Genomic DNA, 211,426 nt, shown 5'->3' on the forward strand with positions numbered 1-211,426 from the left:
TTTTTCTGTTAGTTCATTGTTAGTGTATAGAAATGCTACTGATTTATGTATGTTGATTTTATACCCTGCTACTTTGCTGTAGTTGTTGATTATTTCTAATAGTTTTTCTATGGATTCTTTGGGGTTTTCTATATATAAGATCATGTCGTCTGCAAACAGCAAGAGTTTTACTTCTTCGTTACCTATTTGGATTCCTTTTATTTCTTTTTCCTGCCAAATTGCTCTGGCCAACACCTCCAGTACTATGTTGAATAGGAGTGAGGAAGAATATTTTTAAGGATACTTTTTTATATTTTTTACTTTTAAAAACCATGCGGACATATCATATGTTTGAGTAATAATTTAAAATGCACCTATTGAGCATCTAACTATTCCTAGCACTGTTCTAGGCACAGAATACAGAGGATATTAAGGCAGACAATTTGAGAGAAAAGAAATAGGATTGTCAATTCTCCGCTCCCTAGTATTGTCAAACAAATTCATGCCCACTAATGGAATAACTAAGAGGTATGAAAATATAGTGTTCGTAAACTAAAACAAGCATGTGTCAAGAATTTACTGAAAAGTCCACTTTGGCTTTCTACCTGGGAGTCTGGCTGCCAGCAGCACTTGGCAATGTACTGGGTTTCCACTGCACAGGCTCAAGAAAGCAGGAGTGGGAAGCTTCGTGCTGGGGTTCTGGCCACACTCAGTGAGCCTCATCAAAATGGCTGGAGAGACACTGCCTCTGAGCATCCTTCTGGAGAAACCTTGGAGGTTTCCCCCTAAGAGGGCAAGCCAGACCGAGTACCCTCAGGAGAGAGAAGTTGATTGGAAAATCTTTTATCATCTACTGGTCCTACAGGAGAAGTATGACTTTGAGAGAGGAGAATCCAGGACAAGGAAGTTTTGATGAGACAGAGACTTAGAATTCTGGGGACTTCCCAGCTTGGCAATGACTTGGAGCTGAGGCTGACATTTCTTGCATGTGCATTGTGCCTCCCACATTGTGCCACTGTCCTGCATGGATTAGCTCACTGAATCCCCAAACCCTACCAAGCAGGCACTTTTTCTCCCCTCCATTTTTGTAGATGAAGAAACTGTGACACAGTGAGGTTCAGTACCTCCCTCAAAGTCACAAAGCCAACAAATGTGGGAGCCGGTATTCTAGGCCAATTAGTCTGATTCCAGAAGCCTCTTAACTCCTCTCTTTACACCTCTGGGCGCCCAGGCGTGGAGAAAGAGGGTAGGGCTGCTCCAGTGTCATCTCTATGTCCCAGGGCCCAGCCCTTGGTAGGTGACCACAAGTGATGAACTGAACAGTGGGAGGTGGAGCACTGTCAGAGACAATCTACCCTAGTCCCTCACGGAGCTCATGTGATACCCCCAAACCTGGGCCTTACCCCTCCTCGGCCTCACATTTCCTCTGAGCATATAGATTCCTTATTTGCCTGACTCTGGAATCTTCACCCCTGGCCTGCAGCTGTCCTGGGCTCTGCCCTGAGGTTGTACACAAAGCCTTTGTCTTCTTATGCAAATGACCAGGTTCTGCTCATAAAAAAATCTGGCCTGAAAGGGAGGTGGAGAGAGAACACATCATGGAAAATTATAGACACACATTTCTTTGTATTTGAATACTTCCAGGACTTTACACTGGTCTGACCAACTGTGGGTCAGACCCCAGCTTCTTAGCCTTTTTTGGGCCATGACCTCTTTGGTATCTGGTGAAGCCCATGGACTTCTTCTCAGGATAGTGTTTTTATTTATTTAAATTTTTTTTTTTTTGAGGAAGATTAGTCCTGAGCTAACATCTGCCACCAATCCCCCTCTTTTTGCTGAGGAAGATTGGCCCTGAGCTAACAACCATGCCCATCTTCCTCTACTTTATACATGGGTCGCCTACCACAGCATGGCTTGCCAAGCGGTGCCATGTCCACAGCCAGGATCCGAACCTACGAACCCCGGGCCGCTGAAGCAGAACATGCAAACTTAACCCCTTCACCACTGGGCAGGCCCCAAGGATAGTGTTTTTAAATGCACAGAATAAAATACGTAGAATTATGGTGGAAAGCAATTATATTAAAATAGGATTATCAAAATATTTGTGATGTAGTAATACAATGTGCTTCTTTATTAGCATGTTAAATAACAAGATCCAGTACTGGGTCTAATTATTATAATTTTAAGGTAATTATGAGCGAAAATGATATCTTAAGATGTCAGCAACAGTTGTAATGTGCTATGAAAATATCCTTTGCTGTTGTGATATGAAATGTGATATGAAAATATCCTTTCCGTTATCACCAAATTTCTGTTGGTGACAGTCACAGGTGCTGCGAACACTAATGAGGTTTGTTCCCTACACTTGCCGTGGAAAGAAATGCTGAATTTCAGTGAGAAGGTTAGGGAAAATAAAGGTCCACCCATCCCTCTGCCCTAATTTGGAAAACTCCAGTCCTTGCCAGCTTGGGCCTGGGATTTCCATTCTGACCCCAGTATATCCCTGACTTATATCTGTGGCAGGAAGATCAATTAGTAAGTATGTGAATCCATCCTGGTGTTGCCTGGCTGGAGTTGGTTCCTCACTATCAAGGCTGAAAATTGTTTATGAAAGTGATGTTCCCAGTAGCTGACCCTCTGGGAACACTTGCTGTGTGACTATGTGCCTGCCACTACATGGAGAACGTGACCTGCACTGTTTCACTCCAACCTCAGGTGAGGCAAGTGGATGCCCTGTTACTCTTTTTTCAGATGTGGAAAATGACTATCAGAGATGGGAAATAAGCTGCCCAGACTGAGGTCGCAGGTTTGCCTCATGCCCTTTCCCTTCCTCGAAATCATATGCATCACACACCTGCCATAGTCATTTTTATCTTGATTGAGATGACCATAATGAAGTTATAATAATAGTAATAATAAAAATAGTTAACAACAGGGGAAGATCCACCATATTTCAGTCATTACATCATTAACCATCATCATGAATGTAATGGTTAATCCTAATTGCTTATGTTATTCCAAACGCTGTTCTAAGGACTTCACTCACTTAACCTTCCTTACAACAGGTTGTATTATAGTCCCCATGTCAAAGATGAAGACACTAAAGCCCAGAAAAGTTAAGTCATTTGCTCAAGATCACATAGCTAGTCAGCTGGAATTGGAACCAAGGAAATATGGATGTAGTAGCTTCATTCTTTTAGTAAACTGCTTTGTTGAAGTAGAATATATGTATATTGAGAGAGAGAGAGAGGGAAAGAGAGAGAGACAGAAAGGGCATAGATCGAGAGTGCAGAGCTCAATGAATTTTTTTTTTTTTTTTTTTGAGGAAGATTAGCTCTGAGCTAACATCTGCTGCCAATCCTCCTCTTTTTTGCTGAGGAAGACTGGACCTGAGCTAACATCCATGCCCATCTTCCTCTACTTTATATGTGGGATGCCTACCACAGCATGGAGTGCCAAGCGGTGCCATGTCCTCACCCGGGATCCAAACCGGTGAACCCTGGGCAGCCGAAGTGGAACGTGTAAACTTAACCACTGCGTCACCGGGCTGGCCCCCTCAATGAATTTTCACCAAGTGAACACATCCACCTAAACCACCACCCAGATCAAGAAATAGGACATTATCAGCACCCAACAGCTCCTGCCCCCTCCTAAGTCATTATTTCCCCAAGGTAACCACTATGGTAACTTCAGTCACCATTGATCAGTTCTGTCTATGTTTGAATTTATATATATGTTCCCTCATTCTTAACCATTATGCTATCTCATTTAGTCTTCATAATGACTCTAGAGTCTAGAAGGTAGCTTATTATTATTCATTCCCATTTTACAGATGAGGAAATCGAGCTATCTGCAACAATTTAGTAACTTCCCTGAGGCCCCATGGAAGTGGGATTCTAGCCGGATCCTGGGGGCTAACTTTGCAACATCTGCTGCCTCACTCTTGACCAAGGCTGGATTTCTCCTGTGAAGCTCGGAAGCATATTAGAGATTCAGGGATGTTTGCATGAACAAATATCCTGTGCCCTAGCTGGTCCAAAGCCTGCTCTCAAAGGTCTTACTGCAGCCCTTCGAGGAGACCCACCCACTCCAGAGGCCCCCCTGCTCCAGCCACTCCAGCTTCTGGGTGGTTCCTTGGGATTTCTAGCAAAGTCCCACCTCATAGTCTCTGTACGTACTCTTCTCTCTGCTGATGAGCAGCATCTCTTCCCCCAGACACTTGCCTGACTTCCTCCTCCACTGGTCCAGTGTGCCCTCTTGGGCAAGGCTTCCCCCAACCCCAAGACAGACCCCCTATCTAAATAATATGACCCACATGCTCTTCTGCCTCTCTCTTTTTCTTGGAGTGCTTCTTACACTTGGTGCCATATTCCATGTATGTATTTGTCTGTGGTCTGTCTCCCTCCTCTAGAATGCATGTGCTACGAGGACAAAATGCTGTTTTATTCACTGCTTTATTCCCAGGGCCCAGATGTATGTGGCACACAGTAGACACTCAATAAATCTTGAGTGGAAGGAGGAATTAATCAGCACAGAGGCAAGAGGCCTCCACGAGGAAGGATAAATAGAATTTAAATCCACTGCTTTGCTAACGGTGGCCTTGCTGTGGACTTTAGCCAAGGTCTGGTCCTTAGATGTGACAAAGACTGGAGGTTGGATAAGAAGGGCCAAACCCAGTAGGGTAGCTCATCTGCTGGCAGGAAGTCAGGGATCTCCTCCCCTACCCCACGGTGGCTGCTAATGTGACCCTCCCCCTAATGTCTCCAGCTGGCCAAGGTGCTCCACCCCAAAACCTCAGAGAGATCAGCCAGGAGCCCAGAGGTGACAATAGGACTCCTGTGTGCTGCGGGGGTTGGGGAGGGCATGGACTCAGGCAAATGAGGCGGAGCACACACAGATATAGAGGCCTGTGGGTGGTCAGCACTCTGCTTCCACTTCAGTGCTCCCCAGAATGGAGGGCAGCCTAAAGCAGCTCAGCCTGGGGAGGGGGCCCGAGGGGGCAGGGGATAACCAGGCCCTGGCCGAGCTGCAGGAGCTGGCCCTGAGGTGGTTCATGGAGACGCAGGCCCCCCTCATTCTGCAGAACGGAGCCCTGCCCCCCTGGTTTCACGGATTCGTCACCCGCAAGTAAGGCTGCCCCTGTCCACATGCCCAGCACAGCTCACAGCCCCTTGGGGATGAGAAAATGGTCTGGGAACTCTGGGAGAAGACTAGTTCCTGCCCTCTCCCTGGGCTGGGCAGGGCCCTGGGGAGGCAGTGGGAGGGGAACAGACAGGACCGCCACGTTCCCTGGCAGCTGCTTCTGCGGGCAGGGTGGGCGGCAGCGGCACTCCCACTCTGAATATAGGGCTAGGACAGAGAGGGCAGGGGGGAGCAGAATTAGGAATAACTTGATGAATAACTAGGGGTAACATATCATGTATCATTCAGACCAGAACTCTATTAGTACCTAACCCAGGAGAAACTGTTCTAAGTGGGGACTATCCCAGGCAAACCTGGCTGTACAGTTGCCCCAGGAATAAAGGCCAAGATGTGGGGTTGGTTCTCTGATTGGGCTGGATCTTCAAACTGCCAAAGCACTAGATGAAGGAATGACAGATACAGCCAGCCATGAGGTCCTTCTGGCACAGCACCTGGCATTGAACCAGTGCCAGCTTTATGGGTATCAAATTGTATAGTTGCACAGGGCCCTCTGCTCAGAAGGACATTATTCTTGTTTTAATGCTCTACTGTCACCATCTTGAAGTTCTTACTTTTTAAGTAAGGGGCTCCACATTTTCATTTAGTGCTGGGCCCTGCAAAATTTACAGTTGGTCCTGCACAAAGCAGGTAGTCAGTAAGTATTTGGTGAGTAAGTAGGTGAGGGAATTCTGGTCTATGTAACTGCTAAACCAGAAGACAGCTGGAATTTTTCACCATGCCTCTAAAATACTTGGCACCATTTAGAAATATCCATAGCTGCCTGAGGCTGAAGGGAAATATGCAGGGGGCATGAAAACCTATGAGTTGCTACTGTGACCAGACTCCAGACATAACGGCACCTTCTCCCTGAAGAAACTGTTGTGTAGTGCACATCCTACACAGCTGTACACAGCGGTCCAGAGACAAGGACCTCACAACCCTAAAAATCTCCAGCTACATGGATTCATTCTTGTTACAGAGCCATTCAGGTGGAAAGTGGGTAGCCAGGGTCAGTGGCTGCTGGTGAGGCTGCAGTGAAGGGTGGTGACTGTGGCCTCAGGACTGCAACCAAGCCCCAGACTGAGTCTTGAGCTTGTTCAACTGAGCCCAGATAGACCACAGACCCAGCCAAAGTCCTGAGGGAATCCTCTATAAAGGGTTGAAGGTCTGCGCACTGGGTCTAGCACTCATGGGCGTGGTCAGCAGGGATGTTAAGGTTGCGCTGCAAGGGCACAGGCCTCAGCTAACGGCATGTCTTCTGCCCAGGCAGACGGAGCAGCTGCTCAGGGACAAAGCTCTTGGCTCCTTCCTCATTCGCCTCAGTGACCGGGCTACCAGCTACATCTTGTCCTACAGGTAAGAGAAGAAGACCTCCGCAAGGGAGCAGGCAGGCTCACAGTCCCATAACCTAACCTTGCAGATAAGGACAGAGGCCCCACCAGCCCACACTACCTGGCTTTCCCTGTGGGCCCTGACTCCTTGACTCCCTCGTTCATCCATTCCATGCTCATCAGACATTTCCTGAGCTGCAATGGCCAAATACTAGGGTGAAACTCCAGGGTTCAAAGGGGTGGGTGGGGAGCAGGGAAGAACCTCCTCCTGAGGGGAGGATGGGAAAGGCTTCACAGTGGTGAGCTTTGAGCCCAGGATAGAAGGAAGACTAGCAACTTGCTAGGCAGAATAGGAGGTGTGTTTGGGGTCTAGGAAGGCATTTCTAGTAGATGGAACTGCATGTGCAAAAGCACAGAGGCATGGAAGACTAAGGTGTTGTGGGGAGGCACAAGATGCTGGGTGCAGCAGGATGCATGGTAGGGAGGAATGCCTGGAGAGATGGGCGGGGGCAGCGCAGGATGGCCTTGGATGCCTGGCTAGGTCTGTGGACTGTGAAGGGTCATCTGGTCAGACTTTGGTTTTGCAAGGATCCTTCAGGCAGCCTATGGAGGGAGGACTGGAAGATAGATGCGGAGGTATGTGGGCAGTGGGGACCCTTGGGGGGTGAGGTCTGGGCTAGATGACAAAGTCTAGCCTAGGGTAAGGCAGTGGGGATAGAGAAAAGGAGACAAGATGGCCAGGACAAAGTCAGAGATGGTGATGTCAGAGCCCGTCCCTGAGTAGGCTGGGTTTAGAAGGCAGAAGGAAGGAAGAAGACTCTCCCAATGGCCTCAGATTCAGAATTATCAACTGCTCAGACTGCCCCTGTTCAAATCCTGACCTTGAGCAAGTTAGTTCGCTTCTCTGTGCCTTCTTACTCATCTGTAAAATGGGAACATTGTAGTACCTACTTAATAGGATTGTTGAATGGGTTCGATGAGTGTATACATTTATTTAAAGTGATTGGGACAGTGCTTGGTACAGAGTAAGGACTAAGTAAATTTTGGTCATTATTAAAATAATTATTGTTATTCTGTGTGCCAGGTACTGTGCTGGACACTTTGAAATATATGAACTCAACAGTTTTCAAATGTCTTTTCAGCATCAGGGCTTTTTTTTTCAAACGTGATCTTAGGTGGAGTTCCAACTTATAAAAGAGATCAAAGTGAGGCTGCTCAAAGATATACAAATAGACCAATGGAACAGAATGGAGTCCAGAAACAGTCCCGTGCATTTGGTTACCTGATTTACAACAGAGGTTCCACTGCAATTCAGTGGGGGAAAGCCCAGTCTTTTCAAGAAGCAGTGCGGGAGCAACTGGATATGGAAAGAGTGACCCCACCTCACACCACACACAAAAATTAATTAATTCTAGATAGATCATAGATACAAGTGAGAAAAGCACTTTAGAAAACAATACACTTCTAAAAGAAAACATAGGGAAAAAATTTCATGGCTTTGAGATAAGCAAAGATTTCTTAAGACACAAAAGTATTAACCATAAAAGAGAAGATTGATTGGATTTCTTTAAAATTAAGAATTTTGAGGTCCGACCTGGTGGCGTAGTGGTTAAGTTTGCATGCTCCACTTCAGCAGCCCAGGGTTTGCCGGTTGGGATCCTGGGCGCAGACCTACACACAACTCACTAACCCAGGCTGAGGTGGTGTCTCACACAGAAGAACTAGAAGGACCTACAACTAGGATATACAGCTATGTACTGGGGCTTTTGAGGAGAGAAAAAAAAGAGGAAGATTGGCAAGAGATGTCAGCTTAGGGCCAATCTTCCTCACACACACACAAAAAGAATTGTTGTTAATCAAAAGATACACTTAAGTGAGTAAAAGGACAAGCCACAGAAATTATATATTGCAATACCTAGATCTAACAAAGAATCCATTTCCAGAATGTATAAAGAACTCCCGCAAATCAATAAAGCAAAGACAATGCGTGAATAAATGCAAAAGACTTGAGCCTTCATAGAAGAGGGGATGCAAAAGGGCAGCATATTGGTGTTCAGCAGCATCAGTAATCGGGGGAATACACAGGAAAACCACAATGAATGGCTAAAATGAAAAGACAAGAGGGTATTGGATAGTTGGTTAGGACGTGGAACAACTGGAACTCTCATACATTGCAACAATTTTAGAAAATGGTTTGGCATAATCTACTAAAGTTAAACACAGGTGTATGCCTGACCCACCAATTCTACTCCTTGGTGTATGCTCAACAGCAGTAAGTACACATCTTCACCTGAAGACATGTACACAAATGATCACGGCAGCCTTATCTGTAACAGCATATCTGGAAATAACCTAAATATCCATCCACAGAATAGGTAAATTGTGTCATTAAATGGAAGACTACACATCAACGTGGAAAAAAGAAGCTAATTCCACATGGACATGAATCACTCTCAAAGATAAAATGTTGAGTAAAAGAAGCCAGACACAAAAAAGAGATACTGTAAGATTCCATTTATATGAAGTTCCATAAAAAGCAAAACTAATTTATGGTGATGGGGATCAGAATGGTGGCTGCCTTTGGGGCCTAGACTGGAAGACGACCCAAGGGAATCTTCTGGGGAGCTGGAAATGTTTTCTATTTTGTGGTGGTTACATGGGAGTGTTCATAGGTGGAAATTCATCGAACTGCACCCTGCTGACGTGTGCACTTCACTGTGTATGTATCACTCTTCCATAAAAAAGGAAAATGAAGAGGGTGGGACTTTACAGCCTGGAGTGGGGGAGGGAGCTGGAACTCCATCTTTTCAGCAGATCCAGAATGAGGGTGGGGCAAGTGAGGCTGAGTAGTGCAAGTGCAGGGTCGGACTTTGTCTTTATTGTAGATGTTTTGGTATTAATTTTGATTTTCTAAAATATTGGATTTTTACTTTTCTTGATTACTGAGTTTTGTGGTGCCCCTTTAAATTTTGCACCCAACCTGAGTGCCTCACTTGCCCCACCCTAGCCTGGCCCTGCCCTCCCTGGTCCCACTAGAGCAGGCCTGGATGCTTCCCAGTAACCAAGGGCCTCGTGGTTTGAAAACCACTCCCTAGCTCCCAGCCCACCCACAAGGCTAGACTTGCTGGATGTCAGTCCCACTTTATAGAGGAACACACCAAGGCCCAAGTGGGCAGTATGGCCCGAGTCTGTGCTGGAGCCCCTCCCCTGCACGTAGGCCCCGAGCTCTGACCCTGGCTGAGGCTGGGCTGCCCCTGGCCAGCAGCCCCAGGCCACAAGAGCTTGTGTTGCAGGGGCAGCGATCGCTGTAGGCATTTTGTCATCAACCAGCTTCGAAACCGGCGCTACCTCATCTCAGGGGACACCCACAGCCACAGGACCCTGGCCGAGCTCGTGCGCCATTACCAGGAGGTGCAGTTTGAGCCCTTCGGGGAGACCTTGGCTGCTGCCTGCCCCCGGGTAGGCACCCCCCTTCCCCTGGGTGAGGGTAGCGGGGCAGGGTGCCCAGGCATGGGGTGTTCACCACTCGGGTGCCTTTTCTTGCCTTTCCTGTTTACTGCTGTCCAGGGGCAGTCACTGCAGGCTCATGGTCCCCGTTTGAAAAGAGGAGACCGAGGCAGTGTCTTACTCGAGGTCAGGGACCCGCTGGGATGTTTCAGTCCCCTGCCAGCAGCCTCTGGCAGGTGGCTGGAGTATGGCTGGGGATATATGACCATGCGCCTGCTGTACCCCCACCACCCCCAGCCAGAGGACAATGATCTGTACGACGCCATCACCCTGGGCCTCCACCAGACCAATCCAGGCCTGGAAAATCCACCTGCAACGGCAACCCCCACGGTGGTCCCAGACAAGGCTGCCAGCCCCCGCCCCTCTCCAAAGCCCCAGGTCTCCTTCCTCCACACAAAGAAGAGCTTTGATGCGAGTCCCTGGAACCTCTCCGAGGAGGAAAGAGTGGAGGTGAGGAGGATTCTGGGCCAGCTAGGGTCAGGACTGCTAGACCAGGAATGCAGGTGCCACGTCCAGTCAGATCCTGAGAGGTCACATTAGCCAGTCCCCCAGGCTGCAGAGGGTGAAAATCAGGCCCAGAGATGTGCAGGCCCAGCTTGGAACCACCCGGTGGTTCACCCATGCCAGGGCCTGTCTCTGGCCAGCTGGATTTGGTTCAAACCTTGGCTTGGGCTTTCTAGCTGTGTGACTTTGGGAAAGTCACGTAACCTCTCTGAGCTTCAGTTTACCATTCCTGCGGTTCCTGTGAGGCTTGAATGAGAGAAGGGATAGGAAATGCTGGAAAAATCCCTCTGTAAACTGTAGAGCAGGTGCCTGTGAGTCAACACCTTATTCTCCTCCATAGCACCTCATGGGAAGGGCTCAGAGATTTTTCTTGATATACATCAGATCACAGCATGCCAAGGCTTCTTCTCATGTTTAGCATAAAATCTAGTATCTTCACAGGGTCCACAAGAGCCTCACCAGATGCCCTGCTACCTCTCCCCCTTCTCACTCTTCTCTAGTTTCATTGGCCTTCTGGATCTTCCTTGAACACACCCATCTTGTGCCCAGCTCAGGACCTTTGCACTTGCTGTACTCTCTGCCACCAGATATCTGCATAGCTCACACTCTCTGCATTTCGTTCTCTGCTTTTATGTCATCCTCTCAGAAAGGCCAACTAAACTGTAGAAAATACCCCCTTTCCCACCTGTCATTCTATCCTCATACCCTGCTTTGTTCTTCTTCATAGAAGATCATGACCTGACAGTATATTATCTTGTGATATATTATTCTGTCATGTATTACATCAATCATATTAAATAATACAGAACAGTATACTGTCCATCTCCCAGGTTAGAACAAAAACTTCCAAGAGTTGGTCTCATTCATCACTGAGCCCTCAGCACCTAGGATAGTGTCTGCAGACAGTCAGTGCTCACTTAATATTTGTTGAATAAACATGAATAATGGACTTGGGTGTTGGCCATTCTGAAGGGCAAGGGAGCATGGGTTCGGGGGCTCTGAGGGACCAGTGGACCATCCTGAAGGGGAGAGGAGCAGGGCAGGATGAGCTTGGGTGGGAGGCAGAGCTGGTAACCTGAGGCCTTGAATGCCAAAACAAAGACTATACTCACAGGCCTAGAGAGCTGGCAGGGGCCCTGAATGCCAACCAATCCCTGTACATGATACTCAGGTAAACTGAGCCCATGACAGGAAGCCTCAGCCTGTTGGGAGAACTTCAGTTTACCCGAGCGCCTCTTATCCATGGGTCACTTTTAAGAGATTCTGTCCCTCTTTCTCCAGGCCCCCAGCAGGGTGCCTTCCCTCCCTGAGAGGAGTACCTCCCTTCTGGACAAGTCTTCTGGAGGCCCCAACAACATCATCTATGCAGACTTGAGGAAGACGAACCAGGCACAGCTAGGCCTGGGCACAGACATGTCCAGCAGGCATGGGCCAGTTCCAGCTGGCAGCCAGGCCTGCTCCACAGGCAAGGAGACCCCAAAGAGAATCTCAGATAGAAGCCAGAACAGGCCTGATGGCCTAGGGTTTGCCTTCTCCGAGGTGAGCCCAGACCAGGGCCCTACAGTGTCTCCTACCTCCTGGGGCATCCTCCTGCCTCCCAGTTCTGAGGCCCTAGGATCCTCAGCTGCTATCTGGAGCCAGGAGTCTCCGAAGTTGAGCCACAGGGCTCAGCTCCACTCACAAGGCAGTTCTACAGACACCTCTGAGCTCATCCAGACAGCAGGCCTCCTGCAGGAGGCCAAGGATGTGCCAGACCAAGAAGGCGGCAGTACCTATGAGCAGATCCCAGTCAGCTGGGGTGGCCCAGCCAGGCCCTGGCATCCTGGGACCAGTCCCACATATAGCAAGCTGTCAGGATCCACAGACTGTGGCTATGAGAGGATCTCAGGGGCCCCAGAGCTCCCTGAACCCAGAAACACCTATGAACAAATTCCAGCAGTCAAGAGCAAGGAGACTGGACGAACACACAAGGTGAGCTCCCTGGGCAGGGCAGGGTAGGGTGGGGTGACTGCCAGCCCTTAGAGAGTACTTGTGGTAGGAGGGACCTATGGCCCTCAGGCATGGGCAGGTCAGGTCACCACCGCTGCCCAGAGGTGCCCAGAGCTTTCCAGCCCTAACATCTGCTTGAAGGTGGTGGGAGAGGCAGCTGTTAGGTTTGGATGTAAGATGGGGGCTTCCAGGCCCTTCTGCGGTCTTTCTCTGCAGACCAGGGATCCCTGCCCCTCTCTCTTGGCTACTGAAGGGGTCTCAGAGCCTCTAAGGCGTGGAGAAGGAGCCCTACCTCCAGGTCTGACTTGCCTTGGCCCTCATCACAGCTCAGCCAGTCCCTAGCCATGTGACTTTGGGCAAGACAGACATCCAGTTAATTTGGATTTCAGATAAATGGGCATTTTTTTTTTTAGCACAAGTATGTCCTAAATACTGCAATTATTCCTTGTTTATCTGAAATTCAAATTTAACTGGGCATCATGTATTCTTATTTAGCAACCCTACCCAGGACCTCCATTTCCTCATCTGTAAAATGGACTGGTCCTCTGGCTGTGTCCAGGGGTGGCTGCCCAGAGGATAATGCTGGACATCCTCACATGCTCAGGACACAGCCCAGAGATGGCTCTTGGTGAACAGAGCTGTTGTTCCTGAGGGTTTCTGATGAGAAAGGAGGAAAGGGGATGCAGGGATCAGGAGGGCAGAGGGAGGTATTCAGGGCTTCCCAGGGAGGCACAAGAAACCCTCTTGAGCCCTCAGCCCTGGCGTCCTCCAACCTTATCTGGAGCTGATGAGCCAGGACAGTCCACTCCCTGTGGGGACAGCCTCAGATCTCCGGCATGAGCAGACCTCCTCTCCTGGCCTCAATAGTGAAACCCTCAGCTCCCAGCTGAAAGGCCTTCACAGGAAGCTCTGCCATCTCTTCCCTTGGGGCAGAGCTGTGCCCACACACCCTGGGACAGAGAGCTCACTCCACCCCGACTCTCCTGGGACCAGAGATTCTGCCTGGGGGACAGTCCTTCTAAGAAACACAGAAGCCATGTCCCATGTCTGCTCTTCCCCTGCCTGAAAAGTCCCATGTCCTCTCTGGTCCCTGGTGGCATCATGCACAACCCATCTGCATTCTACCCAGGATACTGGCTAGGGCAGAGAGTGCTGGGGGTTGGGGGCCCCAGGGAACTCCAATGAGGGCACGTGGGAAATGGCCTTTCTTCTCCACCCCCTTTCCAGACCCCTTCCTCCCTTAGTCTGCTTAAGCAGAAGAGGGCAAATCCTTCATCAAATACCAGAGGCTGGAGGTGGAATTTCCAGCACTGTGAGAGGCTTGTGGAGCAACCATCGGTGTTCCAACCTGGCCTTTTTCCGGGCTTGAACACCAGACCCCGGTCAATGCCGATGGACCCTCTGAGGCTGGGTCTCCCCTTTCCTGTCCAGGGACCCCAGGCTCCAGCCTCTTCTCCCTCCTTGCAGCCTGACAAGCTCCGGAGGCTCTTCTTCACGGACAAGAAGCACAAATCTTGAGGAGGGTCTGGTTTCCAGCAGCCCACCAGTGGGTTTCCCAGGACTCCGGCTACGCCAGGGGTGATTGGGAAGCCCTCAGCCCACCAGAAGGCAACCTTGGACCCTCAGATCCAACCAGCCTGCTGTGGAACCAGGCTCAGAGACAGAAGCTAGGTGCCTGCTTGGAGATGCGGTGGGAAGAGACCTTCCAGCTGCCTATAGCTCTGGGCTATGTCCTGCTTGCCAAGAGCCTCCCACCCATCCAGAGGAGGAAATCAATGCCCGAGAGGAGAGAGGATTGGCCAAAGGCAGGGCTCAGCAACCCTGTTTCCGAGATGAACCTGCTGAGGCCTGGTTCAGCTGAGCCTGCCTCCCCCCACGGAACACTTACTGAGCATGTGGCAGGCCCTGTGCTAGGGCAGGTCTTTTCCTAACTGGCTGAGTGACATCATGCAGTTGCTCTTGAGGTCAAACCAGTTCCTTTTCTCATGGCCCTATCAGCACAAAGAGGAGAGGGCCAGGAGCTACATCCCTACTCCTGCCCCATGGGTTTAGGGCAAGAAGCCAGGCAAGTGGCAGCAAAGCCCGAGCCTCAGGGGTGATGGTTCTGATGCTGGAGTGGCCAGGCTCCCAGGGACTACCCCCTGAGCCACTCTCTGCCCACTGCTTACATCCCAGCCTCACCATGCAAGCCAGGCAGACCCTAGTCTGACCCCTTCGTGTGCAGATGGGGAAACTGAAGCCCAGAGAACAGCAGCAACCTGATTGAGTTTATATAGTCAGAGGCTGTGCAGATGCCCCTTAAGGTAGGTCCAAGCCTGGCTCGCTGCCTGGGGTCAGCCTGGGTGGTTTTGGAAGCACCCAGTGGCCCCCTGCCGGCCATCTTTATATGACCAGGTCACTCTCATCTGCCCTCTGCCTCTAGCCAGTGTTGGCCTTGAGGGGTGGCTTTCAGGCCCCTCCCATGAGACCCAGACCCAACCTGGTGGCCCTGCCCTTCAAGGAGCCCCTAGGGCCTCACCCAGGCACCAGCTCTGGACATGGGCACTCAGAGCCCACTCACTACAGCCATTCCCGCAGGTCAGGCTGGCTCTTCCTGCATCCCCTTCCCTCGGGATCTGCTTCCTCCCTTACCCATGTGTCTCCACCTCCATAAAGGTGAGCAACTGGCCTGCTGCTCCCTCCCCACTGCCCCCGGGCATACGAGGTGGAAAACAGAACTGACCATCCCCAGATAGAACATCACAGGCCCCTGCTCCTCCCTGCCTGCATCCCTGGGCAGGTGGCTCAGTTCACATTGCTGGGGAAAACCTACCCTTGGCAGCCTCTTAGCTCGGCTGGTTCTCCCTCTGACAAATGGGGCTGTAAGAGTCCCTACCTCCCAGGGGGGTTGTGAGGATGCAGGGTAAAGTAACTAGCCCTGGGCCTGACCCACGGTGAGCACTCCACACATGTTCACCACGATTCCTATTGTTATGAGGGAAATGGAAACAGTTCTCTTCCAACATCCATCCGTCCTTCGTGGGGCTCAGTCAAAGATTTGGGGCACAGATGTGTCTTCCTCCCAAAGACACAAGCATTGAAATAAAAGTTAGGAATGCAGTGGTCAACCCTGAGAGGATTTCAAGGACCAGGAGAAAAGGGACCATTGAACATTTCCTAACACTGGCAGACACAGAGACCACGGGGACATGAAAGTATTTTACTACCAGAAGTTCACAAACCCATGGACAGCGCACACCAGTGATGACTCCACACCACTGGGGAGGGTGAATGGGGTGGTACTCAGGAACCAGACAGAGACAGGGACAGAGCCCTTGGACCCACCATTCACACAGCTTCACTTTGGGAAGGCGGGGGGGGGGCATAAGACAGGTGGGGGCAGAGGGCAGCTGTGTGTTTTGGAGAGATTGCATAGCTTGTTAAAACCTTGTCCTCTCTTTTTTTTTGTTTCCCTCTTTGCCCTGGGGGACTGGCATGTCTGCCTGGCACTTAGACAAGTCAGTACCCCCTGCCCTGTTAGGTGTTTTGCCTTCCCCTCTCAGTGTGGCCATTTCTGATGGGGAGAGGACCAGGATGTAGGGGAGGTCGGGGGGACAGAGTGAGGGCCTGAGGAGGGGCCATGGGTCCTGGGGCCAGACCACAGGAGACATGGGAAGGGCCCTACTCCTCACATCCTCCCTTCCCTGGTTAAGGATTTTTTGCTGAAGGGCCCAGGAAATGTTCGTGGGTGTAAACCCCGGAGGCCACAGCTCCTTTCCTGGGGAGCTTGGAGGTCACACTCGTGGAGAGAGCAGAGCTGGATGGTGGGCTTCTGGGCCCTTGCGACCTGCACTGTCCTCAGATCCGGATGTGGAAAGTGCTGGAAAGAGAGGGAGAGCAAGAGAGAGTGAGAGGCTCTGGGCAGGTGGATAAGGCTCCTCAGCAAAGAGCCAAGCAGGCCCCGTGCCCAACCCTGGACAGTTTATTAGGGAGGATGCAGAGGACACAATTAATCAACACTGAGGAAAGGAAGGCATGGAGGCCGAGCTGTCCCCAGTGATTCCAGCCCCCAACATAATCAAAGGGGCCCCGAATCTGTATTCTTCACCAGAGAGTCCAGCTCTGCAGGGGTCAGGGGACTTCCGAGTCACACACTGAGGGAAGCTGGACCTAGAGAAGCTGGACCTCCTGCCTCCTGGCCCACACAAGGCCTGCCAGGTACCACTACTCTCCTGAGCAATGACAGGGCCTCAGCCCCCATGGGGGTCCCAGAAGGCCAGGCTTCCTGGCTGTGGCCCCTGCATTCAACCTGCCCTGCCCAAGCCAGCCCCTCAGGGGGGGCACCTGAGGAAGTCAGGAGCCTTGGCGATCATATCCTCAAAGTCAGCAAAGCCCAGCTTGCCATCGCCATCCAGATCGGCCTCCTCGATGACCTTATCGCATACAAGCACCACCTCGTCCTCGTCCAGCTCTGACTTCGTGAGCCGGGCCAGTGTCCGTTCCAGGTCCTCCTTGCAGATAAAATTGTCGGTGTTGAAGTCTGTGGGGCGAGGGGTAGAGACACTCAGGCCAGACCTGGCTCCCACCCTGCATCACCTCTCCTCCGAGCTGGTCACACCAGACACCTCCATCAGCCTCTGCTTGCACACTCTGGGGACGCTGGATTCTTGTCCCCAGCCAACAGGGACCAAAGGGACTCACCCACAAGGCACATCTTAAATACTGCATTCAACGAATCCACATACACAGCCTCTTCACACCCCCATAGTGACTACATGCACAACCTTGGCCTGAGACACTTCAAAAGTCCAAATCTGAGGCCTCCTGGGAACTTTGGGCCCAGGCCAAATGGCCCCCCAGCCGTGCTCCACAGTGGAAGCTGTGTTCCCTCTAGAGCTAAGGAAACCAAGGCCCAGAAGGGCCAAGAGACTGAATCAAGGTCAGAGGGCTGCTCAGAGGTAGAGCCGGGACTCTGACTGGGCTTACAGCTGCATTTGCTACACAGCATCACGGAGCCTCCAGCAGGCCCCCAGCCAGACACGCGGGTCAGGAGACTCAGGCCTGTAGAGAGAGGCCTCATGGCTGGCCTTTGTACATGCAGAGCAGGGAACACAGTTTGATTCTAGTTAGCAGAAGTCACTAGCACTGCCCCAAAGCTCAGCAAAATGCTCAGAGCACTGAGGCCCGCACAGCCCATCAGTGAACTCAACACCCTTCTGACCATTTTCCAACCTATCAGATCTTCACACATGACGTTTCTTCCGCCCAGAGGGCCTATTTACCCTTCAAGTTTGGGCTCAAACCTCACCTCCTGGTGGTGGGAGCTTTCTAGACATAAGGGCTCCCTGCACTGAGCTGTCCTGGCTCACTGCTCAAAGCCTGATACTAACAGTAGCAGTGATGAAGAGCATAACCGCTAATACGAGCAATGCATTCTCTGTCTTGTTTAATTTTCAAAACCAGCCTATTTGGTAGGTACAATTAGAATACCTACTATACAGATGAAGAAACAGTGGCTTAGAAAGGACAAGAGGTCACATCCCTGGTCAGTGTTGGATCCCAGAGCCCAAGTTCAGGTCCCCTGCACTGCCCATCTCAACACTGGCCTGTGAACCCCCTGGGCAGACACGAGGCGGGATGCATCTCTGCCTTGCAGTGGTACCTAGTACGCTCTCTGGAAAGATCTGCTAGCTGAATAGCTGGCTGACTGGATTCTTGTAGGGTTGCCGAGATGGAGATTCCTGTGCCCATTTTATATGGGAAGACTGAGGCCCAGGAAGGGGATGATTCTTGCTAGAGATCAGACCCCAAGTCTCCCCAAGTGCCCAGCTGCCTGTTCCCCTGCACCCCACAGCCCAGGACAGCAAGGGAGCCTTGGTTCTCTCTTTACATGTTTACATGTCCCCATGCCGCATTCTGTACCTCCCCATCTCTGTGACAAGAGCCCTTCCCAGGAGGGAATGCCATGAGGTCCAAGACTAGATGGATGACGGGTAGAATTCAAGAAGCCTTTTTTTTTTTTTTTGAGAAAGATTAGCCCTGAGCTAACATCTGTCCTCATCTTCCTCTACTTTATATGTGGGACGCCTACCACAGCATGGCTTGCCAAGCAGTGTCATGTCCACACCAGGGATTTGAACCAGCAAACCCTGGGCCACTGAAGTGGAACATGCGAACTTAACAGCTGTGCCACCGGGCTGGCCCTCAAGAAGTTTTTTATGTGAGCCAAAGCAGGCATGCTTTGTGGAAGCTAGACAATGTGGGTTCTATGTTTCTGATATGCAAACACAATGTGGATACACAGACCAAAATCCTCTGAAATAAACATGAAAAAACAGCTCCTAATAGGTCTGTTGCCTTGGTATCCACTGGTTGATCAAAGGTGAGGACAGGAGGTTTGTCTGTGTCTCCTCTGGTTCAGGACACGTCCCAGCCCCTCCCTGGGCCTTGGTGTTTCCATCTGAGGAGTATGTAAGGATGTGACACCAGTCTGGAGGCCAACACAACGGGTAAGCTATGTGATGAGAAGTTTTCTCTTAGCGCTGTAGAACCATGGGCATGGGTTTCATGGGTACCTGGTGCCCTCTGGTGGACAGTGGGACAGCAGGACCGAGGGCTGGTCTAGGGTGAAATGAGGTAGCCCCACCACTGGCAGCATGGGGGGCCTCTGGGAACTTCACCATCCAGCAGAGGCCTCCTTTCTACTTCCTGGCCTCAGTCTAGCTCCTCCCATTCACACCACCAGGATGCCAAGTGATCTTTCTAGAACATAGAACTGCCCTGCCACACCTGAAACCCTGCAGTGGCCCTGGTGCCCTGGGCACCAAGTCCAAACTCCTTGGTTGGCTCCCCACAGCCCAGTTGCAATGACCTCTCCTGACTCACACCGCCCCTCGTCCCACCACATTCCTCTCCCCATCTCCTCATCAAACCCTGCACTTTCCTGCTTCCCTGAGTCTTCACAGGCTGCTCGCTCTACCAGGTACGCTCACACCAACTTCTCCTGTCAGTAAATCTCTTGTCCCCCAGGCCCTGCAGAAATGTCACCACCTGTGAGTTCTCCTCACATTTACCACCCACCCAAGGGGGCGGGTTCCTCTCTCCTCTGCTCTGAGGATCTCACAGATGTCTCTCAAGCACTCTTTGTCACCACTGGCCCACCCATTGGACAGGCACCCTTCAGAGTGTTCTTGGTGTCCCCAGCATCCCCGGGGCAGGAGCAAGCAGTACTGGATGGCCCAAGGGACCTGAATGCCACCACTCGCAGCATCATGGCCCCTCCCCCAGCCCCTTGTTACCATAGATCTTGAAGGCGTAGTTTGCCTTGAGCTCGCGGGGAGCCGACTCACAGAGCACAGAAAACATGTCCACAAAGTCATTGAAGGTGAGGTTTCCCTCGCCGTCCTCGGAAAAAGCCTCCACGATCCTTTCCTTGAAGGGATTCTCCTGAGGAAAACAACCGCAGCAACCAACGTGGGTGGAGGTGAAGTGGACGGACTCCAGAGCCAGAGAACTTAGAGCCTATGTGACCTTGGATGAGCGACCTAATCCTTCTGAGCCTCAGTTTCACCATAAGTAAAATGGGAATAATAATAGCACCTACTTACTTGGGCTGTGAAAGGGTTGACTATGTTAAAGTATGTAAGGTGTTGGTATGAGGCCTGGCACTTGTAAGAGCTCGGCGTTACGTTACATCTTGTTGCATCATTAAGATGAGCACAGAGAGCTTAGCAGAGGCAAAGTGTGCTCACTGGAGGCATTAGCTCATGTGGGGACAATAGCCCCAAGTATGGGCAGCCCTTAGCTCAGGCCATGTCAGGCCAGGATAGTGGGAGGCAGAAGTCGGGCCCCAAATGGCCAGATAACTGGACTGGGACAAGAGTCAGAGGGCCAGTCTGACCCCAGGCCAGCAATCACCCAGCTCCTACGAATTCTCCTAGACCGGCCCAGAGGCTGCCTCCTCTGGGGAGCCTCCATCGACTCCCTCTTCTGATCCCAGATCACTTGGGCTCGCCTCTCCAGGAGTCCTCCACCCGAGGTGGGCCAGCACTTGGCTACCCCGACTCTGTGCCCAGCCCAGGTGGCTCAGGGATGGACCATGTGGTTCCTACCCAAGTGCCTCACTCTCTCCAATGACCCTCAGCCTGCTCTCAAGTCCCTCTCTAGGCAGACTGGGCACTTGTCCAGGGCTGAGCTTGCGGCTCATTGTCCCTCAGGACTGAGGTCACAACAAAGGCACAGGGCCCAAGTGGATGCCATGCGGTACCCTGACCCCAGAGTCACACATCCCAGGCCTGGCGAGGGGCTATTTGCAAAATACCACAGCCATGTAGAGTTATGCCCCAAATGCCTTCTTACTGCTGGGAGTGCACTGTATGTACATTATGGATAAGAAACTCATGAAATGAGACTTTTATGTCAAATATATCCTTGGGCTGAGGACCAGCAGCATCAGCCTCACCTGGAGCTTGTTAGAAAAACAGAATCCTGGGCCCCACCCCAGACCTACTGAAACTGAATGGGCGTTTTGGCAATATCCCTAGATGATTCCTGGGCACATTAAAGTCTGAGAATGATGCTATGGATGGCTGTGCTGTGAGATGCCATAGCCAGACAAGGTGGAGACAGAAAATTTATCTAAAAAAGCAGATACAAGGTCTGCAAAGACAGCAGACTGGACATTTACCAAAGGAGTGAGCAAGTGAGCTGTGCCAACAGCTCTGCAGAGTGTAGGGCAGCACCGATACTGCACTCTGAAGGGGCCCCCCACACAGCACATTTATTTACACGGTGTAGATGAGGAAATTGAGGCACAGAGAGGTTCAGCGATCCACTTAGGGACACATAGCTACAAAGGGTAGAGCTGGGGGTCAACCCAGCTCTGGATGCCTCTGCTGCCCTGCCCCATCCAGAGGGGCAGATTCCCCGTCTCCACCTGCCTGGCCTTCTCTAGATGCTTCTCCTGCTCTGCCCAGTAGTAGTGGCCTCTCACATACCCGGAGCTCCGGCATCTGGATGATGAGGCTCATGGGCACGTGGACAATGGGGCTCTTTCTGTAGTCCATCGGGACGAGGTTAGGGGCCAGCTCATAGAACCGTGCATGGAGCCTGCAAGGGAAGCAGAGGAAAGTGCTGGAGGGGGTGCAACCCCCAAGCTCCTGATAGCCCAATACCATCTGCCTGTACCCTGGCCTTCCGCACCGGAGACCCATGTTGGCCTGGGGCCAAGTGAGGGGTCAAGGGGAGGCCAACTGCTCTGCCCACAGGGTGTGGGGTTTGGGAAGGAAGCAGGTTCTGCCCAGACCCCTGTGCTGATAACCAGATTGTGTCCTGGCCCTGTTTCCACCACATACCCCACACCCACCACTATGCCCAACCCTCATCCCCCACCCCCAGGGGCCTGAAACAAGATATTTTTATTTTTCCCTCTTTGGGCTCTCTTAAGGTCTGCCATGTGCCAGGTACATCACCTTGTTTAATTCTCCCTCCCACGACTGTGCAGACAGATGCACTGTGACCCCAGTTTACAGCTGGGCAAACTGAGGCCCTGAAGAGGTTAAGAGTGACTATTGTCCAAGACCATATAACTAGGAAGTATCAGGAATCCGGCTGGAACCCAGGACTGGAAATCCAGAGCAGAAAGTCTTAACCCCTCCCCCACCCCATGCTGCTCCTGCCACCCCCGACTCCTGAAGCTGTCGAAGCTCTGGCCGAGGTGCTGCCCCCAGTCCCCAAGCTAGGCCCCAAGGGGTGGGTCTCTGGAAGAGCTCCCAGCAGCCCTGACATCTTCAGGAAGCCTCTGTGAATGGGCCACTCACAACCTCTCCCCAGCTGGGAGCCATCGGGACCAAGCCCACTGTCCTCCTCTAGGAGGCCTGGCCCTCCTCACTGACAGGTCAGGTCCCCAGTTCCCTCCCATCCTCCTGCCCTGCTTGTCAGCCCATCTGCCTCCCCACATGCTGTGCAGATCCTCAAGGGTGTGAGGCATCCTGACACCATCTCAATTGGAAACTCCTCCCCCATTAGTCAGTCCTCTTCTGCCCTGTGTCACTTTGTCCATGTCCCTAACATCCCAGAGAATAGCCCCCCACTCCCACTTCCAGACAGGTACAAATTAGGTTCAAATGAAATTGTGTCTGTGAAGTGCTGCCAGATGGGGGGACAAGTGTAAGGGGCATTGACTGGGGGCTGTGGTAGGTAACCTGCCCAAGGTGAGGCCCAGGGCAGTTGGGGATTGGACCAAGGTGTGACCTCATATCTCCTGGGGCCCTGCCAGCCCTGCTACCCCAAAGCCAGATCAACCCTGGCTTTCTTCTAAGTGGCCTTACTCAATGACGCACTTCTAGGCTCACCATTAGCAGGTCCTTCAGCACAGCCACCCAATCTCCCATCAGTTCCACCCAATTCTTGTCGCCCTGCTGCCCAGTCCTCTCCAAGAGAGCATTTAACTACTTGCCCATTCACGTAGATAACATCAGCCACCATTTAGTAAGTGCCAAGTCTGTGCCAGGCTTTGGGTTAATCTCGTGTGGATTACTTTACTCAATTTAATCCCCAAAACACCCTGAGAGGTAGATATCAGTCTCTCCCTTTTTCAGGTGAGGAAACTGAGGCTCATAGGGTTAAGTGCCTGCCTGGTTTACAAAGCCAACGAGTGGCGGACCAGGCCCTCTGGACTCCAACCACTTGGCTCCTCCCTACAAGCCAGGCCACCCTAGCTAGCACATCAGCCAGCACCTGGTTCAGAGCATGTGCAAGGCAAACACAAAGCAGAATGCCGTGAGCCCACTTTCCCAGCCACGCCTTCCCATAAAAGGGCCTGAAATCACAAGGAAGCTCCGCGGCTTGGAAACACAAAGCTGAAAGGAAAAAACCCCAAACCTGGTTCTTTGGGTGGGAGAGGGTCAGCAGATAGCTGAATGACAGGGACTGGGACTCTCCACAGGGGGCATTCGACAACTTTCTTTGCTCTTACTTTTTGCATTGAGGAAAAATTTGCCCTTTTTTACACTGTCCCCTAACATGGAACCAGGACTTACAAATCACAATTTATGCATCTGGTTTCATGTACTTTGGACAGACCTGTTGAATTTCTAACGGTTACATTTCCCACTTGAACTTGACATGTTAGGATATGATGTTGATGGGGCTGGCCGAGTGGTGCAGCAGTTAAGTGTGCACATTTGCTTCGGTGACCCAGGGTTCACTGGTTCGGATCCCAGGTGCAGACATGGCACTGCTTAGCAAGCCATGCTGTGGTAGGCATCCCATGTATAAAGTAGAGGAAGATGGGCATGGATGTTAGCTCAGGGCCAGTCTTCCTCAGCAAAAAAAAAGAGGATTGGCAGCAGATGTTAGCTCAGGGCTAATCTCCCTCAAAAAAAAAAAAAGGGATATGATGTTGGGGTGATTCTGGGGGTTGCCTTACACTGCCAAAGTTATGTGGGGTGGCTGCAGCAGGAGCTTGAAGTCAGACTGGGATTGGAGCCCTGCCTACATTTCTCACTAGCTAGTGGGCTAACCCATCCGTGAATAAATTTCCCTCTCAGTAAAATAGGGATTGTCCTACCACCCTCACACTTGTAAGGATTAAATAGCATGACATAAGTAAAACCACCTGACCCTTAACTGGTAGCTATCACTATGCTGCCTGCATGTCAGGGGCTCCCTGCAAGTGGGGGACTTGGGAGAGGGGCTGTGAGGCCGGCAGGGTTGAGGGACTGTCTTCTGGGTTGGGAAGGCCAACTTCTGCCCTGGGACACAGATCTGTTCTGACTCTATGACTAAGGTGATGTGGGAATTTTTTTTTAGGAAAACTCCAGGAGAATTTGGAAAGCTGAATCTGTGGGAGAAACTCCAAAAACAGCTAAAGAACTGCATCCCTGTTACCTTTCCTCCCAACAAAGGGCACAACTGAATTCAAGACAATTTACATATTAGTCCCATCATAAGATCCAGGAGCAGAAATTATACCTATGCTACTTGACCTGTTTCAGAGCATGGGGCAAAAAAGCAAAAACCTCCTACTTTATTTTGGAAAGTTAGCAAGAAGAACCCAGCTGCCAACACCCAACAGGTAGCATCCAAAATGGACCAATGGCATTTACACATACAGATGCAAAAATCTTATAAAATAACATATTGATAAATCAAATCCAACAGCATCGAAAGAGTAATACACTAGGACCGAGTAGGATTTATTCCAGGAATGCAAGGATGGATCAATGTTTGGAAATCTGTGACAATAAATCATATTAACAGGCAAAAGAATATTTTGATCAACTTGATGGTTGCATTTATGACTAGATGGTTGTATGGACACAGAAAAACAGCTGAGAAGTATACACCACATGTTTACACTGATGGTCCCTGTGAGGTGGGAGTGGACAGGAGTGATAAGGAGGCCAACTTTCACTTTTTTACCTACTTCTGAATTGTTAGTTTTTAAAGTATTTATTAATAAACATAAAAATAAAAGCATTTTTAAAATATGTATTACTTTTGTCAATTAAAAAACAAAATCTTTAGTAAAACAGAAACAGAAAGATACTATCTCAAATCAACACCTAAAATCACACTTAAATCATGAAATACTAGAGGCATTCCCACAAAGGGGGATGCCTACCATCACAACCTGACATGACATCTCCCCCAGGAGTGCTAGCGAGTGTAATCAGTCAGGGAAGTCAAATAGTATATTGAAATATTAGAAAAGAGGAGGCAAACTATTATTTGCTGGAAAACCAAAAATAATCAGTTTAAAAACTATTTGGGGGCCGGCCCCGTGGCCAAGTGGTTAAGTTCGCGTGCTTGGCTTTGGCCGCCCTGAGTTTCGCCAGTTCCTGGGCGGAGACATGACACCGTTCATCAGGCCATGCTGAGGCGGTGTCCCACATGCCACAACTAGAAGGACCCACAACTGAAATATACAACTATGTACCGAGGGGCTTTAGGGAGAAAAAGGAAAAATAAAAATCTTTAAAAAAAAAATAAAAAAATAAAATCTAGGAGCCGGCCCTGCGGCCGAGTGGTTTAGTTCACGCGCTCCACTTGGGTGGCCCAGGGTTTCACTGGTTCAGATCCTGGGCATGGACATGGCACCGCTCATCAGACCATGCAGAGGTGGCGTCCCACATAGCACAACCAGAAGGACCTACAACTAGAATATACAACTATGTACTGGGGGCGCTTCAGGGAGAAGAAGAAAAGAATTAAAAAAAAGAAGATTGGCAACAGATGTTAGCCCAGGTGCCAATCTTTGGGGGAAAAACAAACAAACAATTTGAATGAGAAAAAACTCAGTAGCTTTTCTACACAATAGTTTTTCTATATATTAGCATTAGCCTATTCAAAAATATGATATCTAAAACAGATCTAATTCACAATACAAAAAAAGAAACCAAAACAACTAAGTATAAAATAAATATGAAACGTGTACAAAGAGAACCATGAAACTTTACCAAAGGATATAAAATATTTAGGGAGTCAGATAACTCCCTACGTGTTCTATAGATAACTAACTCTATATCCTGACTGGAAAAGCTTAACACTGTAATAATGACAATCTGCTCTTAATTTTCCTGTAAAATGAATACAATCCTAATTGAAATCTGCAAAGGATTTATTTGAGAACTTGCCAGCCTGATTCAAAAGTCTGTCTGGAAGAATAAATGAGGAGAGTAGGGAGAAAAATCCTGAAAAAAGAGCAGTTGGAGAAACACTGGCCCCATCAGATGTTGAAACATAGTTTAAAGTTATAATAAGTAAAATCGTATGGACTAGACATTGGCATAGACAAGGCAGATTGGTAAAAGAGGCAGACCCGACTATAAATGAGGATTAGTCCATGATAAACAGGACTTGAAATCAATGGGGAGAAGATGGATTCTTCTGGAAGTCACAGGCTGGTTGGTGATCCATATTCCTGCCTAGCTTTCATGTAAAAATAATTAAGTTAAAATAATAATTTAAAATGTAGTTGCCAACACTTACAAATTAAAAGATTTTACATGAGGGGCTGGCCCCGTGGCCGAGTGGTTAAGTTCACATGCTCCGCTTCGGTGGCCCAGGGTTTCGCCAGTTCGGATCCTGGGCGCAGACGTGGCACCGCTCATCAGGCCATGCTGAGGCAGTGTCCCACATGCCACATCTAGAAGCACCCACAACTAGAATATACAACTACGTACTGGGGGCTTTGGGGAGAAGAAGGAAAAATAAAAAATAAGGGGCCAGCCCCGTGGCCGAGTGATTAAGTTCATGTGCTCCTCTTTGGTGGCCCAGGGTTTTGCTGGTTCAGATCCTGGGCGCGGACATGGCACCGCTCATCAAGCCATGCTGAGGCGGCATCCCACATGCCACAACTAGAAGGACCCACAACCAAAATACACAACTAGGTACCGAGGGGCTTTGGGGAGAAAAAGGAAAAATAAAATCTTTAAAAAAATAGATAAATAAGATACAATATTTAAAAAAAAGATTTTACATGAAAACCCTGGATTCCCTGATCACGCTGGGCCTGGACTCCCCCAGGCAACAACCAGGTGGGGCTCAGGAGCTATTTCCGCAGATCCCAGTCCTAATGCTTTCCCAAAGGACTGGATGGCTGCATTTATTTACAGTATATGTTGGCTTCTACACACAGCTGAGTTTTGAGACTCTTGAGATACTCAATAAATGATTTGGGGACAGAAGACAAAAAAGATATAGCAGCCAGTGTGATTGTGGAAGTAGAGAAACAGGAACTCATACCGGCTGCTGGTGGTCTAGACTGGCTCAACACCTCTGGAGAGCAATCTAGCCATAAAACCCAAAAGTCTTACACTGTCCATACCTTTTTTTTTTTGAGGAAGATTAGCCCTGAGCTAACATCTGCTGCCAATCCTCCTCTTTTTGCTGAGGAAGACTGGCCCTGAGCTAACATCTGTGCCCATCTTCCTCTACTTTATATGTGGGACGCCTACCATGGCACGGCCTGCCAAGCGGTGCCATGTCCACACCCAGGATCTGAACCGGTGAACCCCAGGCCACCGAAGGGGAACGTGCGCACTTAACCGCTGTACCACCGGGCCGGCCCTGTCCATACCTCTTGATCCAGAAATCTCTGTTAGAAATTTACCCTGAGGAAGTAATCTCAGATGTGTAGGTGCACATCATGCTATCACAAGGATAGTAACCACAGTGCTCATTATAATGGCGAAACGTTGTAACTAAAACGACCCACTAAATGAATTCAGGTGGTGGGATCATTTTTATTTTTAGCTATGTTTACAATTTGCCTAAAGAAAAACAACTTTAAGCTAATTACAAAACAACATGACCCAACTTTTTGATAAACACACAAAAGAAAAATACTGGCACAATACACACTAAAAGGTTAAAAACACCAAAAGGTTAACAGTTGTTATTTCTGAGTTGTAAGATCATAGGTAATTTTTTGTCCTCTTTTTTAAAATGTATTTTTATTTTTTTGCAGAAGGTTAGCCTTGAGCTAACCATCTGCCACTGATCCTCCTCTTTTTGATGAGGAAGACTGGCCCTGAGCTAGCATCCGTGCCCAGCTTCCTCTATTTTATATGTGGGACGCCTACCACAGCATGGCTTGCCAAGCTGTGCCATGTCCGCCCCCGGGATCCGAACCATTGAACCCCAGGCTGCCACAGCGAAACGTGCGCACTTAACTGCCGCGCCACCAGGCCAGCCCCTGGTCCTCTCTTGACTGGCTTTATTTTCTAATTTTTCTACAGTCATCATGTATTACATGTGGAATAGAAAATTAAAGTTGATTATACAAAGTTTTTAAAAGGTTGAGAAAATAAAATAGACAAACAGGCAAATACCCTGGGCTGCTAGCTGTGTGGGCCTCTGTACTGAGGGGACAAGGACTCGTGTCCCATTTATTGAGGAATAAGGAGGGGCAAGCAGGAGTCAGAGTACTAAGCTCTTACCTACAGGAAGAAAGGTGGCCAAATGGGGGTGCTGCCCACTCAGGCTCAGCGTGGGGATGGAAGAGCTGTGCTCAAGGGAGCAACTGGATCCACCTGTGGGGGAGGGCAGAGGAGGGGCGGAGGGAGAGAACTTCCCCAAGGGTTATCTGTGACTGGGTATCACTGACCCAAGGCAGCCAGACCGCTGGGCCCCATGCTGCAAAGAAGCACCTACTGCTCATATTTCCTCCTCACCATCTGGTCGTACTCAGGATGCAGCTCACCAAGAAACCAAACAGGGGGTGGGGGTGGGGGAAGCAGCACTGAAAGGCCCTTGGGAGGAAGGCCCTGGGTCTGGGGCCTGGCTCTGCCACTGACCTGCTATGTATTGCTGGGGAGTTCCTTGCTCCTTGCCCTCTCTGGGAGCTAGGGCTCTGTTGTCCCACCTGGACCTGAGACGTGGATAGTAGAGAGGGCTAGCCTGGCAGAGGTGGTCAGTCTTTGCTGGGGCCCAGAGAGGAGGTTGGAGAAAAGTGAAGGGGCTAAAACCGGAATTGAGCTATCGTAGCCATGCCCGGTCCCTCCAGGAACAAGTAATCCCAAGCGCTGCCTGGTCTCACCACCCTTCTTGAGGGCAGATGGGTCGGCAACAAAACTCCAAGCAGCCCTGCATTTTGTGGAATGACACTGTCACCCTGGCCCGCCCAGCCACAGGGGCCTGTGAGAAAACAGCTCCAGGGAGCACTGTTATCCCCATGCTAATGTGGCAACTGAGACACAGCAGGTGCCACACACGGTGGGGACCAGATCCCAGGACTCCTGCTCCCAGGGGGGCTTTATCCCATCCCCCTACCCACATGACTACTTCCCAGAAAAAGTACTGGCTCTGGTCCCTTGGGTCCCCAATGAGTGCAGACACAGAGGTGGAGCCTGAATGAACCAGTGACAGAGCAGGCAGCAGGGGACTCAGGAGGGGCATCCAGTTGCCAGGAGGGATCCTTTCCCCCTTTCTGGAGCCCAGGCCTGGTCTGGGCTCTGGTTGAGCTACAGAGGCTAAGGTGCTGAAGGGTACAGAGTTGGGCAGGCCAGGGCTGTGGGGAGCCAGGACCCCATCCCCAGTGCTCCCATCTGCCAGGAGTTCACCATTTGCAAGGGGCGAGGGACAACCCCCAAAGGCATATCATGGTGAGTCTAAATTCCTGGCCTGGCCTTTGAGCCACCCTCCTCCCCCACGGGCAACCCTGCTCTCTCAGTAAGACCACTGGAGGGTGGGGGTGGGGTGAAGCAGGCCTGTGTCCTTGACCCTGCTACTCCCAGCTGGAATGTTCTCCCCTTGGCCAACCCTACCATCCTTTACCCACACTCTTCAAGTGCTCACTGTGGCTTACAGGTACCATGCCCAATGCCAGGCACAGGGAGCCTGGGTCCTGCCTGACTGCAAGTCTGAGGGAGCTGGGCACCTGAGACATGAACCCACAGAACTCCCTAAAAGAGTAACTGTGAGAGCTGGGGTGGCAGGGAGTTGGGGAGATGACTCTGGAGTTGGGCCTTGAAGGATGTGTAGGAAGGCAGTGGGTAGAGGTGATGAAGAAGGGCACTCCAGGAAGCGGAGACAGCATGCAAAGACCTAGGGGTGAGCTGCTGTTGCCAGAATAGAAATGGTCAGGGGGCCGGGCTGGTGGTACAGCAGTTAAGTTCGTGGGCTCTGCTTTGGTGGCCTGGGGTTCACTGTTTTGGATCCCGGGCGTGGACCTATGCACCACTTGTCAAGCCATGCTGTGGCAGGTGTCCTACATATAAAATAGAGGAAGATGGGCATCGATGTTAGTTCAGGGCCAATCTTCCTCAATAAAAGAGCAATGGTCGTGGGCCTCAGAAGACAGCATTCTGGGCTTGGTATCTACAAAGGTGGGAGTTCAGGATGGTGGGAGTTCCCTGCAACAGAGGATGAACATGGTGAGGCTTAAGTGGGGATTTGTGCCAAGAACTTGAAAGGTAAGAGGTACCACAGAAATGCCAGGGATGATGGCTGTTATTACAGTTCTAAGGAGCATCCTGTCCAAACGGGACCCCATTCCACACATCACTCAAGCTACAGACCAAATCTCATTTATCAAACACCACAACCTGGTGTTCCTGCCTCTCAGCAATGCTATGAGGGGAGGTATCATTATCTCCAGTTTACAGAAGAAACTGAGGCTCAGAGAGGCTCCAAGCTTGCCCAAGGCTACAGAGCTGGGCAGTGGAAGGAGAGCCCAAATCTGCTGATGCCAAAGCCTGGGTGCTTTGCCCTTCACTCTGCCTCTCTGGTAAAAGTGGGAGCAGGTCGGAAGAGCAGCCTGGGCAGAGAGGAAAGGCCCAGCGAGGGACACTGCCTGTCTGAGCAGAGTGGTCAGGGCAATGACAAACCACAGCTCTCCGGGGAAGCTGTAACAGGCTCTAGCCCCAGCATGCCCATCGACCTCCAGGGAAAGTGATCCTGAGACCTTGCTGGCTTTTAGTGCCACTTGATAGCCCAGGCAGGGGGCCCAGCAAGGCCCGTGGGGCCAGGTTTCCTGGCATTCTGTGAGTCCGGCTCACCGTCTGGTCCTGGTGCTCTGAGGCTGCCAATCCCTTCATCTCTCCTATCTCGGCCCACCTCCCCCACCCTCAAAGAAAGGGGATGTCCTGGAAAGGGAAAAGACCCTGGTGGACAGCTCAAAGGTGGTAGGGGCATTGTAGGCCATGCTGCTGACTTTTGGGCTTCATAGGAGTGGGAGGACATCAAAGCCAGAGCTGGAGGGTCCTTAGAGACCCCTAGTCTAAGAGACAGGGACCCCTTAGTCTGACAGGCCCCAGGATACAGCAAAATAGCAAGGGGCCTGGAGTCAGAGGCCAGGCCTTCAGTCCCTGGCTATATGACTTTAGCCAAGTTGCTAAGCCCCATCTGTGTAGTGAGGATAAAAGGATTCTCCTGTTACAAGGTCCCAGTGAGAATTACATGAAAATGTGTCTGACATCACCCACCACAGGGCCTGGCACTCAGTAAGCAGATGCTCAATTCCTGGCAGAAGGATCTGGGTCCAGGGGCAAGTGGGAAGTTCTTGAGTTCACACAGCAGCCTGTACTTGGCTCCTACGGAGGTGGAAGCTCTTCCTCAGCTCACGCTGGTGCAGCCAGCCCATGAGGTGGGGGTCCCCAGCCCCCACCCCTGCCCCCGTCTCAGCTCCAAAGGAGTGAACAAGAAGCCACACTTACTTGAGGATGTCCTTCTTATTGAAGAAGGTGCAGTCCTGTAGAGGGAAAACACACACACAGTTGGTTGTATGGGTCCCACGCTTCTTCTTTCCTCAGCCTCACAGGAGCAGCACTGGACAGGGGGCAGAAGAGTCCCTACTACCCCTTCCTGTCTCCGCCCACTGGGGATAGCAGTCTAGTGGATCCAGGACCTGTCTCCTGGAGCTTTCAGCCTGACCCAGGGAACTGAGTGCATGGCATGCGGGGGCTGGGAGGCATGCTTGGGGGAGTGCTTTTAGAGGGCAGATGGAGAGTTCAGAGGTGGATGTCATTAATTTGTGGGGTCAGTGGGATACCCTGTGCGATACCATGGGGAAGTGGCTGGGAGAACTCAGGAGACAAACTCAGGAGTGAGGACTGATAGGGTCACCACAGAGGGCAGCTGCAGGGGCGCCATCCACACTGCAGCCCCTGAGAATCGTGCCTGGTGGAGTTGTGTGGTGTGTGTCCTGAGAGGCCACGGGCCGCAGCCCTGTGCTCAGAGACTGTGAGTTCCAGGCACACAGACTGGGGAAGCACCAGCATCTACCTGGCATCTGAAGCCACAGGAATAGATGAGGTCACATGAGGAAGGCAGTGGAGAGGCCAGAGGCATGGGGAAGTAAGCGGGAGAGGAAGAGGTAGGCAGGGAGGAACTGGTAGCATCTGGACAGAGACAAGGGCAGAAGCTGCTGGGGACCCCCAGGTAGGCATTACTCAGGGTGGGGGCAGCACTTGGTCCTGAGGTCATCCAGATTATAAACTCATCTTGGGGTCTGGCCTTTGTCTTGATGACCTGCCACTCACAGTCTGCCACCTCTGTCCACAGCTTGGCCTGCTTGGTGATGATGGCTACTATGCCAGGCCTTGGTGGGAAGTACGGAAGTGAAAAGGACCCAGCACTTGGTAAAATGCCCAACCTTGTAGGGCCTTTATGCTTATCCCCTGCTGTTTGGCTCCTCCGCATGAGGGAAGAAGGCGCCTCAGGATCTGCAGAGCCCAGAGCCCGTGGGGCCACCTAGGGTGGTATGCTGACCAGAGCTGCCTCTGATGAGGGGCTAAAGGCTGCAGCCCAGGCTTGCAGACAGCCAGGCTTGCACTGGATGAGACCTGGAGCTGGGCACTGGGGCAATTGGATTGTACAATGAGGAGGACCCAAGAAAGGAGGCCCACAGGATGCATACATCTAGGGTTTCCACTGGGCACCTGCAGGAGAGCTGAAGAGGGGAAAGTTGGTGGGAATTTCCAGGCCCCATTTGGCCCCACAAGTCTGTCTTTCTGAGCCACATGCTGCTTCCTGGGAGTTAGACTAAGGACCCCCATGCTGCCTTTCCCTTCTTGGAAATATAGGAGCTTCTCTTGCGGGGCTACGCTTTGCTTTTAGCAATAGCTCCTCTGTAGGGGCAAGCAAAGGCTCAGGCTGGGAAAGCAGTGCCCCCGTCCCTACCCAGCATGGACAGAGAACTCCCCACCTAGCAGGCCTAAGACTCAGACAGACTAGAGATTGTGTGGGCTGATTTCTCAGTGGACCCCAGAAACGTGGAGTAGGCAGCAAAGGTAGCCTAGTTGAGCCTTCCGGGTACAGACTTCCCTTGGCCCCAGGGTTGGTTCTATGGCCTGAAGGTGCTCAGCGGAAAGGGCCAAGGCTCTCCCAACCAGCCTGGTTGGGGGGGGAGGCGGGTGTCAGCATAACTCGGAATGGGGAGAGGTCTTGGCTTCTGCTCTCTTTTCTCCTGACCTATCTTCTTCCTTCTTCCCCATCTCCTCTCCTCTCTCCCATCCCTGGGTCGGAAATGAAGTATCTGAGTCCTGACTTGAGGGTTCCACTGGCAGAGAGATGCAAAAGCTTCTCACAAGACCCTGGTCCCTTATCACAACTACTTACACCTGTCTACATCAATGGCCCTCAAGGCGTGGTTCCAGACCAGCAGCATCAGCATCATCTGGGGACTTAGTGGAAATTCAGATTCTCAGGCACCACTCCAGACCTACTGAATCAGAAACCCTGGGAGTGAGGCTCAGGAATCTGCATTTTTAAAAGCCCTCCCAGTGATGCTGTGCTTACTAAAGTGTGAGGGCCTCTGCTATAGAGCAGAACCACCTGAGGAGCTGTTTAAACTCCCTGTGCCCCCTCCCACCACTACCAACAGACCCCAGACCAAGTAAATCAGAATCTCTGAGGGTGGATCCAGCCATCAGCAGTTTTCAAAGCGATTGTAATGTGCAGCCCAGGCTGAGAACCACATCACAACCAGTCCACGATTACCATGGGCCTGCTCTGTGGGGCCTCTGAATAACCAATTTTGTTTAATCTCATCACTAGCCTATGGGGGAGGGGCAGGCACTCTCTCCCCTTTTTATAGATTGGAAAACTGAGGCTCAGCACAGTTGAATGGCTTGCCTTACATTACACACGCAGCCCAGGAGGGCTGGGCTGGAACTCAGGCTTATGTGCTTCTTGACTACTGCCCACTGACCGTAAACAGAGCCGCAGTCCACCCATGACCATCGTACACCAACCACTCCTGGTCCTGCTTCTGCTGTGTATTCCTGTATCTGGCACACAGTGGGTGCTCAAGACAGGCTGGCGGGATGAGTGAACAGACTTTTCCACATAAACTTTCCATTGCAGTTCCATTATCATCTCACTGGCTGCAGAATATCTCACTGAAGGCACTGGCTGGCTCCGTTTAACCTAACCTTTCTCCTCTTTCTAAACATTTAGCAACAGCTATTTCTAGGTTTTCAACATTACCAATAGAGCTGCCATGAACCTGCTCATCGACTGATGTTTTGCTTTTTCTTCTGTTGACTTATTTCCCTGGAACTCATCCCAGGGAGGCAGCTCACAGGGGATGCACATGGCAAGTGCCTTAAAAGCTTCTTAGGGCTCTGAGTAGTGTAGCACCATAGCAGAGGAAAAGGTTTTGTAGTCAGATTCAAATTCTTGTCTTGCTTTGGACCCTTAGGCAAGTCATTCACCTTTCTGAGTCTCAGTTTCTACATCTGTAAAATGGGATACCGCCTCTCTGAAAGGGGCAGTGAGGGGAGCAAAGGAGATAATGGGAAGGAAGCCTATTGGCCACAGCTTGCCAAGGTTCTCTCCCTCTTTTGTGCAACAGCTCCATCCACTACCCCATGTCTCAAAGGCATCCCTTCAGAGCCTGTAGCTCCATGTCAGCCCCCACTCTGAAGTAGCCAAACAAAATCCCCACCCCCTCCATATACTCAGCTGCCCAGGGAGTTACAGCCATCGGTCTGCAAGAAGCCTTCCTTATAATCCACTGAGAGCAAATGTCCCTGTCACTGCTTGCCTCCTGACAGTTCATAGGGATAGGTCTTCAGGCAAGAGTCCCAGCTCAAGTCAGAGTCATGAGGGGTAGGAGCGAGAGAAGGAGGCAGCGCAGCCCAGCAGAGGTGGGCCTTCAGGACTCTGGGGCAGCAGAAAACAGGCCAGGCTGGGCTTTTACAGTGGAGGCTCAGAGGTTATGCCCTTTAAGGCTGGAGTTCCTCCTCCAAGCCTATATTCACCCTGTTCCCCGACCTGGAGTGCATTCCCCTTCTCTGAATCCTTTCCACTCTCCAAAACTCAACTGAAGGGCTGCTTTGTTCAGGCCACTTCCCTGCTGTCCATCTCACACATCCCTGCTCTGCCTGTGCCAGTGGTCATGAGCTGAGCCACAGCCAGTCCCAGCTGAAGTGGTCTCTCCATCCAGCTCTGTCAGCTCAGGCCCCAGCACTGCCCAGCTGACCACCACACAGCTCAATTGATGCCCACAAGAGCCCTGTGACATGAGCACAGCAGGGTTAGTAGTTATTCCCATTTTATTTTATTTTTTATTATTTATTTTTTTTTGAGGAAGACTGGCCCTGAGCTAATATCTGCGCCAATCTTCCTCTTTTTGCTGAGGAAGACTGGCCCTGAGCTAACATCTGTGCCCATCTTCATCTACTTTAGATGTGGGATGCCTACCACACCATGGCTTGCCAAGCGGTGCCATGTCCGTACCTGGGATCCGAACCCCAGGCCACTGAAGTGGAATGTGCGAACTTAACCGCTGTGCCACTGGGCTGGCCCCTATTCCCATTTTGGAGGTGGGGACACTGAGGCCCAGAAGGGGACAGTGGCTTACTAATGCCTACAGCGTATACAGCCCAGCCATGACTTGAACCCAGGACTTCAGAATCCCTGGAGTTCTTTCCCTTCCTCAGAGGCATGCCTTAACAACCACTCATTCATTCATTCATTCACTCGACAACATCCTCCAGGGCCTCTTGTGTGTCTGGGCAGGGGACACACAGGAAGGAAGACAGAGTATAAACAGACAGTGGTGACTGGGTATAAACCATTCTGTGTCCACAAAAAGGATTTGGGGGAGGGGGCCAGGGAGACTTTCCTAAAGAGGTAAGGCCTCACCTGGACAAAAAGATGGGCCAGACTGGGTTGGTGCAGAGGGGAGGGGAGTGCGCCATGAGAACAAGGCCAGAGGTGAGGGCTAGAAGCCCTTCAGTATGCCTGGAAGTTGGGGTGCAAGAGGAGGGGAATAAGAATGAGGCTGAGGGCTGGCAGAGCCCAGACCAGGCCAGGGTAAGCTCTGCTCTGGACTCCACTCAGGCTATTATCCCAAGACACAGTGGAATTACAGGGAGAGGAGAGGGTCATGCCCATGTTCTAGAAAGATCTCTCATATCCTGCATTTCTGCTCCAGGCATTCATGTCCTACGGACAACTCCCTAGGGTCTCCTACAGCAAAGGAGACTGGTTAATACAATGCAAGTCTCTGTCCGTGGATTCTTTTTATAGAAAAAGTTGCTTTACAATGGGATACCAATTGTGTCTGTTGAAAGAAAGAGAAAGGAAGGAAGGAAGCTAGGAGGGAAGCGGGAAGGAAGAAAGGGGGTGGAGTGAGAAAACTAAGGGATTGTGGTAGAAGCATATGGGTGGCTGAAGAGGGCAGACAGGAGGGGTGGGCAAGGAAGTAGTTACACCTTCAGTTCGCATGAGATGAGGAGGCCAGGCCCAGAACTCTGGCTGTGGAGGCATCCCTGTGGAGGCTGTGGGGTATCCCCAGATGAGACCCGATGGAGGCTGAGTTACAGCACTTGTTCTTAATGGAAAATGTAGGCTGCTGAGAGCAGAGCTGGAACAGCTGGAGGAGCAGTGTGGGTTCCGGGGAAGGCAGTGAATCCCTTCTGGGAGTTTGAGAGGTCTGGGGAATGGATCTGGAAGGCAGAGAAGTGGTCTGGGAAGAAACCTGAACTTTGGAAGTCATTGGCACCTGGGGGCTGGGGAGGGGATCACTTGGGGGAATGGCTGGCTATAACTTGGGGTCACCTCCAGCTGCCCCTGGTTGGCTGGTGGCTGGTTGGAGTCAGAGGGAGGGAGAAGTGGGGCTGTCAGGCTTCACAGCTCTCCCTTCTCCTCCCCGGCCCTGATGGGGTCCAGCCAGGCTCTGGCAAAGCATCAGAATCCTGGGACTGGTTCTGAAGGATAACCCAATGCCAGGCTGGCCTGAGTAGGAACCCGGGCTGCCCAACCCCACAGGACTACTCTTTACTTCTGAGCATGGTCTACCTGCTTGTCTGTGCCCACCTTCAAGCCTTTACCCAAGCTGTCCCCTCCACCTGGAATGCCTCCTTTTGGGACCTCCTGGGCAAAATCCTATCTTTCAAGTGCTGCATTATTTCTGAAACTTCCAGTCAAAGCAAAAGCCCCCCTTCCCTTCTAGTCTCCCACTGCCCACTACTGCCCTCCCCTAGAGCACACTCTGCCACCTGCCTCTGACAAGGGCCACATGGTGGTAAGGGTCTGTCTCTCCAGCCAGTGAGTGCCTTGAGGACAAAGAGCACACACAGCCCACCTTCCACCCCCGCAAAAAGAGTGAGCCTTGGATTCATGATTCACATTCCTGTGTGAGCCCTGAATGGGCAGGGTGCTGAATGGCTCCGTAGCCGTTGTGTACTCTTTTGTAAAATGGGGTAATAATCCACCTCACTGTGATGATCAAATGAGTTGATGCATAGAGGGCATCAGTCACAATGCCTGCTAGACATCCATGAATGTGGTCCCCCCCCCCATTCCATCTCACAGCCTCACATGGAGCTGAGAAATCTGTTACTGGATGAGAGGGGACCTTTATTTTACATCTGCCCACATCAGAGGACCCACACTTCAAGCCCGATCCCAAAATAAATACGCAGGAAAGCAGCAGGCGCCTACGGAGACCCTGCTGGTGTTCATCTTTCTTACAGCACACTCCACACAGGCAACAACACAGTCCGGCCCCCCTTGCCTGGGAGAGTCAGGAAAGAGGCATCAGAGCTGGGCCTTAAAGGATGGGAGAGATCATCTGGAGATGGGAAGAAGCATTCCAGGGCACGGGCAAAGGGAAGGAGGACAGAGCCTGCTGGTGTTAGGGAACTGAGGGTAGTTCTGGGGTGGCTGCAGCGCACAGGGCAGGGGAGGAACCGGGCAGGCTGGCCAGTGCTCTGGGCAAGTCAGGGGGTTGGGCTTCATGCTGCAACCACAGAAAAGTTTGTACATGGGTGAGAAGGCATTGGGACCGCTGATCTGGACAGCTCCCTGGCTCTGGAGGCAGGGGGCCCTAGAAGGGTTTAAGGGGGTGGCTGCTGCCAGCCTGAGGGAGCTTGGAGAGGTGACCATGTAAGACTGGTACCTGGCTTGCCTTCTTGCTCCAATTATTTCCATGCTGGGCCAGATGGAGAGACTCTAACGGATAAAAAAGACACCCCTAACTTAAAACGGCATTGGAGACTGATGCACCTCACTCCCAACCCAGATAGGGCCCCAGCTCATTTCTGCTTTATAGAGACTCACTCTCCCGGGCTGCTTCCCGGGATTGGAGGAGGAGAAACGGGGTCCTCCGTCCGGCCCACATTTGCTGACTCTCCATCTCCCTGCCAAGGTGGGCGCTGGGATGGGAGGCTGGGGAGGGGTTGGGGTCCAGCCCGGGTACAAGAGTAAGAAGGCTGAATTGGGCAGGGAAGAAGGGGTAGCTGGAGCGAGGCACGCCTTGGAGAATCTTCTAACTTGAAAGCGCTCTCATTCCACGAGTGGGGAAACTGAGGCTCGGAGAAGTCACCAGCCCAAGGTCACGCTTCCACCTAAAGGCAGAGGCAGGGTTTGAACCTGGTGAACCGGCTTTCGGGCCTCGGCAAGCGACGGGAGAAAGAGGGGAGGGGCAGAGAGGCGCCGCTTCGAGCTCGGGGCACGCCGGGCTCACCTGGTAGTTGTCTAGCTGCTCTTCGGTGAAGATGGTCTGCTTGTTTCCCATGGTGGCCCCGGCGCAGTCGCTGCTTGCCCGCCTGGACGCCGCCTCCCATCAGCGGCCACCGGAGCCCCGCGCCCGCGGCCCTGCCCCGCGGCGGAGAGCGTCCGACGGCGGCCCGCCCCACCCCGCCCCGCCGCCCACCCGGAGGAGGCGGGGCAGGGGTCTGGGAGGCGGGGAGCGGGACCGCGAGCCGCGGCGACTCCGCCCCACGGCGGGAAGAGGGTGGGCACCCCGCTCCCCGGCTGCACGGCGTCCCGGGCCCGCCAGGGGGCGGCCTGGCCGCGTGAGGCGCTGCCCGGCTTGCCGGGTGCCCGCGCCAGCGTCGGCGGCGCTGACCTGGGACTTCCGGCCGGCGGGAACCCACGTCGCGCGGGCGTGAGGGTGCAGGGCCTGGGCACATCCATTCGAGAGGTGCCGTGGGAGCGAGTGCAGTGATCCTGGAGCCCCGTGGCCTGGGGCAGGGGCGTCAGCGAGGAGCAAGGGGAGACCCCTGGACTGTGAGTGTGGGGATCCAGCCGGGGCCCAGTTCTGCCACCTGTTGCTGCACGACCTTGGCCACGCCCTTCCGGACCCCAGCTTTCCGCGGAAAAGAAGGGGGTCAGTCCAGCTGACCTTTGAGGCCCCTCTCAGGCCAGGCCCAGGGAAGCCATTCTGGTCTTTGACTGCGGCCCGGGCAGGGCGTCTCAGGCCCTCCGGGTCCCTTAGGGAGGAGGACGGGATTTGCTTACCTTTCTTTGAGTCCCCGGATACAAACGTGATGATGCCCGCCCTGCTATCAGTTCCCCTACGTTAAAGGCAGCATATATGGGGTTAAAACCAAAGCACTCTTTCCCTACTTACTCTCTGGCTCCCTGGCTCCAGAATCCACTAAGATGCCTTGGAGACAGACAGGGTCAAGGACAGCCACCTGAATTCCTTATCATCTCCTCCTCCTCCCTGCAAGCGGTGTCCCAAGGTGGAGGGAAAGCTCCCACCCGCAAGGCCACTGACTCCCCCCTGCCATCTACAAACAGCCACATTCCTTGCAAACCTTTAGAACCCCTGGCCTCCCCTCTTTCGAGGAGACCAGAGGAAAGGAGAGGAATTTGAGGGCTCACTCTCGTCTCCCAGCTGATATCATCGGAAATAAAAACCCTTTCCTTCCAGAAGTCTGGGGTTCCAGTTGTTTGGCTCCTCTTGTGTGGCAGTTAGGGAACGTATGTTTGTAGGTACTAACAGTGAGACTTGAGCACATTGAAAGGATTTACTGTGTCCAGAGATATACTGGGACAAAGGCCAGGATGTTTTCTGGGGCTTTTAAACAAATGCCATCCACCAGCAGCAAATGGAGCAACTGCTAAGTACTTTTTAGGGGTCCAGGTGGTACATGTGTTATTTCTAACCCCAGGATAACTGGTTCTATAGGTATTATCTCCATTTTACAGGTGAGGAAACAGTTTCAGTAACTTGCCCAGAGTCCCACAGCTGGGAACTGGCAGAACTTGGCCTGGACTCAGGGGCTGGCTCAGCCCACTCTTCCACACTTGGATTTTGATGAAGGGGACAAAATTTGTTTCTTTAATGCGTCAGAATCGCTTGGGAGGCTCCGCCCCCAGAGTTTCTGATTTAGTAGGTCTGGGGACCAAAAATGTGGGCATCTACCAAGTTCTCAAATGATGATGATGATGTTGCTGGTCCCGGGACCACACTTAGAGAATCATTGCTTAGGCTGAAGATTGGGGGTTCCAGTAGGAGCAGGGGTCCAAGTTTGGCAGATGATCCTTGGTGTTTTCACATTTTCCTTTTATACCTGAGGTTCCTGGTTGGGGTTTTCCAACTTTATTCTGCCACCTGTCAGTGAGAATAGCAGCCATCAGCTAAGCAGACAAGCCCCCCTGTTGATATCGTGAGAGTCATCAGAGGCATAATGAGTTGTTACCAGACGGGCAGGAAGAAACTCAGAGCCCCAGGGGATTGTTGACCAGCCTTCAGAGGCCACATCATCAGCCTTCGTTTGTATTGGACACATGTTTGTATTGGACACATGTGATAGGGGCCTCAACCGTGGGAAAGAAGGCAGGATATGTGGGATTTCAGAGAATGTGGAGTCTTAGAACAAAGACAGGCCTTGATAAGATTCTCTCCATCTGTACTTCCCCTTTCTCCCATGTTAGAGTTGGGAACCTGAAACCCTGTCCGAACCATGCAATGACTACTACAAAAGTTCTTCTTCCCACCCTAGATTCCACCTTGCCCACAAACAGGCCAGAATTGTGTGTGTTCAGATCCTGCTCGGGTACATTCTGTTACCACAGCTAACATGCTGTTCATTTGCATACCAGGTGTTCCGGGTAAAAAAGCCAGAACCTCTACAAAGAAGACTGTGTTTTTAGTTCTGGGAGGTCCCTCCTTTTACAGGTGATAAATAGAAGCAACCAACCTGACTAGAAGATTCCCTTAATAAATCCTTGTTGATCGCTATTGCCATCGCCTTAGATAAGGCCCTCTCACTTGAACTATTACAATAATGTTGTGAGGAGGGTGAAGGGAAACAATTCTCATGTTACAGAGGAGAAACTCTGGGCTCAGAGAGCCAAAGGGACTTGCCCAATGCCACGCAGCTAGGAAGGAGAAAAGAAGGCTCTAACCTCATTCTCTGATTCTAAATCATGTGCTTCTGCTGCTCTCAGATGTTGGGTGTGGTTCCTGAGAAAGACAATGTGTGTGTTTTTTTGAAGGGATGGTGGACAGAGGGAGAAGAAAGACATTGATGACCTACTCTGTGCCCGGGGTTGTGCTGGATGCTTTATCATTTACTGATATGATTATTCCATGAATGCCTCTTCAGTCTATAGAGCTTGGTATTATTATCCCATTTCACAGATGAAGAAACAGCCTCAGAGAAGGTGACTTGCCCCAGGTCACACAGCTGGTAATGGGTGGATTTTAATCTGGGTCCTGACTTTCTTGATCACACTGTCTAGGGCAAGGGAACATGTGGTTACCACTGTTTAAAGGGGGCCAACTCCTAGTCAGATAAAACAAGAGAAGGTAGTGACAAGGGATAGTTAGGGGTGTCATGGTGATGCCAGGCATTTTGCAAGTACTCATTAAATGTTAGTTTCATTTCTGACTGACACAATAAACTTGTAGGGAAAATAGGAGGAATAAATACTACAAAATGCCCAAAGAGTAAACACGACAGGAGGTGAAGGGTCTCAGTAGATACAATCAAACATTCGTTTCTTTCCTTCTTTCCGCAGTCCTTCCTCCTTGACTAGTTGCTGTTCTTTGTGATGAAATATCATTGATCTGCAAGTTGTTCTTCTAAGACTTAGAGTCTAAGTTGATCTTGATGGCAGAGATGGAGTGCCCTGGGCCCAAGGGCTGGGCAGGAACATCTCCTAAAGTAACCCTACCTTCTAGCAGACCGGTAGGCCCAGTGAGCCACTCGCCAGAGCTCCACTCAAATCCTTTGCTGTCCCATCTCTAATTTGTATCAGCTTCAAGGCCCCTTCTGAAATGTCCTGCAACTATCTAGCCTCATCTGAGTCTTGTCTGTCTTAGGGGCAGTTCAAACCTCATTCCTCCCTGAAGTCTTATATTTTCTCACAGAGTACTTGACATCTCGGCCTCTCCTTCGACATAGCTGCCATGTATATTTATATACTAGGTCTGCCTCACTCAGTCTCTTTCTCTGTCTCTCTCACCGCCCCCCCGACCCCGCAACTGACCTATATCCTACCACTGAACAGCTTGTCTGGTAATTTTCCTGTATCTCCAGCATTTTGCACATAGATTCTTTTTGTTTTCTCTTTTTCTCCCCAAAGCCCCCCAGTACATAGTTGTATGTTCTAGTTGTAGTTCCCTCCAGTTGTGCTATATGGGACGCCACCTCAACGTGGCTTGATGAGCGGTGCCATGTCCGCACCCAGGATCTGAACTGGCAAAAGCCTGGGCCACTGAACCACTTGGCCAAGGGGCCTGCCCCTAAACATAGATTCTTAGTGAATATTTGATGGGTTAATGAATATACAGCCTGGGGCTGTCTTCTTTGAAGAGAGATTTATTTCCTCTCAAATACTAACATTTAGGAGGACTGGCACCACATCTCATTTGGCTCCATCCCCAGGGTCTAGGACAAGGTTTTAATAAATATTGAATCATCATTCTTTGAAAGAATACATTTTCCTGGACCTGTCCACACACTGAATCAAGTAACTCCCCAAATATTCTGACCTGGAAAAGATTTTCCTACTGGAGAACTGAGTGACCAGGCCCTTTAGTACAGAGCACAGTGAACCCACTCTCTCCCTTCCTGAACGACCCCTTTTGGCCAGTTCTAGACCCTCTCCCAGAAGCTATTCTGGATGTGAGAAGTTCCTAGATGGCCTAGAATGAGACCCCAACCTGATGGTGACTGTCCTGTTGTTGAGGGAGGAGGGGTCAGTCTCCTCCACAAAACTGCTTCTCCTGCAGCCTGCCATGTCTGTCCTTTCAGGTGCCGTTAACATCCTCAAAGCCTTCCTTGATTCCCCTCTTCTCCTCACACCTCACACTCAGCCCATCAGCACAGCCCCTTATATCTAGAATCCAACCACTGTGTAGCATTCGATCACTATCACTGTGGTCCAAGGCCCCCCTCACATCTCTCCTGGATTGTTGTTGTAGTATCTACCATGAAATGACTAAGCCGATTCATTCACAGCTTGGTTCAATTTTGCTGTAGATCTCAGTAATCTCCAGTAATGAGCAGTAGATGAGCAAACCTTGCTCATAAGGATATTGAGGCAAGTGGGCAAGTCTCAGACTGAATTCTACTCCATGGACCATCATTTATTAGCCAGTAGGTCCTCAACTGTTATATAACCTGCTCTGTAAGTTCAGTGAAGGCCCAAATTCCTGTCCTTTTGAGTGTTCCAACAAGTTTCCTTCTTTAAAGATTTAGTCCAAGGCAGAAGCAACAATATTTGAGGAACAAGATTTGGACAACCTTCAGTTTGGGATCAGGTGACTGCATCCTCACTCAGTGGCTTGAACTTGAGAGCAGGTGGACTCCTAAGATCTAGAGACCATCGGAACTCACTAGATTCTTATGCTCTGTCTGTGCAAGGGTAGAGGCCCTTGCACAGCACTTCACACACCTGGAACACTGCTTGTTTGACCAATGGACAATTATTTTGTGCATTCATTTTGCTAATGAACGGATCCTCTGCCACTGGAATGGCATTAATACAATTGAAGCACTGGGCAAGTGTCTCTGGAGTGTGCGCTCCTGGGTTAAGTCCTTATTGCCTGCAGGGCAGCAGTTCTCAAAGTGGTCCCTGTGATCCCTGGGGCCTTTTCTGAGGGTCTGTGAGGTCAGCACCATTAGTATTTTCATGATAATACTGAGACATTATTTGCTTTCTCGCTCTCATTTTCTCACAAATATAGAATGGAATTTTCCATAAGTTACATGTGTAGTATTGCAACAGGTTGAATGAAGAGGCAGATTTGGGAATCCAGCTGTCTTCCATTAAGCCAGGCTTTAAAGACATCGGTAAACATGTAAAACAATGCCACTCTTCTCACTGAATATTTTTTGTCTTCAAAGACATAATTTTTCATAAAAATATGTTAATTAAACTAACATATAGTGGGTTTATTGTTATTTTAAAATTATTTAATACATATTTTAAAAATACCTATGAGATAATGTGCGTTTAGTTTCTAATATGATAAATATTAATAGATATAATTTCTATTAACAAAATTTGAGTCCTCAATTTTTTTTATACGTTCTTTTGTGTGTGTGTGTATGTGTGTGTGTGTGTGTGAGAGGAAGACTGGCCCTGAGCTAACATCTGTGCCCATCTTCCTTTGCTTTATGTGGTATGCTGCCACACTGGGGCTTGACAAGTGGTGCTAGGTCCATGCCCGGGATCTGAACCTGTGAACCCTGGCTGCCAAAGCAGAGCATGTGAACTTAACCACTATGTCACTTGGGCCGGCCCCAAGTCCACAGGTTTTAAGAGTGAAAAATACCCCTGAAACCAAAATGTTTGATAATCATTGCTCTATGGGTCAGCAAACTTCTTCTGTTAAGGGCCAGCTGGGAGATATTTTAGGCTTTGCAGGCCGTATAGTCACTGTCTCTGTTACATCTACTCCCCTCTGCTGTGAGAGCAGCTATATGAGACAAATGGGCATGGATGTGTTCCAATAAAACTTTACTTATTGACAGTGCAATTTGAATTTCATATAATTTTCAAGTGTCACAAAGTATTATTCTTTTGATTTTTATCAACCATTTAAAAATACAAAAACAACTCTTAGTTTGTGGGCTGTCCAAAAACAGGTAGTGGGCCACTGTAATTTCCAACCCCTGTTATAGGGGATTTGAACCAGTAACACACACATATACATCACATTATTTAAACAGAAATCTTTAAAGACAATATAGTAGTTTTCTAATTGTTTCTGCATGTGATGTCTACAGGCTATGCTTGACACAGCAGCCAAACTGATGGTCACATCTTGTCACTCTCTGCTCAAAGCCTCCAGTGACTTATCTCATTCACCATCAGCTCTTATAACCCCCTACATAATATGCTGCCCATCCATCTAACACAACTCCTTCTACTCTTCTCTTCATTCTGCTCTAGCCTGTTCCTTGAAAAAGCCAAGCCCACTTCTTCCTCAGGACTTTTGCATTTGCTATTCCCTCTGTCTGGAACGCCCCTTCTCCCAAATATCCACTTAGCTCATTCAAATGTCTCCTCAAATATTTTTTCTCAGTGAAGCCTTTCTTTTTTATATAACAGTTTTATTGAGATATAATTCATATACCATACAATTCACCCATTTGAAGTATACAATCAGTGGTTTTTTTGTGTGTTTACAGAGTTGAGCAACCCTCATCATGATCAATTATAGAAAATTTTTCATCGCCCCAAAAAGAAACCTCATACACATTAGCAGTCTCTCCTCATTTCTCCCCAACCTCCTCAATCCTCCTCGCCAATCTACTTTCTGTTTCTATATATTCACTTATTCAGGACATTTCATATAAATGGAATAGACAATATGTGCTCTTTAGTGACTGCTTTCATTTAGCATAGTGTTTTTGTTACTGAACCTGAAGTGAGTTCGCTCACCCATTGCGCAGCAAGCCAATCTCTGACACCAGGTATAGTGGAAGAAAGTAGGAATTTTATTATTGCACAGCACTGAGCAAGGAGAAAGGGCAGCTAACGCTGAAATCCCAAACTCCCCAAAAAGCTAAAAGGGAGAGTTTTAGGTAGGGGAGTGGGAGCATATGGCCTTGCTGGTCGGAGCTTTCCCACCAGCCTCTCGTTGGTCTTGGGACTACTTGCAGAGAGGAGGGAGCCCATGACTTTGCTGGTCAGCAGCTTTCCCACCAGCCCGTATCTCTTTGCAGCAAGGAGATAGTAAATCCAGTTGCTTGTCTTTGGCGATGTCTGTCTCCATGGAGGATAGTGGATTCTGGAGCCAGGAAGCCAGGAAGTAAGCAGGGAAAGAGTGTTTTGATTTTAACCCCATCTAAGCTGGGTTTCATGTAGGGAAACTGATATCAGGGTTGGTATCATTCTCAAGATTCATCCATGTTGTAGCATGTTTCAGCACATCATTCTTTTTATGTTTGAATAATATTCTGTCATGTGGATATACCACAACTTATTTATCCATTCATCAATGAATGGATATTTTGAGTGTTTCACTTCTTGGCTATTAGGAGTAAGACTGCTATGTGCATTCATGTACGAGTTTTTGTGTGGACATGTGCTTTAATTTCTCTTGGGTATATATCTAAGGAAAGAACTCCTGGGTTCATGTAGTAACTCTATGTTTAACTTTTCGAGGAAATGCCTAACTTTTTTCCAAAGTGGCTGCACCATTTTACGTTCCCATCAGCAATGTATGAGGGTTCCAATTTCTCCATCCTCTCCGATCCTGGTTATTAGCTGTCTTTTTGATTACAGCCATCCTAGAGTGGGTGAAGTCGTATCTAATAGTGGTTTTGATTTGCATTTTCCTGAAGGCTAATATGAGCAAAGCCTTTCTTGATCACTCTAAGTGGCAACCGCTCCTCCCTACTTCATTTTTCTAAAGCACTTATCATCCCCAACATACCATGTATATTTCACTTGTTTGTTTACTTAGTATCTGTCTCCTCTCAGGGGTAAATTCCAGGAGGGCACAGATTTTTGTCTGTCCTGTGCTCTGCTGTATTCTCAATGCCTATAGAAGATCTGTCCAATGGAAATACAATATAAGACATGTATGTAATGTTAAACTTTCTAGTAGCCACATTAATAATATTTTTATTTAACCAGATATATCTAAAACATTGTAATTTCAACAAGTAGTCAATATAAAAAAATTACTAAGGTGATAATTTATATTCTTTTCTTCACACTAAGTTTTTGGAATCCAGTGTGTATTTTCCACATGGCACATCTTAATTTGAACTTGCCACCTTCCAAGTGCTCAATAGCCGCATGTGGCTAGTGGCTTCAGCACTGAACAAGAAAAGCCTAGAACATTCATTTGATGACTGTATGAATGACTCCTTCTTAGAGACAGTTTGATTGATCACTGCCCTGGGGACTTTCATAAACGTATTTACATGTGGTCTTGCAATTGAAGGTAATCCTGGATTTGTGTTTCCAATCCTGACTTGCTCACTATGACCTTGGGCAAGTCATTGTTCCTCTCTCAGCATCAATTTCTGCAGCTGTGAAATAATCTTATGGTCCCTCCCAAGCCATCAGAATCAGAGAGAGAGATGGGGGTAAAATGGGGTAAAAATGGCACCCCAAATGCCCTAGATCCCCACAATTTTTAGGAGCAGGCTACTTTCACTATCACTTAGAGGAACTCTTAACCATACAGAAACGTTGTTCAGTAAGACCTCTTGGAGAGTCTCAGTGAGCTGAGAGTTTCTATGGCTTAGAGAGGCCCTGGGGTCATGACTTACACAAAAGAAACAAAGGAATCTGTCTAAGAACCCCTGGCGCCTCCCAAGTCCCATCATCGTAACATGAGCTGTCTCCCAGAATTATCTGTGTCGCTGACTGGCTGTGGGTTCCTCAACATCTGGAACCAAATGATCTCATATTCATTTCTGTGTTTGGAGGATTGTTAGGAAGTCTGTGTAGAGAGGACTCTGATTTAGTTCATTTCCCTGCATCTTTCTGATTAACTCAAGAGAATGGGGGATTCAACAGGTCTTTTGCCAATATATTAGCTTCTACTTGGTAAAGCATTTAAGGTGTTATAAGGTGTCACATTAATCATAGAATATTCAGAACCCTCTGTGGGGTGGGAATGGGGACTCAGGTTTGCTGAGATCTTTCTCTGTTGCCCTGGTACCTTCACTGAGAGTGGACATTGTCTCTTTGAAAGTGGTCATGAGTTCCTCTGTCTACCCCAAGGATTGTGGGAGTGAGCTTTCAAGAGTTCACTCTATTAACCTTGCAGACCACAGGCTGGCTTCTCTAGGAGGAGTGCTGGGCTGGGAGTCACATCTGCTTTCAGGGAAGCATTATTACTGTTTATGTAGCTTCTCTGAACTTGATCTGTCGACTTGGATAGACAAAGTAAAGCCAGGTCCTGCAGTGTATGGGAATGGAAGATAAGTCAATTTGATTTGAGCAATACCCCTGGGTTGCATTTCTAGGCCTTACTTCTGACCTGGCTCCAGAGATATTATTCCCAAAACGGACCTCAGGGGAGCAAATCTTTTGCCCAGCGTTCATTAAGCAAAATAATGCACTTATGAGTAAAACACACATTATGTCAGATGGCTCCCCATTACCTCCCCAGGACAGAGTCCAAACTGCTTCCTGTGACAGGAGTGTGAGCATCTGGACCTTCCCTGCCTCTTCCTCCAGCCTCTTCCTTCCTGGCCATTTGTGCTCTAGCCTTTGTATTTCCCCACTAACCACATGGATTATCATCCATCTCCAGCCTTTGCTGATGCTGTCCCTCTGCCTAGCACCCCTTCTTCCCGTCTTTCTGTCTGAAAAATGGGCCTCCCTTAAGTCTTGTCTGCTTGTAGTAATCTCTGCCTGCTTCAAATCCCAGGATACTCTGTCTCCTCTCCCCTAGTTCCTGAGGCACCCCAGGCTTGGAGTACCCACAGACCCTGGAATCCATATCACAGCACACGTTACACCAGGTTGGGATCAACTGTTTGAATATTGGCCCTCTAGACCAATGTTCTGAATGGAATTCCTGTTCCCCAAGGAATACTTCGAAGTGAATGGGGTGTTCAGTGGATGCAGTGACAGGAGGGTGCTGCTTCCTTTTAGTGGATGGGGTTGGGAATGCTGGATGTCCTGCAATGCTGGGACAGTTCTGCCCCACAGAGAATGTCCCATGTCCCATGGGACTTTGAGAAGTACCACCAGATACTCCTGTAGGTAACATACCTGTTTGTAGTGATCTGACCTTGGAAACTAACTATTTCACACATAAACTTGGTATTTTTGGGGCATGGTTTTAAAATATGCTGAATTTTCCAGGAATGCAACTACTACGTAAATCAAAGGAAGACTGAACTTTGCTTTGTTCAGAGCTTCAGCAAGAATTGATGACCATTTTGGAAAATCACGTCAGTGGTGGCAACTTGACTCATGATTGAGAAAGGAGAAATCACCCCTGACGCCTGCTGGTATGCTATCTGTTTGACAATTTTGCTTGACCATGGCGAGTCCCCATATGGCACACCTGCATTCGTCTGCATTTATTGATGTCACCATCGCCGTCATCCATGGTATATAAAAACCTACTTTTTTAGCTCTTATTTTCAAATATCAAAAATAAATGAATAGTACCTTACCCCTCTTAAATCCAAACTTCTTTGTTATAAGTAGGTGCAAACATGCGACCACTTCATGATGTCTTCTAGCGTATTAGGTCAGAGCATTTACAGATTGAAACACATGTTATTTTATTAGCATGCTCTTTTTATTTCTCTTTTATATTAGTTATATTATATTGGTTTTGTTTTTTCATTACATGTATAAGTAGGTTATATTATCCATGAGTTTCATTTCAGGATGGCAAAGAGGATATTAAAAACATTTGATATAAAAAGGGGGCATCGGGGCCAGCCCGTGGAAGAGGGGGTAAGTTCACGTGCTCTGCTTTGGCAGCCCGGGGTTCACGGGTTTGGATCCAGGGTGCAGACCTACACACTACTCATCAAGCCATGCTGTGGCAACATGCCACATACAAAACAAATGGAGGAAGACTGGCAAAGATGTTAGCTCAGTGACAATCTTCTTCAAGCAAAAAGAGGAAGATTGGCAACAGATGTTAGCTCAGGGCCAATCTTTCTTACCAAAAAACAAACAAAAAAAAGAATGGGGGCATCATATCTGGCAGTGTTGAGAACCACTCTAAGGTCCAAGGGGGCAGGGACTTCACCTCCGTTGTGTTACTGCTTCCTCCCCTGTGCCTAGCCACAGGCCTAGAATATGGCAGATGCACAGACATTCTTCTTCTTTTTTTTTTTTGCAGGGGACAATTCACCCTAAGCTAACATCTGTTGCCAATCTTCCTCCTTTTGTCCTCCTTTTTCTCCCCCAAAGCCCCAGTGCATAGTTGTATATGGTTCTTCTATGTGAGCCACTGCCATACCATGGCTACTGACAGATGAGAGTGGTGTGGTTCTGCACCCAGGAACTGAACTTGGGCTGCTGAAGTGGGGCATGTCAAACTTAAACCACTAAACTGTCAGGGCTGGCTCCAGAGAATCTTTTTTGAGTGAGCGATGGAAGAGTTGAGGGTGATTCCCTGGTTTAGGTTTGCTGAGATGAGGAACACGGGAGAGAGGGCACTTTAGAGGGAAGAGTGATGAGTTCAGTGAAAGTGTGGAGAGCCCTGGAACTTCCAGGTGGAGGTGCCCAGGGGCACTGTCTCTGCAGCCTGCATTGCTCTCCAAATGCCACTGAAGAGTGGCAAGTGCAGTCAGAGTATCAGTTCATCTGTTTGATCAGTAAACATTGCTGAGTGTCTCCGTGCGTGTGGGATGAACAGACCAGCTGGGGCTGCCTGGGAGAGGCTCACAATACTAGTGTGTGTCTCTTCCTGTGGTTATTTGTGTATCTGCCCAGATCCTCAGAGGGCAGGGGCTCCTCTGAGGTTGGGGATGAAGCTTGATCTCTAGCCCCGACAGATTCAGACCTGGCCTGACAGAGCAATCAGCAGTGATTGCCGGAGGGACCCACACAGAAAAACCTGACTGTGGAAACAAGAGGATTCAGGGCAACTTTCTTTGACCTGAAGTCATTGCAGTGGAGGAAGTAGGAGTAAGTTTGCCCAAGGCCCACCTCTTTCCCACTAGGCTCTGCTGTGCCTTTTGCGAGCCCTGGGGCACGCTCTTGTTTTCTAACTGGGAGGTGTGACAAAGGGAGAAATCACTGGATTGAAGACTTATCCAGTCTTATTGCAGACAGGCATCTTTTCACTCCCCCAGGAAGGGAACAATTCCAGGCTTTCGTGCCATATAGTGCGTGTTGTTTGTGTGCTTTAGGCAACACACATGCTATTAGAAGGTCAATGTATGGGGATGTTTTGGAACACATAATTTTTATTGCACAAGTAACATTTCAGGAACAATAAAAGAAATCAAAGGAAAGTGGATGCTCTTAGCAGCATTATTCATAACAGCCAAAAAGTCGAAACAGTTGAAACGTCCATCAGCTGATGAATGAATAAGTGAAGTGTGGTATATCCACACGATGGGATATAATTTGGCAATAATGAGGAATGAAGTACTGATACAAGCCATGACATGGTATGAGATAATAGGAAATATATATTGGTCTCTGCCCTCGGTTCCTGACACAAGGCTCCTGAAACCCTTGTAAATCCCTAAGTGATATGAGCACTAGGAGCATCTTTTGTTCTAATATTTGACCTTTGATCCCAGTTCCTGACACAGGGCTCCTGAAGCCCTTGTAATTTCCTGGGTGATAGGAGTGTCTTTTGTTCTAATGAGGTGACTCTGGGTGGGCTCCTGCATGGCTCTTGGATGGGAGAGGGTCACCAGAAAGAACAAGCCATGATTAGATCTTGGGATTTTCAGCCCTGCCCCCCATTCTCTTGAGAAGGGAGAAGGGCTGGAAATGGACTTAATGATCAATCATGCCTACAGGATGAAGCCTCCACAAGCATCCCAAAAGTGTGGGGTTCAGAGAGCTTGCAGGTTGGTGAACACATCCATGTACTGGGAGGGTGACACACCCCAACTCCACAGGAACAGAAGCTCCTGTACTCGGGACCCTCCCAGACCTCGCCCTATGTATCTCTTCATCTTGTTGTTCATCTGTATCCTTTATTACATCCTTTAATAAATTGGTAAATGTTGGGGCCGGCCCGGTGGCGCAGCAATTAAGTTCTCACATTCCGCTTCAGAGGCCCAGGGTCCGCTGGTTCGGATCCTGGGTGTGGACATGGCACTACTTGGCAAGCCATGCTGTGGTAGGCGTCCCATATATAAAGTGGAGGAAGATGGGCATGGATGTTAGCTCAGGGCCAGTCTTCCTCAGCAAAAAAAAAAAAAAAGAAGAAGAAGAAGAAGAAGAGGATTGGCAGCAGATGTTAGCTCAGGGCTAATCTTCCTCAAATAAATAAATAGATAAATAAATTGGTAAATGTAAGTAGGTGTTTCCCTGAGTCCTGTGAGCTGCTCTAGCATATTAATCGAACCTGAGGAGGAGGTTGTGGCAACCTCAGATTTATAGCCGATTGGTCAGAAGTGCAGGTGACAACTTGGACTTGTGATTGTTGTCTTAACTGTGGGAGGGAACAGTCTAGTGGGACCGAACGCTTAACCTGTGGGATCTGACACTATCTCCAGGTAGATAGTGTCAGAATTGAGTTAAATTGTAGGACACCCAGCTGGTGTCACAGAGAATTGCTTGGGGGGAATTGAATTGGTGGGGAAAAATCTCTACACATTTGGTGACCAGAAGTGTTGTGAATGTGGCAGTAGGAAACAGGATGAAAAGAACTGAGGTTTTTCCAACACACATGGATAAGTCTTGAAAATATGACTTAATTTCTAAGAGAAAGAAGCCAGTCACAAAAGAGCACAAATTGTATAACTCCATTTATATGACATGCCCAGTGTAGGCAAATACATAGAGACATGAAGTAGATTGGTGGCGGCCAGGGATAGGGGTGGGGAGCGGGGGATGAGGAGTGGCTGAGGGAGCAAGCCATTTGGAAGAGCATTCCAGGCTTTAGGAACAGCAAGGGCAAAGGCCCTGAGGTGGGAGGAAGTGTGACCTAACGAAAAACAGCAAGGAGGCAGGTGTACCTGGAAAAGAGTGGTGAAGGGGACAATGGTGGGAGATGAGGAAAGAGAGGCGGTAGCAAGACCAGACTATTTAGGGCCTTATGGGCCCCTGTCAGAGCGTTGACTTTTGCTTGGAGAGAGCTAGGGTTTCACTGGCTGTTTGAGCAGAGGAGGGGTATTTGTCCTATGCTTTCAACAGGATCCTGAGGGCAGGAAATGGGTGGTGGGCAAGGGTGAAGCAGGGAGGTCAGTTTGGAGACTACTGCATCGGTTCAAGCGGGAGATAACTCTGGCTCGGACCAGGGTGGGAGTGGTGGAGGTGAGGAGAAGAGTCCAATTCTGGATTTATTTTGAAAAATAGAGCTGACCTTCAAGTCTTTTGGCCTGAGCAACTGGAAGACTGGAGTTGGATTTTATTGAGTAAAGGAAGACTGTGTGAGGGCACAGGTTCCTTGCTAGTTTTTGCTCACATACAGGAAGAAGTGAGAGCAGAGCATAGGAGATATTTTAAATGTTGATATTTTTTTCTTATACTTACAAAGAGTTTTCATTACGATTGCTTGTGAGGGCTGTGTGGCGTCCCATTCAATTCATTTTCCCTAAATTACATAACCATTTCTTCGGTTAATCATCTAAACTGGTTTTGTTTTAATTTAAAAAATTATAGATAATCTTATAATGAATATCTTTGTGCTAATGGCTTTGTCTTTGTGGATTTTTTTGAAAGGATTAATTCTCAGGAATGGATTTACTAGGTGAAAGGGCAAGAACACAGTAGCTCTTGAGACGCATTGCTAAATCGTTTTCCAAAAAGATTGTGGCAACGTATAAGGCCAGCCAAAACTTAGAGTGTAGCAATTTCACCATAAATTAGATCGTATAGGACACTAGCATTTTAATACTTTCTAATAAAAAGGGGTAAAAAAGTTTCTAATTTTTAAAATTTTTGCATGCATTTGATTATAGTTAAAGTTGGACTTTATTATAAAAACACTTTTTTTAAAGTCTATTTAAGTGTGCTTTATTTATTTAATTTAATTTTACTTTTTTTAGGAAGATTAGTCCTGAGCTAACATCTGCTGCCAATCTTCCTCTTTTTGCTGAGGAAGACTGGCCCTGAGCTAACATCCTTGCCCATCTTCCTCTACTTTATATGTGGGACGCCTACCACAGCATGGCTTTTGCCAAGTGGTGCCATGTCCCCACCTGGGATCCAAACCAGCAAACCCCATGCCAGTGAAGAGAAACGTGAAATTAACCACTGTGCTACTGGACCGGCCCTATTTATTTTTTTTAAAGATTGGCACCTGAGCTAACACCTGTTGCCAATCTTACCTTTTTTTCTTCCCTCTTCTTCTTCTCTCCAAAGCTCCCCAGTAATAGTTGTATATTCTAGTTGTAGGTCCTTCTAGTTGTGGCATGTGGGATGCTGCCTCAGCATGGCTTGATGAGTGGTGCCATGTCCACACCCAGGATCCGAACTAGCGACCCCCTGGGCTACCGAAGCAGAGTGAGTGAACTTAACTACTTGGTGACCGGGCTGGCCCCAAGGTTGGACATCTTTGAAGTTTCTTTATCGTGTTTCTTTGGCTGTGAACTAATTGTTCAGGTCCTTTGCCCATTTATTTACTAAAGTCCTAATATTTAGGAAAATACAGAAATTCTGTTGAAATAAATTTGTGTTCCTTTCATAAAAAATAAAAAGAAGCATTTAGTATGTCAATAAGTATACTTTATTTAGCTGATTTATTAATTTAAAAATTGCCATCTTGATTAAAAAATTTTCTTAGAGTGAAGCACACCTGGTTTTGGTACTGCTGTAGTAACAAATAAGGGCACACCTAGATCCTTCTCCTGAGTTGCAATGTTTTCCCATTATCTGGTCCAAACATACCTTGCTGATCGTATCTCTGGACACCACAAAGTTCAAGGGACAGGCTAAAGGGGCTTGTCCTGAGGAGAGTGACCTGCATGTTGGAGGAACTCTGGAACATGTGTGAGGAGTAGTGACTGGGAGTTCTGGAGCCTAAGGGCTGACTCAGGGAGCAGGTCCCAGCTGAGAGCGAGGGAGCTTTCTGTCTCTCTGACACCCCTCCAGCTGCTCAGGAGGCACGGAGCCCCTTGTTGTGGGAGCTGGACTGTGAAACTTGTGAGGTTCCTTTCAGTCTCCAGAATCGGAGCTTCTGAGGGTTCCACACTTTCCTGCCTGGAAGTCTTTGCTGGCACTGTTCCCTTCTCATGGCCTCAACTCAGGCTGCTGACATTTTCCCTCTTCAAGGACTGATTCAAATGCCATCTCCATAGTGGAATCTTCCCTAATCAACCCCTCCCTCCAGCCCTTACAGCCCCTGTCGCTGTCTGGATTTCTTCTGTCTCTCCCTCACTGGACTCAGAGTGCAGGGCTGGAGCTTACTCACGTCGTTGTCCTCACAGTGCCCTGATAGGGACTGTGCTTGGGAAGCCTTTGTGGAACTGGTTGGCTCCTCAGAGGAAACTTAGCAATTAGAAGAACTGCCTTAGTAATTAGGAGGCTTCCTAGTATAATGCCGGCATCATTGCTTACTAGCTGTTTCTCAGTTTCCTCATAGAGTTATTATGAAGATTAAATGGAAATTGGAGAAAGTCATTCAACTTTTGTTTTATAATCACCGAGCAGCAAGTACTCTTGATGTGCTAGTCTCTCTTCCAGAAACAAAGACATAAAAGATAGTCTCTGGGCTTGAGGAAGATCTTCTCAGTAGTACACAGCAGAAAATAACATGATAAAGTTCCCAGGAGAGCTGGGAACCAGGTGCCAGGGAGCTCTGAGTAGGGAGAAGGGACACGTGAGCAGGTCTTGGGGGCTTCCCAAAGGAACCAATATCTAAGCTGAGTCTTCAAAAGTGCCTGGAATTTCAACAGGTTGAAAATGGGGCAAGAAGGCATTCAGGCAGAAGGAATGGCATAACCAAAGGCAGAGAAAATATGGGAAGCATTTGGGGGCTAGCCAGAATTCTACTTGGCTGGCACTCCAGGACTTTAGGGCTGGAAGGAGTAACAGGAAATATGGCTGAGAAAAGAGAGTGGTGAGAGGTGAATGCAAGGGAGAGCCAGGAGGTTTTAAAGCCAGGGTGGAACCCTGGTTAGAGCTGTGCCTGAAGGAGAGGACTGTGGGGAGAAACTGGAAGGGGGAGGTTGGTGGGTGAGGGGGCTGTTGCAACAGTCTGGGCATGAGATGGTCAGGCCTGGATGAGGGCAGGGGTGGTGAGGGAGATGAAGGTGAAGAGGACTGTGGAGAACACTTCAGGATGGGCCTCCAGGGCCTGATGAGAAGGCCACGGTGAAGAGGCTGATGGGATTCCTCTATCCTGACAAGGCCACAGACTTTGCTGCAGGTTTATTACTTATCTCATGAAAACCTTTGGCATCGTTTCTCCACCTAATTCATCAGCTCTCTGGGCGGCTGGGTAGCTCCTCTCTGGACAGAACGCTTTCCATGTTGGGGTGAGGGGAGACTTAGTCTAAATCACCCCACCTCCAGGGCACCCAGCTAGGGGCCGAGATCAGTGGAACTTCAGGATTGTGGTTGCTGAGCAGAGGACAAAGAGGAAGGTGAGTAAGGGTGTTATTTCCTGAGGGAAGCCTGCTCTGGCCTCTCTGTTAGATTTGAATCAGGTTCCTGATTTTGCCTTCTCATAGCTCTGTGCACTTTTGCTTCTTGACACTCATCGAGGTTTTAAATTACGTCTTTGTGTGATACTTGAGGTCTGTCTTTCCTACTGGACTGTAAGTCCAAGCACTTAGAACAGTGTCTGGAATCTAGTTGTAGCTCAAAAATATTTGTAGGGCTCTAAAGAGAGAAAGCAGATCAGTAGCTGCCTGGGACCTGGCATGGGAGACGGGATTGAAGGCAAACGCACACAGGAACATTTCCGTATGTTCAAAAACTGGATTCTGGTGATCTGTGCAACTGTTTACATTTACTAAAAATCACTGAACTTACAGTGAGTGAATTTCATGGTATATAAATTATACCTCAATTAAGCTGTTAAAGTAAAAATCCGTGGAATGAGTAAATTATCTATCTGCCTCCACGAGACTGTAGACTCCGTGGGAGAAGCCATATCCCCCAAATCTAGAAGAGTGACGGGCATCTAGTAGGCGCGGAACAAACTTCTTATCTAAACAGTGAATCAACGAACGAAGGAAAAGCGAGAGGAGACTTCCGGGAGATGACGGTCAGGCAGCTCCCAGGTCGCTGCTCCGCGCTCGGCGGCGTCGGACACCGCGAGACTAGCCCGGCGATTGGCCGGCGGAGGCGGTGGGCCCCCAGGGCTGGGGCGGGGAGCGAGCGCGGAGAATCCCTCAGGCGTGCCCGCGGGGGCGGGGCCCTAGGGGCGGGGCCTTGGGGCGGGGCCCGGCGGGGGCGGGCTCCGGGCGCGCGCCGCGCATCTGCGCACTCCTGCCGCCGCTGGGGCCGTGCCGAGGAGGGGGCGCGATGGCCGGGCCCGCGTGGATGTCCAAGGTGAGCGCCGGGCAGGCCGGCGTGGGGCAGGCAGGCGGGCCGCGTGCTGGGCTGGGGCGGGCCCGGATGGGGAAGCGGCGGCGCGCGGCCGCCAGGGACCGTTTGGGCGTCTGTCCCGGTCGCCCGTGCGCCTCACCCGGTGGCCCGCGTGCGATGTGTGGGCAGCCCTGCGCCGGATGGCCCCGCCTGAGGCGGGGACGGCGTCAAGGTCAAGGCGGGGGGCGCTGGGCCTGCTCCTGGCGAGCCCGGGTGCCACCGCCCGCATCCGCCCGGGCCGGAACGCGCGCCTCACGCTGAGCCCGGGAAGGTCACAGGAGCCGTCGGCCCGGCCCCGCCGGCCCGGCCGCTCCCGAGGCTGCGGCCCTGCCCCCGTGCTGTTGGCGCGGAGCGTCCCCCTGGCATGGCCCGGGCCTCCCCCGGGGTCTGCTCGGCCCCTGGCTCCTGACCTCACGGGCTGAGGCTCTCCCAGATGAGGGAATCGCGGGGCCACGCCCCGGGCAGATGGTTGCGCCCCGTGGAGCTCCTTCCAGTCTGCCCTTGCGGCTGTTTCCCCGTCGGAGGACGCGAGGCCCCTTCCACCGGGGCGGTACCACCGGGACCCTCGGCGAGGGAGGCGCCGCGCCTGCCTTTCCCCCTTTGTTGGTGGGAATGCTGCGACCTGAAGAGCTCTCGCTCTCCTTGACAGCTCATGCCGGAGCTGAAAAGGGTTTCCGACCGGCTCTGCGGTTCCTTGGTTCCTCGGGGAGGTTACCTGTGTCTGAAGGCGTAATTGCTCAAGGTCACACGGGAAGTCGGTGTCAGAACTGGGAGAGGAAGCCAGGCGTCGTGGTTCCCAGCTCTCAGTCCCATTCTGCCTGCTCTGTGGCCGAGGTCACACAGCACAGTATAGGCACAGGGAAAAATGGGTCCTCGAGTCTCCTGTTGCTCTTAAAGAGTGCTGGCCTAGAAATCTTCCATAAGCAGTATAATTCTTTTTCTGTAAAATTTGATACTATTTTTCTTCTTTGTGTTGAGTTTAAAGAGGTCCAGATACACTGTTATCTAGTGAAAAGAGCTCTACACTGGAATTCAGGAGTCTTAGGTTTAAATCCTGGCAGTGCCACTGATTGGATGTGTGACCCTAAGGAAATTACTTAACATCTCTGAGCCTTATATGTCCATCTGTGAAATATCTATACTTGCCTCATGAAGTTGTTTAAGGATTAAATCAAGTAATCTGAAAGCACCTAGTACTTGCAGAAGGAACACAAATATCTGAAGCTTTCCTAGCTATCAATATATTTATCTTTCAGTCATCAAGCAGACACTGGTTCTTGGGCATCAATAACTGGGTTTTACTCAGTAACGGGATTCTGCTTTGTTACCCTCTTCACACCTGGGTTTGTGTGTGCTGGTAACTTACGTCACATTTGTTCCTGAAGGTAAAGCAACTTCTGTCTCACTGTCTAAAAAGGAATCAATCCTTTAATCACTGAGCTTACTCAACACCTAATTCATTTTGGTAGGTACAGTAAGCCTTCAGAATGAGGGACTGAAGCAGCCCTGTTGCTAAGGAATGTGCTAGTAAATTTGCTTTGCCTTTAGTGTGGTCTACAAGAAAAAATCCACATGCTAGGTGTTCAGAAAGTCATGGGTTGTGGAATCAGAAGACGAGGTTCTCCTCTGGCTTGGACTCCCTGTGTGACCTTTGGCAATCATTTGACCTCTGTAGGCCCGTTTCTCCCTTTAGGGATTGGAGCAGGTGCTTCAGAGACTTGATGCCCCAGGATGGTGGGGATGCTGAGCTGGATGTGGGTTTCAATCAGAGCAGTTCCTCTATTGGGGTTCCATTTAAGTTTTTATTTGAAAAAAAGGGATCTGTAGCTTAAAATTTTCTTTTCTAAAAAGCTTTATTTAGAGAAAATAGTGGGTTTCTAAAGACCTTTCTGGCTCTAAAGTAGTGTATTTACAGTACAGTATTTACTGTACAATGCGCCAATTCCCCATCAACAGGCATTTATTGAGTGAGTACCTGCCATACCTCCAACACTGTATTTGTTTTTAAGTTGGAGTATGAAGGTGAAAAGGGAGATGAGGAGCTGTGAATTAGGATGGCCCAGAACCTGAAGTCAGAAGTTCAGTCCAGGCTCTCTGAGCTTGGCCTTAGTCTTTTTTTTTTTTTTTTCCAAAGATTTTATTTTTTTCCTTTTTCTCCCCAAAGCCTCCTGGTACATAGTTGTATAATCTTAGTTTTGGGTCCTTCTAGTTGTGGCACGTGGGACACCGCCCCAGTGTGGCCTGATGAGCAGTCCCATGTCCGCGCCCAGGATTCGAACCGACGAAACACTGGGCCGCCTGCAGCGGAACGCGTGAACTTAACCTCTTGGCCACAGGGCTGGCCCCGGCCTTAGTCTTCTTATCTGAAAAGGACCACTAATACCTATCTCTCCAGGTTTTATAGAAATAAAATAATGTAGTATATATGTACAAGTACATTATAAGGTAGATGACCATCTATGCTTTAAGAAATCTTACTTTACTGAAAGTTCTGGGTGATTTTAATGATTCAAATGTAGTACTACCTATTCTAAGGTCATGTAGGAGAGATGACAACCATGGAAGTGACTGGTTGTTAGAGAAAATCAATGCAAATATTAAAGCTGTTTACTGGTGTGGGAACTTGTCAGATAGATGCTTGAGGCTGGCCTCAGTTTTTCCAAAAAATGTTTATTGAGCACCCACTATGAGCCAGCCACTGTTCTAGGCCTGGAGATAAAACAGTGAGCAAAACATAAAAATCTTTGCACTCGTGGATTTACATTTTAAATCAGTCGTTGGCTGGGTCATTTGTCACAAAGACATGGGTATGTTTTGTGTGAATGTCTTTCCCTTCTTTTTGGGGGGTGGAGAGGAGGACTCATGCAAATTTTATAACGTTGCTTGTCACAGAGTAGCTTTTATTTTTATTTTTTAAAATTATTTTACTGAGGTGACATTGGTTTATAACATTGTGTAAATTTCAGGTGTACATTATTATATTTCAGCTTCTGTATAGACTGCATTGTGTTCGCCACCAAAAGTCTAGTTTCTATCTGTCACGATACGTATGAGCCCCTTTACCCCTTTTGCCCTTCCCCAAGCCCCGTCCCTTCTGGTAACCACAAATCTGTTCTCCTTATCTATATGTTTGTTTATCTTCCGCATAGGAGTAAAATCATACAGTATTTGTCCTTCTCTGTCTGACTTATTTCACTTAGCATAATACCCTCAGAGTCTATCCATGTTGTTGCAAATGGGAGGATTTTGTCTTTTTTTTAATGACTGATTAATATTCTATTGTGTGTGTATATATATATATATATATACCACATCTTCTTTATCCATTCATCAGTTGGTGGGCTTCCACATCTTCGCTATTATGAATAATACTACAATGAACATAGGGGTGCATATATCTTTTTGAATTGTTTATTTCATGTTCTTTGGATAAATACCCAGAAGTGGAATAGCTAGATCATATGGTATTCTTTTTTAATTTTTTTCTTTTTTAAAGATTTTATTTTTTTCCTTTTTCTCCCTAAAGCTCCCCCGGTACACAGTTGTATATTCTTTCTTGTGGGTCCTTCTAGTTGTGGCATGTGGGACGCTGCCTCAGCGTGGTTTGATGAGCAGTGCCATGTCCATGCCCAGGATTCGAACCAACGAAACACTGGGCCACCTGCAGTGGAGCGCGCGAACTTAACCAGTCAGCCGCGGGGCCAGCCCCATTCTTTTTTAATTTTTTAAGGAATCTCCGTACTGTTTTCTATAGTAGCTGCACCAGTTTGTATTCCTACCAGCAGTGTATGAGGGTTCTCTTTTCTCCACAACCTCTCCAACACTTGTTATTTCTTGTCTTTAATAATAGCCATTCTGATGTGTGTGAGGTGATATCTCATTGTAGTTCACAGTAGCCTTTAACTGGCCTCTCTTCTAATAGCCCATCCGCTGGTGGATGAATCATGTTCTAGGATTAAAATTTTTTTTTTATTGAGGTTATGATAGTTTACAACATTGTGAAATTTCAGTTGTACATTATTGTCAGTCATCTTATAGGTGCGCCTCTTCAACGTTTGTGCCCACACCCCCACCACCAGCCCCCTTCCCTCTGGTAACCACTAATCTCTTCTCTTTGTCCACATGTTTATCTTCCATATATAAGTGGAATCAGACAGAGTTTGTCTTTCTCTATCTGGCTTATTTCGCTTAACATAATACCCTCAAGGTCCATCCATGTTGTTGTGAATGTGATGATTTTGTCATTTTTTTTATGGCTGAGTAGTATTCCATTGTGTGTGTGTATAGATACCATATCTTTATCCAGTCATCAGTCAATGGGCACTTGGGTTGCTTCCATGTCTTGGCTATTGTGAATAATGCTGCAGTGAACATAGGGGTGCATGAGTTTTTTTGAACTGCTGATTTCAGATTCTTTGGTTAAATACCCAGTAGTGGGATAGCTGGATTGTATGGTATTTCTATTATTAATTTTTTGAGAAATCTCAATACTGTCTTCCATGGTGGCTGTACCAGTTTGTATTCCCACCAGCAGTGTATGAGATTTCCCTTTTCTCCACATCCTCTCCAACATTTGTTATTTTTTGTCTCGGTCATTATAGCCATTCTAATGGGTGTAAGGTGATGTCTTAGTGTAGTTTTGATTTGCATTTCCCTGATGATCAGTGATGATGAGCATCTTTTCATGTGCCTATTGGCCATCTGTATATCTTCTTTGGAGAGATGTCTCTTCATACTCCCTGCCCATTTTTTGATCGGGTTGTTTGATTTTTTATTGTTGAGTTGTGTGAGTTCTTTATATATTATGGAGATTAACCTTTTGTCAGATATATGATTTGCAAATATTTTTTCCCAGTTGGTGGGTTGTCTTTTTGTTTCAGTCTAGGATTAAAATTTTTGCCTGTGGTTTTGGCAGAGTATTCTTTCGGGTCTTGCCCTATCTTTTATTTTCAGTCTGGAGAGATGACTGTAGACACCAGGTTAGAGAATGCAGCTCATTCGTATCTTCTTGACTGTTCGTTGGTGTCTTGTTAGTAGATGCCAATATTACAGCAAAGGTTCAGGTCTTGTAAGAACTGTCCCCAAAAAGGAAGACTAAGGCAGGATGTAACAAATGCATCTTTGCTCATGTATCTAGCATAAAAAAGTTACCTTTAAAACTTTTAATACATTTTAATACCTTTGGTCTATGTACCCAGTTTCTTTGATTACATTCTGTTTCTTATAATGTAATATGACTTTGTACCAGTTTTCAAGGGCCAAGTTTTTCAAGTTTGAAATAACATTTTAAAATTTATATTTCTGGCATGTAATAGTGTTAAGTGGAAAAAAAATGTACCAGTGGTAACATCTTGGGGTAGTGCGGTTACTAGGTGATTTTTTTTTCCCTTTTTGTATCTTTCCCCATCCCAGCAATTAATAATAATGACCACATTACCTGTATTATCAGAAGAAATAAATTATTTAGTTAAAATCTTTATTGTATATGACACAGATGTCAAAATAGCATTAAGTAAACTTTTTTTAGATTTTATTATGAAGTGTGATTTCTTAATATTCATGGGAGAAAAAATCCAATATTCATCTGAGAAAAATCCATTGTTTGAGCTAAAAAAAGTATAGTTTCATTCTACCTTCAACGTCTTTTGACAACTTATATTCATAAAATTGATTTAAAGTATATAGTACTTAAATTCTCAAAGCAAGGGTAAACTGAATGTTTAGGTTTTCAAATCTGAGATAGCTTGCCACTTTGAGCTAATATATGAGAAAAATATTCCTTGAAAGTTCCCAAATATGTCTGTGCAAATTTGCAGCATTATCAGCCATCAGAAATGGCTTCATCTCTACCTTTTACTATATGTGGTTTAATTCTGTGCATCATATTTTTTTGTTGATATTAATGTAGGTCTCTCGGCTGCTGGGGGCATTCCACAACCAAAAACAGGTGACCAGAGGTTTTGCTGGTGGTGTGAGTATAATTACATTTTTATATTTTCCTTTTAGAAGTTTCTCAAGAAAGATGCTCTAACACATTTATTATATAGCATTTTATCTCCATTTATTTAAAATTAGGGAATATTGGCCATACTTACACTATGTATTTAAATTATTGGCTAACATGCATAAATTTATTAGGTCACTTGCACATTTGAAAGAATTACATTACAGCTGGCTGTGTAAGCCTGTCACATTAATGTCTTCAAAGAGCCTTGTTAAAAATAGATAGAAATTACCCTTGAGCCTGTTACTTTATTTCACAATCTCATTTTGGTAAGATGGTTTTTTTCAAAACTAGTACAAGTTGAGAGAAAATTGTTGAGAAGCTTCAAAACCCGCTTTGCATTTTTATTTTGTGAGCTTCCCTAAAAACAGTTGATTGGTCGCCAGTTAGGAATGCCTCAGACATCTGTAAGATAAGCCCTGTAGGCATATACTTTCCTTAGGAAGTCTTTATAGACTAGCATGTTGGTGGATCATCTATTTCTCGTTAAATCTGCTGGTTTTAGAATTCTCAACATTAGAGTTCTGTGCTTTAAAAGCTGATGCCACATTTTTAGAGTGTTCTAAGACTGTGGGTCAGTGACTTCCTATACGTTTTTATTTTACCCCCTTCTTAGGAAATCTGATTTGGATTTCATAATGCCTATACGCCCATAAACATCTTATTCTGAGGGATGTATAAGACCATGGCACGTTTTTTCCCATTTGCCTTTGGTACTGTGGAAGAAAAGTAGATTTTTCTGGTGGCCTGATGACATTTATTATTACATGTTGGGAGAATCAAAAGAACAAGCCAAAGAGTTCTTTTGTCTCTGCTTATGCAAAAGAGGCAGAATGAGGCTTGCACTTAAAGCTCAAGAATAGTGAACCTAGCTTTTTTTTTTTTAAAAGATTGGCACCTGAGCTAACGACTGCTGCCAGTCATCTTTTTTTTTTTTCTTCTTCTTCTTCTTCTTCTTCTCCCCAAATCCTCCCAGTATATAGTTGTATATATTTTTTTAGTTGTGGGTCCTTCTAGTTGTGGCATGTGGGATACCGCCTCAACATGGCCTGATGAGTGGTGCCATGTCCACGCCCAGGATCCGAACCGGTGAAACCCTGGGCCCCCAAAGCAGAGCGCTTGCAACTTAACCACTCCGCCATGGGGCCGGCCCCCAAAGCAGAGCGCTTGCGACTTAACCACTCCGCCATGGGGCCGGCCCCCACATATGCTATTCTTATTGGTTGCAGATAAACTTTGCTGAGCTTATTTAGATTGCATTTGTCCTTAAGGAACCAGTTTTATAGAGGAACTCGGAAAAATAGAGACCCTCTCTTGATGTGAAGTCTGATTTTCTCTGAGTACCAAAACAGACCTCAGTGGTATTCTGGAAATGTGTCTGAAAGTGTTTTGTAAGACTGAACAAGTGGTGTGAGAAACTAAGCTTTCCAGGATTCCACTGGAGAAGAAAGCGCTTACTCTCATGAGAAACCCTGTAAATTTTAGTGAGAGAACATTGTTGAAATTCTTTGTTCTCTTTGGTTTTACAGACTTGAATTAATTGGTCTCTTTCTAGCTTGTCCGAAAAGAAAGATCAATTGGGATGTCTACTTGGTAGTTTAATTTATTTTTGTTTTATCTATAGGGCATCACTTAAATTCTTTTTAAAACCCCTCAACTCAGGTAAAGAGTAGAATTGTGGAGTCTCTTGACTCTTCCCTCCATTTTGACGAGCCCTTGGGCAGTTGGTAGGTCTGTTTTCTTAAAGGCATTTGGTTTTTTTTGAGACCTCCCCCCCCTGCCATAAACTGGATTTCTTTGTCAATGATACTCTTTTTTAAACCTTCAAAAATCAATCCTTACTATCTTCTTTGATGATTTCTTGTATTCAGGTTCAGACAGTAACTTTAATTCCAGGAGATGGTATTGGCCCAGAAATTTCAGCTGCAGTTATGAAGATATTTGATGCTGCCAAAGTAAGTGGGCTTAAAAATTACCTTTAATAATAATTTGTAGAAAAGTTTTCTTGGCCAGTTGGAGTCTGTGAACCCTGTGAAACGGAATGAATTGTTCCCGTTTGTCTGCAGTTCGTAAGGTCTGTTGTTCATCTTCACAGATTTTAACTTTAACAGTGTTGTTTGCAGCTGTCTTTGTCGATAGTTTAAGCTCCTGCATTAGCTTCGGTTGTATATGAAGTAATCAAAGTAGTGCTGGCATATTTGTGGATCTTTGAATCCTGCCTGGGTTTAAGGTCTTTAAGCCCTGCCAAGTCACCGGTCTACCTCAGTCTGCCTTCCTGCCAAAAAGGAGAATTGAATTGATATTTCAAAAAATGATATAAGAGATTTTGAAAGACTTTTTAAAAAAAAAATTTCTGATGTGGTATTATCATCAAGCCTGAAGTATTATTATTCTAACAGGTAGATATTTTAATAGCTTCAATGCAGGTAGATATTCTTTTTAATTTAATTTTTCTTCAGTTAATAATAGGTTACAATCTTGTGAAGTTTCAGTTGTACATTATTGTTTGTCAGTCGTGTTGTAAGTGCACCCCTTCCCCCCTTGTGCCCACCCCCCACCCCACCTTTCCCCTGGTAGCCACTAATCTCTTCTCTTTGTCTGCATTTTTAAATATTTCATGTGAGTGAAGTCATACAGAGATTGTCCTTCTCTATCTGGCTTATTTCACTTAACATAATTCCCTCAAGGTCCATCGTGTTGTTGCAAATGGGACGATTTTGTTCTTTTTTATGGCTGAGTAGTATTCCATTGTGTATATATACCACATCTTCTTTATCCATCATCTGTTGATGGGCACTTAGGTTGCTTCCATGTCTTGGCTATTGTAAACAATGCTGCAATGAACATTGGGGTGCATGGGACTTTTGGAATTGCTGACTTCAAGCTCTTTGGATAGATACCCAGTAGTGGGATGGCTGGATCGTATGTTAGTTCTATTTTTAATTTTTTGAGGAATCTCCATACTGTTTTCCATAGTGACTGCACCAGTTTGCATTCCCACCAGCAGTTTATCAGGGTTCCTTTCTCTCCACAACCTCTCCAACATGTGTTACTGTTTGTTTTAGTTATTTTTGTCATTCTAATGGGTATAAGGTGATATCTTAGTGTAGTTTTGATTTGCATTTCCCTGATGATCAGCGATGATGAATGTCTTTTCATGTGCCTCTTGGCCATCTGTATATCTTCTTTGGAGAAATGTCTGTTCATGTCTCCTGCCCGTTTTTTGATTGGGTTGTATGATTTTTTTATTGTTGAGTTGTGTGAGTTTTTTATATATTATGGATATTAAGCCTTTGTTGGATGTATGACTTGCAAATATTTTTTCCCAGTTAGTGGGTTGTTTTTTTGTTTCAATCCTGTTTTCCTTTGCCTTGAAGAAGCTCTTTAGTCTGATGAAGTCCCATTTGTTTATTCTTTCTGTTGTTTCCCTTGTCTGAGAAGACATGGTGTCTGAAAAGATCCTTTTAATACTGATGTCAAAGAGTGTACTGCCTACATTTTCTTCTAGAAGCCTTATGGTTTCAGGTCTCACCTTTAGGTCTGTGATCCATTTTGAGTTTATTTTGGTGAATGGTGAAAAAGAATGGTCAATTTTCGTTCTTTTACATGTGGCTTTCCAGTTTTCCCAGCACCATTTGTTGAAGAGACTTTCTTTTCTCCATTGTAGGCCCTCAGCTCCTTTGTCAAAGATTAGCTGTCCATAGATGTGTGGTTTTATTTCTGGGCTTTCAATTCTGTTCCATTGTTCTGTGCACCTGTTTTTGTACCAGTACCATGCTGTTTTGATTACTGTAGCTTTGCAGTATGTTTTGAAGTCAGGGATTGTGATGCCTCCAGCTTTGTCCTTTTTTCTCAGGATTGCTTTGGCAATTCGGGGACTTTGGTTGCCCCATATGAATTTTAGGATTCTTTGTTCTATTTCTGTAAAGAATGTTATTGGGATTCTGATTGGGATGGTGTTGAATCTGTAGATTGCTTTAGGTAGAATGGACATTTTAACTATGTTTATTCTTCCAATCCATGTGCGTGGAATGTCTTTCCATCTCTTTATGTTGTCATCCATTTCTTTCAGAAAAACCTTGTAATTCTCCTTGTATAGGTCTTTCACTTCCTTAGTTAAATTCACCCCGAGGTATTTTATTCTTTTTGTTGCGATTGTGAATGGTATTGTGTTCTTGAGTTCTTTTTCTGGTAGTTCGTTATTAGAGTATAGAAATGCTACTGATTTATGTAAATTGATTTTATACCCTGCAACTTTGCTGTAGTTGTTGATTACTTCTAAGAGTTTTCCAGTGGATTCTTTGGGGTTTTCTATATATAAGATCATATCGTCTGCAAACAGCGAGAGTTTCACTTCTTCCCTCTCTATTTGGATTCCTTTTATTCTTTTCTCTTGCGTAATTGCTCTGGCCAAAACCTCCAGTACTATGTTGAATAAGAGTGGTGAGAGAGGGCATCCTTGTCTTGTTCTTGTTTTCAGGGGGATGGTGCTCAGTTTTTGCCAATTGAGTATGATGTTGGCTGTGGGTTTGTCATATATGGCCTTTATTATTTGAGGTAGTTCCCTTCTATCCCCATTTTGTTCAGAGTTTTTATCACAAATGGCTGTTGGATCTTGTCAAATGCTTTCTCTGCATCTATTGAGATGATCATGTGGTTTTTATTCCTCAGTTTGTTGATGTGGTGTATCACGTTGATTGATTTGCGGATGTTGAACCATCCCTATGTCCCTGGTATGACTCTCACTTAATCATGATGTATGATCCTTTTGATGAATTGCTGAATTCAGGTTGCCATAATTTTGTTGAGAATTTTTGCATGTATGTTCATCAGCGATATTGGCCTGTAGTTCTCCTTTTTCGTGTTGTCCTTGTCAGGCTTTGGTATCAGTGTGATGTTGGCCTCATAGAATGTGTTAGGAAGTGTTTCATCTGCCCTAATTTTTTGGACTAGCTTGAAAAGGATAGGTATTAAATCCTCTCTGAAAGTTTGGTAGCATTCCCCAGGAAAGCCATCTGGTCCAGTGCAGGTAGATATTTTAAAATTCTTTGGGGAATTTAGGAAACTTGGATTTTGTTTGACATGATGCTTTATTATTGCTATTTATAGCTGCTAGGTGAAAAAATGTGTAAGATTAAAACAGTGATGGTTATATCAACAGCTGTAAATCAAGAAATGCAATTTATTTAAATTATACGTACATTGTTTTTCTATATGAGCTTCTAATTAAAACTCCTACAGAGGAAATGATACTCAGGCAGTAGCAAATTCCCCGAGTGAACTGAAATATGATCGCTCACTCAATTGTAAGCTCCTTGTGAACAGGCTCATGTCTTACTCTGTTCCTATTCCTAGTACACGCTCAGTCAGTGTGCTCGCTGTTAGATGTGCGTGTACACATTGAAGGATGTGGGTGGAAAGAAAGGAAGACACTGGTTTATACCTTAAAACTGGTGCCTTCGGAGGTTATGTAGTGTATCTTGTTTTTTGTGTTTTTCTTTAACTGCTTTATTGAGATGTAATTCACATACCATACAATTCACACATTTGAAGTATGTAATTCAATTCAGTGGTTTTTAGTACAGTCATAGAGTTGTGCAGCCGTCACCACAATCTAATTTTACAACACTTTTATCACCCAGAAAGAAACCCCATACTCTTTAGCAGTCACTCCCCATTCCTTCCCTCTCTCTCACCTAGCCCCTCTCATCACAAGTCGTAGGTAACCACTGGATTTACTTTCCACCTGCAGATTTGCCTATTCTGGACATTTCATATAAATAGAATCTTAGAACATATGGTCTTATATGATTTATTTCTTTCACTTAGCATAATGTTTTCAAGGTTCATCCATGTATCAGTACTATGTAATGTTTCTGCAAACCATATTTCTCCACTCCTTGTGGTATTGTAATTATAGCCACATTAAAAGTTGTGAAAAAAAGTGGGTAGGTGGCAGCTAGGAGTGATGGCTGGGCAAGGGTAACGTGGAGAATTCCTCTGGGCATGCTGGAGAATGACATCTCATCTTGCATGCCAGGAACTTCCTAGACCTTTATTGTGTGTGTTTTCACCAATTGCATCCAAAGTTGAAGAAGTTTGTTTGTAATTGTAGTGTGAATGGCAGGCATGTTTAAGGCTTTCCAGTTCACTGTGCTCTGTGGTGTGACATCTAGGCGCCTATTCAGTGGGAGGAGCGGAATGTCACTGCCATTCAAGGACCGGGAGGAAAGTGGATGATCCCTCCAGAAGCCAAAGAGTCCATGGATAAGAACAAGATGGGCTTGAAAGGTAGCACAGAAATGGATATGATGGTTATTATTGATTTCTGCTACAGGTGCTATATTTTTAAAGTTTATGCATTTAAACTAACTAAGGCCTGACTATTAAAGTAAAACTGTCCTTTTATGAAGCAACTTATTCATAGTAAGATGCTTTATTTTTAATTTTGGGACATATTTTTCCCCAGTAAAAACATTAAAGTACTATTGGCAAAGGTCAAATGAAAGTATATATGTATCTTCACATAGATTGGTCTTTTGCATAATTTTTTACATTTTTATTATTATTTTAATTAGTTCATGCTTATGGTCATGATTCAAAATACTAACATGTGACTGATTCAAATTCAGCATAGGCTTTAAATCCAGACAGATCCAAGTTTGAATCTCATCTCTGACGCTCATTGACTGGGGGAGGCTTGGGCTAATTTCTTACTCTTCATTTTGTTTTATTTTTTTCCTTCTTTTTTTTTAGCTGAGGAAGGTTTGTGCTGAGCTAACATTGGCTGCCAATCTCCCTCTTTTTTTTTTTTTTTTGTATGTTAGCCACTGCCATAGCATAGCCACTGGGAGATAAATTGTGTAAATCCGCACCCAGGAGCCAAACCTGGGCTGCTGAGGAAGAGCATGCCGAACTTAACCACTAGACCACCGGGGCTGATGCTTTCCTTCACTTTTTTTTTTTTTGAGGAAGATTAGCCCTGAGCTAACATCTCCTGCAAATCCTCCTCTTTTTGCTGTGGAAGACTGGCCCTGAGCTAACATCCATGCCCATCTTCCTCTATTTTATATGTGGGATGCCTACCACAGCATGGCTTGCCAAGCGGTGCCATGTCCGCCCCCGGGATCCGAACTGGCCAACCCTGGGCTGCCAAAGCAGAATGTGTGAACTTAACTGTTGCGCCACCGGGCCGGTCCCTTTCCTTTCCTTTTAAATGACAGAGTTGATACATCATGGATTGGTGGCGAGGATTAGATCATGTCAAGCACCTGGTACAGTGCTTGGTCCTCAGTCAGAAGGTGCTCAGTATTATTAAGGAATGCAGTAGTGTTCCAGAAAGCCTCCATGAAGAAGTTTTCTTCCTCCATTTGAATCTGAGGGAGAGGGTCAAGTTAGAGGCAGAACACATTTTGCCAGATAGCCCAGGGGGTTAGTAGGTGATATAGAGAGTGAGCACCGAATGATTGCCTGAGAGTGACCAGCCATGGGTGGACTCATTCACGATGAAGAGAACATCACACTTCGAAACAGAGTGTCTGCCTGTCCTTTCAAAGGACTCTTGCTTGGTTCATAAACACGTGTGTTCAACATGTGGCACAACTACATCACGTCCAAAGAAAGGATCCTAAGTACAGCTCTAATGGAAAAGTGAAAAAAAAATTGAAATTTCAAATAAACATTATGTACTTGTGTTTATAAAGAAGAAGAAAAAAGATTAGAATGTATCCTATTGTCATCTGGGTATTCTTCTTTATTACAGGCCCATTAAAGACCCCAATAGCTGCTGGTCACCCATCTATGAATTTATTGCTGCGTAAAACATTTGACCTTTATGCAAATGTGCGGCCATGTGTCTCAATCGAAGGCTATAAAACCCCTTATACTGACGTAAATATTGTCACCATTCGAGAGAACACAGAAGGAGAATACAGTGGGATTGAGCATGTGGTATGTTTATTTCAGATACTTTTTTGTTGTTAGTTGGGTTGCTTTCTGTGCCTTTGGCACAGTTGGTCAAATGCCTAGCTGAAAATATCTCCCAGAGACAGTTCACTTTCACCTCTGTGAGGTGTTGGTGTTTGTCTTGGTCCTGGGTTGCTGGCCAGCAGTGCTCAGATGGATGCTAGGAGGAGCAGGACATAGTGGTTAGGAATATCCCTCTGTTTGTATTTTGAATCCTTAACTTCACAGATGTGCTCTCAGGCAGGTGACCATCTCTGCAACTCAGTTTTCCTCGTCTGTACAGCAGGGCTTATAATCTCTACCCCGTGGGGCTGGGGTTAACATTAACCACACTGACATACTGTACGCATGGTGCCAGGGTAGCTGGCACTGTGGGAGCATGTCACAAATGCTGTTGGCTACACACCACCAGCTGTGTAGCACTGAGTTGTTGCCACACTCTTTCCAGTGAGGCAAGACTTCCTCTCTTTCAGATCGTGGATGGAGTTGTGCAGAGCATCAAGCTTATCACTGAGGAGGCGAGCAAGCGCATTGCTGAGTTTGCATTTGAGTACGCCCGGAACAATCACCGGAGCAATGTCACAGCCGTGCACAAAGCCAACATCATGTGAGTCCCTGCAGGGGCCAGCACCCTGTCTTGCTTTGTGGGAGAGGAATGACAGGGCTTTCCTTTGTTCGCTCCAGCTTGCTCATTGATTCCTGATATTTCTGAAAAATAACCTTGTAACCAATCAGAGGGTCAGGCATTTCTCTTGTGTCATAAACTCCTATTAAGTGTGCCTCACTGGGTGAATGGAGCAAATTTGGAAGGGACAGGAATTCAGGTCCTGGAAGGTTAAGGAGGGACTGAGAATTGTCAGAGAAGGAAGCTGGAGACTGGATCCCCAGATACTGTGTCCAGTTAACTAAGTCCACATAGATAAAAGGGCAGGGTCATTTAAGTTGTAGAAGTGGAATAGTGGGAGTGTTTCTAAAATGGCCACATGCTCAGGGGCTTACAAGTCAGTGCTAATAGTGCTAACGCCATCTGATGTATTATTCTAGCCGTTTCAATTCTCCTCGTCCCCAGTCTATTAAAGGCCAACTCTGAATGTATAAGGAAACATGTTTCCTAACCTAAGGAAAGTGTTGAGCATATAAAATAGTAAAGCCATTTAAATAATTGAATAAGTTAACCTTTTAAAGTAATTTTAACATTTTCTTATTAATAGATATTTCTTAATTTTTGCTGGACAGCACTGTAAAAGTATAGTCTTCTTTATTATGCTCACACTGTTTTACATTTTTGTGCTTTCAGAAGTATCCCAAAATATTTTTTTTCTTTTAAAGATTTTATTTTTCCTTTTTCTCCCCAAAGCCCCCCAGTACATAGTTGTATATTTTCAGTTGTGGATCCTTCTAGTTGTGGCATGTGGGATGCCGTCTCAGCATGGCCTGGTGAGTGGTGCCATGTCTGCGCCTGGGATCCGAACTGGCGAAACCCTGGGCTGCCGAAGCGGAGCACACGAACTTAACCACTCGGCCATGGGGCTGGCCTCCCAAAATATTATCAATTTGCATTTTATTAACTGCCTAAAAAAAGAATTTTACTGTAATTGAAATCAGACATCTTGTCTTCTGGAACTTAAATATCTTTAACTTACTTCTCTGATTTGATCCTTTTCTTTCTGCAAGTCTTTGCTTTCAGCAATTTTTATTTGATTAAATACAGGCGAATGTCAGATGGACTTTTTCTGCAAAAATGCAGGGAAGTTGCAGAAAACTGTAAAGATATTAAATTTAATGAGATGTACCTGGATACAGTATGTTTGAATGTAAGTATATATTCATACTTACCTGCTATTTTTTGTGGTGTATAGTGTATATGTATGGTGTGCTGTTTTTGATTGCTAAATGCACAAATCCATTCCTTGTAGATGGTCCAAGATCCGTCCCAGTTTGATGTTCTTGTTATGCCAAATTTGTACGGAGACATCCTAAGGTGAGTCTAGCTGCACCCTTTTAGCATATATTTATTTATAAACAGCCTAGGACAAATTATGGCTTAAAAATTTCAATCAAATATTATAAAATACCGCATTTGTTATAAGATATTAGTTGAATTCTAATAATTCAAGTGGTGATACAGGTGATTACAAGTTGGGTGGGTTATTCTTTCATTTATTTGCCAAATCACCTCTGGGCTTTTGTTCCCTAATCGTTAGTTCCCTTTTCCCGGTTTTCAGATGTTTTATGAGTTAGTTGATTTCAGTGTTTTGTATAGCTAGGTAGGTGGGTAGTCATTTTTACAAATTTTTTTGTAGCTTTTGACATAATTTCAGACAGAGAAAAGCTGCAAGAATGATACAAAGAATTCCTGTGTACTCATCACTCACATTCCCCAAATGTGACATTTTACCACACTTTGTTACTCTCTCTCTTTCTCTCCCATTCCCTCCCTTCCCCCTCCTCCTCCTCCTTTTTTTTCTTCCTCTCTCTCTACACACACACGATGCTGGCCATATGGTGATTTTCTAAGTCCATTATTCCTTCTATGTTTATTAGTTGACATTCTACTGTAAGGATAAGCTTTTTCTTCTCTCTTATTTGTCTGCCTAATTATCTATATCAGTTTGGCCCATGGTTTCTATTTTATTCAATGGCTATATCTATCACTCTCCTCGTTTGTATTGGTGCTGTCCCGACTTGGCCAGTGGGAGTCCCTTTGAGCCGTCTCCTGTGTCCTCTTGGCGCGGCCGATCATTAGGTTTCTGACACAGTAAGATGCTTCAGCCTCATCCTCTCTTTTCCTAACTGTAGTCCTGGAATCAGCCATTTCTCCACAGAGCCCTGCTTCCTTTTATTGGAGAATGGTATTTAAAACCTGAAGTCTGAATGCTAGGTGAGATGCTTGATTTTTCAAAACATCCTTTGAAGTGCTTTTCTGCCCTTAGTGACCTGTGTGCGGGATTGATTGGAGGTCTTGGTGTGACACCAAGTGGCAATATTGGAGCCAACGGGGTTGCCATCTTTGAGTCGGTAAGGACCCTGGTGACGCCTGAAGCAGAATTCGAGTCAGAATGGCATGAGACCCTAGGAGGCGTTATCTGCATAAATGTTTTAACTCTTGAGTTTTTCCAATTGTCGAAAGAAAATGATGCTTTGTTTAGATTTTTGATATAAGCTTGGTTTATTCGTTCATTCCTCTCTAATTTATTTGTGTATCCTTATTATTTATTATGTATCCTTCCTCAGTTAAAATATTTTACAGGGGCTGGCCTGGTGGCGCAGCAGTTAAGTTCGCATGTTCTGCTTCAGCAGCCCAGGGTTTGCCAGTTTGATCCCGGGTGCAGACATGGCACCGCTTGGCAAGCCATGCTGTGGCAGGCGTCCCATGTATAAAGCAGAGGAAGATGGGCACGGATGTTAGCTCAGGGCCAGTGTTCCTCAGCAAAAAGAGGAGGATTGGCAGTAGTTAGCTCAGGGCTAATCTTCCTCAAAGAAAAGCAAAAAACAAACAAACTAAAATAAAAAAATATTTTACGAAAGGTTGATTGGAAAAGATTGTTAGTCTATATTTTTGCACTTTAAAAAAAGGTTACTTTAGCTCTTTATTTTTCTGAGGCTTTATTTCTAAGATCTCTGTCTGATAAATTGGAACAGTAGCTATTCAGTAACTGTTTCCATTGGTGAGGAAAGATGATTAAGATGCCAGCTTCCCTGGAAGAGGGCTGTTTGTTCTTGTCTCTCTCCTGATTGTGCTGTTTTTCTCCATGGGTAGGTTCATGGGACCGCCCCGGACATTGCAGGCAAGGACATGGCCAATCCCACCGCCCTCCTGCTCAGTGCTGTGATGATGCTGCGCCACATGGGACTTTTTGACCACGCAGCAAGAATTGAGGCTGCATGTTTTGCTACAATTAAGGACGGAAAGGTATCAGTCATCTTGCCACACTTGTTCTGGGTGGAATACATTTCTTCCGTGTGTCTTATCTGAGTGAAGGGAACAGGTGATGGGTCTCAAGAGGGCCAAGGGATCTGACGTTGAACAAGTCTTCTTAATGTGGGCTCCCTGAGTGAACTCAGGGTATGCGTGCACACGTGTGCATTTTCTGAAGGGAGGAGCCACACGTTTCATCAGAAGAGGGTTGAGAAGCACTGATAGACATCAGTGTGCACTGGGAAGAGCAGTGGTTTGGGAGTCAGAGCTGGTTCCAGCTTAGTTACCCTGTTGTTAGCTGTGTGATCTTGGCCAAGTCCATTAACTTTCTAGGGAACTTTTTCCTCCTCCTAACAAACATCTATTGTGTACGTTATAAGGTATGAAGAATATAATAAAATGAGGAATAAGGTAAGGTCTCAGGCCTCAAGGAGCTCAGTTCAGAAGCTAGTGGTAGATAGAGATGCAGATGTGTCTCTAATACAGTGGTGTTATATGTTATAGTCTGTGCTCTATAGTACAAAAGTAATACAGAAGTTGTGTAAAAGTAATGATAATGGCTAACATTAATTGAATACTTAGATGATTTTATGTTCTTTATATATATCATCTCAGCAAATCTTCTCTTCCTCTCTGTGAAGTAGATACTATAATTAATCCCATTTTATAGATGAGGAAAGTGAGGCACACAGAGATTAAGTAATTTGTCCAAAGTCTGACAGCTTTTAAATGGCAAAGTTGGGGTTCACACCCAATCTGGCTTTTACCCAACAAGCTTCAGTGTTTCCATAAGCAGTTGTGGCCCACAGAAGGGGTGTGATGGATTATTTTGAAAGTAAGAGGAGCACGGAGGAGGTCATGGCTTCACAAGGCTGAACCTTAATGGCTGATCCCTAATCTGAGGTCTCTCTCTTTTCTTTATTTATGGTAAAATGTACATCATATAAAATTGACCATTTTAATAATTTTGAAGTGTACAGTCCAGTGGTATTAAGTACTTTCACACTGTTGTGCAACCTTCACCACCATCCATCTTCAGACTTTTTCATTTTCTTAAACTGAAGCTCTCTTTCCATTAGACTGTAACTCCCTATTTCCTGCCCTCCCCACCAGTGCCTGGAAACCCCCCTTCAACTTTCTGTATCTATGAATTTGACTGCTCTAGGTGCCTCATATAAGTGGAATCATATAATGTTCGTCTTCTTGTGACTGGCTTATTTCATTTAGCATAATGTCTTCAAGGTTGGCTCCTTCTTTTTAAAAAATTCTATAATTTGAAATTACTTCTTATGGCCAAAATATAAGAAATCCAAGCTTATTTGTAACAACCTGATAGTCATATTGAAGGGCATGTGACTTTGTTTTTTATTCTGATGCTTTCTTTGAGAAGCCACACTATAGAGTGCAGCAGAGAAATGCCTAAATTACACAGTGGGCCCTTTTAATTGTGTAGGATGCAGTGAGACAAGAGAATTAAATATATTGAGATCTGTTGAGGAGTAAAGAGAAGATAAGCTGATAGAAAACAGAGTGGCCGTATGGAAGAATTTCTTTCCTGAAGAGGAAAGTTTAAGCATTAGTGTACCTTAGTATTTGTTCCCCATCTTCCAAAAATAGGTGAAAATATGTCTTAGGTTTTTTAAACTTTAAAAATTCAAGGGATTTATGAAATCTCTTGTTTGTATTTTCTTTCATTTAGATGTCCATAATCAGATGTTCTTAGGGTCTATTGTATAGATGAAGGGACAATTTGGGAAAGCCTCCCTGCTTCCCTTTGTAGCGAGAGCATTTCTTTCTTTTCAGAGGGTTTTTGTGTCACTATCTAATTGGATTTTCCCAATCCTCTTGGGGTAGGTGGCTGGTGGGGGGCTGGGGCCTCACTTGGAAATGAGGAACTAAATGAAAGAGCAGCCAGGTAACTTGCTCAGCTGCTATCTCACAGAGGGCTTTAAATAAATGTCTTTTTTTTTTTGGTTTTTCCTTTTCTCAGAGCTTAACAAAAGATTTGGGAGGCAATGCAAAATGCTCAGACTTCACCGAAGAAATCTGTCGCAGAGTAAAAGATTTAGATTAAGGCTTCAAATGGTGTTTGCATCAGTCACTCCTAATGGACACCACATAAAGTTATATTAGAATACCTCCCATTATGTATGCATTTGCTTTGCTTGTTTCTTGACAGTACATTTTTAGATCTGGCCTTTTCTTAAAATATGTACAAAGGATGCAGGTAATGTCCCTAGGTCTGCTTTCAAAGGACTTTTTCAAGTGCTTGTTTTATTTATTAAATGTCTGTGTTTACAGTTTATCATTTGCCGTTGTTAACCATTTTACACTAAAGTTAAAACAGTTTTTCCTCAGCTGTAAATATCATGAGACAGAATTAATAAGAGAAAACATCTAACTTTTTAAAGAAAAACTGTTTTCCTTGTTTATGAAAAATATAATAGAAATAAAACAGAATATTGACATAACAGCACAAGACAACATTCTTATAAAACTAAATGGGCACAAGAGAAATTTCCTAGGAAAGTTCACATCAAAAAAAGGGAATACAGTATATTTCTTAGTGATGTAGAATTAGGACAGATTTTTTTCCTTTACATGAATTACTGAATATGAATAAAGTCTTCTGATCTAAGAAATATATAATGAGAGATGTAATTTTTGTTAATAAGATGTAGGTAATATATTTGGTACAAAGACAGAAATGCATTATGTATGCAATTATTTTGTTATCCTGAGATTTACTATACTTTCTGAGAGCTTTTAATGAAGTGAAGGGGTGGTACTTCCTTTTCATTGGACACACTAAGCATCACAGCCTTTGAGCCCCTGGACTGCCACTCTTGAGTCAGACATGGGAGCTACCATTGTGTGCAGTTACTCTTCTGCAGCACGCATGTCACTGTCTGGAAATTGACCACACTCCAGCTGATACTGCTAAAAGGCCTGACCACGTATATTTTGGCTGCAGTTGAGGAACTGGGGATGCTGGCTATTAATTTTATATTTTAACGGCTGGCTTTTCCCTTCCCCAAAGCACCAAATCACTACCCTCCACCTCAACACCACCAGTACAAGATGAGATTGCAGAGACTGGAGCAGACTCAGCCTGAGTGGATACATAAAATTGTGCCATACTGGGGCTTGGGCTCAGTTTTTGACCTTCAGGCATCTCCCCTGCCCCTTCCACTCACTGCCCCAGCATGATTTTTCTTAATCTTTGGGCAGTAAGTTACTGTTTTCATGAACAGTTACCCATTGGCCTCACATCAAAGGTAGCTCATGCCCTCCCTTGCCCCTTGTGTAACACTGTAACCTGTGGCTTTGCAAAATGTACCCAGGTCACAAGGGGATTTCTTAACAACAACAGATATCTCTGCCTGGGTTCTTTTTTAGGCTTGTAACCGGACTTAGAATCTTAGATGTATTTTAATTTCTTTAAGCTGCTGCTTCCTGTGTTTTATTGGATTGTGCTAATTATCAGTGATTCTTGGGTTCACACAAATAAAAGAATTCCAAAACTGGTTGAGATATATGCTTTCTCTACTGTTTCTTGTTTAGATGCTTTAGTCATTTTGGCTCAGTTTGCTGCTAAGTGGCTGCTTAAGGTATTCAGAGTGGAAGGGGTGGCGTGGTGGGGACAGACTAGCACGAGTTGGCTGCTTTTACTAGAATGCTCTGCTTGACCCCCTCCTGCACCTTTGCTTTTTCCAGGGCACTAGTGGTCACTCATATGCCTATTGCACACAGTCTTGTGGGTTAAATACCCACTACTCTCTGGACTGATCCCACCTGCTCAATTGACAAAAAATCAGGTACTTGTTGGCAGTTCTGTTAAAAAGTTTAATATTCAAATTACACATTAAATACAATCAAGTAGGCAGCAGAAGTTTTATTAAGCATCAGGTCAGTTGGCATGTGTGTAGAGAGGAAGTCCCTGGTAATGGGACAGTAGGGTTGGCAGTGTCCACTGAGATGCAAAGGCCGTTAGGTAAGTTATAATTATTGGCTTTCCCCGTAGCACACACTAGTAAGATGAGCCATCTCCCCCATCCTCCCTCCTCCAACACAGCCTGCCACTGGCTAGCCTGTTACGTGAGCTGGCAGTCTGGTAAATCTACCTGAAGCTAAGGCCAAAAACTGTCAGCCCTTAGTTCTGGAAGGAAAGCTGATCTCACTTGTCACTTCAACAAAAAGCAATACTGAAACAGAATTAAACTACCCACACTTGAAGCTTCTCAGAATTGTGAGCTATTGTTGGCAGAAGACCTGGAAAATGTAGATATCACTGCTGTATCCTGACCTGGAGACCTAACAGACTTGCCAGAAGTCCGTGTACCCAGACTGAAGAGGACCTGGAGCTCAGGAAAACACTTGGGAAGGCCTGCCATCTTCAGTAGAAACTGCGGAAGCACGGCCCCTGTTACTTTTGCTCTTGGTAAAAGGAATCAATGATATCTTTGTACTTCTCCAGAACTATGAGCCGTTTCAGTTTCATTGTGGGACCTACAAGAGAAATTGGAAGAAATGAGTGAGGCCTAGGCTCTGAGAAGGTGAGTGGTAAAGATCCAGGCCCAGAGAATCCTCTAACTCTGGAGACAGATGATTAGCCAGCCTCCAAGATGGCCCTCAGTGATGCCTGCTCCTGGCAGTCACCTCTTGCTATAGTCTCCTCCCACCTTGTACCAGGGCTGGTCTAAGTGGTCAGCAGAATACAGAGGACGTGATGGTATGTCACTTATGAGAGTGGTTATGAAAGATTGCACTTTCTCTCAGATATATAGTAAAGTGGTGTAAAAGCCACATCCACCTTACCCTTGACCTGCACCCATTTCTGATCCTCAGTGCATCTTCTGTTCTGTCCCTTGAATGAATAAATGATTCAGGCAAGCAAAAGACTATAATTTCTGTCTTGGTCTCTCGAATTATTCTTTCTGGGGCAAGCCAGCTACTATGTTGCGAGGACACAAAGGCAGCCTATGGAGAGATCCACTGGTAAAGAACTAAGGTCTCTGGCCAACAGCCAACAGGGAACTGAGGCCTGCCAACAACCATCTAAGTGAGCAAGGCAGTGGGCCCTCTGAGCTCCAGGGGACTGCCACCCAGCCAACGTTTAGACTGTCACCTTGTGAGACACCTGATCCAGAACCACCCAGCCAAGCTGTCCTGGATTCCTGACCCACAGAAACTTTAAGGTAATAAATGTTTATTTTTTTAAGACATTAAATTTTGGAATAATTTGTTACAGAGCAATAGGTAACTAATATACAGATCATCCCCGCGTTTCAGTGGAAGTTCATCCAACGTTGGATATTATGCTTTGATGGCTTGTGATGGGGCAGGGGAAAGCCCTGGCTTAGTGAGGGCCTCTGCTACATCTTTTCTAGAGGTTTTCCCCACTTCTGAAGGTTCCCCCCTCTAAAGGTTGAAAGAGCTCTGAGTTGAGGTCCTGGGTAGTTTAAAGTCCTTTTTGTGTTAACTCACAGTTGGCTGGTAACTGGAGACTTCAAAATCAATCATTTATATAAACTGCTTGGAGGAGACATCTTCTATCTGGTTGACCTTGCATTCAACTTGTTAGCACCAGACAACCAGATAAACTCAAGGTCTCTGATTGCAGCTCAGCATTACTGTAGATAGTTGCATCTGGGTTCAGCCTTGATGGGTTACAGGGAATCTCACTGAAGAAGCCATTTCCGCCTCCCCCTGTGCTGTGCACACCCTAAGATGCTACAGCCAGGAGCAACTTCATCCATCTAGCTGAGGCCATACCAGAGGCCTTTTCTGGTTCTGTGGACCATAGTCTAGAAGGGCTTCATCCCTTTACCTGTCACATGAGCTGACTTTACAGAAGATTATGGTGGTCTCACCTCTAGAGCCAGGTGACTCCAGCCCAAACACTAATAGGGCCATGATGTCTGCCTGGTGGTCCCATTAGGTGATTTCAAGGGAAAATGATCCCATAGTGAAAGCAAAATTAAATGTTGTGTCTTTAAATTAATAAGTTCCAGCACGTATCTTATACGTTTAATAGGCTCTACACAACCACAAGCCCATGCACTGAGTATTCAATGTCTTCCCGTGGGAAGGAGGTGGGTGTCATCTAAAGTGCTGACAGTGACCTTCTGCTTGTTATGGCTGCTTCCTAATAGCCACCTCCCTGGTTCTGTCATGGCCTCTGCCCTCCCACACCCCCTGGAATAGTGAAAAGAAAAAAACCTACCCAACTCTCCACCCGAAATGGAAAAGTCCTTCTCGAGAATGGCCCACTTCTGGATGTGGTAGGGTTGGGCAGCTGCATTCATGTTGACCCTCTGTATCCCCTCTTCAATGGCCTGATAGACAGCCTCATCCTTCTTCCGCACGATCTCAGATACTGTGGTAGCTTTGCTGCCTACTCTCTGGCAGAACTCCACAGCCCATTCGGTGAGATTATCAGTTGGGTCAGAGGTGTCTGGGTCCAGAGTGCACTGAAAAGCCGGAGACCAGATCAGGACCAAGCCTCACTCCATGAGACATAAGTCCTGGTCTTGGAGGAGGTCTTACTGCTAACATCTAGGATATGGATCACTGTGAGCTCTGTTTCAAAGAGTTGGCTCTAGAATGAGTAGGATGCTACCCTGACTGTGTTGAGCCCTGTGGGGTGGTGGAAGGAGCAGTGGTCAGAAATCTAGAAGATGTCAGCCAATGAAGTCGTAACTTAAAACAGGGACCATAACTCCTGCCCTGTCTACCATCCTGGGAGACTGAGTATCTGCTGAGGAGAATGAGGGCAGCAGCACTTTGTAAACATGTTGTAGTACACATTAAGGATCATCACAGCAGCATATTATTAATTGTACCTCTGGGGACAGAAGGAACTTCCACATGCTACGGCTGCCCCTTAGTGCAGGCAGTACTGGCTAGTTATACCAGAATGAAGTAATGAGATCCAGATGTGTTCTGGGCTCAACATAGCTTCTGTCTGGGTCAGACCCCCAGACCACCCATTGGCTGCTTCTCCAGAGCCAGAACCCCCAGACACACCTTCAAGGTGAGCAGCATGGACAGGAACTTCCTCTGGTCCCCAATCAGCATGGCGTTGCTGATGATGGGCAGCTCTGTCTTCACGGCTTCCTCAATGGGCACGGGGGGAACATTCTCCCCGCCGGCTGTGATGATTAACTCTGGGGAGGCAAGGCCAGGCCCCCAGCACAGGCTTTAGTCCAGGTGCCCCGGCTGAACCAAGACTCAAGTCTTGGCCACAGCTGGGGAGGCCAGAGCAGTAGGCAGTACTATTGGAGACTTGGGGAGGTTCAGAGATGTCCCCTGACAAGCAGGCTCTCAGAAGGACCTCACACCTGCGGGGGGGTGATGGCAGTTCCCAGAGGACAAATTCTCGCCCATGGCTCCCACTCTTCTGCTCGTCACTGAACACTCCTCTCCTCATTACTGGAGACTTTGCCTGCTCAGACATCTCATGTACCACCCCCTTCTGCTAGACCCAGTTCCTCAATGGACCTCCCACCTCACCCCTGAATAACCGTGTCATTCCCCTCCCTGCCTTTGCTTAATAACTGTCACCCATCACTTATAAGGCACTCTGCATGTGCCAGGCACTGTGCTAAATGCTCTCTGTACAGTAATTCATTTAATCCTCACAATAGGCCTATAAAGAAGCAGGCAGTCTTCTCATTTTACAAATGAGGAAACTGAGGCACAGAGAGGTTAAGTAACTTGTGCAAGTTCACATGGCAGAGCTAAGATTTAAGTGCAGTGCATTTCCAGGGCCCCTGCTCTGACCCACCCTACTCTGGTACCTCTCACCCGGCTTACACCTTTCCCAATGAATACTCTCCCCTTTTCTCCATCTGCCCAACAGACTGCCTGTTCTTGAAGGACCCACTGAGTGGCCTCCTTCAAGAAGCCTCCTCCAACTCTTCCAGTACACACTAACTCTCCTTTCTCTGACCTTTTCTCATAGCATCCATCCACTCATCCACTGGTTCATTCTTCTATTCAAATATTTTTTTGTCTCAGTGTGCAAGGCCAGGTACTGGGCACTCAATGCACTGGTCTTCTGTTCTCTGAATGATGTCTTACTTTCAGGCTAGATGGTAATAAATAGGCATTTAATAAATACTCCTTGACTGATTTTAGCTAGATTGTACTCCTATCTCCCCAGTTACGTCTAATTCAACAAAGATAAGTTGGTCACATTCTGTGCATAGGTCCTGTGTTGACATCAGGCACAGAATAGAATAAAACAGTCCCTAACTGCAAGGAGCTCACAGTGCAGTGGGGCAGTGGATGTTAAGCATGAATTGGGTTTGACAGGCAGAGGGTGCACATATGCAGAAGTACACAGGCCTTTAGGGAGCTTCAGGTTATACAGGGAGGGAAAGGCTGGAAAGGGAGCAGGGCCAAGGACAGAGGCCTCCAATGCCAGCTGAGGAGCTGGCCTGGACAGGTGGGAATCACTGAATGGCTGGGAATCAAAGTTTTAGGACACTCTGGTGACCAGGGTAAAGAGTGGTTATTCAAGGGGCGAGCTGGCCAGAGAGGAAAGCATGACAAAAATTCAGATGATCAGAGTTCATTTAGGGCAGCAGGAGTGGGGCAGAGAGGAAAAGATGGACCCTGGAAACATGTGGCAAGGCAGGATGCAGCCTCTCACGCATACACTCATCATTGCTACCTCATTCTTGCTCTTTTATCACCCCCCCGTTCTTACCAGCATCTATTACTATAAATGAATGATAAAAACCCTTAGCAAAATAGGTATAGGAAGGAACTTCCTTAATCTCATAGAGAATATCTACAAAAAATCCATACAAAACATACTTAAAATATCGAGAGCTTTCCCCTGAGATCAGGAACAAAATAAGAATGACCACAATCACCACTTCTATTCACCATTATTCTGGAGGTCCTAACCAGTGCAATAAAGCAAGAAAAAAAAATCATATGAAATGGAAAGGAAGAAATAAAACATTATTTGAAGATGATCTGATTGTGTCCATTGAAAATTGGAAAGAATATACAAAGTACTAGAATTCATATGTGAACTCATCAAGGTCATTTGACACAAGGCCAATATGCAAAATCAATCCCATTTCTATATGCTAGCAACAAACAAATAGAAAAAAATTTAAATGACACTATTTACAATAGCATCAAAAAAATACTGAGGAGTGATGTCAGCAACATGGTGGAGTGAGAAGTTTTCTTTGTCTCTCCCCTTTTGAACTACAACTTATTGAACATTCATCAGTCAACTAAGGATATCCACACGGCATCTCAGGACGCTTGAGAGACCCGCGCTGCTATACATCAGAAGGTGGACGGACTTCCCCCTGGGAGGAGGTGGAGATAAGTGAAAATTCTCCAACCCCTGGACAGCCTAGTACCTGCAAGTGACTTTCTACTGGCTGACACACTCATAGAATCGCCATGGCACCAAGGGCGGGCATCTGTGTGCATCGGCAGCACGATGGTTGAAACAGGTGACTACAGCCCTACCTAAGCCCCCTGCGATTGCTCCATACCTCAGTGGGAAAATCCACGGTCCCACAGCAGCTGCAGGGAAAGCCTCTACCTGGCATTAGCGGAGAGACCCTTCCCAGCAATCACATGCCTGGAAGGCCCTGGGGCAGGAGTAGCACAGCTGGGTGAGCTAACCACAGACTGCAGTAGATACCCATAGCTCTGCTGCAGACCATAGTGGACAAGTGAGATCTTGCGGGCCCTGACAGTGGCAGAGCTGCGAGTCTAGGTGAACCTGCTCCTGGCCGCTGTGAAAGCCCATAACACTGCTGCAGACCCTAAGGAGGGAGCATGTCTAGGCAGTCTGTGACAGCAGATACCAGCAACCCAAAGGCCCCCTTGCGATTGTCCCCCCAGCCGACGAGAGACTCCACAGGGCCACTGTGATCACGAGGAGGGGCCCAGGTCTGGTCAGCAACAGCTGACAGGGATCCTGGTTGGTGCAGATTACACAGCTGCTGCTCTGCTTCACCCCCCCACACACCAGTAGAAGCAAGTGGAAGCAGTAACTAAACTCTGTCTATATGCAGAGGCACAAATCCATGCCATCAAGCGGTATGAAAAAATATATTAAATCTCCAGAACAGAAGGAAAATGACAAGTACCCAGAAAACAACCCCAAAGACACTGAAATCTATAACCTAAATGACAATGAATTCAAAATAGCCATCATTAAAAAATTCAATGAGATAAAAGAGAATGCAGATAGACAATGAGTTCAGCAGCTATGTCACAAAACAGCTTGATACTATAAAGAAGAACCAATCAGAAATGTTGGAGATGAAGAACACAATGGAGGAAATTAAGAAAAATCTGTACTCTCTGAACAGTAGGGTTGATAATATGGAAGACAGAATTAGCAATTTGGAAGATAGGAAAGTAGAAATGCTGCAGATAGAGGAGGAGAGAGAACTAAGACTAAAAAGAAATGAAAAAACTCTCTGAGAAATATCTGACTCAATTAGGAGATGCAACGTAAGGATTATAAGTATCTTGGAGGGGGAAGAGAAGGAGAAGGGGGCAGGAAGGCTGTTCAAAGAAATAATGGCTGAGAACTTCCCAAACCTGGGGAGAGAGATGAAACTCCAGGTGACAGAAGCTAATGGATCTCCAAACTTTATCAATGTGAGAAGACCAACCCCAAGGTATATAGTAGTGAAGCTTGCAAAAGTCAATGACAAAGAGAAAATACTAAGGGCAGCAAGGCAGAAAAAATAACCTACAAAGGAATCCCCATAATGCTGTCAGCAGATTTCTCAGCAGATACCTTACAGGCTAGAAGAGAGTGGAATGATATATTCAAAACTCTGAAGGACAAAAACTGCAGCCAAGAATACTCTATCCAGCGAAAATATCCTTCAAATATGATGGAGAAATAAAAACTTGCCCAGATAAACAAATTTAAGGGAGTTCATTGCCACAAGACCTCCCCTACAAGAAATGCCCAGGAAGACCCTCATACCTGAAAAAACAAAAAAAGGAAAGGGGTTACAAAACCCAGAGCAAAGGAAATAAGAAGAAAGACAAAATCAGATAGTTGCAGCTCTGCATCAGAACAGGTTAGCAAAGGCTAAGTATAACATTAAAGATAAAAGGAAGGGAAACACCAAGAATAAATATAATCTTGTCATTTTAACCTCAAACTCACAACACAAGAAGGAAAAAAAATCTGACAATAACAACCTAGAAGGGGAAGAGGAAAGGGATGGAATGGCTTAATCTAAGGAAATAAGAGGCTATCAGAAAATGGACTATCTCATCTATGAGATGTTTTATACAAACCACATGGTAACCGCTAAACAAATATCAAGAATGAAGACGCAAATTACAAATAAGAAGAAAGCCAATATAGAAAACTACCTACCTGAATTGGTAGTCCAAAAATCATGGGGTGAGAAACAAAGGAAATGCAAGAGAACCGGAAAACAAGCGATAGAATGGCAGCATTAGGCCCCTAAATTTCAATAATCACTCTAAATGTAAATGGATTGAACTCTCCAATTAAAAGACACAGAGTGGCAGGATGGGTTAAAGAATAAGACCCAACAACATGCTGCCTCCAGGAAACACATGTCAGCCCCAAAGACAAACACAGACTCAGGGTGAAGGGATGGAACACAATACTCCAAGCAAATAATGAACATAAGAAAGCAGGCGTCACCATACTTATAACAGACAAAGTAGACTTCAAAGCAAAACAGATAAAGAGAGACGAAGAGGGACAGTATATAATGATAAAAGGGACACTCCACCAAGATGACATAACACTTATAAATATATATGCACCCAACACAGGAGCCCCAAAGTATGTAAAGCAGTTATTAACAAAACTAAACGGGGATATCAACAACAATACAGTAATAGTAGGGGACCTCAACACCCCACTAACACCAATGGACAGATCATCCAGACAGAAACTCAACAAGGAAATTATAGAATTAAATGAAGAACTAGACCAGATGGACTTAATAGATATATTTAGAACACTCCATCCCAAAACAGCAGGTTACACATTCTTCTCAGGTGGGCGTGGAATATTCTCAAGGATAGACCATATCTTGGGAAACAAAGCAAGCCTCAACAAATTCAAGAGGGTTGAAATAATAGCAAGCATCTTTTCCAACCATAATGCTATGAAACTAGAAATCAACTACAAGAATAAAGCTGGGAAAGGGGCCAAAATGTGGAGATTAAACAACATGCTACTGAACAAACAATGGATTATTGAAGAAACTAAAGAAGAAATCAAATATTATCTGGAGACAAATGAAAATGAAAACACGCCATACCAACTCGTTTGGGATGCAGCAAAAGCGGTCCTAAGAGGGAAATTCACTGCAATACAGGCTCACCTAAATAAACAAGAAAAATCTCAGATAAGCAATCTCAAACGACACCTAACAGAATTAGAAAAAGAACAAACAAAGCCCAAAGTCAGTAGAAGGAGGGAAATAATAAAAATTAGAGCAGAAATAAATGAACTGGAAACACAAATGACAGTAGAGAGGATCAATGAAACAAAGAGTTGGTTCTTTGAAAAAATAAACAAAATTGACAAACCCTTAGCCAGGCTCACTAAGAAAAAAAGAGAGAAGACTCAAATAAATAAAATTAGAAATGAGAGAGGAGAAATCACAACAGATACCACAGAAATACAAAAGATCATAAGAGAATACTATGAAAAACTATATGCCAACAAATTGGACAACCTAGAAGAAATGGATAAATTCTTTTTTTTTTTTTGAGGAAGATTAGCCCTGGGCTAACTACTGCCAATCCTCCTCTTTTTTTTTTTTTTTTGCTGAGGAAGACTGGCCCTGAGCTAACATCCATGCCCATCTTCCTCTACTTTATATGTGGGATGCCTACCACAGCATGGCTTTTGCCAAGCGGTGCCATGTCTGCACCTGGGATCTGAACTGGCAAACCCCAGGCCGCCAAGAAGTGGAATGCGCGAACTTAACCACTGTGCCACCGGGCTGGCCCCCAGAAATGGATAAATTCTTAACAAAACTGAAGCAGGAAGAAATAGAGAATCTGACTAGACCAATCACGAGAAATTGAAACAGTAATCAAAAACCTCCCGAAAAATAAAAGTCCAGGACAAGACAGCTTCTTTGGAGAATTCTACCAAACATTCAAAAAAGATTTCATACCTATCCTTCTCAAACTATTCCAGAAAATTGAGGAAGATGGAGCACCCCCTAACACATTCTATGAAGCCAACATCACCCTGATCCCAAAACCAGACAAGGACAATATAAAGAAGGAAAACTAGAGGCCAATATCACTGATGAACAGATGCAAAAATCCTCAACCAAATTTTAGCAAAGTGAATACAGCAATACATTAAAAAGATTATATACCACAATCAAGTGGGATTTATACCAGGGACACAGGGATGGTTCAACATCTGCAAGTCAATCAACGTGATACACTACATTAACAAAATGAGAAACAAAAACCAGATGATCATCTCAATAGATTCAGAGAAAGCATTTAACAAGATCCGACATCCACTTATGATAAAAACTCTCAGTAAAATGGGTATAGAGGGAAAGTACCTCAACATAATAAAGGCCACATATGGCAAATCCACAGCCAACATCATACTCAATGGGCAAAAACTGAAAGCCATCCCTCTGAGAACAGGAACAAGACAAGGGTGTCCACTCTCACCACTCTTATTCAACATAGTACTGGAGGTTTTGGCCAGAGAAATTCAGCAGGAAAAAAGTAAAAGGAATCCAAATAGGCAGTAAAGAAGTGAAACTCTCGCTGTTTGCAGATGACATGATATTATATATAGAAAACCCCAAAGAATTGATTGGAAAACTATTAGAAATAATTAAAAACTACAGCAAAGTTGCAGGGTATAAAATCAACATACATAAATCAGTAGCATTTCTATACTCTAACAACGAAATAACAGAAAAAGATCTCAAGAACACTCTCCCATTCACAATTGCAACAAAAAGAATAAAATACCTTGGGGTAAATTTAACCAAGGAAGTGAAAGACCTATACAACGAAAACTACAAGACTTTCTTGAAAGCAATTGATGATGACATAAAAAGATGGAAAGACATTCCATGCACATGGATTGGAAGAATAAACATAGTTAAAATGTCCATACTTCCTAAAGCAATCTACAGATTCAACACCATCCCAATCAGAATCCCAATAATGTTCTTTACAGAAATAGAACAAAGAATCCTAAAATTCATATGGGACAACAAAAGACCCCGAATTGCCAAAGCAATCCTGAGAAAAAAGAAAGCTGGAGGCATCACAATCCCTGACTTCAAAACATACTACAAAGCTACAGTGATCAAAACAGCATGGTACTGGTACAAAAACAGGTGCACAGAACAATGGAACAGAATTGAAAGCCCAGAAATAAAACCACACATCTATGGACAGCTAATCTTTGACAAAGTAGCTGAGGGCCTACAATGGAGAAAAGAAAGTCTCTTCAACAAATGGTGCTGGGAAAACAGGAAAGTCACATGTAAAAGAATGAAAATTGACCATTCTTTTTCACCATTCACCAAAATAAACTCAAAATGGATCACAGACCTAAAGGTGAGACCTGAAACCACAAGGCTTCTAGAAGAAAATGTAGGCAGTACACTCTTTGACATCAGTATCAAAAGGATCTTTTTGGACACCATGTCTTCTCAGACAAGGGAAACAATAGAAAGAATAAACGAATGGGACTTCATCAGACTAAAGAGCTTCTTCAAGGCAAAAGAAAACAAGATTGAAACAAAAAAACAACCCACTAATTGGGAAAAAATATTTACAAGTTATATATCCGACAAAGGGTTAATCTTCATAATATATAAAGAACTCACACAACTCAACAACGAAAAATCAAACAGCCCAATCAAAAAATGGGCAGAGGACATGAATAGACATTTCTCCAAACAAGATATACAGATGGCCAATAGACACATGAAAAGATGCTCATCATCACTAATCATCAGGGAAATGCAAATCAAAACTACACTAAGATATCACCTTATACCTATTAGAATGGCAAAAATAAACAAAACAAAAAGTGACAAATGTTGGAGAGTTGTGGAGAAAAAGAAACTCTCATACACCGTTGGTGGGAATGCATAGTGCTGCAGCCACTATGGAAAACAGTATGGAGATTTCTCAAAAAATTAAAAATAGACATACCATATGACCCAGCCATCCCACTACTAGGTATCTATCCAAAGAACTTGAAATCAGCAATTCCAAAAGTCCCATTGCACCCCTATGGTCATTGCAGCATTATTTACAATAGCCAAGACGTAGAAGCAACCTAAGTGCCCATCAACTGATGATTGGATAAAGAAGATGTAGTATATGTATAATGGAATAATACTCAGCCATAAAAAAGGATAAAATAGTCCCATTCACAACAACATGGATGGACCTTGAGGGTACTATGTTAAGTGAAATAAGCCAGATAGAGAAAGATGAACTCTATGCGACTCCACTCATAGGTGGAAGTCAAACATAGAGACAAAGAGAACTGATTGGTGGTTACCAGGGGAAAGGGGGGATAATGGGGTGGGAACAAAGGGTGAAGTGGTGCACCTACAACATGACTGATGATAATGTACAACTGAAATTTCACAAGGTTGTAAACTATCATAATCTTAATAAAAAGTAAAAGACAAAAACAAAACAAAACAAAAAAATACTTAGGAGTAAATCTAAGGAAAGATGTGCAAAAATCTCTACATTGAAAACTATAAAAATTGTTGAGAGAAATTAAAGACCTAAGCAAATGGAGAGCTATAGCATGTTTTGGGTTTTGTTTTTGTAAACCATCTGTTTCTTCCTGGGACCCTGATCAATACAATATGAGTTGCAAATATCTTTTCCTAGCATTGTCATTTTTGCTCAGGGTGAGTTGACTACATAGAAGTTTTGTTGTTGTGGGTTTTTTTGGTCAGGAAGATTGGCCCTGAGCTAACATCTGTGCTAGTCTTCCTCTATTTTGTATGTGGGATGCCACCACAGCATGGCTTGATGACAGCTTGTAGGTCCATGGCTGGGATGCAAACCTGCAAACCCCAGCTCACTGAAGCCCAGCACATGAACTTAACCACTACGCCACTGGGCTGGCCCTTTGTTTTATTTTTAATGTAGTAAAATTTCACTGGTCATTTTTTGTGGCTCCTGTATTTTGTGGCATACTTAGAAAGAACTTCCCCATTCCAATGTTATAAAGGATTTCTCTAATGTTTTCTTTGAATTGTTATACGGTTTCAATTCTTTATGTATAAATATTTTATCCTTTTTATTGCTATTGTAGATGTACTAATTTATTCTATCTTCTAAACTTGTTATTTGTACAAATGGAAGCTACTGATTCCATACAAAATTCTCTTGGTTTTTCTATACACGTGATTTTATTATACAGAAATAATGATAGCTTTAACTCCTCCTTTCGACCTTTTTTTTTTTGAGGATGATTAGCCCTGAGCTAACATCTGCTGCCAATCCTCCTCTTTTTGCTGAGGAAGACTGGTCCTGAGCTAACATCCGTGCCCATCTTCCTCTACTTTATATGTGGGACGCCCACCACAGCATGGCTTGCCAAGCGGTACCATGTCCACATCCAGGATCCGAACTGGCGAACCCCGGGCCACTGAAGCCGAACGTGCGCACTTAACCACTGTGCCGGCCCCTTGAACTTTTTACAACTCTAATTTCTTTCTTTGTCTAATTACATTGGCTGGTACCTCAAATACTGTTAAATAATACTGGTGATAGTGGGCATCCTTGTCTTGTTCCCTACTTTAGTGGGATTGAGTCTGTGTTACTTATGACTGATGCTGACTTTTGGTTTGGGAGAGATACATTTTATTATGTAAGGAAGTATTCATCTATTTCTATTTTTATTGAGTGCTTTTTTCCATGAATCGGTACTGATTTTTGTCAAATGCCTTTTCAGTATTTGTACAGATAATCATAAAATTTTTTTCCTTAGATCTATGAATATGATTAATTATATTATATATCCTTGCATTCCCAGAATAATCCCACTTAGTCATGATGGGTTATTTTTTAATGTGCCACTAGATACTGTTTGCTAATATTTTATTCAGGATTTTAGCATGTATATTCATAAAAGTTATTGGTCTATGGTTTTCTTTTTAAATATAATCTTTTTTCAGATTTTGGTATCAATGTTATACTCACTTCATTAAAAAATTGGAAATTTTCCTTCTTTTTTATGCTCTGAAACAGTTTAAATATCATTGGAATTCCTCAGTGAAACTGCTGGGCCCAGTGCTTTGTGTGTTTTGTATATGTGGTGGGGGGAGCTTTCTCTATTAGTTCCATGGAAATAAGTGTGTTTAAATTTACTATCTTTTCTGAAAATAGTTACATTTTCCTAGAAAATTATCTAGTTCATCTTTTTAAATATATCTCTACAGAGTTGAGCAATATGTACCATGTTTATGGATTGGAAGACTTAAGATTGTAGATGTATGTTCACACCAAATTAATCCGTAGATTCAATGAAATCAAAATCAAAATCCTGGCCAGTTTTTTCAGGAAATTGACAGTACGAATCTAGCCAAGGTTGTCTTAAAGACAAAGACCAAGCTATAGGACTAATGCAACCAGATATCAAGCCCTATCATAAAGATACAGAAATTAAGACACTGGAGTTTCATGCACGCATAGGTAAATAGACCAATGGAAGAGAATAGAAAGTGCAAAATCAGACCTCTCCTAACAGTCACTTCATTTATGACAAAGGTGGCACTGTAGGGCAATGGGAAGGATGGTCTTTCCTGGAAGTGGTGCTGGTTCAGTTGGATATTTATAAGAAGAAAAAGTATCTGGGCCCCTACCTCTCATCATACTGCTTGTAAAAGGAAGTCCAATTCTGGTTGAATTTTTTTCTGGTTACTCTCCCTCCGTATGCAGGGACACAGGTTCCCTTCACCTGCCGTCACCATGGAGAATCCTAGGCGGTGCTCTCGGCACACCCAAGCAGCACTACAGTTTGGGCAGGCATCTCCTGGGCCATCTGGGCCTCAGGCGGGAGCACCAGCCAGGCTTCACTGGCCTGCACATCCGAAGACCCAAACACCAGGATGTCCAGTCCATCCCAAGGCTCAGGCCAAGGGCGCCCAAACTCCGCCTGGAGAGCCAACCCTCTGTAACCAGCAGAACCCCAGGCTCAACTGCACGCACACCTGCCTGTGTAATTTCCAGAAAGTTGTTTACCCACTCACTGAGCTTCAGTTTCCCCTGGGAAACTGGGGCCAGGCTGTGGGATGGGGATGGGAGTGGGAGGATTCCCACATGGATGCTTCGGCATTACATCTGCTCGCTCCTTCAAAGTACACAAAGCACCCTTTCCACGGGGAAGTCTCCAGCTTACCTTCCCGGGAAAGCCAAGTTCTTCATGGAAAATTTCTTTGACATCTCATGTTTTACTTTAAATTTTATATCCAATTTGCATTCTACTCTACATCATATCTGTGTTTGCATATAAAAATACATATTTATGCCCTAGAATCTTCTGGAAAGACTTGCCTTGTTTCTCTAGAGAGTTTGAATCTCAGCTCCATCATTTACCAGCTGGATGACCTTGGGCAAGTTACTTAACCTCTCTGGGTGTCCTCATTAATGAGTTGGCTTCATAATAGTATCTGCCCCACAGGAGACACTAGTAAGTAAAATGATGTCAGTCAACGTGCATGGCACTTTGTAAGGGCTCGGTATTAGTAGTGGGTGTAAATAGTGGTGGCAGTATCATTTCTCCCATGCCCCAAAACAGCCTCAAACCAGCTGGCGCTCACCTTTGAGACGCCCAGTGATGTAGAGGAAGCCATCGGCGTCCAGGCGTCCAGCATCGCCTGTATGCAGCCAGCCATCGGCATCGAGGGCCTCAGATGTCTTGTCTTCCATGTTCAGGTAGCCCATGAAGATAGTGCGGCCCCACAGGCAGATCTCGCCAATGCCCTCTGCATCCTGGTTCACCAGCTTCACTTGGCAGCCTGGCACCACCTTGCCAGAGCTGGGGGTGGAGGGACCAGGGGCGTGGTCAGAGGGAGCCCATTCCTCCAAGCCCTGGATCAGCTCCCATCGTCAGCCCAACCTCTCAGTCTTCATTGATGGCTAGAAGGTGTCTCCTCCCAGGATATTTGTATTTTAATAAGGGACTTAGAGTTGAGAGGTAGGGCCAATTTAAGGTTTGTAGGGGAATGAATGAATGAATGAGTAAAATCCTAATGGGAGAACTTCAAGCACTGTGACAGGCAGGCAGTGAGGGGAGATATTTAAGCATAACAGATGATCCTTCAACTCATTGCCCAGAACTGACTGCCCTCCCTGCCCACTAGAGGGTTGGCCTTGTCCCCCAGATTCCCCCCTCAAATGGCACCTGGGCCATCAGCGATACTGGGACACTCTAACACACCCCACTCTACTGGAGCGAGGGGACAAAGAGAAATTCCTCCATCAGAACCCTGATCAGCGGCCCCTGGGCTGTAGGGCTGTTTTCAATTACAGACCCATGTGACACTGGCAGAGACCACCTCCTTGAGACTGAAGCCTGGCCACGATGTTTGGCCCAAGATGGAACTGTTGGATCTTGGAGATCCCACAGTCCAGTGGCCCAGGCTCTGGGACCCAATCAGCAGGTGAACACCAAGGGGTGTGCGAGGGTGTGTGGACATGTGTATGTGCTGCAACCTGGGCCACACCTGTAGAGCCGGTAGTTGTAGGGGCTGGACATGAAGTGGGGGCCTGAGGTCTCACTAAGGCCATAGCCTGCATACAAGCGGATGTTGAGGCCCAGGAAGAAGTTCTGTGTCTCCACGGTCATGGGGGCTGCTCCATAGAAGTTCTTCTGACACCTGGCAAAGCCCAGCGCCTGGCGGACCTTGGCTAGCACCAGGTAATCTGCCAGTCTGGTTGTGAAGGGCTTCAGATCACTGGTAGGAGAAGGAGTATGGTCCGCAGAAGAAAACATACAAACACTCACATTAAAAGGGTGGGTATGCAGTGGGTACACACTGGTCTGGCCATTCCAGTTACCTGTTCTGATTGGTTAGTGCCAATGCCAAACCCATTGGTAAATATTTTTAATATTGGCCTTGCCTCTGAACATGAGTGTGCATATTGTGCATGTAGTTGTGTGCAAATATGTTGAGCCAGGAAATCAGACAAACAGATTCAATTGTATACAGGAACACAGGCAACAACCCAGATGTGTGAAAGTCTGCGCATACAATAATATACATGTGCAGAGACTTGAAGTATATATGCATGGGCACACATGTACAAACATGTATGATCCCCTTTGAAGCCCATGAATGGGTCACTCGTGCATCTTCATTTTTTATATCTGTGTAAATGAAGCTGTAGGTCTACAGACACGTGTAGACATGTCTCATGAGACATGATACAGTTTCACAGACACAGTAGTAACAGAAGATATTTCCAAATTGGAACAGGCCAGATTTTTGCCATTGACCCTCCCACAGCACTGTGTGGGAATTTAAAAAGCAGTCAAAAGGCTGTGGGGGAGAGACCCGAATGGTTACTTGGGATGATGGAAAGCCCTCATCACTGTGGCTCCTTCTCTAGCCACCTATTGAGGTCAGGAGACCCTCAGGAGTCTGTGTCAGGAGCTGCTCCCAGGGAGGTGAATCCACCTCAGAAAGAGTAAGTCAGTCCTCCCAGTCAGAACCCAAAGGTGAGGTGACTGTCTCCTGTGGGAATCTGGGAAGAGGACAGGACCTCTGTACGGGGATCTCCAGAGCCGACAGGTTAGTGGGGCTAAGACAAGCCTGGCCTATCAGATCCTTGGTTGTGTACTGAGGTTATGACCCAACCCTGCTGACTCCCCAGGCCTCCTGCCGTCCAGCCCTCTGTACCTCCCTGGGCAGGTGAGGTTCTGCTCCAAGTTCACTGACATGGCCCACAGCAGCATCTTGCGCCAGATGAAGCCAGACTGAGCCGCCACCTCCTGGATCCGCTCCATGATCTTCTCCCACACCCGAGGCACTCCCATATGGGATGTGGGCTCCACCTCCCGCAGTGTGTTCACCAGGCTCCCCTGTTCACCCCCAGAGAGAGATAGGCCTGCTAGCTCAGGGCCAGCTGGGACCAGGAAGCTCCTTGCACCAGAGTCAGTATGCACACACCTCACAGGCATCCTGCACACAGATGCTCATACAGGTGCACACACATCTCCATGCAACTTGTGTCATATACTATTGGCTGTGACTCAACAGCCATCCCCTCATTGCCCTTTTTAGCTAACAGAACTCTGATGTAGTTCAGGTATCAGAGTGGCCAGATGCTTCCGAAGTACCTCAGTCCCCTCCTAGTCTGGGGCAGTGAATCTTTATGAGTCTCACTCTAACATGATACTCCCATTCCCCTAAGCAGTGACTGATTTAGGAACGGACATGTGACACCATTTGGGCCAATGAGATGTTGGGTGGGGGGAATCTGCTAGGGGGCTTCTGGGAAAATTCTCCTCATGGTTAAAATAAGCTTCCAAAGAATAAGTGTAGTTTATGAGATTGGGATGCAGTGCAGCACTGTGGCCAGCTGTGACCATCTTGTGACCTTATTCTGAGGATGGCCTATCCTTGATAGCATGGTGGACCCACCGAACTACTCTAACTCTACTTCCTTTATGTAATTTTATCAGTTTCCCTTCTTATTTGGTCATTTGAGTCAGGCTGTGCTAATTGTAGCTGAAAGAATTCTGACTGATAAATGTACAGGAAACCCACACACTCACGAATGCACACACAGGGCCCATAGACACAAATATACACTTGGGGATGCCCTTGCACACATACTCAGGTACCCATGCAGGCAGAGAGGCAGACTGACCTTCAGGGCATCAGGCTCGGCAAAGCAGACCTGGGCCCCCCACTGGATGCCTGTCCACAAGTCATAGATCTGGGCAGCAATGTGGCTAAGGGGAAGGTAGCTAACCACCACCTCCTGTTGGACTTCTGCTGGCTGGATGTCACCGGCCTGGCTGCCGTACCGTGCTGTCCATGTGATCTGGAGGACAGGCAGATGGGCCCTGGCAGTGTCTACAAGCAAGCCCTGGAAGTACTCACATCTGTGGCCATCCTGGGGGCTTGGGCTACTTCTGGAGGGATCCCCAGGGTGTTTGCCCTCCTGCACATCTCTGCAGGAAACCCCCAGGGACAGGCCTACCCTCCCTTTCCCTCCCCTCTCTGTCTTACTCTCTTTTGCTGGGCTCAGTCTGAACCACAGATTGATGGGCTGTCCTACTTATCCCAGCTCCCTGAGCTGAGAAGCCAGAGGAACCTCCCCAGGGCTGTTGTGACAGATCCACCCACAGCCCACCCCCACCCATCTGGGCATCTATCCTACATTGTCTTGACTCAGCATCACGCCCTTGGGGTTCCCGGTGGTGCCCGATGTGTAGACTAGCACACAGCACTGGTTGGGCTGCTGGGCATCAATGATGGTGTCCAGGGCCTCCTCAGGCACCTCATTCCCCACCTCCATGAATTCCTCCATCTGTGGCAGGTAGGAGAAATCAGACAGCCCAGGTCAGCTAGGTGGGCCCAGAGAGGCCCCACCTGATACCCAGGGCCCCTCTACCCATACCGTGTACACATTGGCCATCTTCTTTGGAGGAGGTTCTCGATATGTCACCACTGCCTTCAGATGTGGCAGATTTTTCCAGATCTGCATTGACAGGAACAATAAATGGGGTTTCATAAAAAAAAAAGCCACCTCCTGAGAAGAGCCCCATCTCTGCCCGGCAGTCACTTTGTGGCAAAGGCTGCTGGGTTCTCCAGCTCTGACCTTTGACCCAGCAGGACACTTGCTACTCTTCATGCAGTTTTCCCATCATGAGAACTTTGAGTGGTAAAGGTGGGATAAGCAGGGGGCTGGAATGTCTCTCCGTGAAAGGAAAACCAAGCCATCTGGGCCTGGTTGAACAAACTATGATCTAGTTCTATGGCAGAGAACTATTTAACTGTAGAACAGAGAGGCAGAGAGGGCGAGGAAGAAGGAGACAGAGAGGGAGACAACTCAGTCGTCTCACTGAGTTGAGGTGACAGAGACCCAAGTTAAGGAAGGCCCAAGTGGCTGGAATTTGTGGGACCAAATACCAGAGAGGAGAGAACTATGTAGAGAGAGTTCTAGACATCTCTTTAGGAGTCCTTTTAAGTCTTTGGCTGAATACCAGTCTGCACATGCACAGGGTGAAACCCCATGAAGCTGGAGAAAGGACAGCCACTGGGGCTAGAGACAAAGAAGAGCCCATTCCATCAGCCAGAATGGAGGGATCTCATGAGGCATGAAGTAGGGACCCCAGAAGGGTCGGGTCTTAGTAATGGGGCTAAATTAGCCTTAGAGTAAAGGCTATCTAAACCTGCTCTGAAAAGGCTTAAACACAAGTCTCAAAATGAAGTTCAGAGAGAAGAAAAAAAACTGCTGATCTAAGAAAAATTTGAAATACTACGATGTATAAAGAAACTCGTCTGGTTTAAACTTGATTTGGCCTAAATTTGCTTTTAACCAGAGGAGCCTGACTTGCGGCCTGTCAAACATACATTGCACATCTGCTTTAGCTCACCATCCTACAGTAAAGAATGTACTCTTTGAAGATAAAGATGATGCTTCACTCCCTGTGGTGCCAAAACCAGTGTTTCCCTTCCCATGACACCCATGTCATGTTGCCCCACAATGTACCTGCCAATCTGTAACAAAATGTCTCCTTGAAATCTTTTTTTTTTTAAAGATTGCCACCTGAGCTAACATCTGTTGCCAATCTTCTCTTTTTTTCCTTCTTCTCCCCAAAGCCCTCCAGTACATAGTTGTATATTCTAGCTGTGAGTGCCTCTGGTTGTGCCACGTGGGATGCCACCTCAACGTGGCCTGACAAGCAGTGCCACGTCCGCGCCCTGGGCTGCTGAAGCGGAGCACGTGAACTTAACCACTCGTCCATGGGGCTGGCCCCTCTCCTTGAATCTTGAAAGAAGGTACACCTGTCATGCTGGATGTACGTTTCTCTGTTCCAAGATGGTAGATAACTGTGCTGAAGACCAGCCCTTCTCTAGAGCGCTTTCTTCCTTTGTGAACACTACTCTCCTGGGCCACAGTCCTCAGATTGGCTCGATTAAAACTCCCTTCTGTTCTTTACTGTAGATTAATTATTGATTATTTGCATCAATACTGGAAACAAAATGACCTATGAGAGAATACCAAGACATCTAACATACATGTAACTGGAAGCCCAAGAAATAGTTTTTAAAAATTGAAAACTAGTGTGAGAAATTTCCAAATTTGATTAAAACTATAAACCCACCAATTCAAGACACTCAATGAACCCCAAGCAGGATACACACAAAGGAAAACCACACAAAGACACAACATAATCGAATTGCTGAAAACTAGTGATAAAGAAAAAAAATCTTAAAAGCAGCCAGAGAAACAAGATACACCGTGTGGAGAGGAACAAAGATGAGAAATCATAGACTTCTTGTCAGAAACTATGCAAAGTAGAAAATATTGGAATGGACTCTTTAAAAGGCTGAAAGGAAAAAAGAAACTCTGTTAACCCATAATTCTAAATATATCATATCATAGAAATATATTCTAAAATAAATACATTCTAAATATATCATATCATAATTCTAAAAATATCTTTCAAAAAAATTAAGGCAAAAATAAACACATTTTGAGACAAAAAGCTGCTGAGAGAATGTTTTGTAATCAGTCTTGTATCACAGACAACATTGAACAAAATTCTTAAGAAAGAAGGAAGATGAAATCAGATGAAACTTGGGTCTACATAAAGAAATGACGAGTGCCAGAAGTGGCAAATATGTGGGTAAGTATAAAAGACATTTTTCCCTTCTTTTAAAATTTCTTTGAATGGTGACGGTTTAAAACAATGTATTGTAGGGTTTATAAACTGTGTAGAAGTAAAATGGATGACAACAGCACAAAGGATGGGAGGAGAGCTGGAAGTATACCATTGTAAAATTCCTACATTATTTGTAAAGTGGTATAATATTATATTATGATGTTATAATGTTATTTGAGAGTAGACTGTGATAAGTTAAAAATGTATATTGTAAACCATAGAGCAAACATTAACAAAATAACAAAGAGGGGTAGCTCATAAGCCAGTGGAGATAAAATGGAATACCAAAAAACAAAACAAAATGAAAACAAAAATTCAATCCAAAAGAAGTCAGGAAAGAGGGGGAAAGGAATGAAAAACAGATGAGACAAATAGGAAACAGCCAACTGGTAGATTTCTAGACAATTTTGTCAGATTGGATAAAAAGACAAGATCCAACTATACGCTGTCTACAAGAAACTTGCTTTAAATATAAGGACACAGATAGGTTAAAAGTAAAACAATACAAAAATATACACCATGCGAACATTAACCATAAGAAATCTTGAGTGGCTATATTAATTTGAGACAAAGGAGCTTTGGAACAAGAACTGTTACCAGGAAATAAAGAGGGACATTTCTTAATGATATTGGGATTAATTCATCAAGAAGACATAAGAATCTAAATATGTATGCACATAACAGAGCTTCAAAATACATGAAGCAAAAATGGATAGAACTGAAAGGAGAAATAGATAAATCCACAATAATAACTGGAGATTTCAACACTACCTTTCTCAGTATTTGATAGAAAAAGTAGACAGAAAATCAACATTGATATAGATAATGTAAACAACGTTATAACATCATCAACCAAGGTGACATTTTTAACATTTATAGAGCATTCTACCCAACAACTGCAGAATGTACATTCTTTCAAATATGCAGGGAACATTCACCAATAGACCATTATTCTGTCTACCACACCTGTTCTGTACAAACAGGGTGCTTCAGGTAGCAAAGAGCCCCAGATGAGAAGAGAAAGTTCTTCTTTTAGAAAAGAATCCTAACTGATGATTAGAAAACCAACATTTTGCCATCTGTCATAAAATAATTAATTCAGGCAGAGATCATCAATGGAGAAATGTTGATGGGGAACTTCACAGTGGAGGAGCAGGTGGCCACCGCCTGAACCCACTGATGAACCTTATCATCACTACAAGTGGTACCAGCTGACATCATTTGCCTCTGGAGGTGGTGCAATATGAAGTACACAGCGTCACCTCTGGGGTGTTCTTGCCAATAAATGTTTAATCTGAACTGTAAGAAGCCTTTGGCTCTAACAGGAAGTACAGAGGTTAGAGGAAGAAGTTGAAGGACAGTGAGAGGAACCAGTTAGACCAATCCAGGATGCGGGACACTTCAGAATGGCTGACCTAGTTTCTGCAGTATATTGACAGCAGCGGTTCTCACACTTGAATCCATGTTAGAATCACCTGGAGGCATGTTTAGCACAGTGTGCCAGCCCCACACCCAGAGTTTCTGATTCAGTGGGTCTGGGGTGGGGCCTGAGAATTTGCATTTCTAATAAGTTTCCAGGAGATGCTGATGTTGTTGGTCTGGGGCCCTAGTGGTTTATGCAAAGAAAACAAAAGGTTGGGCTTTGTTCTGAGTTAAAAGACACTTGAGAAGCACCACCACATGCAGCATATGTGGGCCAGGTTTAGATCCTGATTCAAAGAAACTGACTGTAAAAAGACATTGTGGGTATTAGATAATATGAAATAATTGTTTTACTTGTGTTAGAGGTGATAAAGTGACTGTGATTATTTAAGGAAAATTTCATATTTTTTAGAGATGCATATTGAAATAGTCAAGGGGTGAAATGACTGGTGTCAGAGATTTGCCTTCAAATTCTTCAACAAAAAAGGTGAATCAACAAAATGAGTATGATAAAAAACCACTGATGAGGATTAAATCTGGATGACTGATATTAAAAGGTCCAGTAAACTCTTCTATTTTTGTTTGTTTGTTTGGAAATTTTCCATAACACAAATATTATTTTTTTTTGAGGAAGATTAGCCCTGAGCTAACATCTGCTGCCAATCCTCCTCTTTTTGCTGAGGAAGATTGGCCCTGAGCTAACATTTGTGCCCATCTTCCTCTGCTTTGTATGTGGGACACCTGCCACAGCACGGCCTGATAAGCAGGGCGCAGGTCTGTGCCCAGGATCCAGGCTGTGCACCCTGGGCCGCCAAAGCAGAATGTGTGGACTCAATCGCTGTGCCACCAGGCTGGCCCCACAAATGTTATTTTGAGTAATTTCCTAGGGTAGATATTTCCTAACTCTAGGCCTCAGTTTCTTCAGTTACAAAATGGGGCTGGAGGAGGGCATTTGGATCAGATCAACGGTCAATGCAGAGGGGGTTGGCTCCCTGAGGGACGTGGCAAAATCTATTGGGGGCCCTTCAAAAGCTCTACCGCCCTCCCCACCCCAGGATTCTGATATGAGCGCCATGTTGAAGAGTGGGTGACTTTGGTGGGTGAAGCTGAGGAGATGGGCTAACCGTTGTGTACTTGGCAGCCGAGGCCCCTGTCAGCTTAGCTCTCAAGGAAATCTTAGAACATCCAGGCCTCAGGTGAAGCTGGCCTGGGAGAACCTGGGTCAGCTCTTGGCGAGGGCCTCTGGGGTCTACGAAGCCTCCACACCTGAGGAAAGCAAGCCCACAGAGTCCTAGGGTGCCTGGACAGGCCAATGATGGGACATCCCTGCTGGCCACTGTTCCCTTTCTGTTTAGTGAGGGGCCTGCATGCTTGGGGTAGGGGAGGGTGAGAAGGAGGCGCTGCAGACAGCTCAGGCTCACCTCGGTCTCTCAGAGCAATTCGTTTTGAGCTGCATAATCCACACACATATCTCCTCTCTCAGTTTCAATCATTTATCCAAGTCAGACAGAATGCAGACATTCAGAATAAGAGATCCTGAAAACACAGGGTTCAAAAGGAGACAGAAAAGGACCCCCGCGGAGGAAGACCATCCCTGCATTGGTAAAGTGAGTCCATCTCATAAACCCTAATGGTAAAACAAAAGCAGATCCAAAGCCCCTGTGAAAAAGAGGGTTTTCGAGATAATCCCCAAATGGCATCAAAGAGAGAGCATTTATGTGGATTAGAGCCAACCGTCAGAGGGGGTCTGGAGCCTGTGGCCGGGACTGATTACATGCTTTGCAGGGCTGAGTGCAGAGTGCAAATGTGGGGCACTTGTTCAAAACTTATTAAGAATGGCAGCAGCAGAGCATTAAGCCAAGCACAGGGCCCTGCGTGATGCACAGGAGACATGCCCATGAAGCCGGCCCTGCTTGAGGGGTGTTGACCCTATAGTTGCTCACCCATTTCCCTGCCCAGACTCTGGTGGGGGTAAGGGGCCCATAGGCCCCCCCTCCCACCGTGGTCCTGGGCTCCCAGGGCTGTGAGGAGCCACCACAGCTAGGTAATGTATTTCCTTTTAGTCCTGATAGGGCACCTTGCCCCCTTAAGCTGGAGGGTCGGCTATGCCTCAGTGGTAATATTAGGGCAGGCCCTGGGACTTCATAAACGTTGTATAAATGATGCCCCCTGGAAAGATGTGGCCCCCTCAATTTCTCTCACAAACGGTTCTTATGATTCCCTCATAAGAACCTGGAGTAAAGAGGGCCTGAGCTTCCGTCCCTATGTTGCCACTTGTAAGGGATGGGGCTTTGTGTAAGCCGTACTTCACCTCTCTGACCCTGCTTCCTTGCCTGTAAGGTGGGTTGTAGGACCCGTCTCTCAGGGCTGCTGTGATGTACACGAGGTGCCCAGTGGAGCCAGCACTCTGTGAACAGCATCCATGTCATTCTTACTACTACTGAGCTGTGGGGCCACCTCCTTTTCTCCTCTGGGTCTGTTTCTTCATGTGTGAAATGGAGAGAGGGTGGGCACTGGACGAGTTGCCTTCCCCGGGCCCTCTGAGCTCTAAAAGCTCCCTAAGTTTTGAAAAGAACTCCTTTCTTTCTTCTCATATGAGTCAAGACTTTAACAATATAACAATTTAAAAGCACTTATGTGGTACTGCAGTGGGTTGAATTCTGTCCCCCAAAAAGATATATCAAAGTCCTAACCCTCAGTATCTTAGACTGTAACCTTATTTGGAAATAGGGTCTTTACAGAGGAAACCAAATTTCAGTGAGGTCCTTAGGGTGGCCCTCATCTGATATGACTGATGTCCTTATAAGCAGGACCTTTGGACACAGGGAAATTCACAGAGGGAAGATGGATGTGAAGACACACAGGGAGAATGCCATGTGAAGAGGAAGGCAGAGTGGGGGCAATGCCTCTACAAGCCAAGGAACAGCAAGGATTGCCAGCAACCCACCAGAAGCCACTAGTTTGTGGGACTTTGTCATGGCAGCTTTAGCAAACTAACACAGGAGGCCACCGAGAGCCAGGTACCTGCCTAAGAGTTACTGCCTAACAGCCTCTGGGCTGGCTGCTATTGCCTCTCCAAGGCCACGCAGGATTTGAGCTTGGTCAGTCCAGCCGCATCGCCTGTGTGTTTGACCACTTCCCTAGGCCACCTCCCAGCTTAAACTCTGTCAAGAAGCCTTTGTACTCTCGCCTGGGCAGCTCTGAGGTTTTCCCAGGTCTTTTCTTTATATTGCTGTGAACCAGCCTTTGTCAGCCTGGGCTGCTCATGGCCTCACTGAGCTAAAATATACTCTGATTTGGTGATGCCCTCCAATCAGTCCTGCCTTGGGGGTCTGGGCTATGGCCTGGGCCTGCCCCAGAGACTCTGGTGCTGCCCTGTTGGGAACCATGGGCCCAAGCTTGCTTCTTTCTTTCAGGCTTGAGGAGACCTCTCTGGTTGAGCTGAGGAAAGGCACCTGCGCTGGCCCCCCTGAGGATCCACGTCCCACAGCCCCGGAAGGTTGAAGACCACTTCTCCCACCTTCAGGTACAATGTGGGGAGCTTAGGCCCATGCGACATGTCCAGAACCAGAGCCGAGCCAAGCCAACACGTCAATCCTGGAGGCCTCCTCTGGGACACAGGGAGGATCTCACAGGCTGCTGAGTGCAGCTTTGGCACAGAGGTCTCCCCACGCCACCACACGCCAACATGGTGCATGTGAGGACAGAGCCAATCAAGGACAGGTCTAAAATGAGTCAAGAGGCATCATCAATGCTCTAGAAAAGAGCCAGCAGGCTCAAGAGCTCCTGCTATGCCCCTCTTGTCTTTAGAAAACCCTGCAGCACTTGCTCTGGTTTGGCCCAACCCCAGCCCTGTGGCAGCCCTCACCCTCACTCCCCACTGAGAGTCAGACTTGAGTGCTCAAGGTGTCCGAGCCCTGAGCCGCCCTTGGTGCACACAACCCTTCAACCCAGGAGAGGACCCAGCCCCCTCTCAGGAGACGCTGCCCTGAAGGGAAGGCCACGGGCAGTAGTTGCCTGGCTGGGAGTCCTAGGCCAATGCCCTATTCTCCACTTCTTGGGTGACCTAGGGCATGTCCCTTGGGCTTTCTGAGCTCAATTTTCTGACCTGGCAAATGGGTAGGTAGCCATTGCCCTGTCTTGCTCTCTATGTGTGTGTGTGTGTGTGTTGGGGGGAAGGGGTGAGGCTGTTGAAGATGAGGGAGGACTCTGGAAATGAGAGTGGAAAAGTCCTTTGTAATTTGGAGGTCCACGAGGACACCCAGCCTCTGACCCCCATGCCTGCTGCCCCTTTCCCCTTAACCTTCAGGATCTTTTCCAGCTGCTTCTGTGTGTCGACTATGATGACGTTGGCGTGGCAGTCCTGGGCGATGTACTGGCAGGCCTCAGGGGAGCTGGTTGTGTAGATGCCGGTGACGATGCCACTGCAGGAGATCCGGGAGGATTCATGTCTGGGCAGGTGCAGAGGGCCTCCCCCTCAGCCCAGCCCCCTGCCTGATACACCTACAAGCCCTGGCCCCAGAGAGCTCCCATGGGCGGAACAGGCTGAGCTCCCAGACCAGCTCAGAATAGCCCCCCCCAGGCAGGGAACAGGCCAAAGGTGGGTCTGCAGAGGGCCCAAGGGAAGAGATGGGATGTTGTAGGGGGGCCTGTAAAAGAGATAATAACCCTTTCTCTACTCTCCACCCACCTCCAACCCACTGGAGACTCTGCCCCTACCCCAGCCACTCACCCTGCAAATACTGTGCCCACTGCTGAGAAGAACCACTCCGGGGAGTTGAAGCCGAGGATGGCCACGCTGTGGGCCCGCTCCAGGCCGAGCTCCAGGCCAAAGGCAAACAGGCCAGGTCAGCCAGGCAGGGAAGGGGGCCTCTTATTCCCATCAAGCCCCCTTCCAGACTGCAGGGGACCCTGTAGGCCCATCTCAGGGACCACCCTCCCAGGGCCCACCCAGTCAGAGAATGCCCTAGGTAATCAGCCACTCAACAGCCCTTGCTGCCCCTCCCAGGGCCTTCCCAGGGAGTCCCTTAGCCCAGCACATCAGGCTTCCCAGCCCACCTTAAATGTGGTCACACGTGAAAAGCTCATATCAAGTGCCTGCACGTGTAAGGGCTCAGTCAATGTAAAACCCTCAGTCCGCGGCCCAGCACACACCATTAGCTCAGTAAATGGTAGTGATTTTTACAATTATCATTTCTAATGGCTGGCCTGGTAGGGTTTTGGGGAGGAGGCCGGAGAGGGCCCAGTGCTGGAAGGCAGGCCTGGGGAGGGGAAAGGCTGCGCCCTGAGGGCCCCCTCACCTTCAGGAAGCCCTTGGCAGCTTTGCGGGCAAGCAGGTAGTACTGGGAATAAGAGATGTACTCCCACGTGCCCTGGCGCTTGAAGCCCAGAGCGCTGAGGTCCCCATACTTGTCCAGGGCTTCGTAGAACATCCGATGCACGGTGTAGGGAGGCTGTGGGCAGCTGGGGTCCATGCGCAGGTGTACCCGCCCGTCGGCCCGAGTCGTCCACAGTGCCTCCTCTGCAGGGTGGGGGAGACCACAGTTTGGATCACGCCAGCCCGAGTTGTCCCCAGGGAGCCCCTGTCCTGCCCTGGGCAGAGCTCCGAGCCCTCTGGCCCCGACGATGCCTTAGGCACTGGGCCATGGGGGCTGGTAGACAAGCCAGGGTCTAGGGTAGGCTGGAGGCTGTGTAAAGCAGGACATCTGACAGTCTTGAAGGATGGGCAAGGCTTTAGGGTGCAGCAAGGAAGAGGAGAGGGAATAGCTGGAGGGGAGACGGAGGCCTTGGAGACGATGAGGCCCCTAGACCTTTTCCTGTCTTCATACCAGCTGGAATTTGCCCCCTGAGGCTCGGCAGCGGGTAATGGAGTTTGGGCTGCCTCAGAAGAGTAGGACTGTCAGATCTCAATGTGCCTTCAGGGTTTTCACCCTTCCTCTGTCTCCTGAGAATGGGTTGGAGACAGACCCAATTGGATAGAAGGTCAAAGTATCAAAAGTAGCAACCCTCCCAAGGTGTTAGAGGAGACTGAAAACCAGTAGGCTCTGATCACCGGCCTGAAAAGTTTCCACATCCCAGAAGACAATAAAACAGTCTTTGCTCATTCTTGCCGATTGCCAGGAACCATGCCAAATCCCTCAAATAGGGATCGCATCCAGTCTTCACAACATGGATCTGATAGCTCCATTTTACAGATGGGACAGCTGCAGCTCAGAGAGACTCAGTCATTTTCCCGAGGTCACACAGCAGGAAAGGTGTGCCTGGTGACACTGCTCACATTTGAGGCAATGTCCGGGGCATCACTCAGCCTTTAAGCTTACTTTGTGTGTGTGCTAGGTGGGAACAGAGATTTACATTTAATGTGTGAGATTTGGGGCAAGCCATTTAACCTCTGAGTCTGTTTTCTCGGGGGAAAGGTGAGGATTCAGTTCTCAGAGATGATATGACAATCAAAAGAAATGCTGTGTATGCAAGAGCCTTGGCATATAGTTGGTACTCAATAAATGCACACTTTCATTCTTCCTCCTGGAGGAACTAGAGAATCCAAGTTCTCTAGGTTGTTTGCAAAGGAGGCTTGGATGAGTGGTCTAGACCCTTTTGTCTGTGGGGCCTCTTTGCTCTGAGCCAGGGTGGTCATTCTAAGAAGATAATTATGGGGAGGGAGAGTGAGGGCTGACTAGGATGACTGGGGCTGCTCTGCCATCTGCTGGCTGGACCCACACTGAAATGGAGAGGCCCAGCCTCAGCGGATGTTCATCTTGAGGTGGCACCAACAGGGTGGCCTGTGACTGGCCTTTCCCGGAGGCAGGCAGATGGACTGGAGGGACTTGTCCCTTCAACACTCTTAGGGTGCACGTGGACCCTAAGGTTGGCAGAAAGAGATAAAGATCCTGGGACTGGGACAGGAGAGCCCATTCTTCTTCCCGTGGAGGCTAGGAACAGGGAACGAGAGGCCATATTCAGGCCCAAACAGGAGAAAGAAATATATGAGGCAGGGGTGTGGCAGCCCGTGGGAATGCAGGGTGGGGCAGAGAGCAGCTCACCCAGGAGAGGCCCTGTGTATTGGCAGAGGTCAAGACCATGCTGGCCACATCCACCACCACCTCCCCAGATGGAGGCCTCACCACTAGCCACTGCGGGGGCCCAGCACCCTTGGGTGGAGGTATGAACCAAGGGCTCCTGAGGGCCCCCCTCTGATCACTCCTCAGACTTCTCCAAGCCCATTCCCATATCCTGGGACCCCAGCCTGGCAGACCCCAGTCATCAGCCTTTTCAGAGTCTCCAACCTCTGCACTTTGCAAAAGTCCATGCCCACAAACAGACCAGGGCGAGACGGCAACCTGTGCAGTCAGGTCAACCTGGGTTCAAATTCAGTTCTGCCACGCCCCGCTGAGTGACCTGGCAAGTCATCCTCCTCCCAGCTCCGTTTTAACCATCTTAAAGTGTGAGGGGTTGGCAAGGATGTGGAGAAATTGCAGCCCTCATATGGTGGTGGTGGGAATGTAAAATGGTACAGCCACTTTGGCAGTTTCTTAAAAAGTTAAACATAAATCTACTGTACGACCCAGCAATTCCACTCTGAGGTATCTATCCAAGAGAAATGAAAATGTACATCCCCACACAGAGTTGCTCACAAATCCTCATAGCAGCATTATTTATCATAGTCAAAAAGTGGAAACAGGGGCTGGCCCGGTGGCGCAGCAGTTAAGTGCACACGCTCTGCTTTGGTGACCCTGGGTTCCCTGGTCCAGATCCTGGATGCAGACATGGCACTGCGTGGCAGGCCATGCTGTGGTAGGCATCCCACATATAAAGTAGAGGAAGATGGGCATGGATGTTAGCTCAGGGCCAGTCTTCCTCAGCAAAAAAGAGGAGGATTGGCAGCAGATGTTAGCTCAGGGCTAATCTTCCTCGGAAAAAAAAAAAAAAAAAGTGGAAACAACCAAATGTCCATCAAATGGGAAATGAAAAACAAAACATGGTATATCCATATGCTGGAATACTCTTCAGCTCTAAAAAGGAACCAAGTACTGATACACACTACAATATGGATGAAACAAAAACATGTTCGGTGAAGGCAGAAGAAAGGACCCCCTATTGTCTGATTCCATTTCTATGAAATGCCCAGAAAAGGCAGGAATGATAGAAAGCAGATTAGTGGTTGCCTGGCACTGGGGTGGGAATGGGGAGTGCCAACAAATGGATGCTAAGAATCTTTATGGGGTGATGAAAATATTCTAAAATTGCATTGTGGTGACATTTGTGCAACCGTAAATTTGCTAAAAATCATTGAGTCATACAGTAAAATGGGTAAATTTGATGGCATATAAATTATACCTCAATAAAACTGCTTAAAAAAATGGGAGGACAACACTGACCTCCTAAACAGGCACAAAGAGTCTGTGAGATAGCCCAGCAGAGAGACTGCTCAAGCCGGTAGTTCATTTTCCTTCCCTGGCACAGATTCCTCCTGGTGCTCAGACAGAAAAGGTGGGTTTTCCTGTGGGCACTTCCAGAGGCTCATGCTCCACTGTATTTACCTGTTGCCCTGGGTTGCCAAGAAAATCAGAGTTATGTCTTATGATCTGTTGCTCAAGCTTCCCTCAGCCAAAAGGTTTAACTTTAACACTTACGATCTTCTTTTAAAATCACAAAACAGTACATACTTGTTCTGAGAACTACTAAATAATTTACAAGCATATGATATAAAAAGTCATAGGCCCTCTTTAATTCTACCTCTTTAGATACCACTGTTGACATCCGGTGTGTGTACGTCATCCTTATACAAATATACATACAAGGAATTAGGTTTTATTTTGTTGGTGTTGCTGCTGTTGCTTTTTAGCCACAGGAGAAAACAAAGGATCATGTTACTATTGTGTTAATCAAGGGTAGGAAACCCAAAATGCCCTTAGGGGCCAGGTGGGTAATGTATCAGCATCATAATAAATAATGTATAATAATAAATAATAAATGAATAAAGTGCCTCAGGATTTGCATGTGAACCACAGAGGCACAGTCTTCGTTTCCACCAAGAAATAGGCTCCCTCTCGTTTTCCTTGAGACACATGGCTCTTCTAGTCTGCCTTTTGTCCCTCTGCTTTTGATAAAGACAAGGAACAGTGCAATCCTTCCCTAAGGAACACTGCACTACAAGGACAATAACTGTACTGACCCCAGCCTCAGTGTCAGGGAGGCCCCAGGGGCTTGTGGGCACTTTAGGGGTGGGAGGGCACACACCTCATCTAAAGTGGGTGGCTGCTCTTTAGCTCTAGGCTTTGGTGCCTAGAAGGAATGGAGACAAAGAGTTACTTGAAATCTAGGTGCTTATGTACAATCACCTGATTTTTAAATGTTTCTAAGCAAATTTATAATCACTTGATTTTTAAATGTTGGCTCACACTTAAAAAAATTATGTGGGGGCTGGCCCAGTGGCACAGCAGTTAAGTTCTCACGTTCTGCTTCCGCGGCCTAGGGTTCGCCGGTTCGGATCCTGGGTGCGGACATGGCACTGCGTGGCAAGCCATGCTGTGGTAGGCGTCCCACATATAAAGTAGAGGAAGATGGGCACAGATGTTATATCAGGGCCAGTCTTCCTCAGCAAGAAGAGGAGGATTGGCAGCAGTTAGCTCAGGGCTAATCTTCCTCAAAAAAAACAAAATTATGTGGATTGAATTGAACATAGCCATTAGCCAAATCATTCACCTTTAACTTTTGTGACATTAATAGGTCTCTGCTATTGTGTGTGTGGCTATACAATACTCCATTGTTTGGCAATATCATAATTTACCCAACCACTTCCCGTTGAAAGACATTCAGACGATTTCCAGCTTTCACCTTTTGTCCTAGCCTTTCCAAAGGATAGAGTTCTAGAAGTCAGTTTACTGGATCAGAAGAAAAAAGCATTTATAATGTTGACGGACATTTTGGACACAGTTCCCTCCTCTGAGTCCTTCTCCCCCGTGAACTGCGCGGCTCTGACTTCTTGCTGCACCCATTGGTCGTCTCGTGGTGCCTGTGCTCCTGTGTTAAGTCATCTCATAGCCTTCTTGGAAGGAGGAAAGAAGGGGTGGAAAAGACAAGGAAAGGCACTTGGTCTGTGAGTTCAGTCTCTTCTTAGCCCAGCTGTTTTGTGACAGGGATGAGAGCCCTGGCCTCTGGAGGACCCCATATCCTTTGGGAAGGGTGACGGGGCCCACTGGCCGGCAGCATGGCCCTGGTCTAGCCCTTTTTCTCTCCATTTTCTCCATGGGCTCAACTGAGCCAGCTGGACCTCTATGAGCCCCTAGACCAGCCAGAAGAGAAGACGCTGGTGGGAAACGGGCCTACTGGCTGCCTTCCTAGAGGCCCAATCATTCTCCCCATGAAGGAATTAAAATGGTCACGGCTGCTGTTTACTGAGCACCCACCTTGTGCCAGGTGGGCCATATGCCATCTTGTTTTATGACCACAACCTTCTGTATTACATCATAGCTAAACCCATAAGACTGAGAAAGGCTAAGTAATGGCTGGCAGAGCTGGGATTCCGACCCACAGTCTGACTCCCAAATCCACACTGTTCCAATCGGCCACGCTGCCTCTCACAGTGGGGATCTAGGCAGACTCTAGCACCCACATCTCCTCCAGGAAAGGACCGTCATGCCTCCTGTCCAAGTCCTATGCTGGGGCTCAGACTGAGTGTGCTGGGCAGCCACGACCTCCAGCCACTGCCTTCTCCCACATTCCAGAGGCTCTTGGAGCAACATTTCTGAACCCAGATATGACCTGTTCAAAAGCCTCCCATGACTCCCATTGACCACAGGGTGACATTCACACTGTGGCCTCTAAGGAAGGCCCTCCCCAACCTCTCCCTACCTCAATCCACTCCCTTCCTGACAGCCAAGCTGAGCTGTTCCTGGTTCCCTCTTTCCCTACCTCTGTGTCTTCGTCCATGCTGTGACTCTCTCTAGAATGCCCTTCCCTCCATCACAAACCCAACTCCCCCACACTCCACATCTCAGGTGCCACCCCCTCACTGAAGACTTTGGTGCCCAAGCCTCACTGAGGGTTGAGTCGTGGTTGGGTCTGCCTCTCCCACAAGGCAAGAAGCTCTTGAAGACAGGCCTGCCTCCTCCCTAGGTCCTGAATGCAAAAGCCTAGCCTGGAGCAGAGGGCCTTCGGAAAGAACGAGATAGCCTCTGACATGTTCCAATCCCAGGAGGGCTGGACTGAATGACTGTGTGTCTAGGGGCCCCAGGATTTTGCATCCCTCCCCACCACCTCCCCCAAGATGGCTTGATGATGATACAAGACACATTGCTGCCCAAGTACAGAGAAAGACTGGCCCACAGAGCAGGTGCCTACCCAAGAAACCCATGCCAGGCTAAACTCCCATCCCGCATGCCTGAGAGCCCCAGGTAGGGACTGGCGAGGCCCTACCCTGCTCAGTGTCCTTCTGGCCCGAGGCTGCCACAGCTCCGTGGCCTCAAGCTCTGGTGCCAGCTGCTGAGCCCACCCTTGTGCTTGGGAGCTGAGAGAAGGGAGGAGAGAGAAATCTAGTCCAGGCGCCTCATCCTCTCTCTCTTCGCATGTCCAGGTATCCCCACCTCTGGTCCTTTGCTCACACTGTTCCCTCTTCCAATTTCGTCTCTGTTAGAGCAGGAGAAATCTCTGGACTACGAGTTAGCTATCAGCAAGATGGGCAGAGCGGTCAGAAGGGCTCCCATGCTCACAAAGCACTGAGCCTTGGACATTGGCTTTGCTCCCCTGGCACAGGAGTGAGACCAGAGCTCCAGGCCCCGGACAAAGGCCATGAGGTCATGATGTAGGACACTGTCCGGCAGGAGCGCTCCTATGGGTGGCGACTGATACACTCAGAGCCTCTCTCTTGCAGAGTGTGAATGCAACTTGCAGCGCTCAGGACAGACATATGGACATAACGGGGTGGTGGAAGGCAAGCCTAGTGTGGGGAGTGGAGAGAAGCAGGTGGCAGCGGCAGGGCTGAGAGGGGCTGAGCTTGAGCAATGGCGGCTGTCACTTGGGTGTGGACCACGGAGGTGTATTTCTTCCCCTTCCCCACTGGCCACCTTCTCAGCTGCTTTACTTCCTGCCCGTCCTCACAGTAACTTCCCCCAACTGAAGCCGTTTGAACTCACTTACCAGCCTACCTACCCATCTGGGTTTCTCCTAAAATGAGAGCATGTGAAGTAGCAAAGATGTAACCAGACAAGCAGACATCTTCTTGGCAAGGGTGCTGTGTGATGTGGGAGTGTAAGTTGGTACTACCTTCCTGGGGGCAATTTAGCAATATTATAGCGAAGGACTTAAAAAAGGAGTGACTTTTGACTCAGCAATCACACTTTGAGAGAGGACCCATGGGAAGAAATCAGACACGTAGAGAGAGATATCGTTACAGCTCTGCTTCTATTCGCAACGTCATTGGAAACAATCGAATGTCCAATAGGGGACGGGTTATATTCATTAGGGTATAGCCATATCAGGGATTCCTGGGCAGTCATTAAAGTACTTAGAGAATGTTTAATGGCACAAACACATGTTCACAGTATGACATCAAGTGAAAAAAGGAGCAAATGAAAGTGCATATGAAACGTATAGACAAAACTGAAAAGATGTGCATGAATGTATTATTGTGAAAAAGCTTAGCACATTGAGTGCACAGGAAAGGTCTCTCCATCCTTTTTGACTAGACTCTGAGCTTCAGGTGCAAGCATTGGACTTGCAATAAATGTTTGCCAAAAGAATAAACAAAACTAAGCACGTGATGCCCATCAGGGGTGCAGACCAAGACCCCAGCCAGAGGGGCATCTTTGAGAAGTGGGAGCAGGGAATTCCTATACATAGTGCATCAGAGGGAGAGGACCCCTTTACAGATGAGGAAACCAAGTCCCAGGGGGGCAGGGATGGCCAAGGTCACAGCAAGGTAGGGGCAGAGTTGGGACAAGACCTCAGTCAGTCCTGGCAGCTGCCTTGCACCCAGTGGCTCTGAGGCTGGTCAGTGAATAAGGTGCAGGCTCAGGGGTCCACTGTCTATTCCCCTGGGGATGGTGTTAAGGTTGGAGGAGAGCGGTGCCTGAGGGACCTAACCCCGTGCCACATGGTGGGCTGCTTGGAACCAAGTAGGAGGGAGGGATCATGAATGGGCCCCAGTCTGCTGTGGGAACCTCTCAGCCTGCCGCCCTGGGGATGGTTCCCTGAGGGATAACAGAGACGTGAGAAATCAGGACGAATTGTGAACCCCTTCAAGGTGTCCCAAATCCCCACTGAGAGGCTCAATGGGAGCACAGACCCGTCTCATGCCTGACCAAGGTCACTGCTGTAGCAACAGCGAGGAACATGGCCAGGACCCAGTCAAGGTCCTTGTCACCAAGCAAGGCACCCAAGATCCCAACTGGACATGAGTCCAAAAGGCAACCAGTGATTAGATCTACAGTTAGATCTATGGAGAATCCTACCAGCAGGCAGCCTGCAGCCAGCAGCCAAGAACCATCCCCCACCCCACCATGCCCCACCCCGCCCCCGCACCACCATGGCCAAGAGAGCATCAGCTGAGCTCCGGGGGTGGGCTTTCCCAAGGCCCTGTGCACTTTCTGCTGCCTGTCTTGGCCTGACCGTGGCCTGTGTCTTATCAATTGCCCATTATGCTGGGGGTGACTGGGTAGGCAGGGAGCTGTGTTCTCTGGGGCTCTGAAATAAAGGCATCTAAACAGCAGAGGAAGTCACTCTCAACTAGCTGGGAAGGAGAAAAATAGGAAAGCAAAAAGGGGAGGCCCCGGAGTGTTTTCTGCAGTTTGTGGGAACGGCCTAGGAATGAAGCTGATTACGCAGACAGAGGGACAAGCTGTCCTGGGGCAGAGGCGGTTCTCAGGCCTGGGACAGGTCTCTCTCCAAGAACGCTCCTTTAAGCCACCCGGTCCCGCAGCCCTGCCACAAAGACCAGTCTGCGACTAGCCCCACCAGGGTCCCCTCTCCATATAGGGACCCTTTGCTGAGGGCCTTGGCACTTGCTCAGCCCATGCCAGGCACTCTTGGGGATATGTAAGAGGAAGAGGCCTCAGGACATGATGAAATATAGGGACAAGGCCGGCAAGGGAACAAGACCTTGGCAAAGCGGAATAGAATGTACCCACTAGAAAGCGGGTGACTACAGCTCTGCTGTGCCCGAGGCCTACTGCAAGTCCAGGGAGGCGCCCCTGCCACTTTTGGCCACTCACCAGCCTTCTCCTCTGAGGGTCAGGAGCCCTGAGTTCTAGCAGAGTAACCCTGGGCAGACCCCTGCCCTCCCCAGGCCTCAGTTTCTGTGTCTGAATTACAAATGAGCCCTGGGAGGGGACAGCCAGGTAGGGGACACCCAAGCAGTATCTGAAGAATGTTCCAGGCAGGGGCTGCATGGATGCCTTTGCCCCTGGGGTCCCTGCCTGAGACCCAGCAATGCCTGCAGTCACCACCAGCCTTGGGGGTGCCCTTCCTCCAGGAAGCCACTGAGACTCTTCAGCCCCGCTGACCTCTGCTTCCCTCTGCCTGCACCTCCTTCCCAGCTTCCATGTCGTTTTGGGCATATGCCCAGCCTCTGATCCCTCCCTTGCACGTATACCTGGTTAGCACCCTGGGGACAGACATGGGCAACTCTGGGCCTGGACATAGCACCTCATACACACTTGTGACATGACAGAACTGGACATTTTGATTAGGAAAAGGTTTCTACAAGGGTCCCCAGAAGCTCCAGTCTTTTCGGCTAGAGGGCTGGGATTACCACCTGTTTCCATCTCTCAGCTGAGGAGACACCAATGCTAACTTCCTCTGACCTCTGGGAAGACTTTCTGACCTTCCTTTCCCCTACTCCCACCGCAGGCTGAAGTGACAGTGGGTCCTCTGCCTCCCACTGTCCCTGAGGGCTCTCCCTGCTCCCCAGCCTCAGGCTGTGAGCTCCCTGAAGACAAGGGGAGTATCTGGCTCCTTTCTGGCTCTCCAGCTCATGGCTCCAGCCGAAACACCACCCATGCCCTTGAAACGTTTGGGAAGGGTGGGAGGGAGGGACAGAAGGAGGCCCAGTCCTTCCCTTGACCCACCAAGGGCCTTACTGGGCTGGATACCAAGCTGAGCTGAGTGCTTAGCCTCCCGACCTCTAGCTCAAAGCTCCCCAGTGGGTGTGGGGGTTTTCTAGGAAAAGTGGTGGTAGGAACAGCGCTGGCCAGCACCTGCACCAGCCCCGTCTCCAGCAGCTGTTCCTGCTGGATCCCCTCCCCTTCCCTATGGTCTTGATATTGCCCTGCTCCAGCTGGGGTTCATGCTCAACCTAAAAAGGGCTAGAAAGAAATGTGTCTCCAGGGCCGGGCACAAGGCTGCCTTTGTGTGAAGGTCAGATTCTGACAGCTCTGTGGCCCAACTCAGTGGGGCTGCTCCCTGGGAGCAAGCCATCTGGGAAGCTTGGAGCTCATCCTGGGGACTAGAGCTTGAGGACCCTCCAGCTTCTTGGGAACTGAAGGAGACCCAGCTGATCGCTGTTTCCTGAATGTAAGATTCCAAGAGCTTCCTGGAGGGGCTGCGAGCTTAATAGTTAGCTGGAGGGGAGGCAGGGACTGGCCAGGCCTAGAGGGTACCACACTGCTATCTAGGCCCCAGAGAGGCAGTATGGCCCGTTAAGATCTTATTAGCTGTGTGACTCTGAGAAAATCACTGAACCTTTCTGAGCTTGGTTTCCTCTATCAAATGGGAATGATAAAATTACCTACCCCACTGCTGCTATAAGATAAAATGGAAGAATATAAGTCAATCCCTTAGCACAGAGCCTAGCACATGGTAAATGTTCAATAAGAGTTCGCTCTTGTTATTAGGGGGACAGCTGTGTGGGGAAGAGGGATTTAACCCCTCTCATAATCCCCAAATTTCCTTCTTCCCAACAGTCTTCCATGTAGATAGTTGCGTTTTCTAAAGCATATGGGAAATGCTTTGTGTAAGGGCAGCTTCAAGACCCCTTCTGACCTGCGGCTGCTCCAATATCCTCCCCCACAGAGTCTGGGAGCCGCAGAGGTAAAGACGTCCACGCACGGCAGCTGCATCCCAGAGCCTGGCACTCCACTCGTAGGGACTCTGGGGCCACATGAGAGGGTGCTGGGCAGAGCATGACCCCCACTCCAGGCCTGTGGGGCCAATGAGGCCTGCTGGCTCTGCCCTGGGCAGTGCCTGGGTCCCTCAAGGTTTCCGTTCTTGGTGCCTGCTGACAGCAACAGTGCCAAGAAGCACCTTTAGCCCCTCCCAGACTGTCCCTTCTTTCTTATAAGCAGCCCCAGAGGCCAAACTCCCAAGGGCAGACCTCTCAGCTCAGGCCCAGACCCAGAGCAGGCTTGAGGGTCTGAGGCCAGCTAGAGGTCCTCCTCATCCAGGAAGCCCACCTTGATCACCCAGTTCCCAAGTAGCAGGCCTTCCTTCCTCAGCCTAGCTGTGCCCCTCACCCAGGGCCTGTCTGCCCTCAGACTAGGAGGTCTTTGAGGGCAGGAGAGATAACTTGTCCATGTCAGTATCCCTGGCAGCCCAGCTCTCGCCTGAGATGGAGGGTCCTGGTGCACGCCCAGCCTGGCTGTCCACACCAGCTTCCCAAAGTCCTCATAAACCAGAACAACCTTGCTGCCTCCCCTGCACTTGCCTACCCATCCCCCTCCATAAGTCCAATGCTCCCCTCCACCCACCTGGCCCTGACTGCTCTCCAGCCCCCTCTGTTGGGACACTTTCTGGCATTCCCTACTCACTTGCTGAAAACTTGTCTATTCTACTGTGGGGCAGCCAATCAGATTAAGTGATTGAGGCCCACACGGCTGGGGATTACTCATTCCTCTGAGCTTTGCCCTCACTGGCTCCGTTCCTGTCCCTCGAATTGTAGGAACACCAACGCTATCACCCACGGTCAGGATTTCCTCAGCTCCAGTGCCTGGCGGTGCACAAGCCCCTGGCTGACAGCAGCTCTTGGAATACTGCAGAGAAGGAACTATCCAGTATTAGGAAAGCAAGCCTGAGCAAGCTGATGGGACCTGCCTGGGGTGGCACAGCAGCAGAGCGAACAGTGAGGTTCCCTGGCTCCTGGGAGGAGAGCATGGAGGCTGCCTGGCCCAGCGGGCCCTCTTCCTGGGCTCTCTCTGGTGCCTTTCAAACCTTCCCCTCAGAAACCAGTTGGTCCTCTCCCGGGCCCAGTCTCTATCTCTGAAGAGGAGCATGAGGGGCAGCGTTCACTCCTGGGAAGTGTACCCCGACCCCTCAGGCAGATCCTTGCAAAGGCTACCCCGAGACACTGAACCTAGAAGGGGGCAGCTTGTCTGATGGCAGTGGCAAGCCCTGCTGGGGTGGGAAGATCGGCGTTTGGTCTCCAAGGAGCCAGGTGGCCTGGGGAACAGGGTGCCCAGAGCCCAGGCCAGGAGTCTCCCCTAGTTATGTCTCTCTGCGCCTCTCTTCTCACTAACTATGGGTATGGTGCCCTTTGCCCTGCCTCCCACCCTCTAGCCCATGACAAGGCTTGTGACAGAGCAGAGAGGTCCTGACTCTGTCCCCGTCCTCATACCAGGCATACTCTCTGACCAGAGTAGCCAGGTGAGAAGAAAGTCTGAGGGAAGAGGCCTCAGAACAAAGGCCCTGGGCCTCCTCCTTCCTCCTGTCCTTGGTCCCAGCCTCATCACTGCCCCGTTCCCGGAACCTGGGAACTGGCTTCCTCTAGGCCCTTCCTGCCCAGCTAGTCCCGCTCCAAACACTACCACTCACTCCCCTAAACCCATAACCCCTGCCTGACCATGAGGAAGGCACCAGGCATACCCAACTGAAGAACATTCTGCAAAACCACGACCAGCCAGGGCACCAGCACCCCAGGCAGCTCCCACGCAAACGCCCGTGCAAGCGGGGCTAGTCTTGGGATCACGTGAGATCCCACCAGCCTGCTGCTCTGAGGAGCCTGCAGCTGGGAAGTTCACAGCCGAGAAGCTTTCCATCCCCAAGAGGGGACACAGGCCAGCACAAGACGGCAACAGTGTACCCTCCCAAGGACAATGCAGAACGCGGGAAGCAGTGACCCTCTGTGCCGGGCCCCTATTGTTCTCCTTTTTTTTAACTTCTGTTGTTGCTACAATATTGTTGTACAGCCAATAAAAATGAATAAAAGCTGTGTTATTATTATCATTTTGATGACTCTTTGAGATAAATGGTGAGCCTGCCTCCCTTAAGGTGCAATTATCTGAGGGTAACAGTCATTAAAAGAGCATGTAGCTTTCCAAGCCTCCAAAACAAACTCCGCCAGCCTCCGCCCACAGGCATGCTTCTTGCCCAGTTACCCAGGCTGGAAACTCCAGGGCCATGGTTCCCTGGGCCTCCTCTCGTTCTCCAGCAATCCTCACCTGTGCTCCCAGGTCCCCACAGCCTAGCCTGGGATGAGGCCTCACTGTCTCCCTGTCTCTGGCCTCTCTCCTTCCCACCCTTCTTGAAGAAGACATCTTGCCCCTACTACCTCCCATCACACTTGGCCCTGATGGTGGTAATGGTGGCCCTGAGGGAAGGGGCATGGTGGGGTCTCTAGGGGCATGGAGATTAGCAGGATTTTCCTCTGCTCTATCTCCCACAATTCCGTCCTGTGGCTGCCCTGGCTCTCTTCTGCCTGAACTGATAGTCTCCCCCTACCCCCCTCAGCACAGCCAGGACAGCTCAGTTCTCTACTCCTGCCCCACTCTGCCCTGCCCAGCAGCCCCCAGCTGGCTCACCTGGAGAATCCAACCGAGCATCGGTCACCTTCTCCGGGGACGAGAACTCAGGGGCATGGCGTGGGGACGCTTTGGAGAGCGTCTGCCCATCAGTCAGGAAGCTGGCGGGGTCGGGAGAAAACAACTGTTAGAATGTGGAGGACTCTCATGGGCTCCCAGACACTGGCCCAGCATAGGGGTGACATTGGCATCTCTGCCTCCCCAGCGGGGTCAGGGGACAAGATCTCAGTAGTTGCAGGGGTCAACCCCACCCCCATCCCCACCCAGCCTCTCCCTGCAGGTTCTCAGGGCTCAGTAGAAAGAAAAATCAAGTCCTGCTCTGCTCTAGTTTGCTGTGTGACTCTGGGCAAGTGCATGCTTCTCTCTGGGCTCCGTGTCCCCATCTGGACAAGGAAAAGTTTGGGGTCTAACAATGGAGGATTCTGAGCACTACTCCACGGAATGCAGGCTTTCACGGTTGGGAGGAGTCTCCATGGCTCGCTCTGCACACCCCGAGTCCTCAGGCATTGAGAACAGTCATGCTTAGAAACTTAGAGTGTGGTTGAGGACATCCCTAGGCTCTCACGGATCCTAAGCAGGCCCCCAAATGAGGACCTCTCCTCCTCAGTGGTGCCTGTGGGTGTGTCCTCTGTCTGCTCACCCACAGAAGAACAGCATGGGGCCAGGGAGAACTCATGCCATCTGCCTTCACCCCTGGCCAGGATTGCCCTTGCCTCCCAGGCTTGGTGGCCCTGGACAATAGATCTCTTCTTCCGACCAGCACAGCCCAAGGGGTTACTGGGCTTCTATTTTCAACCCAGCCTCACTGCTCCTCAGCATCATTCCTCCTTGAGGTTCACCTGGCCAGACCTCAACCTCCTGGATGGATGAGTAGATAGAGTGCAGTGCACACCTCAGGATCAAGCCAGCCTGCAACATTATACAACTCCAGGGACACATTTCACAGTCATCAGCTACGTAAACAGAGCCTCCTGGAGTTGTGTAGTGTGCAAACTGTGCAGCTGGTCATGGCAGCCCTGATGGCCCCAGGAAGTCTTGTCTATCTGTCAGGGTGGGGCCAGTCCCCTCCCTGCCCAGTTCCCAGGCAGCTGGGCCAGTTACCTTCCCACATTCCGCCTTAGTCCTTGCTGGTCCCGCAGGTTCAAACTAAGTTTGTGAACACACCCAGGCCCACCAGGTGGCAGTCTGCTTAAGAACCTGAGATAAGTTTTAAAGCAAAAGACATCAAGACGTTATGAAGGGAGGGGATGGGGAGAAGGGGGATAAATGGGGTGCCAAGCTGGTCCCGTTCTTGGGAATTTTGTGAGCAATGCGTGGGCCACAGGGCTGGAGTGGCCCTTCTGTTGCTATGATGACCTGCTCCAGGGATGCTGCCCGAAGGACTGGAAAGATGACAAAGCATGCTTCTGGGGTGAGGCCTGGTGTGCCGGCAGAGGGAAGGAGAGGGTTCTGAATGCCATGGAACTTGTCCTGATGACTTTGGATCATCAGTGACCGACATTACTCTCTTGGGTTGTGGAGTAGAAACTACTTCCACTTTGTGACAAAGAAAACTGTAATATTACCAAATGGCCCCTGAGCTCTGGCCTCAGACGGTTACAGGGTGAAAGAGGGGGACACACAACTAGCCTGAGGGCCCCACACTGTGAGTGTCCTGGGGAGGACTGTGAACTTGGTGTAATGTCCACGCTTTATCTCCGCCCAAGTCCTCAAAAGACAGGGCCGGCTGCAGGGCAAACCCAGTGCTTGAAGCTGATCGGCCTTTGAAACCACCAGCTGGGCAGACACCTCCAAATTAGCCAAGGCCATCATTGGCTATAATCTCCCACCATCTTAACTGCTTCCTCACAAACAAGTCTGTTTTTAAATCCTCACCATCAAAAGATACAGGCAAAATTTCTCCTACCTCATAAAATTTGTGTAAACTGGTTCTGGTTTTAAAATAGCTAAACAGAAACTAAATGAAAAGACAGCCACCAAAGGAAGCTGAGGGCCAAGTCACTTATCATAACTAGAACCTTCTGTTTATGGGAGGAGAGGCTATCGAAAGTGCCTCCTCGCTGGGGGCGCAGGAGAGGCGGGCCTTTTCCCAAGTGTCTGGCAGGCCGTCGCAGGAGCAAGTCTCTGTGGCTCCGACACTGTTGTTGTCCCCTCCCCTGTGCTATCCTTTCTCTCCCTCAGTGCTAGTGTGGACTCTGGCCCTTGCCTGTACTTGGTGTGACAGGAACACCTCACTTACCCTTGAGGATGGCCCCTGGAGGGTCTTATTCAACCCTCCATGCCCTGTGCCTGAAGACCATTGGATGTCTGATTAAGAGAATATCAAAACCTAATTGTCCAAATGAGTAAAGTATACCCTTTCTCTTGCTAGAACCATCAAGATTTAGTCTCTTTAGGCATTATATTAAGTGAAATAAGCCAGACAGAGAAGGACAAACACTGTATGATGTCGCTCATATGTGGAAGATAAACAAACTTATGGACAAAGAGAACAAATTAGTGGTTACTGGGGGAAGGCAGGGGAGGGTGGGCACAAGGGCTGAAGGGGTGCATTTATATGGTGTCTGACAAATGCACAACTGAAATCTCACTACGTTATAAGCCATTATGACCACAATAAAAAAATAATAAAAAACTAAAAGAAACTTTAAAAAAAAGAAAGAAAGGAAGGAAAAAAAGAGATGTAGTCCCTTTAAGGGGGTGTCACCCTTGCCCATCATCTGAAACAGAATTTCCTCCCAAACCCCCCTGTAACTTTTTCCTGCTGGCTCAGGGTCATAACTAGCAACAGACTTTGCTGGCCTGCCTCCTAACAGAGAAGTGAGCCAAAACACATCACACCTAGGGCTGTCCACCCCTTCTCAACCTGGCTGCTGCCTCACAAGTCGTGGTGGTGGTGGTGGTGGTGATAGTTTTCAGTTTTCAATCCTCGCCTGTGTTACTAGCCATCACTTCTTGCCACTGGCAGTGTGCAAGCCTCCAGCAACTCATCTCCCTTCGACTTTGCAGGTTCTTTTTGTAGCAGACTAGGAAATAAGATAGCCAAGCTAGACAGTCAAGCCTGTTAGAATTGTAGATTGTCAGAGAAGATGGCTTCCAAAACAGAATTTATGTTTTCCTCAAACAAAAGCACTTGAGATCTGGGGAGTAATACCTACTGTTTTGACTTCTCAAAAGCATTGTGAGCCCTTCTGATTCTTGCTATTATTCCAGAAAGCACAGGTGGCCAGTAAATGACCCCAACAGGTGAGGCGCGACTCCTGCCACAGGGATCACAATGAGCCTGTCAAAGGTGATGAACACAGTATTCCTGTCATTCTGGACAATTAGACTCTTCCTGGTATGTAGCACTCCAGAAATTGGCTGCAGTCTCAGGGGCAGAAGTTCTAAGAGGGAGAATGGTCCCAGGAGGCTGACTTGCCTCTGTCCGCTTTGCTTACTCCTCGGAGGGAGGAGATCTGAAAAGGACCACCTCGATGAGGTCAGGAGTCCATTCTCACCCCCAGCTCACCCACACACTGTAAGTACTTTGCCTTACTCTCCTTTCACACAAACAAAAACTCCTTTAGCACCTGCCCAGTAGCACAGGGAGCAAGAAAACACTTGAAGGGCGTATACGAGTGAAGGGCATGTGAGGTGTGGGAGGCAGGCAGAGGAGTCTGGGAGAGCCCACACTCTCCCTTCCTGTTAACCATCTCTGGGCAACTCATCTCTCTTTTCTTCTCCTACTTTGCCAGAGGAGCTGATAGGGAACCATTTGAAGACAGAGTCTGCCAAGCCTCCTTCAGCTCCTGCTCCAGGAAGCCCTCTTAGGTTATCCCCAACACTGTCTCACTCTTGTGGCCCTTGGACACTCAGGTTTGTGCTTTGAAGGTCACACAGGGCTTGGGAAGTTCCTTGGGAGCAGGGGTGATGCCTGATTCAACTCTGTCCTCTGGCTCTGAGTGTTCACTGAGGCACACAGCTGGAGCTCAGTAAATGTTGGTTGGATCTTATTCTTCTCAAGTTGTCACTATGTGTGTGACATGTAAGTTGAGGGGAGCCTTCATTTTCCATGGAATCTCTCATGGATGGGGATCCATCTTCTATGTATTTCTTTTTCCCTTTCTTCCTATTCAGCCCTCAGCAACAAGGCCACTGCTCTGTATGCAGTAAGTGCTCAAGAAATGCTTTCTTGAAACAACATAGAATTGAGGTTCTCCAGAGCTGGCCTGCCTGGGTTTAACTCACTTTACTGTGTGACGTGGGCAAGTCAGAGTACCTCTCTGAGCCTTAGTTTTCTGCCTAAATCCTGTGGCTTTTGTGAGGATCAGATGATGCAAAGTAAAGTACTTAGGACATAGTAGCTCTCGTCATTATTACTGGTGGACTATCATGGGTCTTTCGGGCAGTAAGCAGAAGGAAACTCTTTGGTGAGGTTAGGAGGGTGACTGAGTCTAGGGGTCCCGGTGCTGCCCCAAGCCAGGGTACTCTCCCTAGGAGGCAGCATGGGGGCCTGGAGGCGGGAAGAGGGTGGGATCTTCGTTTCTTACACAGTCCTCAGGATGGAGCTGGCAGACCTGAGCAGGAGCACCTCTGGCATGGTCCCTGTGGGGTGGCCACACCCTGCAAGCTCACCCTGGAGAGATCGAGAACCTCAGAGAACGTGTCCCAGCGTCCTCTGGGAGAGCCACATCAGCCCGAGGGAGGCCCAGCTCCACCAAACCGCCCTGCAACAGAGATACGGTGTGAGTCACCACCCAAGGCCTGGCTGGGCGAAGGGGCAGTTGCCCTTCTTCCTGGGAATGGCTCACTGGCTCCCAGGGCTGGCACCTGACTGCCTCGTAATCCGTTTCATTGAGAACAACACAGTCTTGCAGCATGTTACTGCCTTCTGGATGTGGTCTTTCCATTTCCCAGGGCAAATCACGTACCAGGATGGGCAAGTAAATCAGACTCTCAAGACACTTTCTTTGCAAAGGCTCCTGACCATCACTGGCTATGCTCCCTGTTATTTGTTCTGGTTCTCTCCTCTCTCTGCTCAGGGGCAGTGGAAGGGGGAACTCGTCTCCCAGAATGCTGGAGAAGGTCTTCAATGGAGGGCCTTGCCCAGATACTTTCCCAAGACCTAAACCCCCAAGCAGTCAGGAGAGCAGTGCCTCCTCCATACCCCACGGTCCCGGCCACACCGGCCAGTCCCTCCGCATGGACTGGAGCTCTCCTTGTACAGCCTCATCTCCAGCTCGGCTTCCACATTGGCTTCTCCATTCCCCCGCACAGCGGGCCCCAGGCCCCTCCCTTCTCTTTAGTCTGCATGGCCTGTCTCACCTCAAAGATCAAGCCCCGTGGCAGCTCCTCGTGATTCTCGATTCCCGATTCCTGGCCTGAAGACCCCTGCAGAGGACTCACAGCAGAGGGAGTGCCCAGGATGGTCTGGTTGCCGATGGGTGCCCACCTTCCTCTTTCTTGTGGCTGTTAGTCACGGGCTCAGCGTCTCCGGTGCTCCTTCAGCCAAGGCATCGTGAGTGTGGGGCCAGCCCGGCCAGTGCCCGGAGTTCCAAGTGACAAGGCAGTGGGGCTGGGTGTGAGTGAGGATACACCTCAGCCTGCTCTGGGGCTGCAGGTGGGGTGTGGCTCCTGATACCTCTGACCTACCTGGCACAGGCCCCAGCTGCCCACCTGTGAGTCTTACGTAAGAAAGGCAGGAGGTGGGAGAGGCCCCTGCCAGTAAAGGTAGTAGAGGCAGTTTGTTGGCTGTCGTCCTTGGCAGAGCCGCAGGAAGATACCGCTTCTGCTGCTGGGATCTCCACCTGGAGCCAGTCCTGGGCCCCTGGGCTGGGTGGGAAGCTTGACCTTATTTTTTTTTGCCTTTTTTACTTTTCTTTACTAAATGTAGGTAACATGCCAAGTGCTTTATGTGTTTTGACTCTTCGCATTCTCTCATCAGCCCTGTAATTTTTTAACAGTCCCGTTTTCCAGATGAGGCAACAGAGGCCCAGAGAGCTTTAGACTTTTTCCTTATCACTTGCCCAGCAAGAGGCAAAGCTGGCATCTGAGACCCAGGGCTCCACGACTGCCTCTGAAACCAGGTGCACTAGATTTGCCCTTTATTTGCGTCACAAAACTCAGCCAACCACTCCCTCTCACCCTTGCCTCTGGATAGCCCCTATTCCATGGTAACAAACGTCCCTGCACCTTGCCCTTTGCCCTCTAATGCCCCCTCCACTTCTTCCCTCACTTCAGAGACTTGCAGGTTTGTGGCATTGGATAAGATGAAAAAATGGAGGCAGCCCCACTGGGTATTAGGGGGAAATTTTAAGCCAAAATTTGAAGGCCAAGGGGCGGGGCACAGCAACGATGATGGGGACAGGGATTATCCTAAGGCCTTCTACCCAGTCAGGTGGCAGACAACCCCTAGGTTGCTACACTAAGCTGGTAGGTCAATGCCAGAGCACCAACTTTAAGAAAATTCTGCCCTTCACAAATTCTAGTTCCTTAAAGGCCTCTCTTCCCAGTGATCCTTGCCCACTGCAGCCTCGGGACACCCTGACAATTTGGGTCTGGGTTGCTGGCCCTGAGCCTCCCATGGGTTATAAGCCCCTTTGAGAACTTGCTGGAAACCCTCCCCTCACCCCCATCAATGCACCCAGATGCTGTCTCACTGTTTTGGGGTTCCCAGGGGGCTTTGGAAGCCCATGCTATATTAACAACCCAGCCAGTGAATCTCAGGCAGGAAAACAGAGCCCTCCTCTCTCCTGAAGAGGACGTGGATTGTTCCTCTCCTCCTCCTCCTGTTCTCCTGATGAGGACAGAGTAGTGATGTTAATGATTGGAGTTGGCCCTTGGGGTTGATGTGGGTGGGGGTGGGAGTAGAAATGACCTCACTTTAAGGCCTAGGAGGAACCCCACGCCTAGATCTCTTAGCCTCTACTGGGCAGCTCGATGATGTAGAATTTCCAAATTGATGAAGAGGCAGGGCAAATGGGCTTATTCCAGGATCAGGAGAGCTTGCAAAATGTGTAATCTTCGCTTCCCATCTCCTCCCCAAACCATAACCTGGCCTGCCCTGGCAGAAGCCTCCTATTCTTCTTCAGACCCCTCCTCCTCCAGGAAGTCTTCTGGGAGGGAATCCTGGCTCTCATGCTTCTTTCTGGAGCTTCCCTGGTTGAGCCCCTCCCAGAGTACTTAGCATTTAGAGGCTGAGTGTTGCTTTTTTAAACATAACTGTCTACCATGAAATAAAAATCTTAATTGAGTCCATATTCCTAGAGTTGGAAATGATCTCTCCCTGGCCCGTGACTGACAGCTCCATGAGGATCCTCCTTCCTACCATGATTATTGACTTAGCACCGCCTCTGTGCAGACATTGCAGGGGGCATGGAAATGGGGGTAAGCAAAGTGAGCCTGGTCTCTGCCTCAAAGACTTAGAGATGATGGGATTGACAGTCAATAAACAAAGATGCATTCAAGGGCACTGTGGGGTCACTAGATCCACACTGGGGTAGGGGGTATAACAAAACTAAAGGAAGAAAGTTGGCAAGGGGTGAAAGTTTGACTATTTCATGTGAGGCAGAGGGCAAGCGTCCCAGCAATGGGGCAGTGGGGGCGGGTGGCGCAGAGCGGAAAAGAGCCAAGGCCCCTGTGATGGACCTAGGCTGTGGACCTTTTCCAGCCTTGGTCTCTCAGCTCACGGGGGGGGCCTTGGCCACAACAGAGATCTTCTGGAGACCCATGGTCTCTCAGAAAGGGTAAGGACAGGGCAGGGGTGGTCTAAGACATATCCTTCTATATCCACCAGAAGGAACATATTTGGAGCAGGCACCTGGGACCCTTGATTGTGACTGAGCCCCCAGTCCAAGGACCCAATAGGAGTGGGCTTATTGAGAGGCCTCAGCCCCCAAGGTTCTTGCCAGCTTCACCTTGGTTCCTGCCGTGGTGTGCGTGGGCAGTCCAGCCAGCCAGCTCACTTCTAACCCAGTTGGCAGCACCCAGAGTATCCAATCCTGTTAAGCCAAATCACACATCCCGCATAGAAATAAAGGGATTAATCATCAAGTTACCCTACAAGGCCCAGAAAGAGTCAGCAGGCAGGCTGGTCATGTCCAAGACAAAGTTATCTGGGCACCAGGACAACTAGACTCTAGCCCAGGCTCTGCCTCAGGTGGCAGGTCCCTGGTCCTCTATGAGACTCTGTTTCCTCAGATACACCATAGACGAAGGGCCTTCCAATTTTCTATCTGTGACAGGTGATTTGAGTTTCTGGGCTGGAATTCTGCTGCACCAGGCAGGGACAAGTCTACAAGGCTAGGTGTTGCCAGGCCCCCAGGCCTGAGGGGGCAGAGGAAAACAGATAGGAATAACAGCTAGTAGCTGACATGTCTGAGCACTTACTGTGTGCCAGGCAGTGCTCCCTGCACCTTCCACACATCAACACACTGAATTCTCACAACAGCCCAGTTCAGTGGTTCATATCACTATCCCCACTTTACAGATGAGGAAACTGAGGTACAGGGAGATTACATAACTCTTCCAAGATATTTTGGTTAGCATAGTCAGGATATAAATTCAGGCAGGTGGGAGTTTCAAAGTTTATGCCCTTAACCAGCAGGCTACACCCAATGGTCTCAGGCCTACTGGGTGATTGAGGTGGATAGGCAGGGGCAGAAAGGGGGAGATGTAGAAATGTGGGCATCCCATGGTCCTCTAAACTCCTGCTTCCAATCTTTCATCATCAGACCCTTTTAGTACACCCCTCCTCCAACTAACGTTTTGAAAATGTTGTGTTTAAGCAAGGTGCATGTATTAAATCATAACTAAACCACTTTTTTATGTTGTATCGAAGACAGACACAGGTAACTGCCAAGTGGTACTTTTGATCATCACTGGGAGGGCAAAGTTGCAATGACTCCTAGAAAATTGCCATCTCCTGTCACTTGCTGTTTTTATTTGAGGTACTACAAGTGTGGGGTTGGGCACACTCCTTCTCCTGTTAGGGCTTCTGTTATCCCATCTGCAAAATGAAGGAGTAGATGGGATGGTCTCTAAGTCCCACCTCTGATGATAGGCGGTTTTCCAAGTTTCTTCTAGGGAGATGAGAAAAAGGAAGAATACTGCCTATTCCTCAGGCTCTGGACCAGTTCTCTCAGCCAGAGGAGTTCATGGTGCAGGGGAGGGGGTGAAGCTGGGGGTTAGACTTCCACCAATAGGGACATTATGCTCCTGCAGTGTGTGGATGCTGGCTCTCAGACTTGGTCCCTGCCCTGGAGGAGCCCACAGTCTAAAGAGGAGGGTAAAGGAGAGAGGCACCTACATGGTCTGTACACATGAGAGGCATCTGTGAACATGGCAGGCAAGGGGGTCACACAGTGGGAGCACAGAGCAGCAGGAGATTCGTCTTTCAGGGCAACATCATCTCACTTTTGTAAAAGTGAGAACTAGCATTTACTAAGCCCTTGGTATGTGCCAGGCACTGTTCCAATTGCTTTACATGTATTAACTCATTTAATTATCTCAACAATCCTATAAAGTAGGCACTGAATAATAATTCCCATTTTATGAGGAAATGGAAGCACAGTGAAATCAAGTAACTTGCTGAAGATTATACAGCTAGTAATTGGAATATCTGGGATTCAAATCCGGGCAATCTGACTCCAGATTTTATGTTCTTAACCACTATATGCACTACCTCAAATTGGGTCAGGATCTTGACCTCTCCACACACCTCAGTAACACGGGATTTCTTAGGAGCAATTGACTCAGAAAGGCAGAGCCCTGTGGCTGAGATACCAGTTTAATGCACATTTAAAAAAAATTGTTCAATTCAACATACTCCTGACATATCATCACAATATACAACATACAAGAAAAAATGACTAGACATCTGAAAAAGAGAGAAATGTGAGCAAAAATCAAGAAAAAGGCAGCCAATAAAAACAAACTCCAATATGACACAGGTGTTGGAATAAGCATACAAGGACTTTAAAACAGCTACTAGAATACATTTGAAAATTTAAAGGAAAAAATAGACATAATTGGAGGATCTCAACATGAAAATAGAAAATACAAGAAAAGCAGAATCTCTGAAATGAAAAATTCGCCAGAGGAGCTTAACAGCATATTGGAAACTACCAAAAAAAGTTCATGAAACTGAAGACAGAATAATAGAAATTATTCAGTCCAAAGAGTAGAGAGAAAAAATATTTTTAAATTGAACAGAACAAAATATTGTTGGAAGAAAATGATCTAAACAAATGGAAAGGCATCTGAAGATCAAGACACTTAATATTGTTAAGATGACAACACTCCCCAAACTCATCTACAGGTCAACACAATTTCTATCAAAATCTCAGCTGGCTTTTTTGAAGAAATTAACAAGCTGGTCTAAAATTCATATGAGGGGCCAGCTCGGTGGTGTGGCAGTTAAGTGCATGTGTTCTTCTTTGGCGGGCCGGGGTTCACCGGTTCGGATCCCAGGTGCAGACATGTCACCACTTGGCAAAAGCCATGCTGGGGTAGGCGTCTCACATATAAAGCAGAGGCAGATGGGCATGGATGTTAGCTCAGGGCCAGTTTTCCTCAGCAAAAAGAGGAGGACTGGCAGTAGTTAGCTCAGGGCTAATCTTCCTCAAAAAAAAAATAATTAAAATAAAATAAAATTCATATGAAAATTCAAAAGACCCAGAATAGCCAAAACAATCTATAAAAAGATTAAAGTTGGAGGAGTCACATTTCTTGATTTCAAAGCATACTACAAACCTACAGTAATCAAGACAATATGGTACTGGCATAAGGATAGATATAGAGATGAATGGAATAGAATATAGAATCCAGAAATCAACCTTCACATTTACAGTCAATTGATTTTCAACAAAGTTTCCAAGAAATTCAATGGGGGAAAGAATAGTCTTTTCAACCAATGATGCTGGGACAACTGAATGTCCACATGCAAAAGAATGAAGTTGGACCCCTTCCTCACACCATACACAAAAAATTAACACAAAATGTATCAAAGCCCTAAATGTTAGAGCTAAAACTGTAATATTAAAAGAAAATATAAGAGTTAATCTATGTGGCCCTGAGTTAAGCAAAGCCTTCTTAGATATGACACCAAAAGCACAATCAACAGAAGAAAAACAGATAAATAAATTTGACTACATCAAAATTAAACCTTTTTGTGCTTCAAAGGACACCATCAAGAAAGTGAAAAGATAACCCACAGAACAGGAGAAAATATTTGCAAATCATATAACTGGTAAGAGAATTGTATGTAGAATATATAAAGAACACTTACATCCAATAATAAAAAGACAACCTGATTAAAACTGGGCAAAGGATTCAAAGAGACATTTCTCCAAAGAATATATATAAATGGACAACAATCTTGTCCATATATCACATTAATAGATGCTCAACATCATCAGCTATCAGGAAATGCAAATCAAAACCACAACAAGATAATACTTCATACCAGCTAGGATGGCTGTACAAATGTTCATAGCAGCATTATTCATAATAACCAAAAAGTGAAAAAAAAACAACAACAAATGTCCATCAACTGACGAATGGGTAAACAAAATGTGGCATATCCATACACTGGAATATCATCTGGCCATAAAAGGAATGAAATACCGACATGTGATACAACATGGATGAATCTTGAAAACATTATGCTGAGTGAAAGAAGTTAACCACAATAGATGATGTATCAGTCCATTTAAGTAAAATGTGCAGAATAAGCAAATTTATAGAGACAAAAGGTAGATTAGTGGTTGCCTAGGCCTGGGGGCTTGAGGGGAAATGGGAAGTGACTGCTAATGGGTTAAAGGTTTCTTTTTGGGATGATGAAAATGCTCTAAAATTGGCTGTGATGATCACTGCACAACTCTGTGAATATACTAAAAACCATTGAACTTTACACTTTAAATGGGTGAATCATATGGTACGTAAATTATATCTCAAAGCTGTTATATTAAAAAAAAATGAACAGAGCCTCAGTGACCTGTGAGACACTATCAAGTGGTCTAACATACATTTAATTGGAGTCCCTGAGAAGGGGAAAGAGAGAACGGGGCAGAAAAAATACTTGAAAAAAATAATGTCTGTTTTTTTTTTCATATTTGGTGAAAAACAACCACCTAAAAATTATAGATGAAAGTCTAGAAATTATGGATGAAGATCACTGAACCTAAGCTGGACTGAAAAAAAAGAAACCCACACTTAAATTCATCATAGTGAAACTGCTGAAAATCAAAGATATAGATAATATTTTAAAAGCAACCAAGGCAGAAGTGGAGGAGAAAACATATTGCGTAAAAGGAAACAATGATAGAAATGATGGCTAACTTTTCATAAGAAACAAAGGAGACCAAAAGACAATGGAACAATATGTGTTAAAGTACTAAAATAAATAAATGATCATCCTAGAATTCTCTTTCCAGCGAAAATATCTTTCAAAACAAAGGTGAATTAACAACATTTTTCATTTCAATGAAAGATGAGAGGATTTTTCACCAGTACACTTCTGTGATGCCTTGAAATCATGCCCACAAATTCTTTAACACTCTTGCCCTCAATAAGTTGAGTCTAATTCTCCTCTCCTTGAATATAAGATGGCCTTAATGACTGGTTTCTAATAAATATAGTGTAGTAGAAGTGAAATTATGTGATTTCCAAGGCTAGATCACAAAAGGTGATAGAGTTTTCACCTAACTCTCTCAGGACACATGCTTTTTGGATCCCTGACCCACCACGTCAGAAGCTTCGCTACCTTGAAGCCCCCGTGAAGGAGAGCGCATGAAGAAGCCACGTAGAAATGGAGGGAGACACTGAGGAGCCTCAGCTGCTCCAAATCCCACTTTATTGAGTCTTCCCACCTTAGACGCCAGATATATGAGTAAGGAAGACTTTGAGATGGCCCCAGACCCAGCCACCAGCTGCCATGTCAAGCGGACATTCAAGCAGTTTATAGAGAGGTCCACTGGCAAAACTAAGGTCTCTGGTCAACAGCCAGTCTGGTAAGTTGAAAAATGTCCCCCGAAAATATCCATCTCCTAATCTCTGGAACCTGTGAATATTACCTTATATGTCCCCGCCACCCCCCCCCAAAAGGATTTTGCAGATGTGATTAAATTAAGGATCTTGAAACAGGGAGATTATCCTGGATTATCCAGGTGGGCCCTAAATGCAAACACATGTATCCTTACAAGAGGGATCCCAAGGGAGACATACACACGGAAGAGGAGAAGGCAGTGTGACCGCAGAGACAGAGATTGGAGGGATACAGCCACCAGCCAAGGCTGGATGCTGGTAGCCACCAGAAGATGGAAGAGGGAAGGAATGGCTTCTCCCCTAGAGCCTCTGGAGGCTCTGCTGACGCTTTGATTTTAGCCTAGTGAAATTGATTGCAGACTTTTGGCCTCCAGAACTATGAAAGAACACATTTCTGCTATCTTAAGGTGCCAAGCTTGTAGTAATTTGTTACAGTGGCGATAGGAAACTAATACAGCCAGTCAGGCACAGAGGCCTGCCAACAACCCTTTAAGTGAGTTTGAAAGCAGGTCCTCCAATTCCAGATGACTGCCACCCTGGCTGACATCTTGAGTATAACCTTGTGAGACCCTGAGCTAGAACCGCTCAACTAAGTTGCTCCTGAATTACTAACCCATAGAAACCATGAGAGATAATAAATGATTGTTGTTGATTTGAGACACCACATTTTTGAGTGATTTGTTAAGCAGCAAGAGATAGCTAGAACACTTTCACTACCAGAAATGCTATAGGAATTTATTGGGGCTGATGGAAACTCTACCAGATGGAAACATGAATCCACAGGAAGGGATGAACATCACTAGAAATGCTAAATATATTTAGCATTAGTAACAAAGCAAGGATGTCCACTCATACTACCTCTATTCAACATTATATTGGAGGTCCTAGCCAGTGCAATAAGGCAAGAAGAATTAAAAGGCAAAATGATTGGAAGGGAAGAAGTAAAACTACCTTTATTAATAGATAATGAAATTGCGTATACAAAAAATCCTAGAGGATCTAAAAAGAGTACTAGAACTGATAAATTAATTTAGTAAGATTACAGGATACAAGGTTGATATTTTAAAAAATCAGTTTTATTTCTATATACCAACAACAAATGATTAGAAAATTAAATTTAAATAACAATTTACAAAGCAACAAAATCCATACAATCCTTAGGGAAAAAATTAAGAAAAAGTGTGCAAGACATCTACACTGAAAACTGTAAACCATAATTGAGAGAAATCAAAGACTTCAGTAAACGGAAGTACATACTATATACATGGATCAGAAGATTCTGCTCAATTTGAAATACAGAGTCAGTTCGTTTGCAATCAAAATTTCAACAGTCTTTTCTGTAGAAACTGACAAGGTGATTCCAAATTTTGCATGGAAATACAAAGGAGCTAGTGTATTGGTAAACTACTGTTACATAACAGGTATCCTCTGGCTCTAAGTCTCTCATGAGGATGCAATCAAACTGTCACCCAGGGCTGCCAGCTCATCTGAAGGTTCTAGTCGGGGAGCATCTGCTCCTGAGCTCACTCATGTGGTTGTTGGTAAGATTCAGTTCCTTGCAGGTTGTTGGACTGAAGGCCTTGCTTCCTCACTGGCTATTGGCCAGAGGTCTTCCTCAGGTCCTTGCCACACAGCCCTCTCCCTCAGAGCAAGCAAGTAGGAAGATGAAGGAGAGCAATCAAAATGAAAGCGTGGTCTTTTGTAACCAAATCTCTGGGGTGAGAGCCCATCACTTTTGCCATGTTCTGCTTGTTAGAAGGCAGTTGTTAAGTCAGACTGCACTCAACGGCAGGGGATCACACAGGAACCTAGCAGGTAAGAATCATTGAGGAGCACCGTAGAGGCTGTCTGACACACCTAGGACAGCTAACACAGTCTTTGAAAAAAAAAGAATCAAGTTGGAGACCAACACCACCTGTTTTCAAGACTTAGTATAAAGCTGTAGACTTAGTATAAAAATAGTACAGTATTGACATAAAGATAGAAAAACGGTTCAACAGGGGCTGGCCTGGTGGCGCAGCGGTTAAGCGAGAACCTTCCGCGTCTCGGTGGCCCGGGGTTCGCCGGTTCGGATCCCGGGTGCGGACATGGCACTGCTTGGCAAAAGCCATGCTGTGCTAGGCGTCCCACGTATAAGGCAGAGGAAGATGGGCACGGATGTTAGCTCAGGGACAGTCTTCCTCAGCAAAAAGAGGAGGATTGGCAGTAGTTAGCTCAGGGCTAGTCTTCCTGAAAAAAAAAAAAGCTAGAATTCTAAAGATTCAAGCCTTCTCACAAAGGCAACCAAATCTAAAAAAAAAAAAAAGAAAAAGAAAAGGAAAGAGAAAGGAAAATAGCTCAACAGAAGAAAATCCAGAAATAGGCCCATACGTATATGGTCAACTGACTTTTTTACAAAGAAGCCACAGCAATTTAATACTGAAAAAAAAAATTATTTTCAACAAATAGCACTTAAATAACTGGATAAACGTGGAAAAAAAGAAAATATTAATTTGAGATGGATCATAGACCTAAATGTAAATGCTAAAACTATAAAGCTTCTAGTAGAACACATAGAAAAACATCTTTATGACCTTGGTATAGGCAAAGATTTCTTAAAGAGAACGCAATAGCACCAACCATGAAAAAAAATCAGATAAACTGGATTTTATCAAATAAAAAATGCTTGCTCATCAAAAGAAACCATTAGGAAAATGAAGAATCTCTACAAATTGATAATAAAAGGATTAAGAACCCAATTATAAAATAGGCTAAAGATTTAAATAGACACTTCATAAAAGAAGATATAGAGATGGCCAATAAGCACATGAAAATATGCTCAACATCATTATCAGGGAAATTAGAATTAAAGCCACAATGAGATATCACCATTTGCCCACCAGAATGGCTAAAATTAGAAAGAGTAACAATACCATGTTGAGAAAGATGCGGAGGAACAGAAACTGCTAGTGGGGACAGTACAACCATGGTGGAAAACTTCTGGTGGCTTCTTTAAATATATGCCTATCTTTTTTTGGTAAAGAAGATTGGCCCTGAGCTAACATCTGTGTCAATCTTCCTCTATTTTGTATGTGGGATGCTGCCACAGCATGGCTTGATGAGCAGTGCATAGGTCTGTGCCCAGGATCCAAACCTGTGAACCCCGGTCCACCAAAGCAGAGTGTACGAACTTAACCACTATGCCACGGGGCTGGCCCCAGCATATGCCTGGACTTCTTCAGGCTTAAAGAAGCTAGTGTCTCTACTGGACAGATAGTTTAACAGGGGCTCTGGACACACTCGATAGACATGGGTGCCGCTGATGGATGGCATAGTCTAATGCCGCAGCCTCAAAGGGCACAGAGCACAAGCTGCCAGATCAGTGCCAGACCAGTCCCAGCTCCAGCCCAGGAGTTTCCATCTTTCCTGGCCCTGGCCTGGCTTCTTCCCTCTAGACACGGCCCATACTACTCGGCTCCAGCCCTGCAACTGGTGCAGCACAAAAGGGAATTCACGTGGGTCAGGCTGGTGTGCAAACCCTCCTCTGGCTCTGTCTCCCCTCCCTGCCCCCGCAGTCCCCCTCTCTGCAACAGTGGGAAGGGAAGGGGGGAAGGGCAGGCCCCTCTCAGGCTATTGGAGAATTGCAGGCTCACCCTCCCCCAGGACTAGTGGCCTGCCTGTGGCTACAAGGGCAGGCCAGATGGGCAAGCCTGAGATGGAACCCTTTGCTGCTAGGATCCACCTGGAGGGGCAGAGAAGCAGAGAGGGGCTGCAGCAGCAGTGTCCATCTCAACTTTAGAACAACGTTCAACAAGGGTTCAAAGTCTTTTCCTCACAGCTACTCTGCAAGGCTGAGAGAGGAGGCATTATCCTCCCCATTTGATAGATGGGGAAACTGAGGCTTAGAGAGGGTGTCTTGCCAGGGTCAGAGTAGGTCTAGAGCAGGGCTGGATAGGAACCCAAGGCCCAAGCCCCCCAGCCTGATGCTAAGAGAGTCCCCCAGGGTTATTGTGCCTGTAGGAGTGGCAGCCCCTGTGCTTTTGAAAGCATTTCATACACACCAGCTGATAGAATCTGCCCAGCTTCTCTGCAAAGTCAGTAGGGGTCAAGCATTTTGTCTTCATTTGCACAGAGAGTGATGTTGAGGCTCAGAGAAGCTGAACAACTTACTCAAAGTCATCAAGTAAGAAAGCAGAGGGGCCAGCCCTCCAGCTCTGGGTTTTCAGCCATCTCTTCCCCCTCGGGCACCTCACCTTACCCTTCCCTGCACTAGGCTGAGTCTCAACCCCAGTCTAGCCGCCTCCCTTTCATGGTATCTGCAAAGCAGGCCCAGGCCTCTGTGAGCCCAGGTACTCAGCCTCCTCCAGAACGGCCAGGCCCTTGCTGGGCACAGAGGACCCTCTGCCTCCCCTTATCACCATGGGCCTAAGAGATACGGACTTCAAAACACACCGGGCTCCTGACCTCTGCCTTGGCCCCTCATTCCCGGGGTCAGGGAAACTTGAGAACCAGCTGACTTTCTTTCTTATTTTCAAGGGCTGAGCTTTTGAGGCATGCTTATGAGTGCCTTGTGAGGTGGGAGTGCCTTGACTCCCCTCTTCCTGAGCCCTTGGGCCCCAGGGACGAGGAGACGTGGTAAGATCACCGGTACCCAGAGAAGATCCAGCATCTACCCCTGGGAGCCCCATCTAGCTTACCTCAAGGGGCCTATTGACCCTCTCATCTGGCCCCACTTCTCGGACAGACGGGGCCCAGGCCCAGTGGGCACTGGTGAATGTCTGACAAATGGAAACCGCTTCTTCTGAATCATAGGGATTATATACACAGAGGTTAGAGGGGTATACACAGAGGTTAGAGGGGTATACACAGCGGAAGGGCTTTGGGGAAACTTCAACCACTGCATTCATGTACAGACAAGGAGGCTGCAGCCCAGAGAGGGGGAGGGACCTGCCAAGGTCACCCAGTAAACTGGAGCTGGACCCTCCGGCTCTCCCCTGTCCTTGTCTGTTATTGACTCCAAATGCCAAAGGCCCCCTTGAGGAGACAGAGAAACATTCTTATTGACTAAAAACTGCGGCTCCTACCCCTGTCCCTGGGATGTGACTCATTCTGCAGTTGAGCCCTCTTGGCCACAGAGGGGAGGAGACACCAAGTAGCAGCTCCAAATGACACAGGTGCCCGTCCAGTGCCTATTCCATTTAGAGGCCATTCAGACCCTTCCCTTCATTTTCCAGATGAAGAAAGAAACTGAGGCTCAGAGAGGGAAGCAGCTTGCCCAGGTTCATACAGCAGAGTCAAATCCAGAACTTGGCCCACAGGCTCAGTGGACAGAGACCCAACCGCCAACTTACCTGCTTCCCAAGTTTTCTTGGGTGGTCCGTAGGTTTGCGTCCTGCCGACTCTCCTGAGGGGCCTCTCTGCTGTCTGGCATACTGGGGTCCTTGGGCGGGGGCAGCTGCTTCCAGCTCCAGAATAGCGTGGCATCTGCCTGTGGGCATCTGCTGAAGAGAGCTCAGTCTTCCACTGCGCAAGAGGTTGGCCTTGAGTGGGCCGTGGGGGCGGGCATGGGCCAGGGGAGGCGACAACTAGAGTAGCCCAAAGAGGCCCATTTCCTCTCTATTTTTAGAAGCTCAAAACACTCCTTAGCGGTGAAGTTGTTCAGGATTAAAACTTTCTTTTTCTTCTGGTTTCGTTTCACTCAAGATGAGGAGAATTTCAATGAAGCCAGTGTTCTTTTTGATGCAAATCTGCTCCGGTTCTCCCAGGGAGTTTGGCCAATGGGCTCAGGGCTTCTGGGCCCCCCAGAAAACCTCTTCACTGGCTTCAAAAGGCCACACTGGAGCACAAGGGGTTCTCAGCACCAATCTGGACCCAGGACCTCTCGTAGCTAATGACCCCGACTGCCCACGCTCTGCAACCTCACCTCGCCGTCAGCGGGCTCCAGCCTCGGGATTTCACCCATCAGCCCACCTCCCCCAGGCCCAGGGCTGGCAACTGGAGACCTGAGAAGGACCGTGGCTCCTGCCTTCAATGAGCCCCAGTCTAGGGGAAGGAAAGAGACAACTCCCACACTGAGGACTATTATATAGTTGACAGAAGCATTTACACTGAAGCAAGCATGATAGAGGGGACCTAGGAACCTGACTGCCCAGGGGCATGAATATACCCGTGGATCTTTCTCTTCAGCTTAAGGAAAGAAAAGTGTTAATGGTGGGTTTTCAGGCATCTATAAACAGATCTAGGAAACGCATGTAGGGCAGGGAGAATAGAGGGCTTTTTCTGAATACCAGCGATCTCCCCGTGGGCTGCCGAACAAAGTATCCTAAACTAGGGAGCTTAAAACAACAGAAATTTATTCTCGTATGGTTCTGGAGGCCAGAAGTCTGAAACCAAGGCATCACCAGGGCCTTTCTTTGCCTCTTCTAGCTTCTAGTGGTTGCCAGCAATCCTTGATGTTCCTTGGCTTGTAGATGAGTCACTCCAATCTCTGCCTCTGTCTTCACATGGCTGTCTTCCCTCTTTGGGTCCATGTCTCTTCTTATTAGGACACGAGTCATTGGACTAGGGCACACCCTGACCCAGTAAGATGCCGTCTTAATCAATTACATCTGTAAAGAACCAATTTCCAAATTAGGTCAATTTGGGTAGACACGATTTCAGAGGGGGAGATCCTGGGGAGAGACTTGGAGAAGAGCTCCCTCAGGCACATTTCCTGAGCAGTCTGGAGGGAAGAGGGTAGTCGGGGCCCTAGGCTACTCAGGAAAGTGACAAGGCCCTAGAGTGCCCAGTGCAGGCCACAGAGAAGGAGATGGTTCTAGGGCACCAGGGGCAAGAAGGCCTGGGCAGTCCCCCTCCTCAGAGCAGGCAGTGAGCCCGCCCCACCCCAGGCTCTGCCCCAGGCTCCCATCAGCACTCCTGCAGATAAGTTCCCTTTCCTGGACATGAGGGGCCTGTTCACCCGCTAATTTGCAACTGAATACCTCTTTGACACTGATGAGTATGTCTCATGGGCATGTTTAATTTAATGTATGTTCTTTGTTCTAGAAAGGTCTAAGACTGTGCTGAAAACTGTGCTTCTCCAGAGCACTTTCTTCCTTTGCGGAAAAGGCCTTCCTGGATTATTGTCCTCACTCTGACTCCAGTAAAACTCACCTTATCTCTCTTATCTATGGAATGGTTATGGGTTATTTGCATGGACAGAGATGAACTGAGAGACTGGGCGGGTGCCCAGGACAGAGCTGGCTGCTAGTAGCAGCTTCCTGGTAGCACTGCTGTGTCTTGTGGTAATAACCTGGTTTTCTGCATACTTCTCTGCCTCCTTCTGTCCCTTGGTGCCCTGTGGGAACCAAGTTTCCTCTGCTGGTCCACGCTAAAGCAGAAACAAAGATTCCAAGAAGCTGCTGACCTAGAACCAGATAATGCAAATGTGCACGCAAAGCCAGTTTCTCCCCTGCCGGGGATTGGATAAAACGGGGTTGGGGAAAGGACAGCAAAGGTAGAATGAGGAGTCCTGGAAATGATAGGAGACCGGAAGGGATGCAGAGAACGGCATATACTGAGGTTGGAGCCCCTGGCCTCCATCAGCTGTGGACGAATGGCCTTCCAGTCCTGGATTTGAGTGAGCTGCCCTGAGCAGGGTGGGGTCTTGGACTCCCTGCATAGGGATGAGGCCATGAAGGCCATTACAACTAAGTCCAAGAGCACATTGCTCCTCTGCCAGAATCGTCCAAAGGCTTCCCTTCTCAGAATAAAAGCCGAAGTCCCTTACATTGGGCCACAAGGCTCCCTATGTTCCAGTTCCCATCACCTCTCTGACCTCACCTCCTACATCTCCTTGGCCCGTACCCACCACACTGGCCTGCTTGCTGTTCCTCCAGCCTCTGGGCCTTTGCGTAGGCTGTTCCTTCTTCCTGGAACACGCTGTCCCCATGTATCAGCTAACTCTCTCCTTCACTTTCCTCAGTGCTTACTCAGCTATTACTTCTCAGCGAGGCATTCCCTGACCATATCATCCAGAACCACCCCCACGGTACTCCCCACCCACTTTCTGTTTATGTTCCCTGCCCTCACATCGTCGGACTCTTGTATGCTGTGTGTTTGATCATCTGTCTGTCCACCAGAACTCCTGCTCCCGGAAGGCAGGGACTTCCGTCTCTTCAGCTCCTTCTCTACCTACAATACTCCAGAACAGTGCTGGGCAGAGAACAGGTGCTCAAGAAACACTTGTCATTCATTCAAATGTATGACCTGTGACCCATGGGTGCAGTCATGGTACAGCCGTGGACCTCCGCCACTGGGGCATAATAAACAGCTCCTTTTGGAAACAGTTCCTGGGTGTCTCTGGGCAAAAAGGCGGACTCCATGTAACAGGCAGTATGATAGAGATGATGACTCAAGCTGAAGATATACAGTAAATAAAGGTGATTAGGAATACTAAGAAAAACAACTTCAAAAATAAACCATGGTGCAAGTACGAATGTGGCACGACTGTAACAACCAATTGGAAGATAATAGTCTCCACATGCTTGATGCTTGGCATATCGTTTCTTGCATAGCCCAGGGTCTGTGGCACGGCCGATAGAGAAGGCAGCATGACTGCCACGGGCTACTTGCCTCAGCAGTGGCTGATACATGCTGTCATAGCAATGCGGTTGCTGTGTTCACTGGCTTTCCACTCTGAGAATCAAGACCAGTTTTCCAATCAATCTCCTAACCATTTTCATGATTTTGCCATATCTGCGTACCTCTGGAATTGTATGTCATTTCATATTTTTCTTCACCTCAACTCACTTCTGAAATTTAAAAATTGATTCCATCTTCATTCTGAGCAATTAGATTTTTGAAATCACAAATTGAAGGACTCGTTATATATATTTCCTAATAATTTTAAAATTTTTAAATTTTTTTAATTTAATTAATTTAAAATAATTTTAAAATTAGTATAACATTATTTTTAAATGTTTGTCCATGTACCACCTATAATATTTGATCATAGGACATTTTTGGAATCTGCTATAGAAAAAGCCAGCCCAGTGGTGCAGCGATTAAGTGTGCACATTCAGCTTCGGCGGCCTGGAGTTTGCCAGTTCAGATCCGTGGTGCGGAAATGGTACCGCTTCACCAGCCATGCTGTGGCAGCATCCCGTATATAAAACAGAGGAAGATGGGCACGGATGTTAGCTCAGGGCCAGTCTTCCTCAGCAAAAGGAGGAGGATTGGTGGCAGATGATAGCTCAGGGCTAATCTTCCTCAAAAAAAAGAAAGAAAAAGAAAAAGCTGGGAAATTTTAATTTTGTTTTCATTCAAGAATGTAAGTGTTATTCATCTTAACAATGCCAAAATCAAGGAACGGCTGACAGAAGACAGGAGGTAAATGGGAGTAGGGGTCGCTCAGATCCTCATCTTACACTGAGGGCTCTCAGATCCTGTGAAAAGTGGATGGAACAAGAAGAAGAGGCATGTAAATACACTGTTCAAAGGTACAGAAACAAATCATAGAACCAAAGGTACGACAATCAAGCATTGGAAAGAGGCAGGAAGAGGAGCTCAGTGCAACGAGCTCGATCGTGGTACATACGTGTTTATGTTGCTTATGTTTGATAAGTCAAGACCTAGAGAGATAATCATGTGCTTTAAACCTGTGGAACCCTCTCAAGAAAGAGGTGTTAAGAATAGAAATGGTTAAAAAAACAAGTTACCTCTGGGGCTTGGGCAGTGGGAGCGTTGCTGTATATTTTCAGTATCTGCTCTTTTAGGCTAATTTTTGTTACCATATGTATGTACTAGAGGATATCATTTTTTTTTTTTGTTTAATTTTTGAAATGCTGCATCCTGGGGCTCTGGTTTGAGGCCTCAGCATCCAGGTCCAGGACTTGGGAGAACAGGAGAACCACAGGCCTCTGCTGGCCCCTGCTGGCCGCTGTGCCTCCCACCCGCCAAATTTTCCAAGAACCACGGATCTCGCCATCACCACTTCACCCCCAGAAACTGCCTTCCTTCATCCTCCCCCAGGACACCTCTGTCAGCTACCACGGTGTACCCTGGACACAGGGTCCCAAGGCCTAGCTACAAGACTCCTGTGCACCTGAGGCTGCTGTGGCCCTGGGCTGCATCCGCGTCCTCTTGGGTCCCTTTCTATACTGAATGAGTGAAGTTTAAGTCCCAGGATCAGAGCTGAGTTTCCTCCAGCTCTATAGATAGAACCCAGGGATTTCTGAGGCTCAATCCCCTCTCCCAGGGGCTCGAATTCTCAGAGACTTAGGCCACCAGGGCAGAGCTTTCCTGTGAGCAGGGGCAGAAGAACGTGGACGTGTAGAGGATTCTAACAAGTGGGAACGGGGCTGGGAGTGGGTAACGGGGCCACCTGGGACCAAACCCTTTAAGGGAGGCAATTAGGGCAGAAGAGAAGGAATGGAGCAAACCTGAGGCCTGCCTAGGCTCCGTGGAGAGACCACCTTCTTCCCTCACCTGGAGAGACCTGGATGGAGGGCGGCATGACCTGCCTGCCTTCTCAGGATCCAGATGGTACAGGGGAGAGCCTGAGCAGACTAGTTTTTGGATTAGCTATACACTCCAGACCAAGTCACCTCACGTCTCTGAGTGTTTCCTCATCTGTAAAATGGGGACTATGGGTGGGAAGGGGCAGAAGCCCTAACTGAAACCGGCTTAGGCAAAAAGGACAAGAAAATGACTCACGCACTCCAAGACGGGTTAACAACTAAATACCGGAGGGCGAGGGGTGCAGACTGGGACCTGGATCTGGTCTGCCACCTGGATGGCCTCACAGCTTCCACTGGCGCTCTGCCCTCCTTCCCTGTGACACATTCCTCACTGTACACTGGCTCCCTCCTGTGGAGACACAGGAGATCGGAAGGAGGCAGGAGGATCTCTCCTTTCTCCCCTCAGGGAACGGTCCAAAGTGCAGAGCACAGGTCTGTTGAGATGTCCTCTGTGACAGAGCAAAGAGCTCTGTTCTCTTGTGAAACAGTGGACTGCTCAGGAATGCTCTCACTACCTTGTATTTGCTCTCCTCCTTTTTCTGCCTAATCGCCTTTCCCCCCTCACTTTTGTGCCCTAGGATGCACTCTGAACAAAGCCTTCGGGCATAAGCCCTGCCATGGGCTCTGTTTTTTAGAGAAACCTGGGATAATAAGCAGCGTGACCTTGAATATACTACTTAACCTCTCTGTGCTTCAGTGTTCTCATCTGTTAAATGGAGTGATAATAATTCCTATCTCAGAGAGTTGTGGTGAGTTAAATACACAGAAGCCCTTAGAGCAGTGTGGAAGCTTTCAATAAGAGTCAGTGTGGAGAATTTTTATTGCCCTGGGACCCGAGCGAGCTCTCTACACTGGTACAGGGTGGATCTTCATGAGAAGAATGGAGGTTTGGACGACTTTCTCCTGGGCTCTTGTCAGGGACAGAGCTTCGTGACTGAGGATGCCTGCTGCCACCCAGGCCACACCCTCTGTGGGCTGGCTGCCCTTGAAGTTGGAGAGTGGGCATGGCTTGGTTTTAGCCTGCATGACCCTAGCTGTGGCCTTCCTGCCTCAGAACCTCAGTTTCCTTGTCTGTGAAGTGACTACATTGACACGCACACCTGTGTCTAGGAGCCTCACCTGGGCAGAGGCTAAGGGTGCTCCAAAAGTTTAATTATTCCAAAACACTGCGAGCACTTACGTCAGGTGAGGTCGGTGAATGTCAGACCTGATGGGCCTGGAGACCACTTCCTCCAGCCCTCTGCTCCCATTGCAGAGGAGAAAACAGGCCCAGAGAGGAAACAGCCTGGCCAATGTGATGGAAAGGGCTTGTGGCATCGGACAGCGACAGAGGAGTGTACCGGGAGGAGGGGTACACAAGTCCCTCTCTCTGAGCCTCGGAGCTGGCTGGGGAATACCTTCCTCTGGCACAGACCGCCAGTATCAGGGAGCCTGGGGTGGGGATTCTGCTCTGAGTCTGGGGACCTCTCCAGCTTCTGCTTGTGCTGTTGCCTCTGTGACCTCCCCAGGGCATGGCTGGGAATGGGGAACATGGACAACCAGCCAGGACCCCAGAGTGCTGACGAGTGGCCCAGGCAGCAAGGATCCAGGGCCAAGGCTGGCTGGGGCAGGTCAGTGCTACTCATCACGGGGGCTGGACATCCAAGCATGGAGCATGTGCTCCCTGCTCAAACCCCGTGTCCTACTGAATGACAAACCTCTAAGGCCAGGCATCTTTAGCAGAACCAGGCTGAGGCTTTCTCAGATTCTAGCTGACCCTTTCCTTTCCCAGCCCCTGCTCTTTCATGTCCAGAGGGCACTAGTTGGGAAGAAATAAAGTGCCCAGATAAGTCCACTCTCAGGTATGTGTGGCTCCTTCCTAGCCTAATGGTGCTGGGAGCCTGTCCTTCTAAAACAAGGGAGGAGGGGAGGTTGCCCTGGTGCCACATGTGCCCCGAGCCACGCCAGGCATCCACATCCCAGGTTCATGTGTGCCTCAGGACAGCCCTGCCAGGAGGCATTATTAGAACCCCATCATGCCGATAGGGACTCTGAGAGGGCTGGGACATGCTGAGGCCCCACAGCCAGCCATTATAGATGTGGGACAAGAGCCCAGCTTGTCTGACCTCTGACCTTGTCCTCCGTCCCCAGGGCCGAGGGCCCGCCAAACTGTGGGCAAGAGTTCGGAGGAACCATCTGCAGCCAGAGGATGATGAGGGCATGTGGAAGCTGCACTGGCTCTGGGCAGGGGGTCTTCCCTGCTTGCTCTCCAGGAGCTCAGCAGTTCTCAAGGGCCTCCCATAATGCAGGGGACAGTCGCAGCTGAATGAATCGGCACGCTTTCCTGTAGTGTTGCTCAAGATTAAAAAAAACTCCTTTTCTTTTCCCACACAGGAATCTGATCACCCCAGTAGACCACTCTTGCCTGGCAGGCCTTTAGGAGCTCCTTTCTTTATCGAGGTCTCCCTGAGGCAGAACCCAGACAGACCCTCAAACCTCCCCTCCAAGAAGGCATGGGGGAAAGAGCCCCCGACCCTGGCTGATTGGGAACAGCTGGAGTCAGCCGTGATCGGCCTGTTTTGAGGACCCCTGGATCACAGAAGAGCCATCTCATCCCCAGGGACCTTCTCAGCATTTATAACTGACTTCTCTTAGGGCTTTGCCACCATTCAAAGGCACATGCACACTGCAGGCCCTGGGAGGCTAAAGAATGTGAAGGGGCAGAGGGGTGGGGAGCCCGGATAGAGAGGCCGGACATCCCCCTGCCTCTCCTCACTCCAGGCTTCTCACACTCACCTCCTCTGGGAAGCCTTCCTGGATAACCCTACATTTTCCAACTTTCTTTGGTATATTTCGTGTAGACTTTATCCCTGCCACTGAGAGCTAAACTGCCACTTCTGCTCAGCCTGGGGCCATGGGAGCCTGCTTTTCTTGCTGGCTCCAAGGGTCCAGTCACACACTCAGCTAGATGATTGCAAATAAACATGGCCATGTGTTCATTCCTTCATCCCTTCAATGCAGATCAACGAACACCTGTGACTGTACCAGGTGGACGTTTTAGGGGCACAGGGGTAACCCTGGTCTACTTGTAAGGAGTTACAGCCCAGCTAGGAGGGGAGTCTTGGACACCAATAACAATTTTAAATCAAGCCTTTATGTATTCCAGGCTCTGTGCCCAAGTGTTTTATGTACATTCTCTGGCTTAATCTTCATACAACCTTATAAAACCATCTTTCTTATTATTTTTAATTTTTATTATTATTTTGTAGACGATATTTTATAGACTGACACACAGACATTAACTTGCCTGAGGCCACACAAGTAGCAGATGATAGAGCCAGGCTTGGAGCCCGAGCAGCGACGCCTGTCAGAGCCGTCATCTGTGTGTGTGACTCCCATTTGTTCATTTTTGCTTTCGTTGCCTTTTCTTTTGGTGTCAAAGCCATAAATTCATTTCCAAGACCGAGGGCAAGGAGCTTACCCCCTATGTTTTCTTCTCGGAGTTTTTACAGTTTCAAGTCTTCCACTCAAGTCTTTAATCATTTCGAGTTAATTTTTGTGTGTGGTGTTAAGATAGTGGTCCAGTTTAATTCTCTTGCATGTGGCTGTCCAGTTTTCCCAACACCATTTATGGAAGAGACTGTCTTTTCCTCATGGTATATTCTTGCCTCCTCTGTTATAAATTAATTGATCACATATACATGGGTTTACTTCTGGGTTCTCTATTCTGTTCCATTGATCAACATGTCTGTTTTTATGCCAATATCATACTGCTTTGATTACTATAGCTTTGTAATGTCATTTCAGATTTCTGGCCTCCAGAACTGGAAGAGAATAAATGTACATTGTTTTAAGCCACTAACTTTGTGGCAATTTGTTACAGCAGCCACAAAAATGAATAGATGGCTCTAGGCTGAGCACAGTGTGGGGCACTGAGACTCTCAGCAACATTGTCCCATTGGCATTTTAGAAAGCTGGATTTAATCCCACAAATATTTACTGAGTAGCTTCCGCATACCAGGCACGTTGCTGAGCCACAGGGAGATAGTGGCAAAAGAGAGAGACACAGCCCCTGCCCTGGGTGGAGCTACGGTGTCATCAGAGGTCACTCTAGCCCCCATGTTGGGTTAGACACCAGTGCAAGATGAGCATATTATCACTAACTGACAGCCTGAACAGAACCAGTTCCCAACTGGCAGCTGCAGGGCCTTTGCTTAACTGAAAAGACAGTTATCTGAACAGCTCTGAAGATAGCACGTCTCAGCAGAAGTGCCAGAGCCAGCCGGGGCAGCCATTTGGCTGCAGCAAGTCTGTACTTGCTGCTGCCCAAAGCCCTTTCTCCACTGTGCAACCTGAGAGTCTCATGGGCAACAAGGAGGGGGGTGGCCCACAGTGGATTTCTCAAAGCACCAAGTAGGAGCCTCCACTGGCTGGGGGAGTGTGTCAGGGGAAGGCACAAGGGGCGAAGAAGTGCCACTCCCAATCCACTAGCAATTCCACTCCTAGGGGTATATTCAGCAGAAGTATAAACATACATGTGCCAAAAAACATCCTCTAGAATGCTCGTGGCAGCCCCAAACTGGAAACAACCCAAACGCCTGACAACAGTAGATTGACAGCTAAAGTGTGGCATATTCACACGATGGAACACTGAACAGCAATGTGGATGAATGAACTATTGTTAAACCCAGGAACACTGATGATTCTTACCAACTTAATATTGAGCAAAAGAAACCTGACACAAAAGAATACCTATTACATGACTTCATTTATGTCAGACAACTTTTTAAATAAAATGTTCATAAAGAGGCAAAATGAATCTACATGTGAGAAGTCAGGATAGGGGTTGCCCTAGTTGCAGGGGAGTGTGTAGTGATTGGGAGGTGGCACAGGGGGCCTCCGGAGTGTTGGTAATGTTCTAATTCTGGACAGGGGTAAAACAGGAGTGTTCACTGTGTGATAATTCATTGAGCTGTATACTCCTGATCTATTTTATATGTGTACATTATTTTGCAATGATAAGTTTATTTTAAAAGTTATGAATGAGGGGCTGGCCCTGTGGCTGAGTGGTTGGGTTCGTGTGCTCTGCTTCAGTGGCCCAGGGTTTTGCCAGTTTGGATCCTGGGCACAGACCTAGCACTGCTCATCAAGCCACGCTGAGGCGGCGTCCCTCATGCCACAACTAGAAGGACCCACAACTAAAATATACAACTATGTACTGGGGAGTTTTGGGGAGGAGAAGGAAAAATAAAAATAAAAATAAATAAAAATTTTTAAAAAGTTATGAATGAGCATATGCAGTGACTAGGGTATTTTGGTGGCTATATGACATGGAGGACATTGGCTGGGAGTTAGAAGGCCCGGGTTCCGGCCTTAACCTGCCTGAACTAAGATGCTACGGGACCCAACCTGTGGCCCCCTTTTGGGTCCCAGTTTCCTCATCCAAAAATTGGGAAGGCATTTATGCGGATTGTATGATTTTTGCAGAAACGTAGCAAACTGCTTGAACTGTAGCTAACCTGACTCCTCATATATATATATTAAAAAAAAAAAGGAAGAGTCCAAGACTTTGTTGGAACTGGAGATGTTTTCCTATTTCCTTGTTAGAGTGGTCATGCAAGGATTTGGTTCCATTTCCAGTGGCCCAGTTATCTGACCTTGGCCGCAGAGGCAGGTGTGTGGTGGACTGGAAAGAACACAGGGGGTTTTGGGATCCTTCTGTCTGGGTTAGAGTTCTGGCAGGGTCCCCGTCTTAGTAGTGTGTGAATTTGGTTGAGCTACTTCACCTCTCTGAGTTTCAGTGTCCTCACTGGTAAATAAAGGCAATTGTACCCACTCTGCTGGGCAGGTGTGAAGATTAGAAGTGAAAAGTGCCCAGCTGTTGGTAGGCACAGCTGCTTTCCCTATACCTGGTGGGGTCCCTAAGTTAGATAGGTCTCCTGCTGGACCAGGCCAAAGAAGACATCTGATCAGTCTGACAATTTGCTGATCCAAACTAAACAAAGAAAATAGAGGTGGCCAGGGAGCCCTTGGAGAGCAGAGCCCTCCTTTACAGGTGGTGCAGAGACTGCATCCTGAGGGCCTTGCCTTACCCAGGGGAACTCAGGCCTGCCCCTGCCTTGAGGCCCTGGGAGGCTGGGGCTGGAGGAAGGATCAGAGTAGGGGGCAGAGCACAAGCTAGTGTTCTGGGTGCCCGTCTTCAACCCCCCTGTGTAGCCCTCCTAGAGCCTTGTTGATGTGCTAACAGCAAGCACCAGGAGGTCTAACCTTTCATTCTGTGCCCCACTCTATAAGGGGCTGTCGACAAACAGGACTCCGAGGAAGGGTCCTGGAGAATGGGGAAGGACCTTGACGTATGAGGGACAGCTGGAGAAACTGCTGGGGTGGGGGCAGTGTAGCTCAGAGAAGATGACTCTAGGGGCCTAGGATCACTGCTTTTGCTAATCAAATGGGTTCTCTGAATTTCCTGACCTGTGTGGAGACTAGTGTTTCCTCTACTTTGACTCTCAGAGAATCCAAATCTGCTTATTCCTAATGACTTTTTTCTAATTATATACACACATACACACAAACATACATATACATATGTTCATACAAAAACAATTGAAACATATAGAAAAGCAAACTAAGAAAATAAAATCGTTATCTTCTGGAGATAGCGATTGTTGGTATTTTTGTGTATATCCTTCAGATTTAGATACATAATGACCGAATATATTCTTTCAGTCAGTTTTTGGTGGCAGGCAACAGAAACTGGCTCTGACGACCTATATTAGTTAAAGTGCAGTTAGCTGCTGTGTTAGGAAAATCCCAAAATTGCAATAGCTTTATACAGCACAGATTTATTTCTTGCTTCCATAAAGCCCCAGACAGCTGTTCCTGGTGAGTGTGGGTGGCTCCACCATTCAACACATGGCTCCCTCAGTCACCAGTCAACATGCAGCCAGCAGACAGAAGAAGAGAGAGTGAAGGATTATACAGGAGGATTTTGTGGGCCTGAAGTGCTGTCCACATCATCCCTTCACTTTCCATTAGTCAGAATTCAGTGACATGGCCACACCTAACAGGAAGACTGTTGGAGGACTGGTAGAATTGACAGGATGCTGGGGCACTGGCCTTTAGACTGAGCAGTCCTCCAGGTGTTCCAGGAAACCAAGAAGCAGAAAGTAACAAACATGTCAACTGCCTTGTAGCCAGGCAGGCAGGCCACCACTGCTCCACCTCCATCACAGCTGCCAAGAATTCTTCCTTAGCTCCTAGGCTCACTCTCTTGAGATCCAGCATGCTAGAAGAGAGCATCTGATTGATGAAGCCCAAGCAACGCCCTCATCCCTGGCTTCACCAGGGCCAGGAGAGGCTGAATCTGGCCCTATAACCCCAACATGGGGGGAGGCAGGCTTTTCCTTCTGCCGGGGTCGCTCCATTCCCTCCCCAAGGAGAGACAATTCTCTGAAGGACATTGGGAAAGAGGATTGGTGTGGACAGTCAACAACACAATCCCTTATGCTATGTATTTCACTGGACTGTGTTACCAGGCTGGGACCCTGTCGTTTATGTCAGTCCTACTCCACTTGGCTCTTCTTCCTACGTCAGGGGCCAGAGCCATTCCAGGGTTTGTACAGCAATGGAGGGAAGTCAGAGCAGATCTGGTAAATGGAACTGCCTGGAAGCCTCAGGGAAAAAAGACATGTGGAGTCCAAGATGACTCAGAGCAGCAAAGTCTTGCCAAGCTTTCTATGTGTCAAGCCCCCCAAGACATAAGAACAACTTCCCCAGTCCTCCTCCATCACCAAAACAACCCACAGCCCATAAAAAGCAGCAAGAGGCATAGAAAAGAAAAAGCCTACAAACGTACATTTCACCTCCTATTCCCCAATTTGGAGGTGTTATGTCTTTAGGGGACCTCCCTCCATGATTTCCTGGGTCCCTGACACATCCTAATTGGCATTTGAAACAATAAGTACATAAAAAGGTGCTCAGCATGGTTGGTTCTCAGGGAAATGCAAATTAAAACCACAAGATATGAGTACACATGCACCAGTAAGGACTGAAATTAAAAAGACTGATAAAACCTAGTGTTGACGAAGATACAGAGCAACTGGAACTCACACAAACTGCCGGTGGAAGTATACAATTGTACAACCACGATGGAAAATTTTTAGCAGTTAAACATATACCTGTTCCATGACCCAGTAAGTCCACTCCCGAGCATTCACCGATGAGAAATAAAACCACATAGTCACACAAAGATTTGTACAGTAGCTTTATTTATGATAGACTAAAACAGGAAAGGGCAAACGTCCATCAGGAGAATGGATGAGCTGTGCTCTATTCATACAACAGAATACTTCTCATCAATACAAATGAACTACTCATATGCACACGGCCATAGATAAATCTCAAAAACATATGATGACCAAAAGTAACCAGACCAAAACAATACATACTGTATGGTCCCATGGACATGGAGGTCAACAACAGGCAAACTCAACCTGTGGAGATAGAACTCAGAATAATGAGGAAACGTTCTGGGGTGATGGAAATATTCCATGTCTTGATCTGGGTGATGGACACATGGGTATACACATGTAAAAAGTCACCTAGCAGTCCACTTAAGTTTTGTGCATTTTACTGTGTTTTACATTTTACTAAATTACTATGTAATTTATACTTTATTAAAGTACTATGAAAATCTAAAAACTAAAAAGTTTGGCCTCTTTTTGGCTTACAGTGGTCCCTTCCCCGAGTCTGACCCCCAGGTCTGACCCCTGGCTTCTGGGTGTGTAGGGATTTGTTCTTTGTGGATGCTGGGAGTGGGACTGGACCCACCTTCGGGGTGCCCGTCATCTGGCCCCTGCTGGCCCTGCTGGCCTCCTTTTGCGAGGCTTGCAGCAGGGGATGTGGCACTCTCTCCACAGCACAGCGACCAGCAGTTTCCTTGTTGACTCTGCCTTTCCTGGTCCTCACCTGCAAAAAATGGTATCACACTGCTGTTTTAATATGCATTTCTTGGATGAGTAGTGAGGTTGAACTTCTAAATTTACTGGTCATTTTTATTTCTTTGTTTAGAGCCTGATGTTTTGAGGGCCCTGTTCCACTTGTCAGCTAACCAGAAAGGAAAGATATACTTCTGCCAAGCAACCATTTCTAAAGGATCTTTTTTTGCAGCAAGATTCTGCTCTTCTTTCTTCTGTGCTTCTCCCAGGAGGGAGTATCTTTGTAGAGGATATTTTTTTTTTGTAATTACAACAATAATAATAACAATAATAAACAGAACCAGATAATCATCAAGGGTAGGTAAAACAGGCTCAAATTCGACAGCCTGTAGCACTCCAGAGCTCTGCCCACAATTTCTGCGCCTTTCCAGAGGCTGAGAAGCCTGTGGCCTCCTCTGAATATGCTCAGCCCCTCCTTCCAGGTCTACCCTATGCCATATACACACACACAAACACACACACACTCACACATGCTGCCAAATGTTGGTGCATTTAGCACACTGAAGACGGGGCGGGTGGAGGTAAGGAGATGGAGGAGCTGACAGCTCACCTCATCCAAGCTGCTCTTCATCTCACCAGCTCTTCTCCCTCCTCCCTTCTCATCTGCCTCCACACTCCTTCCTCAAAGCAAAAATCCCTCCCCCATGGCACACCAAGCAATTTAGCCATCAACATTCAAGGCCCTGCCCTTAGAATTGCAAACACCTCTCTAAACTGCTTATCAATGTATTTTTCCAAAGATGGTTCCCATTCTAGGAACAACTCAAAGCCAGCTACTTAGATGTATATGTTTCTTTAAATGTTACTTCACCATCATCATAACAGCATTGTGGTGTCTCTCTGCCCCTGAACAGATTCCAGGCTTGTTCTCCCAACCTCCGGAGCTGGTGAACAGCACTGCGCTATTCTGACAGTGCAAATAAGAGTTCTGAGTGGGACTTGCAGCCAAGAAGGATAAGCTGGGTTCAGACCATGGAGAAACTTCAATGCCAAGGGAAAGAATTTGGATTTGATTATTCTATTCAGGGATTTATCAAAGGTGTTAGTGCGGGGCTGTGACTTGAAGAGAACTGGGCTTCTGAAAATTTCATAATCTGGCTTCTGCTTAAGTAACTGGCATAGAAAGAGAGTGATTAGAGGGGCTAGGCAAGGATGATGAGGGCTTGTCTTAAGGCAGGGGACAGATCTGGGAGACTTCTGAGGAATATCCACAGCCTTCGGTAGTGGGGAAGGAGCGAGAGAGGATGAGATGAAGTATCCTTATAAGGGTGAAGCCAACTCCTCCCTCCTGGTCTGGAATAGTCTGTAATTTGCTAGGAACAATTTAACATGGACCATTACTGCTGAGACAGGACCAGCCAAAGCCTGGAAAGATGTGAAGAAACCATTAAATAAGTGTAGCATTTACGAGATACACAGGGCATCCTAGAACAGTGACGTCATTAAGGTGTCTCAGCTCAATGTCCCTGGAGAAGGGAAAGATGTTTCAGCCTTCCATCTTACTGGGCTTTTTTGTATTTCCAAATGTGATACTTCTAGGCAGATGCATTTACAGAGCTCTTTGCGTCAAATAACAACATTGGCCAACATTTATTTCATGTTGTGCCAAGCACTGTCCTAAGGCTTTTTTTATTGTATAATTCATATATGTTTGTGTGTGTAATCATATATATAATGTTATATACTCCTCACAGCCCTACAAAGTAAGCATTATTTTACAGATGAGAAATTGAGGCAAAGAAGTTAAACAACTTGCCCAAGGTCACACAGCAAGGAACTGGCAGAACCAGCATCACACCCAAGGGTGCTAATGAGTTTATTTCCTGGAAAGAACCAAACTAGGAGACAGTAGAACGGGCTTCTGGCCCCAGCTCAGCTGCAGCCATTCCAAGCTTGGGTGGGTCATCTTTCAAATGTACACTCACTCATGAGGACACTTTGGGGAGTGGTGGATATGTTCACTACCTTGATTAAGGTGATGGTTTCAAGCGTATATGCATATATCAAACCTTATCAAATGGTACACTTTAAATACGTGCAATTCATTGTCAATTATCTCAACAAAGCTGTTTTTAAAAACTGATAACAATTATACAATGAAATTAAAATATTTGTAATATTTCTACAGCAACTCATTTATCTTATGTCACCCCATTACAATGTGTGGGCATGATGCATAAAATTCATCATTTATTTCTGAATCTAAGAATTGCTTTGAGAATTTTGCTACGCCTCAGAAGAGCAAAGTGTCTCCAAATTAAGACTAAGAGCTACAATGACTCAAGAAATGTTTCATAATCTGGCATTACTGAAAATAGAACTCAAAGTATGCAACATTGCTGTTTATAACAACATAGTGATTTTGCTGAAATAAAGTAAAAAAAAGAAATGGAATATATGGAATTTATGGAACATAAATATACTACAATTTTTTTAAGTGCACTGCTTAAAGCCATTTCGGGTCTTCTTGGCTCCCTAAAGACTCCAGCTCTGCCTAATGGTCCACACTCCACTCCATCTCTGTTCCAGAAAAACTGGTTCCTTTCTGGTTCCTGGAAGAGGCCAAGGTCTTCTACGCCTTGGGGCCTTCACGCATGCTGTTGCCTGTGCCTGCAACTCTCTAACGCTGGCCCTGCATGGCAGGCTCCTTCTCAACCCCCAGGTTTCAACATAATCACACACACACACACAACTCCCTGACCACCCAGAACTCCATAGAATAGTTTTCCTTTGTGGCTGTCATCACAGTGCATAGCTAGAGGTTTATTTCCTGGTTGGTCCACGTGAGCCCTGTGCAGGCAAGAGTGCAGTCTGTTCCCCTGTCTGTTGTCTGGTGTGCTCTAAAACCTCCCAAGGGGCTGGGACACAAAAGGTGCTTTATTGACATGCCCAAAGGATGAATGGATGTCTCCTCTCTGGGCTGTGTGACCTCATGAGATGGGTGGCCTGATGAGAAGCCCCCAGAATGCTGTCTGTAAAGTACAAATATGCACCAGGAAGGCCACTCCCTCCCTTTCTTAGTTCTTCCTCCACAAACAGAGGTACCCCGACCTTGGGTGGCAGCAGCTCTGGGTGAGGGCTGAGCTTCAGGAGGAAGTGGGCTCTTGGAGACCATGTCCTAACCCACAGAAACATTGCCAGAAGCTTGGGCTTTGTCTGCTAAAGCGAGGGGACAATAGTTAACTATGTCAATACGAGTCCATGGGTCCCGAGTGCTGACAACATAGGCCCGCTGGGGGATAGCCAGAGTGCTTGGATTCAGGTGTTTGGGCACAGCCAGCCTGTGAGCCCCTCAAGGGCAGGCGCTACCTGAATCCCGCACAGTACTGTGGGTGCCCAACCCCAAGCCAGGCACACAGCAGGTGTGCACCAACTATCTGTTGTGATGAAATCAATAAACTCCATCTTGTGAACACTGGTCCTCTGCTGGCATGTGTTAATCACTTTATGCACACTGTCTCCACTAATCTTTATAATAACCCCATGAAGTTGGTGTTCTTATCCCCATTTTATAGAGGGGGAAATTGAGGTTCAGAGAGAAGTAAAGTAATTTGCTCAAAGTCACACAGCCAGTGAGAGGCAGGAAAGCAGAAGTCCCTTGTGATACTGAAACAATGGCCTGGAGTAGCAATTGCTATTTTGGGGGCCAACAAATTAGCATCCTCTCATTGGAGAAACCCTGTGACCGCCCCTCAAAGCACTAGCTCCTCTATTCCTGGCCTCTCTGCCACCTGGGCACTGTCCCCTCTGCTCCTTTCCCCACTCTGACCTTTCATGGTTTGGCTCCTCTCCACATTCCTGCTTCTCCTCTTGCCTCTCTGATGGCTGTTCTTCTTCCTCCCACTTCCTAAAGGCAGATGGTCACCAGGGCTCCTCCTCAGGGCTTTCCTCCTCCCTCTACATCCTCTCTCTGGGCCACCCTGTCAACAACCTGGCCCCTCTAATCTGCATGGCCAGCTCAGACCTCTCCCAGCAGGTACGGACCCACCCAGCCCCTGATGACAGCTGCTGATTATCCCTCCCAGAATGTAGCTCCTGCTCTGAGACCTTCAAAGGCTCCCAGGGTCCATCAGAGGAGCAGGAAACTCCTCCCTAAGACATTCAGGGCTCCACTGTACCCATGTCGGTTTCTTGCCCAATTCAGCGCCTTCCTCCATCCTAGCACTGTGCTCTCTGCCTTTATTCTGCTGTCCCTTCAGCATGGCTTCCCTCCCGCTCACCTCTTCTCAACACAGTTCTCCCTTCCTGGTCTATGGCATCTGCCCCTCCTCCACAAGGTCCTTCTTGACTTCCCTCCCGTCGGATGTGGCTCTCCCTCTTCAGTAGACTCCAGGGAGAGCCTGTCCCAGGCCACCTTTGCAGAAGATATTTCTGTTCTTGCTTAGACTCTCCTTACCCTCAGATCACAGAGGGAGTCTGCCACGGGGAGTCAGGGACAATGCCCATCTTATGCCTTGTAGTTTTGCCTCTTCATCTAAAAGTCTCCTCAGCTGTAAAGTGAGGTGGTGGAATTGGATCAGTATCTCCCTGATTTCAGTCATTCAAGTACCACCATTGTTGCTTTATCATTGTACCACCTGTATTATCATATACTTATAAGCATTATTTACCTTATTTATGTACTCCTTTCTTAACCTATAAAAAAGGAAACTTTACATTGCTTACTGTGACTGGAAAACCAATGCCACTTGCAATAAGGGTTGCAATAAAGAAAAGGGAACCATGAAAATAAACACATAACTGATAAAGTAAGAAATGTCTGTGTACAGCCTCAGATGCTCCCATGTATAATTCTGGGAAACAACGTACTAGATCATCAAAGCCTTTGTCCAAGGGAAACCACTAGATACAGTGGGTAAGGACAGGCTTCCATCAGTAACGCACTATTGCAACATGGAAAAGAGTCCAGCGTGAACCGAACCCAACTTCAATTTGTACAGAAATAACTGGGTGTTTTAAAGGAAGACTGAGGGAGTCGGGAGGGGGGTCAGTGGGGCTCAGTGGAGTCAGGGAATTGAGAATCACAAAGACTTGGTCAGTGCAAATGTGGTTAGGCCAGCTGTCTGCTAGCTGGCAAACAGTGAAGTTAGGACTCTATCCTCCCACAGAGCCTGGGAGACAGATGCCCGATGCTCAGGTGCTGGCTGAAAAAAACAGGAAAAGTTTTTGGCAGCCTTGAATTTTCTCAGGCAAGCATTTTAAGGGACAGCTAGAGTCATCTTAGGGATGTGGCCTCAAGCTGTCAGAAAGTATGCTAATGTTTGTTCAAGTCTTTATAGGCCAAGGTTGAGGCCTAGTCCAGAAGAGGGCTCAGAGGGGTCTGGCTAGAGTTTGATAAAGGAGAGAATCTTTGTCAGCCTCTTTAGCCTAGGTGAGAGTTAAAAAAAAAAAAAAAGCATCGACATGTGTTGAGACTCCATGCTGGGTGCTTCCCAAGGTCAGGAAGCAGAAACTGTCAGTATCATCCCCATCAAAAGGCTGAGGAAACTAAGTTTCAGAAGGGCTGGGTCATTTGCCCAAGGTTCACACAAGCCTGAAGTGGCAGTGCTGGGGTTTGAATGCAGGTCTCACTGATTCCAGAGTTCATAGCTGCATTCTACGCCTCTAGGCTCTGACTACTCACATATCCCCATCCTGCCAATCTCACTGGTCCAGAGTATTGACTCTGGAGAAGAGTGTGGTGCTGGACATTGCTTCCCAGCTTTGGCTGCACGCTGAAATCACCTGGGGAGCTTCAAAAATAGATGCCTGGGCTCTGCCCCCAGAGGCTCTGATGTAGCTGGTCCGGGGTGCGGCCTGGACGCAGGGATTTTTAGAAGCTCCCTGGTGATCTCTGAGCGGCCAGCTTTGAAACCCACTGTGACAGAAGCCTTCACAGTCATCATCCCACTCAATCCTTGCAAGAGCCCTGTGAGGACGGCGGGCAAATGACCATGTCCCGCTGTTGAGGAACCAAGTTCAGAGCGGCTAAAGCTCATATACTTAATAACATCTGGGTACGGAATCCAAGCTTCCTGACCTCCAGCTCTGAGTTCTCCGCCCAAAAGTTACAGCTCTAAAGAGGCATAATTGAAAGGAAAAAAGCAGTATCTCCTAAAACAGAAATGAGCAATTTAATTTCTCTTGGACATTAAACGTCCTTTCCCACCCCACATTGAACACGTGGAGGAGGGATAGTGACTACCTCAACCACAGGATCCAAAACAAGGCCAAAGGATCCCAGAGAGGTAAGCAGCGGCCTCCCCTCTCTGACAAACTGTTCCAGCAGCAGACGCCAAGGCTGGGCTAGAGCAGAGGGCCTGCAGTTCTGTGATAATGCTGTTCTCCACGCCCATGTTTCTGCAGCGGGTAGGGATCATGGCTTCTGAGCACTTACAGGTAGCTGGACACAACCTAGGGAACTCGGGGATCTGTTACTGAACCCTCCCAGGCAGCGTCCTGGGTGATCCAGCACAGTCGCGGGCTCCAGAGCCACTCGCCCCACCCGCTGTGCACAACACTCGGCCCACGAGCCTGGTCCAGCCTTGGTGATTGGCACAATAAAGATGAGCGGAGGGGAGGAGGTGGTTTCCCACCTCGAAAAGAGGGACCACTGCCCACCCTTGGGGGACTTCAGGAGTCCCAACCGTGGGCCCATAATAGGGGCCAGCAAAGCACCACTATACATGTCTAGAGGTCTTAGGTTCACCCCAGTCTTAAAGACACCCCGGGGAGTGCCAGCAGCTGTAGGGTCCCGGGAAACAAGGCCTCATTACAGTGGAGGACCCCTACCCTCTCCAAACCCCTAAAAAATGCAACAATCCAAGGCAGGCCTCAGGGCGCATCCCAGCGGTGACCCAACAGAGGGCGGCCACACCCCCAGGGAGAGGCCGGGTGGGGACCGTTGGACGCAGCTCTCCCAGTCCAACTCCTCGGGGCAGAGTTCCCACCGACGCTGCCCTCCAGGCCACCCGATCCTCTAGCCAGCTGGCCCCACGGATCCTCGGAAGGGCAAGGGGGCGGCCACGGGACGGCGGGACGGTCGTCGGAGGGCGCCCTCCACGCCGAAGCCGCCTTCCAAAGCCCCCACCATGGCCCGGGGAGGCGGGCAGGGCTGGAGTTCCGGGGAGTCGGACGGGCGGCCAGAGGACCAGGGGCCCGAGGAGAGCGGGTGAGCCGACGGGGTCGCGCCGGACCCCGTCGTCGGGGGTCGGGCGGCGAACCCGGGGCCGCGCGTTGACCCGCCGCCGCCAGGCGCCGCCGGAACCTCCGCGAAGGTTCTGGGTCTTTGTGGCGTCACTGTCTCCTTGCGGAACCTTCCGCCGGCGCCGAATAAAACCCGCCGCGGAGGAGCCGGCGGCTCGAGTGCGGCGGCACCGGCGCGGAGGTCGGCCCGGCGTGGGCTGGCGGCGGGAGGGAGCCCGGCGGCGGCGTCTGGGGCGCGCTGACCGTCCTCGCCCGCCCCGCCCCGCAGAGACAAGATGGTGAAGGAGACCCAGTACTATGACATCCTGGGGGTGAAGCCCAGCGCCTCCCCGGAGGAGATCAAGAAGGCCTACCGCAAGCTGGCGCTCAAGTACCACCCGGACAAGAACCCGGATGAGGGCGAGAAGGTGCGGGCCGGGGCGGGCGGCGCGGGGCCCGCCGTCGGTTTCTCAGCCCGGGAGCTCGGGGGCCCCGAGCTGCGTTTGTTGGTGCGGCGGACGCCAGGCGCCGCGGGCCCGGCCGGGGTGGCCGAGGCCCAGGGCGTGCGGCGCGGGCAGGTGGAGGGCGCTTCGCCGAGCCCAGGCTCGCCCGAGAGGATCGAGGTGTGGGGGCCTGGAGCCCTCGTGAGCCCCTCGCAGCCCATTCATTCCTCCGTTCAGTCTGCAAGTGTTCTTGGGGCCCCTCCGGTGTGTGCCGACCGCCGGGGAGGGCTGGGGCTGGGACGCGCCCACTGCTCATAGGGTTTGCGGGCATTTCTGGAGGAGAGGCAGCCAGCAAACCGGGAAACCGAGGCACCCGCGACCAGAAGTTGTGTATTTGCTGGGAACGACCGGCACTGGATGATTTGTGCGCTCACACTCACTGTTGATGCAGAAACCTTAGGGATGAGTTTCTTTAACCTGAGCTAGTACCTGGGACAAACCTAGTGTCCCTCTTGAGAACGATCGACTGGATTTGGTCTCTGTGCCTATCTCCTGCCTGATGAAGGTTGTGAGACATTGGATGACCACATTTGCTTTATTACGCAGGGACCCGGGGATCTCTAACCTGACGCATCATTTTACCTGAATATTCCAGGTTTTCTGTGACAGATGACCCACCGTTGATCCTAAGTATCAATATTAGGCCAAAAAATGCTCTTCATAATAGAAACCTCAATTAACCTTTTTCATTCTGTTCACAGGAACAGTCAAGCCTGCTTTTTATCCTCAAGGAGGCTCATTACCCACCTGAATAGGTGACTTGAAGGGTCAGACATTGATGCTTCGGAAAGCTTGTTGGCCTTCCACTCCTCCTTTCAGTTGCCATTTTCTTATGAAACTTTTGATGTCCTAGATGATTTGGGGGAGGTGGTGATTTTGTATTTGTATCAGTATTAGCTGACACCCAGGCCACTTTTGAAGTCACAGATCACCCATCTAACATTTAGAGCCCTGGAAACGACACTAATATCAAAATACCTGTCTGCGATAGCTTTTCCAAGCTGGAGAAAGCTGCTTAAGGAAGGTCGGCTTGGTGGCAACAGTGATAGAATGTTTATATTTAGCCACATGTGCCGACTGTGGCTGTCACAAGTTTAAAATGCTTTCCTGTAAGATCATTTGTCTGTTACTCACTTGCCTTCTTTCTCATCTATATTTGGGTGGCTTACTGTTACTTTTAAAGTCACTGGCTTTCTATGTGGTGTTGGTGATTCATGGTAGCCTGTGTTTGAGATTCTCCTTTAAGGAGAGTGCATCCAGGCTTCTGATTTCATGTTTCGGGACGCTGGCTAAAGGCAGCATGTGGGAAAGCCTTCTGACCCTGGTCTCAGGTCAGATCTCATAGCTGTCTCCAAGAGTGAGTTCATGGCTGTGTGTGTACAGTTGGAGTGAATCTGCTTTTGGTGTTCTGAAGCTTTTTTTAAATTGGTTTTGACCTGTACTACATTTCTGTAGGTGTCACCCTGTATATACCTATCTGAGCACATTGTTTATTTTAAACTAATATTTGTTTATAGCCAGGCACTGGATTAGTGTCACAAAAGTGAGGCTCTTGGTGGTGAGGTCTGGCCAGTCCTTCTCATTTGGAGGGGGAGGGGCGTTGTGTGAGCCTCCTGCAGGGAATACTTTCCCCTCCCTCCCTCCCATGAAGGGATACAACCCTTTACTTTAGTTCTCAGCTAAAGCTGTTTCTAGGAGTCTGCCTCCGGCCCACAGACTGAACCGCTGGCCCAGTCCTCATGCTGCCTTATTACGATTCCTGTTTGATGCCTGTGTTCCCCACTGCAGAGTAAGCAGGGTGGGCACTACCGCCCTCCGGCCCACTCACAGGCCTTGTGCCTAGCTGTGCCGTGAAGGTGCTAAAATGCTGGCTGAATGGAGATGTCACCAGAAGATATATAGTTTAAAGAATTCTATGTGGGAGGAGGAGAGAGCCCTGAAAAGGCACAGTTTGGCAGGGAAATTGTTGTGGTGAAGTGGGGGGAATTGGGGATCAATAGAAATTTGGATTGGAAATCAAAGGGGTTGAGGAGATTGGGGACTCAATTTATAGAAACTCTGCTATAAAGTTTCCCTGGAGAGGAGTCATTCATTCGTTCATTCATTCATTCATTCATTCACCAGATATCTCCTTTTTGGTCCTACTAGGTGTTACAGTGTAGCCCTTTCTGTTTTTGTCCCAGTCTGTGTGTGGTTCTTGTCCGCTTTATCTGTCATGGATGGAATCTTTTTTTTTTTCCCTCCTGAGTTTGTCACTGTATTATTAATGTCTCTTCAAAAATAGATTAAGCCAATCCGTTCCCTCCTTGCTCCAGGACAACTGAGAAGGCTGTTGGGGTGTTGGTCTTTGTTTTGTGCCCTGTTGTCCTGTGTTGCTAAGCAGTGGGCAGCCCGTGTCTGTTGTCAGGTGCTCAGTATGGAGTCTGTACTTATCTGTGGCTGGTTTTCTGCAAGACGTCCGGGCAGTGGGTCAGTAAGCGAGTCCCTTTCAGGGACAGTGATGGGGCGGATTCTTACTTATTACCCTTACTGGCTTTTGAGACGGATTTGGTCTTTTGGCCAATTTCACTGTAACTTTTAGTTTGAATGATAGATTTTCAGGTTAAAAAAATCGTAAAAGAGAGCTTAACACTACAGAAAATGTCACAATACAGAGGACAACCCAGCAAGTACACATCACCCTAACTGCTGCCAGTGTGCTGCTTTCCATGCTTTTTCCCAGGTGATCATACGCGGTCTTTCTGGTACATACTTTTTTTTTCTTACCACTTAATATTTTAACACAAATACTTTTCCAAGATGCTACATAGTCTCCAAAGCCCTTTTTTCCAGCCAGATAGTAATCTCATCAAGGTCCTGTGGCAAATTATCACATTCTTGAAAGGTGAGCTGGTTAGAGCGCTAATCTCTGATGGGGGGTACAGGCAGGAAGCTGAATTAGACTCTGGAGTGCTGGTGCTCTGGGGTAGGTGGGCCCACTAGTGGTAGTGGGAGCCCCCATCCCATGTGAGATCTGGTCTCTGATTGAATAACCCAAGTAACAGGCCATTCCTTTTCTTCCTTAGATTAATCATTAATTCTGTTAAGTTCAAGTGTCTTGTGAGTATCCAGGGTATTTGGTGAGTGTTTCTAGTGGACATTCTCGGGAAGCATATTTACCTAGTCCCTGAACTACAGACAGGCCTGGAAACTCTGGGGGCAGCCTGGCCTAGCTGTTTTCTGATCTTCTAAACTAGGCATGTAATCCCTACACTTTGATTTTTCTGCTGTGGAAAGGGGAAGGAGTGAGTGATCCCTACTTCTTTGCAGAAATGGTGTGATAATTAACATGTCAAAAGATCTGACTGCCTTGGGTATGAATCTGATGCCTCCTTAAGACTTAATTTTTAAAATTGCCCAGTTATTTGTTAGCTATTAGTTATTAGCTATTATTTATTAGTTACTTATTAGATCTCTATCAGGGATCTGTAATACAAGAGAAAACTTGTATTACTTGTAGTATCTCCATCAGTTTCCATGTTTGTATCTTCATGGCCCTTTTTTTCTGTATGTTTTATAGATCCTGCATCATAGGATGTGTATATATACATCTGTCTCTCAGATTAAATTGTACCCCTGGAGGACCAAGACTCTATCTCATTTATTTATTTCTGAATTCCTAGAATTGGGCCATTCACCTAACAAATATTTTCAAGTGCCTTCCACGTGCCGGACACTGTTCTAGGCTCAGGGGTACAGCAGTGGACAAAGCTGACCAAGCTCTGACCTCACGGAGCTGACGGAGCAGTGGGGATACACTCTAAGCTCTAAGTGCTGTGGGATTGAGGAACAGCAAGGAGGCAGCGGAGCCGGAACAGAATTGCAGGCAGATGGAGGCAGAGAGGTTGGGCTTGTAGATGAGAGTAAGGGCTGGCTTTTACTCCCAGCGAAATGGGCTGCCGTGGAGTGTTTGGGGCAGAGGATTGACATGATAACAGGCTTGTTCTGTCTGGTGTGTGAAGAACAGACTGAAAGCTGATGTGAGGACAGAAGATAGGAGACCATTGAGGTAGTTACTGAAGTAATCAAGGCAAGAGGTGGTCCTCGGCCAGGGCACGGGCATGGTGGTAGTGACGAGAAGGGATGAATTTTGGATATTTTATAGTGGTCTGATTTTGTTTTTAAAACTTCCATATACCTACAGAAAAGATGAGGGTGGGACAGTGGATAGCTGCATTTCCTTCACTAGCTTCACCAGTTGTAAAGATGTTGCCACATTGCTTTATCCACCTCTATTATTATTATTATTTGCTAAAGCTTTGGAGAGTAAGTTGCATACATCATAACCTTTCAGACCTAAATACTTCACCGTGTTTCTTCTAGGAATGACTTCCTTGTACAAAACCACAGTACAATGATCAAATTTAAAGAATTTAACACCGAGAAAAAAATTCACATTATTCCAATTGTTCCAATAATGTCCTTTGTAGCCGTTTTTTCTTTAGTGCAAGAGCCAGTTCTGGGTCACACATTTCATTTAGTTTTCATGTCTTGTAGTTTTGCAGAATGTCCTTCACTTTGGGTTTTCTGCTTCCTAAGGTTGGATTCCAGTGATACATTTTTGGCAGGAGTGTGATACCTGGGGTATTGTGTCTGTCTCAGGGTACTGGAGACATACATATGAAGGTAGTGCCAACAGGATTTGTTGACATGAGATGTGAGGGAGAAAGGAAATGAGGTTTTGGTGTGGCCAGTAGCTGAGATATGGGGGAGACCCTGGGAGGGGCAGGACTGCGGTGCGGGGATCAGGAGTACAGGTTTGCGCACGAAGTCTGCAGCCTGTGCGTGGATAGGCGCTCACGAGAAGTCTGCGGGTGAAGTTCACGCCGGTGAACTAGTGAAGCAGTCCCTGTGAGTGGAAAGCAGGAGCAGCACCCAGGAGGCCCTGGCTTTCTCCAGTTATAGAGCTGTGGGCCGTGTCCCAGCTCCACTCCACGTCTTCCTGCCCACGGCAGGCAGAGCAGGGGACGCTCCTTCCCTGCTGCATTCGCTCCCTCATTCTCTGCAGCCCCTACCACTAGTCCCTTAGTTGTGTTTGCCCTCTGTTTCCCACTTTACACGGGGAGTAAATGGAAAAAATCAGGTTGCAGATAATGTATAGACCAGCTAGTTTGGGGAGTTGGGTGTGGAATACCCGTTATTGTGTAACATTCTTATGGTGGGTTTGCTTAATAAAAGAACTCAAACCTTCCCTCTCTCTCTTTTTAAATCTGTTTTTTTTTCTTTTAAGTTTAAACTCATATCTCAGGCATATGAAGTACTTTCAGATCCAAAGAAAAGGGACGTTTATGACCAGGGCGGTGAACAGGCAATTAAGGAAGGCGGCTCAGGCAGCCCCAGCTTCTCCTCACCCATGGACATCTTTGACATGTTCTTTGGTGGCGGAGGACGGATGGCGAGAGAGAGAAGAGGTAAATGCTTTTAAAGACCTGTAAGCACGTCGTAGTCTCCAAATGATACATGTTATTGGAATCAGGGTGAATCGTGCAGTTGTCATGTTTTGGGATCAGTAGCTTTAAATAGTTCATCCTTGTCTAGTATCCAGGCTGCCTGGAATCTCTTAGCGCATTTAGCAATTACCCGACCCCCTTCAAACACCACAGAGAAAGGGGCAAATGGTGGTGAGTAGAATGGAGGAAGATCAAGTTCATCTTGCTTCTCTTTCTCTTTTGGGGTCAGGCCCATGAGTGTCCTGACGGACATACATAGATGGACCTCCTGGGGTTGTTGGTGGTGCCTCTGTCAAGAGTGCTTTTCGCGCCTCCTGACCTGGGCCAGGGCCCACAGGCTCTACTTTTGGCTGGTTCTCTGCAGTGTGCAGTGTGGCCTCATTTTCTCAGCCTGCTGGGGAAATGTACTAGGTGATAAAGTTTACCCCTTTGTGTTTGGACATCTTTGTAAAAGAACCTACCTACCTCTCTTCAGAATGTACTCTGATGAGCACCTTCATCCCCAGGAGGTGAGTGAGGGACTGCGCCCTTGCTGAAGGCCCCAGGCCACTGGTTGAGTTCTGGGCTGTGCTCCTCCTAATTTTCCTACCTCTCACCTCCTGTCAGGCTATGAGCTGTCACCTCTCACTGTCATCAGTGGTCTCTAATAGCCTTCTTCCCCCTGTCCAGTTTACTGTTGATAATCTGCTTTGGACCCTGAAACCAGATAGATAACCAAGCTTGCTATAGTCCTAGATAAGATCAGAAGAAATAAACTCTGCATTGGAGTTAAAGAAGGGTGGTTTGGGTCAACGAGAGGCCCCTGGATAAATAAGGCTGTTCTTGTTCTCACATTATAATTGACTTTGAGCTTCAAAAAGCCTGGCTGTCAATTCTGTGAACACAGTGTGCTGAAAATCACAAAGTGTTTATTAGGGAAAAATCCTTGCCCTGTTGTCCGGGTGTGTTGCCTGCTCACGTAATTGACGGTATGGACGTTCTGAACACCTTGGGTGTGCTCTTTCCCAGCTCTCTTACTGTCTTGAGACAATCAACTTCATGCCCTTAATGAAGTCGTCTCTCAGAGTTGACAGCCGATAAACAAGGACAATCTGTCTGAGTGACTGCAAGAGCCCTATGGGCAGCAGCGGGGGCCCTGACGCTGTGGGCCCTGACAGGCTGGCACAGCACCAGGCGGACAGACACCCAGCCTGAGAACAAGAGGTGCGCTGCCCTGAACGCACAGACGAGAGTTAGGCCGATGGAGGAGTTTCCACTTGGCCACAAGTCACGAAAGGGCTCAAAAAGCAGAGCCTTTTGTGCTCAAGGAAGAGTTTCAATTAAAGGTCCAGAGATGGTTGTCGTGCATTGATCTATGAGGAAAGGGCTCCTTTCGTAGGGAGAACCTAGTTAACCAGTTCCATTGGTTAACCTTGCCTTAGGTCTTCTCAGAGATCTCTCTGTCCTCAGATTTGTTCTTAGAAAATAAAGGTGGAAAGGCTTTTTGTTGATCTCTCTACATGATTGAATAATTAGCTCGTAGTTAGGGAGGGTATTAGTTCTCGTCATTGACAGAGGGCCAGAGGATGGGCCAAGTGGAGTAGAAGCATTGCTTCCTGCAGGAAAGGGAATGAAGGACACAGGCACAGCTTTGAGTCTCTGGAGGCTTCAGACCGCTGTGTCTCGTGGGTGGTATTTAGTGCAGTGGTGTATTCAATACAATGTTACTAATTGGTTTTTTTTCCCCTTGGTAAGGCAAGAATGTTGTACATCAGTTGTCTGTAACTCTTGAAGATTTATATAATGGAGTCACAAAGAAATTGGCCCTCCAGAAAAATATAATTTGTGAGAAATGTGAAGGTAAAAATTAATTTTTGAATGAATCTCATAGTTCTGATTCCTTAGATCTGGAAACAATTGTGATTGTTTTACAGTTCAGAGAAAAATAATTTATCTTTTCAAATGTGACAGTCAAACAGAGATTACAAACAGGTGGCTTGAGGGCCAAATCTGTTTTATTTGGCCATGTACGTTTTTTATTTGGACTGCACATTTATTTAATATGTTGACAGTTATTTTAAAAATATAAAAATCAAAACGGTTCACCCAACTGAGGGGTCAGCAGACTTTTTCTGTAAAGGGCCAGATAGTAAATATTTTAGGCTTTGTGGGCCATGTGGTCTTTATGTTGTAACTGTGTAACTCTTAGTGCAAAAGCAGCCCTAGACAATACATAAATGAATGGATGTGCCTGTGTTCTAGTAAAGCTCGATTTACAAAACCAGGCAGCTGGCCGTAGGTTACTGACCCTTGACTTAAATGTAAATGTAGTTAACATAATTTTTTTTGATCTGATTTTTCAAGAAAAGTCAGATCTGGTGACCGCAGACCCACGTTGTCCCACAGAGAATTGGCTGAGCTGAGTAGCCACCCCTGTAGACAGGGCTGTGTCCTCCAGTTCTCCACAGCCTGCTTGGTCACCTGTAGGCATGGGTGTTTTTCCATCCTGGGGTGGAAGAAAACACAGTTAATGAAGCTCAAGTAATGAATTTGGCATGGCACAGCCCAAAACACAGATGTTTAAGATCACATGTTAACATCTGGATATTATCTGCTTGGCTAGAATCATCCAGTTTTTTCCACCTTGCTTTTGATGATTTTAAATAGTCAGAATTCAAACCGATTTAATTGTTCATTACCCATCTACTGTGGCACCCAGTAGGGGTGCTTCTAAGGGGCGAGCACAGCTCTCACTCCTGCCTCCCCTCCTCGCAGGTGTTGGTGGGAAGAAGGGATCTGTAGAGAAGTGCCCACTGTGCAAGGGGCGAGGGATGCAGATTCACATCCAGCAGATCGGACCAGGCATGGTGCAGCAGATCCAGACCATGTGCATTGAGTGCAAGGGCCAGGGCGAGCGCATCAACCCCAAGGACCGCTGTGAGAGCTGCAGCGGCACCAAGGTGATCCGAGAGAAGAAGATTATCGAAGTGCATGTGGAGAAAGGTGAGGCTGCGCAGAACCACTGCTCCACTCTGGCTGGAAGTGCTTCCGGGGTGCTAATCCTGGGGCACACAGGCTAGGTATCAGGGAAATGAGATACATGACAGCAGGTATTTAAATGATATTAGAATGTGCCGTAAATTCCTCCTATTTCCAGGTTGTCTCTTGACCCTCCCTGGCTTTGTTTCCATCCCACATCACCTGCCAAAGCTTTCTTGCTGAGGTCTGCTTCCTTGAGATAAAAAACGACCTCTCTTTAAGGTTTTCCAGTGCTCTGAAAGTCACTTGATCTTAATTTTGGTTAACTGTCCTCTCCTGCCATTCTCAAATCATTTCTTTAGAGTCATTTGGAGACGTCTTTCTAATAGCTTTTATCGCTCATTGGCCATAAGAGCACGTTTAAGGCTTTGTAGCTGCACATTTCTTTTCTCCACACATTTCCTTTTTGTTGCATCAGATTCTCCCAAATATAGTGCCTTCCCCTGCTATTTATCTTGCCGGGTGCCGTCATTGTAAGGCCTTTTCCAGTCTTAGCTGTTCACCAGGTAGTCCCTGATTATTCCGTGACTTCCAGTGAATATATCCTGCCTGAGAGGTGAAACCAGAGTACACGAATGAACCCCCAAACCAACCCAGCTGTTGTTACAGGACTTCTTGTGTAAACACATCTCCCCCGTTCCTGTGTGTACACACTGATGTCTTAGAAAGTCCCCAGAGCCATGCACTGTGTGCAGTGGGCAGGGCGCGGTCACTTCATGATGGCAATGTGGTGTCAGTTGTGGCCTCACAGGGCCCAGGCAGGCAGGGAGTGTGCTGTGAACCTGTCATGGGTCGGCCTTGTTTTGCACTCATCATGCTTCATGCTGAGGACCCTCGTTATGCTGAGGGAAGCATGGCTTCTTTATTGGTGACAATTCTAGCCGCCACTCCCATCCCCATGCCTGCATGAGGTTGGGCGGCTTGATGAATAAAGAACCTCCAAAGGACTCTGTGTGCCTTCTTCAACAGCTTTGTAGAAAGTATTGTTTTTAAGAGAAATGGCTAATCAGAAAGGGATGATGTTTCATAGGTATGAAAGATGGGCAAAAGATACTATTTCATGGAGAAGGAGATCAGGAGCCTGAGCTGGAGCCTGGTGATGTCATAATTGTGCTTGATCAGAAGGATCATAGTGTCTTTCAGAGACGAGGCCATGACTTGATCATGAAAATGAAAATTCAGCTTTCCGAAGCCCTTTGTGGCTTCAAGAAGACGATAAAAACGCTGGATGATCGAATCCTTGTTATTACGTCCAAATCAGGTAATGTTTCAAATGTGTGTTTCGTAGTAACTGATCTGTATGTTTGACATACTGCTACGGGCTGGGTAGCCTGGTTTCATATCTCAGGTTGACTTCTGTCACACAAGCTAGCGTGACTTGATTTTCTCTAAATTTAAAGTCATCACCACTGACTCCTAAGAATTTTATGAATTTCTTTTATATTCTCCTAGGAAAAAAATTCAGAGTTGGGGGAAGAACCTCACACAGGAATCTTAGGGTTTTAAAATTCTAACTGGAACCTGCCAATTAAACTTAAATTTTTAAAATTTTCTTTCTGTTTAATAAGAAAACACAGCTGAGGGGCTGGCCCTGTGGCCAAGTGGTTAAGTTCACGCGCTGTGCTTCTGCGGCCCAGGGTTTTGCTGGTTTGGATCCTGGGCGCGGACATGGCACCGCTCATCAGGCCACGCTGGGCGGCGTCCCACATAGCACAACCAGAGGCACTCACAACTAGAATATACACCTATGTACTGGGCAGCTTTGGGGAGAAGAAGAAGGAAAAAAAGATGAGCAACAGATGTTAGCACAGGTGCCAATCTAAAAGTTAAAAAAGAAAGAAAACAGCTGATAATCGGAGCTCAAGTGGTGATCTGTGCTGATTCACCTACCTGTTCCTCTATCCTCTGTGCTGTCGATTACTCATGAGAGACATGTTAAGATAGAATTTTCCTGGGGCTGGCCCAGTAGTGTAGTTGGTTAAGTTTGCATGTTCTGCTTCCGTGGCCCAGGGTGTGTGGGTTTCAATCCTGGGCACGGACCTACATACCGTTCATCAAGCTACACTGTGGCAGCATCCCACATATAAACTGGAGGAAGAGTGGCACACATGTTAGTTGGGCAACAGTCTTCCTCAAGCAAAAAGAGGAAGATTGGCAACAGATGTTAGCTGAGGGCCAATCTTCCTAACCAAAAAAAAAAGAAAAGAAAAGAGAGAAAAAGAATTTTCCTGATAAAAAGATATTGCCTGTCAGTTTATCCTTGGAATCTTCCAGAGAGCTGCCTGTCTGTACACACCCACACAAGCTGGACAGAGCTGCCCCTGGACCGAAAGGGTTCACAAGGGCCAGAACCTGTTAGGAGTGTATAGCTCCCAGACTTCCAGCTCCCAGGAGGGCTAGGGTTTACTTGCAGTCGAGGGACCATGTGGGCACCAGAGCACCTGCCTAGAAGGGGCTGAGGGGAAGGCAGGCAAATTGGAAAAGGCAGCAAGGCCAGGCTAGGGACCTTGACTTGAAGCTGCCTCTGAGTAACACGTAAGGTCAATTGTTCAGGTCAAAGAATGTGGTGGTGGCTAAGCCACCCAGGCAGCCTCGACTTCATCACAGTGCTGCTCTGGTGGCCCTGGCCTCGGGGTCAGGGAGTAACTTCCCATGGGCATCTGAGGTTTAAGGCTAGAGGGGCAGTTTTGGGGTTGTGGGGGAGGTAACCAGCCAATAAGCCTGTCCAAGGGCAGTGGTAGCTGGTGATAAGACTCTGAAGTCCAGTGGCGTGAGCAGTGGCCACCTCACCTCCCTGACCACCTTCCAGACCTTTCCTGCCTCTTGCCCATTTCTCCTCTTCGCCTCTCTGGCCTTATTCTCTTCCTCTGCTACTTTCCTCTTTGGCTCTTTCTGTTGCTTTCTTTTCTGAACATAATATGAAATGAAATTATATATCTAAGCCTTGATCAGAGATTTTTTAAAACTTTCTATTTGGGAACAATTTCAAACTAACAAAAAGTTGTAAAAATAAAAATAGTCCAAGGACCACCCATATATGGTTTGCCTATTGTCAACATTTAACCCAATTTGATTTTTTCCTTTTGTCCTGTGTGTGTGTTTATATACATATACTTAAGGATTGGGGAATGCACTGTAGTATAATGCAGAATTTGCAGGAAAACTTTAAATACAACACCTTCCTTTAGGTTCCATTCCATAGACCTCACAGGGTACCCATTTCCTCCCCCGCTCTAGAGTAGGAAAGTTTGAGGATCACAGTTCACTCAAAGCCCTCGGCCACTGGTTGTGAGTAGGTGTGTGCCTGGCACCCCCTGCACTTGTGTTCAGGACCCCCTAACATTGTCTCAGTCCTGATTCCAGCCCTTCTGGGAGCAGGAGCTGGCAGCATCTGTGTGTAACTTCTTTGGGAAAGCTCATCCTTGGCCTAGAGGGGGCTGAGACCTTGGGTCAGTGTGGCAGAGCTCCCTGGAGCAGGGCCCTGCTGTGGGATTGTGAGCCCAGCGCTCCTCGCTGCCTTGCACTCCGATCCCAGCCACAGGCAACCCCGGAGCCAAGGACGGAAGAGAGGAAGTGAGCCCCAGAGGGAAGGAAGTGTAAACCCCGGGAAACCCATTTCCTTGCTTAGCTCTAAGGAAGGGCGAGGTGTCCAGAAAACCTGCTGGAGATTTCTTGTGTGTGTGTGTGTGTTCTTTCTTTTTGCTCATTTGTCCTTTTCTGTGTCCTCTCCTTTTCCTTCACCCCATCTTTTCTTGTTTTGGCTTCTCATTCCTTCATTTCCTCTTCTCTCTTGTCCCTTCTCTCTTCTGCTATTGAAATACCTTCCTCACCGGAGGCCCTTAGGCTGTCTTGAGCCTTGCTGACAATTAGGAGATTAATGAAAAAAGTGCCTTAGGAGCTGCCCAAGGGTGTGATGCCCAATACTTAGCTCCTGGAAGAGCCTGACTCGTAGTGGTTTCCTTCTCTTACAAGTGGTTTTCCATGCTTGCTCTCATGGTTTCTCAGCCCCCAGTTTAGAAGCAGTAATGTAGGGAGTTGTGCTTGAGAGCAACAAGAAGTGACACCTGATAGGAAGGGAGACACAGAAAAACTATGTAAAAAACCCCACAATACTAAGAACACCTGGGAGCCTGGGGCCATTTAGCTAAGGGGCCCCATCCGGCAGTCAGTAGCTCTGAGGGTCAGTAGCTCTGAGGGTCGCGTCTGAGTCACGGCCCTGCATAGAATGACCTCCTAAAAGAGAGTGCTCGGCACACTTTATTTTAAAAACTCCTGTGAGATACTTTTAAAGATTTCCTCTTGAGAGATTTCACCCAGGGGAGTGGGCTGCTGAGTAAATGAGTGTTTAACTTCCCCTTCCCCATCTTATTTTTCCTGAACATTTCTTTCTTTCTTTGTCCATTGTCATTACTTAGCTGAAGAGCATACTTTTTCAGACTCTTTTGTTCCTTTCCTTTTCATGTTTGGAAGGAATATTTTTAGACGTGGGGGGGAACTTTAGAGCTCTGGGGGTCTAAACTCCCAGGATGCCTTTTGAAAAAGTGTAGGTGTAAGACTCCTGTGTGCAAGCTAGACTGACCCCGGCTCAGCTGCATGTGAGGAAGTGCCTTTTATTGATGGAGACAGCCAGCAGCCACAGGAGGCTCTCCTGCCAGGTGGGTGCTGGTTGGACTTCTCTGAGGCCCTTTCCTGCTCTAAGCTCTGCTTGAGCCTCTGAGCATATTCTCCTCCCACTCGTGGTGGAGATACGTGTCATGACGTGAAGCAGCAGGCTGACAGGTATTAGCCCCACTTACCCAGACTTGAGTGTTCTGATTCCTAGCTCACTTTTTTTTTTTTTTTTAAAACCATCCTGCCTTGTGATGGAGACTCCAGCATGCTGCCTCCTTGACACACTGCTGGAGCCCAGAGCATGGGCCCGAGAGTTCCGCTCCCTGACCCCTCACCCTCATCCCCTTCACCCAGACAGGACCTCTGACAGGGATCATTCTGGCTGGGACCAGCTTTCTGGTCAGATGCTATGTTTTCCCTTCCTTTGCCCGCTGCCATACCAGGACCCGCCCCTAGGCTCTCCCAAAAGGGAGACTGACCTCTCAAGGCCTCCCTCCATCTTTGTGTTTCATAACTAAACCTTTTCTGCGGCAGGTGAGGTGATAAAGCACGGGGACCTGAAATGTGTGCGAAATGAAGGAATGCCTATCTACAAAGCACCTCTGGAGAAAGGAATTCTGATCATACAGTTTTTAGTAAGTTCACGTGTTTTATTCTCATGGGACATAGTAAGTGGCCTTAATTGGGAAGGGAAAAAAAAAATACCATTCTTTCTCATCTCACCCCTTACAGGTAATCTTTCCTGAGAAACACTGGCTTTCTCCAGACAAGCTTCCTCAGCTGGAAGCTTTACTTCCCCCTCGACAGAAGGTGAGAATTACAGATGACATGGATCAGGTGGAGCTGACAGAGTTCAATCCCAGTGAGCAGAACTGGCGCCAGCACAGGGAGGCCTATGAGGAGGATGACGACGGGCCCCGGGCTGGAGTGCAGTGCCAGACGGCATGATGTTCCCAGTGCAGCGGGACCCAGCTGGACTAGCACACGATGAATGTAAAGTTGGCACAATGAAAATGGCATCGCTTTAATGGCCTCGTGTTTGGGGTGTCCTGTGTATGTGTTCAGCATTCTCAATTGCTGAGTATCTTTTTGGTTTTCTTTTTCTTTTGGTTGTAAGTTAAGCTTAATTTATATTTAAAAGTTTTAAGTGTAAATCACCTCTAGTCTGCATATGGAATCTTTTTATTTAAATTTTCGGGATACTTTTGAGATGCCAGTGACTGCACTGACACTTTGTGCTTCTAGTGGCTTTGCCATAATTCAGTTCCACCGATAAAGCACAGCCCAGATAGCAGCACTCAGCCCCCTAGCAAACCTCCAGGCACCAAGTGGGCATCCTGGCCCATCTCTAGCTCTCTGCTTTCTCTCCCCTCCGTTCCTCCCATGGCAGAGTTACTGAGGGCATGATCTCAGGGCTGCTGATGTGACACTTTTGAATCTAGATTCTAGATGATCCTCCTCAAGAATAAAAGCACATCTGTGGATTGGACTTGGCTGCAGTGCCTGGTTCACTGTTCTGTGCCCTTGAGTGGTTGGAATGGGGTGTGAGTGTGTCTGATCATCTCTCTTGGAAGCTTCCTGAACCTTCCAAGCTTTATGGTGAGGACAAACCAGTGTTTTCAATGAAATGCCAACATAACTATTTGCCTGTAACCCTGTACCTTGCTCTTTGTGGTTTTAATGATTTTCTCTTGACAACCTCTGCAGTGCTCTCCCACCAAAGTGCTTGCTTGTAAAGAAAACTGTGTCCCCAGCAGCCTCAGTGCAGCAACATAAGTCATGGGAGGATGCTGGTGGTTTGGCCTCATGGCACAGCCAACTTCCTGCCTGACCAGTGATCCCAGGCGACTTGAGGGCCTGGAAAGGCATAGAACTTCTCAGTGTTTTCCACCTCATTCTCGCAGGTTCAACTCCCTTCCAAAGGATTGTTCCTCTCGTTGCACAGCTATATTACAAAGGCCTTGCTGCTCAGGTGATAATGTTTTGGTGAGAATTGTACTGACAGCTCCACTATAGATCACAGTCTATGGACTACCACTGTAAATGATAGCGTGTATGGAGGGACATTAGTCATTATTCTACTCGTGGCAGGTAGACTACAATTTAAACTTAGGGTTACCTCAACTTTTAGCTATTACTGCTCCTTTTCTTCCAAGACAGTCATGAAGAAAAACTGCTACCTTCTAAGCTGCTGAATTAAAGCAGGGGCCACCTGTCAGATCCATCCTTATTTGGTTGTAGAACCTGAGAGTCTGACTCAGACCAGGGACCTCCCCTAGGAGGGTGGAGGGTCAAAGGACAGATCAGACCCACGGCAGGTAGGGTACGCCTTCTGGTGGACCAGCCTCCAGCAGAACATTGCTGGCTAGTGGGTGGGCATAATTTGCTCAAGATAGGTGTAGAAAGAGCCCACCTTTGACCATTGGTCAGGATAGACATAAAACCTATTCTTCCAGCTAAGCCTATGTGAAAATCAATTTACAAATGGACCACGACTCCAGGGTGTTTCGTTTCTTTGCTGTGACTTTCTAATAAATTATTGCTAGAGAACTGCTCTGTAGTTGATGATGGGGCAAAATTACATTCAGTTCCTTGTCATGTAAATGGAATTTGGGGGGGTGTTGCTTAAAATTTATTCCACCTGTACATTTGTCAATTGAAAATTAAAATTGAGCTGGAATGAGAGAAAAATGGCTGTAGGTTTTTTAAAATTTCCTGAGCTCAAATGAACAGTGTTAAGTGTCAGCTTGCCTCACATTGGTTGATTTAATGGAATAAAGTTTCCCCCCTCATGGAGCTTATATTTTGGGGGTGGGGACAAATGCAAACATCAGGCAGTGACAACTGCTATGAAGAAAAAGAGTAACCGGGGAGGGTGGCAGGGGACAGGGAGGCCTCTACCTGGAGCTGATATCTGAGCAGCTACCTGAACGCAGTGAGTAGACCTCTGAAGGAGCATCCCAGGCAGAGGAAATGGCAAGGACTATGTGGATACAGGGGGGTGAGCAGGCCTAGAGGCAGGAGAGAGAAGCAGAGGGCTATGGTAAAGAGCATGGGCGCTGTTCTAAGGGTGACGGAGAGTTTGGAGGAAAAGCACATGACCTGACTTACAGGCGTATGAAGTTATGATCCATAAAAAAGCAACGAGCTTCAGAGTGTTAGCTACTTACCCCTTTCCCATTCACATGCAGACCACACCTCGGGGCTGCTGAAGAGAAAACAGGTACAGGTAGTCTGGGGTAATGGGCAGGGCTGGGGTTCCACCATAGTAGGCGTAGGCTTGAGCCTTGAGGCAGCAGTATCCACCCAGTGAGTTATAGACCTCTCTAAAATTAACTGGGTCAAAAAGAGAGTGTGGCAGGGACATTTTTACTATATCAAATAGAAGGCTGCCCAGAGAGGTAGGACTACAGGACATTCCCACCCAAATATCCTGTTTCCTTCAGGACCCCATTCTGAAATAGATTAGCTTCCTTATCACAGCTTCTACATGACTCAATCCCTTGGAAAAGTGAGCCCGTATTTCTAAGCTGGAAAGTCAGTAAGTACCTGGATCTCTTCACCTCTGAGGCAAATATTCACTTTCACATAACAATGCCAATTCCTCCAACTGTTCTACCAGTAACAGAGCAAATGAAAAAAGAAGCATGTTCAAGAACACAGGTGTTTGCAGTAAGAACACTTTAGGGCTAGCCCCATGGCATAGTGGTTAAGTTTGGTGCACTCTGCTTCACTGGCCCGGGTTTGTGGGTTCAGATGCCAGGTGTGGATCTTTACCACTCATCAACCATGCTGTGGCAGCAACCCACGTATAAATTGGAGGAAGACTGGCACAGATGTTAGCTCAAGGCTAATCTTCCTCAAGCAAAAAAGGAAGATTGGCAACAGATTTTAGCTCAGGGCTAATCTTCCTCAGCAAAAAAATCCAAACAAACAGAAAAAACCACTTCATGTTAAAGTATGAACAGCAGATCCAATAAAACATGAAAAGATTTATATTGTATCTACAAAATTTAAGTCTTTGCTACAATAAATGCTATATTTCTTTGAAACAAGCTAGAAAGGTAAGGAATGTCATGATCAATCTATACATTCTCTTTGCAGCATTAGCCTGTAAGACTTTGATGTTTAGATTGGACAATCATAGATGTGAATTTCCTGGTCGTCTCCGACAGACACAATTTTTGAGCCATTTCCATTGTATTTTACTCCCCAGACCTGTAAATAAAAAGAAAAAAAGTTCTACTAATGCCTTTATGAAAAAACATCCTTACTCTCTTCTCATTATACTGAATCTAGAAAAACATTGGGATGAGGATTTTCTTGTGCTTTCTGAACCAGAGAGAATGGGGCCTTTTCTTTAACCAGGCATCTTCCATTAGTACCATTTAATTATCACTCCCTTCACCTTGGATACTCCAGAAAATTTCATTTCTAAACACAAATTAAGATATCTAGAAACCTCTGAAAGGGTCAGAATCCAGGAAGGACCTAATACCATGAAGATGGAATCCGCAGGGTACCAGCATGAGTTCTCATGTTTCCAGGAAGAAAAAGGCCCTACAACAAACTACCCTGAGGTCATTGCCTATAGGGACAATTGCAAACTGTGCTCCCCACCTCACTCCTCGAGCCCACCTGCCTATAGTCAGTAATTGTCACTCTTGCTATTAAGGGCCTGTGCAGCCCACCTGTCCCCAGGAGTTAGACAACTTGGCACTGTGGATCATTGATTTTATTTGCTATGTGTTGAATTAACAGATTCACACTACTTCCCAGACAGAACTGACACGGTTGGAGTTTCATTAGGTTAGCCTGACACCATAACCTTGAGTCAGGTGTTCTAGCCCTGATTTCAGTGTTGTGATTGGGCCAGGTGATGGCCTCACCTTCACTCCAAACATCTTCCTCTGAGACAGCACCACACTCTGATCCTCAAACAAGGCAACACAGACAGCCAGGACTTACTCCCTGGGTAAAGGGTTTAAATCCAGGAGTGGAATGTCAAGATTAAATCCCCTCAACCTTACTGGCAATGATTTAAGATTAAACGTAAAAAAGCATGAAAAATTATGTTAGTTAACTTTAAGATGCATTCCAAAGAGGGGAAATCTATAAGATCATCATAAAAACATTCCAAATATATTAAAAGCCAACTTTATACTGCCACGAGCATTTTATTTTTTATACTGGCAGTCCCCCCAAGACCCTTACTACTCATAGTGGTTGGGACCAGCAGCACTGACCTCACCTGGAGCTTGTTAGAAATGCAGATTGTAGGCCCCATGCCAGACCTACGGAAGCAGCATCTGCATTTTTACCAGATCCCCAGGGAATTTCTGTACACATTAAAGATGGAGAAGCACTGCACTAGAGCACCTTTACCATTCCACATTCATGTTGGCAAAGATGAAGACACCTGTGAGTACAGAGCCTCCTTTTCCTATTTTAAAGACTAAAACAAAAGTTACCAATGTCACCAAACAACGTATAAGAATTTCTGGCTTCAAGTATATTAAAAAAAAAAAAATTACATCACACTTCTTTGGACAGCTCCAAAACTGACAACTGATGACTGTGTTTAAGCAATGGAAGCTTCTGAGGAGGAAGGTCCTTCTCGAGCCAGCCTTGGCTGGGCTACATCCAGAAAAGGGCCCCGGGCATGCCCAAGGCACTAGCTGCAGCATTTTCCCAAGAAGGCATTCAAAGGCTGTGCAGCTAGCACCATGTTTTCTGGCCTACATAGGGACATCACACCTCATGGGTTGCTAGGCTGACAGCACGTCCCCAGCCTCTGTACTCTGGACAGTGTGCCCAGGAACACTGGCTGGATGGACACCCAAGCAGTCAGAGCGGCTCAGCCCCAGGGGTCTACCAGTCTTGACAACTCAAGCAGCAGGGTAGGAAAAGTGATCAGACAATACTAGCAATCCAAAGACAAAGGAGTTAAAATGTAAATTATGCCATACCTGATCCTGGTGATCAAAGAAGGTGTGAACACAAGTCCTTGTTCCAACATCCCAAACTTTTACACTTTTGTCAGATGAACTATTTAAAAAAGGGAACATCAGTGTCAGAAAACAGTTTTCAGACTGGGCTGAAGTTGTAAGGAATCCAACCAAAAATTCCACACCCCTTCACTCACCTACACTCTGCCTACCTTCAGAGGACCCCTTTGGTGCCTGAATGCACAAGTGGCTGACCTGGGCCCCAGGAGGTGGCTAGGGTGTCAGCATCACTAGGTGGCTTTTCCCACTCAGGGAGCAGCCATTTTCCTGAAATTTTGATCTGCCTGGCCCAGATATTAAGTGCTCTCATCAGAAGTCTCAGACACCTTTATGTATTTAACCAGGAAGCCTGTTAATGCTTCAAAATAAAGGCTCTCAGAGGCTTTTGTAAACCTCTGTGCAATTGTCCATCTCATGTTTTTCAACTGTCTTGGCCATCGTGGGTCTGAATAACACTGTGGTCTAAAAAGCACAATTATAAATAGATTTGCATATTTTAAATATGTAAACACAAGTATCCCTTAAAGTAACTGTAGGTAGAAGCCTAGATTTATAAGGAAAAACTAAGAGCTTAACTGTTCAAAAGACTCTGCCCTTGTTCCAGCTAAGGACAACTCACTTAACTACTTCAAAACAGAAAGCAAAAGCTACCTGAATAAAAAGGGTCACACCATCTTCCAATTTTAAGGCAATTCATACAAGACCACCATCTTCGTCTCCCTAGCATTTTAGAAATTGCTGAGAATCTTAAGTACCTGGAAACGAAGTGAGTGTCGTCAGGACAAAACGCAACGTTGAGTACCCAGGATGCATGGCCACTCAGTGTGCCAGCCAAGTTGGCATGTTGTCTGAAACGGGAAAGTGTCAAACAAAACTTCTGGAATACCATCACTGAAGTGGAAAGTACATTACTAATTCTGCCCGTTTAATTGGACCAAATCTGCTCTCCTTGTACTGACGGTATTACTATATTAAAAATTCCCTTTTCAATCAAGTAGCATCACACATTGCAGAGAGAATTTTTATAGCAGCATTAACTCAAAACGTGTTAATGCCACCAAGAGCCAAGAATAAGATCCATAACAAGGGGGAGCTTAAAAGCTGAAGATAAAGAAGGAACCCCACTACAGAGGCTCAGTAAGCCAAGCCCTAAAATGAGGAAATGGAGAAGGAGCAGGGGCGAGCAAGCCGTCTCAGGAAGCAGCAGGCTCTGAGCCCTGCCTGCACTTGCACTCTTTCCACACAAGAAAAGTGCCTTATGTTCAAGGAAGGTATCAAGATGTATTCTTTATAAGAGATGTGGCTTGGATAGACCATTTTTAACCTAACCAAGAATAAGACAGGTGTAATTACCACAGCCACTTTCACTTCTTAAAAAAATGAAATCAAATCATCTACGACAGGACAACAATCCAAAGGCCTGACTTAGGTCAGGAGTTTCATCCCTGAAAACAGACCCCGGCAGAATAGAGTGGACCTCAGTTAGGTACGAGGAGAGGTGGAGTGCAGTGGGACCATGAGCAGGTAAAGTCCGGGGTCTTCACCGCCTCAGCCAAATCACTGCCTCAGCTTGGGCTCCTCACCCACAATATGGGGTCACTAATCTGTGCTGCTACCTCACCAGTTGTTGGGAGGATCAATGAAATAGTGGCAATGAAAGCCTTATAAAATAAAATAAAGCTGGATGCTTTAGGAATTGCTACTATTTATATATGAGCTCTGCTACTGACAAGCAAGCAGCCACCTTTAGAGAGACATCTTCCGTCCTGGACCCTAGCACCTCCTTCAGCTCTCACTCCAAAAGCTGCAGTGCCAATTCCACGTCTACTTGACAACTTTTTGTCCTCCCAAAGCGGCCAGCAGTAGGCTAGGAGCAGTATTCCTACTCCTAAGTTTAAACTCCTGCAAAACTCTCACAGGCCCATAAAAGGACATGCCACATGTCACGGTTGTGGCACAAGCAGGTGGCAGCAACTGCAGCCCCCGTCGCTGGGTGATGAGAATTATGATGCATGCACCCACCGGATTAGGATGCTGCATTCAGAAGCCATGAGCCAGAGGCAAACTTATCACAGTACTGAGTCAAAGTATCAAAGACACATATCAAACACATTATAGGGGGGACCTCAGAGGGAAACGAAGTTGGGAACTGAGAATGACGGAGGAAATGACAAGTGAAAGGAGCCTTGCACAGGCTTACAACAATTGAGAGCCGTGAACTGAAGAGAATGATTAACTTACTTCTATACCTGTGGTCAAAAACCAACAACAAAAGGCTCCCTCATCTAGACCTGCAGTGAGGCAGCTTATAAACTGACAGTTCCCTAACTAGGGCAGAGGAGTGCCTGCTTGTTAGTATAGCTCTACCCCTAGAAAACACATGTTCTAATTTTTTACCATTACTCCAGGCCAGCTACAGCCCATGGCTCCATCTCCTTATCTGTACACTACTTACCTACCCAAAATAATTTAAAATCTGTGAGCCCCACAAGAGACAGGATACCTGAGAAGAAGTAGCAAGTTTCTGATCCTACCGGGTAACCTATGCATGTCTTCCTCCATGACATTCTAAGCTCAAAGAGAGGAGTGCTGAATGAGGGAGGAAAGACTGGGGGACAAGAGTGTCTGCCATGACCTGAACAGAAGTCTTTACTAGACCCAGGAGAGGGAGCAGCACACTTGCTTGGACTCCTCCTAACAATAAGGGGCAAAGCATTGGTATTAAGTGAGACGCTCTGAATCTCATCAGGTAACTTACACATCATAGATCTTGATGTAGCCATCATCTGAAGCAGTGACCAGGAGTTGAGAATCCGGGGAAAAGGTCAAGGAGCGAATGGGCATGGCGTGGCCTGAAATTCACAAAGGCCCTTGTTAATCTGGTGAATCACTGTCTCCCATCGCCTCAGATGGGCTTCCCATTCACTATGTCCCTTTTAACGAGCATAAGTCACTGATCTGGATTGCCCAGATGCTTTAGTAAGAGAGGGAGGGTACTGACTGGGCCCTTCCTCCTAATGTTCTAGAGACTCTACATAACCTAGGCCCCTCCTCCTAGAGCCATTTCTCCTCAGTTCCCTTCCCTGAGGAGCAGCTGGACCTCAACACACATTGCTTAGGAAAAAACTCCTCTGCTACAGATACGGCCACACATGGAAATACGATTTGCTTCTGATTTGTATGGTTAAACAAAGAAGATGCTCTTTCCCTACCAAACCCTTTGTTGTAGGGTAAAGGATACACTGAGGAGGTAACACCTTCACTTGGTTAGAATTCAAAATAGTACAGAAGAATACATAGTACAAGCCTTCCTCCTACCCCACGCCTGTTCTTTAGTACCCAGTGCTCCTGCCCAGAGGCCACCAGTGCAGAGGGTGGGCACAGCACTTTCATCTATCATCAAATTATCAACAATAAAAGTTGTTTTCTAATCACAAAATTCTCTAGAAGCAAACAGGACAGAAATGAGACTCATATAGCTAAGATTTATTAACAAAAAGGAATCTTGTTCACTGAAACAAGCATTTAACACTGGTACAAGAACTCATATGTCTCGGTGAAACCACAGTGACAAAACTAAAACTTGGAGGCATTTCAGATTTCCAACTGAGATTGATACTTTGCAAATCTAATGTTCATCTGCCATTTAGTAGCATTTTAACGACAGAATAATTCTTCCTATGTGATCTGACAACCCAGTTTGCACAAAATAAGATGAGCCATACCTTCCAACGTATGCAGAAGTTTTCCAGTTGCAATATCAAAAATATTGATGATTCCATCTATGGCTCCACTGGCCAGATACTTTCCATCAGGACTCTGCAGAGAACATATGGAGAACATCTGAGACTCCACATTGTTAAGCCATCCCCACCAAAGACAAGCAATCCTCCTGCTGGCCACAGGTCTAACTGGCTAGCGGGCAAACCACGCCAGTGAGACAGCAAGCTGCCTGACAAGACCAATGCAGACCTGCAGCAAGGGATTCAACAGGCTGGGAGAGTAAACTGGAAGAACCAGAGAGAAAAGAGAGCAATGTTTCCTTACATAGGCAATACTAAGAATGAATTTTCCTCTCGTGTCCAAAGAATATTCCTTTTTTCCACTTTCCACACCAAAAATGTTCACTTTCCCCACATGAGTTCCTGTAGCCAGATACTGGGAATCAGGAGAAAAGGCCAAAGTCCAGGCATCCACTGAGCAGAAAAAAGAAGGAAAAAAATACAGTAAGAAAAATTTTTAAAATTTTTACCAAAAGATACATTTTTTTTAAATTGGAGAAAGTGTCCTGATTCAGAAAACTGTTGTAAAGATGCTAGCTCTTTACCAATTTAAGGGCTTCTTAAATTTTTAATAAAAATAGATAGACAGGACAATACCAAGTGTTAGCAAGGACGTTGGAGAAGCCAAAATCCTCACACACCAGTGGGAATGTAAAACGGTACCGCCACTATGAAAAAGAGTTTGACAGTTTCTTAAGTGAAAACAAACACCATAACACCAAGCAATTTTATTCCTAGATATCCACCCAAGAGAAATGAAAACATAAGTCCACTCGAATACTTGTACATGAATGTTCATAGCAGCATTACTCATAATAGTCAAAAACTAGAAAGAATCCAAATATCCATCAATTGGTAAGTGAACAAAATGTGGTACATCCTTATAATGGAATACTACTCAGCAATAAAAAGGAACAAACCACTGATATAAGCTACAACATTGAGGAACCTCAAAAACATTATGCTAAAGAAAGAATGAAGATAGACAATTCTATCTTACGTGAAATTTTTCAAAAAGGCAAAACTACAGAGACAAACATCAGTGGTTGGTTGATGGTGGGAGCAGGGACTACCATAAATGGGCACGAGGGAAGTTTTTGGGGCAGGAAAGTGTTCTAAAACTGAACTGCAGTGATGGTTGTACAACCATAGAAATTAACTAAAATTTGTTGAACTACAGTTTACAATGGGTTAATTTCACAGTGCAATTATAGAAGTGAAATTTTACCTCAATAAAGCTGTAAATAAATGAAGATGTACCAGAAATACTCTTATTTAAACTGTAATATGATAAAGTATTTACCACAAATTAGCAGGAGTAAGGACTGGAAAGAGGCAATCTTTGTTAAAAACAAACAAACAAAACCCTAGTTTTTCAGTGACACCACACAACTCAGTTAATTTCAGAGTTCTATTCAAATGATATTTGTGCATCACAGTGCTTCTTCAGCTGGAATGTAATGGTCTCCAGACTCATGTGCACCCTGGGTAAGCACATGTGCTTTATATTTCCATCTGGACCATTGATGGTATCCTCACATTTCTTTTCTCAGCTACACAGGAATCTCTGCCCTTGAGATGCAATCCCAAAGAGTTCTGGGAGCCTTTGAGGCCAGAGCATAGAGGCTAAGGAATGATCTTGAGGTCCACTGCCTTTCCACTGCCATCTCGCAGTCCCTTTGCCCATGCCCACTCTTATATGGGAACATGCCCTAAGTCCAGCTCCCCCCTGCATCTGCCCAGGAATCGTGCTTGTCAGATCAAAGGGAGAGAAGAGAAAGGCTCCTTCCCGAGTCACTCTCCTCATTCCTAGGTCGTGCCCTTCTCAGCCCACGGGAAAGTGAAGGGAAGGCTCCATGAGCTTGACTCACGGGAGACAGGGAACACAGATACGTTAGCACCACATACCGGGCTGAGTTTTAAAATAACTTCTTGAAAATTTCAACACACATATTCAAAGTGATAATAAATCATTTAGCTCTATCATTTTTCTTATGAAATGTTTTAAAAATGAAATTAACTTTAATAGTGCTCAATTAATCAAGATCTGAAAAAGCTTTTAGAATCAGTCTCTCAAATAGCTGCCTTTTAGTATCTATCCTTACTCCTGAATGACAGTAGCACTTGTTCTAACAGGATTATGTTTTCTTATTCCTATTATAATTTGCTGTTAAAAGGAATAATAGTTATTAGAAAATATTTTTATTCCTTGAAGTTTAATAAAATGACACTTCTAAATTGTTTTTACATTTCCCTATTAACTGTTTTACAATATACAACTTTTAATATGAAATGTCCTTATGCTCAAAATAGAAGCAACAATTTTTATTCCTTAATTAAACCTTGCACTCTAAGATTTTTTATTTTAATATTTGTATAATAAATACTTATTTTAATCACTAAGTTCCACCTCATCCTGAAAGAGCCGCTCTTCTTTACTCTTGGACAGCTTGAATCATCTAATGTTGAGAGGCCCCTTTACTCTCACCTTCCATCTTTTTCAGTGTTGGTTTGCTGGAAAGCTACAACCTGGCTGAGGTGCCAAATGCAGGGTTTTCCCCTTCATCTTCACTTTCTTCTACTTCCTCACTTTCTTCTTCAGGATCTGAGATTTTCTCTTTTTTCTTTTTCTCTTTCTTTTGTGGTAGTTCACATTCTCTATGCATATTTTCAAGACAGGTATAACACAAGGGTCCGCTTCCCTACATTCATTAGATTTATCAAAGCAGTTTTACCTTCAGATGAATTCAGCTGCTCTTCAGTTGTAAGTAGCAATGCTTGCTTTTATTACACAACCAAGTAACTGCTGTTTAATGGCTGGTATAGTTTTATTCAGATTCCTATCCAAAAAAATAAATAAATAAACCCAACCCCTTTACTCTTCTCAGCATCTTTTTTCTAACAGTAAACTTTATGATGTCCATTTGGTGCATGTGGAACCAGCATGCAGTTAACGGTTTGTCAGAGAAGGGAAGCTAATGCAGACACCATCTTTTTCCTTGGAACCAATCCAGCACTCATTTCTTCAATGTGGTGTGCCCTGGGTCACAACCACCATGCAGTGACCTTAGCATCATGAGTCCAGGGAGGGCTTAGGGGCCCAAGATGAAAAGGCAGCAACAGATCTGTCCCTTCCTCCTCTCTTCATCTATATAGCAGAGTCCTAAAAAGACTTTGTGGGCTGGTTTGGGGACCCGAGTCCTCTGTATGCGATGTCAGCAGGGCAAAGGCACATGCAAAGACAATCACCTGGGAGTCAGAGTGTCTGGGTAGCTTTTTCCACACGCATATCCCAGCCCACACACCCCAATAACTGTGATTCCGTAGATCCAAAATAGGGACTGGGCATGTGTATTCCTAAAAAAGTTCTAGTAGTAAGAATCATAGACATAGATTATTGCCTATGAGGGGAAATGCACTCAGTTTCCAGACAACCTAGCCTCCTTACAAACCCTGGGACCATCATTCTTTCCAACATAAGGACGGCCTATAGGTGGCTACTCAGCATAACTGGTGGGAGGCAAATCCATCTGAGGCTCCAATCAAGGGAATTATGTTAAGAAAACACCTGAGCAGCTCTTCTGTAATCAACTCACAAAGGGGTATGCCAGAGAGGTGCCAGGCTCTCTGCGTCCTCTGGCGGTCCCCACCCATTCTGGCCAAACAGGCTCAGCTCATGAATGCTGTGGAGTCATTTACAAGACTAAAAAAGGAATCCTGAAATGTCATCTTGCTTCTTCCACATTAATCCAGCGCACTGAAATCATTCACTCCCATTACCCCAGATAATGCTTATCAAGGCTGATGGACAAAATTACACTGTCCTACAATATTTTTTTTAAAAATCAAGAAATTCGTTTCTTAAAATTTCGTATCTATCATATACTAAAAATCAGGCGCTTTAATTGTAATTAGTAGAGATCACCACAATACAGATCTACGGAAACATGGTGCTTTATATTCTGGACTTCCAGAAGGCAGTGAATGGAGCAATTCACAACGCGGCGAACAGGGCCTCTGGGCCACCCATACAGGTCTACAAGCCCAGATCAGCAACTCTGAAATCCAAAGGGCTCTCAAAACTACGAGTTTTTTCAAAAATTTAGTTCCAAAATTCATTTGGCAGCAAAACCTGCCCTGAACTGATAGAACGCTATTTATAACCTCTATTTCTCTCTCTCAGTATAAATACTCACGTTTAGTTGCAGAGATATCAGTGTTTGATTAGAGTGCAGCCCCTGCCCCACTGAAGGTATTACATAACATAGTCTACGCACCCATATTACCCCTCTAAACCTGAAAAACTCTGAACTGTAAAACACATCCATCTCTAAATGTTCTGAAAAGAGATCGTGAATTTCTATTATCTTCTCTATAAGTAAAACTCTTACCAGGTCCTGCATCTATAGACTTTATCTGTTTGCCATTTTCCAAGTCCCAGAGACGAATATGGGCATCAAGAGAACTGGATGCAGCAACGGGCAGGGTGTGGCTGATGTCCACAGACACCACACCCAGCTGATGTCCCTCCAGACTCCACTGTAGGTCCAGCCTCTCATCACGCCTTGAATGGGGGACAGAGAAATGGATTTCTTCACACACAACACTTGGTAGCTGGCATTTGAAAGTCTGGGTTCCTGTGACTATGCATTACGAGTGGTCTGTGAAACGCAGAATCAAAGAGGAACTGAAGAGCCGTAAAACATCAAATGCAGCCAAGTTTTTAATCATGGGACTTTTTTTTTTAACTATAGTGCTTTAATACTGAATAATAGGAAAACAAGAGAAAAAATAAGCTGCCTTTTTATACCACCAGACTGCTATTGCTTTCTTACCTAGAAAACAGTTAACATTTCCCTATTGCAACCTGAGAGCCCAGAGGCAAAATCCTAAACTCCAATTTCCAAGGCTTTATGTTAGGGGAGAGGACACTCACCACTTCCAGACCTTTACCAGGTCATCCAGGGATCCTGTGACCACCGTCTCAGAGTTTTCTTTCTTGTTTGTCCCCCAGGCAACTGACCATATGGCATCGTCATGAGCTAGAATAGAAAGTCCTTCATTAAAAAGTCTTCACACATTTTCTAAACTGAATATGAGAAAATGAAGCTGGAATACTGTTCCAATAATTCGGAGGTAACATCCACCTATATCTGCTTTACTGTTTTGCAAAGTGCTTTCCTACACAGCTTTTATTGACACTGTGGCGACACATATGAAAACTGAAGGTTCTGAAGAAGCCAGTTGCTCCAAATCACAGGTTGCCCAGGAGGGGAGACAGTTTGGGAGTAATCCAAGGTCCTTTCCACTCTGGCATGCTGTCCGGCAGACAGCAGTCTGGAATGGCTATTGCTCGACTGAAACAAGTGAAATCAACCCTCCCCCGCCCCCAAAAAAGAGACCTAAACTTGATAAGAGTTCTCTCTTAGAGATCTTTGGAAATCAGTAGGGAGCTCAACTGTAAACAATACAGGTCTGAAAATAAATACCTGAGATAGGTTCCACACATGAGCTGCCTTTTGCCACAAACGTCTACTATGCTTAAAGCCAGTTATTACGTTAGTCCTTTTATAAGTATTATCTCAATCACAACAACCCAATGAAGTGGGTACTGTTAATATGATCATCATTTTACAGACAAAGAATCAGAGACTTAGAGAAGCCTAGTACTTTACCCAAAGTCAAAAGCTAAGAAGGAGCAGAGCTGGGATTCAAATCCAATCTCTCTGTTAACTAAAGTCCCCCTTAAATTCTAAGTCTGCAAGCTGCGTGTCTCGTGGGCCACACTAGCAGGTCTGCAGACTTCGTACAGGTATATAAATGTGACAAGTGCACAAGGAGGCTTTATTCATGCTTGGCAGCAATTCTCCAGGAACACCTTTTCAACAAGTGACTACAAGGGCATTAAACTTCAACAACTGTGAGTCACATACAGCATCATGGCTTCATTTACAACCCCACCTGACCCAAGCCTGCTGGTGTGCCACCTGGACAGCATTAGCTGCATACAAGGTAGCTGACTGGCATGCCTGTTTAGCTTCTAGGTACCCATACCAGCTAACCTGCAAGAATGCTTTTGGCTTAAACTTCAGACTACCTAAAAGTTACTGCCTTAGAGTGCAAGAGCTTTTATTAGGCATCTCACAAATCCCCCCAGGCTTTACCTAACTCATCCAGGCTGTGATGAAGATATGAGGCATGTGTGAATAGTTCACGCACACACTCCTTTTTGGGTATGCAGCCCAATATCACTGGTGAGCTACCTTCCCAGACTGAACTCTGACCTGCTCCCATTTCCACCACTACCACTGCTGCACAGCCCCCAACTCTCCCCACACTCAGTGGCCTTGACAGAAATTCACTTCACTGTTATATCCTCCACTTTCATTAAGGGTCAAAGATCCTCTGCAGGAGTCCCGCGCTTGTTGTAAGTTGAGGAGCCCAAGTAAAGATCCCCAAGGCAAGTTGCAAGTTCTGAGTTCAGAGTCAGGCTCAAGTTCACATCCCCAAATGAGTGGGCATTAACAAAGTTCTGAGGCTCAAAGTTTCCTTCTTTCACCTTGGTGGCTGGGAAGCTCACAGTTACATCGTCCTCATGTAGGAAAGCCTTCCAAGCCTGGCGTTTTCCAGTCTATTATGAAACTCCTGTTTTTCCTTTCTAATTAATTGCTTGGGTTGTTGTTGTTTGTTTTTAAGTGTATTTGTTTTCAGCTGCCTCTGCCAATTCTTCTGCAAAGTGAGTATACCTGGGAATTGCGTGTTTGGTCAACACGACAAAAATCTTAAAGAAACCAAGGACAACCAGTTTTTCACAAGTGAATCTGCTTGAACAAACAGGCTGCTTACCTTGCTCCTGTTTGAAGAGAATGCTGTACTAAAAAAGAACAGAAGCCACATTAAACCAATGGTCACATTTCAGATATACCCCATTCTCTACCTAAAACACCCACTGGCACCCAACTCTCCACCCAGCCCTCCAGCAGATATAGTCATCATTGTGTTAACTAACTCCCCTGCCATCACCCTGACAATCCTGCAAGCTCCTTAATTCCTGCTCATGCAAGATTTGTAGAGTCATATCATATTAGATCTTAAAGAAAGTGTAGTCTCTCTTCCCCCACTACCATTCCCCTGCTCCAAAGGAGACTAATAAATTATGTGTTTTCTTGCTCTGATCACTAGGAAGCTCAGAGTCCAGTTTGCAGCTTAATTTTTGCAGTTGTATAAAACCACACACACTGCGTAATAACCTGTTAACTTTGTCCCTAATCTTATTACAAAGATATGTTTCTCCTTTTCTGATCTTTCTTTCTTGTTTTTGTGTACAAATTCTTTTAAACATCCTCAATCTCTCTGTAAACTGTCATAAAGACTCAGATAAAATAATCCTCATTTTAGTGTTGTGCATTTTGCTAGTGCCACCTAACCGTCTGGTGACTAGGTGTCCAGGGTCAGCCAGCTCTTTAGAACCAGAGCAGGAATCAGATGCTAGTTTCTCGACTACACACCCAGACAACCCGCTGGGCTCACACCTGCCAGAGACCAACTGATGTGCTCCCCTTGCCACAGGCCTTACCTGGTTGGTCATTTCTTTAACCAAGGATGAAGGGCTAAAGGCCAGACAGCTCTGTGGAAACAACAAAGGGTTTCACTGAGGGGTTGTCATCAGGACAGAGGTTCCCCTTGACCAAGAAAATAAGGCAACCCTTGGCCACAGAGTTGTCCTGACACTTTTCTATGGATCCCCCTCAAAAGCCCTACCAGGTGGTATGGTCTTCTCTCTCCCTTGGAGCCCATGGATTCAACTAACACCTACCCATCCCATGTCTTTTTCTCCACAAGTCTGACTACACACAGGGACCAGTCTCCATCCCTTGCTGCTCTTCAGAGAGATAAAACCACAAGCCCTTTTAATTTTAAATATTATTTATTTAAAACTCAACAAGCAAATATGGGGTAGCAAGGTTCTTACAGTCCATGCAGGAGTCTCAGCCAAAAATGCCTACAAGAGCCTAAAGGCATGCAAAAGAGAACAGGAGCTAGGAGGATACACAAGTCTCCCCAAAGACATCAAAGTCTTCAAAGACTTAGCTCAGCTAAACACAAACTTACTTTAAGAACAGATTTAATTTCTCAGGGCTATAATAAGGATTCTTAATGTTTTTTGTGTGTGTGCCACAGACCCCTCTAGCAGCCTTGTAAAGCCTATAAACCCCTTCTCAGGATGTTTTTAAATATAGAAAATAAGATACATAGGATTAGAAAGAAAACCAAGTACAGTCTATTCTTGTTATTCAAGGCAGTTACATTCTATAAAGTTGCTGCGAACATGAATCAGCGAATACCAATCCATCGCTCCTAGGGGAAATACTGGGACAGGTTTCTGCAAGCCTCTGGTAACAACATTTTTGTCAACTGATCAATACGTAACTTTGTTTTATGTGTGTTTCTGCTTTAAGACATCTTATTTACTATACATTGGTAATTCATTAAAATTAAACTCATAGCAAATAGCAGTATAATTCAGGCCTAAATGAAGCTTATCAAACACGTATTTTCTCCATAAGAAATATCACAGCCTTCCTGCCTTGAGAACACCAAGACAGTGCTTCAGCACTGTGCTCGGGGGCTATTTTCAACAGCGAAATCACCAACAAAAAGCACAAAAATGAAAAAATCATGGCACTAAATAGACTGAAAAAAAGGACACTTGTTTACAGGATGAGAGCTGAAGCAAGAAGGCAGAGCATCTCCTTGTTCAGCTGAAAATGTGTGGGTCAGGTGACTCAAATTCTTCACCACCTTCCACACGTCCACGAAAGAACACAAAAGCACCGCAAGTATTGATGCTGGGGCTTGAAATAGGCACTAAATCGGAAATACGGAATCTGAGAATAAAGAGGATTCACTGTATGCTGAAACAAAAGTTTACCAAAATAGGAAAATTAAATTTGTGATAGCATAACATGTGACTCTGCTACAATATTATAATTTAAGATCTAGTAGCAAGTCTAATAATTACCATAATTTTAACACTATGATGAACTTACACACTATCCTAGATATGAAAATTCCTGTGATTTCTATTGGTGACAAAGTCACACTGTTAATACTGTGATTTGTTGCCTACATTCATAATTGAAGGAAATGTTAATTTTCAGAGGTTAGTGAACAGAAGGATGCAATTTTCCTCCTCATCCAAGTTCATGGCCCCCTCAATTCTATCCACAGACAGAAGAGACCATACAGCCAAGGCATCCAGGTTCAGGTTACTCGCTTTAAATCTGCAAACCCCAAAACACTGCTGTGAAGAATAACAGAAAAAACAGGGGCCGGCCCGGTGACGCAGCAGTTAAGTGCGCACGTTCCACTTCGGCGGCCCGGGGTTCGGCGGTTTAGATCCTGGGTGCGGACATGGCACCGCTTGACAAGCCATGCTGTGGTAGGCGTCCCACATATAAAAAGTAGAGGGAGATGGGCACAGACGTTAGCTCAGGGCCAGCCTTCCTCAGCAAAAAGAGAAGGACTGGCAGCAGTTAGTTCAGGGCTAATCTTCCCCAAAACAAAACAGAAAAAACAAATGATTTCTAAACAATCTTTGCCTGTGAAGATCCCAACCAAGTTGGTAGTGCTTAATTCATTTGTGGCCCAAGAACAGAATTCTGCCCAGGGTAGGAAAGACAGGAAGGAGCTCAAGCCAGTTTTGCTGAAGTGAATGGCATCCAACCTTTGCTCAGGCACCAGCCATCTGCCCAGTGAAGCAGAGGCCTGCCCTCTCCCCTTCCAACCCTGGACTCACATTTAGCAACAGCGAGAAACAAAAAAGAGTAGAAAGGCTCGTAGGAAGCCAAATTCCAAGAAGCTAGCCTCCTCAAGACAGAGGTGTGCTTCTATCAATGAGTGCACATTTGAGGCTGTACCATGAGTCAGGCTGTTTTAAGTACTAGACACGGATTAGCTCACTGAACCCTCATACTCCCATTTAGTAAGTATCCTTACTATCACCTCCACCTTCCTGATAAGGAAAGTGAGACTGACGGAGGTTAAGGCAGCTTCCCCAAGGTCAGTCTGACAGAAGGTGGATACAAGCTATAGTACAGGCTATCAGGCTACAACACCTTTTACACCAGCCTCTTATCTTATGACAGGTAATTTCAAAGCTAAGAGGACACCAAAGCCCTCTTTTGCCACCTTCTTTCTTTAGGAAACTTTTCCCCAATTTCCCAGGCAGAATTCATTGCTCGCTCCTCAGTGTTTCCAAAGAACACTACACAAGCCTCTATCAAAGTACTCGGGCACGTCAATAACCCACAATACTACATGGTACCTGACGTAAAGAGAACGGGGCCCGTGCTTCTACACATCCAGTGATGGGAAGCTCACTACCTAAGAAGACAGCGTGGCCCACCACTGGCAAACTTTGGTTAAGACAGTCCTTCCATCTACGGGAACAGAGACCTCTCTCGCAGAGAAACCAGCCCTCATCTCGAGGCTGCACAGAACATTCTCAGGACGCAAGAGAGGCCACCTACGGGCCTTCCCTCTCCCCTCAGACCCCCAAACCAAGAGACAGCCAGGGTAAATGGAGTCACAGAAGTCACCCTCGGCCCCGCGGCCCAGAGCATCCCTGAGCAAAACTGCTTAGAGACAGCCTCGGGCCCACCCTCGCTCACCCGCCCTCTGGCCCGGGCTGTCAGCGGCCCCAACCACTGCCAGCCTCAACGGCCGTGCGGACCCACTCACCGCTGCTCTGACCCACTGCACTGCCCGCCGCACGTCTGACGTCTGACTCGGAGCGACCGCGGCGCGCGGCGATGAGCTAACGAAGGGGCGGGGCGTCCCCCCAAGCCGCAGCGCCCCCTGCCGTCGCTACGCCGCGCGCCAGGCAGACGCGAGGGCGGGGAGGAGGTGGGGGGAAGGGAGGAGGGGGGGGGAAGGGAGGAGGGGGGGAGGGGAAGGGGTGGGGGGGAGGGGGGAGAGTTGCGGGGAGAAAAGGGGAGAAGCCACGCCCCGGTCACATTCGTTGCCGCCAGAGGCGGAGCATCTGGGAACCTGCTTCCCGAAGCGCAGTTTTGGGTTCCAGCAACTGCGGTGCGTCTCCTGGCGTCCGGTTGCTCCTGTTGTGCTTTGAGATTCCACCCAGTGTGATGACTTCTAGAGTTTTCTTGCTTTAAAATCCGTGAAATAGAGCTTTGTTTTTCAAACTGCAAGTCACAACCTATTAGTGTGACAGATATCAATTTCGTAGGTTGTGACCAGTATTTTGAAGTAAGGAGATAGAAAGGAGGAAGCCTGCGCCCTGTCCTCGAAAATCTACCCAGGGGCTCCTGGCTGCTGGTCACTGCCCAGTCTGTTTCTGGGAAAAGATCTTTGGAGGAGTGAAATGTCTAGGGGCGGCCCCTGAAGGGTAAGCCCTGTTCCAGCTATTCATGGGAGAGATTACAGTCTCTCTTGATTAAAACTGGTTTAGAAATCCAAAAAGATTCTAGTAGAAGGTGATGATAGTAAAGTAACAGTGAGTGCAACCCCCTGAAGTATCCGTGTCCTCTTTTTTGGTTTTTCTGGTACTTAGAGCTTCACAGGATCTAGTTTATTAGGACCTTTTCGAGTTCTATGATGATTTCAGACGACTGTTAGACCACGCAACTGTTTATCCATACAATTGGATAAAGTTCGTCTTGGGGGCTTTTTGGGGAGGCTGTATGACCCAGAAATTTGCTGACTACACTCACAAGTCTCCCAGGACCCATTCTCTGGTCCTCAGTAATTCTCTCAGTGATACCTCTGTCCATGGAAACTTTATCCAGCCAGCCCCAGTGGATCCCGTACATGTCACTGGTTTAGAAAGTTTGAGTCAAAGTGAGCAGGCTTCAAGACTGCCTGAATTGTCAAAAGTCTTATGTGGCGCCTCCCAGAAGTCAAGCTGTCCCTGTTACTATTCTGGATATATTTGACCAGTGGGCGTTTGGCCCTGAAGCTAAGGAATAATGCACAAATTATATCCTTAGGCCAGGGGTGCTTGTCTTCAAGCTGGAGGCAGTTCTCATTTCATTTACTGAAGTGCTGAGTGAAACCTGGTGTCCAGGCACTTTCCAGAACCAAATACACAGAAGTGGACCCTGCAATGACTGGGACCCAGGTTCCTAAAGTGGAGAAAAGACTTAACATCAGTCATCAAAGCAATGGATTTTAGCAGTGAAATGATTAGTGATTTGCTGCCTTCCTGTACAACCAGTTGCCTTAGTTTTGACCAATCTGCCCCTTTGATTTTTTTGGCAGTTTGTGGGTTTCTCTGGGTTTTGAAAATAGACTGATTACATGACCTCTCCCACACCAGGATAATTGGGCCATCTTTACTTTAACTTTTAGTTTTTGAATATAAAGAAGTATTTTTGAAGACTCTCACTTTAAGAATGGTAAAATTTAAGGGGCTGGCCCAGTGGTGTAGTGGTTAGGTTCACATGCTCAGCCCTGGTGGCCCAGGGTTCGCAGGTTCAGATCCAAGGTGCAGACCTACACACCACTCATCAAGCCATGCTGTCACGGCATCCCACATACAAAATAGAGAAAGGTTGGAACAGATGTTAGCTCAGCGACAATCTTCCTCAAGCAAAAAGAGGAAGATTGGCAACAGATGTTAGCTCAGGGCCAATCTTCCTCACCAAACAGAAAGTAAAATATTGGCTGTCGAAAATGCTTACAACTATATGTCAATTTTAACTTGCATGATTTGATTTTATGTGGATTTTTTTTCTCTTTTTCTGCCCATTAACTGTAAGTACTCCACCTCCAGAGTCTGCCTTTTAATTTTATCTGTTATCAGAATACTAAGGCTTTCATCCTTCTGTTAGCTTGCTTCCAAATCTGCTACTATTACTTTCCAATTGAAGCAAATTGTTTGGGCATTAACTCAATTTTTGTAAGCCATACTAGTTGTTCTGAAGAAAAATTTAATCATCTCTCAAAAAGAAATAGAGTAGATTAAGAAAAAATAGAATAGAAGATGTAAGAGCGTATCGTGCATAGTAAAGGTACATCATGTTTTATAAAAAATCAGTTTCACGTGTGCAGGTAATGGGTCACAAAGGAAAATGTATTTCTTGCTGTGAGTTGTGGCCAAGAAATTTGAAAATCATTGCAACAAGGGCTTTCTAAAGATTTTCCTGCTCTGTAATTCTATAATTGTGATAGGAGCTGCAAATCATTCATTCAAAAAGGATGTGTAGTGCACGTGCTTTCGTTCTTCTGCCCCCCAGAGCACCAGGCACACAGGGTCATTGTCATGGCCTTAGTGTTGGGATTGTGAAGCAAGGATACCTGGCATTTTCTGTGCCGTGGACATCTTCGGTATCTCATGCAGTCTAAGAATCCTGTCTCACATAATATTTTTAAATACATAAAAAGAAACCACATAGGATTACAAAGGAAACCAACTATATGAAAATAGTTATCAAAATACTTGTGAAATAGTAATATATATACTTCTTTATTAATGCAGCAGGTCTAATAACTTCTGTAATTTCAAAGTAGCAATGAGCATTAACATTTCAAATTATTCTATGACAGCTGTAATGTGATAGGAAAATATCTGTGATTTGTATTGGTGACAAAACTACAAGTACTGCTAATACTTCTGGGGTTTATTGCCTACATTCATAATTAAAGGAAATGTTAAATTCAAATTAGAGGTTAGGGAAAATTCAAATATGACTATTTTCCATAAAGTTCACAGATTCCCTGAACACCACTTGCAGAGCAAATCTGGAGAGGATTGCCAGTGCAACTACATGCCATTGAAATATCTGTGAGTTGTAAGCTTGCAGATTAGGAGAGAATGAAGGATTTCAGAATAAAACCAAATGAAAATCCAAGCTAATTGTGAAATAACGCAGATGTATAGCCTGCCCTGAAAAGCTCTGCAGATCATAAGGAGGCCAAATTTGGGAGGCTTGCCCTGAAAGGCTCAGCCCTACAGGGATATAGCTGTTCCCAGAGAGTGGCTCACTTACTAGCCAGCCTCAGCCCCAGAGAGAGGCTGAGAGGCAGGCAGAGTAACGCAAGGCCACAGTGTCCTGGGCCTGACACTCTACATCCCTCCACTCCACTCAGAGTCACAGGTCTGAGCATTTCAGAAGGGGAAGGAGCCTTATAGGTCTATCGCACATCTATCTCCCTCTACAAAGCCCCATCATGGGGTCATCCAGCCTCTGCTTGCGTACCTCCAAAGACAGAGAGCTCACCACCTCCTTGGGAGGAAGAGCTGCCTCTGCTCCAGTTCCAGGAAGCCTTACTTGACTTCCTAGAAAAAACATGAATCAGTGGGTGTGGAGTGGGATGCAGGTGAAGGTTCTGCTTTCTGCTCAGCACAGGCAGAGGGAGGGGGGACTCCACAGGCTGTGTCTGCCCTGTGTGGGGCTCTCAAGGGCCTCCTCAGAACACTGTCTGGCAAAGCCTGATCTCAGGAACCCCACCCTACCTTTCTTTCCTTTTTTTCCCTTTATTTTGAGGTGACATTGGTTTATAACATTATATGAATTGGAGGTGTACCTCATTATCTTTCAATTTCTTTGTAGATTACCTCATGTCCACAACCCAAAGACTAATTACCACCCATCACCATACACATGTGCCCAGTCACCCCTTTTGCCCTCCTTCCTCCCTTTCCCCCTCTGGTAACCAGCAACCTAATCTCTGTATCTATGTGTTTGTTTGTTGTTGTTGTTTTATCTTCTATTTATGAGTGAGATCATGTGGTATTTGACTTTCTCCCTCTGACTTATTTCACTTTGCATAATGCCCTCATGGTCCATCCATGTTGTCACAAATGGCTGGATTTCATCATTTCTTAAGGCTGAGTAGTATTCCATTGTGTATATATACCACATCTTTTCTTTTTTTTTTAAAGATTTTATTTTTCCTTTTTCTCCCAAAGCCCCTGGTACACAGTTGTATATTTTTAGTTGTGGGTCCTTCCAGTTGCGGCATGTGAGATGCTGCCTCAGCATGGCTTGAGGAGCGGTGCCATGTCCGCACCCAGGATTCAAACTGGTGAAACCCTGGGCCGCCGAAGCAGAGCATGCTAACCTAACCACTCGGCCATGGGGCCGGCCCCTATACTACATCTTCTTTATCTGTTCACCCCTTGATGGGCCCTTAAGTTGTTTCCAAGTCTTGGCTATTGTGTATAATGCTGCAGGGAACATAGGGGTGCATATATCTTTACACACATTTGTGTTTTCATGTTCTTTGGGTAAATACTCAGCAATGGAATAGCTAGATTGTATGGTAGTTCTATTCTTAATTTTTTGAGGAATCTCTATACTGTTTTCCATAGTGGCTGCACCAGCTTGCACTCCCACCAACAGTGTGTGAAAGTTCCCTTTTCTCTACATCCTCTCCAACACTTGTTATTTCTTGTCTTGATAATTATAGCCATTCTGATAGGCATGAGGTGATAGCTTCTTGTAGTTTTGATTTGCATTTCCCTAATAATTAGCGATGTTGAACATCTGTTCATGTGCCTGTTGCCCAACTGTATATCTTCTTTGAAAAAATGTCTGTTCAAATCTTTTGCCCGTTTTTCCCCCTTTTTTTGTGAGGACGATTTGCCCTGAGCTAACATCTGTTGCAAACCCTCCTCTTTCTTTTTACTGGAGAAAGATTAGCCCTGAGCTAACATCTGTGCCAATCTTCCCCTACTTTGTACATGGGATGCCTCCACAGCATGGCTGATCAGTGGAGTTGGTCCACACTTGGGATCTGAACCCACAAACCCTGGGCCACTGAAGTGGAGTGCGCAGAACTTTAACACTCTGCCATGGAGCCGATGCCCCCATTTTTAAATTGAGTTGTTTGTTTTTTTGTTGTTGAGATGTATGAGTTGTTTATATATTTTGTATCTTTATCCTTATCAGATATATAGTTTGCAAATATCTTCTCCCAATTGTTAGGTTATTTTTCGTTTTGTTGATGGTTTCCTTTGCTGTGCAGAAGCTTTTTAGTTTGATGTAGTCCCATTTGTTTATTTTTTCTGTTGTTTTCCTTGCCTGATCAGACATAGTATTTGAAAATATGCTGCTAAGACTGATGCTGAAGAGCGTACTGCCTATGTTTTCTTCTAGAAGTTTTATGGTTTCAGGTCTTACATTCAAGTCTTTAATCCATTTTGAGTTCATTTTTGTTTTTGGAGAAAGATAATGGTCTACTTTCACTTTTTTGCATGTAGCTGTCCAGTTTATCCATCACCATTTATTGAAGAGACTTTCCTTTCTCCACTGTATATTCTTGGCTCCCTTGTCAAAAATTAGCTGTCAATAGATGTGTGGGTTTATTTCTGGGCTTTCAGTTCTGTTCCATTGATCTGTGTGCCAGTTTTTGTGCCAGTACCAGACTGTTTTGGTTACTATGGCTTTGTAGTAGATTTTGAAGGCAGGGAGCGTGATGCCTTCAGCTTTCTTCTTTTTTCTCAGGATCCCTTTGGCTATTCAGGGTCTTTTATTGTTCCATATAAATTTTAGGATTCATTGTTCTATTCCTGTGAAAAATGTCGTTAGAACTTTGATAGAGATTGCATTGAATCTGTAGATTGCTTTAGGAAGTATGGACATTTTAACTGTGTTAATTCTTCCAATCCAAGAGCATGGAATATCTTTCCATTTCTTTATGTCCTCTTCAATTTCTTTCAACAACGTTTTATGGTTTTCAGTGTACGAGTCTTTCACCTCTTTGCTTAAATTTATTCCTAGGTATTTTATTTTTTTTGTTGCAATTGTAAATGGGATTGTATTCTTAATTTCACGTTCTGCTACTTCATTGTTAGTATATAGAAATGCAACTGATTTTTGTATGTTGATTTTATATCCTGCAACCTGACCGTATTTATTTAGTATTTCTAAAAGTTTTTTTGGTGGATTCTTTATGGTTTTCTACATATAAAATCATGTCATCTGCAATAGTGACACTTTCACTTCTTCCTTTCAAATTTGGGTCCCTTTTATTTCTTTTTCTTGCATGATTGCTCTGGCTAAGACTTCCAATACTATGTTAAATAAGAGTGGTGACAGTAGGCATCCTTATCTGGTTCCTGTTCTCAGAGGGATAGCTTTCACTTTTTCTCCATTGAGTATGATATTAGCTGTGAATTTGTCATATATGGCCTTTATTATGTTGAAGTATTTTCCTTCTACACCCATTTTATCCAGAGTTTTTATCATAAATGGATGCTGTATCTTGTCAAATGCTTTCTCTGCACCTGTTAAGATGACCCTTCATTTTGTTAATGTAGTGTGTCATGTTGATTGATTTGCAGGTGTTGAACCATCGCTGCATCCCTGGAATAAATCCCACTTGATCATGGTATATGACCTTTTTAATGTATTGTTGTATTCAGTTTACTAGTATTTTGTTGAGGATTTTTGCATCAATGGTCATCAGTGATATTGGTCTGTAATTTTCTTTTTTTGTGTTGTCCTTGTGTGGTTTTGGTATCAGGGTAATGTTGGCCTCATAGAATGTGTTAGGAAGCTTCCCCTCCTCTTCAATTTTTTTGAAAAGTTTGAGAATGATAGGTATTGTCTTCTTTGAATGTTTGGTAGAATTCACCAGGGATGCCGTCTGGTCCTGGACTTTCATTTTTGGAGGAGGTTTTTTGTTACTGTTTTGATCTCCTTACTGTGATTGGTCTGTTCAAATTGTTTACTTCTTTTTTTTTTTTTTGAGGAAGATTAGCCCTCAGCTAACTACTGCCAGTCCTCCTCTTTTCACTGAGGAAGGCTGGCCCTGAGCTAACATCCATACCCATCTTCCTCTACTTTATATGTGGGATGCCTACCACAGCATGGCTGCCAAGCGGTGCCGTGTCCGCACCCGGGATCCGAACCAGCAAACCCCGGGCCGCTGAGAAGCGGAACGTGCAAACTTAACCACTGCACCACCGGGCCGGCCCCTGTCTACTTCTTCTTGATTCAGTTTTGGAAGGTTGTATGATTCTAAGAATTTATCCATTTTTTCTAGATTATCCAGTTTGTTGGCATATAGCTTTTCATGGTATTCTCTTATAATCTTTTGTATTTCTGAGGTGTCTGTTGTAATTGCTCCTCCTTCATCTCTGATTTTATTTATTTGAGCCTTCTCTCTTTTTTTCTTGGTGAGTCTGGTTAAAGTTTTGTTCATTTTGTTTGTCTTTCCAAAGAACTAGCTTTTAGTTTCATTGATTTTTTTCTTTTTTTTTTAGTCTGTATTTCATTTATTTCTGATCAAATTTTTATTATTTCCTGCCTTCTACTGATTTTGGACTTTGTTCTTCTTTTTCCAGTCCCTTTAGGTGCATTGTTAGATTGTTTATTTGAGATTTTTATTATTTGTTGAGGTAGGCTTGTTTTGCTGTAAACTTCCCTCTTAGAACTGCTTTTGCTGTGTCCTATAAATTTTGGCATGCCGTGTTTTTGTTTTCATTTGTCTCCAGGTATTTTTTGGTTTCTCCTTTGATTTCTTCATTGACCTAATCATTGTTCAGTAGCATTTTGTTTAATCTCCACATATTTGTGGCTTTTCCAATTTTCTTCCTGTAGTTGATTTCTGGTTTCATACAACTGTAGTCAGAAAAGATTTCAATCTTCTTAAATTTATTGAGACTTGTTTTGTGGCCTAATATGTAATCTATCCTAGAGAATGTTCCATGTGTATTTGAAAAGAATGTGTATTCTGCAGTTTTTGGGTGGAATGTTCTGTATATATCTACTAAGTCCACCTGGTCTAATGTGTCACTTAAGGCCAATGTTTCCTTATTGATCTTCTGTTTGGGTGATCTATCCATTGATGTAAATGGAGTGTAAAGTCCCCTACTATTATTGTCTTAACTGTCTATTTCTCCTTTTATTTCTGTTAATAATTGCTTTCTATATTTAGGTGCTCCTATGTTGTGTGCATAGATATTTACAAGTGTTATATCGTCTTGTTGAATTGTTCCCTTTATCATTATATAACACTTTCTTTCTCTCTTGTTACAGTTTTTGTTTTAAAGTCTATTTGGTCTGATATAAATATTGCTACCCCAGCTTTCTTTTCATTGCCATTCACATGGAGTATTTTTTTTCTATTGCTTCACTTTCAGTTTATGAGTGTCTTTAAGTCTGAAGTGTGTCTCTTGTGTGCAGCATATATATGGGTCTTATTTTTTTATTCAGTCAGCCACTCTGTGCTTTTTGATTGGAGCATTTATTCCATTGACATTTAAAGTAGCTATTGATAAGTATGTACTTATTGCCATTTTGTTACTTTTTTTCTAGGTGTTTTAGTAGTTCTTCTCTGTTCCTTTCTTCTTCTCTTGCTCTCTTCCCTTGTAGTTTGATGCCTTTCTTTAGTATTATGTTTGGGTTCCTTTCTCTTAATTTTTTGTGTATTATTATAGATTTCTCATTTGTGATTACCATGAGGTTCATATATAATGACCTACATATAAAGCAATCTATATTGAGTTGATAGTTTCTTAAGTTTGACCTCTTGCTAAAAGCTCTACTCTTTTACACCCCTCCTCTCACATTTTATGTTTTTGATATCATATCTAACCTCTTTTGTGTGTATGTGTATCCATCACCCTCTTATCATGGAAATAGATGGTTTTAGTACTTTTGTCTTTTGACCTTCATATTATCTTCATAGGTGGTTGATCTGCTACTTTTACTGTATATTGCCTTTACCAGTTATTTTATTGCTTAGTTTTTTGGATAATTTTCTTATTCCTATTTGTGGTCTCTTCTTTTCCACTTAAATAAGTCCCTTTAGCATTTCTTGTAAGACTGGTTTATTGCTGATAAACTCCTTTAGTTTTTGCTTGTCTGGAAAACTCTTTATCTCTCCCTCCATTCTGAATGATAACCTTGATGGGTAGAATATTCTTGGCTGTAGGTTTTGTCCCTTCAGTATTTTAAATATATCATGCCACTCCCTTCTAGCCTGTAAGGTTTCTGCTGAGAAGTCAGCTGATAGCCTTATGGGGTTTCCTTTGTATGAACTTGTTGCCTTACTCTTGCAGATTTTAGAATTCTCTCTTTATCTTTAACTCTCAACTTTTTGATTATAATGTGTCTTGGTGTGGGCCTCTTTGGGTTCATCTTGTTTGGTGCTCTCTGTGCTTTCTGTACCTGAATGTCTGTTTCCTTCCTTAGGTTAGGAAACTTTTTAGCTATTATTTCTTCAAATAGATTCTCTCCTTTCTTGTCTCTCTCTTCTCCTCATGGGACACCTATAATACAGATGTTAGTGTGCATGACGTTGTCCTAGAGGCCCCTTAGACAGTGTTTGATCTTTCTAATTCTTTTTTCTGTTCAGCTTGGGTGATTTCCTCTAGTCTTTTGTCCAACTCTCTGATCCATTCTTCTGTATCATCTCCTCTGATGTTGAGTCCTTCTAGTGAATTTTTCATTTTTGCTATTATATTCTTCAGTTCTGACTGGTTCTTTTTTATATTTTCTGATTCTCTGTTAAAGTTCTCATTGTATTCATCCATTCTTCTCCCAAGACCAGTGAGCATCCTTATGACTATTAGTTTGTACTCTTTATCAGGTAGATTGTTTATCTCTGTTTCACTTAGTTCTTTTTCTGAGCACTTGTGCTGCTCCCTTATTTGGAATGTATCCCTTTGTCTCCTCATTTTGCCTCTTTCTCTGTGCTTATATCTATGTATTAAGTAGACTATGTCTCCCAATTTTAGAGAAATGACCTTATGTAAGAGATGCCTTATGAGGCCCAGCAGTGTGCCTCCCTCTTGTCAACAGTTCTAAATGTTCCAGGAGTGTCCCCTGTGTGCACTACATGTGTCCTTCTGTTCTGGCAGAGTTGCTCTTGCTGCAGGTGCAGGGGGAAGCTAGGCTGATCCCAGCCACCTGGTTGTAATGCTCAGCTGGGTGTGGCTGCTACAGTCCCTTCAGTCACTTTATCAGGTATGGGGAGCTCCAGCACAATTGGCTGCAAGGCCTAATAGCACATTCCTGCTTCAGTTTTTCTGTTAAGTGACTAGGTCCCCAGCATGGCTGGTCGCTAGGCCAGGGGCTCACAACTTCTGTAGGCCTCCAGCCTGCAAGGCTGTTGTCAGCTCTCTTGGTAGTGCAGCTGGGTGGGGTCAGCCCCAGATGTCGCAGCACACAATTATTTCAGGCATTGGAAGGTGGGGCTGATGTCCTATGTGGCTGTTTGAGAAACACAAGTCTGCTGCAGCTCACAAGCCCCACCAGCCACCTGCCTACACACCCCATCAATGCAGGTCTGCCCCCATGCACGCATCCTGGCCCACTGCAGAGGTCGCACACACCCTGCCTATGTGGGCCCACAAGTTGCCCGAAGGCATGCTGTTGCCCACCCTGCCTTTCTGATGTTCATTCCAGGCTCCCGCCCTGGCCCCCACAGCTGACTGTCCACTCTCCTCTTTCCTGTTGTCCATTTGCCCTGTAGGGAAGAAAAACAAATCCTCTACCCACTCTGGGTCCTTCTGGCTGGCCTAAGAGTTAAACTGACATGAGACAGAATAACAGAAGAAAATCAAATAAAGCTTTATAACATGTAAACATGGGAGAAACCCAGGAAAGCTGAGTAACTTGCCAGAATGGCCGAGCTGCCAGCTTAAATATCATCTTCAGCTAAAGATGAAGGAAGGTTTTGGGGCTAGTGGTTTGGGGCTTCAAAGGGGAGAAAGGCAATTTTCATGGAGATGGAAAAGCAAATGTTTGGTAGATAAGAATGGGCTTAGCTGGGACCCTCACAGTCTGTCAATACCCAGAGTTACCTATGGTTATCTTTTGTTCCTGAAAATAATCAAGGCAAAGAGACTTTTCTTAAAAAAAAAAAAAAAAAGATTGGTCCTGAGCTAACATTTGTTGCCAATCTTCTCTTTTTTTCCTTCTTCTTCTCCCCAAAGCCCCCGACATAGTTGAATATTCTAGTTGTAGGTCCTTCTGGCTCTGCTATGTGGGACGTCGCCTCAGCGTGGCCTGATGAGGGGTGCTAGGTCCATGCCCAGGATCCGAACCAGCAAAACCCCAGGTGGTGGAAGCGGAGCATGCAAACTTAACCACTCCACCATGGGGCCAGCCCCAAAGAGGCATATTTTGAGGTGGCCAATTCTGATCCCTCACAGCCCTCTCTCCTGCAGGCTGCAGTATCTCACACGGTGTCCCTCTTCTATGGCTGCCACCCCTCACTCTGCCCCCCAAGAGTCTTCCACTCTTGGATCAACTTGCACCTCCTTCTCTCCTCCTTGCCTGCATAATCAAGGGCCCCAGGCCCTTCTTGTTTGCAGCTTGGGCAAATAGGATTTAAACAACTCAGGCTCTAGGGCCAGAATACCAGTTGCACTGGCAAGTTCAATCTTGGCTGCTCTGGGTAAATTATGTAACCTCACTGGACCTCATTTCCTTATCTCTAAAATGGCGATAATCATAGTACCTTCCTTTTAGAGCTGATATTAGGATTAAAAGAGTTAACATATGTAAAGTGCTTAGAACAGTATCTGGCATATAGTAAACACTCAAAGAGTAAATGTTATTACATACAGCCCACACTTGGGAAGGCCCTGAAAGCCCCAGGGTCTCCTTTCTTCACTGGTTCCCTGGACAACTAAGGCAGCAGTGGAGCCACCAGCCTAGGTCTTTACCAGTGTTGGCCAGAGAGTGGCAGCCACTGTCTGTCCACAGCCATTTGGCCGGCCTCTGCCAACAGGGATGGAATAGCAGTTGCTAATAGCCAGGGCAACTCCCAGACATCACCCAGATATGACCTACTCTGGACATTTCCTCACAAGGAAACTTCTAGAAAGTTACAGGACCCACCCCCGCTCCAAGCAGTGACCATGTATATATGTCATTAAAAAATGTTTAGCATGTGCCTAAATATGTGTATATTATTTATAAATCATGTGTATGTACTATTCTGCTAATATATTTACGTATATTATAAAACAAACACAAAAATAGAATTCAAAAGGATGAGATAAAAATAATCAGAAGGTCTAATATTTTCTTTCTATACCCCAGTGGATGGTCTTGCTCACCATCTGGAGTACACAAATCCCACTTTGGAGACCCTAGTATCTCCAAACTTTTGTTTTGGTTTTAAACATTTGAAGAGCTATGTATTGATGTAAATAACCAATAACCGTTCTATAGTTAAGAGAGAGAAGGTGAGTTTTACTTGAGCCAAGGTGAGGACTATAATCCAGGAAAGAGTTTTCACAAAGGAAGAAAGCATTCCAGAGAAGCATGATTTTCAGTACAGCTTTATACATTTTTTTAAAAAAAATCAGTTACTCCTCATAGTAGTGAGGTAGGTACTGTCTTTTTTTTTAAGGTATACTTTTTGTTGTTGTTGAGGAAGTTTGGCCCTGAGCTAACATCTGTTGCCAATCTCCCTCCTTTTATTTTTTTCCTCCCCAAAGCCCCAGTACACAGCTGTATATGCTAGTTGCAGGTCATTCTAGTTCTTCTATGTGGGATGCCTCCACAGCATGGCTTGATGAGCGGTATGTGCGTAGGTCCATGCCCAGGATCTGAACCAGCGAACCCAGGGCTGCAGAAGCAGAGTGCGCAAACTTAACCACTCGACCATAGGGCTGGCCCCTGCTTTATACCTTTTTAGAACAAAGAACATACATTAAACATATTCATCAAAGTTTCAAAGAGGTATTCAGTAGCAAATTAGCAAGTCAACATGATCCTGATGTCCAGGAAAGGGACTATAGGGGCTGACAGGGTGTCTTGAGAGTGCATTCTTTTACTTTGAGATAATGTTTAATGCACTCTTTAATGGTTAGAACAGATGTACAATGTACGTGTGATAAGCCATAAGCCAAGCTTCTTTAGTTCAAGCCGAATCAGTTTTGAACTAGAATAGCTACTCCATACACCTCAATATGTGAAAATTTCTTGTCAAACATATCTTGTCAAACTGAGCCACGCACTGAGAAACACAACAGCACAGAATAATGCTATGGCATAGGGATTAACATTATTTTACACAGAAGTAAACTGACCCTAAGGGAGGCAAAGTGACTTCTCCAGGTTCCCTTAGCCAGCAAGTTGAAGAATAAGATTGAAGCCAGACCGAAGTGGGAGATGGCTATTTCTTTTTTCATTTCCAGTTCCACAGTGTTAGGAGAGGGGAAGGTGGGAAACAGGAGGTCAGGAAGGAAAGGGGTGGCTGAGAGGGTTGGGGCAGGACTATTTTCGGGCCAGAGACAGGAGTCTGGGTTCATATCCAAACCCACAGGGGACCCCCCGACTCCTTCTCCAGCTGGTCCAGGGAGGCTGATCCAGGGAACCTCCTGAAATTGGCTTCCTACCCTGCAACCTGGGTCTCTGGGCTGGCCTCTGTCTGGGGAAAACAGGCAGGTGGCAGCAGTGGAGCCACCAGCCTAGGTCTTTACCAGTGTTGGCCAGAGAGTGGCAGTCACTACCTGTCCATAGCCATTTGCCTGGCGTCTGCCAACAGGGATGGAATAACAGATACCTGCCCTCCTGGGCTTCTCCAGACACCAGAGGCAGTAACCGCTTAGTGTTGAGCCATTCTGGGACCCTGAGCAAGGGCCTTACCAGCCTCAATTTCCTCCTCCAGAAAATGGCGGTCGTAACACCATGGCCTTAACTGCTAGTGGTTTTCAAAGTGTGGTTCCCATACCAGCAGCAACAGCATTACCTGGAAACTTGCCCAAAAGGCAAAAGTCTCAGGTTCCACGACAGACCTGGGGATGAGCCTAGCAATCCGTGTTTTAACAAGCCCTCCAGGGTAATTCTGATGCAGGCTGAAGTGTGAGAACCACTGCTCTCCACCCAATGAGAAGACGGAGGAGGAAAGCTGGGTACCACGGAAGACTTGCTAAGCTCCTTGGAATGGTGCAGCGGTTCCCACAAAGCCTGGAGTGAGGATGATGGAAACCCTTTGGGGCCTTAGAGACCAAGCTATGGGATTCTCACCTGTAATCCATTTAGGTGCTGGCAGGGAGATCCCCCAAGGGAGTTAGGACAGCAGATGGTAGGAACAGGAGAAAGAGAGGGCCTGGGGAGGGGCAGCTGAGGCCCTCCTACCCTTTTCACACACCTGACCGAAGGGCTGCAGCCTGCAGGCATAGCCTGGGGAACCGATTTGTCTTGTACCCAACAACTGTTAGGGTGGCTCAGTTCTCTTTGATCCACCAGCTGCTGGCCAGGGGTTGGCTGTCGCTGCCTGCCCATGGCTGCTATGCCGGTGTCCACTGACTTGGCCTGGATGGGGCCAGGCTGGGACTACACAAAAGAATCAGATGGAATCCCTGCTGCCAAGCAGCTCACAGTGACTCTTGCCAGGACTCCAGACCATCCTCAATAGAGATCAGCCTTCCAGTCAGAAAAGCCCGAGTCTGTCTGATTCTCCCTACATCAGAGGTCTAGGATTATATATCCCCATTTTATAGAAGTGAAAAGTTGGCACACAGAGAGCAGAAAGTTAATCCAGAGCACCTAGTAAATCTGGGGCAGAATGGGGTCTAGAACCCAAGCGCCCTGAGTCCCGGGGCAGGGTGCCTCTCTGACCCTGAGGGCCAGAGCCCCGCCTCCAACAGCCTGCAGCGACCACTCCCCTCAGAAATGGGCAGAAGCCAGGAGTGGACTCACCCTACCCTGGGGGACTGAGCCATATGCTCAGGGGAGCCAAAGTGCAGCTGGAGAGAACCAGGCACTATGCTGGGAGAAGGGGCAGAGGCTGGGCAAGCCCAGCAGTGCATAAAACTCTGCTGCAGCTGGGCCCCACACCATGACTTTCTTGGCATTGTGGTATTTACCACCTGACATAGGATGCAGCAAAGTCAGGCTGCAAAAACAGGCTACCAAAGAAATTGAGAGAGTAGGATGAGCCAGGAAGGCCAAGATGGTGGGTCTGCCTGGAGGAGGCTGCAGGCTCCCAAATGGTGGTGGGAATTGGGTGGGGAAGCTGTGAGCAAGTGCCACAGCCTGCAGTGAATGAGATAGGAGAGGTTGGTAGGTGAGGGTGATGAGGAAGGTGGAGGGGGTCCACCTGGATGATGAGAGTCTCAAAGGAGCAGAGGGAGGAGGAGCAGGGGTTTCAGTGGAGTGCTGGTAAATGTTTACCAACAGGCTCTTCAGGGAAAAGAACTAAACTTGGTTCATAGCATATGCCAATTGCTTTAGTGTAAATATAGCTCCCATGGGCGATTTCAAGTTACTGACATAATGTTGCTGACCACTGAATAGAATCTGCTATAGTAATCTGGTATGTGCCATCTCCAGCACACTGCTAGTGATTCTGACATATTGCTGATGATGCCACTCTTGACCCCAGAGGGCATACCCTGAAATGTCCATCCCACAGGCTGCCTGGAAGGGGTGTCCTCTGAGGAAAATGGGGTTGGAGTAAAGGACTACAGAAAAGCTGAAAATACAGGGACTTTTATTTACAAGGTCAGGGGAGTCAAAGCATTGAAAGCAGGATGCAGGACTGCAGGGAAATGCTGACCAGAGGGGCCTGGACTTGGGAGGCAAGGGACCAAAAGGAGCTCTGGGAAGAGAACTCACTGCTTGGAGCTTACCAGTGGAACTTGGGAATCTCTTCTGCTCTGCACCTTAAGCACAGTCTCTTACCAGGACCAACAGGTGTTAGCACCAAGTCAGAAAGCTTGGGGAAGCACCAGGGACGCTGTATGGAATGCACTTCTCGAGGACAAAGGGCATTCAAGGAGCCAAAGGTAGCTTTAGAACAGCTTCACTGCAAACTTCCTCCCTCCCACAGCCCTTAACTCAGAGAGATACAGCCGGGGTCCAGGCCACACACTGGACGTGAGTACTGTATAAAGTGCATTCTGGTGATGGAGCTAGAGTTTCCAGCTGAAAGCACCACCTTTTCTCCTTGTCTGCCACTGCGCGAAAGAAGACCAGAAAAATTAAGGCACATGGAGAACTTGTGCAGTTATACCAAAAGCACCCCAGGAGGTGTAGCAGCCAGAACACGGAAGCTCACATAAGAAGCTGCTATTATTATTATTGTCATTGTTGTTGTTGCTATCATTCCCATTTCTGAGCACTAGCTGTGTGCCACGCATGAAGCTCGGCATTTCACCCAAGTTGCCTCATGTAACCATTGGAATTTCTTTGGAAGGGAAAGCCTCTAGCCTGCCTCTGCCAGAGCCCTCTCTGGGCCTTGTTCCTCATCTGTCTGTCCAGTGAGACCATTGCCTCTAGGGTGCCTTCCAGTGTTGACCTTTGCATCCACCTCAGCTGTTCTTGACCAAGGTGTTCTGCCACTGGTTTGCCACGTTAGCCGTGAGCTGCCTTGTCCACAATTAAACTGTACTCTTTCTGATGTTGGAGGCTTTTGCATATCACTGCACATCCTCTCAGCCTCACCTCCTAGTCCAGTTAGGTCCTGTCAACACAGGTTTCAAGCAGCTCAGCCCAAGTATAAGCTGATAGCCCCTCCCCTCCCCCTGAATCTCTACCTCTATCTTCCTGCTTGGAGAGCAGCTCCACATTCCCCCAGAGGCGCAGGGGAATTATGGCTTGGGGGGCAGCCCTGACCAATGGGGAGTGGAAGCCAAGGAGTGTTTCCCCTCTGTCCCCTGAGGGACAGTTCTGAGACGCCTGTCAC

The 211,426-nt window shown here is 46.8% G+C and overlaps 6 protein-coding genes and 1 long non-coding RNA gene across 39 annotated transcripts; 3 read left to right on the forward strand and 4 right to left on the reverse strand.

Annotated features, from left to right (window-relative positions):
* Positions 1-4,930: 4,930 nt before the first annotated feature.
* SH2D7 (SH2 domain containing 7) lies at positions 4,931-14,128 on the forward strand. The gene is made up of 6 exons (XM_070232635.1): positions 4,931-5,106; positions 6,427-6,516; positions 9,785-9,950; positions 10,236-10,448; positions 11,784-12,473; positions 13,959-14,128. The coding sequence occupies exons 1-6, from the start codon at positions 4,931-4,933 to the stop codon at positions 14,007-14,009; spliced, it is 1,386 nt and encodes a 461-aa protein (XP_070088736.1). The 3' UTR covers positions 14,010-14,128.
* Positions 14,129-15,676: 1,548 nt separating this feature from the next.
* Positions 15,677-39,340, reverse strand: CIB2 (calcium and integrin binding family member 2). Of its 12 annotated transcripts, XM_014734047.3 has the most exons (8): positions 38,893-39,031; positions 38,700-38,773; positions 38,326-38,378; positions 31,631-31,665; positions 21,467-21,578; positions 19,769-19,916; positions 16,815-17,010; positions 15,677-16,350 (listed from the first exon to the last, which is right to left on the reverse strand). In XM_014734047.3, exons 2-8 carry the CDS (start codon positions 38,713-38,715, stop codon positions 16,329-16,331), a joined length of 582 nt encoding a protein of 193 aa, XP_014589533.1. In that variant the 5' UTR covers positions 38,716-38,773; positions 38,893-39,031; the 3' UTR covers positions 15,677-16,328. The 12 variants fall into 12 exon arrangements, 11 of the variants coding, with proteins under 11 accessions (XP_014589533.1, XP_014589532.1, XP_014589531.1 ...); XM_014734046.3 differs by lacking the exon at positions 38,700-38,773 and having other exon boundaries at positions 19,820-19,916; positions 38,893-39,068; XM_014734045.3 differs by lacking the exon at positions 38,700-38,773 and having other exon boundaries at positions 38,893-39,063.
* IDH3A (isocitrate dehydrogenase (NAD(+)) 3 catalytic subunit alpha) lies at positions 39,229-120,176 on the forward strand. Of its 20 annotated transcripts, none has more exons than XR_011424937.1 (15): positions 39,298-39,437; positions 49,452-49,600; positions 54,633-54,746; positions 63,685-63,747; positions 65,652-65,735; positions 69,957-70,071; positions 71,543-71,730; positions 72,219-72,352; positions 73,457-73,559; positions 73,662-73,726; positions 74,679-74,763; positions 75,506-75,658; positions 99,535-100,565; positions 105,440-105,549; positions 118,897-120,176. XR_011424937.1 is itself a non-coding variant. In XM_070232677.1 (13 exons), the coding sequence occupies exons 3-13, from the start codon at positions 54,663-54,665 to the stop codon at positions 77,736-77,738; spliced, it is 1,158 nt and encodes a 385-aa protein (XP_070088778.1). In that variant the 5' UTR covers positions 39,298-39,437; positions 49,452-49,702; positions 54,633-54,662; the 3' UTR covers positions 77,739-79,200. The 20 variants fall into 20 exon arrangements, 10 of the variants coding, with proteins under 10 accessions (XP_023508313.1, XP_023508311.1, XP_070088778.1 ...); XR_011424938.1 differs by having other exon boundaries at positions 39,312-39,437; positions 49,452-49,702; XR_011424941.1 differs by lacking the exon at positions 54,633-54,746.
* Positions 79,497-139,368, reverse strand: ACSBG1 (acyl-CoA synthetase bubblegum family member 1). The gene is given in 15 exon segments (XM_001917340.5): positions 79,497-80,173; positions 81,891-82,137; positions 82,694-82,833; positions 94,519-94,736; positions 95,425-95,655; positions 96,601-96,782; positions 97,574-97,750; positions 98,090-98,239; positions 98,330-98,410; positions 106,327-106,447; positions 106,756-106,844; positions 107,324-107,544; positions 120,752-120,852; positions 139,108-139,199; positions 139,202-139,368. Coding segments are annotated over 15 exon segments (2,172 nt in total). The 5' UTR covers positions 139,241-139,368; the 3' UTR covers positions 79,497-80,090.
* A 13,115-nt stretch (positions 139,369-152,483) lies between these two features.
* Positions 152,484-157,147, reverse strand: LOC106782129 (uncharacterized). Its single transcript, XR_001378971.3, has 3 exons — positions 157,000-157,147; positions 153,064-153,201; positions 152,484-152,726 (listed from the first exon to the last, which is right to left on the reverse strand). It is a non-coding gene; the product is annotated as an uncharacterized lncRNA (long non-coding RNA).
* A 2,921-nt stretch (positions 157,148-160,068) lies between these two features.
* Positions 160,069-176,706, forward strand: DNAJA4 (DnaJ heat shock protein family (Hsp40) member A4). 2 transcript variants are annotated; one of them, XM_023652612.2, is made up of 8 exons: positions 160,069-160,380; positions 160,684-160,822; positions 166,167-166,347; positions 168,121-168,225; positions 169,141-169,368; positions 170,435-170,665; positions 174,550-174,650; positions 174,748-176,706. In XM_023652612.2, the coding sequence occupies exons 1-8, from the start codon at positions 160,301-160,303 to the stop codon at positions 174,961-174,963; spliced, it is 1,281 nt and encodes a 426-aa protein (XP_023508380.2). In that variant the 5' UTR covers positions 160,069-160,300; the 3' UTR covers positions 174,964-176,706. The 2 variants fall into 2 exon arrangements, with proteins under 2 accessions (XP_023508380.2, XP_070088905.1); XM_070232804.1 differs by lacking the exon at positions 160,069-160,380 and adding an exon at positions 160,398-160,596.
* A 1,281-nt stretch (positions 176,707-177,987) lies between these two features.
* SKIC8 (SKI8 subunit of superkiller complex) lies at positions 177,988-195,163 on the reverse strand. 2 transcript variants are annotated; one of them, XM_023652619.2, is made up of 11 exons: positions 194,549-195,163; positions 191,382-191,432; positions 190,652-190,679; positions 188,742-188,847; positions 188,197-188,369; positions 184,071-184,219; positions 183,749-183,842; positions 182,782-182,875; positions 180,779-180,871; positions 179,985-180,063; positions 177,988-178,233 (listed from the first exon to the last, which is right to left on the reverse strand). In XM_023652619.2, the coding sequence occupies exons 2-11, from the start codon at positions 191,391-191,393 to the stop codon at positions 178,144-178,146; spliced, it is 918 nt and encodes a 305-aa protein (XP_023508387.1). In that variant the 5' UTR covers positions 191,394-191,432; positions 194,549-195,163; the 3' UTR covers positions 177,988-178,143. The 2 variants fall into 2 exon arrangements, with proteins under 2 accessions (XP_023508387.1, XP_023508392.1); XM_023652624.2 differs by having other exon boundaries at positions 194,479-194,570.
* Between the last annotated feature and the right edge of the window lie 16,263 nt (positions 195,164-211,426).

This window comes from Equus caballus, chromosome 1 (genome assembly GCF_041296265.1).
Source record: "Equus caballus isolate H_3958 breed thoroughbred chromosome 1, TB-T2T, whole genome shotgun sequence".
Classification (NCBI taxonomy): domain Eukaryota; kingdom Metazoa; phylum Chordata; class Mammalia; order Perissodactyla; family Equidae; genus Equus; species Equus caballus.

Bases quoted from the DNA above. Each gene is read 5' to 3' on its own strand.
- CIB2 (XM_014734045.3), bottom strand. From the start codon at position 38,992: ATGGGAGGCGGCGTCCAGGCGGGCAAGCAGCGACTGCGCCGGGGCCAC. The intron at 38,379-38,892 runs GTGAGCCCGGCG...TTTATCCGTTAG, and splicing joins AGCAGCTAGACAACTACCAG to AGTCTCTCCATCTGGCCCAG. The intron at 17,011-19,768 runs GTAACAAGGGGC...CTCGCCCCACAG, and splicing joins CTACGCCTTCAAGATCTATG to ACTTCAACACCGACAATTTT.
- DNAJA4 (XM_023652612.2), top strand. From the start codon at position 160,301: ATGGCCCGGGGAGGCGGGCAGGGCTGGAGTTCCGGGGAGTCGGACGGG. The intron at 166,348-168,120 runs GTAAATGCTTTT...CCCCTTGGTAAG, and splicing joins GATGGCGAGAGAGAGAAGAG to GCAAGAATGTTGTACATCAG. The intron at 174,651-174,747 runs GTAAGTTCACGT...CACCCCTTACAG, and splicing joins TTCTGATCATACAGTTTTTA to GTAATCTTTCCTGAGAAACA.
- SKIC8 (XM_023652619.2), bottom strand. The intron at 184,220-188,196 runs GTAAGAGTTTTA...TTTTCTGCTCAG, and splicing joins GTCTATAGATGCAGGACCTG to TGGATGCCTGGACTTTGGCC. The intron at 178,234-179,984 runs GTATGGCATAAT...TTTTATTTACAG, and splicing joins TCTTTGATCACCAGGATCAG to GTCTGGGGAGTAAAATACAA.
- IDH3A (XM_023652530.2), top strand. From the start codon at position 58,242: ATGGTTGCGCCCCGTGGAGCTCCTTCCAGTCTGCCCTTGCGGCTGTTT. The intron at 63,748-65,651 runs GTGAGTATAATT...TCTTGTATTCAG, and splicing joins CCAGAGGTTTTGCTGGTGGT to GTTCAGACAGTAACTTTAAT. The intron at 73,727-74,678 runs GTGAGTCTAGCT...TTCTGCCCTTAG, and splicing joins TTGTACGGAGACATCCTAAG to TGACCTGTGTGCGGGATTGA.
- SH2D7 (XM_070232635.1), top strand. From the start codon at position 4,931: ATGGAGGGCAGCCTAAAGCAGCTCAGCCTGGGGAGGGGGCCCGAGGGG. The intron at 5,107-6,426 runs GTAAGGCTGCCC...TCTTCTGCCCAG, and splicing joins CACGGATTCGTCACCCGCAA to GCAGACGGAGCAGCTGCTCA. The intron at 10,449-11,783 runs GTGAGGAGGATT...CTCTTTCTCCAG, and splicing joins CCGAGGAGGAAAGAGTGGAG to GCCCCCAGCAGGGTGCCTTC.